The sequence below is a fragment of the Alosa pseudoharengus genome, unplaced genomic scaffold (genome assembly GCF_046254945.1).
Source record: "Alosa pseudoharengus isolate Yale_2024_CS ecotype anadromous, Long Island Sound unplaced genomic scaffold, YU_APseudo_1.1 YU_APseudo_1.1_scf_1, whole genome shotgun sequence".
In the NCBI taxonomy this organism is placed as follows: Eukaryota; Metazoa; Chordata; class Actinopteri; order Clupeiformes; family Clupeidae; genus Alosa; species Alosa pseudoharengus.
The window spans coordinates 52,933,686-53,176,185 of NW_027468564.1; the positions used below are offsets into that span (position 1 = coordinate 52,933,686).

The 242,500-nt window shown below is 46.5% G+C and overlaps 8 protein-coding genes and 2 non-coding genes across 27 annotated transcripts in view; 7 read left to right on the forward strand and 3 right to left on the reverse strand.

Moving 5' to 3' along the window:
* Positions 1-17,026: 17,026 nt before the first annotated feature.
* On the forward strand, positions 17,027-20,950 carry LOC143132840 (myeloid-associated differentiation marker homolog). Its single transcript, XM_076292664.1, has 2 exons — positions 17,027-17,646; positions 18,173-20,950. The coding sequence occupies exon 2, from the start codon at positions 18,608-18,610 to the stop codon at positions 19,460-19,462; it is 855 nt and encodes a 284-aa protein (XP_076148779.1). The 5' UTR covers positions 17,027-17,646; positions 18,173-18,607; the 3' UTR covers positions 19,463-20,950.
* Positions 20,951-22,004: 1,054 nt separating this feature from the next.
* Positions 22,005-75,128, forward strand: LOC143132847 (testis-expressed protein 2-like). The gene is made up of 13 exons (XM_076292675.1): positions 22,005-22,211; positions 23,305-23,387; positions 39,982-41,572; positions 45,344-45,544; positions 47,115-47,472; positions 49,373-49,632; positions 50,126-50,269; positions 51,637-51,736; positions 66,104-66,224; positions 68,182-68,298; positions 68,507-68,716; positions 71,653-71,773; positions 71,943-75,128. The coding sequence occupies exons 3-13, from the start codon at positions 40,007-40,009 to the stop codon at positions 72,060-72,062; spliced, it is 3,318 nt and encodes a 1,105-aa protein (XP_076148790.1). The 5' UTR covers positions 22,005-22,211; positions 23,305-23,387; positions 39,982-40,006; the 3' UTR covers positions 72,063-75,128.
* Positions 75,129-77,471: 2,343 nt separating this feature from the next.
* LOC143133020 (cytoplasmic phosphatidylinositol transfer protein 1-like) lies at positions 77,472-158,861 on the forward strand. The gene is made up of 9 exons (XM_076292832.1): positions 77,472-78,235; positions 127,484-127,632; positions 140,612-140,700; positions 142,086-142,093; positions 146,221-146,292; positions 150,495-150,596; positions 151,189-151,344; positions 151,725-151,788; positions 154,820-158,861. The coding sequence occupies exons 1-9, from the start codon at positions 78,188-78,190 to the stop codon at positions 155,167-155,169; spliced, it is 1,038 nt and encodes a 345-aa protein (XP_076148947.1). The 5' UTR covers positions 77,472-78,187; the 3' UTR covers positions 155,170-158,861.
* Positions 158,862-160,185: 1,324 nt separating this feature from the next.
* On the forward strand, positions 160,186-168,768 carry nol11 (nucleolar protein 11). Its single transcript, XM_076292813.1, has 18 exons — positions 160,186-160,338; positions 160,688-160,801; positions 160,907-160,963; positions 161,229-161,377; positions 161,628-161,685; positions 161,801-161,936; positions 162,803-163,006; positions 163,142-163,218; positions 163,323-163,446; positions 164,173-164,258; positions 164,973-165,038; positions 165,296-165,480; positions 165,867-165,992; positions 166,354-166,611; positions 166,953-167,031; positions 167,260-167,352; positions 167,468-167,575; positions 168,146-168,768. The coding sequence occupies exons 1-18, from the start codon at positions 160,192-160,194 to the stop codon at positions 168,257-168,259; spliced, it is 2,181 nt and encodes a 726-aa protein (XP_076148928.1). The 5' UTR covers positions 160,186-160,191; the 3' UTR covers positions 168,260-168,768.
* A 910-nt stretch (positions 168,769-169,678) lies between these two features.
* Positions 169,679-169,760, reverse strand: trnas-aga (transfer RNA serine (anticodon AGA)). Its single transcript has one exon. It is a non-coding gene; the product is annotated as a tRNA-Ser (tRNA).
* Positions 169,761-170,596: 836 nt separating this feature from the next.
* Positions 170,597-214,168, forward strand: LOC143132858 (nucleosome-remodeling factor subunit BPTF-like). 15 transcript variants are annotated; one of them, XM_076292685.1, is made up of 33 exons: positions 170,597-171,277; positions 174,683-175,505; positions 177,244-177,464; positions 180,557-180,727; positions 181,271-181,468; positions 183,803-183,979; positions 184,705-184,877; positions 185,659-186,059; positions 186,245-186,376; positions 187,606-187,735; positions 188,243-188,378; positions 188,527-188,727; positions 188,953-190,969; positions 192,052-192,188; positions 192,917-193,045; positions 193,380-193,530; positions 193,905-194,025; positions 194,444-194,684; positions 195,646-195,804; positions 197,551-197,687; positions 198,211-198,328; positions 198,606-198,814; positions 198,973-199,008; positions 199,680-199,899; positions 200,767-201,440; positions 202,953-203,035; positions 205,109-205,334; positions 205,885-206,171; positions 206,731-206,904; positions 207,355-207,547; positions 208,146-208,230; positions 210,123-210,309; positions 211,952-214,168. In XM_076292685.1, the coding sequence occupies exons 1-33, from the start codon at positions 170,806-170,808 to the stop codon at positions 211,986-211,988; spliced, it is 8,856 nt and encodes a 2,951-aa protein (XP_076148800.1). In that variant the 5' UTR covers positions 170,597-170,805; the 3' UTR covers positions 211,989-214,168. The 15 variants fall into 15 exon arrangements, with proteins under 15 accessions (XP_076148800.1, XP_076148820.1, XP_076148842.1 ...); XM_076292705.1 differs by having other exon boundaries at positions 199,683-199,899; XM_076292727.1 differs by having other exon boundaries at positions 193,905-193,944.
* A 2,294-nt stretch (positions 214,169-216,462) lies between these two features.
* Positions 216,463-220,835, reverse strand: LOC143133009 (UPF0450 protein C17orf58 homolog). The gene is made up of 5 exons (XM_076292821.1): positions 220,754-220,835; positions 219,750-220,385; positions 219,228-219,314; positions 218,551-218,742; positions 216,463-217,919 (listed from the first exon to the last, which is right to left on the reverse strand). The coding sequence occupies exons 1-5, from the start codon at positions 220,821-220,823 to the stop codon at positions 217,732-217,734; spliced, it is 1,173 nt and encodes a 390-aa protein (XP_076148936.1). The 5' UTR covers positions 220,824-220,835; the 3' UTR covers positions 216,463-217,731.
* Positions 220,836-222,617: 1,782 nt separating this feature from the next.
* trnar-ccg (transfer RNA arginine (anticodon CCG)) lies at positions 222,618-222,690 on the reverse strand. The gene has a single exon. It is a non-coding gene; the product is annotated as a tRNA-Arg (tRNA).
* Positions 222,691-223,041: 351 nt separating this feature from the next.
* On the forward strand, positions 223,042-229,670 carry LOC143132996 (importin subunit alpha-1-like). Its single transcript, XM_076292816.1, has 11 exons — positions 223,042-223,068; positions 223,366-223,446; positions 223,585-223,725; positions 224,069-224,157; positions 224,304-224,572; positions 225,021-225,115; positions 225,571-225,834; positions 226,791-227,024; positions 227,379-227,561; positions 229,071-229,220; positions 229,440-229,670. Exons 2-11 carry the CDS (start codon positions 223,381-223,383, stop codon positions 229,527-229,529), a joined length of 1,581 nt encoding a protein of 526 aa, XP_076148931.1. The 5' UTR covers positions 223,042-223,068; positions 223,366-223,380; the 3' UTR covers positions 229,530-229,670.
* A 2,105-nt stretch (positions 229,671-231,775) lies between these two features.
* The window catches only part of LOC143132958 (E3 ubiquitin-protein ligase SMURF2-like), a 65,275-nt gene continuing 54,550 nt past the window's right edge, over positions 231,776-242,500 (forward strand). For all 4 annotated transcript variants that reach the window (XM_076292789.1, XM_076292804.1, XM_076292797.1 and 1 more), the window contains exon 1: positions 231,776-232,185. In XM_076292789.1, the coding sequence (XP_076148904.1) occupies positions 232,134-232,185 (52 nt within the window). In that variant the 5' untranslated portion in view covers positions 231,776-232,133. The remainder of the gene's footprint in view (positions 232,186-242,500) is intronic.

Sequence of the window (242,500 nt, forward strand, 5' to 3'; positions counted from 1 at the left end):
CGTGTCCCTCTGTGGGCAGTGTAATCTATGTATGCGTGAAGCTTTAGTCCAAGACAGCCATATGGATTTCTACAATGAATCTTTACACACACACACACACATACACACACACACACACACACACACACACACACACACACACACACACACCGTCAATGAGCTTCTAGAACAGCGGTCCCCAACCACCGGGCCACGGCCCGGTACATTCCTAACCGGGCCGTAGCCTACGACAAGAGTTTAAAAAAAATGCATGCAAACTAAATAAACTCAATTTAATTCGCAATAATGTCACATTCGCAATAATACCCACTGACGATGGTGAGCCAGATACCTCAAAGAAAAAGAAGGGGTCATTCAATACGAAATATGACGAGTATGGTTTTGCAGAGACCGGTGACTCGCATGCACCAAGTCCTTTATGCAACCTGGTCTCATTAGGGAAACGTTCCCCTGGGAACGTTTTGGCAAACCCAGCCAAACGTTCCACCAGACACGTTTCTGAGGTGCAAACTAGCCAGCAACCCAGCGGGGGTGCTAAAGAGAGACGTTTAGACGTTGTTTACTACAGTTAGGTCTGGTCAAACTAAATTGTAGCTTACACAAGCTCAGCAGTATTCTTTGGTTAGCAAACCAAAGTTTCGGATTAATAGTGCCTATATCTCGCTACGCTTTACAAAATATAAGGGCACAAACCCTGAACTGCCGTCTATGAGTTAGCTGCCACATCTTGGTGGGGTTTTTTTCCACTAGCAACCCGGGGGATTTTAGCTCAATTGTCAACACGCTCGACTTCCGCTCCAAGGTGCAGCTGTTCGCAGGTTCGAATCCGGCTGTGTGCAGGGCCAAGCCGTGCAATTCAACCCAACGCACGAAGATCAGACTCGGCACACAGCCGGATTCGAACCTGCGAACAGCTGCACCTCAGAGCGGAAGTCGAGCGTGTTGACAATTGAGCTAAAATCCACCGGGTTGCTCACAAAAAAAAAAAACCCAACAAGATTTGGCAGCTAACTCATAGACGGCAGTTCAGGGTTTGTGCCCTTATATTTTGTTAAACGTAGCGAGATATAGGCACTATTAATCCGAAACTTTGGTTTGCTAACCAAAGAATACTGCTGAGCTTGTGAAAGATACAATTTAGTTTGACCAGACCTAACCAGAGCCGGACAGTAACGGAGTACATTTACTTGAGTACAGTACTTGAGTACAGTTTTGAGGGATCTGTACTTTACTCGAGTATCATTTTTGGGAAGTACTCATGACTTTACTCAAGTACATTTGAGAGGCAAATATTGTACTCTTTACTCCACTACATTTCTATCCATAACCGTGAGTACCCGTTACCCGTTCTTCTAAAAAAAAAGGAAAAAAGAAAAATCTCGGAAACCCTCAATTTGTTGTTTCCCTCTCAAACGTGATTGGATTGTGCAGGCGCCACTGATTTTCCGCCAAAGTCAACTCCATGGTCAGATATAGATAAGAGACGAAGCCATGGACGAAACAATGGATGAAGACGCAGCAGGTCCATCCCGGGAATTGTGCCAACTCGTGGCCCCACCTCGCCAGACTATTTCAATAGTCTGGCGAGACTATTTCAAGTTAATGATAGTTTTCGCTTCAAGTGTTTCAATTACAAAATAGTGTTTTGTATTTGAAATACGTATTTTAAATACATGTATTAGAAATACTGCCCATTCCTGGCAACATGGTAAAAAGATGAAAATGACCTGATTTTACTTTCAATTCCTTTTACATTCTCCAAGATATTAACATTAACATTTTTCATAACTCCATGTAGGATGTTTCTGTACATAAATGTAAGCACTGTGGCAGTAATGCAATATTTACTCTTGTACTCTTGATACTTAAGTACTTTTAAAAACAAGTACTTCAGTACTTTTACTTAAGTAGACATCTGACTGTTGTACTTTTACTTGTACTTGAGTAAAATTTAGCAAAGCGTATCTGTACTTGTACTCAAGTAATGAAGCCGTGTACTCTGTCCGCCTCTGGACCTAACTGTAGTAAACAAAGTCTAAACGTCTCTCTTTAGCACCCCCGCTGGGTTGCTGGCTAGTTTGCACCTCAGAAACGTGTTTGGTGGAACGTTTGGCTGGGTTTGCCAAAACGTTCCCAGGGGAACGTTTCCCTAATGAGACCAGGTTGCCTTTATGTGTGGTATTTGGCGATAAGTTGTCAAACGAAGCAATGAAACCATCAAAGCTAATTCGACATCTAGAGTCCAAGCATCCTACACTTAAAGACAAACCCCTTGAGTTCTTTGAGCGTAAGAAACGCTAGCAAGTAGGACAAAAACTAGTGTGTAAAGCAACCACATCGGTGAACGTGGCTGCGCTAAAAGCCTCATAGTGGCTAGTCGGATTGCTAAATCTAGTAGCCCTTTACTATTGGGGAAGAGTTAATTCTGCCTGCTGGTAAAGGCATGTGCAATGAACTCCTTGGGGAGGCTGCAGCTAAAAAAATAGCTCAGGTACCGCTTTCTGCAAGCACTGTCCAGGCGAATTGATGATATGTCAGAGGATATTGAGGCACAGTTGTTAGAGAGGGTGAATGGGTCACCGTGGTACGCTATCCAAGTTGGTTGGTTGCAGGTCACTGGCCAGAGTGTTTGAGTTGCGAGAGCCGCTGCAGAGATTTCTTACAGAAAAAAAGTCACCGTTAGCTGCATATTTTAGTGATGAGGGCTGGGTGTCAAAACTCGCTTACCTGTGTGACATATTCGGGTTGCTTAATGACTTCAACCTGTCACTGCAGGGGAGAATGACGGCTGTCTTTAAACTGGCAGATAAAGTCGCTGCATTTAAAGCCAAGCTTGATTTGTGGGTACGACGAGTGGATCGGGGTGTATTTGATATGTTCCAAACAGTATAGTGGGGGTTTTGGGAGAGACTGAGGCAGGGCCCTTTCTCTCGCACCTTGTTGCGCTTTCAAATGAGTTTGAGCGTTACTTCCCATCCTCCAAAGATCCACGGCAAACCAATGAGTGGGTCCGCAACCCATTTGTCAATATCCCGATTAGTCCTAACTTGTCAGCGCAGGAGGAAGAGCAGTTGATTGAAATTGCAAATGACGGTGGTCTTAAGAGTGTGTAGGCTATGAGGAAACATCTCTGGCGGGTTTTTGGATGAAAACCAAAGCAGAATATCCCGAGATAGCCCCAAAAACGCTGAAAACGTTGCTACCATTTCCCACCCGCGAGGCCAGGTTTTCGGCAATGACTGCAACTAAGACCAAATTGCGCAATCGACTGGACATTTCAAACACACTGAGGGTGTCACTGTCTTCCATCACCCCCAGATGGAACCTTCTTGTTGCAGGGAAACAAGCACAGGGCTCTCACTGATTATATTCGTAATGCACGTTTAGTTCCCATGTTTTGTTACCATAGTTTTAAGCATGTTCACACATGATAGATGTAGCTTCAAGTTGTTCAATTTTCATAGTTCATATTTTCACTTCTTCAAGTTCACGTTTTTCACATTTTTAAGAGTTCGTTACCTTCACTGTTCATACATAACTGGAGCTAGTTCTTTTCAAGTAATGCATGCACAACACGGAACATGGAAACCCCGAAGACCCCCCGGTCCGTGAAAAAAACATGGGAATCAAACCAGTCCATACATAAAAGGTTGGGGACCCCTGTTCTAGAATGTTCTTTTTTTGATACCACAACACTGTCAGGGCCTTTCCTGTCAAACGGAGACGCTTCACCAAACACATTCACAACACACTGAGGTAACTGACAGGTAAATACATAAAATAAGTCTGGGCACATGAGACACAATGTGTCGACGGCGAAAAGACGATAATGGAAAGACGGCGAACACTATCAACAGTGAGCCCGTGTCGCCAGCGGAGACAGAAATCTGAAGCTTCCTCTTAGAGTGGCGAGGGTGCGGAAGGAAGCAACACTTGCCCCCTCTTTTAAATGGAGCATCTTGAAACAAGCTCCACTTTTGGCCTCCTCTGGCAGGGAAATCGAGTAGCTTTCACAAAGAATGCCACATTTTTAGCATCACGATCTTTCTTTTTCATTTTTTTTTTTTTGCTCCTGCAGAAAGGAATCAAATTCCATCAGACTCAGTGAGACATGTCTTAAAGACAGAGCTGTTGACAGACACCAGGCAAGGAGACATGGGAGGATAGCTTAAGATTTCTGCCTTTGATGAGACACAACAATATCCAAATCCCCATCCACCTCCTATTTAAGTTACTGAAGGCTCTAAAAAAGGGAAGTTCTCCAAAGTCGCTCAGAAGCTCGTGCTTTAGGTGAGAAGGAGTCTGGGAGAAAGGGGTTTGGGGGGAGGGGGGGGGGATGAAGAAAAAAATGAAGATAATGTTTATGCATTAGATTTCAAAGCACTTTTTTCCTTCTCTGCAAGGAAATTCTGATTCAAAGGTGTACTTCTTGCAAAGAAGATCTGAAGGTTTTTTTTCCCCCTTCCTTCCTTCTTTTCTCTTCTTCTTCCTGTCTCTTGCTCTCTCTCTGTTATTGCTTGAGTGACACAGTCTCTCTCGATGGCCTCATTGGGGCTTTGTATGCACGCTGTACTTGTGTGTGAGCATTATGTATGGTTCCATCAAGGAGCGCTATGTGTATGTCTGATATATCACTGTATACATAATAATATCAGCCTTGCCGTGGGCAAACTGTGTGTGAAACCGAGGTGGAAGGAGACGTATAAGGTGTTTGCTTGGGATAAACGCTTCAAATGTTTCATTTCCTCTGTGGGTCCCATGCGTTCTGTATGTGTTATTAAAAATGTCCATACACACACAGACTAAGTGGGGCTCACACTGATGATGTATGTGTTATTAAAAAAGGTCCATACACACACAGACTAAGTGTGGCTCACACTGATGATGTAGTTGTTCTTGATTATGGGTGCATAACTCTTTATTACACTGTAACTACATTGTTGTCATATTATGAAGAACCAGAGATGATATTAGAAGAATAAATGAGACAACACCATGATTCTTACTTAATAACAACACACAATGTTTCTTACTGGTTCATGATTAAAACAATAAACCATGGTTAGGGTGTAGACAGTAGACACAGTAGACACAATGACACGGTAACAATGTGCTGTAACACAGGAATAACAGTAATAATTACAGTGTTACAATGTGCTGTATGGTGTAGTGACTGTGTAAGTGCAACATGGCTTTGCAGTGTAAGATGTCATCCTTGGCTAATGCTGTAACATTATCATTATATTTCAATGTACCTTTTAATATATTGCCTCAACAGTTTAAGTGGGTCGTCATAGAGAAAACTTTAATTTCTGAGTCTGAGAGACGCTCTAAAAATGAGAGAGAGAGAGGAGAGAGAGAGAGAGAGTGAGAGAGAGAGAGAGAAAGACGGGAGAGATAGCATGATGCGGCGGAAGGCCGCTAAGTGTGGCACCCATAAGTGCGATTAAAAATTCAAGCACAAATGCCTCGAAAATCTGCGAGCCCTCTTTGAAGGTCCCCTTTAATGAGCTGATATAAGAAGTTAAACATTTGGAACGCGTGTGGAAGCGGAGGAAAAAGTGCCACTGTGGATAAAAAGGGGGAAGGATGGATGGGGGGGTGAAAGAAGAAAGAGGAAGGGAACGGAAGATTCCCCCCTCCTCAACTTTTCTTTGATGGCGGGCGGGTGGGGGGGGATTTCCGTGGGGCAGAATGGGGAGGCGTGGGGGAGTCCAGGGGGGGTTGGATGAACGGCGGCGCGGGGATGTTCGTCGCCATCGCCGCCCTCCCTGGCGAGACGCGCTGCTCCAGCGTTCCCTCAGCAGCACAAGAGGGAGAGAGGAGAGAGGAAGAGGAGAGAGGAAGAGGAGGAGAAGAAAGAACTAAGGAAGAGGCAGATATGTGAAGCTACAGGGAGAGAAAGAGAGGGAGAGAGAAGAAAAAGACGAAATGATATAGGCAGTCAAAGGCGGGTGTCACCCCCAAGGAAGAACTGAAGAGGCTCTGTGAAGAAAAATGAAAAAGTGGAAAACGGTGTAAGAGAGATGGCACAGAAGACAGAAAAACTCAAAAGGGGCAAAAAAAAACCAAGGGGAACAAACAATAAAGGAGGAGATGGAAAGAACAGAAGAACAACAAGCGAAGGGGGGGTGAGTGGGTTGCGGGGGGGTGAGAAAAAGCGAGAAACAAGTCAAGAAAGAATGGAGAGACAGGAAAACAGAAAAGAGAGACAATGTCGCTGAAGTACAAAGCTTTGAGAAGCGGCGTCTCCTCTGCTCTCAGCCAGCCTAATTCCTCCCAGCTCTGAGATGGGGGGTAAGCCTGATTAACTGGGCCACTTGGAGAGCAAGTGAGGCATTAATGTGCACACACACACACACACACACACACACACACATACACACACACACACACACACACACACACACACACACACACACACACAACCACATTCACTTACAAACACACACACACACACACACACACACACACAGAGATACTCAGTACAAAACAGTGGGAGTCTATTGCCACTTTGAACTTGGCCACCATTAGATGCTTGACGCAGCTCTGAAGAGGGTTGTTGAAAGGAACCTGAGCATTTATGATGTATATTTCTTTTACTCTGTCATCTTCCTCTTCTTCTGTGACAGCCTTTGAAATCTGTCACATTCTCATCCAATTTAACAGCAGGGGGAAAGACAATTTTTTTTTATCGCATTTTTGTTTCTGAAATTTCAGGAATTTCTAGTGAAGCCCTGCTGAATTGACTAATCACAGTTCAAATGTCTATTCACAGATGTAATTAGAACCTTCTTGGCTTCATTTGGAACTTTTGTAAATTAAAGAAATGTGTGAAATTTCATGTTGCAATTTTTTTTTTACATTTTTGTTATTTATCTTTGCCCCTTCTTTTTCAACAACGTGACTAAGATAATCAAATGAAATGTTCCTCTTCAGAGAGGACTCCATGTTTAATAACACAGGACGCACATAAGAGCTAATAATGATGTCTTTATTAGCAGCCTGCCAGATAACTCACTGACAGACAAAAGCGTTGCTTCAGCTGGGCCGTAAACTTTGCCACTCTGACCTCTGACCCTCAGCGGCGGCGCGCCTCGGAGAGATGAAAGATGGGAGGCAGTGACGTCTGGCTGCTCTCCTCCGCCGAGCGTGTGTTTACACGGCGCGGTGGAGCTCAAAGGGGCCCAGCTGGAGCTCAGCAGCAGCCAGAGGAGGAGGAGAGGAGGGGGGAAGGAGAGGAGGGGGGAAGGAGAGGAGAGGAGGTGGAGGAGGAGAGGAGGGGAGCAGGAGAGGAGGGGGGAAGGAGAGGAGAGGAGGGGGGGAAGTAGAAAGAGAGTGGAGGGGAGGGTGTCTGTCTGAGAGTTTAAACTTGCGGGGCGATAGGAGTTTGTTTGAGGGGGCCTGAGATGCAGCACCAGACTTGAAGAAGCTTGCGGAGAGGAGATCTGAGAGAGTAGCACTTTCTGTAACAGCTACATGCCCAAGTTGGGAGTTTAAAGGACTTGATGAAAGCGTCTGGCAAAAAAAATGCATGCTTGGCCAAGTCTAACTGTCCAAGGTTATGGCCACGACTCAAAAGCGTTTAACATGGCATTCAAAAGATTCATTGATCCTCAGAATGGTAAACAATCTAAAGACAACAAGAGCTGTTAGAAGAGCGAAAAGTTAGGGGCTGGGTGGGAGACGCAGGTCTGAGGAAGATTAGGAGAAAAATAAGAAAAGAGGAGTTTGGGGGCGGGGGGTTGAGGGGGGGTGACGTCGGGTCAGGCGTTCTGGAAAGATGACAGCTGGAGATCAACTGCGGCAGGGCCCCCCATGCCCACCTGTTGGCTTCCCTTACCCTACAGTACCCATCAGCCTTTGAACGGGTCTGGAGCAGGCCGAGCCAGGTTGGCCTTCTGTGGGCACTCGTTTCTCACATGGCATGCGATCTCTCCTCACTTTTACTTTGATGATGATGATGATGATGATGAACCAAAACATCTTGATGTGCACTTTTCTGACTGATTTATTGAGAATTGTCTGACCAAAATGATGGAAGGATCTTTTCAAATCTGTCCAGAAGAATCGCCTCAAAACGGACGCCTGGCTTCGCATCATTCATCAGCGTTTACATCTGCTTTTCCCAAACAGAGTCACAACCCCAAATGGGTCATGGACCTGTTTTTATTCAGTTGCCAGTTGGCAGAGTATATAATGTACAGCAATCATTTTCCTGATGAAAATAGAAGAAGCGTTCTTTTTTTTCTGCTACTCAGACTGCTTGGCTGAAATGCTGTGCAGGGCTGACTCTCTTTCTCTTTGTGTGAGCCTGGTTTATACCTCTGGCCTAGGGAATACTGAGTGTGACCTCTATGATTCCCTCACTTTCAATGACATGCATGATGTCAAAATGAAAACACACCAAAACCATTCGAAATGGAGATAGGACGCCTCAGTGAGTTTTATGTGGAGAGCTGCTCAGTAAGGAAAGCTTAGAAATTAACAAATTGGACAGACATCTCCAAATGAAGCAATCTCAGAATAGGGGGAGTGAAAATATGTTTTCCTTTGCCAAAAGACTTCCAAGAGAAGTTTTAACAGCAGAAAAATTAGTCAGTCATGTTTTGTCTGTTGAATTGTTTGTCTTGTGTGTGTGGTGTGTGGTGACTTGAAATAAATATGAAATAAATACTGTACATGTCATGTTTGTTTTAAATTCATGCTTTCTTTTGTTCTAAGTGGTTTATAAATAGTTGATCAATTTAGTATAAATTCATGATGTATTTTTGGTTTTGTTCCCGGGGAGACACTGAACCTCTCTATTGGGTTGCAAGTTCAGAAAGTTTTAAAACGAATGATTTACATAGCTGAAGAGAGTAAACTTTTCCCATAAACTCACTCAAACGTCTGGAAATCTTAATTTACTGATCGCTCAGATTACACTGCTGCAATCTTATCTTCATTATGCACCAGTGTGATGAAGGTACCCAAAATAAAGTACTTTTGTTTACATTCTCATTTTATCAACAGAACAAAAGAGTCCGTCCTTGAGGCCTGCTGTACTAAATGAAATAAATGAAATAATGTCCTATCTCAAAAGATGTCCTCTAAACTATTTTTGAACATTCTTTAAAGACTACATAGTTTATATCCTGCAAGGAAACACGCCAATGTAAGCCGTTCTTGTCCTTTATTTGATTGACATGACCAGGAAGCCTAATAGCTAACCATTGATTAATATAGTTAACTAACCTATCTATCCTTAGTGTTCTATCCATGACATCAATGAGAGACTTTCAATACTCTTTTTCCAAGAAGAGATTCAGTCTATAAATCACACCTCAGAGGTCCAAACACGAAACCTCTATTTGTCAGGAATACTCTTGATGTCAGAAAACACACATTGTAGTACTCTTCAAGGCCAGCTTACATAAGAGAGGCAGCGTGATCAGTGAAACTTTTTGTCGAGGTTGCGGTTAATTGAGTGGCTAACCTCAAGCCTGACTTGAACCAGAGCATCACAATGGGGCCAAAAGCTTGACTGACTCGTCAGACACGACTCTGGCAGGAGAACAAAGAGGACAGTATTAGGTTAATGGACCTGTCGGCGCGGGGACCATGCCATGCATCAAACGCGCTGATTCACGGCATAGATGTCTGGTGTGTGTGTTTTTTTTCTTCTTCTTTTCTTGAGTTGAGCTTGGCATTTGAATCTGTCAAGCAGAGTTTGACATGTCTGTTGTGTGGATCACATTTTTTGAATGTATAAAGACAAGACTCTTTTGAAACTGAACTTTTATTGTAGACTATGGTTTGTCTTCTTCACTGGTGTCAGTTCTTTTAAAGAATTATATTATAATTCGTCCCCAACGCCTTTTATTTTATACAGTATATGAAAATTTTACTTTGTGTTATAGTTTTGAACTTTACTTTGTGTTATAGTATGATAACTTTTTAGGCTAAGATATGAAAGAGAAGTATTTTTCTTCTTCCAATACCCCTGCCCATCATTTTAAACACTGGCTAAAGAGAGACTCGTCAAAGCATGGAATTACAGCGACTGAACTAGTTTCTTGTACTTTATTAAAGTAGAAATAATATCAAGTTTGAGGCCGTGCATCCCCTGATAACTGTGTCTGAGATATTTGGCTGTGGATAGCGGCGTTTTACATCAAAGCCTCTCTCGATCCATTTCCATTTTATCTTTTTAACATGCAAGGACAGCTAAAACTTCTAGTGCCTCACCAGAACACCAGGGGGCACTAATGTGAGCGCCTCTCTAATAACAGGGCATGTCGGAGCAGAAGCCATAAGACATTCTGCTCTCAGACCGTCATGGGACCTAAAGACTAAACTATGTCAGTCTCATATGGTTTAATTAAAAAGCCATCTAAGTGTTTTCTACATAATTTTAATTATACCACCACAGAGGCCTGTACTTAACTTAATTTACACATACACGCCTCATAATGTAGGCGGCGAGCGGGATTAAACTGGTGAGTTAAAACTTCACAACTCCATGGTAAACTTTTATGATCCGAAGCATCACTGGTATTCTTGACAGTAACAGGCGCCTGTACAGCTGCGCTCCTCTGCAGTCCTGTACCACTGTTGTGGGCTATAGCCTAGCTGTCTATGCTGGCTTGTTTTTCCCATACATCGCTGGGCTCTTGTGTCTAAATAAGCATTAACCCCTGCAGTGTGTCCTCTCTGTGTTCCCCGATCCTGCTGTTTGAGTGTCGTGAGTATGCCTTAATTTGCTGACGGGAACTTCTCACGCCGAGTCCGCCACACAGGGGAGCCAAACAGGATTGGAAGGGAAAGGACGGCGCTCGCCACAAGATCTGCTCCCTCCGACGGCAGAGAGAGATAGAGAGAGAAAGAAAGCAGGCTTCAAAAAATCATGAGAGAAACTCCTCTATTCTCCAGACAGACACAAACAGTAGTTTCACCAGCTTTGTTTTTCCCCCCTCTCCCTCTCTCTCGTTCGTTCGTTCGTTCTTTGTGGTGCAAAAAAAGAAGGCAGCGTTGTTGTCAGTGGTAAAGCTGCCGCCGCACCTGGCGTCCCGCGTCTGCTCTTTGATCACTTGTCGAGCGAAATTCCGCCGCTGGATTAAAGCAAGGGGGGCTTGGAAGGAGGGCAAGGGAAAGAGAGAGACAGAAAGTGGGGGATGGAAGGAAGACCTGTCTAAAGGAAGCCCCTTTTCTCGCTATGCGCAGGTATTTGTCTACGTGTCCTATCCCTCGCCATTATTAGAATCAACATGAAATATTGAATTTGTTTATGGCTCACCCTGAGCTATTCTGTCTCCTCGCCGGCCCGGTCGTGGAGACACCTATACAAACGGCCCTGCGAGATAATGAATGTTAGCTTTCATCTGCCCAGCACAAACGGCTGTCTCCATGTGAAGCCAGACATGTGCAAACTACAAAGAGCTCTCTGCTCCTGTGCGTGCAAGCACAGCTGTGGCGAAAGAGGATCTGATGCTGCTCTCTTTCTCTCTCTCTCTCTCTCTCTCTCTCTGCTCTCATTTCTCACTAGCTCATTCCCGTCCACCCATCATCAACCATCTCCTTACTTCTCTCTGTCACTATTTTTCAACGCTGGCACACCTGTTTTCACACACCATCCAGCAAGCAGTTGCCTGTCAAAGATTGACGTCCATGGTCCAAGCCAGTGGAAATTTGACAACTCAACTGTGAAATGAACTCACTGAAAAGGCCAACCAAGCAGTCAGATGCTTCATCTGAACATGTGATAGGGACACCACACTCTGCTATGGATGCGATTCGTACAGCAGCTTGCAAACATGACCTAGAAGTACAGTTTACAGTTACAGTTTACAGTTAAGATTGGATTTAGCGCAAATTACACAGAAATATTCTCAAACGCTGTCATTCCAGGAAAAATAGACATCTACGCCGAATCTGTTGCAGAAGATTACAAAGCATTTCAAACTGTCAATAGACAAAGAACCCTCATCTGACCTGGGATATGTGCCATGATGTACTTGTCCCAAGGTCAAAAGGTCACGCCAACTGCCAGGTGTCTCTTTATGAAGCTTCAGGTTCCCTGGAGTGCCATCTGTTGGGCAGGTGAAGGCCATGGAGGACACACTGCATACTCATACTGGCACATCGTAGTGGAATCTTTACAGTGCTGGAAACCGAAGATGCCCCTCACATGGATGTACTATGTATGTTTATTTTCTCACGACCACAGATCTGTGGTGGTCTTACCACTGCCAAGCAAGCATTGAAGGTGCCTGTGTGATCTCAACTATTTACAGAAACATACAAGCAAATCTCTTCAAAGCCATCTAGGGAATAGCCTAAGAATGACCTGATTGATGTCAGTTATTTTTAAGTTTATGTGATTTTAATGTACACTGTTTGAAGAAATATGTCCAAATGTGTAAAATATGTCCCTGTGTGTGTGAGAGCGAGAGAGTATGTATGCATGTGTGTGATTGAGTGAGTGAGTGAGTGAGTGAACAAGACAGAGGGAGAGAGAAAATGAGAGAAACTTCACACAGGGCCGCAGTGCGGGAGGCAGGGTAGATGGGTAGCAGCTGGGGGATCGCCATGGCAGCTGTTCCCACGGAGATCTCACCAGGGGACCTGCGCGGTGTGCAGGAGCCAGGAGAGGCCGGCCCTTTGGCTCGGCTCCTGCCCTTTAAAAACACGGCAGCATCAATGCATCTGAAACCGAATCAAAGGGCCCACCAGGGCCCCGGCTCGCTTGTGCCAGTGCCACCTTCTCCACAGGCCGCCCACATCTCTGCCCACCCGACCGTCCGCTCCCGCTCGCCCTCCCGCTCGTCCTCCCGCCCTCTCTGGCAAAGTTCACACAGAAACCGAGGATACTAAGTGAAATCGGTTGCCTTCACTGAGAACCGTTGTCGCGCATCTGACTGTCACTTAACCACAAACTTGAACTCAGAGTAGAGTTTCAGGGGGGGGGGGGGGGGCGAGGGGCTGGGGACGGGGTAGGGGTGCAAGCAGTGGGGGGGTCACTGCTGAGATGACGCAAGTTGAGGTCACCCACCCCATTGTCTTGTCTGATTCCCTCCGTGGCGCCCATCCACTGACCCTTCATCTGCATTGCACAGCAATTATGGATTTTTCACCGAGGGCTGCTGGACGCCCATGAAAGGCTTCTGTTCTCTTTCCTGAGGGATAAGGGGTGCTATGGAGATCGCTGAAGTAATTTTCTTCCAGGAACACGCCCCCCAACCCCCCTTTTTACCACCCCAGCTCCGAAAAGCTTAGTGCAGCAATAGGGGGTTCATTGGGAGAGTGGGCCCTCAGTGTGCCGCTCCCTCTTGGAGCATTGCTACCATGCAGTGAGTGTCCAATGCTCCTCAGACTGAAGGTTTTCTTGGGGAGGACAGGGGGCGAGTTTGAGAAGAAAAGAGGCCTAAATAACCATCCTCCGGTCCTCCAGAGTGGGGAGTGGGCTTCGAGGGGATGGACGCCAGTAGCCCGCAAACTCCTCCTCCTCCTCCTCCTCCTCCTCTTCTCCGATGGCCGCGTTTCATGGGAACTTGGGCGCTGTAATCCTGCTTTGGCTGGAGTGGACTTCTCTAAACAAATCCTCTAGCTTTAAGGCCCGCTGCTTCTTGAGTGGGTTCTGGCTCGCCTTTTGCTGCTGCATAGGCCAGTGAGTCTCTTTCTTTCTTTCTTTCTTTCTTTTTCTTTCTTTCTTTCTTTCTTTCTTTCTTTCTTTTCCTCTTTATCTCTCTCTCCCTCCCTTCCTTTTCTCTCTCCTCCCCTCCTCTCTCTCTCGCTCTTTTCCTCTCATATGTTTCGTATAAAAGGAAAACCCTACCGTGGTGCAAATCCCCTCCTCCACCTCCCTCTGTTTCTCTTCAAAAAGCAAAGGGGGCAGAGGAGAGAAAAGGAGCGGTGGATGAATAAGCCGGGCCAGCGGGGGATTGTCAAGCTGAAAAACTATCTGACCTGCGCGGAGGGGCAGTGGGGATAATGGAGTTGGCAAGCGGGGGCCGGCGGGTGAGAACGGGAACTGGCTAGACCATTAGCAGTCGGGAGCAAAGAGGGCACGCTGTCGCGGGCATCCACAATCACCCCGGCCGCCAGCCGCAGACACCGAGCGGGGGATGGGGGGTCGGGAAGAGCGAGTGTCCCGAGGTTATGGCTGATGCGAGGAGGTCACACAGAACAGATTGGAGTCCATTTGGGGGAATCACTTGATAAGGGATTGCAACAGCAAAACAAGCATGTTTGCATAGTGTACTATGCATGTAGTGGAATTTCCGCATTAGTTGTGATGGATAAACCAAGAATAGTTGGGTCATCAAGGTGCTCAAGGGAATAAACACATTGTCTCACACTTGATGCCTTTAAAACACTTTCAAGGGATATAGAAATATAGTAACCATCCAATATCCCTTGAGATTCAACAGGGATTGACTTATTTTCGAACAGATTTGATGGTATATACATACACAGAGGCGTTCTTGTGTATGTCTGCATGTGTATGTGTGGTGTGCATATGTAAAAGGTGGGTCGGTGGGTCGATGTTTATAATGCTTAAGCTCTGTGATGCAATACCCCTCCACTGAATATGAGCCGTGTGCATTGTCCACCTACGTAACAGTGAGGAAGAGGAGTAAGTAATCTAAGTAATCTTTAATTGTCCTCCTCTAGCCTCCAGGATTTACCTCAACTATCTCACCGACAACATCTTGAAATCGAAGGCAAATCAGCCATCCTTATGTAATGTGTTGTGCGCCTGTAGATTGGTTGTCGTCATGTCACAGCTTGAGCATGATGGTTCATGTTTCAGCACGGCTATTGTGTACGTCCTTGTCTGTTCTGATCAGGTCTCCTGAAAGCAGTGTTTGTACTAACTCACTTCCACTGACAGAAAGTTTTGAGTGACTTCAACTAACGCAAAGTCACATTGGGAAGTAGATGTATCGGAACAAACCCAGTAGTAGCTAGACAGAGAGAGCGAGAGAGAGACACACACAAAAGAGAGAAAGAAAAAAAATGGGGAAAAGGAGACTTTTAAGTAGACTTCAACAGAAAGGGTTTGCTATTGACAGAAGTGCTCACAAAAGACGTATACTCCCTTTTCGCAATTACTTTGTGCCCTGGCAGCCTGTGTGGTTTTCCCATGTTTTTGTGTTCGGTGTGGTTTTTCAAGACCCTTTCTGATGAAGAATCTGATGAGGCAACCCACCACATCTGAAAACGTCTTGCGGCTCCAATGTCACTTGCGCCGACAATCATTAGGAGACAGCATGAAAGGAGGACAACACACCGCGTGCGGAAATTGATCCGGCTAATTCAGCTCGCCAGAAGTACACCTGGAACGCGGATGTCATCCAATGAAAGGCAGGTAGTGGGCTCCAGCATAAACTTTTACTTCAGTGGAACTTTTCTTTTTTCTTTTTTTTTTTCTTTCCGGCGCGACTCGTTTCCTCCTCCATGGCGGGCCGACTTCAATGCTCGCCCGGGCACCTGATTGCTTTTGCGGTTGAGGCGGGCGACACCTACCGCTGGCCCCTGGCCCCGGACGTCCTCGTCTCTTTTGTTCGAGGGAGGGGGGCTCTTTTTGTCTTCGGCGACTGAAGTAAACTCGGCGTGGTCTGGCCGCGTGCTTCTCTCGCTGCACTGTTGTGACAAAGGCTTTGATGTCCCGTCCATGCCCCCCCTGCTGTCGGTCCCCTACCCCGTTCAACAGAATGTTGTTTAGTTCAAAGCGAAGAACAGAGGCGATTCTCTGCTTTTAAATTATTAGCTCCCTAAGTCGCCCGTAATGATATAGTTTGACTGAAGTGTGCAGTTTATTAACTACATAAAGACGATATTATTAGCGCGGGGAAAGGCAATCGGCGGTTTCGCCTTTCAGCTTAGCAGCGGGAGTCGCAGTGGCTTTGATCTCAATCACTGCTAAATGTCTTTGTGAGATAGTGGGAGCTGCTGGAACCAGCGTGGGGACCAGGGCCACATCAATTATTAACTTTCTTCCTTTCTTTCTCTCTCTCTGTCTCTTTCCCTCTCTCCATCCATTTCGAAATTAAAGCCTTCTTCATGTCCTATTTTGTTGTTTTTCTTCTATCTTCTTTTTTTTGTCAGATGGTGGCTCGTCCGTGTCCTCGGCCGCTGCGGTGTCCTTTTCACCGTGGCCACTTGTGAAAGGGGTTATGCTGTCTTCAAGGTTTTTATCCAGCATCACACCAGCCTCTTCTCAACGCCATAAAGATGAGAGCCACTGAAGAGTTGGCTCAGTCTCTAAATTGTAAAGGTCACCAGAGAATACTCGTTAGATAGGAATAACTTCCAAGAAAACGATCCAATTTGCAGCCTAAATTCATGAGCTCATGGAAGCTTTATTAAGTCAACTGTCGTAGACTTGCTGGATTATGGGGCCAGTGTGAGAAAACTACACGTGTCTGTTTCTGCACTTCACAAGAGCCTTAGCCATCATGCAAGCATCTCCGGCCATCCATGACACGGATTATTATTTTTTTCGGTGTTATTTGTTTTCATTTTGATGTTCAATCTTTGTGGTGGAATCAAAACCATTCAACTCAGAAAATATACTGACCCCAACCCTAACCCAAACCCTAACCCTAGGTCATCTATGAGTGTAGTGGGCTATATACATTTTGGTCACTAGTCTTTTTAAAGAAAGCCACATCAGACAGTTGACCTGCTTTGGTTGTTGAATGAAAGAAATGACTGACTAAATTGAGTTTGTCACCACCAAGTAGTTATGTTGTGCAAGGGTTGACCACATGATGGCGTAGTTTTCACAGAACACCACATATTTCCAGCCTACTATAGCAACATCAATTTGGCGACTTTGAGATGTCCTTTATCCTGGTAAAATCTAGCACAGGCATAATTATAAATCATATTAATAAGATGTATCATATTAATATAAAAACAATTCATGTTTCTGCATTTAAAAGCAAATGTAGCAAAACAGTGATATCCCTAAATGAACCATTACACAGCAGGGCGCAAGCGCACAGTCTTCATTTCAAATGTTTTAGTAGAATGGCAATCATTCAATCATTGCAATATTTACTGCAAACAAAGTTCAGACTCCATATTTTATGGTTCGTCAGTGAGGAGCGTACAGCTACAGGCCCTGACAAGTTTTTCGCCCCAAAATTCATTTGAGCCCTTCACCTAGTTCTGAGTGGCTGTCTGACAACAAGCATTAATCCACATCAGTAATGTGTTTCTGCCGTGTACTGTTAGGCAGCTACAGTACCTGTTTGTTTACTGTGTTTTCTTGTCTTCATGGAGTCTGTCAGATGTCTTGTTTTTGCCTCGGCTGCCTGACACATGGGGGTTGATGTATGGTGTGTCTAAATATAACAGGTGAGCTCGTGCAGAACTGCGTTGAAGTGACGGCGTGGGAGCTTCATAGAGCTTCTTTGTGTTCAGCCTACACAGGAGCACATGCAGAGAGAGAGACACAGAGAGAGAGGGAGAGAGAGAAAGAGAAAGGGAAATAGCGGTACACACACTGAGGCTTGCATGTACACACACAGACACACACACACACACAGACACAGACAAGAGGGAAAGAAGTAGTGATGGCCACAGAGGGAAATACAGACAAAAGTGCACACATTCAGTGCCTCTCTCTCACACTCACCTATTAGACACGTCTATGTGAGGAAAGTTACATTACTCTTTTTCAGTCATTGACGTTAGAAGTAGGGAGAGAGTCATTAAAAGTAAAGCTCACTATTGTATTTCTGTTACAAGCTGAGTAATGAGACGTTCGTATCCAGCAGAATTGGAGACGGTAGCAGTGAAAAAACGTATTAGCCTACGATCGGCTTTGAGCACAATGAGCTATACGACGTGGGAGTTAAACTGTATCACCATATTCATTTATGGACCTAAACTTGACGTGTCCCGATTTTTCTGTTTAGCTGTGTCTTTTAAATTGCAGTAGTTTGAAAAAGTATCATGTTAGCTATCATTAACCTTGTTATGGCAGTAAAAACTGGTTTTTCAAATCAAAAAAGCGCCCCGGCCAACCTTTCTTGTAAAAAAGAAGCCTAGTCTGAAGTAGCCTACTTGTTCTCAAAAAATGTTCTATATGTTAACAACAAATCCAGTTAATGTTTTTGTTGACAGTGACAGGAGCAGGTAAAGCTCAAGCTTTCTTTTCTTGCTCTTTTTCTGACAGGAAACAGGAACAATGGAGGATAACTACAGTATGCACAGAAGGCATTGTTGTTCAATAGGCCTACCTAGCTCTTGTGGTTACCTTTTAGCCTCACAAAAAAACAACTGAAACTGTTGAACAGGAAGAGGGCGTGGATGATGCAGTACCTCAGTGCATTTGTGTGTGTGTGTTTGTGCGTGTTTGTGCGTGAGAACAAGACCATGTTGGTGTGTGTTCATAGCATCTCAGGCTTTGCATTGTAGAGAGACGTGCTCTTATCACCTTGTCGTGACATTCACGCATCTACCTTGGGGAACATTTCTGAAGCACACTTCTCATGGTTTCACCACTTTCCTCCTCTGTTAGAACAGTGAATGGAGTCTTCTAGAAAAGGATAGTTTTGGAATCTGTTTTTGTCTGGTTTTTTTCTTGAACATTGGATGTTGGAGAGCCACCATGCCTGTGATCCTAGGGGAGGTCAGCATTCTCACCACCCCACTTTCGGGGGTCCGCATCTGGGCTCTTGTCTCGGGATGTGTCACCTTCAGCCTGGTGGCCTCCATGGTAGAGCCCACCACCGTCCAGCACTCCGAGCTCTTCCGCACCTTCTGCATGTCCACCTGGTGCCTCTTCTTCACCCTCAGCCTCCTCATCCTCATCATCACCTACATCCAGTTCCACAGCCTGCTGCCGCTTTCCTGGAAGAACCTGACGGTGACCGTGGCCGCCTTGGCCGCGCTCACGGTCTTCACTGCCACGCTGGCGTACCCATGCCTGGTGCTGAGTGAGAACGCAGCCAAGGAGTCTGTCATAGCCACCATCTTCTCAGGCCTGACCTTCCTGGCCTACGCCACAGAGACCCACCTCATCCGCCGGGAACAGAAGGGCTACATGGCCACGGTACCCGGACTGCTCAAAGTGCTCCAGGTCTTCGGAGGCTGCGTGGGTCTGCTGCTGATCGCGGATCAGGTGTCTCACGGGAGCACTGGCTGGGAGGTGGCGATCCCCGGGATGGCGTACGGCCTCTGTCTCTCAGCCTCTTTGGGCACAGTGGTGGTCATGGTGGGAGACTGCGCTGGGCGGTGCCCGCTGCCGTTCGACCGTGTCCTGGCTGGCTTGAGTTCACTGGGAGTCCTGCTCTACATGGTGGCGGCGGTCGTGAGCTCCACCAAAGTGCTGAACTTGTACAGACCGAACCCACCTGAGGGGAAACTCATCATCGTCTCGGAGATGGCCTTTGCCTGCATCACCTTAGTCAGTTACACCGTCGATCTGGCCTTCTCCGTCAAACTCTTGTGTGACAGAATCTGAGCTTACGTTTGGGATACTGCATATTTATTTATGTGAGTTTATTTAAAGGAACCTGCTGTGATTAACTGACATGAAATATGTGAAACTGACTCTAAATTAGTCAACTGTCCAAACCTGAGAAATGTATCCTCCAAATAAGCTCAAAAAACAAATGAAATGTTGTTAATGTGTCATTGAAGATGACATTGGTGTGAATTGGGTAATTGTATTTTTCCAATCCAAAATATTCAGCAGATTACCCATAAACCTAGCAACAAAATTATTAGCAGTTGAATAATTGTTGAACAGCATAGTGATTGCTTACTCCTGAAAATGTGTATGCCACTTCAATTGTATATAAATCATACAATGCTTTACAGTATAAGAAATGTCCTTTAAAGACCACATGCTCTAATTGTTTTTGTTTTTTTTACAATGCATAGTATATGTCAGAATTTTGAATGTAACACACATTATCTGTTATTTGATGTGTTGACAAGTCAAGTCACTTTATTTGAAAAGAGCATTTTTAAAACCAGAGTTCACCCAAAGTGCTTCATCACAGCTGAAAATGTGGACTGCAATAACATACTTCATTCAGTGTGGTCTGGGTTAACACCCTGCCTATATCTCTGGCTGGCTTGGAGTCAGCTAGGCCTATAGAGGTCTGTATTTGCTGTTCGTTTGTGTTATAAAGCTGATTATGATTTATGAAGGCGATGAAAACATGCTTCTTTGTGTATGTTGGAGAGTTATGGGTTTTTTGGATCAAACTTTTTTAATTGAAAAAAAATTATCTATGTTAAACACTGCCATACATTGGCAGTTGACTTTTAAGACACTTTTGTAGAACCTTTCCAAAGCCATAGAACTATTTAATTTGACTCATCTCTCTCCCAAAGCATTGTTATCTTCCCTAAAAAAATACTTGTGAACATTTTAATTTCACCTCGTTTTATACGCTACACAGACAGTGATTTTTTTATGCCACACTCTTAAGACACAGCCATGGCATTTAAGGGATACAGCTATTGATGCCAGTCCTACAATGTGTGCAATGATGCCAACGAGATGCAAGTGACGTGTACGAGCGGGCCTCCCCCACAAACACCGACACTTTGCTGAGAAGAAAACTAAAAGAGCAGCATGCTGTTTTGAATATGTTTTTAGCACAGGCTGCAGACGTCTCCAAATTACTTTGTTCTAACCCCACTTTTTCCATAATAAGGTAATGGAAATTCTGACGTTATTTATAGACTATAGACATGATACTGCAGTACCAATGTTGTCCACTGGATGGCGATACTCTCATTGCAAGTGTCATGGTCCACAAAGTGACATGAACCTGCTTGTCTTCAATTTCATGTGCATTTTGTTTTGTTTTTTCTGTTCAGAAAAAATGCACATTTATTGGCACCCCTTGTTAGGTTGTGTAAAAAGAGGTATACAAAAACATTTTTTGGCAGTTTATCTTGGTCTCACAATAAAAACAATGGGGAAAAAATCCAATCTTGAAAGGAAAACTCATTTTCTCCTTTGACATCTCATAAAGTAGGAGAATACAAAGCAAGGGGTTTGAGACCATATCTCTTTACAATTTATTTTCCCCAGATCATCCAGATTCTCAGGTCCTGACTTGTAGGATCACCCCACTGTTTTTCTATGGGGTGCCGATCAGCAGACTTCATTTTGTGTTGATCTGGACATATGTTTTGGTTCATTGCCTTACTGTATGATCCAATCATGACCCACTTATAGTGTCTTGGCAGAGACTGACAGATTTTCTTATTGGAAAATTTTCTGATTTTCGTTTCATTTCATTTAATTTGTTGCATTTTCTTTTCATCTCAACAATTCCAGACCCTGTAGCATACATAGGACAGGAAAGGTTTTACCCTGGCATGCTTAGGCCTACTAAATAATGTATTAGCACAGGGGTCACATGGAGACCCCAAGATGCTCCTTTCCTTTTTTTTCTCCAACGGTGATCCTTATTGTATTTTTTACATTACGGGTCTTTGTCCAAGCAAGTTTTGGATTGGAACATCTTATTGTTTTAACTGTAAATATGGGCATTTTAAACTGAGTAGGCTAGGACTACCTATTTTTTTTATTACCATTCCCTGACTTATCAAGATCAAAACACGTTCCTTTTATTTGAGTTGAGGGTATCTTTCCCATCTTGAAAAATGAAGAGACCATTTGACCTTTGTATCTATATGATATCACCGGTGCAGCATCAAAAAAGTCGTCCATATTATTTGCATAGCCAAACCTGCACTATATCTATATGATTCCTACACTGACATAGAATATGATAGCAAAACAAAAAAAAAAGAAAATTGCGCACTTATTTATAGGCACTTGTCCAATATCCACATTGTCTTAATTCCATTTTCATTGAAAGAAAAATGAAAATGAAATGAAAATGATTCATATCATTGAAAGAAAAGTTTTCACCACTTCAGGAAGATATTCGATTGTCGAGTATGTTTAAAGTCCTGACGCCGATCCCGCCCCTAAGTTTCGATTGCTCTAGCCTGGAAGAGTCAATCCGTATTTTCTTGTTCAGGAACTGTCCGGAGAACAGTCTGCTGTTGATGTCAACAGGCTGGGTGGTAAGGCAAGACAAGACAGACTGACAGCGATATCCAAAGGACTGAGAACTCTGACAGCATTCCCCCTTTTGTCATACACGCTGCGTCATCCTCTGGCAGTACATTTGCAACTTCAGTTCTTTCTTGTCGCTGGAAAATTAACTCCGCAAACGGTAAGACCAAAGCTTGGTGAACCGCTGCCACAAAATTGCGCTCGGTGTTGTTTGGGTTAGTTTATCAGGAGCTAGTCGGCTACGATAGCTTGCTAGCGCTGTTACAGTGACTAGGTCTTAACTTTTGTGTTTGTCACGCCTTGTTTGGCGCATCAGCGTTACAGACAACTGTTAAGAACTGCCATTTTGGCTTTATTCCTGAGATACAACTTGATCATTGTAGTTTGAAAACAGCTGGCAAAGTATAATGCAGCACCAAAACATTTATTGCACTATTATTGAGCCAGTTATCTCTATTGTAGCCTAAATGTTGTCCTTTGATCAACTTTACATCTCTTGTCCCCTAGCTTAATCTCATAATGATTATGCCACAAACATATGTCATTGTTAACGTAGTGCTACCAACGTTTGAAAGTGAAAAGTTGATGCAGCAGCGTTTGAGATGCCCTCGAGTTTAATATGACTTGACCACTGATCACTCCACTGAGAAATGAGTGAATGTATGTGAATGTGGCCGTGATAAAAAAGGAGTGTAGTTTTGAACAGGTCAATGTGCCTCAGAGAACCAACATACGGCCCGTGACATACTAGTGCCCACTCTAGTCTCATAAATCACTATGTTCCAACTGAAGTTGTTTCATCATGGATTCATCATGGGCATTTCCCATAAAGGCCTTGCATGAAGTATTCAGGGTACTCAGTCAGTGCCTATCCTGTATACAATGATTCAGACAGGTCATGTCCCATTAGAAATGATTGGGTGTTCATCAAATGGTGATAGAATGACCAAGCACAACATCATGCTGTAATGGCACCATAATGGCTAGTAATCCATCTCTGTAACTGCTCTGATACCTCGTAATATTGTGTGTGTACACGTGTGCTTGTATAATTATTCCCTCATATTGATGCTACTTTGTTTTTTAAGTAAAGGTGTTTCTCACTTATTTTCATTAACATCTTTGTGATGAACAGACCACACAAGGAAGACAAGAAAGAGTAGAAGAATGTGGAGTGTGAGAGAGACTATGAGAGTGAGATCATAGGCTACATGAATGAATGTGATTGACCTTTCCTGTTTCCCCTCGTCTAGGCCATTGAGGACCATGGGTTCACAACACCCAGTATAGCCCCATGCAGACAGACCCTCATGCTGGGGTGGACCGAATACTCACGGTAAGCTGCTCCATTGTGTTACCTGGGACATGACAAGGAACTGGTCCTCAGGTGGGTTATGTCAGCTCGTCTAGAGTGTTCCCTCGATTTTGAGCGAAGACCGGTCTTTTCTGACCAGCCTGAGGTTCTTCTAGTCCTCTCATGGCATTTTGACAGTGATTTTTACAGTGCATCAAGTCAAACATACAATAAGTTGTGAATTTTGTTGTGTTGCTGTAGTTGCTGTTGTGTTGTGTGACACTGTTGGCTCCATTGGTTTCTAATAGGACTTTTCAAGAAGAACTCATTAAGCCTTCAGAGAATTTGGCTACATTATGAGCTCCTCTCGCTCTAGAAGGAAGTGCACACACGTTGTGGTTCACGTCCCCACAGACATCACAAGCTCAAAGCCCTTAAGGAGCTGTTGTTTACTTCCTCTTCTGGGGGATGGATTGACAGTTGCTGTTGTGGTGGACCTTAGTTAGAAAGTCACTTAACTGTGTCCCAGCATATTATAATATTCTGCCACAGAGTGGTTGATTTGCCAGTCAAAATATTAATACCAGCCATATTATAGCTTTCCTTAAACAAATCATTCCTGACACACAGATGCTGCTTAATTTGTTATATATGAGTGTGTGGTACCCTGGGAACCCCTTCGAAGATAAATGACCAAAAAGGGTTGAGGAAGTTATGTTTCTTTCGGGGTGTGGCTGTGCAGATTTTTGCATTCTCCTATGGATTAAGTCCAGATGGCCCCCTGTGTGACATGTCGTCATAGCAACGGCCTTCTGGAACCAAAGGGGTTAATCATCCACAGGCCTGCCAGGTGCTCACCTGGTGAGGGTGTGACCAGGGGAGAAAAATACTAAGTTGCTAATCCAACTGTAAAATAACGCACACAATGTAATTTGTTACAAATATCACCTGGCTAAGTCACAATAGCTAAAACTTAGCTCAGATAGCTTGTGTAAAATATTTTCATCAGTGAATGGTTCTGCACTTCTCCTTCTCTCTTTGTGTCCAACAGCTCTTATCACTCCCTTCCGTCATTTCCCCTCCTTTTATTGATTTCAAACATGGCCTTTAAGCAGGGAATGTGTGCTGTGCCAAGCTATCAGATGTCTCCTTCCATTTCCATTCTGTTTCTGTTTGCCCCCTCCTCTCTCTCTCTCTCTCTCTCTCTCTCTCTCTCTCTCTCTCTCTCTCTTTCTCTCTGTCTCTGTGGAGACCAGTAATTTCTCCTGTCTCTCCTCAGACAGAACACAACCGCGGTGATATTGTACTCACGATGGGAGGGAGGTGAAGGTTCCAATCTAGAAATAATAAGATATTTTTCACTCAAGATGACAAAGCAAACAGTAATGGAGCCAATGTGAAACCCACACCCCAATCTCTCTGTCTCCCTTTTCTCCCTTTCACTCCATTAAAGAGACAGAGAAATGTTAATGTCCACCTTTTGGCAATAGAGCCATGATGAAAAGATTGCACAAGCTTCCTTATTTTTCTTTTTGCACAAGCTAAGCGATCTTAGCTTGCTCCGTTTTGACACGTTTAGCAGAACTGACACACACCTGCACAGGCTTTCATGGCAATTTATCTAATTATAGTTCACTGAGTGTCTGTGTCTTGCTGAACAGCTCTCTCGTGGGCGACGGGTGACAGGGTCTGTGGGATTGTGGGAGTTCAGAGGTCTGCTGCTGAATGCCACGGTGCAGCAAGGTGTGATTGCCAGCGAGCAGTGGGAGATAAGGAGCACTCTTATCACCCGGAGCTGCCCTGGGCGCTAGAGGTGTAACCCCCCTCTGTGGCCAGACACCTGTTCCCTAAGCGCGCACACACACACACACACACACACACACACACACACACACACACACACACACACACACACTCTGTCTATCTCATTTAGTTTCAAAACTTATTTCAGGGTTTGGTGTCAGAAGCTGTGGTTACTGATGTTGCTGAGGGGCCTGCCGAGTCCTGCACAGGTGGCAGTCTCGACATGTGTGGTTATTTTTGTTTTGTTTCGGTGTGATGTTGTGTCACCGCCATGTCACTGAGAGTGGCCCTTTCAGGTTGCTGGGTGGCAGTGGGTGTGGCTAGGCCATGTGGTCAACCAGGAAGTGACTGCTCTGTTTGGGCACAGTAGACGATGGTCACCAGCATATCCACTAAGAGCAGTGTCAACAACACCCACAGCCACGTGAGTCATATCTAATGGTAAAAATACCACAACATACTTTTCAGTTACATCTGAACGTTGCAGTATAACTATAACTCCTAGCCTACAAATATAGCAGTATTTCAGGGTTAATTCACTTATATAGGACAGTTGTTCTTTGTTACATTTTGGTGCCTGTTGTTAAATTTTTGTGAGAGAACTGGACAAAAAAATTCTTGCCATTATGTTGGCCAGACTGGCTGTCAGCACCGCTAATATGAAGATGAAACTGAAGGTCCAGGACTGACTTGGCCTTCTGTGTCCTGTCAGGTCATGGCATTTGCAATGGGCATGCTGAACGCTCGACAGGCTTGAGCAGCTCATTGTTCATCAAGTCGATTGGCCATTATTGTGACCCAGCCAGTTTCTGTTGAGACCAATTTGGAATGCGATATGCATAGTGAAGTGTAAGAAAATGACCGGGACAATGTTGCCACACCTGAGTGACCTGTTTTCAGAGTTTTTGCTGAGAAACGCAGATGTAATTTCAGTTGCCTCAGGTTGTTGGGAATTAAACTGAGGAATTGTTCCTGGTCTACTGATCAGATTACCGAGATTGATCTTCTTTCTTTAAACTTCTGGTTAGGGAATAACAGAAATGTAGGCTCACATTGCTATGGTGGCTATGAAAAGTTTTATTTTATGTTTTTTTTTCCCCTTCATTTTTGCCATGTAGCACGCTGATTTGGGAGCCTGACCAGAATAATGTTTGTCTACATTCCCAATCCAAACATCCAACCATGTCTCAGTAAGCACAAGCAAATTCCATCTCCCATAACTGTAATGTATGTGTTTGTTTTTCTCCAACTCTGTTTCACCGCTCATCCCTGCCAGTGTCGTCGGCACCTGAGTGGTCTCCTCTGGAGAGCGCGTGCAGAATGTCACACAGGGACGCGTCTGGTCGCCTCCTAAGTTTAGACCGCCTGTGCGGCCAAGTGACCAGAAGGACAGATTCTCGGGTGGGGCAGGTGGTTGTGTGTGTGTGTGTGTGTGTGTGTGTGTGTGTGGAGGGGGAGGTAGCATCTCTCACAGCTTGCTGCCTGGCAGCCTCCACTCTGGGACCACTAGATGAGAGACACTATCTCGCTCTTGAAAGCCGCTCCCAAGTGCCAGAACCTTTCCGATGTCTCCGCCAGTCGCATGGCATTTCTCACTCCCAGCTTCCCTTGCGGTGGTTCGTCTTTGAAGTCTTTGTCACACAGGCTCTCACTCTCGAGGTGGCACCGTGAGGTGGTTGGCATCTGGCGCCAACGCCGGTGGTGCCTCTCAAGCCCGGGACGGTGGCTGGAACAGAGACATCAAGACGGGAATTGAAATGTCAGTGTGTCACGCTGGACAGCTAATGGGCCTGTGTCGCTGTCGTGTTATTTTGAGACGAGTCCACATCATTTGTGTGTTTTTTCAGACAGCTCCTCAGTCTCCCGGAAAAACAAACAAAAGCGAGGCGAAAAACAGCCACCAAAGACGAGACAAAAATACCTTGTTTTCTTAATGATGTCTGCACCCGCCAGAATGTTCCATCGCTGATGGAGAAAAGAAACAAAGCAAAAAGCCAGAATGATAGAAAACGTTGCAGCTACTGAATCGCCTCCGATCATTGCGTCTCAGTGCACATCACGGCAGTGTTAGCGCCCCACAGGACTAGCCATTCCGGTCCTGTGGCTGCAGTGCTCTAAGTAAGGCCTCAGTCTGCGTGGCACAGGTGCGCCAGGCACAGCTGCTCATAGCCATGTTAGTCACCGCATGATTGCTAAATGTGTCATCGGCATCGTTTCAGTCTCATTTCTGTGCCTGTTTTCAATTTTACAGAACGCGTCCGTTTGAAGAGCCTGAGTTAAATGACTGACCTGAGTTATATGACTGAATTACAAGTCTTAAGACTTTCGTCTTATGCTGGGATTATTTGACTGACACTTAAATCTGCTTTCATTTCCTTTCTCACCGGTTTCTGTATTATGTTCCAATATTGTCTTATACCATTTTGAAGAGGAAGATTTAGAACATCTGGTTTCATGAGGAGAAATGGGACAAAGCGTTGTTTAATTTAGAGGTTGCGAGTCTTCATCAAAGAGAGCGTGTCACATCTACAGTAATTTGTGAAGGTTAAAAAATGGCATTTAACACTTGTCTTTTTGTGTGCTTATAGTGTTGTCTCTGGTAATGTTCGATGATAGACACTGTTCAGAATGTTTCATCTCCTCTCAAAATGTGGCCACTCCCAGGCTTGGATGACTTAGCCCCAGTAACTGTAATCACACCCATGAGCTGTAACTGAGCACGCTCTGAATTATTGACCAGAGGACCGTTTTGGCAGACAAGAGCATCAGTAATCGTATCCCCATTAATAACACACTGACCTGTACGTGAACTCGGATTGTCAGATGTATCAGTAGGGCACCATTTTTACCCGGTGGACGCACGTAGGCAGGAAAGCTGTTGCCTAGTGCCTACGCTTGTGATTTTGACACCATTGCTCTTTTAGTCTGAGCGAGAAACTAGAGACGTTTGTTCCAAACAAAGCACTTTGTCTGGACATGATTGGAGCCTTGTCTCTCATTCAAAAGTAATGAGTTCCACTTACCATGCGGGGTTGGTTACTGGACCTGTAAAGGGCACTCATTAGTTAAGGTAACTGAGTAAATCATTGCTTAGAATCTGAGCTGAGATTCCCTCAGAGTCTCTGAATGTTTAGCAGACTGACTGCACAGATTGGGCAGCGTGTCGAATCGTGTTGCCTTTTGCCTTGTTCACTTCGGGCCGTTAATGGGAGCGGACAGCTTGTTTATTTGGGCATATGCTCACAGTGGCCTTGACCGGGCGGGCAGTGGTGTATCAGATCGCACAGAACGCAGCCCTGGGGGATTGCGTAGATTGATGGCATCAACCCAAGCGTTCTCCCTTCTGTCTCTCTTTCAGTTGCTCTTTAGGGAAAAGTGATGACTTTCTTTACTTCCCCATGCTTAGTCACAATGATCACTCTCTCATTTGCAAACTGTCACTGTCTTACTCACACGAGGCTTTGTGTGCCCATATTTCCCCCCTACTTCCTCTTTTTGTCAACATACTATATCATTGTTATGGGCCCCTTGAGGCAAAAAAGAGGTGGTGGTAAAAGTAGGGCAATTAATCAAATGAATCAATTAATCCTCAATTATGACTTCCAACGATTATAAAAACATCATCAAAGTATACTGACTATTTGCCATAATCGAGCAGCCCTAGCTAAACATACTGTTGATTTCCAAGTTGATAGGAATACCTTTTCAGCCCATGCTGGCAACAAACATCCTGAGCTGTGAGGGACCGAACGGGTTTTTCCTGCTTTCAGCCTGGGCCTGTGCGAGTGGCTGGCATTTCTCTGTGCACATCATCAGACACAGAAGTGCAGACCTGTCCGCCCGCCCGCCCGCCCGTCCGCCCGCCCTGCTCGTTGTTGAAAGGCAGCGGTCCGCGCCTCGCCTTTTATTTCCCCCTCAGCTCCCTGCTGCCATACCAGGCAGTTAGCTGGATGATTGCACGGCGGCAGCCTGCGGGGGACCACGGAAGAGGAGCAGAGCCAATTATGGGCGTCTGTGGGCTTCCAGCGCTGCTGACCGACTGACCCACGCGCTGCTCCGCTGCGGAAAGCTCACAGAGGCTTGTCAGTAAAGACAGGAGGATACCTGTGGGGCTTTCTGACGTGCGCTACTGCCCAATTTCGATCCCAACGTGAAATTGGGATTGTGAAGCCTTGGCTTGTGTCTGGACAAAGAAGGGGTGGACAAGGTTTCTTTTAGTGTCATTGATGGTTCAAGAATTAGGTTTACTCTACGTAGATGACGTAGGTGTATCTTCATGCCCGTCATGACAACTCTACTTTGAATGGCTACACCTCCCTGTGTTAATTGGTCCCTCTTGTCATGTCCTCTCGGTGGACATTCTTGAGATGTTTTGACAGGTGTCATCCATCGCGTGCATCACCTGGTTGTATCTGTAGGGCATCTGTGAACATGGTGATTAACCAGACATGCTGTTTGGATGCTGGCCTTGTGCAGTAGGTTTGACTACCCCCTCTGTAAACCCCCCAGGCCTCCTCTGAACTCTCCTGTCTTATTGCCTCCCTGGAACATGTTGCCGGCGGCCATCATGGTAAATAACCATAACACTGTAAAAGGGAGAACTGTTCCTAGACAGTGGAAGAGAGGTGGTTACTGGAACTTCCGTTCCTTTAGCCGGTTCCCTCAGGAACCCTTCTTGCTATGTTCAGCAAGAAAGCCATTAGTTAAGTCTGTGCAAAGCCCGAGCATACAGGCTGCCTGAACACCCCACTCCCTCCTGACTAATCCCCCTTTTCTTATCCCTGCCTCTGTGTCAATGGCATTAGCACAAAGACATTTTTATACCCGGCGGACCCACACCGACTATTCCCCATAATTGGAAAGATTATTACTCCACATTTTACATTCGCCGGTGGTTGTTCGCGAGGCAGTCAAGCGGTTTAACGGGAATTTGCTGTATATTACATCATGTCGCTCACAAAGAGGCTGTGAGGGATTCGCAGAAGGCTAAAACACATGTTTCTTTCTTCCCCCTCTTTTCCCTTTTCTCTTCTGTACCAGAGGTGCTTGTTGTCTTAAATAGCTCTCAGTAAATTGCTTTTTTCTCAAGACCGGGCTAGTGGCGAGAGCCCAGTAGGATAGCAGCTGGCCATTTTCACAAAAAACTCCGCATGGAGACGGTGGGCAGGGCTCTGCAAGGCATCAGCAGCTGCACCTCTTTGAGAACAACATGGTGTGAGTGAGAGAAATCTGTTGGTAGTGTTTGGTAAAGCCGCTCTTAAATGGAGGGATAGCATAGGATTAGCGCTAATCCGCGCTAGTGAAACCTGGGCCAGGTGCAGTGGGATGAGATTATAGCCGTCTCTCTTGGGGGCAGTTTAGATACTGTAAAACAGAGGCTAACTGGCTTACACTCACTGCTGGGCACCTTGGGGATACTCTGATTATGTTCTCTCTGAGTTTTATGGGACAGAGTCGGACAGAGCCCCCCAAAATGTTTTTGTTGTTGTTTATTTTAGAACTTATGTGGATCTGAAGGGGATGAAAGCAGTTGCCTTGTTTCAGACACACAAACACACACACACACACACACACACACACACACACACTTGTCTGTTGTCTGCTGGGCAGCACATCCTGCTGAAAAGCTGACTACTTTGGCACGCTGGCAGCATAATTGCAGCTTTAGTTCTGTGCCATTTGAAATGATAGTGGCTGACATTTATGGAGGTCTTGGAGGATGGGGGCATGAATGCATTGAGGCATGAGGGTCTGGTCCTTCTTTCTCTCTCTCTCTCTCTCTCTCTCTCTCTCTCTCTCTCTCTCCTCTTTCTCTCCCTCTCTCTCTCCTGCCCATTTCTCCCTCTGAAGCACAGCAACAACACCAACTACATCTATTTTTTTCATAATGCTCATGGCATAAAGCAGCTGGAGGTGTTGCTCAAAGACTGATCTCAGTACAGCATCTGAAGACTATAATTAGACCCCCAACACCCAGCTCACTGCAGTCGTTTATCAGTTGGTTATGATGTGTGAAGCAGCAAGGTGTGTGTGTGTGTGTGTGTGTGTGTGTGTGTGTGTGTGTGTGTGTGTGTGTGTGTGTGTGTGTGTGTGTGTGTGTGTGTGTGTGTGTGTGTGTGTGTGTGTGTGTGTGTGTGTGACCTCTTAGTGTTATCTTCCTTATGAGGACGACTGCTATCAGGTGAACTGGAATAAACAGGCTTCCTGGCTATCCCTTGTGTGACAGTCAGTGAAGTTTTAATGGCTAAGATTCCCCAGGGAGTCTATCTAGTCTTAAACTAGCCTTTACTGAGGTAACATATTAAGACTGGCAGGCTCTATAAACATGCAAACCTTATGTGATCTTTGTGTGTATTTGTTGTAATGATCTATTCTATGTTTAGTACAGTAGTCTCTCTACTAATATGATTTCACACAACAGGCAGTTTTATGTCTAAACACTCTCATCCATTCCTATTTCTCACGGCTCGTCTGAGCAATTAACTAAATCACGTGACCTGGTGAGCGAGATTCCCATAATGGCATGATTAAGCATGAATGCCTAGTTTGTTCTTTATGACTTCTCTGGAGATATGTTTGGAGGAGATATGTTTCCCTGACACCACAGCATCCTCACAACTGGGTCATTATCCTATCATGGGTTGGACTTGTTGGGGGAAACTCACTTGTTGGCATGGCAACAGGATATCGGATTTAGAAACGATGCTGCTCTTTATTTTTCGATGGCACCAGGTCAGGGTCAAGGTTTATATAATGGTCTTACCTGTGTCCATCTCTTTGACCTCCCTGTAGTCTGTGCAGTCGTGGTGTTTTTCAAGTGTACTGGTGTTTACAGTCATGGTCTCATGAAGATAAACAGTTATCAGGCTGCTTGAATGCATAGGAATTAGGGGTGTCACGATTCTCCAAATCCTCGATTCGATGCAATTTTCGATTTTAAAGTCACGATTCGATTCGATTTTCGATCTTTTTTTCAACATTACTATTAATGCATTCCTTATATGTTATTTACTCTTTTTGGCCTTTTCCTTTTCTGTTTCGGGGGGCTTTTATTTTGAAACCGCTTTTTATTTTGAAACCGTTCCAACCGCGAGGTTGTAATGTAAACAGAACCAACATTAAACAGGCTAAAACAGAGACATGAACATAGTGAAATGAAACAACACAGAATTATAATTTGATCGTTTCAGCACACTTCGAAGAGACCCAAGGTTAGTGTTCATGGATACTTATCAATGTGCATTTTAAGCCTTAAAGTAACTTTGGACTGTAACTAGATCATCTTTTCACTTGCTAAGTTGAGTAGGGTAAGTTAGTTTTAATTGACGTGAATGAACGAGTACTTCCACACCGGTGATTTCAAAGTAGCAAGAGGGGCTTTGATTTCGGTAGGTTGATGTGTATATTTTAACTGGCTGCAGCCTAAAATTAGAGGAGTGTTGATGCTGCAGTTCAGCACGTGCGTTTGTGCGTCTTGGCATACATGCTGGATGTGACATTGGCAGGGTTGCCAACTCTCACGCATCTGGCGTGACACTCACGCTTTCAGCACCAATCTCACGCTCTCACGCACACTCAAGAAATGTCACGCCAAATCCATTCTTTTTTTTTTGCAATCCGTTCATTTTTTGTTGATGACTAGACTAGACCACAGCATTGTTTCTAAATGACAGGATACAAGTTTAAGGCATACATATATCTAGGCCATCAGCAGGTAGGTCTAATATCCGCCTACAACGTTCTCAGCGCAGTTTTCTCTGATTGTTGATTCGCTGACTAGGCTATTTTAATCCGGTCCGCGGCACCTTCACGGAACACGCTGCTTTAGACATGAGGCAGACCGACATAAAGTGTGGCCGCCCATTCTTCTCTAGGAACTACTCGCGAAGTAGCCTCACAGACATCACATGAAATAACTTTTTCTCATCTTTTATAAGGTGCTATAGCCGCTATTTGCTGCGATAAACGGTTCGCGAGAAAAATAAATTAACTTTCAAGAAATAATCATATTAGGCTACTATAGCTCTGCGCTCATTTCAATTCCTATAGGAGGAATATCTCACAAACTTTTCGTTCCACACATGACAAACCGTAAAACCAGAATAAACAGCAGACCTTACCGAACACAAAGGTGTGCAATCCCCTACAATAAGCCGTTCCAGAGTAATCCGGTTTTGAAATGGTAGCAGATTTCTATATGGTCTCCAATTTTGGGCTTTAAGTGTCTTAAAACTGAGCTGTGCTTAAATACCTACATATGTGTAAATATTAAAATCAGAGGATATATAGCTCATGGCTAAGAGTTTGTCGATGTAGCCATAATGATTTGTTTTCACAAAATGCTAATGTTAAATGTTAAATATACTGTAGCCTAGACATAATATTAAAATCAGATGATGTAGGATAGTATAGAGTTAGATAAAGTTGGATGGCTCCAGAACTCACACAAGTGGATTGTGTCTTAAAGGAGCCACACCACTTTTATGACACTATAGCTGTTCTGTTGACCTTTAGATTTGTTGCTACTGGGCATGAAGGGCAGGCCAATTATGAGTTTTGTCCAACATTGATGGTAGGTTTAGAAGAAAAGTCACCACATTTTAATCATATTGCAATACCAATAACCATGATCATTTTGGTCATGATTTTTCATCAAATGTTCATTCTGAATCTCTAGTGGCTGGTAGACTTTGGATTCCACCAGCCACAATGGTAGGTGGAAAAAAATATTTTAGGCTATTTCCATCCCTGATACATACGTACACTCATACACACATTCATAAGTCTCAATCTGTCCATTTCTTTCCACAAAACTCGCCAGAAATCATAATTTAAGGGATTATTTTTCAATTTTTTCTACTGAGCTACTACCTTTTTCAGGTGGGCAGGGGGGCCCTTTTCATGTCTGTGCCCAGGGGCCCAGTGGCTCATAATCCTTCCATGCCACAGGGTTAAACCACTGGTCTTGTTTTCAAGTGCAATCAATAATTGTACATTTTGAAGAAACTTAAATCATGGATTATAATGTAGGTATATAGCAAAAAAAAAAAATTAGGTTTAGGATAAAATTTAACGCACATGCACTATGACTTCACAAAATCTCACTCCAGCCAAACACCCAAAGTTGGCAACCCTGCATTGGGGGTGTGGCTGCATCGTCGATTCTACTTTTAAATTCGAAGTTCGAGATTGAGATGTAATTTCGAACGATTTCGATATAAAATCGAAATCGTGACACCCTTAATAGGAATGATATACAATAGACGACAGACACATTAAGACTATAAGTGGACCATTTCTGTGTCATTTACTGCAGTTCTACTGGTTGTTACCCTACAATGCTTTCACCCTCACAGTTTACTCTGTGCAGGAAACAAACAAGTTTGTTGTCTTGACATCCCGCCTTGACGACTGTGTTTGCGTCTGACAGAGAGCCCAGCCCTGAGTGCCGGCGTCTAGGCTGAGTGTGTTCGACAGTGTGGGTGGAGCCGCGCTCTCACTTGATAAACGCCTGTGATATGATGTGACAGGCGCTCTGATGCTCTACATGCCTCCTCTCCTAATAAGATCATCACGGCACCGTAATTAGAGAGGCGCTGGCAGTAATGAGCGTCGGTTCTTTCCCTCGATGTGTGTGTGTGTGTGCCTTTGATGATTTTGTTTCAGTGCGGAGCTGTGTTTGTGCCCCTTGTCTTCCAGTAGCAGTTTTCTAACTGCATTTGTTCATTGTTTTGTGCCTGGTTTTCAGCAGGGTTAAAAGAGTAATGGTCCACACAGACTAGTTATGACTGGAAGCTCACCCACTGTGAGGCATTAACGTTTGATGATGTATTCCTATTAGCCACCTGTGACTCAGCTCAGCTGTGCTGATATGGAATGGTCAAGGCCTTTTGAGTCTTGTCAGAAGGAGCAGTCTGCTCCCCAGCTGCTGACAAGTTTATGCGGGGAAACTTGACGTGGTGTATCAAGTCTGGCTAAGAGGAGGATTCAGCGGCAAAGCAGTATGGGGGTGTGTCGCTATAGAGATTGTGTTGGACCGTTTAGAGAAAAAAAAAAAAAACTTGCCAAGGACTCTTGAAGTGAATGTAGGTGTGTGTGTGTGTGTGTGTGAGAGAGACAGAGAATTAGTGAGCTGCTGTTGGCGTGGAGACTCGTGACGTATATGAATGAGACAGAATTAGGGCCATTTTGACAGGCTGTGGAATGCTGCCACAGAATTGTGTCATTGTGCTAGCCAAAACTCTCTGGACAAGGGGCATGAGGATGACGCGGCCCTGCGAGACTGCGACACGTGACTGTGGCCAACCAGCACCCACAGCCACCATCTGCATATCAAGACCAGGGTGCTCGTGCAAATTCACACATTGTAAAGCTGCACAATGAATCGATTTTTAATCTGAAAACGCAATTAGCTAATTGCAAAAAAACGCAATTAATCATGCAGCTCGTAAACTCTGTCCCCATGGTTAATCTTGTCACATTAATTGCTTTAACATTAAATCCTCCTTGTGTGCGAGACAGTGAAGCTCACCCATCACTCCACCAGGCCCAGTGTGGCCGTGCACATGAGCTCGACAGCGCAGCATCCAGGCCTGTTTATCTGCTCCGTGAACTGCCTGGATATTTATCTGGTCTGTTTATGGAAATTTCAAACCCGCAATTTTGTCGCAATGTTGTTGATGGCATGAGATAAACAGCCAATCAAAAATCCAAACACCCTTGTCTTCTCTGTCCATAAAGCAACATGTTGATTGGCTGGAATGGTGTGGTTTGGTTTGAGCACTTTGTTTCCCATTTACAGAGCTAAAACTGTGGACAAATACCCGTTTTGTTTTGGTTTGTTTTTTTTTTTGAGTACACACACACACGCGCATACACACAGTATGAACAGCTAGTGGACCGTAAGGGGCAATTCGCTGAATCTGACGAAAAGTATATTGGATTAGAATGGCGGACTACAGGGTGGAAAACCAATTTATTACTACTAATTTGGTCATGTACAATTCCAAGGGAGTGCAACGTTGTCAGAAATTTGCAAGAGAACATTTTTTTTTTTTTTTTCTTGTGAGAGAACATCAGGTCCTCCCGGCGGGAGTTCGTTTCCCACTGAGGGAATGTGATGTTTCAGAGCCTCCGCCAGCGCCTCAGATCCCACCCCCGGAACGCTCTCAAGGAACAATTCTGGAATGCTTTCCAAAAACATGGCAACTGATACACCATCAGAATTGCGGTTGAAAGGAACGTGTAGGCCAGACCGTATCAGCTAATAGAGCGGGGACATACTTGTGATGGAGCCAGAGACGTGAAGGTCTGCATATTAAAATGCCACCTTGGCTCGGATTGGCCGAACTCTTTTGAGTTTGCTCAAACTGGTGCATCCCAATCACTGAACTGCTCTCACAAGTTGATCTGTGAGCAGGAAACTCAATGAACATTTAGCTTGCTTAATGTCTGTAAAATAATCATGTCAGCTTTTTTTTACTGGAGAGTGGACACCGAGTGGGTGATGGCCAGATGTCCACATGGGATAGTGGACACCGTAGGAGTGGGTGATTGCCAGATGTCCACACGGGATAGTGGACACCGTAGGAGTGGGTGATGGCCAGATGTCCACACGGGATAGTGGACACCGTAGGAGTGGGTGATGGCCAGCACCATCCATGGCTCTGCTGTCTTTATCGTCTAGACTTCACTGTTGTCAAAGCCAAATCATCTACACACTGATGTTTGGCCTGAGTGATGAATTATAGATGGAGAATTGGGTCGTGTGTGTGTGTGTGTGTGTGTGTGTGTGTGTGTGTGTGTGTGTGTGTGTGTGTGTGTGTGTGTGTGTGTGTGTGTAAAGGGCTCTGTTGTCTCTGCCCTTGGCCCTGGTCTTGTGAGAGCCGTTGAGGCTGATCAGTCACGCTCCCTCATCACTCACTGTGGTCACTGTCTGATGACACACTGTCACAACGCAGCTGGCTTTCAAAACAACCGATTGTTTCCTTATTTGTGTGTCTGTGTTTATTATGTCATGCATTCTAAAAAAATAAGAGTGAGTGAGCGAGAGAGAGTGGGTGTAAAGGGATAAAAGTGAGGGATAAACAATGTTTTATGTCTTTGAATTTCTTTGAATTTTGAATCCCATGCTGTTCACACGGCAAGACAAGCCCTGGGATTAATGTGCAATTGCATGGCAGTTCACCTGCAGTAAACCTCTCCAGGGGCTGAATCTTAATTAGGCCTTCCCATTAAATCACCCTTTGAAGGTGTATAATGTCACCATGATATTTTTTTTATTTCAAAAACCTTTGATGTCATAAAGTGAGACTGTGAGAGTCAATTATTGACAAGGTCTGATGTCTGATGTCTGCTCCGCCTTTTAGATTGTAAGCCAGTATGTCACACTGTGGTGAGAATGATGTCTTAGTATTTCACATTCAAGATACCATCCACCACCACCACCACCAACACCAGTGACGTCTTTTTTTAGAGTCCCTAAATAAAGCCCCCCCCCCAATCACGTAACAGGCTCTCACGGACCAATCATCTCGTGGTGCAATATAAAAATGTCAAAGTTCTTTTCAAAACAAGTTTATGAAGTCTCTTCTCAGTGAAGGGTTTTGTTCTGACCCAAGTTTGTCACTTGTGTCTTTGTTTATCTGCAAAATGTGGACAAAAAGAAGAATTCCCCTCATTCAGTTCAAAGCAGCCTTTTTAATGATTTCCCTTCAGTAATAAGTTTGGTAACTGGATGAGGGCAGTTTGAGACGTTGCCAGACAGGATAAGGGGGCGAGATTGCGAGATGATTTACTGACTGTGATTGGCTATCAGGGAAGTCATATGGCCCATTCAGTCCATATTTAGTTGATTGTGTGGTCATTACATAACCAGTCAAAAAAAAAGCAGACACACTAAATCAGTACTATTAGTCATGATAACTCTGACCACGGTCTTCTTAGTATTTCTAGTCATACCGGGACATCTCTCCTACTTCATTCCTGCCCTACTTTTGAGGACAAGAAGTATGCAGTGTTTGTGTTTTTGTACTTATTGTACAAAGGATGCAGTGTTTGTGTTTTTGTACTTATTGCGTGCTTTGTGTTCTAGACACCGTGCTCCAAATGTCACGATCCCTTTTCGATGTTTGTGGACTATCTGATGATGTAAAGCCTGTCTGTCTTGTCTTGGCCTAGAAGTCGATTATGACTGCTTGCTTCTCACAGATCTCGTAGACCCGATCCAGACATGGAGTCATTAGAATTCGGTGGTGAGAACATTAAGTGGGCCAGCACTCTGTTCTCCAGTGCTCTCATCTCTGTCCCTTACGCACCTCATGCTCTATACGCGGTTTTGATCAGTAAGCAATTCCAGCAGCTTCTTTTTTTATTGAAAAAAAAACACACACACACTCACTCCTCAATCGCATCAACTGACTTCAAAGCTCTTTTTTTGTTCTTGTTTGAGCGTGGCTTTATCTTCAAAAGGGAAAAGGAAGACTTTGGCAGTTGTTTTTATTTATTTTTTATTGCCTAGAGGTTTGTTTGAGTGTGCGAATGCAAGATGGAGGGGGGGGGGAGATACTGTCGGTCTGCTATAGACAAGCCAGCCTACATACCCACACACACACGCCACCAACAGTGGATTCTACAGCTCCGTCTAATGCATTCACTCCTATGTAGAAGGATTAAGTCAGCCAGACGTTCTACTATTGTCTGAAGCTTGCAGGCCTTGCAGGAACACATTTTTTGTTGTTGTAGCAGATGCTGAACGGAACATAGAACACTGTTCCGGAAGGGCTTCATTCCAAGGCTCCAGGCAGAGTTTTGGTCCGGCTCTCCAACCCAAACTGCCTAATCCCATTATAGCCAGTAGCTGGAGCTGAAGATGCTAACCGCTGCTTACATCTCTAGCCCCAGGCAGCCTCCACGCACACTCGGTCCACCCAGCGGAGACGACACAGGTTTTACTGGCAGTCTGCACACCTAAGTGCACAGGAAACCAGAGAAGAGTCTCCCTTGTTCCATCTCCCACTCTCAAGCTGAGGAGACCAGGCGTCCCTGAGGTGGATCTGGGTGGAATGTAATAGCAATGCTAACAGAGCCGTGCTCATGAGCGAGGACACTAAGGCATCACCAGGGGAAAAACAGCACTAGCAAGTCATGGGAGATACGACGTCATGATATATCTGGCCATTTTTGACACGACAAACAGTCTTGACTACACACAGTTTAATGCAACCCCATCAATCTGCAGTCTGACCCTGGTTAAAAACAGAGCTTTATTCAAGGATTGGTCCTTAATGGATTTTTGGGAGTGAGTCCACTGTCGAGAGGGTCTGTGGAGAGCAAAATAAACAAACGCAGAAGATTACTGAGTGCTTGTGTATTAGCTTAGCATCAGCCAGTGAATTTATGTGCCGCTTCAGCATGCATTACCAAGCCAGCATCCGTATGGGTGTGTCACACACACAAGAGGTTTTACTGCTCGTTTCCTGCCTTCAAACCGCCTTCCTCTTGTGGCTGGCCAAAGAGCTGCAGAGACAGTTGTTGGCAACTTGCATATTTATGTTGACTTGAAGGCCCTTCCCTCAGTGTTTGAAGAAGCAGTGTAAGACCACGGAAACGTCCCAAACAAAATACTGTAAAATACTGTGAATGGGAGCTATCTGGTGTGCGGATCATCTCGTATTCCTTCCGTCAGTCTTTACTTGCCAAATAATACTACGACAGGGTGGCCGAATTGATTTAAGAGTGCTTTGTAAATTTAAAAAACTAAATACTTTTTCACTGATCATTCAATGCATGATAATCTTGACCTTAACTCTCTCTTCCTCTGATTGTCCTGCAGGCTCTGAGCCTCTGGGATCTGCGCGATGACCAGTCGGCAGGGCGGCCATGCCGAGAGACAGCCGCCGCCGTCCACCTCGCGCCTGCCCGCAGCGCCCAAGCTGCAGGTCCAGCACCCCTTGTCCCGCGACAACATCACCATCCACTTCTCCGCTCTGGGCAAGGGGGAGGAGGAGGAGGAGGAGGAGCTGTACGGGACGGCGGCCCCTTCCTCCTCTCCCGCCGCGTCGCTGGCGGGTAAAGTGGACGACGGGGGCAGGGTCGCCGAGGCCCAGGAGCCCAGCGAGGGCCTGGGCTACGGAGACGGCGCCACCTCCATGACCGGCCCCTCCGTGATTCCCATGTTCTCCTCCTCCTCCACCGTGAGCCTCCCCTGGGCGTCGTCCTGCCCCCAGGACCTGGGCCCGGCGCAGCCCCTCACATCCTCCGGCTCGTCCTCCGGCTCCGCGGCCAAGGGACCGGCCGCTACCCCGGCTCCGGCCTCTGCTGCTGCGCCCAAGAGCTCCTCACCCTCCCGGTCCATCACCCTCCCCTCCGCCGACAAGCCCTTCCTCCAGCTCATCAAGTCCCTGTCCTCGGACCTGGAGCCGCGGGACGGCATGCGCCACCGCCAGATCATGAAGAACATCGTCAAGTCCCTGTCCAGCGACAACTCCTCCTCCTCTTCCTCCTCCTCTTCGCAGGACACCTCGGCGTCCTTCCGCCTGCCGGACTCGCGCCTCAACCTGCAGCTCTTCAAGCCGTTTTCACAGCCCCGCACGACTACAGGGGCCTCGTCGTCGTCGTCGTCAGCGGCGACGGGCGACTCCAAGACGGCGCCGTCGTCCCCGCTCACCTCGCCGGAGAGCCGCTTCTCGTTAGCGGAGGTGGAGGCGCGCATCGAGGACACCAAGCGCCGCTGGTCCGAGGCCATGTACGAGCCCCTGCAGCGGCTGAGCAAGATCATGGGCGACGAGAGCGGCGCCGGCCTCTACCGGCCCAAGGGCCTGTCCACTAGTGCCTCGGAGCTCTCCAGTCTGGCCGGCCTCAACGGCCACCTGGAGAGCAACAACAACAACTACAGCATCAAGGAGGAGGAGGCCGACGACTCGGACGGGGAGGGGACGGCCAGCGCCGTGTCCGCCGCCGAGTCGCCCTTGGCCTTCGAGAAGTGCTCCATGTCGGCCCTGGCCAGGCAAGAGGACGAGGAGTTCTGCGAGCTGTACAGCGAGGACTTCGACTTCGGCACGGACAACGAGAACGAGACGGACGCCGAGCGCACAAGCGACTCCGCGGCCAGGGGCAGGGGCGCCCACCTGGCGAGCACAGACCCCTACAGCGACGACGAGCAGGAGGGAGTCGAGCCGGCCCCGAGCGTCCCCCTCACGACCCTGTTTGCACTGACCCTCCTCACCTACGGCTATTTCGTGGTGCCCCTGCCCGACTATGTGGGCACGATGGTGGTCGGGATGGTTCTGGGGTTCATGGTGACCATCGGAGCCGTCTGGCTGGCTGGACCGAAGCGATCCGGAGGGCCGCCTGGACGCAGAAGGAGCAGGAAGGAGATGTGGAGCTCTGCACAGCTGGACATCAAAGAGCCGGGGATGTTTAAGGTAGGCACTTTTCATTAGTACCTTCTATTTCTAATCTAGGACATTTGAAATTGCATTGGAAGGGATTAAGTTTTAAAAAGAAGAGAAAAGAAGACTCAAACAAACTAATGGGACCATGTGCTGTTAAAATTGTCCTCTTGAAAATAATTGCATCATGACTCAAGTCCAGAAGAGACTGAATAGACTTAGATTTAGAATATTTCCGTGGGAGGTGTCAAAAGTCTCTTGTTGAGCCATGTGGGATTTTTCAAGTTTTATTGGAAGTTCCAGTCCGGTATGAATCATCACTCATCATTGCAGGGAGATTACAGGCTGTTTGACAAATATCAGTTTGTGTGATTCATCCATCCTCCTGAGCCTTGTAGCAAGTCATCCTTTTTATGTGTCCATTGTGGGGTTTTTTCCCTGCGCGATTCCGGCATCGTGATGAGAGGTCACGGATCTTGTTGTGACCCGCTATTTAAAATGCAGTAACTCTCTCATGATGAGAAAGGCTTCGATTTAGAGGAGAAATCGGCCTATTAGGCCATCAAATAAGACTCTTCATGGCTGGCCGTCTCTCTCGCGGCTTTGATGTGGCGCGCCAGCGAGGAAAACGAGACAGAGAGAGGTCACTTTCCCCATCTCCTTTGTGGCCATGTGAAACCAAGGACGGGAGGCAGGGAGGGGGAGCGGGGGGGGGCTAAGCCCATTGAAGTCACTCTGGCCCCCTGAAAAAGACCGGACATGGCTGCCAGTTTAGGGAGCGTGCTGTTCAAAATCCTGTGCCCACTGATGAGGATGGCACAGGGGACTGGCATGGCCTGCTTTGTTTTGCGGGACTGTAATCAAGCCTCCCATGTGAGTTCCACCCCCCCCCCCCCCCAGGCGCTTGGCTGGATGGTCAGGACGTGCCCGCATTCTTGTTCCTCTTTCCTGGTGATGTCATCACTTGGCAGCAGGGTAGTGGGGAGGGGGAGAGTGACCAGGGGGAGGGGGAGAGTGACCAGGGAGTTTGTTTTGTTTTTTTGTTTTTGCCAGCCTCTCACTCACTCACAATCGCTTGAAAGTCATGCGAGCAAAGGATGATTCGCTGATGAAAGTTTTTACAGACCAAAAGCTGGAATCTGATCTATTTTGGAAATTTCCTGCAAGCAGCAGGGATCAGATTTCCACGGATCCATTGGCGGAGTCCAAAGAGCCTGGCAGAGCCTCGGATGCCCATCAGTGCCAGTGCCTGTCTCTGGCTCTTCTCTGACGACGCTCCTCAGCTCCTCTGAGAGCTTCTCTGTGATGGGAGGTGCCTGAGTCACATCCCCCTGAGTCAACCAACGCGTCTCCCGTCATTATGAAGCCCTTTTAATAATTACTCAGATATTAGGCCTCTCATATTAGGGTTATATAAGGGTTATGTTTGGGTTCAGAAGGGGAAACTCTGAAGACTGTTTTCTGTTTGATTCAAACACTGTCTCGTATTTCAGAAATCCAAATCTGATGGTATCTCTTGGCTGTCCCTACATGCGAAATGTCCATTTCTGAGGGTCTCCCAGTGATTTCTTAGCAATACATTTGTTGTGTACCATTGTGGAACACAGCAAATGCTATTGTGGATATGATTTCACCACAGATTGCTATTTTGAGGGGAATGTTATCATGTTGTATAATGTGCTCAAAGCAAAAGAGTGAAGGGAAGAAATGAGAAAATAACTGGTGCTATTTTGTCACAGTTGTGGATTCATATATGTGTTCAGTGCCCAAGACTGAGAGTGCTGGCGAGGGCGAAGTCCTCTGTGGTGGTACACTGGCTGACGGGGCTTAAGGGTTTAGAACTTCCCCAGAAAGCGCCACTGTTAAGGGCAACAGACTGGGCCCTGTGTGCTGGAGGCAGTGTGACCAAGTCTTACGACAATGCCACGGGCTGAGTGTAAAAACTGGCCATTGTTGGGATGTGACAGCGAAATAAACAAGACCCTGACCGCTCCATACCCTGAATTTATGGCTGTTTAAAATAGTATGAGCATTCAAGATGTTGAAGAAGGTTAGAGATAGATAGATAGATACTTTATTGATCCCCAAGGGGAAATTCAAAATTAATTTAGAATCCATAGCTGTAACTTCCAGTAGCCTATGCACTACTGGATATAATAGTGTGTCCTATTTTGTCTGTCCGTGCACTGTCCATGATTTTAGCTATTGGTCAAATGAATAAATATGTTCTATAAGGCTAATACAACAACACGTATGCCTAGGCTGCCTGAGAGCCACTGTGCGAGCCAGTAGCAATTGCTTTCTGTCAGGACCTCTAGAGAGGATGGATTTGATGAGGCTGAAGTGCCCTCTGCATTGATGCCTTCACTTGAGCCATGAAGAGCTCCTGCTCCTAGGAAAGGGGCTTCTGGGACATGAAGTGTTGCACAGTTCACATCAGTCTTTGAGATGCTGGCAGCTCAGTGAAGACACACGTCCTAATGGGTTTCTCATTCTGTGTCAGTGCACTCCCCACGCAGTCTGACGGACGGAAGGTCTTCCTTCCGACTTTTCTTGGCTAGTAGTCAACTTTTGCCCAGAATACATATTTGCAATGTATCCACTAGGTCTGGCTTTTGAAATGTGTTGTTGTTGTTGTTGTTGTTGTTGTTGTTGTTGTTGTTGTTGTAGCTGTTGTTGTGAAATAATAGGTTTATAGCAGCTGATCTTTTTTGGATTTGTTTTTTTCCCTTTCTTGACATTAGATTTATGTTGAAGAATGTCAGTGTTAGATAACGTTGTTATAAGTCATAGTCTCTAAATTTGAACTATTCAGACTATGCATTTTTCCTATGCCTTAAACCAGTTTGGTCTGGGGTTTGTTGTCACTGTCAAGGCTTGTGTTTACTCTTGAATTGATGTAACCGGCCAGAGGAATTTCCCCATTGTTGCACTAAGTAGATCATAGGTCTTTGGCAAGGAAGCACTCTCTCTGAGCCTTTTTCCCTCACGTGGTTCATTCAGCACATTCACGTACTGCCAGTCTTCTTCATCAGCTACTGTACATCAGCGTCAAACCCTGAAACATGATGTTTATTATATGTAATATGTAATCCTACACATGTAGAGAGAAATAGTTTTCGTTGCTTGCTGTTAAGTGTTCTCAAATGCAAATGTGAATTCCCCAATTCAATTTAGAAAGACAGGATCCTATAAAACATAACAAACACCTATATTATATTGAAAATGACTAATAGTACATCAACAACAAACATTATAGCAACAGCAATGACACTAAAAATAACATATTATATGTTGGAAAATAGGTTGTAGATTATGGCTCAGTATTGCATTTATTGTTGCTTGTAGCTGTGGGACACAATATCCAGTGTTGTGTACTCGTAAAACCTGGGTATGGCCAAGCTCATTAAATGTTAAAGCAGTGGTTGCAAACTCCATTACTTTCCTGCAAACGTGTGTGCAGGTTGTTATGGAAACCCCTTGTTAAATCAGGGAAAGGCAGGTTGGAGTGTTCGCAGGTTCTGCACCCCGACTCCATCCCAGCAACCAATGATCTCATTAGGTGGTCCAGTCCAAGTTATTTATGGAATTCAGGGTCTTAAAAACAACTTAACATGCATAATCAACTTTAATTAAACGTAATCAACTTTAGATGTATAATCTTTCATCTTTTTTTTTATCAGTTATAGAATATTCTGAATATTAATTCATAAATATAAATGAATAAATGTGTGTTAGAGATTTGATGTGTCTTTGTTGAATGCCACTGAAAAGTAAGCAATCTTTGTTGACGACCATCTGCAGGGCTGGATGAACGAGATCCAGAGCTACGACCCGGAGACGTACCACGCCACGCTGACCCACTCGGTGTTCGTGCGGCTGGAGGGCTCCACGCTGCGCCTCTCCCGGCCCAACCGCAACATCGCCCGCCGCGTCACCATCAACGAGTCCAAGCCCGACGTCACGTACGTCAGCCAGAAGATCTACGACCTCACTGACAGCAAGGTACAGTAGCTGGCCAGGGCGTCTCCGATTAGTGGGGTTTACAAGAGCATACATCATCTAGAGGTGGTTTTGTGAATGTGTGTGTGTGACTCATAACTACCCATAATTCAGTGTTGTTTACTATTGTCATTTATATTACCATTTATATTGCAGATTGAAATTTGGTATGTTTACTCTCTTGGTCAAAACAAACAATTCATGTTATTGTGTCTGATTGAGTGAAGTCGAGTTCTCTAATAGGGTTGTGCCGATGGACGATATCATCGTCCATCGTGATGGTTGACAGGCATCACGATGGAAAGCAACCATCGTGATGCCACGCCCCCACATGCCAGTCACTAATTGTTGCTGTAACAGGCTAAAACATAAAAAAACCTTTCCCTGAAAATGAAATTGAGCCTACTTTAAAGGCTGTCAGCGAAACAGTTATCACGTATTAGTCTACCGTCTTGTAAAATAAAATACTTACCCTCTTATTCAAATAATTCCTGACTGTGACGGGAATGTGTAGCCTAATTGTCCTTTAGTAGCCTACATGTCTCGCAGGCCTATAGCCTACATTGGACGTAATATGTAGCCTAATGTTTTAGCAGAAAATATAGATTTATTATTGTTAGGCTACGACTAGGACATTCTAGCGCTCAAATATTTTTGCGAGGCTACAGCGAGCGCCAAATGCGTCCTTCTTCCCTGTGTTAAAATAAACCATTTCTTTCGTTAATTATAGGATCAGAAGGTAGCCTATCCGTCTTTCACTGTAAGGCTTGTATTTCATGCATTTAGCAAAAGTCCCAGACAGCAGCGGAGTGGTAATCGGGATTCGTTATTTGTAAAAGTGTTTTTACTTCGCCCTCCTATAGCCTGGACTGCGCGATTGCAGCCCTTTACTTTCACTTCCCGCCGCCCTTATAGTCAGCATAGACGGTAGCCTGATAACGTGGGATGCTGCATAGTACTAATACTTTAAATGAGTGACCACGATAGTAGTCTTAAGTAGCTTTTTTGCTGGGTCCAGCGAAGTCTGTCAATGTGTAATATTCCGCTGGTTGGTGCACACGCAAGTGTTCAGATTGATTGTCTATCCGTCTTTCACAACAATTTTCTTGGATTAGATCTTCCACACAACTTCGGTAGCCTGGTCAGTATGTCTCTCTTAGCTGTCCACTTTCATCAGGCCGTATAGCCTATATAATAGCATTTTTTTTATTTTTATGTAGAACATTATAAATGTATTTCTGTACAGACATACCTATAGGCTGTTTACTACACGAACCCCCCCCCCCGCCCCCGACGATATCATCGTCCATCACGATGTTTTACTGTACACATCGTCAAATGCCAATTTAGGCGACATCGCCCAACCCTATTCTCTACATTGCAGCAGTCTTGTCTGTTAGCACATTGGGATGCAGCAAAAAATTTGACCTTCAGACAGTTTTGATTTGACCTTCAGACAGTTTGACGTTAACTTCAGACACTTTTTTTGATGTGACCTTCAGACAGTTTTGACATGACCTTCAGACACTTTTTTGATGTGACCTTCAAACACTTCTGCCACTTCTGCCATTAGATCCAGCTGGTGCCCCAGAACCTGGCCAGGAAGCGGGTGTGGAATAAGAAGTACCCCATCTGCATCGAGCTGGGCAAGCAGGACGACTTCATGTCCAAGGCCGAGGGCGAGCCGGACGAGGAACGGACCAACTTCCTGACGGACAGGTCAGAGGTCACCACAGGAGCGGAGGAGGTCAAGAGGCCCGGTCAGGAGACCGGGCGGCTGTCTTCGGGGTCCAAGAGCAACGTGCCGACGCTGTACCTGTTTGGGAGGACGGGGCGCGAGAAGGAGGAGTGGTTCCAGAAGCTTCTGCAGGCCTCCAGGCTGAAGGCGGAGATGGCCAGGAAGGCGTCCAGCCTGCCCCTGAGTAAGAGCGGTGAGTTGGCCTCGGCACTACGTCTCATTACCAGAGGCGGACATCCCGGGTTCAGAAAGTAAAAGTCCTGCAAAGTATTTGATCCAACCATTTAGTAAACCAGCTCATCCTAATTAGCAGCCAGGTAGATCAGATAATTAGTGATACCACCTCTTTTAAGTGCACAGGTAGAAAGAACATATGGCAGAACTTTTACTTTCTGGAACCGGGATGTCCACCTCTGCTCATTACACACACAGTAATCCTACAGCAATCCTTACGGCTATACTGCTGCTGGCATATAACATGCAGAGCATGCTATGAGTGTGCTGTATAATTGAGTGAGTTTAAGAGTTTGTCGAAACACAACTAAACATGATGATCTTCATGTAATGCATCACAGAATGAATTTAATCAGGTGACCGTGTGTGTCAAGAGGAGCTAATCTTAATAGCATTCAAGATTACATAACCCTCCTCAATAAGCCTACTGAAGTCCCTGATATGCTACAACTCTCAGTCTCGTCTCTATGGCACTGTAAATTGTGAAACGCTTATCATCTAGGTCACTGATATGCTATTGGATACATATGTACACTGATATGCTATACCTATATATTCTAGATTGTGAAACCCTTCCCACTTCGGTCAATGTTACCAAAGAGCCCAAGCAAGTGTGTCAATGAACTCTGTACTTTTTTTGTTGAGTCGGTTCTAGCGAGTCTGCTCAACAGAGACGTTCCCTGATTGAGTGTTTTGATACAGAACCCGAGCGTAAAAAAAACGAGCGTGATGGTAGTGGTGCGTCTTCCTCTCCCGAGTCTGCGTCTTATCTCCGACACGACACGCTGAGGGGATGATGAGCACATCGGAAATTCACACGCCGGTGCTCGTCCAAAAATAGATCTTAAACAAGCTGTAAGGGAAGAAAAGAGAATCCTCCCCTTGTTTAAGTTCACTTTCTCTCTCTCTCTCTCTCTCTCTCTTTCTTTCTCTCTCTCTCTCTCTCTGGGAGGATCTGTCTCCGATGGCTGTTTCAGCCTGGCACCATTTCCTTTGTTTGTGGATTTAAGAAGCCTGCAAGCAAACACTGTGTCCCCATACTGCATATCATTTGCCTCGTCTCCCTAGCTAAAATAGCATACCGTTTGAGTTGGCTTTCCCTGGGAAGAGCGCTGCAATGGCTCAGGAAAGCAGAGCGACGATGGCCTGGCAGTGTTAGCACATGACCGGGCTCCTGTGTGGCCTGTAGCTCCGGGGTTAGCTGTGATGTTGACCTCCTGTGGAGACGGCTGATGGAACGCTGTCTGTGTCCTCTTGTTCCCGTCTCAGCGGTGCTAATAAACAAACCTACACCCTCCCTAACACAGCGAAGAGTTGTAGACCGAGGGGACCAAGTGCATTGCTTAGGTCTGAAACAGAGCGGGGAGGCCCAACGCTAATTATTTCAGTTAACACGCAGGCAACATCAGCCTCTCAGACAAGGCTCAAACATTTCACACATGCACTCATAGAGTCACACACATGCACAAACTATGTCTCTGTGTCAGCCCCCTTTCAACAGTCTGTTGGTTACGCTCACACGTGCACACATATAAACACACACACACGTTACACACACACTTACTCGCACATATTTTACTTAAGTATACACTCCATGGGGCTCTCTCTATGATCTGACACTCATATACACTCTCTCTCTTTGCTCACAAACATACAGTAATTTCCTGTGTATTAGCCGCATTGTGTATAAACCGCAGGACGGTTTATGCAAGTTAAAAAAACAAAACCATATTAATACCGTATTGACCTAATAGCTGAAGACATTTTGCAAAATCAGTGTAAAATAAGCGTCGGCTAATAGTTAGGAAATTACGGTACACGTGATTTATATTCCTTCTCTCTCCCCATCACCTCTCCAGCAGCCAACCTGACCTCCCACAGTCGCAGCAGTAGCCGCAGCAGTCTGGACGAGCTGCTGGCCGCTGTCCAGCCGCGGCAGAAGGACGCCTCCGGCCCGTCTCCGTCTCCGGTGCCGCCCCGCCCGCGGCCCCAGCTGGACTACAGCGTGTACATGTCCCGCTGCATGCCCTCGCAGGACCAGCCTCCGCAGCAGGTGGCCAGTCCGGTGTCCGGCAGCCCCCAGCAGAGCCCACACAGCAGCCCAGGGGCCAGCAAGAAGGTACGCGGCTACCGGGGCAGTGTGTGTGTGTGTGTGTGTGTGTGTGTGTGTGTGTGTGTGTGTGTGTGTGTGTGTGTGTGTGTGTGTGTGTGTGTGTGTGTGTGTGTGTGTGTGTGTGTGTGTGTGTGTGTGTGTGTGTGTGTGTGTGTGTGTGTGTGTGTGTGTGTGTGTGTGTGTGTGTGTGTGTGTGTGTGTGTGTGTGTGTGTGTGTGTGTGTGTGTGTGTGTGTGAGAGGGTTTTTTCGGTTCAGCTTAAATATGATCAAATTGACCAAAACTGGTCCATAATCGTATGTGTTTATTTGGATACATGAATTTCCAAGCTGTTGGTAGTTCTGACAGTTCAAGTCACGTGTTAAGTTTGGGGCTCAATTTGAGACAAACACATCTGCAGTCATACCACAGTGAAAGCAAGTGTCTAAAGTCATTTGCCCCAATGCTCTGGTCAGTGTGAATCTGACTTAATGTACATACTGTGCTCCCGTAATGTACAGCTGCCAGGGAGCCTGAAGAAGGAGGAGGAGTCGGTGGCCTGGGTGAACGCCCTGGTGGGCCGCGTGGCCTGGGACTTCCTGGGGGAGAAGTACTGGGTCGACTGGGTGTCCAAGAAGATCCAGATGAAGCTGAGTAAGATCAGGGTGAGTCTCTCACACACACACACACACACACACACACAAACAAACAAACACACACATTGTGTTGCATTCTTTACAGGTAGATTTCCTGCCAGATTGATTGCTATGATATGTTCATGCCGGATCAAGACATTTCAGGCCCATTATAGGCCAAAGCAAATTAATTGAAACATGTCTGTCATATACGGATACCAGAATTCCTGAACAATTTCATAGACGTTAATAAGAGAGTAAAACGATGGTATTTTACTTCAGAAGTAAGATCCACAGACATTTGGGGCCTTTTCATATCTGTGCAACTTTGTGTGTTCAGAATCCATCCACAGTCATGTTGGCCAAATTCTGAAATCAGATGAATCAGTTCTTACTGTAGGTTTGTGACCTTCATTAGGCATTGACCTCTCAGTGACATTACCGTTGCATTAAAGATGAGCCATGCAGGTAGCCAATTACCATAAGTCTCTGCATGTGGAGTGTAGAATTCAGACCTCTTGATCAAATACAAAGCAGAGTGTTTTCACTTTTCACACACAACAGCTGTGGTGAATGCACAGGCTAATAGTACAGTGCAAGCTTGGAAATAAGTATCAATAGACATAGATTTCTATCAGTGATGAAACATCATCCCACGCAAATGAGCATGTACTTCTCATTAGTACCTGACCAGGCATGATCCGTCCACACAGGGGGGGGTATTTCAGACACCCCGCCAGTAGCCGCACAGCAAGTGTCCGTCACCTGCTGGGAGACGCTGTCCTTTCTAAATGTCAGCAGTGCTGTCTCTGGGCCTGTCGTGCCGTCCCTCAAGCCAAGGGATGTGTTTACATGTCTCTCTCTGGGCTCTGTGGTCAGTGCTTGTCCTCACTGAAGGTCTCTCTGAGAAGGCTGTGTGCTGTTTCACCCTACTGTCCTGCTGGACCACTGATGTATGGTCGGGGCTACTGCAGCAGTGCGAGAATGAGAATTAAATGCAAAATGAATCATCTTTTTTTTTTGAAGAAAAGGAGATGTTATCCTTATCTCATTTTGTGGTGCTGTATTTCACCATAGCTAACTGTCTGTGGTGGAGGTAGTCGTTTAGATCTGTTGACTGTGTATGTATGTCAGCTGCATGTGTCCTGCTGCATGTGTCCTGTGTATGTATGTCTGCTCTGCTGCATGTGTCCTGTGTATATAGGTCTGCTCTGCTGCATGTGTCCTGTGTATGTATGTCTGCTCTGCTGCATGTGTCCTGTGTATGTATGTCTGCTCTGCTGCATGTGTCCTGTGTATGTATGTCTGCTCTGCTGCATGTGTCCTGTGTATGTATGTCTGCTCTGTTGCATGTGTCCTGCTGTATGGCGTTGAGTGACCGTTGTTTGCGTTTGCAGTTGCCGTACTTCATGAACGAGCTGACTCTGACGGAGCTGGACATGGGCTTCTCCACTCCCAGAATCCTCCAGGCCTCCAAGCCCTCGGTCGACCACCAAGGTATGTGTCTTTTTTTTTTTTTTCAAAAGCCAATTCAGTGTTTCCCATACATTTGACTTATTTGTGGTGGCCCACCACAAATCAACACTGACCACCACGCAATGATTTTCCATGTTGTACTATTTAAATGGGATGGAATTAGTTTATAGAAGAGCTATGTGCACCTTTGCACAGCCTCTCCTTGTATCTCTGTCTCTCAACAAACCTACCTGCATGTTTAAAGAAAACATTAACAATCCTGCAATTGTTGGCATAAAAGTCGACTGGCTGAATTGTGCTTAAATCTGCATCATAACCACGCTGTGCTAATTTGTTGCATTCTGCAAACCTACCACCACAAATAGAATTCAATTCTGTGGGAAATACTGCAATTAAAACAAAACATTGTTACATTCCCACACAACCCTTTGGACTTTCTCAGGTTGCACCCGCCATGTCATACCATATGGTTGAGCAGAGCTAATAGGCTAATGGCTAATCACAACGAGCAGAGCAGAGCTAATAGGCTAATGGCTAATCACAACGAGCAAGGTGTGGCAGGGATCTGTAGTCTGCAGCTAACTCAGACAAACTCAGACTCAAACAAACACGTTGCAAAATTATGTAACATACAATTGCACTCAGAATTAGACCCCTGCAGAATGAATGGCTTCTATGTCGACAGTGGCAAGGAACACACGACCACACACTGAAGGTCTTGCTACTTCACTCCCCAGTGATTAGTTGCGCTGGCCCATTATGTTGCTGTATGAAGCCTTCACGCTCCCCACTGAGTGATGTATGTCTGCTGTGAGCGATAATGAGTTGTCAGAGAAGTGAGGGCCGCTATTTCAAGCCGGGACAGCCCGCAGGACCCAGAATGCTCAGCGGCGACTTTTGAGGTGTGCGTAAGTGCATCAATCGTCGGGGCGGCTATATTGAGTAATCTATTGCAATTGGAATCCCTGATTCTGACTGCGCCCTTCAAGTGCTCGCGTAGACAGACACAGACGTAATGAGGCCAAGGGCGCCTTTAAACTAGCCTGGAGATTCCAGACCCTGGTAATCTAGAAGGATTAAGGGTCTGGCCACGAACAATGTAATGGCCCAACTCGAGGGGCGGCACCAAGCGTGCATTTGAAAATCTCACTGCACACAATTGGATAACACAATACGACCAACGTTTACTGACTGATTTCGGACTTCGACGCAATTGGATAACACTACGACTGTCATCTGTTTAGCTCGCCTCTGGGCAGCCTAGATATTAGATACACCGATGTGATTGGCTCCCCGCGATACAAGTGGCAAAAGTAACGTGCATCATAACCCATTTCCAGAGTGTCTCGCAGAGACAATTCAAATTGTGCTCTTGCAAGAACTCTGGAGTTTCCAGGGCAGCATCTCTCGCTTGCTGGACTTTACCGTTCAGCTGAGGTGCATGTGTCTCCCCATGCCTCTAATGAGCTGGACAACAACCAATGCACTGCTCTCAGCCTCTCAGTACTCCTCTCCAATGACAAAGAAGAGAATACACAAGAGTTATTTGCTCAAGAGCAGCTGCTGTTATGTAGTGTGTGCATGTGTGTGTTGAAGCAGGATCTTGACAGATTACCTTGATAATAATCCTCCTAAATGGTGTGTTTGGTAATTGCTGGTAAAGTGCCTGTTTCATACTCACACTGAAAACCCGCATTTGACAGAACACTGGTGGTCATATCAAACCGGTATGTCTGCCTTTTTAACCCTTCTCCTCCTTCTTCTTGATCTCTCTCTCATTCTCTCTCTCTTTCTCTATCTCTCCCTCCCTTCTCTCCACCACTCCTACCAGCTCTCACTCTGCCCCTTTGTCCGTGCTGTGCCACTTGACCAGGGCGGGTGAAGCCTCAGTCCTGCGGTGGCAGCGGTGGCAGGGGGTGGCGGGGTGCCAGTGTCTTGTGAGTCGTCGTATGACGAATAAGCCTGAGGCACTGAGGGCCAGTGTGACTCGGCTGAATGGCTAATACCCCACAGCCAGAGTAGGGGGGGGGGGCAAGGCCCTGGGCCCAGCAACAACAACAACAATAACAAACACAGTGGCCTCTGCTACGTCCACTGCTACGTCCACTGCTCCAATGGCTCCCATTCAACCCACGGATGGAGTCAGGAGCTCTGGACACCAGCAGTGGGTCGGGGGCCAGAGAGGGGACTCTTAGGGACGCCCACTGACCGGCGACTTGCTCAAACTTAACCACATAATGGTGGACTTTCATGAGGCTTGAATGCACAGTGGCGTCTGGTCACATTGTCGCGCGTCTGATTCACAGCCATCTTGAGTGGGTCTTGCGACCTTTATGGTTGCGGTCAGGGCTTTGTGCCAAGCGACTTACACAACACAAGCACAAATGGCCTTAGTGTGCACAGTGATTTAGTTCATATGTTTTTTTTTTTGTCTTGCGCCAGACCGACGTGTCTGTCCGAGCTCAGTAATGACGGTGGAGCTGCACCCAAACTGACCTGAAGCCGCCCCAGACAGGAGACGTCTTCATTCTGCAGTGTGTGTGTGTGTGTGTGTGTTTTGACTCGGTCTCCTTCTGTCTCTGTCACTGCTGGTAAAACGTGACCTGCTGCAGACGCCCAGCTGCTCACGTAGGCGTATGGATTGTAATCCAACTCTGAGAGTGGGGATCACTGTTGCCGCACACACAGGGGCACTGTGGAAAGCCTGGAGAAGCTTGCTATTGATTACCTCTAAATCAGCTGAGCAGACACATACATAAACACACAGACACTATCTTTCTCTCTCTCTTTCTCTCTCTCTCTCTCTCTCTCTCTCTCTCTCTCTCTCTCGCTCTCTCTCGCTCTCGTCCCCCCCTTACTGTGAATCACAAAGCTTTTCTGAGTAGAGAGGCTTGATTGTGCAACTGTGATTTGGACTTTTGTTTGTGTCAGCCTCGGTTTCTCACAACAGCAGCATTCAGGTCATGCTCAGGTCAAGGGGTTATCTCTTAGGGCAGTGTGTTTCCTGTAAGCCACAGACCACCCCAAGGCCAACGCTACAGCTAGAGTTGTTTTTTTTTGTTGTTTTACAGTGTGTGTTAGGAGTTTTATAATGCCCTGCAATTGACTGTGCCTCGGTGAAAGGGTGGACATCCCGTGGTCCAGGCAACCTTATGTCCTCTCCACAAAATGTGCTTTAGACTAGAATGTGTTTAACTGATTGTCTATGGAGTGAGCGCTAAAAGCAAGTTCAGAGAATTGATTTCTTGATTTTCAGATGTATATGATGTGACCTGTCATGTAGGCTAGTTATTGATTTTTAAGCTGGCATTAGAAAAATCAGTTGTATTGACGAGTGGAAAAACACACATATCACTCACTCACTCACTCACTTACTGGCATCAGTGCCACTCAGACGTGAACACATACAGGCGCTGAGAGGAGTTGGTGTGTGTGTGTGTGTGTGTGTGTGTGTGTGTGTGTGTGTGTGTGTGTGTGTGTGTGTGTGTGTGTGTGTGTGTGTGTGTGTGTGTGTGTGTGTGTGTGTGTGTGTGTGTGTGTGTGTGTGTGTGTGTGTGTGTGTGTGTGTGTGTGTGTGTGTGTGTGTGTGTGTGTGTGTGTGTGTGTGAGTAAGAGAGTATCTGTGTAAGAGTAGTTAGAGTGTTTCAGTGGAATGCAGCTCTGGAGACGAGTACTACCTGTGTGTGTGTGTGGCCAAACAGGCTTGATGACATTCCTGCTCCATGCTGGCTGCTCAGCCACCCCCTTTCTCTCCCTCTCTCTTTCACTCTCTCCATCTCAGTCTCTTCCTCTCTCTCACTCTCTCCATCTCTGTCTCTCCCTCACTCTTTCACTCTCCATCTCTTTCTCTGCCATTTCCTCTTTATCACTCTCTCCATCTCTCTCTGCCCTTTCCTCTTTGTGTCCCTCTCTCCATCTGTCTTTCTCAGTACCTCTTTTCTCTTAGTCCACCCATCTATGTTAATCTCTCTTAAACTCTCCATCTTTCATTTACTCTGTGTCCCTCTCTTTCTCTTGCACTCTTTCTCTTGCATTATCTCAGTTTCTCTCTATCTACCATTCTCTTTCTCTCTGTCTCTTTCTTTCTTTCTCTCCTCTCTCTCTCTCTCCCCTCTTTCCCCTCTCTTTCTTTCTTTCTCTCTCTCTCCTTTCTCTCTTTCTCTCTCCCCTCTCTCTCTCTCCTTTCTCTCTTTCTCTCTCCTCCTCTCTCTCTCTCTCTCTCTCTCTCTCTCTCTCTCTCTCTCTCTCTCTCTCTCTCTCTCTCTCTCTCTCTCTCTCTCTCTCTCTCACTCTCTCCGCCCCCTCTCTCTCTCTGTTGATGCAGTGCAACTCTTCTGCTCTCCCCTGCATGTTATCACTGTTTGCGCTGCTAAACCCAAAGGAGAGCAGATATGGATACCAAGAGAGGAAAAGGGGAGAGGCCACATCTAACAGCAGGGAAAGTACACTGTTGACAAATCAGGGCCTGATAGAGCTGCAGTGAACCTTACTCAGTTGAAGTGCACTTCCCACAGTACAATACACTTTGAAGTGACACTCACATTTCCCAATCTTGATTAGTCCGTGTGAATGTTGACACAATAAAAACATACTAAAAAAATAAGAGTGCAATTCCATACAGTAGAATAGATATGAATTTAAGCTCTGTTAGTAGAAATCCAGCTTTTTCATCTGAGTGAAGTACATCCTGAATAAATATACATGCTTGGTTATCATACACATCTTTAATGGGTCTCTATAGGGTAATCTGTGCTGTCTTGCTCTGTAATAGTTCAGCTAAGATCAAAGTCAGAATGCACTCACCTGCATGCCTCTACAGTATATTTGACACTCAGGCTGCGTTTACACTAACAGGCCTTGATGCACAATTCCGATTTCTTGCCTACATGTATATCCCATTTTTTGGACTGCCTGTTTACATCTATCTTTGAGAGTGGCCCATGTCAGATATATATTATTTACTGTACATGGTTCACTCATTTTAAACACAGTCTGCATGCGCACCAGAGGAATTTTGGTCACCGAAATGAAAGCAAACAAACAGACGGCACTACAAATGCATGAGATAAGCTTGTATTAGGGTATTTCAGTGGCTAGTTGCTTACTTTAATTTTCAAACTATCTTGAGAAGTCTGCGAAATAGGCTGTTTGTATTTTAAGGTGAAAAAAAAAGTCAAGAGCCTAATGCAGCTTTTCCGTCTCTGTTTTCATTTTCATTACACCGTTCACCCAGCCGCGTCATGTGAAACTGAAAGCAACATTGCAATGTTATGTGAAAACTTTAAAAGATAACTTTAAAAGATTGTGGGCTTTTCAACGATGCGCAAGTTAAAAATGACAGGGAATATCCAATATTCCTGTTTAGACTGCAGTCACATTGGCACATATCGGATTTATTTCCACATATGAATGAGGCCTGAAACCGATCGTAACATACTGTATCAGAATCCATGCGTTTTTTCCAGTTTTTTCTGCAGTAGTGATCTTCACCCCTCTATACAGCTCACATATCCAGGTCATGTAGACCTCACATGGTCATGTAGACCTCACATTCTAGGAAATAGCTTGCTGTGCGTTGCTCATCGATTAGCCTCTGTGCATCGACTAGCACCCACAACAGGAGGGATCGTATCGTGGGTTTCTAGTCGTGTGTGTGTGTGTGTGTGTGTGTGTGTGTGTGTGTGTGTGTGTGTGTGTGTGTGATGCCCTTCCACCTCTCCCTTCCCCAGCAGGCGAGCTCACCCCAATAAAGACCTATGTGGGTGGCCACTGCCACGTCAGCCATTACCGTCAACTCCAACCTGCCACCAACCTGCCGTGCCACAGCAAAACATTCCACTCACTCTCTGAGAGGGTGCCAAAATAGGGTCACAGGCAATCTCTCTCCCTCTCTCTCACTCTCCCTCTCTCACTCTTCCTCTCTCTCCCTGTTTCTCTCTCACTCTCCCGCTCTCTCTCTCTCCCTGTTTCTCTCCCGCTCTCTCTCCCTGTTTCTCTCTCCCTCTCTCTCACTCTCCTGCTCTCTCTCTCCCTGTTTCTCTCTCCCTCTCTTCTTTCTCTCTCTGGATTCCCTCTCTCTTCTCTCTGTCTCTCTCTGTGTTTCCTTCCCTCTCTCTGTCTCGGAAGTTGAAGGGAAAGTCAGTGGTTGTGTCCTCCCTCACGCTGAGCCCTGTGGTTCAGGGTTCATAGTCTTGTTATTAGGTGACTCACTCTCGCTCAGATGGAGGCCCCTCTCACACTCTATTTCCAGCACCGCCACCTCCGATCAGTCTCTCTCTGCACAGACCAGCGTGTGTGTGTGTGTGTGTGTGTGTGTGTGTGTGTGTGTGTGTGTGTGTGTGTGTGTGTGTGTGTGTGTGTGTGTGTGTGTGTGTGTGTGTGTGTGTGTGTGTGTGTGTGTGTGTGTGTGTGTGTGTGTGTGTGTGTGTGTGTGTGTACACAGTGCACTGTCTTGCCTGTCCAAACCACATATGTGTGGTTAACTCAGGCCCAGTGTGAGTGTGCACTGATTCATACAGCAATCAGTAGCATTGGGGATAAGAATATCCCCTGAAGTTAGAACAGGAACTGCAAGAGACAAGATAGGCTTCTTAAAATAGAATGCTTAAAATGACACTGTACTGTATTCTCGCTGTTTAATTGAGGAATGGTTTGTGAAGTTAGTTCATTTGATTTGTTGACGCCCACACCACTGGCTGAAGAGTGAGGCAGAGCCTAGTAACCGTCAGCCTCCCTTCTGTTGATATGGTGTGTTCTAACCGTCACCTCTGGACCAGCTGTGTTCAGATGACCGCATAGTCAGGCACACGCTCTCATGACTTTTCACTCAGCGTTCTGCCGTGTGTGTGTGTGTGTGTGTGTGTGTGTGTGTGTGTGTGTGTGTGTGTGTGTGTGTGTGTGTGTGTGTGTGTGTGTGTGTGTGTGTGTGTGTGTGTGTGTGTGTGTGTGTGTGTGTGTGTGTGTGTGTGTGTGTGTGTCACTGGGCATTTCACAACAATGGACTGTACACATACGATGGACTTAGCCCCACCTCAGTCCTGCTGGGAGTGCGGATCCGTCCGTAGGTCTTCAGCAGCGCAACACTGCCCTCTGTTGGCCATCCGTGGCGCAGCACTGACTCGCTCCTCCGGCACAGTGACCCCTTTGTCTGTATGTGTTGTGTCCAGCACAGAGAGGAAAGTGGGATTGTGTGTAATGAGATCAACTCCCATTTTCTCACCCTGTGCGTCCCTGTGTGAATCTGAGCTCTGGTGAAAAGACAAGATTAAGAGCGAGAGGGAGAAAAAAGAGAGATAGTGTAAATCCGTGTAAACACTCTCCTAGTAACACTCTCCTAGTAACACTCTCCTAGTAACACTCTCCTCCTAGTAACACTCTCCTAGTAACACTCTCCTCCTAGTAACACTCTCCTAGTAACACTCTCCTAGTAACACTCTCCTCCTAGTAACACTCTCCTAGTAACACTCTCCTCCTAGTAACACTCTCCTAGTAACACTCTCCTCCTAGTAACACTCTCCTAGTAACACTCTCCTCCTAGTAACACTCTTCTAGTAACACTCTCCTCCTAGTAACACTCTCCTGGTAAAACTCTCCTAGTGTTCACTGAAGGGTGTTTCTAAGACCAAACTTCATTTTCTTACTTCAGAAACGGGGACAACCTACAGCGGCTGTTAAACTTCACTGATGCGCGTCTGCACTGAAGGCCTTGTAGTTTGCGGTAATCTGTCATTAATTGATGGGTGGATGGGTGGTGATGTGATTTCAGTAATGACGTTGGACATGGTGGGGGGGTGGGAGAGAGAGGCTCTGATTGACTCACTGGTGTTTCCAGTGGAGGGACTTCCAACCCACAGCATTAATCCAACACAGATAGTGTGTGTGTGTGTGTGTGTGTTGTAGAAGAATGTGTGTTTATGAGACATGGATACACATTCACACAAGCTGTGTACACACACACACACACACACACACACACAGCAGTTCCCTGCCAACTTCAAACGCAGACCCCTCTGCTTTTTGCCAGGAGGTCTGCAGAGCGATGTCCAACTGTTTCCCCCTTATTTCAAAGGGCTCTGTGATCTCTCTGCCTCTCGTTCTCTCCCTCCCTCTCTCCCTCTCTCTCTCTCTGCTCCCTCTCTCTCTCTCTGCTCCCTCTCTCTCTCTCTCTCTCTGTCTCTCCTCTCTCTCTCTCTCTCTCTATATATATATATATATATATATATATATATATCCCTCTTTGCTCCCTCCTGTCGGGCAAAAGGAGGGGAGTGCAGGAGAGGGGGATGAGACTGACCCTGACCGCTCTGACGCTCAGCCTGGACTCTGCCAGCACCGAGACGCCCAGAGGAAGGCAAGGCAGGGAGCCAGAGCACACACACACACACACACACACAGAGAGAGAGAGAGAGAGAGAGAGAGAGAGAGAGAGAGAGAGAGAGAGAGATTTGAATTTGAAAAAACCCTTTATTACATTCTTGCCACTAAGTATTTACATGATCACTTTGTCACAATGTACAGTCGTATTAAAAGTAAAAAATAATAAATAAAATCAAGGAGCAAGTCAATCCTCCAAGAAATGTGCAAACTGCAATTCACCATCAGCAACCCTACACAACACACTATTATAACACCAAATTTCTTCAAAAGATTCAATATTCATCATGGCTTTGTAAAAATGAAAATCAATTAACATGCGAGACCTCACAAGTATTGAAAAGACCATTACTATGTTGTCACTAGAAGTTTGCTCAATTTTGTTTCTACAACTAACATAGATTGCCATTTTTGCTTGACCTAGGAGAAAGTTTATCAGCTGACATTTGAAACGATGTTTCCGCACATATTTAAAACCCAAAATAAAAATCTCCATTGAAAATGTTTCATTAAAATTATCAAAGAGTGACTGTAGAACCACAAATAATGGTCTTAGCCTTACACACTGCATGAAAGCATGAAACACAGTCTCTCTCACAAAACAAAAAGGGCACTCATGACCCACAACAGGATTCAACACTGAAACAAAGGCATTAACAGCAATTGCTCCATGCAGAATCCTCCATTGTAAATCCCCACATTTTTTGGCTAAGGGTGACTTGTATAGTGCTCTCCACTGGGGTCGAACATCTTCCCCCATTTGTAAAACAGTACACCAGGGTGTTTCCACCCTCTTGTCCAGAGACTTCTTGTTAAAAGACTTCACACACAGTTTATATAAACACTTGCCAGTAGCTGGCTTCTGACCCAAAAGAGACAATTGTTCAAAATGCAAGTAAGAACCAGTACAACCTGTCAAATTTGGAGACAATAAAAGATTGGGAAAAGGATCATTACAGTCTGAACTGCACAGCCCCCTGAAGTAGTCCACCAACATCTGCAGTTGTTCCCTTGTAAGGGAGGCCCGCCATTTCTCAAGAAGCTGAGTTACTATTCGAATAGATCTCATCCCCAGTTGACTGGCAACTTGTTCAGCGTTAACAAGATCTGGTCCTGCTAACTTGAGTAAACCCTCCATAGTAATGACTCCAGACCTAAGAAGGCTATGTGAGATTGCAGGAAGAGACTTTTCAAGAGACATATCTAAAACAGAACCATAGATTAGGGGCTCCTTTAAAAGCCAATACAAAGACTCTTGCTGTGCTTCCTGTGCGTTGCACTGTTAAAAGGGACCACACTTTAAACAAATTACGACAAATCACGCCCCAGTCCATCAAAAGTCCGTAAAATGGCACACGCCACAGATTTCCAGCTGGAATCCAGAGGCCCCATGAGAAGACGCTGGACAAACTGCAACCGAAAAGCAGCTGTCCTACTTTGTAGGTGCACTAGTCCATGTCCACCTTCCTCTTTAGGTAGGTATAAGATGCTCTGTGGAACCCAGTGAAGTTTATCCCAGAAGAAGTCCACTAGGATTGACTGGATCCTTGGCAGCAACTGTGCTGGAGGGTCCACGCAAGATAACTGATGCCATATGGCGGATGCCACCAAATTATTGATAATAAGGACACGCCCCTTGTATGATATCTTATTTAAAAGGAATTTCCATTTATCAAGGCGGCCCTTAACTTTCTCAACAGCCCCATCAAAGTTCTTTTGAATAAACATTTCATTCCCTAAAAAAACACCAAGATATTTAAAACCATTCCTGGCCCAATGTAAGCCAGCTGGAAGACTTGGCTCCCCATTTAACCATGTCCCGACCAGCATAGCTAAACTTTTGGACCAGTTTACTCTCACTGAGGAAACAGCATTAAAATCATCAAAAATCTTTAACATAATGTTTATGTCTCTTTGACCATTTACAAGTACTGCAACATCATCTGCATAAGCTGACAGTTTAAAAACACTTTCACACGCTGGAATCCTCACCCCCACCAGTTCTTTCCTCAGCTTTACCAATAGGGGTTCAATTGCCAGAGTGTACAACATACCGGATAAGTCACAACCTTGTCTGACCCCTCTGTAAACTTTAAAAGGAGCACACAAGTCACCATTAACCTTTAAAATACTCTCAATGTCACAGTACAGAACTCTTATCATATCAATAAACTCAGGGCAGAAACCAAAGGCTGCCAAAGCACTCCACAAATAATTGTGCTCGACACGGTCAAAAGCTTTTTCATGATCAATGGATACTAAACCGAATTCCAGGTTAAACAGCTTACCTACATCAAATATGTCCCTGATCAATGAAATGTTGTTTTGAATCAACCTACCAGGCACACAGTAGGTCTGGTCAGGATGGACAACCTGCTCCACAACTTCACTCAATCTGTTAGCTAATGCCTTGGAGAGCAATTTATATTCAGTACAGAGGATTGACACAGGTCTCCATGATTTAATGTCATTCAAGTCCCCTTTTTTGGGGAGCAAAGTGAGTATTGCCCTCCGGCAACTCAGTGACAACTGCCTCCTGACAAGACTGTCGCTGAGAACAGTCAGCACATCCTCACCCACATCTGACCAAAAGGACTTATAAAAGTCCACCGGTAGACCATCCAACCCCGGTGCCTTTCCACACTCCATACTCTGGAGGGCTCTCTGCAACTCCTCTAGGGGCAAAGCCCTTCCAAGGACTGCATTCGCATCTTCGGCCACCTGGGGTAGATTCTCAAAGAATGACTGGTCATCCACCTGAATATCTGAGCTCTCACTTTTATATAGCTCTTTGTAAAAACTGACTGCTCTCTGACGTATTTCAGCCAGATTGGACAACAGCACGCCATCCTCAGAAAGCAGAGAGTGAATGAATCTCCTCTGCCCATTCCTCTTTTCCAAATTAAAAAAGAATTTAGAAGGAGCGTCCATCAACTCCACGCTTTGGAAGCGGGACCTGACCAGAGCTCCCTGCGCCTTTATGCCTAGCAAGTCAGCCAATGATTTATGCTTTGTTTTAACGTTTGCTGTGTAAGTCTGATCGCCAGTTTGTTCAGCTAAACGCTAAAGTTCAATTATTTCTTTTTCAAGTTCCACCATTAAACGAGTTATGTTCCTTGTGACACTGAAAGTATACTCCTGGCACAGTTGTCTTATTTGTGACTTACAAAAGTCCCACCACTGTTGCAAAGAGCTAAATGATGGTTTTGTGTTCTTAAAATCCTGCCAGAACAGTCTGAAAACCTCTCTAAAATGGCCATCGGATAACAAATTATTATTAAAATGCCAATAAGCACTTTTAGATTTTACAGAACTTAGAGAAAGAGAACAAAAAACCAAACTGTGGTCTGAAAAACCAACTGGTATAATCGCACATTTCCTAAACAAACTAAGCTGATGCTTAAAACCATAAAACCTGTCCAGTCTAGCCAAAGACAAAAGGTTATTGTAGGAGTGAACCCATGTGTATTGCTTCTGTGTACTGTTAAAGTTCCTCCAGACATCAACAAGCTCATTTGCACTCATCAGTTCTATGAGCCTTCTGCGTGAGGGCATGTGTGGCTCTACATGATTCCTATCCATTGCATTTTCACCTCCCAGGAGTAAAACATCCTCAGATTCACAATTGCGTAGAGCATCATTTAACATTATTCAAGAAAAGCATTCTATCCATTGGTGTAGTTGGTGCATAAACACAAAAAAACACAAAACAAATGTTTTCAAATTGGGCTCTGACTTTTAGGAGTCTACCCTTGACTAATTCTTCAGTCTGGTAGGAAATAGGAGTAAAGGTCCGAGAGAACAGAATAGCAACACCACCACTATTGGATGTGTTGTGACTTAGAATAGACAGGCCATCAAACTCACTTGCCCAGTCAGCAGCAATTGAGGCATCAGTGTGAGTTTCTTGAGCGAGAAGCACATCATATCTATTCTTCTTGATCGTTTCAAAACACAAGGCTCTCTTGCTTTTTTCCCTGGCCTCATTTAAATTTAAAGAAGCAATTCTGATTTCACTCATGAAAAACAAAACGTTTTAACAAAACGTTAATCTTGGTCAATATCTTTTTGAGACGGAAGCACTCTGGATTTGTAAAGCAGCCATCACCCAAAAAAGATTTAGTTTTCATGGTGAACTGCTCCACATCAGGGAAGTAGTCGATCCGAACATTTCTCATATGTTTTGTTTTTCTCAAGAAGGATTTTATGTCTTCCACACTATAATCGCAACTAGCAAACCCACTCTGACGTAAGCTGCAGGTAACGCTACAGTCAGAGAAATCACTTTCATATTCGTTATCTGTGCCGCTAAGGTCATTTAAATTATCGCTCTTTTTAGACCTTTTAGATCTCTTTCTTTTGGGGGGCATTTTAAAAACATTTTCCTCCGTCTCCATGAGGGATTCATCTAGAGACGCAAGAACTTGGTCAACATTGACAGCAGAAGCACTGCTCTGCGAGTTCTGTGTGGACTGACTCTCAGATTCGGCATTCACTGCATCATCTGTGGGAGAACTTTGTTCTGTATGTAGGCCTACCGGCTTATCAATCGGGGTTACCCCGTTAACCTCTTCCCGCAAAAGGGAAGCATTATCTGCCCCTACTGACTCGGCTGAGGCAGACGAGGGCCCACTGGATACAGCGGGTGCTGCATCCGCTGCAGTAGACGCGCCCATTTTGGTAGACTGCTCATCTACCACAATTCCATTAGGCGTACTGTTGTTTTCATGATTTATTTGCACATCACTCGAATTCCCCTTTGCCTAAGGACACGCATGAACAAGGTGCCCAGTTTGGCCACAACCAAAGCATTTCATCACACTTGTTGAAGCATAGATAACATAACTGAAGTTATCCACCTTCACGTTTAGAGTTAGGTCCAAGTCATCTTTGTTATCTTTTAGAATCATAAATAAGGATCGCCTGAACGACACTACGTGTTTCAGGAGTGGGGATTTGCTTCCAATTGGATCTAGAAAAGATAGCAAAAAGATAGAAAAATGCTGTTCCTGGCACAGCGGCCAACAGTCACACTCACTCCGACATGGAGAGAGAGAGAGAGAGAGAGAGAGAGAGAGAGAGAGAGAGAGAGAGAGAGAGAGAGAGAGAGAGAGAGAGAGAGAGAGAGAGAGAGAGAGAGAGAGAGAGAGAGAGAGAGAGAGAGAGAGAGAGAGAGAGAGAGAGAGAGAGAGAGAGAGAGAGAGAAAAAGAGAGAGGGAGGGAGAGAGAATGAGAGAGAGAGAGAGATAGAGAGAGAGAGAGAGAGAGAGAGAGAGAGAGAGAGAGAGAGAGAGAGAGAGAGAGAGAGAGAGAGAGAGAGAGATAAACATAAACAGTTAAATGGGGGCAGAGGAGAGAGAGAGAGAGAGAGATTGCTCACTAGACTTTAGTTGGGTGAACAGTGTGAGTGTGTGGGGTAGAAGAAAGAGAGAGTTGGAAGGAGTGTGAGAGGAGAGCATGGGGAGATTGAGGCGGAGTGAGAGGTGTGTGGGGTTGTGAGTGAGCAGGTGGAGCTGAGCTGAGCTGAGCTGCGGGTGCAGAGTGAGTGCGCGGGCCTCAGTGTGAGCTCAGCTCAGCTCCACCTGCTCAGCGCGCCTCCCTCAGACTCCACCCGCCCGCCCTGCAGGCCTCACCGTCGGACACGCTCCACGCCTCACACCCCTCCAAAAGTTGGCCTCGGAAAAACGTACCCACTGCTGTGTAGGCCTTACACACACACACACACACACACACACACACACACGTATCGCTCACATACCACACCACAGACAGGAGCCCCTGAAACCCGCAATGAGGGGCCTTGAAAAAAACCTTGAACACACACGCACACACACACACAATGCAAGCTGAAAGCACAAACAAAAGGAAACAGAGGGGTTTTGCTTTGAGCAGAAGCTCTAATATGATTTCTGATTGGTTGTGTCTGCTGTGGAGAACGCGTGGAGTAGAAGATGCCAACAGGGGTGTGGAGAGCTTGGTCCAGGACGCTGACGGCCTCCGGCTCTTGTCTTGCAGGTCTGTGGTTTGACCTGGAGGTTTCCTACAAGGGCTCTTTCCTCATGACGCTGGAGACCAAGATGAACCTGGCCCGGCTGGGCAAGGAGGGAGACGGCTTTGGAGAGTTCGGCAAGGATGGGTAAGAACTGCTACTGATTATCGTGTGTGCCTGTGTGTGTATGCGTGTGTGTGTGTGTGCGTGTGCGTGTGCGTGCGCGTGTGCGTGCGTGTGTGCATGTGTGTGTGTGTGCGCGTTCGTGTGTGTGTGTGTGCGCGCGTGTGTGTGTTCGTTAGTGCGAACATTGAGAGCATCTGTCTTTTGTATTCCCTTATGCGTATCACTGCGGTATCTGCTACTACTATGTTTAGTTCAAATGGGTGGGAGACGTCATCTACATAATCATTAGAAGTCCCACTGTTATATTTTACATTAATGGCGGTCTCAGTGGATCTCACCAAACCATCCAGTTATGCAATCATGATATAACTCGGAGTTGCCAGTGATATTCAAATGACGCAGCCATGCAGAACAATAGCAGCTGCTGCCTGCAGGCCTGGGTGTAGTTCCTCCGCTGCATGCAAAGCAGCCCTGCGCGCTCTACTGTAGTTCAAGGGTCCTTCTGTCAACCACTTCCTGCACGCTCCTCCTCTCTGCAGCCGCCTCCTGCAGCATCCCCGAGAGAGAGATAAAGAGAGATAGAGAGAGAGATAAAGAGAGATAGAGAGAGAGATAAAGAGAGATAGAGAGAGAGATAAAGAGAGATAGAGAGAGATAAAGAGAGATAGAGAGAGAGATAAAGAGAGATAGAGAGAGATAAAGAGAGATAGAGAGAGAGATAAAGAGAGATAGAGAGAGAGATAAAGAGAGATAGAGAGAGAGATAAAGAGAGAGAGAGAGAGAGATAAAGAGAGATAGAGAGAGATAAAGAGAGATAGAGAGAGAGATAAAGAGAGAGATAAAGAGAGATAGAGAGAGAGAGAAGAAATGAAAGTGAAGCCGTTTGGGTGTCTTGTCTGTGTGGGAAAGGGTGTGAATATGGGCCATGGGTCAAGATTCTCTGACCTGTAATTGTGTGGTGAAGTTTGTCATGTTTTTTTTATTTTGCACTGCTCTCTCTTTATTCTCCTTATTTCTCCGTCTTCTTTTTAAAATAGCAAGTAAACAAACTGTCCTCTCCCTCTCTTGTTCTCTCCTGCCTCTCTCTGGATGCCTCACTGCGTTTCTCTCCATCTTTTCCCTTTCACACGTGGTGAGTAACTAGCGTCTGCATCTTGGCTTTTTTTTTTTTTCTTCTCACTTCCTGTTGCTTTTGGGACATCAACCTACAGTACTTCCTGTCGTCTCCACAGTGTCATAACTGTATGAGGTACCGTAGCAAACGTGCCTGCAAGCACCTCTGAGTCACTCGTCATTTCGAAACCTTTTTTTTTTCCAGTCACAACCAGTCATTTTTAACCCATTGAAATTAAATTTTTTAGCTGTTGCAAAAGCATGCCGCTCCAAACCCTTGGATCATAAGCACCGTGAGCTGTAGAGCACATCTCTGCCTTTCATGTTCTGTCTGTCACCATGGCCTACGTGTGTCATCAGAGATCAGTAGTGGTAGCATGTTCCTTGGCATGTCAGCCAATGCATGTCATTCTTTCACATTATGCACCTTAATTTAAATGGCAGGCAAAGTGCAAAGTCTTATCAACAAGCAAAGTCCTCGTGAATGAACTGTAGGCATCGTGTGGCATGTGGGCACATGGAACTGATTCAGCAATGATTTGCCGTTAAGGTCTTGCCCATGGTGTTAAATTAGGAAATTGATTTAGCCTTTAGAAGTGTTCATTTATCTTAGTTAGACGTAAGACTTTACACTTTGCCCGTCCTTCACATTATTGTCCGTATGTAATACCGGTAGTGTGCGTGTGATATGAGATATTTTAAAGACCTTGAAAAGTCATCTCTTTTATTATCTATGCTCAAAATATTCCCAGTTACATATTGTAAATTCAGGCCAGTTAAGGCTTTTGGTTGTAATAGTCTACTGTGTCTGTGTGTCTGTGTGTGTGTGTGTGTGTGTGTGTGTGTGTGTGTGTGTCATGGTCAGCTCCAGACCACGAGCCTACTGCCTGGCAGACAGTGATGAGGAGTCCTCCAGCGCGGGCTCGTCTGATGAAGAGGACCCCCCTGAGCTGACGGCTGACCAGACGCTTGGAGCTGAAGGGTAATCGTATAGCCACACTCACTCTGGAGCAGTCACACAAGTGTATTGAGTGAGGATTAATCAGGCGGCTATGCTATGCTAACGTCTAAATACATGTGCATCACTGTCCTGGTTATCATGTTGCCTCTAATGTGACTAGAAGAGCAGAAGCAACAGCTAGCTGAATAGTGGAGCTCAAATCAGACTAAACCAAGTGTCTCCGCCGCAGGTTTGTGGGAGGCCACAAGCACAGTAAGATCATGCGCTTCGTGGACAAGATCACCAAGTCCAAGTACTTCCAGAAGGCCACGGAGACGGAGTTCATTAAGAAGAAGATGGAGGAGGTGTCCAACACTCCGCTGCTGCTCACTGTGGAGGTGCAGGAGTGCCGGGGGACGCTGGCCGTCAACATTCCCCCACCCCCCACTGACAGGATATGGTATGGCCCATTTGATGAGGATTGTACCAAAAATAGGAAAGGGGGGGGGGGGGGTGGTGTGTCTTCAGTAAAAGTGTTAGTTGTTGGGACGTTGAGGTTAGTAATTCAGAATGATTATGTGTGAGTCCAAGGATTAAAGTTCTCCGTCATACGACGGATTTCCGTCAATTTGATTTTAGAAATGCCATATTTGAGATCGATGCAGATCCGATGAGAAAAAAAAAATAGGAGGGGGGGGGCTATCACCTTTTCTTTTCCTTTTTTTAAGGCAACTACAAATATTAGGTCCGATGAATTAATGTGTGTGATGGTAAATGTTTAAAGACCTAATAGTGTTATTGAGAACTTTCTGTGTGTCAGTCAGTGACCGCTCAAGAAGATACGTCAGCCATGAGTTTCGCTTTGTTTATGTTGTAGCTACACGTCTGTCTCATTGGCCTGGGGCGTTTCCTAAAAAGGAGGACTAACGGTCTAAAAGTTGGATTATAGTGAATCGAGACAGCTGATGATCGAGGTTGGCCAATCCGTTTAACTTTTTTGGATATGATACATTGTGAGCTCTATGTGCGAATTCAGAGAAGAATCGTAGGCTGTGTTCTTTCCAGGCATCAATGTAGACAATTTCTTACTATCGCGAACTCTTCGCATTCATTTTGGGTGTCACCTATGACTTGAACAGTTTTTAATCAATGCAACTAACATTATGTGTAAAGCGACGCAATATAAACCGTAGCCTATGCAATTTATTATCCCGTCTGTTATGACATGTAGGCTACAACAATGTTTTTCACAATTTGCGACAGAAGGTTTTGACTGAGCGTGTTAACATAAAATAATAATATTGTCATCATCGCAAACTGTTGAGTAAGGGGTCAGTCGTGTTTGTGACGCATAGACAGCCTTGTAGCCTATTTTGCTTAAGCCTCACTTTTAACGACAGTAGGTTGTAAGTGTATGTTGACAAAAAATAACCATGCAATTAAAGAGTAATCTTAAAACTTCGCTATAAAATATTATTAATTTATAGCACAAAACCATAACCAGTAGGCCTACCAGAACCTCGCATATTAGCGTCATGATTTGTGTGCGTCTGCAAGGCCACTAGCTGTCATGGATGCGTTGTTGCTAAAGGAACGCACAGGTGTTATAAGTTAAAAAATAAATGGAGATGGGCGGCTGTTGGAAACGGGGGGAGAACTAGCAAGCCACGGTGTAAAGAAATTAAAGTGCCAGAGGTTTGCTTTTAGGCGGTTTGCTGCAAGAAAATTGTTTATGGATGCAATAGGAAAACGTTTTTAGCACGCCACCAATCAGAAGACCACCAAGGTTAATGTTCGTGTACTTCAGGACATCTTCCCTACCTGGTGCAACTAGCCACCACGTCAGTGGTAGGCTACGTTTATCTATGGCTGACCGTTTTTGCGCTCAGAAAGTAGGCAATGCATGTTCTTTCATAGCGCAACACGACCTGTCCCTCACCATATCGCAACCTCTTGTCAGCCTTATACAATCTGTTGCTGAAGACAAAAGCGCCCTCTCCAGATTGTTGTTATCAAATGCGCAGACTTCCTGCATGAGCACAGTACACACAGTATTGCTGCTCATTGGAATACCGAGTTGTCTGTAAAACTCAAAATTAACATGTTTTCATTAAATGCGGATGAGGCAACAAATGGAAATATGAACAATATCTCGAATGTTCTGATTCATTACTTTGATGAGGAAATGGGAAGTCTTGCAAACTTGATTTTATAGGCATATTAACAAGAAAAAAAATCTCCCCTTTAAACACTTTTGGCCTGAAGTAATTAAATAAGAGTGTAAGTTAAAGCCTTTCTACAATATTGCTGCAGTAGAAAAGAACAGCAATGGCTAGTCAGCAATGGTCAGGGATGGTACTGAAATATTGTTTTATTCATCAGGAAAACTCAATCTCAATCAAGAACACTCTCAATTCGCCTTATTCACATGGCGGCCATTGGCGGCTAAAACGAGGCTACAGGGTACACAAACCATAGGATTGTTATGTTCTATGCATTCACCTGTAGGTGGCATTAATTGTATAGTAAGTGTACCCTGCAGCCTCGTTTTGGTTTAAACAATGGTCGCCGTGTGAATAAGGCGAATACTCCCTTTACTTTGCTGTTTGCATCTTTTTGTACATTAAAAACCAATAGGTCGCAACAGCAAAAGGGGTGCTATCTTTATAGGTAGATATGAACAACGTATGAATTATGGCCTGAAAAAAGTTCAGTCAAACAATTTTTTTTCACTTTAATCCCTGTGAGTCTGACAAAACCTGAGGCTTCAGTGGACACTAGTGGTAAGTCCTGTAATGATGGTAATGGTCCAGTAGCTGTTCCTGATCAAAGGTTTGGTGCATTTTTAAGCTGCTATCATAAAGCTTTTTCGCACCTCTCTTATGGTCACTCCGCTCTCTGTGAACAGCGAACATGTAACACTGACAACATCAGCTGTCGTGGGGGTAATGCTTCAGGCCATGTCTCTTGTGCAGCACTCTCATGCCACCTAGTGGATACTAAAGGAAGGACAGGGAGGGGGAAAACAATTCAGCGGAAATTATGCATATTGACTTGATGTGTTGAATAATTTACCATGCGTCCTTATTACAGTCACAGTCATTTGCAGAAATGTTTATCTAAAGTGACATTATAAACTTGGCTTGTGTCCTTTTCTTAAATACGTTGTGTAGATATTGATGTAAATATTGATAGATGTTACAGCATTTGTAAGTCTGTATTTTTATCATCAAGATTAATGAAATAGAAACTTTACAATATAGCAATTATGTTGACATAAATGTATTAATAGACCTGTATTTGCATCATCAAAACTAATATAGGATGAATAGACCCCTTGTTACTACCTATGACTTGTATGTTGATGGAAGTGCCTTGTGATGCTGTGTGCTGCAGGTATGGTTTCCGCACCCCTCCACAGCTGGACCTGAGGGCACGGCCCAAACTGGGAGAGAGGGAGGTCACGTTTGCACACGTCACCGACTGGATCGAGAAGAAACTCTACCAGGAGTTCCAGGTATCAGCTCATCCCACTTAACATAACTGTGTGTGTGTGTGTGTGTGTGTGTGTGTGTGTGTGTGTGTGTGTGTGTGTGTGTGTGTGTGTGTGTGTGTGTGTGTGTGTGTGTGTGCTCCCAGATGTATCCCAGCCTAACCCTCACTCTCTCCCCTCTCCCCCTCCGCAGAAAATCCTGGTGATGCCCAACATGGACGACGTGTGGCTCCACATCATGCATTCTGCCATGGACCCGCGCTCCCACCCGCCCTCGTCCGAGTGCGACGCCGCCCTCCCCAGTGACCTGTGACCTGAGCGTGGGCGGCCCTCCAGTATTCCGTGAGCTGTCCCCTGCGCGCACGCTCCACCTCTACACTACCGACCGCACCGTCACCGCTGGTGCCACATTCCTATGAAGGACGACCTTGAGCAAGGCATGACCTTGACCTTTTGACCTCTCAAAGATAAATAAAGAAGTAAATACATTTTAAAAATAAATACATAACCTCTGAAGATGATGCCATGAAGGAAACACTTCCACTTTTGCTGCTTGGAAAACTTTTTTTTAAATTACCTCCAAAATCGGGAGAAGTAGAAAACGCATGGAGACCAAACAAGTTCATCTGTGTGATGGAGAGTTTTTATGGAGATGCCATGAATTATGTCATTAGACAGCCTGTAAGGGGGGGAGGGAGGGAGAGGATTCCTGGAAAAGAGAGGGATTATGGGTAATGAAAAACATGCGGTGTCCACTGAGGGCATGGCATATGGGTTATCGCATTCACCGGACACCTTACCTTCTGCCCGAGAGGAGAAAACTCGCCTTTATCTCGCGACTTGGGAGAAAGACGCACATCTGGTGTAGGGAGAGAGATGAAGACCAGAGAACCTGAGCTTGAAGTTTTACTTACGAGCTTATAAAGCTACAAGTCTTGCAGCGGGGCAGTGCCCCAGAGTCTGTGTGTGTGTGTGTGTGTGTGTGTGTGTGTGTGTGTGTGTGTGTGTGTGTGTGTGTGTGTGTGTGTGTGTGTGTGTGTGTGTGTGTGTGTGTGTGTGTGTGTGTGTGTGTGTGTGTGTACCTAATACATACCTAAAACAAAATGAAGTTTGATTAGATGTGTGGTGAAGGATCTATAGCACCACATTCTGTCTTTGGTATATAATTGACTGTTGATGTCTAGCACCATCTGTCATATCTGAGTGTGAGTGTGTGTATATGTGTTCAAAAGACTGCTTGTGTGTGTGTGTCTGCGTGTGTGTGTGCGCGTGCGCTACTAGACTGTGATATACGTCCCCACCCTCACGCTAACATTGTTGCACCACTCTACTTCTACTCCACTACAAGCTCTGAGGAGATGGAGGCCACTCCACCTCACAGATCATTTAACGTATACAGTATAATGTATGTTGCCATTTACACACAATCTGTTCGCTTGCCTTCCAAAAGCCAAATTGCTGGACATTTGTAGGGTACGTCCAATCTTTAGCTTTATTTGTATCTCTTAAAGTTGGTTTAAAATCTTTACGTTAAGTCGCAAATTTTTTTGATGTCTCATAGCATTTTATGTTGGTGCACATAAGCTCTTTTTACTGTTGCGATCATGCGATGGCCTGCTTATATTGCTAGCTTTTGCTACATATCTTGTGTCATGTTTGGTGGTTGATACAAACCTTGCAGTAAGCCAAGAGTTTTTCTTTCTGTTGGTAGTTTTGTTTCATGGCTACATAGCACCGCATTCCACCAACTCTCCAACCCAACACATTCCCACTAACACATCACACACCCACGTACACAAATGAGCTAGACACTCACACACTCTCCCAATGTCCTCGCCACCGCATGGTTATCACCACGGCAACCCATCACCAAAGCCTTCCTAAGGTTCCAGTGGACCTACTGCCACAGAAAGGAGGGGGCACAACTGTATATTGTGGTGTGTTATCTCAGAGTAATGTTAAAGGATGTCGCAGTTAAACAGTTATACAGTATATCTGGGCCTAACACTTCCAAATGAATGTACTGATGGCGTATTCCTTAGAATGGGGGTGTCTGTATGGCATTTGAAGTTTATGCTATGACATTATAGTAGTTACTAATTTGAATTATGCTAAGTGTATTCTCTCGGTTAAGAGAAAATAATATTTGTTCTATATAAGTGATTGAAAACACTATTGAGATATTCACATGGAAATTTAAGTTAATTATTATATGATTGTAATTGAAGCCATTATTGCCTATATCCGGTAGAATATTCCTGTACTTAACAAAAAATGCCTCTGACCTGAGTTCCTTAATATAATGCTTTACAATTCCTGGAGAACAGTTCTTCTGTCTATTGAGGAAAATACCACTGCTGTTTTTCTATTTTTTTTTTTAAAGTAATCATGGAAGCTGTCACTGTTTACTCTTCTTCTTGCATTTAATGACGTGTCATGGATGGCGTTTTGCGCTTAGCTGATAACATCTTTAGAATGAAGCCAAATCTGGCTCCTTCCATGCGTGTTGAAAGAGTTGGTGATTGGAGTTCAGCTCTGAAACACGTTCCTCTCACCCCGTGCAAGTCAAGAACACGAGACTATCACACTCACTCGCTCCTTTTAAGCTGTTAAATCGCTCATAGGTCGAAAAGTCTCAGACAGCCACACACAGTCTGGTTGTGTTCTGTGAAGTGAAGGTTTCCCCACACTACCAAGTTTGGTTTTGTTTTAATTTCAACAGACAGCATAGACTGCACACTAGACAATGAGGTCACACGTCCTACATAAGGTTTGTTTACATGGAGCGTCATAGAAATCTAATAATGTAGTGAATCTGTCATTTTGAACTGGACATGTCCCAGGTTGACCTTTTTGCGCCTTAAATGACTTGCTATTGGTACGAATCAAATTTCTATTTTTGTTAGTTTTGTTTTGTGTGTTTATTTTTGCTGGTGCTCTGAGCAATGGTCATCAGTGTACTAGAGACACAAGAAGAGTTCTATTATTACATGAAGAAAATTATTTGTGTCACGAGGTGACATTATGAAAAAACAAAAGTGGACTGATCCGTTTAGAAATGATTCCGGAACTTTTATAGCGCCAAATAGAAACAGTTGCTGGTCATGTGCCACAGTGGTGCGTTACTCCGGTCTGGTGAAGTCGTAGCAGTCTAGGGAAACTTCTATCGAATGAATATATCTTTCTTTGTTCTCCTCAAGTGTTGCAAATGTTTTTGTTTGCAGGCCTTGTCTGTACAGTTTATTTTTTTTATGTTTTGCTTTGTCCTACCTTGTATAATGATGGCTGCGAGGTGTTGGAAAAAAATGGTATTCTGCTGGCTTTGTAATTATAATTCATAAAGTGATTTAAATAAAGACTTTTCTTATTGAACAAATTATTTCTTATTGTGTTGTGGAGATGTTTTAAAGGCATGTGGAAGAGGTCCGTGTTCTGTATCTAAATCATTTTTTGGAGGTCTTCAGTAGGCCTAACTGCACAAAGTTGTAGACCTTCAAATGTGGACTTGCAAGGCTCTGGCTGAGAACCCAAAGCCCAATGTGAAAATGTGTCATGTAATGTGTTGTTATGGAATGGAATGGAATGGAAAATAACATTTATCCTGGGATCCAGGAAAATATGTCTTGGGCCAGGTTGTAGCAGCAATTGCTAATTTGCACCTGTAGTCCCTGGGCAAGTATAAAAACATAAAATAAAATAACATAAATAAATTCCATAGGACTAAAGATGATGTGATGGCCATAGTATTTAACAAACAAGCAGTCTTAGAATAGAAACATGGACGCCAGCAGCCCACTTACACTCTCTTACCCCCCTCCCCAGCATACACATACAACTAAAGCCTGTTTAGTACTATCCAGCTCCACACACACGCAGACACACACACACACAACACCCCCCCCCCCCCCCCCCCCCCACACACACACACACACACACACACACACACACACACACAACATCTTAAAAATGTGTGCAAACTTGTCTACTTAACATCCACCTCTTAGTCAAGCATGAAAAGGTATGAGAATTTGTACATAATATGTATTCTGTGGGGAGGGCATTCCACTATCTCATGGCCACACATGAGAAAGAGGAACTCTCAAATTGTGTTTTACGACGTGGGATGCTACACTCCCCCCTTGTGACACGTTGTGTAGTTCGCTCAGAATTTTCAGAGCAGAGTGTTACAAACTTTTTCAAAGGGGGAGCAGTAGCACTGTAAATTATTTAAAGACACATTTGAGTGTTTCATTAGATTTTCGAAACTCAAACTATATTTGGCCAGCATATGACCGTGATGATAATGGCGTGTATTTTTGTCATGGATTTTAAGGCAGTTTTTGTACAAAGATTCGAAAGGTTTTATCACTGTTTTACTTGCCTGAGACCAGGATGTGATGCAGTATAGAAGGTGAGGGATGATCGTTGCTTGTAAGTATGTACTAGATGCCTCATTGTTAAGAGAATTTCTTATATATTTAAAATTAGCTAAATTAAATTTCAGTGTATTGCACAATTTTTTAACATGATCTTTAAAAGTAAGATTTGAATCAAGATGTGAAGTAGTGTAGTTTTAAAATGAAATGTCACTTTGAGGATGAAAATATTTTGTGATGAAAGTGTCTTGTGCAAACAAAAGGTGTTTTTTTAACTTCTTTTTCCAACCGTCAAGTTGGAAAAAGAAGTTAAAAAACACCTTTTGTTTGCACAAGACACACCTTTTAAAAAACACCAGTATAGTCATAACATAATAACATACAGTTATCCTTGTCTAATATAATCATAGCCTATATTTGGATGTGCACAGACATGCAGAAAATCGCAAGCGCTTACACTAAACATAAACTACCCATTTATGCTCAACTTCTTTGAAAGTGCAGTGCAGTGGCACCTTATTCACAACAAGTCACATAATGTTATGTTTACACTGTTAAATAAACAGCCTATAGGCTTCATTTCAAATAAAATTTCAAAATAGCATTTTAAGTCTATTAAAAGGTCGAACAAAAACTATTTTCAAAAGTGAGATATACATGTATTAATCTAAAATACCACCAGATGTCACTGTTGTCTTTACCTACACCGCAGGATAACTATCCTCATCCTGCCCAATAGCTTATAGAGTCCAAAATAAGGACCTCTTCGGATACACATTGAAATTACATTATTTGAATTCATTCCTATATTAATGGGCAGAACATGTGTGAATAAATGACTGAAATCTATTCAGGATCGTATCAGGAGTCTGACAGTTGTAACCTAGGCAAGACAGAGTAGGCTATGTCTTGCCTAGTTTATGAATAATTTCCATTTGGGTATGACAGGTCAGTTGCATTAGAATTGTAACGATGTCTTGGGAAGAAACCATGGCAGGTGCAGTAGCCTACATCCCTGGTATAACAAACGTCCTACGGGCTGGTCTGGGCCAAACTTTTCTTTAGTGGACTTGAATTTTCTACTACAACCTAATTAATCGACCAATCTATTAATCTATAAGTAGGCTATGCCTACAATGTACTGTTAATTTACACATATGTAAACCATGCATATTTGAACTTATTTTTCTTTTATTCCATCTTTTCAAAGTGATTGCCCTGAGTGCATTCTAACTGAATCCTGTTGTCCAATTAGTCCAGAGATGAGCACTGTCTATTATGCCTGACGTTACTGGAATGTATCACTTGAATAGCAGAACTGCTTGTAAAGTGCGCGCACATTCTGTACTGTATTTCCTGTCCGCGTGGGTAAGGAGCATGCTTCCGAGGGTTCAACAAAACAGCACGTCGTCGCTTTCCGTCAGGAATGAACTGACAGCTTGGCGAATGGCTGTGAGGGTCGGTTAAGTTTTTTTCTCTGCACCTATCCGAGGACCGACCACTACGTGACAGAAGCACATGCGAGGAAGGAGGTCGAACATCGCCAAACTCGTGTCGAACCGCGAGTGGCTCTGTATTTTGTCTCGCTCAAAAGATGACTCTTCGGTTGCCACTGTAGTGTGATGTTTCAGCAGATGTAACTCAACCTCAGAGTAGCCTTCTCGGAAACCACCATTCGTCCTTTTTCGTCAAGCATCATCTACCAAGCTGGTTCTCTTTTGCTGTTATTGTCTCGTGATGTCCTAGATATCGTTTTTATGTGTATTTTGACCGTGACTTTTTCGTCCTGTCCCGTCTATTAGAGGGGGCAGGTCGCTATACATAATTGCAGCTACAGTTCGGTTTCAGAAGATACGGTTATTGCAAGGGAGCAAGAAGAAGACGGTCTACAACAGACATTTGCTTATTTCCGCTTTGGTACACAGCCCCCGCGCAGGACTATTTGCATGCTTAGCCCAGCAAAATCAGAGTTGAGCTAGCTTTGACAACTGGAGGTAACTCCGGGAGGAAGATTCGATCAGAGTACCAGAACAACCCATTGCGCGTTTAGCCACCAACAGCGATGTTGCTGAAGGAGTACAGGATATGCATGCCACTCACCGTAGAGGAGGTAAGTCTCTGGAATGTTCTCCTTTTTACCAGACTTTTTAACGAAAGAAGTACAACTTGGAAGGAAAACAGTTGTTCAACCTTGGACACTGACATTTTGTTACGCCTGCTGTATGTGAGTCAAAACATGATAGAAACTTTGTGTGCTGGTCTGGACTGACTTGACAGAATATAGCCTACGTTACTGCCACACGGATATGCACAAAGATATAACAATGAATTAATTGTATGAGATTATTTTAATACTGTAGGCTAATCGTTCACGGCATTCCAGATTATTTTATTTTTTAAATACAGCTACATTAGGCTATCATCACACGAGTCCTGTGGTCGCATACAGTCCGCCCATTACGCACACGGTGTTATCAAAGATCCGATGCTCTCGAGAAACGAGCCCACGGTGGGGGAGTTCATTCACCGTTTCAGCCGAAGTGGTCCGTGTTTACGAGCCATAGCCTACATTAAAGGATTATTACTTGTCACTAGGGAAATCATTACAGCAATAATTGCACCTAGTGACGATAGGCTGTCGGTGTGAGTGTGTACATTTTGCATTATCGAGCCTCAGACACACACACACACACACACACACACACACACTGTGGCTATGTTATATTAGTCAAATGTAAACATGAGTTGTATCTTTAAAATGAAGGAAACATGAAGTTCACAAAGTAACACTCAGTTGAAAAAGTAACATTATGGGTAACTTCACCCAATACATTGACATTGATAATACACTCTTCGCCAACTTTATTTTATTTGTGTGAATTTTAAGTGTCAGTTAAAAAGCCACCCAAGAGATTGAGATTATTTTAGTAAAACTCCAGACACGCCTCCAAAATGATACACAGCAGTCCAGCAGATTTTGTTTATAGGTTTTTAACTCTTTCGCGAGCCTTTGCTTGCATCTACAATGAACCCTTGCCACTGTTCTAGAGCCGTTCTGAAGGACTGGCCTTTATCATGACTGTGCACATTGATCTGGTAGAGAGCCAGAGGCTTTGACACCACAAGCAGACACTCGCTGTCACAGTTCCGGGGACTGACTGATCTGGGTTAGCGGGCGGGTGGGTGGGTGTATGGATGGCAAAGGGGGGGACTGACGTCCACAGCTCAAGCGTCTGCCAAGCCTGTCTGTGCACCACAGCAAATACAGAAGTTTCTCCGTTTTAGGCCTTATTAGGCCTTTTAAGGCCTCTTTAGGCCATGTCATATGGCTGCACTGAGAATTCAGGAACTGTCCAGTTAGGTATTTTGGAGTAAACCAAAATCTGAGCATTTTGCTGTTGTGGCTCAACCACAGTGGAATGTAGGCTATAATGTCAGCTTGTCACAGTGGATGGTATCGTGTCTGGTTTTATTTATTTATTTATTTTTTTTTCGTGCTTTCCTCCAGAGAGTGTTCTTTGGCATTGTCCATTGGACATCTGTGTTGTGCCTCAGCAGGGGACTGTAACCTTGTCTGGAGGTACAGGCCGCTCACCGCCCGCTTTGGACTCATTACTCATTCATGCCTGGGATATTCTATTGTCTGTGTTCAGCTATGTGTTTTTTTTTCCACTATTGATTAAGTTTCTTTCTCGCTGAAAAGAAAGTGTTAGAGGAAGCACCGCCTTTATGTCATTGTGGCTATTTCCTGTGCCAGCTAGCTCAAAAGAAGAAAGAATGAAGCCAAAGGTGGCTGCATCACTCTCACCCCATATTCGTAAGGCCAGGATGATCGTCTTACTGTCGTCAGTCACTTCCAAAACGAGACAGATCCACTGGTTGGTCTGCTGAAGCCATCCTACTCATTGCACAATGCCCTGCCGCTGATTCACAGCCCTTTTACACTCCGGTGATTTTTTTTTGCCGCCGAGGCTCTCTGTGATTAACTGCTGCCTGAGCAGGCGTGCTCATGCTCGTGACCAGAGTTGGCAATGGCTCATGACTCCGGCACAAGCACTGCAATCATTTTTACTTTGACTCATATCCGTTGGCCAGCGTTGGGCTTGGGAGGAAGAGCGGCTCGACAGACTCACTGCCATCGCTCTCTATCAGTATGACGTACGATTGCTTATTTCAGTTCTCCCTGGTTTCTTCCTCTCTCCTCTCCTCTGGGTCTGTTTCTTTCCATAAGCTCTCTCTTGCGAGAAAAAAGAAAAACCCTCACCAGATGAGTTCACCTTCCCTTGTGCTTTCTATTACCGCAGAAATTGAGGATTAAGGAACTGCTCGACGCAAGAGCATATAATCCCAAATGCCTGACGCAAATGGTATTAATTGCTAGAATAGATTCCACTTCGCTCACCCAATTTTTTGACATAAGTAAGCTCCCTGTCTAATCCATCTGTATTGGGTGGGTGGGTGGTTAGGTGAAAGGGGGGGCCTAAGAGGTGTAGCTTTCTATTTATATATTTCTTATTGCTGCTGCGGGCAACTCTGAATTGCAACTCTCCTGACTCCTGACTGCTAATGCAGGGGGAAGAGTTCATGTGCTGCAGCAGTGTAAATATGAATCACCCCCCATTATCCGCACCCCTGTATGTGTGGAGCAGGCAACACTAGCCTGCATATGTGAGTCTACTGCACTGCAACTAGGATATGGCTCCAAGGCTTGTCAGATTGTGTGTGCTTTATCTTTTGCATGCATTGTGCAAACGTCTGCCTGTTTTCATTATGCACGGCGCTGGGTTTTCCTGCCACCTTTGATTTATTTAAGGAACTGAGACATGCCATCAGTGAGGTAAAAGCACAGTGTGTCTTTAGCAGTACAGTTCTCACCAAGAGAAAGTCACGTATTGCAGATACTGTTTTTTCACCAGTATTTGCAATAAGTGGCAACAATGTTTCATTAAAAAAAAGCTTTTTTTTGCAGGTACCTGAAACCTTCCAGTCAGTGTACCACTTGCCTGCAGTGAAAGGCATTTGTGTGTGTGCGTGCGTGCGTGTGTGCGTGCGTGTGTGTGCTCTGGTGCGAGCCGTCTCTGATGAAGTGTCGCGGCGAGCTCGGCCAACGACGGTGGCGAGGTGCTTCCAGTCAGCCCCATCTGTCGGGCACGGCCACTTAATCAACAGCTCTTTTATTAGCAGTGGAAGCTGTGATTTCCAAATACACCCCGCCAGCCATGACCACCACCACCACCCCCTGGGGGGTCAGCCACCGCCACCGCCGCAGCCGTCGCCACTCTCCCTGATTAATGCTTTGTTTTGGGCACTGCCCTTAGCTGGCACCAAGCTGGCAGTCCGGCCTTGGCATTTGAGATCAGTGTCCAGCAGGGGCTTTAACAGACACCGAAAATCTGTAATGGACGTTGTTTATGCCAAATAAATAAGTGGGAGTATTTATTGGCTGTATTTAGTGCACTGGACACACACACACACGTACGCCTAGTGTTAAGTGTAACCTGCTGCTCCTGCTCACTGTACACCATCTGTGAGCATGGACCCCTACAGTGGAGTGGAGCCCTCTGGGGAAGCGTCTCCCACACTCAGTTATCAACATGCTCATTAAAATCCACAACTTGCTGTGACCTTTTCCGTTCGCAAACTCCTCCAGCTTTGTGGAGCTAACTACCCCTTTTCGACTGCGAAGTAAAGACTGCGCTGTTCAAGCAGAACCCCCCCCGCCCCCACACACACACACACACACACACACATATTCATACACATATCCAACCGTCTAATAGACTGCGCGCCCATGGTTAGAAGTTCTTCTTGTTACCATGACAGCTTAGGTTTAAATATATATATTCTCGCCACCAAGCGATCATTGGCAGTCAGTAATATGCACACGGGCACATGAAGCTCTTGGGCAGCACCGTCGCAGACCTGGTGGAATTTCAACCATGTGGACATAAGCCTGGACATAAGGGGTGCTTGTTAGAAAGATGTGTGTGTGTGTGTGTGTGTGTGTGTGTGTGTGTGTGTGTGTGTGTGTGTGTGTGTGTGTGTGTGTGTGTGTGTGTGTGTGTGTGTGTGTGTGTGTGTGTGTGTGTGTGTGTGTGTGTGTGTGTGTGTGTGTGTGTGTGTGTGTGTGTGTGTGTGTGTGTGTGTGTGATATCAATCAGCCATGACAGCGTCTGTTTTGTCCAGCAGCACCTCCTGGGAGATGCAGATGTCATTTCTCTCCTTGACTCCTGGAGGAGCGATGCAGTGGTCTCCAGGATTAGTGTTGTGTGTGTGTGTTACCAACTGTGTAACCAATTAGCAGGGCCCATGGAACTGGGATCATGTAGCCGGGAGAACTACACAACAACCCTGGAAGACACCCTGGCAACAATGCTGTTGATCCAATCAGGATGCCATTTGGGATGATTGGCGGTGCCCGACCCAGGCCGCAAAGAGGCCATTACGCCATGGACGTGGACCTCCTCTCATTTCCTTTATAGGCTCTCAGTGCCACCCGTCGGGGGCCATTTGCTGGCCACTAATGCTCGCGCTGCCCACAAGGTTTGATGGACCCGGCAGTCTTTACCCGTCTCAGAGGGAGGTCAACCTTTCCTGCTCAGCGGCTGCTTGGGGAGCACTGATTTCTTATTACACTAAATCTTGTTCGGAGTATAGAAGCATGCAGTCTGAAAGCTGAAATGGAGGTGACAGCCTGGCCTATCAAAAGTGACAAAAGTACTTGCTGGTAGCATATAAGCAAAGTAATGAAAAGCTGAGTACACAACACCATTAACCCACGGGGCAGTGACATTTATGAAAGCCGCATTGAAGGAAACCGCACCGGGGGGCTCAGTGTAGACATACTGCGTATTACTATATGGAGTGCTGCTACATATAAAAATGTAAAAGCCAACACATATTGGACCGTATTAGTCCATTAGACAGTCCTAATTCCTCACAGTGAGAAACCTTGAGAAGGGGTCAAACGGTATTTGCCGATGGCACGAATGCTCTGCTCCTTTGAGGCACCTAATAGAGCAGAGCTTAGCAGCTAATCATGTGCTAATGCTAGCCAATTTCCCTCTGTTTTGTTTCCGTCAAGAAAGGGGTTGCTTTGCCGAGTGGTGAGCGCATGTCTTCCTATCAGGCAGGGCCAGCCAGCTGTAGAGGTTATGCAATCCTGATTGCACAGAGTCTCTGGTTCAAATATTAGGCTATCAGTTACAGAGTGTCAGTCAATGGCTCTCTGTTTGGCTCTAGTTTAGTGGCCTCTGTGAAGGCGCTTTAGTGGCTGCGTGTGGCCGTGTGTTTGGTGTGGATATATTTAATCCTTTGACATATAAAGGTTAGAACAGAGAGAAATCAGCCGCATGGCGTACTCTGACTCTGATAAAAACAGAACGCGGAAAGGCGAGAGAAGCGGAATGGAGGGGGACGGAGAGGGAGAGCGGCCTGCTGCTCACTGGGTTTGCCTCAGAGACTGGTCGATTCAGACCAGTGCTGTTTGTTCTCCACATCGAACCCAATGAACCCTGAGGTCACTGCAGTTTGTATTCCTCGGTGGACTGCTTAAAGCACACAAGCTGTGACTGGCTTGGGAACGACATTTCAGGCGATTTCTACTCTTTTCTTGGTCTCCATGACGCAGGGGCTTATCTAATTGGGCAATCCACCATGCCATGAATTCCTACGAGCTAAGCTTAGTCCCTTTGTACTGTTTAATAAGGTCCTTGAATGTTGTAAGTTTGGGTCTTGCTATTGTTGGTCTGCAAAGCCAAATGCATTTCTTCACTGCATGCATATTGCAAGACCCTGTATCGGAATGACGAAGCCGCAGTGGCATTGAACATGAGCCTAATGATGTATGAAATCATGTGTTGCAGGCCCTGCTGCATTGTTATTCAGCGGCACAGGCCTGCGAGCTACTTGATATGACACAGTTTGGGATTAGCGCTCGTATTCCTCGAACGTTGCCTTGCCTACTGTGACTGTAATTACGGTGGGCTTTTCCATCCCTGCCAAACGCCAGCCAGATCACAGTACCAGAGTGATGAGCTAATATGCAGCAGCTGCCTGGTTTGCCTGCGAGCGCTGACTTGAAGAGACACTCGAAGGCACCACCCCCTTCTATCCTCCTTTCTTATTTTACTCTCCTTCTCAATCTGTCTCCTTACAGCCCCCGCAATCACCTCTCTTTTCACCTGTCTGTCTTGCGTTCACCTATTTTGCTAGTCGCAGTTGGGTCGAGTGAAATGGCAGATGAAGTTGGCAATATACTATCATCAAAGCACAGTCTGAAATCAATACAATCACAAGAGCCATTAAGCGCATGCCTCGGGGGGGATATCCTGACGTGTGGTGAAGCCATCTGCCTCTGAAACCGTCTCCATGTGGACCCTGTGGAGTTTATATTTGGAAGACTTGACCAGTGGAATAGTGAGTTCCTTGTTCTTGGGATCTAGTGGACCCATGCCCGAATAGCGGTTCTCAAGCCTCAAAAGCCTGGATCAGACGGAGGCACAGAGGGCATATTGTGAGGGGGCACTGCCAGGCCCTTCTGGGGTATTTTAGCCCTTCAACTGAAGAACGGGCAGAGTGTTTAGTGGTCACGATGAGGACCTGTTTCATCTAATGCAGCCATGTCTTGGTCCCCTTCTTGACCTTCTCATGGGAAGAACCAGGGGCCTTATCTGGACAAACCCTTTTAACAGAGCAAACAATTGACTCCAGGACCATTACAAAGCCATTACCAGTGCAATGAACATCTCAATGATGGCGACAATGTTGTTTGGTTGCCCTGGTAAATCTTGGCCCTTCTGTCAATTAGTACAAAGCTTGTTCTGCTTACTGTAATCATCCTCCAGTGGTTTGAATGAAGGCAGAAAGAGGATGTGGAAAAGGCCGAATGAGACATCATATGCGTGCCGTGGATCTCTTGGAGGTGTACACTGGGTTTTGTAGTTCAGATAAAGAAAAAAACAGGCAGTGATTTCATCAGCTACACCAGAGGCTGTTAGCCCCTGGCTTAACCTTTCGGGGAGGGTACCCCTCTGGAGGAAATTGGTTGGCCCCTCCTCTCCAGCTCCTGTTGCGGACCCCCCTACAATCCTTTTAATATTGTGTGTGTGTTTGGGTGGGTATGTGGGTGTGTGTGTATGCATGTGTGTGTGTCTATGGCGAAGGGAGGGAGGAAGAGCATGACTATGGTAGTGTACACGAGTCAAGCGACAAGTAAGAAACCACATGATTCCATAGCCCTGGGGCTTCTAGCTGCAAAGCATACAAGCAGCTCAGAAATACGGAAAAAAACCCCAGTAAGAATGCCTATCAATACAATAAGAATATCAATGTGAAAAGCTATTATAGACATCTGCAGTGTTTACACTTCCATGTTAAGCAGTTTTTAATTAGCTACACAACTCAATGGCATTTAAGACAAAGTAAACAGTTTGACCACAGTGCGCCTAGAGTAAACTTCTGATTCTCTCTCTCTCTCTCTCTCTCTCTCTCTTTCTTTCTTTCTTTCTTTCTTTCTTTCTTTCTTTCTTTCTTTCTCCCTCCCTCTGTCTTTCAAGCATGCACACGAACACACACACGCACAAACACTCCACACCTGATTGGCCCCTGCTGTGTCTCGTTGAATATTACATTTGTGTCAGAGGCAATTACACATGTTCTGAGGCCCAGCGCTGGAGGGGTAACCACAGGGGTGCCCAGGCCAGACCCCAAACATCTGTGCGCCTCACACTGTCTCGGCCGTTTCTCATCGCCAGAGACAGCTGTTGCTGAGGCAACCGGCTCCAGTCCATTCCACCCCTAACCACTGCACGTGGAAAGACAGACGTATAGAAACAATCTCGAGCGCCGAATCTCATCACCCCGCTGATGTCTCACTCTGTTGGATGGTGGTGATGATGATGATGATCACGACTGCTGTTTTGATTTAATGCCGTTTGATGCTGTTTTTTGTGACGAGTTACCAGCCGTATATGGAGGCAGGGGGAACGTTCGGGAAGACGAGCTGCTGCCTCCCTGCCTGCCCATCCTCTCCCTCCTCCCTGATGCTTTGATGTCTAAGCGCACGCGGGCCCGCGGGGGGGAACGTTCATCCATTTCAAATAGACGCCCACAGAGTCAAATATGGATCATGAGCACACTCTGGGTTCTCTGCGCGAGGTCGGTTGCGTAAGGGGCTGAGGAGGATGCCTGCGCTGGGTACGGTTATTGTCGTTTTATAGTTGGGCCTTATAATCTGGTTTTAATGCTCTGAGATTTTGTCTCAGTGACTTGAATTAAAATACTTATATTGGACACTCAAAACAGCATTTTATATTATTATGGGCCATGGTTCTACATTGTGAACATTTCAGCTGCCATATATTTTTAAAAGAAGGAGAAATATGTAACAGAAAAAGCTAGTTTCAATTATAGCTATAATGTAGTTAGGCCTAGGCAGTGGAAGATCACACTTGTAAAGACTGAAATTTGATGGTGCTGTAACAACACACAAAATTGAGGAACTTAAAGGAGAAATCCAGTTGATTTTTACATGGATCTTGATCACTAGAAGTCGCAGAGTACTGTCGATAGGAAAAAATAACGATCAAAATCGGTGCTACCGAACTGGAGTAGCCACAGCTAATGGGCTGTACTCCCATTGAGCTACATTGGGCTACAGAAGTCTACCCGTAGTAGCTTTAAGTTGATTGAACACTCGAATATGTTGGAGAAATGACAGTGTCTCCACCAATTACTCTATGTTGAAAACTCACATCAAGTGCGCTTTCCCTTCATATTACGATAAACTGTGAACAAGCTGTCCATTGAAAGTAAACCTGTAATGGGGCAATTACATAAATTAGTGCAATTCAATCGTAATACAATACTACACAATACAAGAGTAGAGCCATTTTGTCTCATCTTGTCAAATCCAAAGGCCTCTCAGCTATGCTGTGCGCACCACCACTGGTGTGTTTTTTGACATTAGTAAAGGATTGTTTTTGGTGTATTTTTCATCCCATTTAAAGAAAATCATCTTGATCTGACATAGCATAGCAGGACATTTTCCTGTGTAGTAGCACTGAACGTAACAAAAAAGAGCGTATTGTCATTGCTCTTGATGCAGGATGTATGAGCTGATGTAAATTGAAACTAGCCCACTGTCCAAAGCTTGGCTCATAATTGCCGCAGCCGTTATCATCATCTTGTCTCTCAGCCACTTTGCAGGAGACAATCTCAATTTAAAAGCCATGGTCCAATTAGTTAAGCTGACAGGGAAATTGAAACTGGCTAAGAAAGACAGTTAGCAGCAGTCCATACATGCAAAACAGATATGCTCCTTATCTGATGAGTAGCCCTCAAGCTATCTTTAGTTATGCTTTCTCCAGAAACCTTAAACCTTCAGGCTTAACCTTTTCTGAATAAGGAGGATCTGAAAGAGCATTTTTTTGCCCACTGCGTGCTTACTCAGCCGCAGGCTATGATTTAGTGATGTGGGAAGGGGAAAAAACTGCGCCGCAAGCGCTATTGACTCAGAGGGTGCAGGCTGGCTTTTATTTATTTATTCAGAATAGCAAGGAATTGATTGGGGGTGGGGGTTGGGTTGAGTTGCTTGTTGTGTAATCTGTAGTCTGATACACTGTTGTGACCCCCTTTGCGAAAGCACTGTATCACCATTAATGGAAAACTACAGCGAGGGTGGGCTAATGAGGTAATCTTTTTGCACTTTTTGTACTCTGGTTCTTTTTACTCTTTCGGGGCGGCGTTTGCGTAGCCTCGGACCGCATTTCGGACCTTAAACAAATTACCAGAGTGCTGACTCAGAATCACCTCTGAGGAATAATTGAATGAAAATGTCACTTTTTTTTAATTTGCTGCTTTACACTCGATTTGTCACATTATGTCCCTTGATGAAGTACATGAGGAGTTAAGGGAGGGAGGCAGTCATGTGTGTGAGCTGCTGCACACAGCTGGCATTGCAACTGACAAGACACTGTTTTTTTATGTTTGTTTGTTTGTTTCCCTTCGCACTGTACAAACTGTTTGTAGAGAAGCCAGCATGCGTGATCCAGAGTGGATCACGTCCTCAGATGCGGGGGGGGGGAGTGGTGACACTTCTTTTCCCCCTTGAGCCATGCCAGAGCCTATGTGCCAGTTTATGTTTGATTTTGCTCCCGTTGTTTTTGTCCCTTTTTTTAGCTAGGCTAACAAGGGACGAGTGTAAGCGCGCGGCGTCTCGGAACCTCAGCCGTTTGCGTGAGCCATTGTCCCTCACAATGTCCTGAAAGGGAACTGATGATGCTTGCATGTCTCATCGTCAGGCAAGACAATAAAGCAAATAGAAGCCACCATCAGGGGGGAACGGCTGAAAGCAAACTCAACTCACACGACGCAAGTCTTTAATTAGTCCTTTGTTGCCATGGGGACGGAACTATTTTCGAGAAGGTAGCATAGGTAGCGTGCGACGGCGCTGACTGGAGAGGAAATTGGATTTGACCGGGGCTGTGTTTGTGTGATTGACAGACAGACGGACTGACCGACAGACTAATTGTCCAGAGCCTGGCTAATTGCAAGTGGCGTCCGTGCCGGGGGGCTGCAGCGGGCATCATCTGGTCGTGGGGCTTGTGTTCAGTTCGTCACAAGCTGCTTGAAATGGGAATCGCAGCTCACCAGCGGCTCGTTGTCTCTGGCCTTGGTTGTCCAGACCACACGTCTCTCTCTCTGCCAAAACTCACAAGCACACACTCGTCATTGTTGCGATGAGTAAATCATTTTGAAGTGGTGAATGTCACTGGTGGGAGGTGTTTGTTCTGCAGCTCCACTTGTGTGTCGCAGTAAAACAAACACGGAGGCCATGGGGTATGTGGTGAACGCTAGTCAGCAGCGCACCACCATGGCTAGCGAGTGAGTGAGTGAGTGAGTGAGTGAGTGGGTGAGCGAGCAACAGACAGTGAGTGAGCGAGCGAGCAACAGACAGTGAGTGAGCGAGTGAGTGAGTGAGCAACAGACAGAGTGAGTGAGTGAGCTACAGACAGAGTGAGTGAGTGAGTGAGTGAGTGAGTGAGTGAGTGAGTGAGTGAGTGAGTGAGTGAGTGAGTGAGTGAGTGAGTGAGTGAGTGAGCGAGCGAATGAGTGAGTAACAGACAGAGTGAGTGAGTGAGCTACAGACAGAGTGAGTGAGTGAGTGAGTGAGTGAGTGAGTGAGTGAGTGAGTGAGTGAGTGAGTGAGTGAGTGAGCGAGCGAGCGAGCGAATGAGTGAGTGGGTGAGCGAGCAACAGACAGACAGTGAGTGAGCGAGTGAGTGAGTGAGCAACAGACAGAGTGAGTGAGTGAGCAACAGACAGAGTGAGTGAGTGAGTGAGTGAGTGAGTGAGTGAGCAACAGACAGAGTGAGTGAGTGAGTGAGTGAGCAACAGACAGAGTGAGTGAGTGAGCAACAGACAGAGTGAGTGAGTGAGTGAGTGAGTGAGTGAGTGAGTGAGCGAGTGAGCGAGTGAGTGAGCAACAGACAGAGTGAGTGAGTGAGTGAGTGAGCAACAGACAGAGTGAGTGAGTGAGTGAGTGAGTGAGTGAGTGAGTGAGTGAGTGAGTGAGCGAGCGAGTGAGTGAGCAACAGACAGAGTGAGTGAGTGAGTGAGTGAGTGAGTGAGCAACAGACAGAGTGAGTGAGCGAGTGAGTGAGCAACAGACAATGAGTGAGTGAGGGAGTGAAGGAGTGAGTGAGTGAGTGAGTGAGTGAGTGAGTGAGTGAGTGAGTGAGCGAGCGAGTGAGTGAGCAACAGACAGAGTGAGTGAGTGAGTGAGTGAGCAACAGACAGAGTGAGTGAGCGAGTGAGTGAGCAACAGACAATGAGTGAGTGAGGGAGTGAAGGAGTGAGTGAGTGAGTGAGTGAGTGAGTGAGTGAGTGAGCGAGTGAGTGAGCAACAGACAGAGTGAGTGAGCGAGTGAGTGAGCAACAGACAATGAGTGAGTGAGGGAGTGAAGGAGTGAGTGAGTGAGTGAGTGAGTGAGTGAGTGAGTGAGTGAGTGAGTGAGTGAGTGAGTGAGTGAGCGAGTGAGCGAGTGAGCGAGTGAGCGAGTGAGTGAGCAACAGACAGAGTGAGTGAGTGAGTGAGTGAGTGAGCAACAGACAGAGTGAGTGAGTGAGCAACAGACAATGAGTGAGTGAGTGAGTGAGGGAGTGAAGGAGTGAGTGAAGGAGTGAGTGAGTGAGTGAGTGAGCGAGCGAGTGGCCACTTGCAGACATAGGCTATGCTCTGTTGACAGCTAATCCTTTGGGCGGGTTCAGGTTTCCTAGTTTATGGTGTCCGCCGTCTCTCCTAGAGTGCTGAGAGAGAGTGCAGCAGGAGCGGCCAGAGGATTACGGTTGTCATGGAGGCGCGGGGGTTTATAGCAGCATACTGTATATACCGACAGGCGGGGGTAATGTCACCAGCACTGCTGACGACTGCTGCTTCCAGAGCTCCACGGGCTGCCTGTGCTCGGTGCTACAGAGCTCGGCACGGCCTATGCCCTCCACGCACCCACCCTCTCACCCACAGAGCTCAGGGTTTCAGCTCGGGGTTAGTGTGGGCGGCTGGGTGTGTCTGTTTTTGTATGTCAGAGTGTTTATACACTGTAGGCTACATATTATGTGTGTGTGTCTGTCCTTTGTTTATGTCAGGCTTCTGTATGTTTGTGTGTGTGTGTGTGTGTTAAAGTGAAGCCATGTGCTTAAATGATGAGTAAGCAGGGCTCATAAGTAACCTCAGTTTGGCCACAGGGGCGTCCCATCCTGCCAAGCATCGCATGAAGTGTGACACTGAGCGAGTGACCCCCCCCCTCATCCTCCACGCCTCCACGCCCCCACATACCCTGCGTAGAGTCGGCCCCGCCAGCCAGGCCCTCTCAGTGGGATTTTATAGCCTCGGAAACACAAACACAGGCAGATGTTCAGATGGAGGTCCTTCTTTAACAGGGCTCTCATTCTCCTTTATTTTACAAGGAGGGATGCTCTTAGCGCAAATTAAAGTCACGCTCACTTCAGCATGGCGGCTCTCGCTCACGCTCGCTCACCCTGAAATCTTTTTTAATTGGTGGTCACAGGCAGCAGCGTCGGTGGAGTCGAGTGCAGCAACACAGCTCTCATTGTGTCTCCCAGCTGAAAATCTCCACACAGCCAGCAGTTCAGCTCTTGGAATTGGAATCTCAGAATTGTTTTAGACATGATTATCACTGACTCTGTGTGTGTGTGTGTGTGTGTGTGTGTGTGTGTGTGTGTGAGAGAGAGAGAGAAAGATAGATACACACTGTGTATTGGTCCCTGGTATTTTGATAGTAACACTATAGACTCGTGACTGTGCAGGAAGACTAGGTGTCTCTGTGTGTGCTCAGTATAGATGAATGTTTTTCATAAGCTCAGCTGTGGAGGGACAGTTTGTGTGAAATGGAGGAAAGTATGACATTGAGTTGTCTTTGAAGTTGCCTTGAACACATTTGCAACTTTAGTGAAGATAGTAGCTTTTTGTGAAGAGAGTCTCAAAAGTCACAAAGGTCTCTGACTGTACGCTTTCACTCTTTACCTCATTGGGTAATATTAGTCTATTGATCGATCGATTGATTGATTGATTCATTCATTAATACAGTGTATAGATTAGAATAGATAAGTCTATCTCGCACTGTATTGCGCCACACCGTGTAGAGTCCATGAACTGACTTCACGTTCTTACTGCTCTCTTGTGGTCAGATGGAGTCTTGTGGTCTTCTCTCCTCTTCTCTGCAGATGTCAGCTGGTCCCTTGTCATCTGGGCCACATGCAGCCTCCTACTCAGGCCCGGGATTAGACAGCGTGGGGCTTTAATTATGATCACATCTGGCCTTTGTCCAGCTTCTACTCTTTCCATCCCTACACACAGCTGTGTGTGTCTGTGTGTGTGTGTGTGTGTGTGTGTGTGTGTGTGTGTGTGTGTGTGTGTGTGTGTGTGTGTGTGTGTGTGTGAGAGTGTGTGTGTGTGTGTGTGAGAGAGAGAGAGTCTCTGTGTGTGTGTGTGTCTCCGTGTGTGTGTGTCTCCGTGTGTGTGTGTCTCCGTGTGTGTGAGTGTGTGTGTGTGTGTGTCATTTCTGTATGCTCTCCTGTAATTTGATGGCCTCTCTTTTTTTTTCGTTTTCATTACTATGTTGGCCAGTGTCAGACCACCGTCAGCGGTTTCTCAGCGCCTTTACCGGCACCTTTGTTTAGGCTGTGCACTATTTTATCTCCTCTTACGCAACAGCCCAAAGACGGCCCACTGGCTGGCTCAGCACAACGCCAAGTGTCCATTTCAGAACATCAGCTCTTTGTACGTGTTTGCTGTGCTGACCAGCTGGTCCAGCAGTATGTAGTTGGAATACAGGGGTGTGTCTGATGGCCTGTGGTCAGTTGTTCACACGGTCCCCTCATTATTCATAAGCAGAGAATCGGTTCCCCCTCATACGGTTATATCTAGAGAACGGTTCTCCACATTCTGCAGTCAGAAACAGAGCACTTGTTCCCCTTTCCTTCAGTTAAAATTGGTGTGTTTGCCCTCTTGAGATTAAAAACAGATCAGTTCCTCTTCCTTTAATCAGAAGCAGATAACCTGTTCCCCCTCCTTAAACATCCCCCCGGCAAGCACGGTGTGGTCAGTGTGCCAAGAGTGATGTTGCTGCAGAGTTGTGTGACGCAGAGGAAGTGGGGGGGGGGGGGGGGGGGGGGGGCGATGGCAGACCAGAGCTGATAATAGGACCGAGATGGAAGAGCCGGGGCCCAGCTCCAGTGACCTCGAGGAAAAGGAATGCTTGGGTTCCTAATTAAGCAGAGCTGCGCTCTCCCTCTCTCTCTCTCTCTCTCTTCCTGTCTCTCCCTCTCTCTCTCTCTTTCCCTCTCTCCCCCTCCCTCTCTCCCTCTCTCTCCCTCTCTCTCTCTTCCTGTCTCTCTCACTCTCTCTCTCTCTCTCCCTCTCTCTCTCCCCCTCTCTCTCTTCCTGTCTCTCTCCCTCTCTCTCTCCCCCTCTCCCTCTCTCTCTCCCCCTCTCTCTCTCTCTCTCTCTCTCTCTCTCTCTCTCTCTCTCTTCCTGTCTCTCTCTCTCTCTCTCCACACACATGTCCCCCCAGCTTCCTCTCCACTGCAGAGGATGACGCCATCATTCTTGAAGTTCTTCCAGCAGTCAATGGGATGTCGTTTTTCTTTTCAGCAGGCTTTGGAGGGGCTCTGAAGGGTTTGTCGATCAGGGCGGAACTGTAATTTTCCAGGACTGTTCTAGCCAGGTAGCCAAGACTTTCAGGTGTTACACCAGGGAAAGTTCAGACCACAGGCTTAATGTATGTTGTTTCCTGTATTTTTTTTTCTCCATCTTTTCCGAGACCGTTGTGTGTTTTCTTTCAGCTTTGGACGAGGGGGTTTATATTTTGCTAAGAGGCTTAAAGGATGTGATTGGCGTTAGAGAGAATTCCATTCCTTGGGATGCCGGCACTGCTGATTTGCGTCAGAGCCCGTGGCCAGCTGTTGCTTATACTGCAGTCCAAGTCTTTTGGCAGTGACTACCTGACCTTACGCTGTTCATCAACAAGACACACACACTGTCCACATCTGCAAGAACTGTGTCTGTGTCTCTGTGTGTGTGTTTGTCTGTGTGTGTGTGTGGGGGGGGGGGGGGGGGGGGGTGTGTATGAGAGAGAGAGAGAGAGAGAGAGAGAGACCAAGCCAAGTGAAAATTACCCAGAGTTCATTCACCCTGTGGAACATCACAATTTGGCTTAGCAGTCTGTTATTAAAATTGTATAGCAGCCTTTTAGCATCCCAACTGCACCCCTGAGTAATGTTTTGGCATGAAGTGCTTGCTGGACCAACACACTGCGTGGATGGCGAGGTGAGAATGGCCTAGCGGGCTACTGGACCCTTGCCTGGGTCACTTAACTTCCCAAGAACTTGACACCATGCTCCACTTGTGCGTAACACACACACACACACACAGAATAGAGCTGAATGTTTTCATTGTGTTAATGACTGTGTTTTTGTGCACCTGTTAAAGCTCAGGTGTTGACATCCTTGTTTGTCGTTGTCGTCACAGGTCTGGGGTTTGACTTTTAAATCGGTGTTGTATGTAGCAGTGTGAAATTTTGTTAGCCTCTGGAGGAAATTGTTTCAGCACTGTGTTCTGTCTAAGTTGTGTGTGTGTGTGTGTGTGTGTGTGTGAGTGTGTGTGAGTGAGGCTCTTGTAGCGCTCGTGTTCCTAAGCAGTGTTTACTCCTGGTCTCTGCTCGAGCCATCATTCTAGGAAACTTTCCATGTTGCTGCTGCTGCTGCGTCTGCACTCTCGGTTTGTGTTGCCTCCAGGCCTCATATTTCACTCTGATTCTGTGTGTGTGTGTGTGTGTGTGTGTGTGTGTGTGTGTGTGTGTGTGTGTGTGTGTGTGTGTGTGTGTGTGTGTATGTGTGTGCCACAGTCCCCCTTAACCGTTTACCCTTCAGCAGCAAAGTCATAGACTGGCTCTCTGTAGACAACCCAGTGTGGATTGTTTGAATGCAGTCATGTCAGTAGAATTAGACAGCAGGGAAAGACTTTACCTTACAGATGTAATACACACACACACACACACACACACGATCATCTTTATCTCACAAGCTATGTGTATCCGAGATGTTTTACTTCTGCAAAACAGATTACTGGATGCTGTAGATGAGGATGGCCAAGTGATATTATTATTAACAGAAAGTGTGAGAGTGACATGCAGAACAGCTCACCACAAACTGCAAATATCACCAGTCCATAAGATACACTGTATTATGAGGTTTACCATTGTGTAGCATCATCTAAAATTCTTGCAGACCTCAGGATTAACTGGAGTGGAGCAGAATGGAGTTGACAGATGTTCCATTTACTCAGCATAGTTAACAACACGACTGATGGGCCTCAGCATTTTGTGGCAGGAGGAAGACTAGTATACATACACCACTATGTTTTTGAACTTCAGATCTACAAACATGAACTTCCCAAGTCTTTGAAGCAACTCTTAATCCAAAGCTAGCATGGAAGGCACAAGTACAGTAACAAAGACATCAAAATATTTTTTTGAGCAATAGTAAATAACCCTGTATAATTTGTTTTGCTATTTTAGGTCATATTTTTGGAGACCTAATTAATCAATAAGCATCAGTATTAATTAGGGTTGCAAAGGGGCGGAAAATTTCCGGTAAATTTCCAGAAATTTACCGGAAACTTTCCATGGGATGTTAAGCTGGGGAATTTTGGAAATATTCCAAATTGGAAATTTTCATGGAATTAAAGGAAATTATGGGAATTAATGGGAATTTACTGGAATTAACTGGGAATTTTTGGTAATTCCTACTGTTTATTAACATTTTGTTTCGTAATACGCAATATGATTTGTTTGTTCGTATTTTCGCTTAGCTTAGCATAATAAAGCTAGCTACCATGCTAGCGGGAATCCCACTCTCTGCCTATGGTTTACTAGCGTGCTAAGCTAGCAACACTGAAACCACTGAACTGCCCAAGATGCACCATGCCTCAACAACAAAATCCACTTGGTTGGAACATTGACTGACTATCAGTTTGTTCAGTTAGAATCCCAGAAAATGGTAAAACAAATTAAAATATAATGACACAACATACGACCCCAACCAAACCTTATAGATTATGTAAGTTATATATAAATTGTCAAGCTTAATGAGACAGATTAATCGTCCCATTACAGTTTATGCAAAATGACGTACACCCATTTGAATGAGGACAAAAGTGACGACAAGCCCATAACATGGCAACTCTGTTTGCAAACTTCCCCCAGTTTCACACCAGTTATTCCCACATGAGATGACATTTTCACTGGGAATTTATTTTCCCAATGCACATGAACGCACCATAGGTTTCCTTTACGTCTAGTAGCCTATGCTGATTGCTGTGTGCGTGGGATTGACGTATGTGCAGGGTAGAAATTTGACTGAAATTTCATTAAATCAGGTTGTTTTAACTAATATTATGCTGCAAGATGGGGTTTTGTCCACTACATTTAAGTTCCCTGTTATAGACTAACTTGCCATATTAAAAAATCCCAGTTTATTCCCGTTAATTCCCATGGAAAGTTTCCAACTTTGAAAATTCCCGGAATTTTGCAACCCTAGTATTAATTAACTTAATTAATCAATAAGCATCAGTATTTTATATGATGAGAATATGTGAACCTTCAAGTAAAAGGAATCGCAGGCAGAACAGAGCAATGTCCTCCCAAGAGTTTGGGACGTAGCCCAACAAAAGCAACTGGACAGTACACACTCTGACCTTTTAAAGCATAGAAAACACTGTCCTGACTAGGGATCGACCGATATGGATTTTTTAGTGCCGATACCGATACAATTTTTTTTCCACCAGCCTAAGCCGATGACCGATACAGGCTGCAGATTTTCTTGAGCCGATATTTGGAGCCGATACTGCTTTTATTTTGCTCCCTCAATTTACATCATACTAATGACTCATAATTACACAAATGATCATAACAAATGTTATAAGTCTCAATTTAAAAAATGAACATTGAACTTATGGATGGGTGCACTGAATATGGTTAACTGTGCAAAATGCTTTCATCAACATCTTACAACACAGCCTTGATGATGCATTGCTTGCTGACATATTATAAGACATAATTCAGGTCATCACAAAATGTCCTTTGTCAACATATTTAAATAATTTAAGAAAACAATAAGCCTGAAAATTAGCTTTTGAAATAAAGGGCTTGATTTGTAATTTAAGACTGCATGGTTTCAATTTTTCTATGTCTATATTTTTCTAAAAAAAGCTGCCAGATTTGTCAACCACAGAACATAAATCAGCAGAGGAAAATAACGTGGTGTCAAATGTTTCTGTTCTAAACGGCATCAACGTCAAAAGGTATAAAAACATATCTCTCAGTTTTAAAATCTCTCCTTCAGGTAGCGCAGCACTCTCATATCGCTGTGATGCGTGTGTCCCACTAAGTGAGACAGACCAGACGCACACACAAAAACTATCGGCGAACGCAGCCGCTTATCGGCCGATGCCGATACACGTAAAAAACGCAAATATCGGCCCGATATATCGGCCGGCCGATATATCGGTCGATCCCTAGTCCTGACTCAAGTCTTCAGATACACTCCCTTAAAGCATAGAAAACACTGTCCTGACTGAAGCCTTCAGATATACTCCCTTAAAGCTTAAAGGTACATCCTACTATTCACTTTCAAATTTAAGAAATGTTGTTGATATTTGTGCTCTTTAGCCAATCAAATCACAACTCTCCCTTCCATTCTCCCGACGCTCCATATTGGTGGGCTGGTATTGCGTATGGATCAGTAGGAACCACTTCCATTTGTTTCCCATTCATAGAGCTGGGACTGTGTTCAGACACACTGAACGCACTGCTCGAGGACTGTGAAGAAGAGCGGTTTGAAGAATTTGACAAAAGGTATATGGGATTAGAATGGACTGGACTGGACTGGACCTGCAATGTGTGCATTGAAAACTTGGTGCTGGAAGCATGTTAGAAAGGAAGTTGAGCTTCATGTCCCTCCTGCTGCAGACAAATGAAGTCGGTAACTTAATAGAATAGAAAGGCTGTGCTGTCTGCCATAAGAATGTGACTGCATATCATATGCAAACCTTTCCTTTTGCATATCAATCCCCTCAGGGTCTCGCCATTATTGTGATTATCATCAATCAGTCTTTATGCCTCACTGCGTTATAAAGAGGCCTTTTTTTTGTCTGAGCGGGGGAAAAAAGAAAAAAAAACGTTAAGTGGGGGGAAATGAGCTCTAGGCTCGGCTTAAAGAACACACAAAAGGGCATCAACGCAGATACACATCACACAAGATGTGCTCCTTTGATGCTCCTCTTCATGAGCTTTATGGTGGCCAGTAAAGGCCCGAAGATGGATGCCCCTTAATGGAAAGAGTCCGCCTGAGCCTCGTCCAGGACCTGGTGGATGGCTCTCTGATGTCTGCCCCCCCCCCCCCACACACACACACACACACACTCTGGCACTTATATTGTAAAAATGTCTCATGCTTAAGGAGGTGACATGTTCGCCACGTGCGTCATTTTTAGTCATGGTGACTCCTTCCTAAAGTGGACCTTTATGGGCAGATTGGGGGGCGGGGGAGGGGGGGGGGTATTGACGTTAGTTTGGTGACCGGATAAACACAACTGAGGCGCTTGTTTCCGCTGAATAAATGTTTCATGTTGTGGTGATGTGCTGTGTTGCTTAAACACCAAGCAGCTAGGTGTGGGTCTTCCTCCAGGCCCTCTGCTCTGTTTACAGTCGGAGTCAACACACACAGGGGGGAAACGTGGCTGGCGCAGGCGAGCCCGCTTGCGGTAAACAAAGCTTCCTGCTTTATGAATTGTTTTAAATTGCAGGTCCCTGCCGTTGCATAGCGCAGCAGGGTGTTTGCTGAAAACAGAAGGTTTTTTTCCGCTTTCTCTCTCTGAGACGACGTCATACCTCATGAGCCACGAGGGAGGACAGATTAGATTCAACCAAAGTATGCGGACGAACTGAAGGTCGCACGCCTCTTGGAAATGGGGCAAACAATGCTCTGACGTCAGTGTGTGTGTGTGCGTGCGTTTACTCTCACTCTATGTCGAGAGGGGAGCTCTTCGTCCTTAAAAGTAAAAGTTGATGGATGCCGTCTACCAGCCGGCTTTTTCTCCATGTTCTCCCAATGTCACCTGCACTTTAATGTGAGTTCTGTCACTCGGCCCGTCCTTCCCTGTCAGCCGAAGGCGTTTTGGAAGCCCGCATGCAGGGCAAGCTATCATTTTAACGACGACAGGGGCTCTCTTTAAAAACGTGTTTGTTCTGTCAACATGGGCGCAGTTCCAGTTCTCAGGACACAAGAGGAGAGGAACAGGGGCTGGATGCAATGTGGAGAAGGCATACCCCTCTCTCTCCCAGTGTAATCAGACGTTCCTGTCGTCTTCTCTCAGGGTCAACTCGCATGCAATAGTCCTTTCACCGGGAGTTGCACAGCTCGCCAGGGCTTCAGAAAGCAAAGTGGGGACATAATTGGAGTTCCTCTTCAAGCCCGCTGACCTTACTGCACACCACCGCTGTGCAAAACACATCTGACCGCTTCCTTTCAGTCGACCAGAAGTAAGCGTGGACAAGGCCAAGGGTGTATGGGAGCCACAAACACACTGAGCTGCGTAAAGCTGAAGGAGCGGGGGGGCGGAGACTGCACGGGCGGCGCAGCGCTGGGAGGCTCGATGCAGTCATCCTTGGCACAGAGGCAGACTTTCCATCCGCCGGCTTTCGTGAGGTCAAAGGCAGCACGCATAAACAGACACAGGCACAGGCACAGGAAGTAGCCAAGAGTCGTGCTCAGAGCAGAGCCTTTGAGATGGCCCTCTGGGAAGATGTTACTCCCACTTTCATCACCCAGAGAGGGTCACTGCAGGCCAGCTCCTGACCCTGGTCAACTCCTACAGTACGTCTCCCTCGATGTCACTATCTCTATATCTATCTATATCCATCTGTCCGTTCATGAATCTCTCAAGGCAGCCCAGGGACCTCAAGGCAACCCAACAACTAGGGCTGAACGATTTATTGCATTTGCGATAATATCGCGATATGATGAAACACGATTTTCAAACCGCAAAGGCTGCGATTTGTAATTTGTGACGTCACCAAAACGCATTTATACTTGCGCTTGCCGACGCGCCACCGACTCTTCTCACCGACCACTGAAGAAGCAAAAAACGTAAACAAGAGGACCAGCTAACAGTGTCAAGAAAGGTCTGATCAGTAGAGCTACTTTGGTTAAAAATAAACCTCTTCATTACCTTTTGCTCGAACCTACCATGTCCCTGGTTCTAGTTCATAATTCCCCTGTGCTGCTACTCTGGCTGGTAACTTCGTTCACTTGTCCAGCTGACGATTAAAACTCCACGACTGTTTAGACTGCACTGGGGACTTTGTTTACTGGAGTACAGTGACAGTGGGGGCATTTGCGATATCCAAGGGGGTTGGCGGCACAAACATTTCATCTCACAGGTAATGAATTGATGCATAATGTTATCCGCAAGTAGTTGACACAGCTAACCACCAAAAACCCAGCTGTTCTAACATTAGCTTACCAGCTAAGGCTCTAGGCTACATACATGCTGCTAACTGCTGATAGCTTTGCCTGTTTAAAGAGTTTTGTCTCCGCGATTGGCTTTGTTGTGATATGAACAAACTAGTAATTTGCATGCATGCGTATTGCGCTGCGGTGTTGATGATGCTAACCTTTAGTTAACACCGAGCCGAACGGTCATTCGGCCACATTTATTTGCGCTACAACAATCTACAGTAGTTTGTTCCAATTCACGTGCAAGTAGCCTACAGAGGAGAGGAGCGGGTCTGTGTGTGTGTGTGTGTGTGTGTGTGTGTGTGTGTGTGTGTGTATGGAGAGCACAGGACAAGGAGAAGCCGTGTCAGTGCCACTACATGTAGACCTATTTGTTAACTAACGAAAGAAGGTCATATCTACATGAAATAGAAACGAATCAGAATCATTAAATGTTTACAAGGCTGGAAGTTCAACAAATATAGGTCTACTAATGTGATTAAAGTAGTTAAATAAAAAATATTTCATTCATCAATCTTATTCAATGACCTAATGCCATCATAACATAGGCCTGGGCTCCAGGAAAGAACAGTTTATGTTTAACTTATCTAATTTTGTGTTGGTCATACTATAGAATAATATATTGCTTGTCTTTGTTGAATAAGACAGAAGATAAAGAGCTTAAAAATAATCGCATATCGCATCGCAATCGCAATATTGGTGAGAAAAATCGCAATTAGATTTTTTTCCAAAATCGTTCTCCCCTACCAACAACTCCCTTTCTCTCTCTCTCTCTCTCTCTCACTCTCTCTCACACTCTCACTCTCACTCTCTCTCACACTCTCTCTCTCACTCTCACTCTCACTCTCTCTCACTCTGTCTCTATTTTTCCCTTTCTATTTGTCCAGACTTATATCTACCAATATATCTGTTGATCTCTCTCTATATACTGTACCTATCTATCTTACTTATGTCTCTCTCTCACACACACTCACTGTCCCTCATTCTCTCTCCCCATTCCCCCCCCCCCACCAGGGAGCTCAAGGTTAATGAAGTCGCTCCGTCAGACACAGTCAGAGTGCTGCCTTTTCAGTGCTGCTGATCAGAGCCTCTACGAGGGCCGGGTAAATCACCTCCACAGAAGTCTCTCTCACACACACATGCTGCCTTGATTAACGAGAGCCTCACAGGCAGTCAGACAAGGAGTGGATGAACAGCATTGCCTTACAGCAAGGCTTGGCCGGAAGAAGGGAAATGCTTTTGGGGAAACTCTAAAGGAGTGCTGCATGTGTCTCTTGCATGGGAGCCAGTACAGTGTCAAAGGCACTCCACACATTGGCTTTGTTACCCGACTCAACAAGATTAGAATGCCAGGACGCATGCAAGGGGTTAACCTCCATTAGACTGAGTCACCCAACACAAATTACAGCCACGACCAACACGACCTTATAATCACATTTCAAAACACATTTCAGGGACTCAAGGTGTTATTAGACATCGGAAGTGCTGTGCTCAGTAGCTGCTTTCGCAGTTCCTTGCCCCCCGATGGTGATTAGACATGCTGTAGGGACTATTGAAGGAGGAAAACCAAGAAAAGTCAACTGAGGTCTGAAATACAGCGCTCTTTGAATGCAGTCTGAAATCCAGCGGTCTTCGAATACAGTCTGAAATACAGCGCTCTTTGAATACAGTCTGAAATACAGCGCTCTTCGAATACAGTCTGAAATACAGCGCTCTTTGACTTGTTGAGAATCGGGATGTGGTTGTGGAACCTCAGGAGGGGGACTGGTTGAGCACAACGTCTCCAACAGCCTCAGCATCTCCTGTCCTCGTGTGTGTGGTTGAGCACAACGTATATAACAGCTCCAGCATCTCCTGTCCTCGTGTGTGTGTTTGAGCACAACGTATATAACAGCCTGAGCATCTCCTATCCTTGTGTGTGTGGTTGAGCACAAACAGCCCCAGCATCTCCTGTCCTAGTGTGTGTGGTTGAGCACAACGTATACACGAATCCGGCGAAACTACCGGAAGTAAGCAGGCGCCATTACTGAGCTATTGCTGGGTAGCATTGCGCCAGTGCCTCCTATTGGATTCGTTGCGTCCACTGGGATAACAGCCCGCGATTTACGACTGTCTCACTACTTCTTTTATAATGTCGAGTGGGAAAACATGTTCCTTTTTCAATTGATCCAATAGCAGCAATAAAATTACCAGTTGGAACAAAAAAAAATGTGAGATACACAAAATACCCCGGGTCGACTGCCCCTGTCTGGTAGCCTAATGTTACCATACGGTTTGCACAGATAGCAGTTAGCTGTACCTTACCCTTTCCTTTTCAAATGTGAAAATTAGAACAATGTTCACAAATGAAAAACATGAATTTGTTTATTTGATATCCATTCATTTATTTATTGTTGCCAAATGGACAGATATTTTTATAGTTTCCTCGTTAGCTAGCCTAGCTAACATCGTCAACCCAACAAGCCATACTGCCTGGCTGTAGCTGTCATTGAGGGTGCGTTATCACGGAGGTTTGTTTACATACCATATTGGATTGGTTGTGTCCACTGGGATAACAGCCGCGATTTACGACTGTCTCACTACTTCTTTTATAATGTCGAGTAGGAAAACATGCCAAATGGACAGATATTTGTATAGTTTCCTCGTTAGCTAGCCTAGCTAGCATAGTTATTACTAATGTTAGCTAGCTACAGTAGTTAAGTAGATATAATATCAACCTAGTCCCAATTATGTCTTTATTTCCTCGTTCTCTACTCTAAGCTATTTTCATAAATAATCAGTAAGATTGCTTGTACCTTCATCTGTGACCGGAGGCCACTGTCTAACATCATCAACCCAACAAGCCATACTGCCTGGCTGTAGCTGTCATTGAGGGTGCGCTATCACAGAGGTTTGTTTATATACCAGTAACAGCTCAGTAATGGCGTCGCCACAAGATGGCAGCCTCCACAGAACGCTCGTCGGATTTGTGTTTATAACAGCCTCAGCATCTCCTGTTTTCGTTTGTGTGGTGGGTGCCCTTTGGCATGACTCTGCGCCAAACTGACCATCTGATTTGGCATCTCACCGCACCGCTGAACCCTGCCATCAATAGCTGAGGGTTTTTTGAGGGCCCAATTGAGTAGAAAAGCATGGAATAAATGCAGTCCGTCTGTTTACCGTCACAAATGGGCTTTGTGAGACCATGAATGCCAGGCCCCCTCACAATGCGGATAATTGGGCAGAGTTGTCTTGGTCCACTCAGGGACACCGCAGAGGGAGCGTCCCATGGGAAACGGGCAAGCTGGAACTGTACCCTTGAGTGGGCGCCATGCCAGTTGGGCGTACTGTGGATAAACACAAGGGCTCTGTACTGGGGCAGAGTTCAGAGGCAGCCTGGAATCTAATGGTCTCCCTGATTCTGCCGCATCGGGCTGCAAAGGCTCACGCATCTCCAATCTGCTGTGAAGTGAATGGACAGACGATCCCAGAACGTGCACTAGTTTTCATTGGTTTTTAATGTGAGCTTAGGGAGTTTCCAGCAGAGTATAAATAGTCAAATTAAAATAGACTAGCACTTATCCATTAATCTTTTATGTTCTTGATTAAAGTCGTGACTGCTATGTGTCTAACTGCAGGTGGAAAAAGACTTTCAAATTGCATGACCTTGAACAGTAACCTCAAGCCAAACAGATGGAAACAACTTTTTAATTCATACCGTTATGCATATTGAAAGAATACTTGTGCAAAAGTACGCTAATTAGAAGGTTGGGCAATCCAGTGTTGTATGGATGGTATTGTGGCATGATTGTGATATGGTTAGGAAAAATAAGATGTGATAGTTGCACGTTTTGGATACTAATGTGTGCAAGATTTGTTTTTTTAATACAACTCCATGTTACGACGCTATAATCATGTGAATCATCCTTTGCATCATTACTGAAAAATAGATAGCTGTGTGAGAACGTTGGCACCAGGTTCAATCTAGCCTGCCCATGTATCTCATGCATTCTCTACCAGATGTAACGCCTGTGTCTGGCTTTAAATCAAGGACTCAACACCTTCCGCCCTGAGGCAGCAGATGGAGGAGGCTTGTGCACACCCTTCACCTGTAATTCATCAGGCCCACAGACTGCGTACAGGATGAAACAAAACCTCACCCGTGCCCTCATCCTAGGATGATGGAGGTTCGCTGTCGGAGGTTGCCCGGGTGATGTGGTCGGAACAGTTGGGGCACAGCAGGCTGCCTCACCTGGAATGATTGATCCCCAGAGCTGAGGTCCGGGGCTTGTGCCTTTAAGCAAACGGTGTTTGATGGAGTGGAAGGAATGCGGAAGAAAATACAAGCAGGACATCGTCACCGTTGAAGTGGTGATTGATGAGAGGTTCATGGTTGATAGTTTGTTTCTTAGAAGGTGGTTTGTGTTGACCAAAAAAACCAATGGCCGGAGACTTCAGATGTGAAGTGGTCATTTGAAACGACCATTTTGTGCGTCCATGTGTGCAATTATGCTTGATTTTCAGCCAGCCAGCGCTCGTTTGTTCTCTCGTCATCAGCTAGATGCCCCCTGTTGATGCCGAGTAGTACACAACACTAGCACTGTTTGCAAAATGGTCACTATGACGACTGCTGTTGTCAGCGGCACCCACCACTCTCCTTTTGGCCATCCCAAAGGATCAATGTAATCATTAAAACCAGAGTGATTTTTACCGCGTGCAGCTTCCTCTAGTTGGGACACCGCTGTTGACCCAACCCCATTTAGTGGGATTTTTTTGTTTTTCATGCCGCACCAATAATGTTCTGTTTCCCTATCCATGACATTAGTCATGGCAATGGCTCATTCCTCTATGGTGTGTTACACAAGCACTTTGTCGTGCTAAGTGGATTTTAATTGGCTACTGTATGGCTGTACTTGCAAATGCGAAAGCCAGGGTGTTGAATATTAATATGCACCCTGTCCAAGTCCAGCCAACAATGATGTGAAAGAGGACATTATCAGTCTTCTTTGTGGCCCTCCACGCACACAAACCAGGGGTGGTTGCCTGGGGAAAGATATAATGAAGTTGCTAAATCTTAGCTGAGTTGTTATTTCTTTTTGTGGAAACAAGCAATAAGTGGCAGTCAAAATGATGTCGGAATTTCGTCTCAAGAGATTCCCATTTAATGGCCGTTTGTACCTAAAATAATCCTTCAGACTTCCTGTGTCTGTCTTTCACTCTCCAGATGGATAATGTTAACAAATCCATGTTCATAAAAAAAATATCACTGTTTGTAGAAAAAAATTATTTGAAGAATATCAGGAAAGGCCTGAGTGCGCTCTTAAAATGGGTTTGTAGCAAGTAAACAGAGGAAGCTCGAGCAGCTGAAACCTGTTGACATCGCTTCAATTTGTTGGTATGCAACAAAACAGAAAATCAATAAGCCATCAGTCCAGCATCAATCCATCTATCTTCTGCCTGGATCCACTTAGAATCCATCTATATTTTCTGTCCAAGACGACCATTGTACTTAACTGGCACTTGTGTGTAGTAATTAGAATTCACAACCAAGCTCTTTTGTTGGCATGCAAAAAGGAGTTACTGTTTTGTTTCCCCTGACAACAGTTGCCAAGTGACCACATTCTTTCAAAAGCCTTTGCACATCCCATAAATGCCTCTTTTCCTGGAAAAGGTGTTCTTGTAATAAGTATAGCTTTCACAAAATGTCAATTAGAACTATGCAAAAAGGATCTGTACACTTTTAATTGCACTCTTTGGTGTATTTTTGAATGGTTAGAATGTATTCAGAGCTGTGGTCACACTATTCTACGGTATGATTAATTGTTTGCTTCATTGGAACAGGAGCCTCAAAACTTCTAATGGAAATGTCCTACGTTTTCTTTTCTTTTCCTACATGGGCCTGTAGTCTGCTTTCCCATTGGCACAGCAGACTACTCTCCCTCCATGACCTGTAGTCTGCTTTCCCATTGGCACAGCAGACTACTCTCCCTCCATGACCTGTAGTCTGCTTTCCCATTGGCACAGCAGACTACTCTCCCTCCATGACCTGTAGTCTGCTTTCCCATTGGCACAGCAGACTACTCTCCCTCCATGACCTGTAGTCTCAGTCACATCTCACCTGTCAGCTGTGTTCCCACTCTGTTGTACGTTTCCATTTGCAGGGTCGCAAATGTTGACGCTCCCTTCATGGGCCCCAGTGGAACCCAAGGTTACGCTACTATGTGCAGGAGGCTTCATGTCGGCGTGCTTTTCCCCAGGGGAGACCTGGTGGAAGTCTTTCTATATTTAACTGTATTACAACCAAACCCCTTCACATTGCACTCCCTCCCTGCCCCTGCCTCTCCCTTTCCCCCTCACTCTGCGTCTCTTCCTCTGGCCAAGAGAGAGAGACGTGGACGTCCAGGGAACATGGGGCCCCAGTTAACCTCGGCATGTCGATCCCCTGCCCTCTCGCTCCTCCTCATGGGTTTTTCCGCTAGGGAAGTGGGGGGGGTGAAGGAGGGGTGTTGGTGGAGGGCTACTAGGTCAATGGCCCCATAGTCGAGCTGTGTCATATGTGGTATGACGTACTGTGTCCCCTCCCCCAGTGGTTCCTGCTGAATGGAAGGCATCCAAGAGAACACATGATGCTGTCGCTGCTGATAGGTTATGTGTGTGTGTGTGTGTGTGTGTGTGTGTGTGTGTGTGTGTGTTGGTGTGTTCGGCCTCCATGCAGCATACAGCACACTCATGATCTCATGGTCATGCAGCTTTCCAGAGTACATTTGTGGCCTGAAGCTTGGCCCTGCATTATCTAGATAATTTCATTCTTTCTAAATATAACATCTGCAGTTAGTTGCAATAAAAACAATTTGCGTGGTATCTGTAAAATGATAATCCACTAATATGATATTATGACATCCTGCTGACCTTCAACTGTCAACTTGCAGCAACGGCTGAATAGAAAAGGAGTATTTGAATTTCAGCAGTGCCCACTGAAAAGTCTTCAGTTATGAGGCTGTTGGAGTGGTGATTGAGTGTTCCAGTTCTGTGTGCAGGTCCACTTAGAGGTCAAGGGGGAAGGAACAGTGACCACACACGAGTCCTTTAATTTCTGAGCAATATTTATTTTAGTAGCTCAAAAGCCCATGGTGTTAGCATTTGAACATGCATGGGGAGTAAGCCAGGGTCTTAGGATTTTTCTCAGTAAAATAAAGGCAATAAAATGGTTGGTCGTCATAAAAGCTGAGAAAATAATTGCTTTCTTTATTGGGTCTGCCTTGGCCCTAGCAGCCTGAACAGAGTTTAGGGGATGAGGCCATTTTATGGACATGGGTTATTACCTGCTGTAAAATGTCTGACCAACCTTAGGTTTCCGTTGACCTGGTTGACCACAATTACCAGGGATCTTTGGGTTTTCACAGACCTCTGGTATACGAGACTGGTAAGATTCTGGCTAAATATGAAGGAGTCCATAATACCTCAGCCAACTATAAAGGAAACATTTTAATATAACAAAACAAAAAAGACAAACGATCTGAAGGCCAGATGTCTGGTCCCGGTAATAATGATTGTTTCCCCTCGACATGACAAAGACAGCCTGATACATGCAATTAAACAGAAACGCTTGTGTCTCTATTCTGTCACTAACGCACGTCACACAGTCACATTCCTTTCTGTCACAGTGGTGAGCCTGCGATATTTCACTGCGTGTCCACTGTCCTTCATTCGCTCTTACTGCCAGCTTTGGCTCCATTACTGCCAGAACAGGGCTCCAGAGTGCGACCAATTTGGTCGCATAGGGCTGCACGATATATCTAAAATCTATCGTTATCGCGATATCAACGCTTGCGATGGACATACCGCAAAGATTTCTTAATTTTCGATACATTTTGATACATTTTCTGTGCCGTGCGCATTCCATGGCCTACAGTCTATGATGTATTCACATTCTGAATGTCAACATATTTTACCAAACCGATGCTGTCATGCTGCCCTAGAAGCCCGTCCCCGACCAGTTTAGGTGTGTGGTGTTTTAGGTGTTGAGGCAGGAGCTAAGTCGTGATGGCTGAAGATAGTGAGTCAAGCGAGGTAGGCTACACTTAGGTGAAGAGGAATTGGTGACTAAAGGAAAAGCACGTCTGTTATATGGAAATATTTTGGTTTTATAAAGGACGACGTATTACAGCGCCAAATGCGTCCTTCTCCACCGTGTTAAAATAAACAATTTCTTTCGTTGTTGTTATAGGATCAGAAGATATATAGGCTATCTTTCACTGTAAGGCTTGTATTTCATGATTTGCATTTAGCAAAAGCCCCAGACAGCAGCAGAGAGGTAATCAGGATTCGTTATTTGTAAAAGATGTTTAGCCTACTTCATTAGCCTGGACTGTGCGATCGCAGCCAATACTTTCACTTTCCGCTGCCCTCGTAGTCAGCATGCCGGTAGCCTAATAACGTGGGATGTGCAGCGTATGAGGTTACAGACTGGGCTAGACAAGCTTCAGCATTAATTCAGTTATAAATTCAACCGGCAAACTGCTCTTTAAGATTTTAGATGATCTGTGACCGCCGCGATATAGCTTAAGTAGGCCTAGCTTTTTTGCTAGGCCCAGCGAAGGCTGGCAATGTGGAATATTCCGCTGGTTGTGCCTAAGTATTCAGATTGGCTGTCTATCCGTCTTTTACGAGGATTTTCTTGGAGCACATCTTCCACACAACTTCGATAGCCTAGTCCCACGGTTGTCAAACTGGCGTACGCCTACCCCCAGGGGTACGTGGACGGATTTCAGGGGGTACGCGAAAAAAGATCTAAGTCATATGCCTTTTCAAACGTTTTCTCTATCCCACGTAACTTAACTTCCGCATTTGCACTGCACATTAAAAAAATTCTCCGCATTAACACAATATTCGAGAGTGGAGACAGGGTATAACAGCGTTTCTCAAACTGTGGAGACATGCCAGGGGGTGCGCGAACTGACGTAAAAAACATTTTTTTTAATTTTATTTAGCACCCGATGCGCAATGGACGCACTGTGTTATTCATAGGGAAGCGCTCGTGTCAATCATATGTAAGATTGCTCACAATCTTACATATGGTTCCTTTAAAGCCCAAATATTCCCTGCATGTATAACTGTGGTCATTGTGTAGGCTACGGTGAATTGAATGGACACATTTAGATCGAGCATGGCAAGTCATTGCAATAGCCTATAATAATAGGCCTACCATTTCGTTACTGCATTAACCATAGTGATGTTCTTATTGAAAATTTAAAAATACTAAAATTAAAAAGTAAATTGCTTTCGAGTTCATAAATTTTCATCAATTTGCAATCATCATTGCAAAATCACATAAAAATCCCCCAGGCTATTTGGAACATCTCTTTAAATTGTGCTCAAATACATTTCTATGGAAGATGCTAGCATGGCGAGCTGGTTTAGCCAAGGCCTAAAGATCATGAAGGATAGTATGTAAGACACTGAGCCATGAGATGTGCAGTTTGAAGTCCTTAAAAGACGTGCACTGTTATTTTACTCACTGTTATTTTTATTTAATTCATCTTGAGATGTTTTAAGTTTACATTTCAGCTCAGTGAAGCACATAAAGCACCACCAACACTTCATTAAGTTACTTTTCTTGTAGAATTGTAAATCATAAGTCATAGGACAACCTATATATTAAGGAAAAAAAGTGAACCTGCTGCGGTGTTAAATGCGATGTGGTTGAAAATTTGGGTGCACCTAACTTTTGTGCTGGTGCACCTAAGAAAAAAAGTTAGGCGGACCAGTGCAACCGGTGCAAAAAGTTAGTCTGGAGCCCTGCAGAAGTTGACTGAACACATACCGTAATCATCGTCGTCCTCTCAGGCTAAGCACTTTCGGCTGGGGGAGCAGATCAATGCGACTCCCAGGATAAATGTTTCAGGTTTAATTTGTTGTGTTTTCGGAGCGAAGGGAGCCCAGTTCCCGCGCTATAATTAGAGTGTCTGTGTGTGTGCGCCGGTTGCCTGGGCAGCCGCGGGTAGCGGACGATGGCAGCCGGGGCTTGCGGCTGTCGATAAGCGCCTTCAACGGACTGTGTAATGACATTTCTCCCACACTCATTAATCACCAGGGGCGTTCTAGCCTCAAAGCTAGCGTGACTCCTGGGCCACACAGCATAGGCATATCTTCCACAACACTCTAGCCTACGCTGACCATAGGCCTACTCTCGAGCACTGCTCAGGTCAAACATCATAGCACCTAGTGCAGGTGGTAGCCTGCACTTTAACCCTTAGAGAAGATGTTATCTTCGGTATGTTCAGAACGAAAAGCAACAGTGTCTGTTTACTGATATCAAACCCAGATATGCATTTTACAATGTTCTCGGGGAACATTCTGAAGGTTGTTATAGTTTGATCTTTCTTGTTGATGTTCTCCCAGGGTCTCGTAGGATCACATGACTGTCTCCCTTGGAAATCTCCATTGCATACAACATGACATTGTTTTTTTGGGCTTCCCGTAAAAATGCCAGATGGCAGGAGGAAAGTCTCAGGCTTCTGGGAAAAGGGGATGGAAAAAACTTGTTTTCACCTGGAAGGTCTTGTGACTGGCCTTGCCATCTCATGATGGAAACAAAGTCACCCTCTGCTCCCGTATGCAGGCTATAAATAGCACCAGGCCCTGACCCCTGCTCCCGTATGCAGGCTATAAATAGCACCAGGCCCTGACCCCTGCTCGATTATGACTGAAGGGGGATCTCTCCCCTCCCCTTCTCCCTCTGTCTCTCTCTCTCTTTCTCTCTCTCTCTCTCTCTCTCTCTCTCTCTCTCTCTCTCTCTCTCTCTCTCTCTCTCTCTCTCTCTCTCTCTCTCTCTCTCTCTCTCTCTCTCTCTCTCGCACGCACACACACACATACATACACACACATACACACTAGGGGTGTAACGGTACACAGAAGTCACGGTTCGGTTCATACCTAGGTTCGGACATCACGGTTCGGTACGAGTTCGGTACAATGGAGGGAAAAGCAAAACAAAAATGCAGAAAGCTTTTTTTTTTGTACATGTCTCAGGCTGTACCACCTAGTGTCATACAGTCTCTTCCCTGAGTTATCTGCAACAGCCTGAAGTGTGTAAGATGTAGGCTAAACAGTACAATAAGTGCCCAGACTCCATCTGTAACTTGTAAACAAAATAAGACAATCAGCTATAAAACTGAAAATAGGCCTACAGCATCTCTTATTTCTGAAAGTGCAAATTACATAGAAAATTATTTTTAAAAATCCACTTAAGCAAGACCTTCAACATCTGTGTTTAGTTGTATATGGAAGGGTCTACAATTTGCCTCAATATTTTTCATTGTGTGTAAAGTAATAATCTAGCCTACTAACTGAAAAAATATCACACTATTTTGCCTTTTTTTTAAAACGAAATTGCTCCTTTCATTTCATAAACAGACTACAACTAGAAGTCACGTGACTTTGCCCTTTGACATTAACTCACCGTAGCATGGTTTGTTTATTAGCCTGGTTAGCGTTGTCACTTTATTTTACTGTCTATGCACTTAACACTACCAGCTCCTCATGTGAGAAGTTACAAGTTACCGCAACATAAAGGTAATTACCACGCGATTTACATAGCTTTCTGTCATTACGAAATCATTTAATTTAAGCCATAGGTTTTGGCCCTATTTGTATGTGTATAAGCTGCTGAAGCGCAGGGGAAGTTGTTTTCCCCTCGTTTCAGTGATTGGTAGCCTACATCATCTGGGTGATGGCTTCGAATATGTGTAGCATTTTTTCCACTCACATACCCAATGCTGAACAACGCCGACACACAGTTTCATCTTATCCACCACTCTTTCGCCTATACTAACATTACTGTAACTGAAGTTCTCAAACTTGCGATCTTAAAGAGACCAGCGGATCCTCTAACTCTTGTAGGTCTAACCTTAGTGCTGCTAATGACTGACGGACTCGACCGACGACCTGACAAAAAAAAACATAGGCGATCAGAGCTAAAGCGAGACTACAGATTAGCGTTAGGTGTCGCTAAAGAACTCCCGTAACTCTCGCTACTTAACAGTAATTGCGCATGACATTAATTAATCCGCACACGAGTTTTATGTATTTTTATACCGTGTATTCTCCGTGTAAATTCATGCACCGAACCGTGACGCCCGTACCGTTTCGGTTCAATACGAATACATGAACCGTTACACCCCTAATACACACACATACACACACATACACACACACACACACACACACACACACACCACTTCTGAACATTTTCCCCCACATGGCTCCTCTCTCGCCTCGGGGAATCCCATCAAAGCTGCATTTTCCTGCAATGACCTTTTCCTTCTTATTGATACACACATTCCAAAAAAAGAACAAGACGACATCTACATAGATGAGAGATTTGGTGTGTATGTGATGATGAGATGATGAGAGAGTATGATGTGAGAGAGCGGGATAGAGGGAGAGATTGGCCCATACTCTAGAGGGCATGTTTCTAACTGTATACTCAATAAATATATAATTTAGTTTGGTCTTATGTAATGTGTTTTTCCACTCTCTGGCGTGGCCCAGAGGCTGGCCCCAGACTCCCGACTCCGACTCATCTGCAGCTTCAGCCTCCGCCTCCGTGGCCTGGGCAGAGCCGAGCTCTGAAAGCCCCGCACTCGCTTGGCCATCCTCACCACTCCATCTGAATGGAAGCGGCCGCAGTTCAGCGGGTTGAGGCTCTGGGAGGAAAAGGGACGACCTGGGGGGGGAGAAAGAGCTGCAAGAGGGGGAACTCTCAACTTGCTGACGTCTATGAATGGAGCGCTTGTGCATGGAGGAGTCCTGTGACGAAGATGGTTTTCAAAGCAGAAAATGCGTCCTGCAGAATAGCCCCCTCCTGCTTCCTCTTCCTCCTTCTCCTCTCTGTCCCTCGTTCGTTCGGTCAGGCCTGGGGTCAGCTGTGGCAGGAGTCTCCCGTGATTTGTATTGAGAGCCGGATGCAGACCTCCACTGCTACCATCCAGCATTGCCCCCTTCTCAAGGCTGCTCTGCCAGCTGGTCTCTCTCTTTCTCTCTCTCTCTCTCTCTCTCTTTCTCTGTCTGTCTGTCTCTTTTCTCTCTCTCTCTCTGTCTGTGTGCCTGTCTCTCTGTCTATCTGTCTTTGTCTCTCTCTCTCTCTAGAGGCGGCCCTGGTTTGGGTAGACGCAGGATCACTTCTGGCTAACTGTGGAGACTCAGCTGGGCTTCCAGAGCTCAGGCTATGCTGTTAACACAAGAGCCCATAACGGAGACTCGCTGCAGAAGCCCACCGCTAGCACACAGCAGCGCACAACCCACAGTGCTTTGGCTAGCACCGAAAAGAGCTGGAGCAGGATTTGACAAGAAGTGTAATGGATTATAATCAACGACCACAGCGTCAAGGGCCACAGTGAGAGCACAGAAGCCCAAAACGTAGACAAAAGACTTTTTATGGGATTCAGAGCAAAGGATGGGTGGATGGACAGGGAAAAGAGCTTTGATTTGAAAAGCTGCCAATTTTTGAACTCCGAGATCGGAAGATGGAGGAGGCGGAAAGAGAGAACTGATCTCAGATCAGACGTTTGCGGGATTCTAGAACTAGACCCGGTTCTAAGACCAGGATTCTATAACTAGACACGCTTCACCAAGAACGCTTCAGACTCTCTGACTGTGGTCTGTTGCCGGCTCTGTCCACAGCTCACCTGCATGCTGCTGTATTTTTCTACAGACATGAGTCAGTCAGACAGACATCAGTATTCTCAAATCACCCACCAGGTCACACGTTGCAGTCTGCACTTTGCTTGTGGTGTGTCTCGCTATGAGCCTGAAATCAACATGGCCTGCAGAACCACTTTTTCCGAGCCGCTTGCATCTCGCGCTTTTGCTCTTAGCTCTGCTGCACGCAGTGACCACAGGCTATGTATGTACTTTGAGCACTGTTCGTATTGAGAACACAGAGAGTGCAAACCACAAGAACTGGGGGGTCGTGCACCTTTCATTTTCCACTCTTTGGTCAAACCAAAATGGTGGAAATGTCATGCAAAACAACGTCAACAGCTTTTTTTATCTACCTCAGTCATTTGGTGTGGGTGTGAAATAGAGAGGGAGTATGTAACCTGTGAATTTCCAGTGGCTGCTTAGCTTATTTGTAATGCGGTAGCCCTGGACTAGCTGTTGAAGCAGGCTTTAAGTGGAGATTTTGTACTGCACTCTTATGGAGGGTCTGTCCTTCAGTCTCGCATGAGTAATGGCTGGACCATGCCACCACAGTGAGACGTCCTTGGAGTGGGCATTTTAAATGCTAATTGAAATGAATCCTTCATTAAACCTGGTGGAGAAAAATGGCTCATGAATGAATCGTGTGACTTCATCAGACGTCTTGGGTAGCTTGTCTCAGAGCAGCCATACCATTCCAGTGCCATAGCTTAAGGCTTTAATATTGTTTTAAATACGGCTGAAAGATTAATCGGAAATGAAATGGAAATCTCAATTTCAACTAATGCCTTTGTCCTTGTGTGACAGCCAGTCATGCTCATCAATCAGAGATACCATGCTTTGCATACTAGCTAATCAAATGTGTCTTATCTTAAAGCTATTTGGAAGTAATTCATATATTAATTTTGATCCTTGAAGTAGTAGATAGAGTAGTTAAGTTAAGCGAAGTTATATAGTAAATATTGAACTGAAGCTTGACTTATATTGCAAATCAATCAAATTGCAGTCACAGTTAGAAAAGAACACTATCAGCCTAAGTTCTAAACCATTGTTATCCCTTAAACAGCAGTTATATCAGTTTATTATTGTGTCATGACAAAAAAAAAAAAAACATCAAGGGGTTAACAATTGAGGCGATTGGGGATGTTTCGTTCTGCGTGTTCTGGAGAAGAGGAGATCTTCTGGTTGGGAATATGCATTTAAATGAGCAGCATTACGATATGAACTATCCTCCGTGGTCGAGGTACTGCACTGGACTGACTTAGACAAAATATTGGCTGCTGTGAAACAGAGAGAGATTTATGATCAGGCCTGCCCTAGGCAGTGTTGCCATATAAGGAAGTGAGCCTGAATAAATTGCCACTGCATGCACAGTATTAGGCTAACCGGTCCCACCATAGAGGTGCCACAGGGTCGGTCAATGAAGGCTGCCGCGAGGTAAAAGACAGCTTTGACACTTCCCATACCATGGCTGTTCACAGGGCTTAGTCGCATACACTAGTTTACGAGCTCTCTAATAGGACTTGTCGTCCTTTACCCAAACACAAATAAATTACAGCTTTTAACAGGAGGCTGCAGGCAGACATGCATGAAAGCCTTGGTTTCCCCCCCTGTCGTAGTCATATTCATATTCATATTCAAATTCATATTCATAGAGTGTGTTTGTGTCATTATTGGCATGTTCTATTCATCCTGTGCTCTTCTTTGAGGGCTCATCATTGGACTTGCATAAAGTACTCTCATCGTTCCTTTTTTCAACTGTTAATGCAGGCCTACGTGCGGTTTCTCCAAGGACTGAAAATAGGTCGTCTACTTAGGTAATTTGTTTATCGAGAGCCTGTTAAATAGAATAGAGAAGGCGAAGAGGAGAGTAGTGGAGAGATGAGGGAGTATTTTTAATGAGATGGGTCTTGCTGCAGGGATTTTCAGTTCGGGCTTAAAGGTCATCCCTAAGTGTTCATTCCTTTCAATCTCTAGTTTGGGCGACATTTGGTTTTTATATTTCTTAATTTATTTCATTTATATAAACTGCCGTGTGAACTTGGATTACTTCGATCATGTCGCAGAGCATAATTCTATCTGATCGTAGACATGCAGCCCCAGTGTCTGCTTGTTCTAGGTAGAGGGGTGGAAGAAGTCTGCTAATGGTTTGTTTACTAAGCTCAGGTTTCTGAAGGTTGGCCCGAGTTACATTGTTCCTTTCCTCTCTCTCTCTCTCTCTCTCTCTCTCTCTCTCTCTCTCTCTCTGCTTTTCTCTGTCTCCCTTCCATTTTCGCTTCTCTGCGCCACGCCACTGTATACCCATAAGCTATATTTTTATCTCTGTCCAAGAGTGCAGTCTGTGTGATATGCTAATCCAGACGCTGTCTCTCTCTCTCCACCCCCACAGCTGCTGCTCTCCACGCACCCCGAAAGTCATAACTCATCAGCTTCTTCTCTTCTCTTCTCTTCTCTTCTCTTCTCTTCTCTTTTCTTCTCTTCTCTTCTCTCCTCACCCTCGCATTCCTGCAGCGGATCAGAGCTGCTGCTGCTTGCGCACAGACTCCCATTTTTACAACGTTATTACATTTCTGCGCAGCTCAAAACACTTCCTTGGCCAGACTGCAAGGCCGACAAATATGTGCTACCTGAGACGTGCACCTTTTTGGGGTGCAGCTGGGTTTTTTTCCCCCCTCCTTCGAATTCCTCAGATGCATGCAGCCATCACTTTGCGTTCGAAACCAAAATCTGACCAAAAACGATTTGTCTGACCGGCTGGTCGGCCATTGCTGGGTGATAAAAACAGTTGTGAGGCAGTGAGAGACTAGGTGTGGATGAACGCACGGTGGGCAGCCAGCCCATCTTCCCCAGATGGATGAGTTCTTTTTGAATGCCACTCTGCAGGCCTGACGAGAGGAAGAGTCAAGAGTCTCACTTACAGAAGTGAATGTCAACTTCCCCCCCCTCAGCACCCTTTTCTTCACACAGTTGAGGCCGACCCCCGGAGACTGATGAAAGGGGGATTGACCTTTAGGGAGACTCAAGGGTCATGCCGTTAGAAATATCACCGCTTCTCCTCCTCATTACACCTGATGATCAGGAAGCCCGGCTGCCAACCGCCGAGTGTGAAGAAGGCAAACGTTCCGGGCGAACATTTACTTTAAGGTTTCTTCTGAAGTAGCCTTCACAATACATAGATCTAGCTTATGATTCATGATTTGCTTGTTAGTAATTTGAAGTCAACACGTGGATGCATCTTTACACATTCTTGGACAGTCCGTAACCGGATGCAAATTTGTTGGGCATGTTTCTTAAAAAAAACATTCCTCTGAACAATATGATTAACTATGCCAAACTGTTCTGGGGAAATGCCATATGTGGGTATGCGTGTGTGCTGCCTGCAGTGAGATGCACAGCGTGTTTTATTTATGTCATCTGTTTCCACTGCACTAGTCCGTTGAGCAACACAACGTCGTCAAGGTAATTATAGTGTAGTCAGCCCTAGCCCATACTTGTTGAAAGGGTACGAGCCAGGAGGTGATGACATTGTAGTTGGATGACGGGGAGGGAGTCCGGTGACTGTCATTCATTCTGCTACTCTGCTTCTTGGAAAGGGGGAATGATGGTAATCTCTCAGGAGGTCAGATAGTATCCAGCCGCACAGACCTGCACTTAGGGTCTGTATGTAACAGGTGGCGGTTTTGGTTTGTTGGTGTTGTGAATGTGTTGCACTGGGTTCTTCAGGCTGGTTTGGTTGAAGAAGGAAAGTGTCCCACTAACCATCCAAGCCACCTAAATGTCAGCCCCCCCTTGTTCGTCCCATTTGATTTAAGTCAGGGGGAAACTGTTTTGTAAATGAGTTCTGTATAACATGCCTTAACAGAAAGATAGACGTACAGTATTCATCAAACTGTTTGTCTGAGCGACAAATAGAGTCCACAATAGTGCAATAATGAGCCTGATGGAGACTGACTGGCCATATGCCCAATCTGTAACGGTGCAAACTCCATGTAATGGACTCAGACCTGCTGTAATTTGATCAAGTCCATTTCAATCCATCAGTCGGAGTCGCTCTATTCACATGTTCTGCTCTGTTCTCGTCTCAGAAGCTGGTTCATCATGTTCTGAATGGTGTAACATTAAACCCACATCCCTTGTTTGTGTGTTTGTGCCTCACGTTCCAATGGGATTCGCTGGTTTGAATCGTATGGGAGGCGAGAGCTAATGATGCGTGTGGCGGCGTGTGGCTATTTTAGGCAGCACGTTTCACACACTCTTCCCACACTCCACCCCGCTGGTGTCAGTTAAGCAGCACGACTGGGCAGTAGGGGGGTGGGACGACACATATTAGTTTGGTTGCTTACCCAGAACACACCTTCACACACTTACTCAAACACACACGCACACACACACACACACTCATCCAGCACATACACACACACGCACACACACACACACTCATCCAGCACATACACACACACACACACACACACTCATCCAGCACATACACACACACACACACACATACACACTCATCCAGCACATACACACACACACACACACACATCCAGCACACACTCACACACACACACCACATCACACACACATCCAGCACACACTCACACACACACACAAACACATCCAGCACACACTCTCACACACACACATACACACACACAGACAGACTGCAGTGGTCTTGCTGCAGTCTTCACTTACACACGAAAAAGGACACATGGAACATTCATCTTTTGTCAAGTAAATGCGAGCCCACACACACGCACGCACACAGTCAACACACTCACACACATGGACTCTCTGCCCAGTCATTCCCGTCATGATCACCTCGCCCATGACCGGAAACCATCCATCCGTCCCTGCACGCATCAGTGACCAAAGGCTCAGCGTGACCAACAGGAGTGGTGGTGATGGTGCTGAGGGGCAACGGGTGATCGTTTGCTTAGAGCGTCTGTCTGTCTGTCTGTCTGTCTCAGCTGTGTTGCTAGGGCTCCGGCGAAAGTGCTGATTGCATTTCAGGCAGATTGAGTGCTGACTGAGGTGCAGACAGCCAGGCCGCAGCCAAGCCTGGGCCACGGGTAGACATCCCTCGGCCCATTCGTCTTGTTCCCAGCTCAGCCTCGCGCGTGCGTCAGAGCCTCCGTCCCGTCGTCCCTCTCCCTCCTTCTCCCCTCGTGTCCAGTCCACCGCCCGGCTCCCGTTGGGTCCCTGGCCGCCAGAGGCTTTAATCAATGTCGTGGGCAGATGGCTGGGCAGTCATTGACTCTGGGTGGAAAGTCACAGCGACCCGATGAGCCCTCTAAATCTCTCCACGTGGACTTTTATTGTAGGCATCAGGCCATGACCGCTCTGATTCACTGCTGTTTGCCGACGCTACAAACGACCCATCTCAAACAGATAATGGATACCACTGCATAAGGGGAGGGGGGGGGCTACACAGCTAAATAAAACAACAGCAATAAGATTTTTACGACAACATTATTCGCTCTGTCACAGGGCCCTGTAAACATGATTTTTAATGTCAGGCCGATGTGTTTAAATCCAGCCTGTCACATGTCCAAAATGAGGAGATGTGTTTTGAGCGGGTGGCAGTCGTGGCCTGAGGGCTTGGCACTTCAGACTTGATCCCTATAATGCTGTTGCCAGAGTTGTGACAGTGGCACAGGCTGCTGTGCTGGGTTATTTTTTACCCCCCTGCCCCCCCACACCCCCACCTCAGGGCCCCATTTTGCATGACGGCGCATCAGCAAGCTAACGCTAACTCTACCTGACAGTGAGAAAATCACCACTTCTCCCCAACATTTGTGGTGAGAAAACATATTACCAATGCTCTGTATACCCAATCACTCAACCACATCTCTATCTCTCTCTCTCTCTCTCTCTCTCTCTCTCTCTCTCTCTCTCTCTCTCTCTCTCTAATTTGTAGCCAGGTATAAAAACAGGAAAACAGCCCAATCCTCCTGCATGCTCATGCCACTTCAGACCACCACAGTCATGTCAACCCCTACCATGTTTTCTAAACCAGACAGTTCCGCATCTGAGGCACAGTAAAAGGAATGCGCACACACCTTGTTAAACATGCATTTCCAAGCTCTATCAGACAGTGAGAATTGTTTGTGTTTTGTTTTGTTTTTTACTTGTTTTGGATTTTTTTTCCCCAGCTATCATCATTCAACACAATGTGTGAGTGGTTGTTGGCGTGGTAATGGGTGCTAATAGTAGTTCTTGTTATATCACGGTTGTGGTTTAGTATTCAGTGTGGCCTGCTGTGGAGAGGCAGGCCATTATCTCTATTATGCTCTGAGGGGACCACCATTTTGTGACCCATTGGCCACACTATGTAATCTCTTTACATCTCTATACAACCCCCACACCTAACTCACGAGATTCTCTCTCTCTCTCTCTCTCTCTCTCTCTCTTTCTCTCTCTTTCTCTCTATCATGCCCTGACTGATACCCTGTGCTCATTCATTCACTGGGCTGCGAATGCAAATTAAATTGGAACATTTTGCCAAGCTCACCATTTGCCACAGGTCCCCTCTCTCTCTCTCTCTCTCTCTCTCTCTCTCTCTCTCTGAGCTGGTCATCTCATCTGAGGCGCACACTGCGTTGTCTCCACGCTCTCTCTCCATCACGCACTCAGACGCCCATAAACAAAGAAGTAAACAAATAAACAACCAAATAACTCATAGAGCCGACATATTTACCTCCCCATGCAACTGTGATGTACTGCAGACAGCTATGACAACTTAAAACTCTGAGCCATCATTTCATTGCCACACAATCTGCCACGCATGACCTAAAGCGCGTTTAACGACTCAGCAAAATCATTTGATTATTTTCATAACATGAGCAAGATTCCAATTATAAACATTGGTGGGTCGGTGCGGTGGTGGTGTTTGTTTGCACACAAACACAGGAGGGTTCTTCCTTCGTCCTGTTATGTAAAGCTCACTTGCTTTAAAACAACACCCTTTTCCACGAAACCTCCGAATGATTTCAGACCTCCCAAACAAAGCCCCTTGTGTCCGGTGCAAACTACTCCATTCACAACTATGTGTGGTGCACTCCATTGTAGAGCAATTACTGAGCTCCATGTGAATGTTTATAAGGATTAGCTGAATCATTGTGATTGGCTGGCTGATGCCTAATGACTTCATTGCTACATCCACTAATTACTAAACCCATTTGTGCTTGAGAGGGCATCCCACTTGAACAAAAATAGGTATTCCCACCTGCTGTCTCTGTGGTAGCCGATACACCAAGGTTGGTCATGGTGCTTGTTGCACTTTCAAATTAGTGCACAACATCTCCTTCATCTCTCCTTTCATTTTCTCTTTGTCCCATAAATGCACATCTATACCAATTACCTACTGCTCTCTCTCTCTCTCTCTCTCTCTCTCTCTCTCTCTCTCTCTCTCTCTCTCTCTCTCTCTTTTTCTCTCTCTAGCCGTTTTTACACTAGGCGATTTGCCGGCATGTATTGCTCCTTCATAGCGGAACGCCTGACATTTTTAGATACAGCGAGGTGGAACGGGAGGGGGTGCGGTCAACGTGGGCCGCCAATTTTACCACCAAGGAGGGTAGTCACAGAGGCGAAACATTTGGTTCCGTCACGCGTGTAAAAGCATCAAGGCGGAATGGGGGAATCTGGACGGGCGTTGATGACACTACATATTGAACTTTGCTTAATGTCACTGTTTAACCAACAAACAAACACAGCTAAACGTGTCCCATAAATGCACATCTATACCAATTACCTACTGCTCTCTCTCTCTCTCTCTCTCTCTCTCTCTCTCTCTCTCTCTCTCTCTCTCTCTCTCTCTCTCTCTCTCTCTCTCTCTCTCTCTCTCTCTCTCTCTCTCTCTCACACACACACACACACACTGTTGTGCATTTAAATGTTAGCCCACCTGATATGTGAGCAGTCTCTTGAGAACCTGCCCATCTCACAGCACACTTGATGAAATGTATACAAGAATGGATTAGTGTGTGTGTGCGCGTGCGTGCGTGCGTGCGTGCGTGCGTGCGTGCGTGCGTGCGTGTGTGTGTGTGTGTGTGTGCGTGTGCATGCAGCTGAGACGGCACTCTATAGGGTTTCATGAGTGGAATCCCACACCCGTGATGGATAAAGTGGCTCTACCAGTATAATCTCCAGTCAGCCACTCTGAAGAGAGGAGAGGAGAGGCGAGGAGAGGGATTCACTGGAGAGGGGGAGAAAGGCAGAGGTGTCCTCATTGCACCAATGCTAGTTGTTATTAAAATGGCTCTTTTGGTTCAAATTCTCCCTTCACTATCAGCACTGTTAAACGGCTGTGCCTTTCTAAATGGATTCAGCTCTACTGTAAGTAGTCACTCATGCTGTTGGGGTGGAGGTTTAAGCTTGGCATTAGTGGGGTGCTGTTAGCCTGCTCCACACCCTTCAGATAGTGATGGCTAATGATGCTGGATGAGAGCTGAGCTTACTGCGGAGTCTGCGCTGGGGCGGGTCCCCACGGAGACCAGCCATTAGAGTCTCCTGTCCCCCGCGTCCCTGGAGACCAGAAGTGGTGGCGCACAGTAACAGCCTAGGGAAGAACAAATCAGACCTGTGACTGGGAGAAAATAATTGCACACACACACACACACACACACACACACACACACACACACACACACACACACAACACAAAACAGACGTAACTATCAATGTACAGTGAACTCCTATGAGTATTTGGAAGACAAACAACCATGTCACTGCTAGCTATATGAAAATCCAGTGCAAAGAGTCATCTGATCCATCTGAATGCTTGTGGTCTCACTCCCACTAATTAGATCTCCGACTTCCGACTTTCTAGAAAGCACTGGGTGACCATCACCACAACTGAACCACCATCTTTTTAAAGGACACCCTACAGTGCAGTGTGTGACCCACCACGCTCAGCCCAGTCCAGCCACGGGAGTTCGTCTCTCCTCTACAGGGACTCCTGTGCTGGTGTTACCTACTGGGGCCAGAGAGACCATCTCACCAGCCATGCCTGGGTTGCCATGACTCCTGTGGCTTTGAGTGTTTGCCTGCGTTGGCGTGGGTGTTGTGTTGTGTTGTGTTGTGTGTGTGGAGCCATGCGATTATCATATATATTAATGTATGTGCTGTGGACTTGAACAGAGTGGCTCCTATCGAGTGGTGCCATATCGACAAAGTGTAGTGCCATAATTACAGTACACACACACACACACACACACATACCACATGCACACGCACACATGCACGTGCACACAAGAGCAACCACATAAAAAACATGTAAGTACACCAAAGCAATCATGGAAGTGCAAGTACATTAAACAGCGCCACATATGTGCACAAATGTGCATATCCACTGTATATATACATCCTATATCTATCTATCTATATTCTATACATGAATAATATATTATGTATGTCATGTTCACAAACTGCTGCTAGAGTGTTTTAGAGTTTTCCACAGGGGCTGAAGTGGGTAAAGAAGTTGTTTCCCCTCGCAGTGGGGAGGCTGCTCGCTCCCATGCCCCTTAATTAAAGCTAACGGCCCTGTGGCTCTCTCTCTGTGTGTGTGTGTGTGTGTGTGTGTCTGTCTCTGTGTGCCAGTCAGTCTCTCGTCAGCAAAGCCAGGGGACAATCTCTCGGGAAGAGAAAAAAAGATACCCCCATGGCATGCCAGCTCTCTCTCTCTTTTTCTCTCTCTCTCACACACCTCTCTCTCTTTCTCTCTCTCTCTCTCTCTCTAGCTCTCTTTCTCTCTCACACACCTCTCTCTTTCTCTCTCTCTCTCTCTCTCTAGCTCTCTTTCTCTCTCACACACCTCTCTCTCTTTCTCTCTCTCTCTCTCTCTCTCTCTCACACCTCTCTCTCTCTCTCTCTCTAGCTCTCTCTCATCTGTCTCTTTCTCTCTCACCCCTCCCTCTCTCACCTCTCTCCCTCTCCTCTCTCTCTCCCTCTCCCACTGTTCCTCTACCTGCCTGTCAGTGTCACTACATGTAAGAAACTCTTTTTTTCACACTTGTCTGATCTCGTAACAAAAATGCTGAGCTTCTACTGACACACAGGAAGAATGAAAGTCAAGACACACCGCTGTCACCTTTCATGTCGTCGCCTAAAATCACTTACAAATCTTAATCTATTTCAAGCAGCAAGACTCTATTTTTGCCGTCTGCCTGTCAACAAAAAAATCCTCAGTCACTCCTCTTAAATCTCAAAAGATGAATGCATAGGTTGCTAGTGAAGTGTCCCACTGGCCGGTTTGGGTTTCCGATATATGGGGGTTATGTGTCATGGGTTTTGGCATATGGGTTATGTGTGGTGGAGCTTGTCCAGCTCTGTGGGCTTCTGGTTGACAGGATGTTGTTTGAAAAGGTCAGTGGCTGCATTCCAGCTTTTCTGCATGGCACGCATGGGCTTGGAACCTTTTATAGTACAGCCAGTTTTTGATCATAAAAAAAAAATTACCGTTGGCCTCTGTGGACATCCCATTGTGCCACCGAAGAAGAAAACAATCTGGGCCTGCTCACTTATAAGTCTCCTCTGTGTTTGTGTGTGTGTGTGTGCAATCCCCAAGCGCCTCTTTCTTTGATGGCGTGTTGACATTGATGTGGGACCCGTGACAATGGCAGCCTCTCAGAAAGCGCTGTGCCCTGCGAGGCCCTTGTGACATGCCTCTTGAGCGCTTGCCTTGCCTTTTGTTATCTCGTTCAGGTGCTTCGCGTTCACCTTCTCCACGGCTCTCTCCTTCTTTCATTCACCTCTCCTGTCGTCCGCCTGCCCGCGCCTGCCTGATCCCTCGTTCCCTTCCCACTCATGTCTGTTGTCGGCACAAGAGAGAGAGAGAGAGGGAGGGAGAGAAAGAGAGGGAGAGAGATGAGGGGGAGCGATGAATTATTTACTGGCCACTTCAACCTGAGACTTTCTTTCATGCTGTTGCTATTAATAGCAACACAGCACTTTTCCTTGTGTGTGTGTCTGCGATTATGTGTGTGTGTGTGTGTGTGTGTGTGTGTGTGTGTGTGTGTGTGTGTTTGAGGGTTGGGGGTGCAGCTTCAGAGAGAGCAAAGCAGCCTATTCCATGGGATCAGTGGCGTCATCGTACAAAATCAAGCCTCTTATCTCTCCAGCCAGAGACACTCAGCACTTAATCATCATACCTGATGTATGAGTCGACAGAATAGGGTGGCGCAGACACTACTCATATAGAAGCATCCAGACAGCACCGCCCAGAAATGCTGTGTTGAATGCATATAAGGCTCTCGGCCATTGAAGCCTGCCTTGTTGTTGTTGTTGTTATTGTTTGTCCCAGTCTGGGAGAAGCAGTTGGTACGTCTCGTCTGACTGGTGGAGGTGTTCCAGAAGAGGCAGAATGGAGACTGGGCGCAGAGCTGCCGCTGCTCCTGTGTGACGCCGCACTTTCTGTCTGATTCCCCAAGGTGTTGGGTTTTCACTTTCCCTGACGGCAGACGGCATGAATAATTGATCGTCCTGAGGCTTGCAGCTAGCGTTGTTTTCGTGGGGGTTTTTTTGTGCTGAGGCATCTGTTTTCTCCTCTACTGCGGGGGAGAGGGGGGGGGCACAAGTTATCCTACCGCCAGTTTACCAGAGATGTGGTGGTGTTAGCACACACACTCGCACTGGCAGGTTCATGAGATGGGCTGAATGGTTCATTTGCTGGGTTGATCTCTCTGGAGTCTGGATTCTTTAGGAGTGTCTTCTCGGGGCCCTGCTTGTGAGGCGGAGGTGGGAAAGAGGGGTCAGTAACTCACAGTTTGTTGGTTTTGAGACTTTGCCATTACTGCTGTACATCTCACATTACCTTAATCAATACATACACATGCATGTTACATACACATACATGCAAGTCAAGGCTTCCTTTTTCTTGACAGTTTTCTAAGCATTATAAGAGCCCTGTAAAGCGTACGTGTATAAGGGGTGAACGCCCAGCTATGTTCAGTGTTAATGCCATCGTGTCTGCCAGTGGATTGCATCATGAGTTGGCACAGCCAGTGGCGGCCGGTCCCTGGGTACCCCGCACGCTCCCCCGCGGGCTCTGGTCTCAGGGTTGGAATGGGCTGCAGGTGAGGTGGAAGAGCCCAGGTGTGTGGTGGTGTTGTTGTTGTTGTTGTTGTTGTTGTTGTTGTTGTTGTTGTTGTGGAGGCCTGCCGCCATCGCTCTGCTGTCTCCATCACGGTGGAGTGGAGAGGCCTGGGGGGGGCGATAGACGGAGAAGGAGAGGAAAGAGGGATGGAGTGAGCGATTCATGGAGAAAGAAGGATGGAGTGATGAACTGAGGGAGGATGGATGGATGGATGGATGGATGGACGGACACGGAGAGGGAGGGTTGAATGAGAGAGGAATAGATAGACAGATAGGAGTAGGTTCTGAGGTAGAGAAAAGAAGTGCATGGATGGAAGGAGAGAGAGAGGGATTCAGAGGGAGAGAGAGAGGGATTCTAAGAGAGAGAGAGAGGGGTGGATGAAGGGAGAGAGGGGGATTCAGAGGGAGAGAGGGATTCAGAGAGAGAGAAAGAGGGGTATTCTAAGGGAGAGAGAGAGAGCTGGCCCTGTGAGTGCTGGGCCTCAGCAGAGAGGATGAGAGCGAGCCTGTGCTCCTCTAAGAGGATTAGGATAAAGCCCAGCACCAGGGGCCCAGCAAGGGTCATCACCTCACTTTCACCCTCCGCTCTTTGTCTCTCCCCTCGCTTTTATCCCTCTCCCTCTCTCTCTGTCCCTCCTTCCTCTCCCTAGAAGAACTCGAGAGCTCTCGTACCACTCCTCTTCCCACACATTTCTCACTCCTGCATTCACTACCCTCTTCTCTTCTCCCTCCTTCCCCTTTTACAGAGGATGTGTTTTTTCAAGCTGTTTTTCTCCACATTTCACTCATGTGTCCCTCCCCCATCTCCTCCATACCTCTCCCTCGCTCCATCTCTCCTCTCGTGATCACCTCTCCTTCGCTCCCATCTCTCCTCTCGTAGGCACCTTTCCCTCGATCCCATCTCTCATCTCGTGATCACCTCTCCCTCGATCCCATCTCTCATCTCGTGATCACCTCTCCCTCGCTCCCATCTCTCCTCTCGTAGGCACCTCTTCCGTGCCTCCAGACGGCACAGTTTGAAACGGTGGTCCGACGAGCATGTGTCCTCCTTTTTTTTGGCCAACAGCTTAGTGTGATCAAAAAGCAGCCAAGGGATTTGGCCTGAATAATTTACACCGCATAAACACACGCACACACAAACACACACACACGGTCCCGTCGGAACATTACTGGCTTCCGGCGTGGCCACTGGAGTCCGACCCAACCAGAAGCAAGCTCGTTCGGAGGCTCACTGATCTCCACTGGCTGGTTGGCCGCCTCTTTAATTGAAGAGCTTTCGGGTTTGATCTCTGCCTGCCAGCGGGAAAAATAAAAAGCCTTCATCTCCTCTGTGTGTTGTGCTGGAATAAACAGGACTTATGAACTGGGATCATTTGCTCCACTGACTTGATGCTATTTAAATGACCAGAGCGGTCCCCTAATGTTTATATTTGTGTGTGTGTGTGTGTGTGTGTGTGTGTGTGTGTGTGTGTGCGTGTGTGCGCTGCAGTACAGGATCGGGCAGCTGTACATGATCAGCAAGCACAGCCACGAGCAGAGTGAGCGTGGGGAGGGTGTGGAGGTGGTGCAGAACGAGCCCTTCGAGGACCCCACGCACGGACAGGGCCAGTTCACCGAGAAACGAGTCTACCTCAACAGGTGAGCCAGCTCACACTCACACTCACACATGCATACCCCCCCCCCCCCACACACACACATGCGCACACACACACACACACACACACCCGCATGCACATACATACACATGCATACACCCTCCCCACACACACACATGCACCCTCCCCCCACACACACATGCACCCTCCCCCCATACACACACACACACAGTGCGTACCACAGGGCGAGAGGTGCGTAACTTTGCCACTTCTGTGCTGGCAGCGATCCGTTCAATAATAGATGTGTTTTTGTATCAAGGATGTTGTTAGTTGCTCAAAAGAAGACGTTGGTGTCGGTGTTGTTGGTTTGCCAGTGGAAGAGATTGCTCTTCAGTAACAGATGTAGGAGGAAACATGTCTCTTCAGAAGCGTATGTAGGACGCAGCAGCAGCAGAAACAAGCACACACACACACACACACAATGACATGGAATCTCATTTGCACATGTTCATAGACTCGTCCAAGCGAGACTGCCACACACTGTGACTGTTTCATCACTAGCGTATATGCACAGTGAGTCAAATCGTTTTGCTGGATGATATAGTTGGTTGGAATGCTGCACAAGCACACTGATAAGCAAAGCAGCCAGAATCACACGGGCTCCACTAACTGCATTTGCACCGGAGCCATCTGTTGGGTAATTGGACGTTAATGTGCATTTATCTGCCCAACTTTCTCCCTCTCCCTTTCTCCCCCTCCTTCTCTCTTTTCCCATCCCCCCCCCCTCTCTCTCTCTCTCTCTCTCCATCTCTCTTTCTCTCTCTCCATCTCTCTTTCTCTCCCTCCTCCCCCCTTCTCTCTCCATCTCTCTTTCTCTCCCTCCTCCCCCCTTCTCTCTCTCGCTCCTGTTGAATGACACAAAGTGTTTGGCAGCTGCTGAGGCCTGTCGGAGGGTCTCTGTCCTCGCTCCGCGCATCGCTGCACATCCAAGGACAAAAACGACCCGAGTCGGCAGATTTCTGTGACAGAGAGCGGAGGAGAGGGGAGAAGTGAAGAGAAGAGAAGAGGATAGAGGAAGAGAGTGGGAGGAGAAGAAAAGAGTGGGAGAGAATAGGGGGAGAGGGGAGAGGTTGAAAGAGGAGTGAGGGTGGGGTGGACTCTGCAGAGGACAGACGATTTAGTCAGTAGCAACAAATGGCTGCGTCAGCAGCCTGGACAGCAATGGAGCTGACCCAGCACTACTCCGAGTCTTACTACGAGAGAGAGAGAGAGAGAGAGAGATCAGGAAAAAAGGAGAAGAAAGAAGGGCGAAGAGAGAGAGATAGGGGAGATAAATGTTTAGAGAAAGAGTAAGAGATAAATGTTTAGAGAGGAGGGGAAGAGTGTGATGAATGGGAAGAAAGAGACACAAAGAGAGCAAACAGGAGAGAGAGAGAGGAGGGGAGGGGGAGAGGTGGTTTGGGGGTTGATAGAGATGGAGGGAGATTAAATCTGTGGGGAAAGGATAGAGAGAGAGAATAGAGAAAGAATCAAGAGAATAGAGAGAGAGAATAGAAAAAGAGTCGAGAGAATAGAGAGAGAGATAGAGAGAGAGAATAGAGAGAGAATAGAGAGAGAGATAGAGAGAGAGATAGAGAGAGATAGAGAGAGAATAGAGAGAGATAGAGAGAGAATAGAGAGAGAGATAGAGAGAGAGATAGAGAGAGAATAGAGAGAGATAGAGAGAGAATAGAGAGTGGAGAGCAACAGTTAATGTTCAGACCCCCTGGGTAGCAGGGCAGTGCAGTGCAGCTGCAGCACAGAGAGAAAAGGCCGTCTCACCTCTAAAAGCACTGCAGAGCTGGAACAGGTGGTGTTGGAGAGAGGCTGAGAGAGCCCCAGAGACCCCAGCGCTGAGCTCTGGAGGGGGGTGAGGTGGAGAGGCCCTGTCCCCAGCGCTGATCTCTGGAGGGGGGTGAGGTGGAGAGGCCCTGTCCCCAGCGCTGATCTCTGGAGGGGGGTGAGGTGGAGAGGCCCTGTCCCCAGCGCTGAGCTCTGGAGGGGGGTGAGGTGGAGAGGCCCTGTCCCCAGCGCTGAGCTCTGGAGGGGGGTGAGGTGGAGAGGCCCTGTCCCCAGCGCTGATCTCTGGAGGGGGGTGAGGTGGAGAGGCCCTGTCCCCAGCGCTGAGCTCTGGAGGGGGGTGAGGTGGAGAGGGCCAGAGTCCCCAGCGCTGAGCTCTGGAGGGGGGTGAGGTGGAGAGGGCCAGAGTCCCCAGCGCTGAGCTCTGGAGGGGGGTGAGGTGGAGAGGGGGCACGGCCGTGCCGATGCTGCTAATTGCGGATAGCCGCTGGCTGGCTACAGCCCTGCTGCACTCATGAATTAGACAAGAATCTTGTGAATGTTTGTCAGGCTCTGGGTATCTGGGATTCACCACGATCCCCTTGCTTGAGCTGAGTGTGTGTGTGCGTGCGCATGTGTGTATTTGAGCGTGGAGGGGTGTGTGTGTGTGTGTGTGTGTGTGTTGTAACTAGGGGTGTAACGGTACACAGAAGTCACGGTTCGGTTCATACCTCGGTTCGGACATCACGGTTCGGTACGAGTTCGGTACAATGGTGGGAAAAGCAAAACAAAAATGCAGAAAGCATTTTTTTTTTGTACATGTCTCAGGCTGTACCACCTAGTGCAGGGGTGGGCAACTAATTTCCCCAAGGGGCCACATGACAAACTGGGACTGTTGAGGAGGGCCGGACCCAAAATACCGAACTCAAGTCTGAACTCAATTCTGTCCAATTCTATTCTGTTCTTGTATAACATTAAGTAAATCATATGGTTTTGTTTACTACTCGTAAGAACAGATGAAAATGTGAGGGAGACCAAGGAAAAACAGCAATAGGCTATTTATCTATGTCCAGTATTTAATCCTCATTCTCGAAAATGATTTTTTGACATTGACATTTTTTTTTCAGTTTTCAAAAGCTGATATAAAAAAGTACTACAATATCTATATAATTAGGCTAGACCATGAAAATGTGAAAGAGTCAGTACAACCGTAGGCCTGTGCCACCATTTCATCAACACTCAGCAATATTTCATCATTACCATCATTAAATTAACTCTATGCATAATTAGACTATGAAAATGTGAAGCAGACAATAGTAGGCTGTCATTAGTTAATCAACATGCACAAAGAAAACTATTTTAAAAATGTAGGCTATGTTTTTGCTTTAACTTTATGCACAAAACTGTGATTGGTCAACTCGCCCTGTGTGTTGAGCCGGCTGCTTCAAGCAACCTGTGGGTAGTAGCATCATACTAGTTCGCTAGCATGCTTTACAAATAAACTCAGACATATTTTGGTTACAGTGACGGGGTTATCCGAATGTAAACTGTCTATCTGCCAGTAACGTTTTGAAATTAACACTTCGTATCTCCAACAAACAGCAGGAGTTCGTTCTGACAACCTTTGCGGTGGTGAGCGACGCAGACATAAGAGACAGCACATCAGTGAGGGTGTTTACATCGTAGCCTATGCATCCACGCACAAATGTATGGGCGTACAAATAGCAGTCGCTTTCAAAATAAAAGCAATGATATTGATTTGCGTGCATTATCTCTATGTTAGGCTCTTGACTATTTCACGGACTCTTTCACGGACCTTACGCGGGCCGGTCAGGGAAAGCCCGCGGGCCGTATGTTGCCCATGTATGACCTAGTGTCATACAGTCTCTTCCCTGAGCTATCTGCAACAGCCTGAAGTGTGTAAGATGTAGGCTAAACAGTACAATAAGTACCCAGACTCCATCTGTAACTTGTAAACAAAATAAGACAATCAGCTATAAAACTGAAAATAGGCCTACAGCATCTCTTATTTCTGAAAGTGCAAATTACATAGAAAAATGGTTTTTAAAAATCCACTTAAGCAAGACCTTCAACATCTGTGTTTAGTTGTATATGGAAGGGTCTACAATTTGCCTCAATATTTTTTTATTGTGTGTAAAGTAATAATCTAGCCTACTAACTGTGAAAATATCACACTATTTTGCCTTTTAAAAAAAAACGAAATTGCTCCTTTCATTTCATAAACAGACAACTAGAAGTCACGTGACTGCCCTTTGACGTTAACTCACCGTAGCATGGTTTGTTTATTAGCCTGGTTAGCGTTGTCACTTTATTTTACTGTCTATGCACTTAACACTACCCGCTCCTCATCTGAGAAGTTACAAGTTACCCCAACATAAAGGTAATTACCACGTGATTTACATTTCTGTCATTACGAAATCATTTAATTTAAGCCATAGGTTTTGGCCCTATTTGTATGTGTATCCAAAGGCTGCTGAAGCGCAGGGTAGGTTGTTTTTTCCCCTCGTTTCAGTGATTGGTAGCCTACATCATCTGGGTGATGGCTTCGAATATGTGTAGCATTTTTTCCACTCACATACCCAACAACTGCTGAACAACGCCGACACACAGTTTCATCTTATCCACCACTCTTTCGCCTGTTAACGTTACTGTAACTGAAGTTCTCAAACTTGCGATATTAAAGAGACCAGCGGATCCTCTAACTCTTGTGGGTCTAACCTTAGTGCTGCTAATGACTGACGGACTCAACCGACGACCTGACAAAAAAAACATAGGCGCCAATCAGAGCTTCAGAGCTAAGGCGAGGCTACAGATTAGCGTTAGGTGTCGCTAAAGAACTCCCGTAACTCTCGCTACTTAACAGTAATTGCGCATGACATTAATTAATCCGCACACGAGTTTTATGTATTTTTATACCGTGTATTCTCCGTGTAAATTCATGCACCGAACCGTGACGCCCGTACCGTTTCGGTTCAATACGAATACATGAACCGTTACACCCCTAGTTGTAACGCATGCTGGCTCACGCATGAGCTAGGGAGTTCCACGCCAGAATGAGTAAATAAAGAATATTTATTAAAGTAATATACGAGAAAGTCAGTGTAGTGAATAAAAGCAAGGTGTAGTGCGAGTGTATGTCTAGGGATGTGTTCAAACAAAACAAAAAGACGACGGTCGAGAGGAGAGGAAGCCCATCTGCGCTTGGAACCCAGGCCTTCAAATACAGGTGCTCATCAGGGCAATACCAAACACCTGCACATCTCGGGCAACCTGCTTCACACAGAGACAGACAAACATGAGTGCAAGTGGGCGGGGCCAGTGGAGACCTGGCAGGGTCGTAACACCCCCCCTCTTAAGACAGACGACCACAAAGTGAGCCCTGACAGAAGTAAACAAACATCAAAAACAATCAATCTTTCTCTCAATATAAAATTACTAGGGCATAAAGGTCACAGACCCACCAACCATCACCAACCACCACCAACAGTTGTAACAAGTAGTTTCTAAATACATCACCATCCATCCACCAGTCAAAACTATCCCACTAGCACCCCGTTTCCCCCCAAACCTCCATGTCCAGTAGAACCAGCAATTTCCCGGCGCCTGGAAAAAGCGCATTAAGGACATACTGGAGAGAAGACATAGGAGAAAGAAGATGCGTGAGACAAAATGGCAGGACATCAGGCTCAATCTCCATCATCCACTGAACGGGACAACGCATCTCCAATGACGCCACCACGCAAAACGGGACACTTTTTTCCAATGACCTTTTTCCATACAATAATGGCAACTGCTCTCACCAGCTTTATTTTGGCCACCCTGATCTCGTTTAAAAGCATTAAAACTTCTGGGGCGAGAATCTTCGCGACTGAAACCTCGAGGCCAATCGTCATGACTAAAACACTGAGGCGCATGATCTCTGAATGTACTCTTATGGGTCAAAACAAATTCATCCGCTAGAACTGCGGCTTCTGCAGCTGTTTTAATTTTATGTTCGTTTATGTAAGTAGCAAGTCTGTCTGGAATTACTAAACTGCTCTAGTACAACCAAATTGCACAGCTCCTCAAACGTCTTCACTCCTTCAGACGTACGCCAACGCATAAACAAACTAGTCAGCTCACGGGCAAGTTCAGTATGCGTTAGTCTCTACCCCTTCTTCCAATTTCTATATTTCTGTCTGTAAGCTTCAGGAATAAGCTCAAAAGCCTTCAAAATAGCCCCCTTTACAGCTTCATAATTCTGTTCCGACGCACCAAGCGCAATAAAGGCCTCCTGAGCGCCCTGTTATCACGGCCTGTATCAAAAGAGTTCGTTCAGCGTCTCCCCAAACTCGCTCACTGGCAACATTTTCAAATAACGCAAAAAATACATCGGGGTCGCGTTCGTTGAATTTCGGCAGAAATGTTATCATAGTAGACAAGTTGGACTCAGATGTATTAGCTGGTTGGGCTGGCCATCTACCTGCTGCCATCAACCGAAGACTCATTCTCTAACTTGATGCGCTCAAGCTCACTTTCTTTTTCCAATTCGCGCTGCCGTATTTTTAATCTCTCATATTCCAAAAGACGCTCTTTTTCCTTTTCTTCGGCCTCTGATTTACTCTCCATTTCTCGCTCAGCCGCTTCCAATTTCAGTCCTCGTTCCTTCTCTTTAGCCCTTTCGGCCAATTCTCTTGCTGCCAATCTATCGCGTTCGATTTGTAATTCAATAAGTACCTTTTGTTGCTCAAAAGTTAAATGAACAGCCTGAGGAGTCGATGTACTTAGGGACTGTACGATATTTACCGGGGGGGGGGGGGGGCTAAGAGAATTTTTTAAGCCTTAGGGGAAGGCCCAGGAGAATTTTTTGGCCTGGGGGGAGGGCCGAGGAAAATTATTTTTTCCTGATCCATGATATTTTTTTCCCCTGATCAATGATCCGTTTTCGATATTTTAAAAGGTTTGTAGGCCAAAACATGATTCACGTCTCTTTGACAGAGTGGGCGAGTCCAAAAAGTTGCAACCCTACCTGAATCTCCCACAACTCCCCTCGTAAGCTTGCAGGTCACCCGCGGTTATGGGTCATAAACCAAATATTTTAATTATATTCGGGTCATTTGCGGGCGGGTCAGTTAAAATTAATTAAATATATATTTTCTACAAATAGGCCTACTTAAAATATCACGAGAAGGCTAGCATCAATACAGTAAAGCATCAACACGTCAACAGTAAAGAAGCTGAAGACGCGAGTTAAAATAATAAAGACACCCTTTCAGGAAAAGCAATATGGGAAATATTGGGAAAAGTTCTTAAAGAAGATGACAGTAGTACAAGTCATGGTCTATGTAGGCCTACTTCTTGCGAATCCATTTAAAAGTATGACAGCCGAAACGGGCAGCCTGCAGGAATAAATCTTATGGCACAGACTACACAGCCATATCTACCGGTATGTAGCCTATAGGTTCGCGCATGCATAAAAGTTACCTTAGTTCGTTGTGTTTGTGACTTTAAACAGTGGATGTGCTTTAGTAAAGCTTTGTGCTTCATTCAGCATTTTAAACCAGTTCTTACGCTAACGTTTTGACCAGCATGTATCTCTCTTGCCTAGCCTACCTTGCCTCCCCATTTCTATTTTCGAAAGAAGTATGTCCATGGCCAAATATATCCTAGTGTTCTAATCCTTGGTGGTTGCGTGCGTGCTTGCGCTCTTATTCTCATTCTCTCTCCTGCGCAAACATTATGTCCTGCATGCCTGCGTGTAGTTCTACTGCATAAAGTTTCGCAAATAAATTAGTTTGTTTTACAGAAATGGACTACTGCATGCAGACTATAACCAAAAGCACACATTTTGTAAATAAGCGGGTCGGATCGCGGGTCGGGTATAATTTTGTCCTAATTAATATTCGCGGTCCGAGTTGCGGTCGGGTTGATTAAAATATCGGGCGACCGCGGGCCGCTTGTGACCAAACCCGCGCAACACTGGTTTGTAGCCCCATGTGTGTGTGTGCTTATGACATTTGCTGGCCGTTTTAACCTTGTAAACGTCATTTTTCGACCAGTTTTATTTGATTCACGTAGGGGGGAGGGCCTAGGAGAATTTTTTTGAGCCGGGGGGAGGCCCCTGGGAAAAAAAATTTGACCAGGGGGGAGGGCCAGGCAGAACATTTTTAACCCGATCGTCTGGCGACCGGCCCTCCCCCCCGCTAAATATCGTACAGTCCCTTAGAGGGGCAGGCTGCTCAGATAACTCATTCATCGAAACGACGTCCATCTCATTAAGTCTCTCTAATACCAATTTTTGCAATGTATCCTTTTTGGCCGACTTCGGAAGTTGAGACTCAAAACAATAGTGTTCAGCGACTTTACGCAACTGGTCTTTCGTTAGACCAAACAATTCATTTTTCGTCGGAGCTGCAAAAAACAAAGATTCTCCACTCAAATAACAATCTAAAATTAGTCCGATTGTCATAGTACAACAAACTTACTCAAAAAAATCATGAGAAATCCGAAAGCCTTAATAAACCTACCCAATCGTACACATCCCCCCCACCAGTCACTCGGCGTCTGAAAGCACAGCGGAACACTTTGGCCTACTTATACAGAGAGTGAGCTGCCCGGCATCTATCTCGCCACAAATGCCCTGAATATTTCCACCCCCTACGTCTTCAGTGTGCCCACCTATGATTGAACCGATAAGCAGTTCCCCCACGTTCGACACACCACTTAAGCTACAAGTTAACCAACACAAAAAAGTTTTAGGCGTCTTACCCAAGACCGGGCCTGCACGCAGCCCAAAAGCAACTTACCCTATCAGGTTCCGCCAGGCCTCCCGACACCAAGAAACAGCGAGGAAAAAGCGCACGAAAGGACCAACCCCGCAACTAAGCACAGAATACCAGCGGAACTCGAAACATCGAGGAAAAAACGCACGAAAAGATTAATCCTGCAGCTAAGCACAGGATGCCAGCGGAACTCCCTCTCCCGTCGTACACCGGAAAACAGGTAATCAATTAAGCTCATTAACAAAACAAAACATGGAACTCCACAAAAATTCCCTGTGCGTAAGGCACACATAATCACACAAAACCGGAGTTTTTTTTTTGTTTGTTTGTTATCGAGACAGACAAACATGAGCGCAAGTGGGCGGGGCCAGTGGAGACCTGGCAGGGTGGTAACAGTGTGAATGAGGTCTCTCTCGGTCTGAGAGCCTGTCCAGCCAGCCGCTGTGGAGGTTGGGGTCTAATAAATATACTTAGAGCGTGACAAACCACTTTGCATGGGTGAAGCATGAGATGTTCCTCCTGATGCAGAGCCGAAGGAGGATAGGAGGAAGTGGCTTAGCAGTGTGTGTGTGTGTGTGTGTGTGTATAATTGTGTGTGTGTGTGTATTATGTTTTATGTGTATGAGAGACTTAGACCATTTAGAATTAATGTGAGTTTGTTCAGTGTATAATTGTGTGTGTGTGTGTGTGTGTGTGTGTGTGTGTGTGTGTGTGTGTGTGTCTGTCTGTCTGCATGTCTCTCTAACACTCAATTTATTTATTTGCTCAGTTTGCAAGAGGCTGTGCAATCTTTGTAAGATGAGCTGGGATTCCTCCATAGAAACCGCTCTCTAAAGGCAGGACGTGGGGCCATTAGTGAGGTCATATCAGGACACAATGGCGAGAGGATTGGTTTCCACACAGCCCTGCCCTTCCTTTAGTACTGCTCCTGCTTCCATTCCAGCCATCTCACTCTCCATTTAGTAAGCTGCTCCTCTGCCTTCAGCAGAACACCCATCCCTTTTTCAATACCGGATGCCGGAGGCGTAGAAACGAAATGCATAGAAAGTACAAGGACATCGAGGATGTCGAGGAACGACTGCGTCAGAATGAATCATTTTGCCCTTCTTGATTTTGTAACATTTAAGTATAAGTATATATACTCTTTTGATCCTGTGAGGGAAATTTGGTCTCTGCATTTATCCCAATCCGTGAATTAAACACACTTAGCAGACAGTAAATACAAAGTGAGGTGAAGCACACACTAATCCCGACGCAGTGAGCTGCCTGCAAAAACAGCGGTGCTCGGGGGCAGTGAGGGGTTAGGTGCCTTGCTCAAGGGCACTTCAGCCGTGCCTACTGGTCGGGGTTCAAACCAGCAATCCTCCGGTTACAAGTCCGAAGCCCTAACCAGTAGGCCACGGCTGAATTTTATCATCTTGAATCATCATCTTGAATTTCCCCTTGGAGATCAATAAAGTATCTATCTATCTATCTATCTATCTATCTATCTATCTATCTATCTATCTATCTATCTATCTATCTATCTATCTATCTATCTATCTATCTATCTATCTATCTATCTATCTATCTATCTATCTATCTATCTATCTATCTATCTATCTATCTATCTATCTATCTATACTATACTATACTATACTATACTAGCACACCTTAGCATACCAGGCTATCTAGACTCCTCACAGAGTAGCCCTGTCCTAATGGTGCGGTGGACGTTCGGACAGCCCCGTCTCTTTAAAAAAAAATTCCACTCGCATTGCTCTGCTATTTTGAACGAAAGATACGACGCAATAGAAGGGCATATTGAACGGGCTCGGAGTGGACAGTCACTCGCTCGGATGTCGTTAGGCCGCCCAAACTTCGTGCAGTCATCTTCTCTCGGTTTGAGGATCTGAAATCCAAACACACGTGGCCCAGTTTTGTCCTTCCTCCTCAGAGTAAGATTGACAGGTATGAAGCTTTGAGTGTTCTGCGTAAATATCAGTAGCAGCAGATGCCTTTGATTTTCTCACTCCTCCTGCTTTGTTTTGTTTGAAGTAGTTTTGAACAGAAATGAATCACAGCTTTATTCAGTGCCGGGTGCCGGAGCGCTGGTCCATTAAAAAGCGGCTCGTTTTGGCACGCTGTCAGAATGAGAGGCCTGATCTAAAAGAGGAGCTCCGTTTGTGTGTGTGTGTGTGTGTGTGTGTGTGTGTGTGTGTGTGTGTTTTAGTGAATGTGAGAGAGAGAGCAGCAAGCCTGACAACCGCGTTGTTGCCCAGAGAAACTGTCACCCTGGCGAGACTGCCAATTATGGGATGGTGTTAGGCCTACTTGTGGAGGACTTAAATGTCAGAGTGTGGCTTTCTCTCTAATGCAGTATCATCTTATCACTCACGACTGTGGTTCTGAGGAGAGAGAGAGAGAGAGAGAGAGAAAGAATGGGGAGGAGAAGAGGAGTTTTACTTGGCACTGCTAGAACTGCTCTGTTTCAACCAATACCAGTGTCTTTGAAGAGTGATTTTGTAAGTGCCACAGGGATTTGTGGTTAAAAAAGGAGATATGATTTCAGCTCTCGCGCAAGAAAAGCGGTTTCATACCAACCAATTCCCTGAAATGCCCCTGAAGTGTTCGGTTCCCCACCACAAAGGGAGGTGTAGAGAATCGTGAGTGATTGTGGAAATCTGTTGTGAAAGCATTTAGTGTTTTGTCCTTGTGTGCCATGGCTCCCCTGTTTACATGTGATGGATGCAATTAGAGCAGAGCAGACATCCATCACAGTATTGTCTGAGTCGCTCGCTTGTGCCTTTCTCTCTGTGTGAGCCTCTATATCACCTTCTCAGCCAGGCTCCTTTTCTCTCTGTCTATATTTACTCCTCTCTCTCTCTCCTACTCACCTGTTCTCTCCTCTTTTCCTCTCTTTTTTTCTCCTCCACTATTTCAACCAACTGTCTGTTTATCCCTCTCCTCTTCTTCCACTCACTCTCTCCTCTCCTGTTTCCCTCCATCTCTCCAGCGCTCCTCCCTCTCTCCTCTCCTCCCTCTCTCCTCTCTCGCCTCCCTCTCTCCTCTCCTCTCTCTCCTGTGTTGTGTGTTGATGGTAGGTTGTGTCCTAGACAGAGCTGAAGCTCTCAGGGCTCGTAAAGCCCGTACGCTCTGGGCAAACTGCAGGAATGGCTGTGACCACCGCTGGCCTCTGGAACTACCTCACTCTCCACGTTGTCCATTAACAGCTCGGCGCTGGAGCTGCTGTGCCTGCCTAACACGTTTGTGTTGGGGAAATGACCTTCTCCCCCTTCTCTCTCTTTCTTTTGCTCACCTCTGTTTCACCTCAACTCAACCTTTCTGTCATTCTCTCTCTCTATCTCTATCTCTCTCTCACTCTCTCTATTTTTCTCTCTAGTCTCTCTAGTTTTGGGTTACTGGTTTTTTGTGTGTGTTTTTTTTGGGAGGGTGGGGTGGTGGGTGGAGGGAGGTTTTATTATGGGTTGGTTTTATTGTTACCTGGTTTCCTTTTTGACTGTCAATAAAGGAACCTTAAAAGTCAAAGTCTCTCTCTATCTCACTCTCTCTCTGTCTCTCTCTCTCCCTCTTTCTAGCTGTCTCATTCTCTGTTCCCTACCTCTCCGTTCTCTCTCACTCCACCTCCTTTTTAACCTCTATCTTTCTCTCCTTCTCTTTCTTTTTCTCTCTTTTTCTTCAAATGTGCCGCTGGACAGCCTGAGGGTGTTTTTGTAGACAACAGTGTGGAATGTGTTGTGGGCTCACTGTCAGTCGCCATAGACCAGAACAGAGCAGCATTAACAACATTTGTGAGGGAAAGAGGAGGAGGGGGAGGTGGAGAAGGAGGAGGAGGACTGGAGGGGTTTGGAGGAGGACATCTGTGGCAGTGTGACAATATGCTCCGAAGGAATGCACAGCCTCTTGGGTGCTTTTTAGTGAATCATGCTGTTTGGTCTCTCTGTGGCTTTTTAAATTGGTCTTGTTCTCTCTCTCTCTCTCTCTCTCTCTCTGCCTTCTGGAGAGGAGGATGAGGGTGGGAATGGCGGATTGGCAGAACGTGGGCTGAGGCGAGAGCTCGGAGCACAGTGTCCGTCCGTCCGTCTGTCTTGGAGACGAGGACGATGAGGGGACAGAAGGGAGGCAGGGATGAGTGGGAGGAACACTTCTCTTTAGCTCCATCCCTCCCTCCAACCCTCCCTGTTCCCTCTCTCTTTCTCCCACGCAGATTTACACTTCCACTTCCACAATCGCTCTCTCTGTCTCTCACACATATGCTATAGTATACCACTTCAATGTTACAAAAATGTAAACAAAAATAGACACACACACACACACACACTCACTCTCTCTTTCTCTCTCTCTCTCTCTCTCTCTCTCTCTCTCTCTCTCTATCTCGTACCTACTGACCTCCTCACCCGTATCTTCTCTTGTCCATTGCAGCAAGCTGCCCACTTGGGCGCGAGCAGTGGTGCCCAAGATCTTCTATGTGACGGAGAAGGCCTGGAACTACTACCCATACACCATCACAGGTGAGCCTCATCTACGCCAGACACGTCAGCACCAAAACTTTGTAGTTCTCAACCCACTCAGCTCAAAGCGTTGTCTAAAAATAGAAGTTTATTTATTCTGCAGTCATTTCTGTTTTTGTTTTGTCCCATCATTTTATTTTTAGGAGTTATAGAATGGGAGCTGTTGCTATGGTAGCTTGCATGAAATCATCCATATAACAAATATTATTTTTTGCATTGCTTCAGGAGAAATAAAATATTCCTGTGTTGGAACAAAAGTTTAATCATTTTCTGACAAGTATCGAGTTGCATCTTGTTCAGGAAGGATCCCGTATTATTTAGCGTTCTTGGTAAAAAAACTGGGTCAGCCAGTGGCGTGTTGGTAAGCGCATTAGAACTGGTTGTGTCAGTGTCGGTGGAGACCCTTTCCTCTGCCCTAGTGCTGTTTAGAGGAGGGGGCAGTAGAAGCGGTAGTTGCCCTGGGTCACCAGAGCGGTAGATCCCAGTACATTATCTCCCCGCCCAACATGGCCTAATGGTGTTTCACATCCCATAATGAGCCTCCGTAATCTGAGCAGAAGAACACCATTAGCCACCAATGAGCTCTCCGTGGGCGACACACCAGGAAGTGCGAGCAGATAATCAAATGAATGAAGGGCCTTAGGAGGGCGAGTAAGGTGCCCTTAAGGGAGTGGTTACCGGCAGGGTGATGGCCAGAGGGCAGCGGCGGCACCTGCCCACAGTTCACAGCAGGCCGAGGACCTCAGTGGGAACGTCCATTAGCACATCGAGGACGAGAGGAGAGCTGCGCAGCATCTTGTTCACACGTAATCTGGAGCGACTGTAAAAGCCATTACTGAAGGGCCCAACAGGCATGATGTATTGGTCATTACCAAGATGGTGGACAGTCAGCCTGACCAGAACAGATACTGACTTGAATGGGTTGCAGTGATAGACAGTGATTACAGTGATGTGCGCAGTGTTATTCCATTATTATAAATGGGCTCAACATTTAATAAGTAGAAAACTCTGTTGTGTTTTTTGCAAATATTGTTGCTGTTCAATCAGCTTCAATCTCCAGTTTTTTTTCCTCTAAATCCTATGTGAGTCTACACACAAACAAGACTTCTGGTTTCTAGATCAAGGATTCTTGATCTGCAGATACTTAAATCTCAAAGGATTTTTCTTTGTGAAAGCCTGGGAGTTTTCCCACTTCTGTCCAGTTGCGTTGGGTTTCCGCCTGCTGTCCAGTTGAAAGGTGCCGCTCTAAAAAAGACAGGAAAAGGAAATGGTTGGTCTTTACTGTAATGTGTTTTGTGAAGGCCGCACTTCAAAGCACTGACTCTGCCCTTTGTCTCCTTCCCTCTGTGTGACCACGCCTGGACTGGACCTCCTGCCCCCTCCAGAGTACACCGTAAGTACCCCCTCGATGTCCTCAACCTCTCATCTCCCTCCCCCTCTCTCTCTCTCTCTCTCTCTTTCTCTCTCTCTCTCATCTCTCTCTCTCTCTCTGAGCAGCTCAGCAGCACTGTAATGCTAGCCGTCAATTTTGTGGTAGGAACTCTTGCTTAAGCACAACTATTTCTATGGCGCTGTGGACCCTTCTAGAACGATGATCTAATTCCGTGTGTTCTACAAAAGAAACGCTCCTCCGTATGCGTATATCCATCCTTAATGGCTAACCAGCGGTAAAAACACTAGGCTAAATAATAGGCTTTAACACATGCAGTTTTGGCCCTCTCAGGCTTTCAACTGTGGTGACGTTTTTAAGTGGCAGGCTTTTTTCCCTGTGGTTTTTGCAAAATTAATGAGGCTTGTTGCTTTTTGCCTTGGCCACATAATGGACTCTAGTCGGGAGTGTTTTTTTAAGGAACATTAATGCATTGTGTTTTGTTGACATGACACTTTTTGTACTGTGCAACTGGCTTGACATGATATCAATGTTTAATAAGAATTGTGTAGCTTTTAATAAACGTTCAGAGAATTTGTAGGTTATAAGTTCAAATGACATAAGGCCAACAGTATCAAAGGACTGTTCTATGGACTAGGTGTAGAATATCAGCCAGTGCAGAACATGATTGGGGTAGAAAAGACTTCCTTGTAAGTCTTATACAGCTCCCAGTCCCACTCAAGACCTGAGTCATTCTGTGCCAGATGCGTCCAGTGTTCCAGGATGGCCAGTGTCCCTGTTCTCATGTCGGACATATGGAGGGTGACCTTTTCGTAAGCCCTCATTGTCTCTCATCTCAGGCCACGGCTTTGATGTCTGATTTCCATTGAAACCAGCAAAGCCCCATCACCCGCTAGGAATTCACTGACTCAAGAGTGAAGAGCACAGCCACTCCCTTCTCTCCTCCTCTTCCTCCTCCTTGACCCCCCCCCCCCCCCAGCCCCCTCCCCCCCACCCAGCCCCTCCAATGTAAATAGCTCTGCACTTCCCATCATCAACTTGTGAAATTAAAGAAATTAAAGCAGAGAGAATGATCTTTAAAAGAAGTGACTCACTCACTTGGCGTCACGTCTCTCGGCGAGCACTTCGTTCAGGCTGGCCAGGGCAAGGCGGGTGCCGTGCGGTGCTGTGGTGACGGACGAAGGATGAAGGAGTGTCGGGGAAGGTTGCTGCACATGAGTCAGCCAGAAGTGGGCAGATGGGTGGAGAGGGGAGGGAGGGTGGAGTAGCTTCCTTCTGCTCCTGTGGCGTCTGGCTCCATTATTTTTGTTGCATCTGCACAGAATGCCCACGCCAAGGGCCCCCTGTCATTTCCTGCACCGTGATGGGTTACTGGCAATTGCCATTGAGGTTACCATGGTGAGCCAATTTATTAATTGCTTAGCAACCACTGTGACCAAATAAAAGCTATGGAATGTGTCGTATTGTTTCGTCCCCTGATGTGGACATTTTGTTCATTCTTTTAGATGTAGATGTAGCTCCAAAAGTGGTTTTAAAACTGGACCATTCATGGTTGAAAAGGCACCCAACGCTGAGGTACTTTCAGAGTGAGAGTGCTTTGACAGCTATTGTGTTCAGCACACTCAGTTCTCTAAGCCTTCGACATCTTTTAATAGAGACTGTCAGTTTCTGTCCATCTCACTGAAGCCCATGAAACTCCGGCACAACCTCCCAGCATCCCAAGGCTTTTAATTTGACATGCTTGGCCACAAAGTTATGTCAAAGAACATGTCATGTGCAATATGCGGGTTATATAGCACACATTAAAAATGGATGAAACTGCTCTGATACTGAAGATATGTCAACTTATTTGATCCACACAGTTTCTAAACTTTTTTTGCCACTGAATGTTGAGCGTGGAGCGTGTGACAGTTCCTCCATCTCCATCTTGTGAAATCAGGCCACGGACTGGGAAAAAAAAGGAATGCCTCTCATCCATCTCATTAGAGATTAGTGGCAGAAGCTGTGGAAGCCTGTGGATGGGCCCGTTGGAGAATTAATTCTGATTAATTACTCTGATTCACCCGTAACTGTGCCAACCGTTCTGTATCTCACATACTGCCACACTCGCCTCTCGTCTCCCACGGCTCCCCTGTCGCTCTTCATCCTCGTACGCTCTCCATCCCATAATTCATCACATTTCCGTTCCTTTTGTTCTTTTGTTCCGCGTATGGTTCTTGTCGGTCCCCGTCTGTGTGGTTGGCTCCTTCCTTCTGTCTCCTCTGGGCCCCCCTCCTCTCTTGAGTTTCTCTTCCCTCTCTTCCTGCTCTACTCCATCACTCTCATTACTCCCACCTCCTCTCCTCTCCTCTCTCTCTTCTCTCTCTTCTTCTCTTCTCTCATCTCATCTGTTTGCTCTGTTGCCTCTTCATAGGTCCCAGTCTTCTCCTCCTGTTCTCCCCCGATACTTACATCCTCCCAGCTCTTGTCTCCCCTCTGTTCTTTTTTTATTTCTCCTCTCCCATCCTCGTGTGTCCTCCCCTTCTTCTCTCCTCCTGGGCTCCCTGTTTCTCACTCACTCCCGTCCCCTCTGGTTTGTCCCTCCCCTCCTCTCCTCCCCATCTCCTCTCCTCCTCTCCTCTCCTCTCTCCTCTCCTCTCCTCCCCATCTCCTCTCCTCTCCTCCCCTCCTCTCCCCTCCCCTCCTCTCCTCCCCATCTCCTCTCCTCCTCTCCTCCCCATCTCCTCTCCTCCCCTCCTCTCCCCTCCTCTCCTCTCCTCTCCCCTCCTCTCCTCCCCATCTCCTCTCTCCTCTCTCCCCTCCTCTCCCCTCCTCTCCTCCCCATCTCCTCTCCTCTCCTCCGCTCCTCTCCTCTCCGCTCCTCTTCTCTCCTGTCCACTCCAGTCCTCTCTCAATCCCTGCTCTCTCATCCTGTGCACTCATTGACTTTTCCGTTCCCTGCTCTCTCTCTCTTACATCCTTTCATAACTTGCCCCCCTCTCTTCCCTCCTCCTCTGTCTCCTGTCCTCTTTTCTCTCTCTCCATCACCCTTCTCCCTCTCTCTCCATCACCCTTCTCCCTCTCTCTCCATCACCCTTCTCTCCCTCTCTCTCCATCACCCTTCTCCCTCTCTCTCCATCACCCTTCTCCCTCTCTCTCCATCACCCTTCTCTACCTCTCTCTCCATCACCCTTCTCCCTCTCTCAGATGTACAGTGTGTCCCCTCACTGCTGGCTTAATGGCCTCCCATGTTTGATTTGATTTAATCTGATATGATGGGCCAGCGGTGAGTCCCCTCGCCTTTGTGTTATAAATGGACTCAAGCAGCATTATGGTTATTGCCAAAGCCTGTCTCTCTCTCTCTCTCTCTCTCTCTCTCTCTCTTTCTATCTCTCTCTCTCTCTCTTTCTATCTCTCTCTCTCTCTCTCTCTCTCTCTCCTTCTCCCATCAGGGGCTTGTTCTTCTCCCAGGGTAGCTAGCTCTGCCGCTGCCACTGAGGCAGATAACGTCGTAGCAAGTTCCTTCAGCCTGCGCGCCCCGCTAATCGAGATCAAAGAGAGAGATTTCATTAGCTTGTTGTAATTGAATGCTGTGTGTGAGGGAGAGAGAGTGTGTGTGTGCGTGTGTGTGTAAGAGAGAGAGAGTTTACACGTGTGTGTGTGTGTGTGTGTGTGTGTGTGAGAGAGAGAGAGTTTACACGTGTGTGTGTGTGTGTGTGTGTGTGTGTGTGTGTGTGTGTGTGTGTGTGTGTAAGAGAGAGTTTACACGTGTGTGTGTGTGTGTGTGTAAGAGTGTGCACCTGTGTGTGTGTGTGTGTGTGTGTCTGTAAGAGTGTGTGTAAAAGTGTGCACATGTGTGTGTGTGTGTGTGTGTGTGTGTGTGTCTGTAAGTGTGTGTAAGAGTGTGCACATGTGTGTGTGTGTGTGTGTGTGTGTGTGTGTGTGTCTGTATGAGTATGCACATGTGTGTGTGTGTGTGTGTGTGTGTGTGTAGGTCTGTGATTATGCCTGTAAGAGCAGCTACGTACACGCGACAGTGGCAGTATTCATCTGCAGGGTACCAGTATAATGCCTTCATCAATATCAATCTTCCTCCCTCCGTGGTGCAGCTTTCATTAACAGCACGATTCTTTTTGTCCGTTTGTTTGCAGTGTTCGTTTCTGCCAAAGTTCTCCATCCACATAGAGACGAAGTACGAGGACAACAAAGGCTCCAACGCCCACGTGAGTACAGCCCGTTTCCATTACACTGATTACAGCATGTGTTGGTCCACTTTTATTATGCATCAATTATCCCAGCGGTAATCTGGCCTCACACAGTCCACATTCCACATAATAGCCTCTGGTTTTAGAGGTCACTGTGTGTGTGTGTGTGTGTGTGTGTGTGTGTGTGTGTGTGTGTGTGTGTGTGTGTGTGTGTGTGTGTGTGTGTGTGTGTGTGTGTGTGTGTGTGCTCATCATGTAGTCCTCATATCCACATAACATTTATCAGCGTGTTTGATGGGCTGTCGGCTACAGTAGAACTCACATTAAAGACGAGCCATTTCCCCCTCTCCTCCTCCTCGGTTTTTCATCTCACTGCGGCTGCTAACGCATGTTGGTTTGCCGTTGCTCGCGGTTACGTTCAGATATGCACACTCACCACCTCTGTGTCCTTGCATAGCTTGTGCTCATAGCGCTGCTTTCCCCGCAACCCGAGCAAGACAGACGGATCAGCTTCACGTCAATTCATCCTTTACTTCTTCTCTTCCATCACTTTCTCCCTGTTCTCTTTCACTTTGTCATCCCCCTGTCTTTTTCTAGGTCTCATTTTTCAGCTTTTTAACCATGCACAAACAAAAGCAGTTGGTCGCTTAATTATCTTCTGTTTACTGTGTGGGGACCAAAACGCTGCATTGCTTTGGAATAAGCTTTTTGTCCCCCCCACCCCCCCTCGCCCCCCGCCAATCATCCTCTTTAACAAACAGTTGTTGCTTTGCGGCTTCCTCAAGCACCTATGTAATCTTGATCTCTGATTGCGGCTATGGAATTGCTCCTGGTAAGGAGTGCCGTGTAAATGAGAGCTCACATATGCTTCGTCCAGACGTTTTGTATGTGGTAGAAAAGTCCTTTAAAGGCGGCTGAGTCGATCTGACCTACTTTAGAGACTATTAGAGAAAAACAATAAGACACTGAAGTGGAAGTGGAGTTTTAGGGAGAGACTACAAGCACAAGAGGCTCCAGCACCATGATTGAGACGCACATTTGTGTGTGTGTGTGTGTGTGTGTGTGTGTGTGTGTGTGTGTGTGTGTGTGTGTGATACTGTGTGTGGGTGTGTGTGTCTGATACTGTGTGTTGGTGTGAATCCAAGGACACACACACACACACACACAAGCACACACACTAGCAGACACACATCTTCCAAGCTCCCTGCTCGTAATGTGAAACCCAATCTCCCCAGTGATGGTGTTACACAAGACCATTGTGATGGCCCCCGAGGCGCCAAACGCAGGCGCAGCTTTCTGTTTCTGCCTGCTGTTATTTCAGCGCGTTTGACTTGATTTGACTTGTCAACGCTCTCCTCCTCCTCCTCCCCTCCCCTGCGCTCTTTACGGCAGATAGCACCTCTGTGAGGTAAACACCTGGCCGACCCCTGACCCCCCCCCCCCAGCTCGCTCACTCCCTGCCGGCACGACTCCGTGGCTCCTGCGGTGAGGTCGCCGTGGAGTCCAGTCGGGAATGGGGGCAGACGGTCGTGGACGCGGCGAAGATGGGACGGAATTCTGTGTTTGTTGATCGGGAGGACGGAGTGGAATTTGGGCGTTTGCTGACAAGCGAGATGGGTTGGAATTTGGGGCTTAGGTCAAGTCAGGGATGAGCGTGTGCCTGTGTGGACAGGAGAGAGTGAGGAATGTCCTCTCAGGGGTCAGAGGTCAGTCTCATCTCAGCCGTGTCCGAGACTGTTGAAGAAGGAGAGGGAGGCCTAGACGGCGGCCGGCCTTAAACAGAACCACAAATCACATTCCTTTCTCATCTCTTCAGCTGTCAATTCAACCGGGACCCAGTGGACCTCTGGCATTTGTGAGAGCTTAGAGGTTCTCTTTCCTTTCTCTCTCTCTCTCTATCTCTCCTCTTGCTGCTTTTATCTCCTCCTGGCTCGGCGCCTGCCCTCCTACTGCCCTTTGTCTTTGTCTCTCTCTCTCTCTCCATCTCTCTCTCTCCATCTCTCTCTCTCACTCTCTTTTTTTCGCTCTCACTCTTCTTGCCCTCTCCACCCAATTCTCAGTGCCCCCCAAGTTTATTTCTTGCCTTCACTGTGGCGGCTTACGTATGCTCCGATCACAGCGGTCAGCAGATGAGCTGTGAGGGGTCTGAATGAGGCCGTGCAGGTCAGACCGCAGCGGTCAGACGAGTCACTCGCTAAATAAGAACTGTCCGAAAGCGCTGCGCGCTTATCTGAATGTTTTCATCAGATTTAAAACAAGTTCAAGTCCATATTCTAGTTATATACCATATAACATATATACCAACTTCAACAAGCTGTAAATCATGTTAATACAGAACATTTGATTGAATACATTGATTAATGCATGGAGTACATACCAGTATATCATTCTATTATTATAAGTCTGAAAATCCCACTGAGAGGCTAATATACTGACGTAGCATCAGTGCACAACCTCTGCAGAGCCAGGAGAGATGAGTTGTGAGATGAGGAGAGGGATCTGATTGGGCCTGAAGGAGGCTTTCTCTCTCTTTCTCTCTCTTTCTCTCTCTCTCTCTCTCTTTCACCTCATCACTCCCAAATAACCCAGTATGCCCCTCATACCCTCTCACACACTACTCAGAGAAATATAGAGACAGACAGACAGACACACACACACACAGACAAAGGGAGAGTAAGACAGACAATCTCTCCATCCACCCCCCCCCCCCTCTCTCTCTCCTTGTCTGCGGTCGAGCCAGAATAATGAAGGCCATTTCATCGGTCTTCTCTGATGCCAGGTCTCTGTTCTCTTCTCTTTCATCTGTCCCCTCTCCTCTCCTCCTGGTCATCGATCCCTACTGCGGTCAGGCCTCGCCGTGGAGACAGCCGGCCGAGCCCGAGCCCATTGGTCCCACTGACCCACCAGGACCATTCATGTAATCTCACCTCAAGAGCCAGTGAGAGAGAGCCAGAGAGAGTGATGAAGAGGTAGAGAGTGTTGGGAAGCGAAATGAAGTGATCCAGAGAGAAAGCGAGAGGGAGGGGGAAACCCCGCTCCGCTCCGTCTGAAGCACTCTGCCCCTCGTTCCTTTTCCGTGTGGTGCGGAGCCCTCTGGCCCCGTGGGCTTTGGCTCTCTGCTCCACACCGAGACAAACAGCTGGCAGCACTCCAGCACCTCCAGCCTCTCAGTCCAACCCCAGTGCAGAGCCACCTTCCGCCGCCACGCGCCTCTGGCTATTAGCTCATAGCCAATCGTAATTGGAATTCTATAGTTAAAGGTGTTAGCTGCTAGCTAATGTGATTGGGCCTGGGCGATGGCTAATGGAAACGTTCTGTGGTGCTTCCAGGGCCTAATGGTTGTGTTTGGTGCTGTTTGGATGCCTAATGTGTCACCGCTGAGTTTGCCAGAGTGATTAGATCATGTAGCACATCCACCACTGAGTGCCTAGTTTACCCGAAGAGCCTCGGTGGAAAGGGGAAAGCTCCCCTGGTGCAGCGTAAAAGCTAGTGCGTGATCATCGATCATCGATCATCGGCTAGTGTGTGTGTGTCTGTGTGTCTGTGTGTGTGTGTGTGTGTGTGTGTGTGTGTGGCGTCGTCGGTGGAGTCGTTCTCCAGTCAGCGTATGTGCCGCTAGCGCTCCGGGCTGCATTGCGCTCTGCGGCGGCTGCATGGCTGTGTTTTTGTGCCAATGCAGTGGCAGGCCGTGATGGAGCAGACCTCGGGTTATTCAACCCTCTGCCCCCGCATCCGCAGCGCAGTAGGCTGCAGAGGGTTGGGGGGGGGGGGGTTAGATACTGCTCCCGCTCACTGATGGCCAGGGACCACTGGAGTATAACCGATGGGAGGGGGAAAGTCATCACGGGCATATCGGTGCAAAAGTTAAATCTATAGTGCCATCTTGTGGCAGGGAGGTGAACTCGCACTGCTCAAGCAAATCAGCCAAGGCCTGCAGGGATGTTTTTTTTTTATTATTGTCACTGCATCATTATGCCGGTCTCCTTCAGCTCACTGAAGAGGATTAGATCAGTGTTATTGGTGGATGGAACCTACTTTGAATTATTAAATCTCCTGAAATGGAGGCCATAGTTGTCTTTGTGTTATGAAGAAGTGAGTCCTTGGCTTTCCATTGCTAGATTCATGCCTGTGTACGTTTTTTCTTCCCTTTGCTTTGCTCCACTTCGCCCATATTTAAGAGTTGTTGACCATGGACTTCATTTTTCTCTTTTTTTGTGCAGATCTTTGACACGGAGGGCAAGGACCAGGACCAGGAGAGGGAGGTGTGTTTCGTGGACATCGCGTACGATGAGATCCCCGAGCGATACTACAAGGAGTCTGAGGTAAGAACTACATGAGGGGGGGCGAAACAAAAGAGAATTACTATCCAAAACAGTATCACAACTGGCTAGACAAGAGACAAGAGAAGAACATGCAGAGTTGTCCAAAGATCATTTTCGATTTTGCACCCTAAATGTTGTAGAAATGTTATTGAGGATGTTCTTAGAGTAGTGTTTGACTTGTGGGGTTGTCATAGAGACATTAGCCTTCTCAGACATAGTGTACGTAGCTAGCCACGGTGCTTATGTCAACCCTTCTGTCACTTCTGCTTCAGCTTGTCCTGTTACTCCTCCAGCTCATCTTGTCCTGTTACTGCTCTAGCTCATCTTGTCCTGTTACTCCTCTCAGCTTGTCCTGTTACTCCTCTAGCTCATCTTGTCCTGTTACTGCTCTAGCTCATCTTGTCCTGTTACTTCTCTAGCTCATCTTGTCCTGTTACTCCTCTAGCTCATCTTGTCCTGTTACTCTAGCTCATCTTGTCCTGTTACTCCTCTAGCTCATCTTGTCCTGTTACTGCTCTAGCTCATCTCAGAGTAGTCCATCATGTCTTCCGTAAGTCTGTCTCATCTTTCTTGTTTTTTTCCCGGGGGGCAGGACCTGCGCTACTTCCGCTCGGAGAAGACGTCGCGGGGCGTGCTGCCCGAGGGCTGGCGGGACACGCAGGAGCCCATCATGTGCTCCTACAAACTAGTCACCGTCAAGTTCGAGGTGTGGGGCCTGCAGACGCGCGTCGAGCAGTTTGTGCACAAGGTGGGACCCTCTCACCAGCCGCTCACACTCACACGGGCCACGGGCATCACATATGTCACATAGGTCCTCTTCACTCACACGGGCCACGGGCATCACATATGTCACATAGGTCCTCTTCACTCACACGGGCCACGGGCATCACATATGTCACATAGGTCCTCTTCACTCACACGGGCATCACATATGTCACATAGGTCCTCTTCACTCAGTTTATGCAGTATGTCCCTGGCACTTGGGTTTGAGTCGTCACACTCATTCCACTAGAGTCATTATTGCGCTGTATATGTTAAACTATTCCAAATATAGCACTATATGTACGTACTTGCTACAAAGTGCTAAATGCTAACTAAGCTCTCCTGTGGTTTTCTCCGTGGTGTCAGGTGATCAGAGATGTTCTCCTCCTGGGCCACAGACAAGCCTTCGCCTGGGTGGATGAGTGGATTGGTATGTCCTGCCACACAGCTTTGACCAAAAACACAAAATAGTGAAATAAGTGAATAAATACATCAATAGATTAAGAAGAGAAAATCATTTTGTTACAAGCCAAGTAAAGAATAGTTATCAGCTAAATAAGTTATGAACATGAACTGCATTTGAGTAGAAATGTATAAACGAGTGTATAACTAATGGAGTCATGGAGTGTATAAGTGATCTGTCATGTCACCTGCATCCTGCATGTGTTTTTGATCACTGCAACCAAACCCATCCTCACCATTCACCACCCACACCTCTCCTCTCTCCACCAAGTGTCTTGTACTAACACTGCCCTGTGTGTGTGTGTGTGTGTGTGTGTGTGTGTGTGTGTGTGTGTGTGTGTGTGTGTGTGTGTGTGTGTGTGTGTGTGTGTGTGTGTGTGTGTGTGTGTGTGTGTGTGTGTGTGTGTGTGTGTGTGTGTGTGTGTGTGTGTGTGTGTGTGTGGACACTGAGGATATTAACTTCCTCCATTTGCTCTATCGCAGTGTGGAGCCCCGAGGGCCATGCCTGTGCTCCCAGCTCCAGGTCATAATTACCCATCTCCCCCATCCACTGCTCCAGCCTCTCTCTCACACACACACACACACACACTCTCTCTTTGCATACCAGCCCTGTTTGCCTTGAGGTCAGATCAATACCTCCACATGGCCAGCAGTAGTCCCTTGCTTCACACGATGGCCCATGCAGATTAGTGCAGGCTGCCCCCCCCCCCCCTTCTCCTTGACCTGCAGTGACCCACACCTGGCCCCCAATGTGGTCGGGCGAGATTAGAGACTTGGATGCTGCCTCAGCAGCTCTATTAGCTGATGAGCGCCGGGCTGCCCTTCGAGGGAATTCTTCAAGGAGGCCAGCTCGGGGAGAGACCAGATGTAATCACACGGCAGCTCTCTCAGCTCCAAGAGATGAGCAGTGGGGTCTGCCAGTAGAAATGTGTTTCACGTTGTCACGGCGACCTGCTCAATGGACTTTTGCAACAGAATGGTATCCCTGAATGCAAGTAGTCAGTCGTGCTATTTCAAATGCAAAATGTAGCAAACTTCCCTTTAAAGCATATTTAGAGCTTCTTCATGTCATATTTAGAGCTTCTTCATGTCATAGTATTGTCTTGCACTCTCTTACACTATGAAGCTATTGCAAGTGAGGGCAGACACATAGTGCATCATATTCCGAATGGGTTATGAATAGGTTGTGACTAGGTTATAGAGAGTTCTGACTGCAATGGGGCAATGTGTGATGGTGCTGAGAGGATGTGAATTGTGTGTGTGTGTGTGTGTGTGTGTGTGTGTGTGTGTGTGTGTGTGTGTGTGTGTGTGTGTGTGTGTGCCTGATAGTCTGAGTGTGAAGTCCACTAACTCCTTCTGTATGCGTGGTGTCGGGTGAGTAGGGTAAGTAGCTCACTGCTTGTGCTCCGTGCACTGGGACTCTCTCTCTCTCTCCCCCTCTCTCTCTCCCCCTCTCTCTCTCTCTCTCTCTCCCCCTCTCTCTCTCCCCTCTCTCTCTCTCTCTCTCTCTCTCTCTCTCTCTCTCTCTCTCTGTCCTCTACACTCTCCTGGACAGAGCACCACACCTCACCTCACCTCACCTCAGATGCACGTGGCCTTCTAGAGACTCTCCTCTCTTGCGTTCATGAAGACCTCCTTTATTTTTCTCGTCCTCTTCTTCTTTCTTGGGAATGTTTTGGTTTTGATTCATCTGATCCAGCTCCTGTGTTTCCTACCTTGAGGGTTCCTTTTTTTGGCGGGCGGAAGGGGGGGGGGGGGGGGGGGGGTTCTCTTGACTGTACTCGGATCTGCTGAGCTTAAGGCCCGACTAGCTTTCACAGCAGGCTCCAGTCTCTCTCTCTCTCTCTCTCTCTCTCTCCGTGGCCTTGGGAAAGCTAGATCAGCCTCCCTCCCTCCTTCTCCTTCTCTCCCTAGTGTTGCTTCATGCTGAAGCACTAACCCCATGTGGCTCTCCTTCACGCCTGCCCCCTTATTAGTGCAAGCTGTAGCCTTTCACCCCCTCACCTCCACGCTTGCACTCGCCCACCTCCCAGTTCGACCAATCAGAATGTCCCTAACGGAAGATACCCAACATCTTGCTCCACCCCACCCCCCCTCCCTCTTTGCAGATATGACTCTGGACGACGTGCGGGACTACGAGAAACAAATGCATGAGAAAACCAACATTAAAGTTTGCCTTGAGCAGCAACAACAGTCCACCAATTCACCGCCATCCCCCGATGGCCTAGAGATCCATGACAAAGCCAGCGTATGTGGTGTTTGTTTGTTTTCACGTTTGTTTGTTTGTTTGTTTGTTTGTTTATTTGTCAGCGTCTTTGTGTTTGAGTGCGTGTGAGAGAGAGAGAGAGAGTGTGTGTGTGTGTGTGTGTGTGTGTGTGTGTGTGTGTGTGGTTCATATGTTCCTCTCCCCTGGCGCCCCGGTCACTTTGTGACTAGCGTGCCCTAATGACACTGGCCATCCACTCACTGTCCCAACATTCACCCACTCACTCAGTCGCCATCGACATCCATGACAGCCACTCACTCACCCAGCCACGGAGCCAAGCAGCCTATGCATAGCGTACCGTAGCCATGGAAACACTCTCTGAAGTGGCCTGCTTTAACTCTGTTAGGGATGGATGCTTATTGTGCCGCATATTACGCATCACACTTTGCCATTAGGAGTGATTAGCCTTTTAGCCAATTTCAGCCTGCCTCATTAGCATTGCGCATGCAAAACAAATCTGAAGCGAGTTTTGTGACTAAACATATGTAAACAAGAGTGTGATGGTGTGATGGTGCCTAAACTGTGTACTGGACTACTTTGTGTCCTCCTGTGCCATATACTCCTCTCTCTCTCTCTCCGTCTCTCTCTCTCTCTGTCTCTCTCTCTGTCCCTCTCTCTCTTTCTCTCTGTCCCTCTCTCTCTCTCTATCATTTTCTCTCTCTCTCTCTCCCTCTCTCTATCATTTTCTCTCTCCATGATCCCTCGCTCTGACCCTGCGCCTCTCTCCCTTCAGACATGACGATGGATGAGGTGAGAGAGTTTGAGCGCACCATCCAGGCGGAAACCAACCAGAAGATCGGGGTGTTCCCGCCGTCCATCTCCATCGGCGAGACGGCCCTGTCCTCCCTGGCCCCCACCGGCCCCGCCAGCGCCCCCTCCACCCCGCTCTGCACCGACGCCCCCGACTTCCTCTCCATCCCCAAGGACCGGCCCCGCAAGAAGTCCGCCCCAGAGACGCTCACCCTGCCCCAGCCCGCGTCCGCCCAGGACCCCGCCTCCACCTCTCCGTCCACCCCTGGCCCGGCCACCGCCCCCATCTGCAACCACGCCCCCTGGAGCTCGGAGGCCACTCAGATGGAGTGATGTCACTCTTTTGCTGCCCCCCCACCCCCACCACACACACACACACACACATTTCTGCTTCTGCATCCACCTTCCCCCCCTCACACACGCTCACACAAATACTCAGACACACACTTCACCTCTGGCCTCCCGCCTGCTCACTGCGCAGTCTCTCAGCTGTCGTCCAGTCCCACCGCTCACGCTCTAGAGTCCGTCTCCGCCAGAACTCCCAAATCCCACTGCTGATGCCACTGGAAGCACCACCAAAGTGTGGGCATTGGAGGATAGCAAAGTCCTCCCCTGAACGACCCACTCCGTCCCTTGCTCGTTCTCATGGTCATCTTTGGATTCCAGCCAGTGGCAAGCTAGACCACATCCTTGACCTAACAAAGAGAATATGCATTCATTTAATCACGTGTGTGTGTGTGTGTGTTTGTCAGTCTGTTCTGTGCACCAGTTATAAAACAATGTGTCCTGTCCTCTCTGTTAACCCCGAGACTTTGCAAAGCCAGACACAGTTACCAGTTATTCACCTTCTCCTGTCTTTTCCCCAGGAGTTTGTATGTAGACAAGCTTCCATTGCGTAGCCATCCAACCCGTGGCCTGAGGCACGCTGCCTCGGCAGCGCAGACGGAGATATTCTTAGCAACACGGCTGATTGCTTTGAAATGTCATCGCAGTGTGCGTTGCTATGCCACAACTGAAACGGAAGCGAAGCGATTTAGCTCCGACCGGTGCGTCTCGAGCGGCGTTGGGATCCGCCTATCGAAGTCGTTCTTATCCTGTAGATCTACACGTACATTGTATGTGAAGAGTTTGGTTCCAAAAACGCAAATCTCCATTTTTAAAAACATGTTATTTAATTGTGTATTTCAGGTAATATCAATCAAATAGCTGTTTTGTTGTTTTGATTGAACAGTGTAAAAAAATTATTTATGAAAATTCATTGAAATGGTGGATATAGCGTTTCGGAACCAAACTTTTCATGTGTTCTCAGTGTCTCGCAGAAGTAAAAAAAAAACAGGATCTTGACCAATCAGAGAAGAGAGCATGAGAAAGGCAGAGCTAACGTTCTCAGGCCCCACCCTTTTTTGATAACACAGGGCAGGAGATGGACTTCTCCCCAATCACTGCTTTTGCTAAATATCTACATATGTACAGCTTTCTCTACGGTAACAAAGCTCTTGATAATCCAACCAAGTTTACACACCAATAAATCTACAGCCACGGTGGGAGAGAACAATTGAATCAGAAAAGGAATCTGACGAATGGTTTTATTGAAGAAATATAACTCAGCATTTTTGCCAACGTATGGAGAGTCAATGTACAGTAGTGTACAGTTCACATGTCTCAGAAAGACATGAAGTGCCAGGGGGTGGCTGAATAGCATTTAATGTGGCATTCCTGGATTGCCATGCTTTTGCCATCATGGCTCCGAAATCTTAACAGAAGCCATTTGAAGTCTGTGAGATCTACCCTCACATGCATTTAATATCGCTCAGCCAAGTGACTGATCCAAGATCTATGGATATACACACACACATATATATATATATATGACTGGACGGCCAGAGTGCAGTGGATTTTCAATTGATGTCTTTTACACATGGAGTGGACAGGGCAGTAAACCAACTGGCCGACCTTTAAATTTGTAGAGGTCACTTTGAAACATGCCTTATGCGCTTGGTCTATTCATTATACTCTGAATGCTGGATAGGATTGGCTTAACCAGTCCTGGTGCACAGCATTTTACATGACGTAAAAAAAAACCAACAACAATAACACTGTTGTCGTGCCAACTCTTCTGTTAGACACAGGGGAGGAGGGGCCAGGGTTTTGATTTGATTTGTGAAGAGATCCTCTCCTGGGTTGCACTTGTTGAAGTACTTTGATAAGCTGCTCTTTGTCATTGAAGATTTGCCATCATTTCAGAAGGGGAGGGGGGGCCTTAAAGCCGCATGGAATGTTCTCCAACATATGTACGTATAGGGAGTATATATGAGTCTATAGAGGCAGAATAGGAGGTGGAAGATTTGAATGTGACTTGATAGGTTGTAGTTATTTGCCATATGATAAATATGAGTCTCCAATCAAAAACTGAGCATGCTCGGAGAAAATAACCCACCCAGTGCCTCTGCATGTGAAAAGTGTATCTTCTAGTCTGTATGCCAAAATCTCCTGCAAACAGTATTTAAAAATGAAACCATGAAGGAAGTTCTGTCTTCTGTGACGTGTTTTTAATTTGCCTCGCTTGTGAAGGAGTCAAGTTAGACATCTTCTTGAATTTGACATATCAGATCATTAGATCAGCTGTGTAATAGCCTAACGTGCTTTCAATGAAATGCTTTTCTGTAAATCTGAGCACAAACAGTCCATTTGAAGTTGGGGTTGTGAATTGATATTTTCCCTTTTGGCAATCACTGTTCTATATATTTTTTTCCCCAAATAACGTGAGACTTGAGAAAGACAACATGTTGAAGAGTGGACTGTAACTAGTGCACTCACGCTTCTAACAATCAGGTGTTTTTTTTTCGTAGTCTGTTGGTAGTCATTTCTCCTTCTTTCAATTCGACCCTGACCTTAAATTAAAAATTTTCAGACCTTAAAGGAAGATCCTGAAATACTTTGCTTTCTGACCAAAATGTTATCAAAGGACATGCATCCTAGTTTGACTCCTATAAAACAATGTAAAGCCATGTTCCCCCTTAGTTACAAAACTGTCTATAGTTCACCTCAGATGCTTTCCACCACTAATGGACCAGGGCCTAATGGATCCATGCAGAAAACCTACCTTATACATTCACACTGTCCGCAAGCAGGACTCACAGTCTTTTGATGTTCCTCCTCTGGATTGTACACAGCCCAGCCTAGCCAGTGGATTTTTGTGAGGCATGAAGTTTACCAAAATCCCAGGGATTCGTGTCATTGTTTATTTTCTTCAGTGGTTGTGCTAACTCCTGAGTTATAAAGAGTAAATTGTAAATAGCCTTTGTACAGATCTCCTCTGGTTTTAGACTTCCTATAATTTATCTAAAAGGAAATGAAAGTTGTTAGCATAGAGACTTGGGTCTCTATCACATGGGGGGGAGGGGTCTCTGCTACTTTGAATTATTCCAGTTTGTTAAAATGCTGTAACATAATCAGTTCAACATATCCTTTTTGCTATAGTATGATTTTTTTGCCTCAAACACCAGTTTGTTCAGTCATTGTTCAGTCGTTTAAGTAGTTCTTATTAGTTTCTTGCTCCTGAGCTTGTGTTGGGGTCTTTCTTTCAACTTTGATATGGTCCAAGGATATTTTGTTTGTTAAAAAAATAAAATAACGCAACACATTTTATATTCTTTAGTTGTTCCGTTACAGTGGAAGCATTGATGTTTTTTAAATCTGAAGGTAAAACTCTTTGTTTTTCTTACTTATACTTACTTATAAGTAGCACCGTGAGTTGTTTTGTTATGGCTGTGTTTTCTATTCGAACCCATTTGCTCAGAAGGACCAAGCCTTTGTGTCACTTTAAGTGCAGGTGGTAGACATGCTGTTATTTTTGTGTTTGCTAAGTGCCATCCTCTCTCAGCTGCTGAAAGTTGCTCTGGGTTCTTCCACTCTGGTATATTTTTATTGCCCTTGGATATATTTTGTTTGTTTTAGTTGTAATTAATGTTTTACTTTTTTCTTAAATATTGTAGCAAATAAAAGTTTACTTGCTATTTAAAATATTCTGTGTCAAGTGCTTTATGTGTGTCCCATATGTGTGGGAGGGTTCCCTTCTGTTAGACTTAAAGGTTAGACTATAGGTTAGGATATATATACTTATAGGTTAGTTAAGTCTTTTTCCAGTTGATGACAGAATGAAAGTACATTTTGATTTACATTATTCTAACTGTAAATTACCCAAATCAATATATTTATTTAGCCAAAACACTAGATGTACAATAACTGAGTCTGATCCAAATTAGATTAGTTGAAAAATATTTACTATTTTTAAATATTAGGAGCTGTTTTATAGGCAAAGGGAGGCTTAAGACGGTATTAGAAGCAGGGGTGCCAAGTGTTTCTGTTAAAAAAAATATTTATTCCTTAATGAGATTTTCCTTTTTCTCAGAATAAATTATTCTCTTCAAGGTTTGATTTTTCCTCATTGTTTCCATTGTGAGATTACAATAAATCACCAAAAGTGATATACAGTACCTGTTTTAAGTTAATTTTAGCAGAGGTGCCAATAATTCTGGAGGCTTCTGTATACTGTATTCCTGCAGTCCAAAGTAAACAAAAAAAATCAAAAGGAGTCCATATGAGACAGTAGAGTATAGTTGGAGAGTACTTTTTATTATTGTTGTTTTAGGGAGTGTCTGATGAACTTTTAGCTGCGCTTGAGTTTCAGAGATTATGGCCACAGCATGCTATTCTAGGGTAGACACACATGATAAATAAATGAATTTTATGTGACAACTGTGGCCTATTAACAGCAGTGGAGATTAATTCTGCTCCAGAAGCAGTTTAGAGAGGAGGAAGCAGTCTAAATGATGGGTCTAAGTGATAAAAGCATAGCCTCTATAGAAATTATATTAAGGTTCTCTATCAATCATTTTTTCGGTATCTAGTCTAGGGTGGACACACACACACAAAAAAAACCCAACATATGATCTTTGATGCAAATGAGGGTGTTTTTGTCCAATTAAATTCACATTTTCAGACTAAGAAATAAAATAGTTTATTGTGATAACTGTGGCCTATAAACTTTAACAGCCAGTGAAGATTAATTCTGCTCCAGAAGCAGTTTAGAGAGGAGGAAGCAGTCTATAAATGATTGGTTCCAAATGATTGGTGTCTAAGTGATAAAAGCATAGAGCCTCTATAAAATGTATATGTAGGCCTACATGAATAGGATTTTATTTATCCAAATTATTTTGCAAATATCTACTATCTCTTCCACGCCACTGTGTGGCAGCATTGTTTTTTTTAATTACCCTTCTTGAAAATATACTCGGTGGTCAGCCAATGTGTTCTCGCGACTTCTAAGCATAAACGAGTTCTGCGATCGAAAAGATGGCAGCGCTCTTTGAGGGTGCCACGCTTTGCGCTCTGAGTGTAGAGCAAAACAACACAGAATCGGGAATACAGGGTATAGAGTTGGATAGGGATGATGATCATGTCGTTATTACGGACTCGAAAAGATCTGTTACGTTATATAAGGTAAGGTGAAGGTGATCATTCAACGATTGTCTGGTGCCATGCTTGCTTACGAGCCCACCGTGACACCCCCATGCTAAACTGAATTACTCTTTCGATTCGTTTTGCACGTAAAATGAAAGCAATGTGCTCAAGCAGTTTTAGACGAGACGTCACTTGCCACTCTGTTAACTTCATATCACTTTCGTACACATCGCATTCGTAGAAAGTATGTTCATAACAGATGCTAAGCTACCTACCTAGATGTACATGATGTAGCCTCTTGAAAAGGAAAACAACGTCCTTCCCCGTCTACGAACGCAGATGCAGTTCATGTTTGGTATCTCAGGACAGGATTTGTTTGCTCTGACAGGTCTCTGACCAGAAGCCCTTGGGTAGCTGGACAATGAAACAAGGACAGAGAATAACTTGCCCAGCCGTTTACAACTCCAAAACAGGAGAGTACGTGGTGGTGACAGATGATAAGGTAAACAACAAAGATGGCCTTCTTCTATTCTGATATTCATATCTTAGCGGTTTTGTCTTTTGTAAAAGTGAAATGCAACGTTATGGTATAACTTTCTTTCCTTAGGTTATAAGAGTTTGGAAAGATGATGACATCAATATTGACAAGGCTTTCAAAGCTACTGTAAGTATGATCTTGATATATCATATGTACTGACTCAGTTTTTAAACTTTTTGAAGACGCCTAAAAAGACCATAACGTTTTCATTACTTTTCTACCTTACTAATGTGTTGGTATTTCTAATTCTGATTTCACTGGCAATGCTTTGTAATGTATTCTCTTATTTGCCTGGCCACTGAGTGTTTTCTTGAGTTCTGCCCATTCTCTCTCCTCCTGTCTCGCTCTGTTGTGTTTTTGTCACCTGACCTAGTTTGCCCTTGTGCTGTAGGTGTCCGCTGATGTGTGGAGGATCCACTCGGCCCCCGGCCAAGAGCCAGTGATCCTCTTCCACAGAGGGGCCACTCGCTTCCTGGACATGCTGTTGGCCGAGCCCCAGCAGGACGTGGAGAACGTCATCTCAGATGACGAGGTCATCAGGTAGGCATGCCGATACGGCACTGCCAGGCATTTAGGTCACAGATTTCTAACTGTCCAGATTAGGAGCCATTGCATCTCTGGTGTGAGTCATGTAGGATTGGGAGAGACTTGCTGCTTGACTTTAGGTATTTTCCTAGTCCATGTATGAACGAGAACATTATTTTCTGTTTCAAGTCACATAGAGGATATTTGATATTGTTGAAGAGAGACTTGCAATCTATTTTATATTGTCATCAATGTTATCCCTTAGGTGGAGTAACTTAATCACATCAGGCAAACAACAATGGGTTCTCTTCATCACAGAACAGGTAAGACTAAACCCCTCACTACTCTTTTTGTAGTACATTCCTTTTCACAATTAGTGCATGTGTGTGTGTATGTTTTCCTCCTGTACTTAATGGAATGTTCCATATGTTGCTTCAGAAAGGGGAGCACTTTCTGCATGTGCAGAGTCTTGGGGATGTGACAAGAGCAGCATATCGCCTGGAGAGCACGGGCTCTGCTCCTCTCAGTTTCTCTGCCTCAGCCCGCAGTGGCAACCTACACATCCTCAGTCTATGTAAGTCACCACGGCAACCTACACATCCTCAGTCTATATAAGTCACCACGGTAACCTACACATCCTCAGTCTATGTAAGTCACCACGGCAACCTACACATCCTCAGTCTATATAAGTCACCATGGCAACCTACACATCCTCAGTCTATGTAAGTCACCACAGCAACCTACACATCCTCAGTCTATATAAGTCACCACGGCAACCGACACATCCTCAGTCTATGTAAGTCACCACAGCAACCGACACATCCTCAGTCTATGTCACCACACACAACAGCATGTCTGGTGTCATTGTAAACTGAGCATAGGTTTTAGTTACTTGATAGACAGCGTTGGTAATCTAAAGCAGTTAAGAGTGCTTTGTTTTGGGGACATTCATTCTATTGGCTGTTACATTAGCTAAGACATGCTCCTCTTTTGAGGATGTTTACATTTTTGTGTCTAGTCAGTTATTGTACCTGGGAATTGTCTTTTTTTTAATTTTTTAGTAGCAGTACCACAATCCAAAAGAGAGCTTGCACACCAGTAATTGCCGATGCAAAGATACAGAAAGTTTATTCCATCAAAGAATAAAGTGTAAAGTGCTACCCGGTCATGTGCAAAACGTTTTTAGTCATCAGACCAACCCACCAGGCCTTGAGTTGTTGGCGCGATACCCTATCTGCTCTATCAGACCTGTAGTATCAGTATACATTGATAAGAGTCACAGATAAACTGGATGTTCTGTACATTCACCAAGCTAATGGTCCTGAAAAATGTTTTCCAGTTCTGTTCTTGCTAGTATTCAGAATTGCGCTCTCTGTGCCGAACCCTGTGGACTGTATCTAAACACACCCCCTCATCCTTCTGCCCTGTTCTCGCCTGCAGACCCGGACGGCTGTGTGTACGAGAGCACGGTGCCCATGAGATTGCCCGGGGGCGTTCGGGCCGAGGCGCTACCCCTGCCCAGGACCCTGCTCCTGCGGCTGCCCCTGGGGGGCGGCGCGCTGGCGTCGGCCTCCGCCGTGTCCCTGGACGCGGCCCACGTGGCGGTGGTGGGCGTCCCACATCCGTCGGCCGGGGCAGGGAAAGGTAAACCCGTCCTGCAGAGCGCTCTGTTCCAGATCACCTGGTCTATACGGAGGTGCCCTGAACTGAGATTATGACCACGGGGCCTTTGGTTGGCCCTGGTGCTCATGTGAGGTGTCTCTCTTTTGTCCACTCCAGATTACCTTTGTATTTGGAACACCAATTTTCAGACTCTGCAAGCTGGGAAGGAAATGGCCGGAAGAATATATGGACAGGTCAGTCAGGAGAAACGTTCTTGAAAATTTTAACATTTGTTTTGGCCCCTTATAAAGATCAGCAAAAGCAAAAATATAATGTTTGTTTGTTTGTTTGTTTGTAGTTGTGGTGCTACCACAGGAAGCTGTACGTTCCTCATGGAAAGGCTTTGTCTGTAATCCCCTTTGAGTGTCAGAAATCCTCCTTGGCCGCTGCTCTGGGGAAGCTCAAACAGTCTGGAGGCTGCGGTAAGCTTCTATCTAGCACTTCCCTCCATGCAAACAGTCCCTCACACATTTGTTATAATATATATATACATAATATAATATACATAATATAATATAATGGCTAAACATGAGTTGTTAGTAGGTGTTGGCCAATATGCCTTTTTATGGCTGATATCAACAGCAAGCGAAGACGGGGGAAGAGGGGTTGCATTTATAAACATAAGTTTCTTAAAATACCAATCTCACTACAATGTGTCTGAGTGAATTTGCTAAAATAGGATGTTAAAGTAAATAAATTGGGAGACGGAAATGACTAATCGACCAGTGCCAGTAGAAGTGTGTTCCTCTAGTCCTGCCCTGTGTGACTCATTCTTTCCCCTAGTTGTCTTTGTTGCAAATGTTATGGTTAGGGTTTCCAACCAGGAATTTCCAGAAATCCATGTGAATTAATAAACTAAGTATATAAAAAAGAAAAGTATGTACATAGTTCTAGTTTAAACCAAGTAAACCTACCATACATAATGAAAACACTAGAGGGCGCCTCTGGACTAATATCAATATCACTGATGCTGATACAATATCACTGAGGATGCTGCTACAGATGAGAACCACTAAGTGCAATAGGGAGCCGATAAAGGCTCATACATCAACAAACTCAAAGTGTGTTTCACTCAGCTAGAGGACTTTTTTTTTATGTAACTCTGAGTTGTGTATTTGTGTCCTTGTGTCACTCTGTCGTGTGTCCAGAGATGGCTCCTCCCGTCCCTTTACCGTCGTGGGGGGCAGAGACTCACGAGGACGCATCTGCTGCTGGGATGGAGACGCGGAGGAATGTAAGAGCCTTCTCATCTGCTCTTCTCACAGCCCTTTTTCCCACGGAATGGCTGCTTGAACCGGTTCCATTCTGGATTCTTTGAAGTTTGCCATCTGTACTAGCCTGTACGAGTCTGTGATTCCGCTCGTGTTGAGCAGAGTCATTGTAAACAAGACATCATCATCAGCCATCAGTGGAGGTCATTGCATATTGGAAGCAAATGGAGCACAAGATGGCAGATGTGCTTGATTACCTTTCTCTCCAACCTGTAGAATGACACACGCCAACTGAGCTTCACTGGAAAAAACAGCTCTCTTTTGGTTCAAGCTAGGAACCAACTTTTCAGGTTCCAAACTAATTTATTGCTGGTAAAAATTGCTCAAAGAATGGCTCAAAGTTTGGTATGCGAACTGGAATGTAACACGCTCCCTGCTGGTGGAAAAGGGCTATCTCTCTATGCAATCCAGGGCAAGGGCAAGGTGTAGACCTGCAATATCTTGCAAAAGCTCTCCTTCCCTCATCGTTATTGTAAGAGGGTGGTGGTCTGCTGCCCTGTGATTTCAGTATATGCCATGAGGTCCACTACACATCCGACCACTTTTGTGCTTTGTGTTAAAACTTGTTGGTTCTGGACCTTCTGATGGTTTAAACTGAGACATGATTTGTTGAAGCATTAGAGCTGTTTTGCTGGCCCTGAGGTTGTTGTGTTTTTGTTTTCATTTCCTCTCCACAGAAGTTAACACGCAAAAGCCACGGAGCCTCCAATGTAAGCGTTGACCAGTTAATTGACCAAATCAAGGTAACAGCCTCTAATCTAAAGCAATGTGCTGCTTATTCCCCACAACCTCTGAATAGTACTCTGATTAACTGTGTATTAATACAATACTTGTTCTTTACAATGATATGGTTACTTTACTTTATTCTCTATAATAAATTCTCTATAAAAACTCAAAGGACAGCCCTATGCATGTTCATGCTGCCCGATCACCTGATTGCCATTTTATTTACCCCTGGGTCACCAGTGGCTCCCCTAACGTGGCTGTTGTCCTTCTCCAGACTGGCTCCGAGGAGGACGTCCAGAAGGCAGTGGCCTCCTTCATCTCCAAGTCGGACCTGCCGGGTCTCCAGCTGGCCGTGGGGAGCTTGGCGTCCGCTCTGGTGGCCCGCAGCCTGGCCGAGCCCTCCTACTACCCACACAAGGTGCTGGTGCAGCTGGTGCACACGCAGTGTCTCTCCCACAGGTGAGCACATGGGGGCTGGAGGGGATTTGGAAACCAACAGCCACTAAGCCACCAACGCTCACGTCAAAACTGCTTTGCCATTTGTTGGTGGTTCGGTAGTTGTTGTTGGTTTAAAGTTTATAGTGTTTGAGGGTGGTTAATTACATTGCGATCAGCAATGGCACCATTTGCAAACATGAAAGACCGTCTCTGAAATAATGAATTGAGTGAAATGTTGTTGGAAGCATGTTTGGTTCACCATTGTCCCTAAAATAAAATGGGAGGTACTATTACATTCTGTGTTTGTATTTCTAATACAGGGCCTAACTTAGTGAGGAATGCCCTGTTTAAAGTGGCGTTCCATTCCGATGAGAAAGCTACCCCTCAACATGCGTTTGTGTTTCTAGTGTGTGTCCCAACCTCCTGAAGCTGGCTCTGGAGAAGAAGGACTTTGCCCTGTGTCAGTTCTGTCTACAGGCCTTCCCAGACATCCCGGAGGCCCTCACCTGTGCCTGCCTCAATGTCTTCCTCAGGTAAATGTCCGTCCCTTGCTGAAAGAAGGTCCATCACAATCACTGACATTTTTATTTTTCGTGGGAGGATATTTGTGTCAATTTCCAAATTCCCTTACATGTATTAAGCCATTTTTTATCCACAGAAAAAAAAATAGGACTAGGCTTAATCTACATACAGGAAACCAACCTAAGTGTCAGAGTAGTCAGCAGGTTTTGGTACATCCACTTTAGGTGAAAACAAGTCATTGTTGACTTCCCCACCATGTTCCAGCTTCAGTTTGAATTTGATTCCCTGACTTTTGTCAGGCATTACACTGGGCACCTTCCCCTAAGCCAAAGCTTCAATCCAGTAACCCTTACTGACTTCCTATTGCCTCAGCACCCCAAACAGTGAGCTGGAAACGGTTGCCCTGGAGACGGACAGTGTAGCGTTCATGGAGGGCCTCAGTGCGGCGACGGCGCCGGAGGACGAGGAGGACGAGGGGAAAGGTACCCGGCAGAACGGCTTCAGCACGACGGCATCACAGGAGGAGAGCAGCTGTGAGGCCCAGCCAACGCCTCACCAGAAACCGAAGCTGCCCATCCCCATGCCTCTGGACATGACGCGCCCTATTGGCCTCCACAGAGCTGTGTTACTGTATCCTTGGCTGCAGAAGCTTACTTGTAGGCCCTGGTGATCTTCTTACATCAAATGGGTACATTTGCATGTAGTCTGTATAGAATGAAATATAATTCAAACTGGTACGAAACAGGGAGCTTCAGGGAGCTTTGTGAACTGGGTGAGATTCTCTCATGAATTGTATTTCTCTCTCTCTCTTGCTCTCTCTCTCTCTTTCTTTCTTTCTTTCTTTCTTTCTTTCTTTCTTTCGTACTTCCTCTTTCTCTCTCCCTGAAAACTTTACAGAATATGTAGCTATAGTAACCACATTTGAGGAGCTGGTACTTGTTTGAATTTTGTCCTTGACAGCAACTTCTCAGAAATGAAATCCTACAGACTCCATACAGCGAGAGCTTCCTGTTGCCTCATCTCAAAGAACTCACCACACCACACGTCATAGTAAGTATCTATCAACAGTCACAACGGACCCTTTTTGTAATAATAATAATCAAATGCTTATGCATTGTGCTATTGTAAGTATTGTTAAGCTTTTGGAATGGGAGACTTTTATCGGTGCAATCTTTTAAGTGGTTCTTGAAATCACTAAATGTTTTTTTCCACAATGTTCTTATGTATCTCAAATATACCTGTATAGCACCTCAAATATTGTTTTTGTTTTCTTCCCAGCTCTATCTCCAGTACTTACAGTTTTTGTATGTTAAGTACTACCAAGACATCAACACACAGGTTCCTGCGTTGAGGTCACCAACAATGACACAGGTTGGTGCGATGGATGGTTTCTCCACCTCCCTCAGATTCATAATGACATCCCATCTGAAAAGGCGCCATAACCGTTAACACCTGTGTCTTCCCCCTGTGCTCTTCATAACTCTAGATCATAGACTGGGTTTGCCTGCTTGTGGATGCCCATTTCACAGTCTTAGTTATGGCTCCAGAGGCGAAAGAGTTGCTATCAGGCCTTCACGGATTTGTGAAGGCACAGGTGAGCGTTCTTAAACTATAAATTTACTGAACACAACCCACGTTTTCATAGGAGCTGTATCTGTGGCAGTTTCCTTTCCTAGGCGTGATATAGTAAATATCATCCTCTTTTGATTATGTTCCACACACTTCACATGTTATGTGTGGAGACCTCAGAAAAGGAACAGAATACTGAATATCTAGAAGCCCTTATCTTAACTGTGTATGCACTTAACCACTTCATTTACCTATGTCTGCTAAGGTAAATTAAGGTGGTACAACACACACACACATTGAATACACTATATACTGTATACACACATACATACACTGAACACAAACTAGTCATCTGCATGCAGAAGATGGTTGCTAGATGTATCCTGCAGTATTCTGGTGTGTTGGTCGTGCACATTCTAAAATAAGGTATGGTAACGTTACACTTGTGCTCAATGTAGCACTGACATGAACTGCGGGATTGTATATGGGAGGTATACTGAAATACTATTTTGGACACATCTACTGTGGAAGGAATTGACTGGAAGGACAATGCTGAGCTAACTCTGCTTTTGTTTTCCCTGCTCTTCTCTTTTAGATGAAGTTATTTACTGATCTGGGGAAAATCGAGGGCAGCCTTCATGCACTGAAGAAAGTCAAGCAGTCAAAGGACAACGGCCAATACTCTATTGAAGTGATTGAGTTGTTTTAAACCAATTGTATAGACTCTTTTAAACAAATATACCTGTGCTCCTCCACCATGAATGACACATTTTCAATAAATGACACAATGTTTGTGTTTGCCAAATCTGTTGACATTGCAACATTGCTATATGTTATTTATATAGCATAGGCCGACAGCATGAATTGGAAATAGAAAAAAATAATTGCAAATTAAAACATTATTGTGTATACCACATTCCAAAGAGTATATTTGCTTTTTAAGCCAATGTGTTTTGGGGTGACTTATTTTGTTAGTAAGATAGTTTTTAACATTGTCATACAAGCAGAATAAGTGACTCAGTGCCCTTTATTTTTGTAGAAGAGTAATTGTGCAACCAGATTTGAAACCAGTGTTTGATCATTACATGTCTTATGTTTGCATTGTTCCAATTGTATCTTACAGAGAATGTCACATACATGAGTGTTGTGTGTAATTCAGATGCCTTTTTGGTTTTCTTTATGTGGTTTATAACGAATATAATGGAATTTTCATATGAATGGATTATGATGTGTTTGGCATGTAGCGCAAAGGCCAATGCTAGGGACTCACTAAATGAGAGACGGGGGGAAAGTTTATATATTTTACTATTTATTTGATATAATACTATTTTAATAATGTTTGGGGGGGGGGCACGTACACAGTTGCCCACAACAATATAACTAGTCCTACTAAAATAGGCGCACCCCTCCCCCACTCCTCAGACTTTGATTCATTGACCCTGAACATCATAGGATTAACGCAGTGACCTAATAATAATGGGGCTATAATATCGAAATACCAAAAGTATCTGGTGGTGAATTAATAAAAAAAGAAAAGCAGAGGAGTGAAAACGGAGCAGAGGTAATGTGATTACTGCGAACCATTGTTGGCATTGGATCAGAGTTATCTTACGTCACTGTTTGATAGGCCTTATCAATTGCTTGTGTTGAAGACCCACAACATAATGCTGAGAAGTACCTGTGTGCTGCTCGAAACACTAGTCTGAAAGTAGACATGACCATGCACTTCTATTGGTACCGTGTGTCATCAAGAGCTCGTCCTTCATAACAGTTGTGAAACTGCTTGCACCAGTAGGCCTAGCTATAAGCCTTTGCATTGTTGACAAGCAAATAACATAAAGTGTTGACTGAATATAGATCCGCATTTGTGAACGAATGCTATGCTCCATTTGTGTATGTTCGCTAGGTGGTTAAGTTTCTGTGGCAGTGGTGAAATTGCCTGCGTAAGGCCATCAAGTCGCTTATCGATTACTCTTGTGGAACTGTAGGCTATAATACACTGTTAGTAGATACAATTATGTATTACACGGTACGGTTACATTGTGAAGCCAACAGCGATGTTTACACTTTTTTTCTGTTGAAACTTCACTTAGCGCGTGTATTATGCTCTGTTTTCCGAAAAAGCATTCGTTGTCGGCAGGATTCGAACCTGCGCGGGGAGACCCCAATGGATTTCTAGTCCATCGCCTTAACCACTCGGCCACGACAACTCGATGTTCGATTCTCTGTACTGATTTTTTTAAATTCTAGATTTTTGTGATTTTGAACACGAAACATTAGCCTAGTAACGTTAAGTTTATTATGTGCGCACAAAATTACAAATGGCATATATCAAGAACTTCAGTAATAACTGATTGGCATGTAGGCTACACCCACTTCACCTGCCAATTTATTTTTCACAATAGTAATGCTGCCTATTGAAAATCTGCACACAAAACCGAAGATAAGTTCTTCAGGTATTGGCCGACAAGAACAAACTAAGGCTAATGTTGATATCAGTGTCAGATCAAATTAACTACTTTAATTTTTTTTTTACAAAACAGACACCAATTTTAAGATTCAAATAAGACATAACGAGCATGGCAATTTTACGCAGATTGAATAATTTAGTATAGGTTACAGCAACATCTGTGCATTGCATAACCACCATATTATCTTCGAACACTAAATGTAGTTACCATGTGGGCCAACACTTTACTCCTATTCATTCTGCACCAAAATCTGTGACCTATGTTCAACTTGAACTGTGAACGTAAATATTTTCAGCCTTTTCCCTGGCTTGCATCGTCTTTGAAACGATCCCAAGCACATGCATACTTAGACGTGCGCTTTGATATTTTTAAGCTCGCGCCAGTGTAATCAATCGATGGATACGTGATAACTGAACTCTGACTGCCAAATGAACGTAAATAAACCGTATCGTGTCTACTATGCTTTCTAATTTTGTGAACTAACATGGTATTCGCATCTATTGTAGAGTACGTCACGTGACCTCCATAGAGGGCCTGCTGAGTGTTTTCAGTACAGGGAGAGAGAGGAAGAAAAATGGCGACTGTAGGCGACCCGGAGCGGGACGCCGGCCATTCGGTTTGAGCATTTTCCCGTTAATTTAGACCGGGGATTTACGGGACTCGTGCAGACTAATCAAAGCAAGTTAGACGTTTGAAAGCGACCTGTTTTGTCTCAATTGCGTGGGCTGGAAGCGTGCGAAAACTGAAAATAGAAATAATACATTATCTAAGCTAGCTTGCTATAATGAGAGGGAGAAGAGGCAGGCCGCCCAAACAGGCACTGATGGGGGAGCCATCCCCCGCGCCAGTCCGCGGTTTGAGACCCAGGCGGGGAATGCGTGGAAGAGGTCGAGGAACACCAGATATAGAAGGAATGCCTGCAAGAAGAGGAAATTATCATTCTTCGAGGGGCCGAAGAAAATTTGGAGCTACATCGCGGGGTAGAGGAAGAGGCAGAGGCTCGAGAGGTGGCCGCGGAGGTAGAGGGAGACGGCCAGCCAGCAAGATTGTGTACGATGACCATGAGAGTGATGAGGAGGATGCCGTGAGTTTGAGATCGGACGATGATGAGTATTTGCGGGGAAACCCTCTGTCGGACGACGAAAGGGCCTTTGATGATGGCTCCGATTATCAGGAGGAAATACCAGACGAAGATGATGCTAGTTACTGCACGGAGAGCAGTTTTAGGAGTCATAGTACATACGGCAGCACTCCAGGTACGTTGCTGCTAGCTAACTAGCTAGCTAACTAGCTTAATGCTTAATTAAGTCATGGAAGTGTGGGAGTGATGCATACACCCAGGAGTGTTAATAAAACTTACTTAACTGTTATACACAAGTGTACATGGTACGAAGTAAGTTAAGCTGCATTGTTCAAAATGGAGCTTGCTCGCAGAAACAGGCCTCTTTGTTTATTGAGATCCGGTGATGTATCGCGCACTTCTACCATCGTGTCGTCGATTGTTTACAAATAGTAGATCATCATTCACATCCAAAAAGCACACGTTTTTGTATAATTTATTAGTAGACATTTCACAGGTGCGGTTTCTGTTATTATAACATTACGTAACGTTAACGCTAATTGTTTTTAGACATAGCAGTATTCACTTAATGGTAGCTTTCAGCCGATCAACTTTAGCCATCCATTCATTCAAATGCTCTGGGCATATTTCCCCTTTTCCATTTGCAGTGAAATATGTCAGAATTCCAGCAGTTTTGTAAGGGTTCTTGTGAGTGTATAGGTATATAACGACAATGTGCTAACGTAGCTAGCAGCATTTGGAGTACATCTCCACGATGCGGATATACCCACAAGATGAATGGAATTAAGTTAGTTCCATTAACTTGTAAAAGAGTTATCTTACCCTGTCCAGTTTCTCATTTTGATGACCAGTTTCAAATAACAAGTCACTCTCTCTCGTGATTGACAGTGGGCATAATTGTAATGAATTGCAGTCATTTTTGTAAGGTTACTCAACTTAATTAATGCTACGAAAGGCTCTCAAGTTAGCAAAAGGCAATTGACAGCACGGCTTTGTTTTGAAAATGGCGCTCCTGTTCCACCTGTTGCGTGAGGCATTCATTATCCCACATCCTTGATTACGTTAGTCCATTTAAACATTTTTTTATTATTATTAACAAAGTTAACTTCGTGAGGCAGATGTTTATTTTTTGCTGCAATGATGCATTAGGTTTGAACATTACTAACAAAGACAGGAGGAATTTGAGCTTTTCTTTTTTTGATGTTGCATTCTAGTGCCTTTATCAAATGGCCATACAGATCACTTGTTGAGAATGGATTTTTGCTGCAATCACCAGCTGCATCACATTTTGTAATGTAATGTGAATTCTATCCCCATTTCTCAATTTAACATTGAGATAGATAGATATATAGATATATAGATAGATAGGTAGATAGATAGATACTTTATTGATCCCCAAGGGGAAATTCAAGGTCTCAATAGCATACAGACATCACACACAGCCGAAAAACACAACTAAGCAATAAGGACAGTAGAAGATAAACAATATACTAAAATAAAAATTATACTAAATAACACTAAATCTAAATCAAGTCTAAAAACAGTATCCACATAGTTATAGTACAATTTTATTCCGTGTTGGAAGGAGCCAATCATGTTTAAATGTGAGCTGGGATGTTCGTTCCCTAGTCCTGTATGTCAGGTATGAGTGTTTGACCAAGCAGTAGTTCAGGAGAAAGGGAGAGCCCATGCACTCAGAGAGAGGACATGCCGCAGAAAATACACTATGTGGGAAGAACAAAGGCTGAGAGCTTGCGTACTCCAACACTTCACATGAGACTCACCTTTCCAAGAGATGGGACTTGTTTGCCATTCATGTTCACAGTTCAGCCAGCCAGTGACTGCTACTGTTTTTATCTTCATACTGAAGGTGTGATTTTTTTTTTCTTCTGGTTAATCGGGCACCATTAATCTTTTTATTTGGAACAAAATCCTAGTGTTTGTCCAACACATGTGGAATGGGTAAAGCACCAGCTGCCAGCTCAGCCTATTTACATTTGTGGACCCCGAGCGAAAGGGATCTGCATACATAAAGACATTGACTTAAATTCAGCTTAGTTCACAGCATGATTTTCACAAAGGCAGCAAGCTTTTAGCTATGCAAGCTGAGATGAATTCTCAGGTGGTAAGAGTTGTATCTAGGGATTACCAGTAACAGTCCCGTGACGGTCCTATTACTTGTTACCGAAAAGAGCGAAACTCATTTTCGGTCAGAGGGAAACTGATTGAAGCAGATGAGACACCAAGGGTTTATTTGTGAACCATCACCTGCTTCTGCAGTCATCAGTTTCAGATACACAAACTCCTCAGTGTTTCCTCAGTAGTGCTAGGCCTGAAACCTTATTTCTTCTGGGTCACAGAGGACTACAGACACCCACACACACACACAGACACACACACACACACACACACACACTCAGCACTCAGATGTGCTTGGATTGGTTTGGTCATTCCAGTAGGACTGTAAGGCCTTTTTAATGCTTTCCCTACAGTGAGCAGGGAAAAAAACATAGCTGGATGGCATCTGAAGGTGTTTTGTTTAGCTTCTCCCCTTTCTTCTTGAGTGGTTATGTAATAGAGCGCAGATAGACAAATACCGTGTTTTTAAAAAGGCTCGCGAGTAGCGGGGTGACCTATTTCACTCCAATAAGGATCAGGTTCACCCTCCGCGCTCAGAATGTGAGACTAGGCCGCCCGGTAGGTACATGTTGTGGGTCTCCAGCACATGTCCTAATCGTGGATTATGCCGCTGACCAATAAGTGTCCCTTGCTGTGAAAGCCTGTATTGAGAGGCAAGCGATTCATTGGCTCAGCGGGGTGCACTTTGTGTCCATGGGCCAAACTTTAACCTGGCAGGGCCAGCACACTGAACGGCCTTTGTGGAACTAATGAAGAACTGGAAATGAATGTTTGTCTTCATTTTCGATTAGTCCTCCAGACAGGGTATCTCTCGTGTAATTGTGTAAAAGCGTAGTTTACTAAATAAAGGTTGTGGTTTGCTCAGTGTACTGAGTGTACTGGAATGAAATGATGTTTTAGCATGTAATTGGGTTGTTATATGAAGATTGTTGCTGGCCGTCCAAGTAGCCTGCCTAGAACTGTGGCGCTATTAAAGAGCCTAGAGATTAATAGGATTATGTCCTCTTTCCTATTTAGTGATGTATCAGTTGGTAATGTCCAGAATTCAGTGTAATCTGTAAATAATCTATCGGAAAATGACATATGGTGGCATTCATTCAATTTCTAGTTTACATTGCCTTACAAGTGCAAAGTATTGCCTTACAAAATTTCCATATAGTTATCTGATGTTTTTACTTGTTGCTGGACTAAGCCTAACTCTCCTGTGATGAGGTCTTAAGCAGCCATATGAAAATGGAACCACTTATGGTTCTTTTGAGCATGTGTGCGTCTGGGAAATTGCTTAACACAAAACAGTTGAAGGCAGTTGATGGTAAATATTTATACATTGCCTTGCATTGCCTTGAGTGTGTTACACTTGTGTGTCTTTTCTTACAGATGTTTGAGTCCAGTGCACAAGCAGATGTTAATGTTTCTTCTGCCCTGTTTCTCCCCTCTTCAGGTAGGAGGAGGCCGCGTGCTCGCCGGCCCCGATCACCCATCTTCGAGGAGAAGGAGATCCCGCAGTTGGAGCTCCCCAAGTCGTCGGACGACTTGCTGATCCCCCCCGAGCAGATGCTTAACGTGGCCGCCGTCTACGAGGTGCTGCGCAACTTCAGCACGGTGCTGCGCCTGTCGCCGTTCCGCTTCGAGGACTTCAGCGCGGCGCTGGCGGGCCAGGAGCAGTGCACGCTGATCGCCGAGACGCACATCGCGCTGCTCAAGGCCATCCTGCGCGAGGAGGACTCGTCCAACACCACGTTCGGCCCCGCCGACCTCAAGGACAGCGTCAACTCCACGCTCTACTTCGTCGACGGCATGACATGGCCCGAGGTGGTGCGCGCCTACTGCGAGAGCGACCCCGAGTACCAGCACGTGCTGCCCGTGCAGGAGGGCGAGGAGTACCCCTTCGAGCCGCTCGAGTCCAAGGTCAAGGTGCTCCAGTTCCTGGTGGACCAGTTCCTGACCACCAACCTGGCGCGCGAGGAGCTCATGTCCGAGGGCGTGGTGACGTACGACGACCACTGCCGCGTGTGCCACAAGCTGGGCGACCTGCTCTGCTGCGAGACCTGCTCGGCCGTCTACCACCTGGAGTGCGTCAAGCCGCCGCTGGTGGAGGTGCCCGAGGACGAGTGGCAGTGCGAGGTGTGCGTGGCGCACCAGGTGCCCGGCGTCGGCGACAGCGTCACCGAGGCGCAGAAGAGCCGGCCCTACATCCGCCAGGAGCCCATCGGTTACGACCGACACCGCAGGAAGTACTGGTTCCTCAACCGCCGTGTAGTTGTGTAAGTAGCAGCACCAGGAGAGTAGTCTGTACTGTACTGTCAGTGATTCATATGGTGGTCTGTGACGCAGGGTGACGAATTCACTATCAGTGATTCATACGGTTGTTACTCCCAGGATTCAATCATCAACATGCATTATAATATGTATTTGTGATCCTTACACAGGGACTGAATGGTGTTCATTCAGTGGCATTGGCATGACCAAATGCAAATATAGGAAAACTGATGAGGTTGTGGTTATCAAAATGGAAGGCAAAAAAAGACAAAGTATGAGAATTAAATGAGCATAGGTGGTAATGGTAATAGAAAAGTCAAATTGGTACTAAATATTGTATAGTCCAATGTAAAACTGTACTGATTATATGGACTGCATTAATCATAATGGTTTCATACTATAATAATCTCTGAAACCCATTCCGAAAAACATCCATATTCTACTAAGTCAGAGTTACCGTTATTAAACATTATTGGCTTATAAATCCAGTGTCACCTTCAGACTGGCATGTCTCACTACTTAATGTGAAAATAAGCCATCAGTTCACCATTTCTTCAGTATCTCCCCAGCTGTGAGACCAGTCACCGAAATCACTTGCTATCTGAAACCGCATTTGCATCATGTCCGAGAATGAAAATCTCAACTCCATTGTTGCAAAGTGATTTCTCGGCGCTCGATCAAATTCCACTTAAGACGGCATCAGATGTCGCGGCAAGCGCCCGGTAATGTTTCAGACACGTGTGGGGGGGGGGGAAGACAACTCTTCCTAGCCATCAAGCATTTCACTCTCATTAAGTAGGTCAAATCAAGTTACATCCCGCCTAGCCAGACGGCTAATTGAACCCTACTTTTAGACGTGGACGTACACATGTGGTTATGTGTCCTCCGGGTCAGATCTAACTTCCTCCTATAGATCAACTTCCCCTCAGTATTTGGCTGCGGCCCCAAACGCCTCACCAAACGCCACACCTGCGTCTGACATTCGCTCAGTCCCAAAGGACTCTGGGAGATGAGTCACTAATGCAGGCGGTGCTGTAACCAAGCGTGGTGGAGATGGGTGCATGTGCAGACAGAGGAATGAGCCCCTGGGGATCCATGAATAGTCCTGTGCTTTGGCCTATTGGGACTTGAGCACATTAGCGCCAGAATACATCATTTTGTTCAGGCCTTTGGTGTTCCCATGAGTATTAAGTTGAAACCATTAGTCTGTGCCACTATAAATAATATAAGTAAAATATTCAAAAGTTAGAGCTATGGGTGTGGGGGGGTGTATGAGGAGGGCAAATTACAAAGTGCTCGTTTATGACTCCTGAAATGCACATAAAATCCCATTCAAAGTTTGTGTGGTTCTCCAGATACTTCTAATCACTTTTGATGCCCAGTATGGGTTGATGTAGGTAGATAGATCCGATCGATAGATAGTTTATTGATCCCCAAGGGGAAATTCAAGTGACGCATAGTGTACACATGAGCTGTGCAAACAAGCCTAGGTTGGCCTAAAAACTTTGCAGCTTCTCTGACCGACCTCACAGGCAAGCTCGCCCGCCCTTGGCCTGGTCTCTCCTGGTAGCCCCAACACTAACCCTCTCCTCCGTCCGATCCCCCTGATCTCTTGGCCTGGTCTCTCCTGGTAGCCCCAACACTAACCCTCTCCTCCGTCCGATCCCCCTGATCCCTTGGCCTGGTCTCTCCTGGTAGCCCCAACACTAACCCTCTCCTCCGTCCGATCCCCCTGATCTCTAGCGAGGAGGACGGCGAGCACGAGAACAAGTCCATCTGGTATTACAGCACGCGGGTGCAGCTGGCCGAGCTGATGGAGACCCTGGACAAGAGCTACTGGGAGAGCGAGCTGTACGCCGCGCTGGAGGAGATGCACCCCGAGATCCAGTCGCACATGGACATCACGGAGGACCTGACCAACAAGGCCCGCACCAACAACAAGGCTTACCTCACCGCTGCCAACGGTAAGGGCCTGTCCTTGCCATGTGTGGAGTGTAAAGAGTAGAGTACGTGACCACTGCACAGGAAATTAAATATGGGTGAAAAAAAGACATTTCAAGCAAAACTATAGCTATTGGATGTGCTTTTTGGTGTTGCATCTTGTCATCTTGCAAACAAGAATCAAATCCAGACATCTCAGGTAGAGTTTCAGGTGTTGTGTGTCTCAGTGTCAGTAACATCAATACAATGTAGACAAGCTAGAGTTTCGTCTAAAACTGGAGACTACTGTAGGTCTGAGTTTATGTTGTTTTATGATGTTGGAGGTGTTGAGTGTCTTGGTCTTGAATTACACACTTACGGAAAAAAAGCAGATAGGACACTCTGGCTCAGTGTATTTCTCGAGTGACGTTCAGCTGAACTTTTTTTAGCCCTTAATTTCTCCTGATGCATCTGTTGTCCCACTCCTGTCAATTGGCAACACTGCAGCTTGCCATTAGTTTTTATCCGCTTCATTAAGCTAACCTATTAAGTGTCTCAAATGACCCTTGGCAGAACTGCCTGGTGTTATGAACACATTTTCTGCCTGTTGCGGCTAATGGGAACCTCGCATCCGGTGATGACTTTAGTTAACACCCTTGATGAGGGAAATTGAGCATCCTTATAAATGAGGAGACGGCGAGTTCCTTGTTGTTCTGGTGCTTGGGGTCGGAGAGGTGAGAAGCTGAGCAGAACGAGTAGAGCAGAGCAAGTCTAGACCTCCACTTCAGAGAGGAGAGGAGAAGAGCACAAAGCCAGCCATTGTGAGCATCAAGACATGAGGATTCTTTTGACAGCCTGCACCCGAGAGAATGAGAGCCATATCTGTTCCAGAGCTTCGCACTTCCTTAGATTCCTCAGTGATGCTTGGTACTATTATAGGATGATCTAACAGACACATTCCTTGTATTGGGTGTAGTCTCTCTCTCTCTCTCTCTCTCTCTCTCTCTCTCTCTCTCTCTCTCTCTCTCTCTCTCTCTCTCTCCCCCCTCCCTCTTCATCTCTCTATTTCCTTTTCTCCCTCTCTTCGTGGTGTGTACATGTCTTTCTGTGCCTCATTCTCTCCTGTCTCTCACACACACACACTCCCTTTTCTGTCGTCCCGTTCGTTCCCGCTAGTATCCGTCTCTTGTCACAATCTCCATGTGATGACCAATCATCATCATCTTCCAATTTTGCTCTCGGTGTCGGCTGATTGCTTACCGCCCACCTGCCAGGCTATTGTGCTCCTCCTGCAGATAGTGAAGGCAATTGTTTTGCCAATTCTTGACACGAATACAGACACACACACACACACAGAGAGAGAGAGAGAGAGAGAGAGAGAGAGAGAGAGAGAGAGAGAGAGAGAGAGAGAGAGAGAGAGAGAGAGAGGGAGTCATTTCTCATGTGTGCGTATCTGCCGCTCGGCAGGGTCTTCTCTCCCTCCTGTTTTGTTTGCACTGGCCTTATCATTAACTTGGCTGCCTTTCCTTCCCTCCTCCCTGCCTCGGTCTGATAACCACCTCTCCACTTCCCCTCCCCCGCTCCCAACCCACCCACCCACCCACCCTACAGTGGCATACCACCACCTCCACCACCACCTCCACCAGCCCTGGTGTCCCCTCCCCCATCTGCCTCCACACTGCCACACAGACCCTCTTATACTGCTGCATGTGTGCACCTCCTGTTGGCTGGGTCATGTCAGGTGGCTTATTTTATAGATATGTGGAGTTTTTTTTCTCCTTATTTTTTATGTGGTTGTAGGTGTGTGTGTGTGGTTGTGTGGTTGTGGGGGATGAGTTGGTTGGCATTGTGGGCAGGATCAAGCAGCTTGGCCAAGCAGCTTTAAGGGCTGATGAGGGGCCAAGGAGAGAGGAGAAAGGCACTGGCAACACAGAGTGGACGACACGTCAGAACTGAGAGGGACAGACCGAGTGAGAGTGTGTTGCAGAGACCAACTAAAGTGTCTACAGAGCACCAGTTAGCCTGGGTCTGAATTACAGTTTCAGAAGCAGGAGAGGAGAAGAAAAGGAGAGAGAGAGAGAGAGGAAGGGAGGGAGAAAGAAAGAGAGGGAGGGAGGGAGAAAGAGAGGGAGAGAAGGCGAGGGATGTTATGGCCCAGTCCCAGGTCCCCTGGTTGTCCTGCCCTTCCCACTGGCCTGTGCCAAGTAAAGTCCGCCTCAAGCCAAGGCTGCCCATAAGTGGCCGCATTGTGCTGCCTACTGAGAGTCCAGAGGGCACCGGGTGCAGGGAGAGATGGGGGGGCTGCACCTGAATCCCCCCCCCCCCCAAAGAGACAAACAGGAGGGGCTTTCTAAGACAACGCACACAGGGACACTCTTATGGTGGGAAGTGCGTTGTCAGTACTTACATTCAGCTTTTATCTGGGCTGAATACTTGCCTCATTACTTAGGAGGGAACATGCTTATCTCCCTAACCAGGACATTGTCCATAGTAGAGGCCTCTGTTCACAGTGTATGGGATGCATGTTTGATGAGAAGTGATTTGACATTAGACTAACCACGCAGATCTTAACACTGTTTGAAAACCTGTACTGGACTTCATGTTTTGCTCCAGAATGACTTCACGTTCAAGGGTTTAAATGGGGATAGCGGTAACTTCTGAATGGACTTTCACATTGCAATGTGAGGTTACTATGAATATCTGCGCGCATTGGTTTGTGCCAAATCTGCGACTGTGAAATATTTCCCCCGGTTTCCTCTGACACACTGACGATAGTGTGTGTGTGTGTGTGTCTATATGTCTTTTTTTCCAAGAACATGGTTTGGATAGAAAATGTTTGATTTGTGTCTGACGGGTGAGAGCAAGCTATGAAAGGTGTTCATGCGTTCATGTGTGTTTGTGTGTGTGTGACCTGATGTATGCCAACACAAACATGTGTATGACCAGTGAAGACCAGGCTTGTGAGATCTGAGCATTCTGGAGTTTCTGCTCCCCCACCCCTCCCATCATTGTGCACTGAATGTCTTTATCCAGTCCCTGGGGTGCGACTCAAAATTAATGGCACCATCTTTTAACACGGACGTGTCTCTCATCTGGTTGTCATTTTTTTTCTTTTCTTTTCTCATCCTTTCTTCAGAGGAGATTCTGGACCGACTCAAGGCCCGCCAGGAGGAGGAGGAGAAGCGACGGAACGCTTTGGAGGAAGAGAGGAACAAGAAGGACGAAAAACCTGAGCAGTCCCCCGAGTCGCTAAAAGGCGAGAAGTCTACCTCAGGACCCACAGGCACTGAGGAGGCCACCCCAGCAGGTAATGTAGCATTACACTGCTCATAATGTTGCATTACACTGCTCATAATGTCGGATTTGCCCTTTTACTTACAAAACTGTGTCCTTCTAGGTGTTTACATGGGTAATGTTTCTTTGGATGTTTCATGATATGTGCAGAATTTAAATACCTGTTTATTTGAAATCACTTAATGTGATCCTAAAGGCTTGTCTTTCAACTTTCACTTAATACTATAAGCGCAATTGGGTATTGTCCTTCTGATTGTTGCTTTATCTAACGCTATTAGTATTGTTTATAGTGTGTATAGTTTGTGAAGACAGAAGCAGTATCATGACCTAAAATACAAATGGTAGGTATGGAAGAAGCTTGATTTCTTGTAGTAAAGAAATCCCTCTTCAATTCCTATGCATTAACAACTTCCAGTCCAATGCCTTCCAGGTTCTATGCGTTGTTCAGAATGCTGGTCCTATTGAATGTGTGAGTGGAGGCGCTGGATGTAAGACTGACAGCTGTCAGCCCTGATTTCCTCCGTCTGATTTGAGGTTTAAATGTTCCTCTGTGTAGCAGAGTCGCCCTCTGCTGGTCCGGAGGCCAGTGGCAGCCCTGAGGCCCTGAAGCCCCCCGACTCGCCCTCCGCGGACCCGTCCCTCCCCTCCACCGGGGCTCCGAGTCCTGCCGCAGAGGCTCCCGACGGGCCCCCTGGCTCGGGGGAGATGGGGGACGAGGGCCCTGACAGCTCTGCGGAGGTGCCAGAGCCAGCAGGTACAATCCTGTTCACGGGCCCCCCCCCCCCTCTCCATCTGTCATGCAAAAACGAGCCTGCACTTGCCCAAGCACAACAACAACTGACTCAGGGCCAGCATCTCCCAGCCCACACAAGCCTGCCTGGTGTTGGACTCTCTGGTGCTGAGCTGGTTCTGGATCAGCTGCTGTGGGCCTCAGGCATGCGAGGGCTCCTCCATCCCTTCCATCCACCTGTCCTTCCATCCCTCCATCCATCCATTCTCTCAGTGTGTGGGTGTTTCCCCCTCCTCCAGCTTCCCTGCCTTGCTGGGCTCCCCGCTCACCGTTCTCTCTCTGTCTCTCCCCCTCCATGCATCCTCCCATTCTTCTCTCTCGTTGAGTTCTGTTGCTTTGGTGCCCCTCTGCTCACCTTGCATCTCCAGCAGCAGCAGCAGTAGTAAACAGCTGATGGCTTCCTGCAGTTTCTTTCTGGGCCCTTCCTTTCCCTCCAAGGCCCAGCAAGCTCCCTCTGTTCAGTTTCCATCCTCTTCTCTCTCTCAGGAGCCTTTTCGCTAATGGCCCTTCGAGCGTAACTGGACAGCACCCCCTGTCTTGCCTGCTGTGTGGGGAGATGCACCCAGTGGTAGCTTCAAGCTTGCTCTGTCTGATTGCGTCATCTCAAACCCCAAGCAACCCCTGCCGTGTAAACACTCCGCTTTGCTGTGACCGGAGCTTTCACGCCACTGAGCCACTACCGTATGGCTGTCTGACCCCACAGCTTTCCGCTTGTTTGTTTGTTTGTTTGTTTGTTTATGTTTGTTTGTTTTTGTTTGGCTGTAAGCCTCAGTAGGGGTGTGTAGAGGCCAGAGGGAGTAAAGAGCGCAGCATCTCATTGGGGATATAAACATGGAGCTTCATTCTAGCAGACACACAAGATCATAACAAGGAATGTCTCGTGTACAGGGATGCTGCTTCAGCTCCTTTCCTTAAATGGAGTTATGTAAAGAGTGGAGGCATGTTAATGACCGTTAGGAGGCCCGTGTGAGGGGAGTTGAATACTTCACATTTATAATTAGTCATTTGGCAAATTATGTTACTTTACATTTAGAATTAGTCATTTGGCAAATTATGTTAAGTCAGTGTGATGTACGAGTAAGCCATGGTGTAGTGCGGGTGTTTTAATAATAGAGTATCATGACACATTCATTTAAATGTGAGTTGGTGGTGGAGTTATAAAATGGCTGTAGAAATAAGACAACCAAAAGTGAGGCCTGCTGCTCTAGAAACAATAAGTAGAACTTGTGTTAGGATATAGCGGGCGGTGTTCTCTGATGGGGAATGGCTGGCCAATGCCTGCTGCACGCGCACACAAGTGTAATGAGATAAACAGCAGCACTGGTGTGGTGTGAGGCCTTATGTAACGGTTCCATCAGCGGCAAAGCCGCCTCCCGGGAGAGGATTGTCCTGACGAGGCCCAGAGCCCTCAGTGCTCCTCCTCGACCCTTAATGGGAAATGGAGCCGGATCTGAAGTGAGGCCGGCGGTCGCTGCCAGACGGAAAGCTCCCTCTCCCCAGAGGAGGAACCCAGGGACGTGACCTTCAGCTCTCGGGCTGTTGGCAGTGCTGTAGAACCGCTATGTTTTGCTGCAGAACAGTTCTGTGGGTGTCCGTGAGAGCCATAGAGCGACGTGTCCCTGGCGTAGAAAAGTATGCCGCTTTTAGCAGGATTACGTTTCCGCATTGAATTAAATTGAATTGCTCAGAAGATCCCATTGTATGTCTAATTGGAGGCCAGATTTCTGCCTGCCTCTATTTCAAACAGCTCAGTGTAAAGGCCTTTAGGAATATATGAATTTACTGTCTCCTCCTACGGTGTATTGTCAAAAGTGGGAATCACATGTTCACAATCAGCTGGGTTGAAGTTTCCCTCCAATTTTGCCCGGCAAGTCGACTGTTGACGGCCACAAGAGGGCGCTGTTGGCTAGCATATAACTCTCATGGCTGGCCTCTCCGCTGTTGTCAGCGTCACAGTGGTGTCCATCCCCTATCCCTGGTCATTTCAGCCCAGTGTTGTGTTTCGTCATCTGTGCCACTGTGTCTGCTGGCCGGCAGCATGTTTCCGTCTCTCGTAAGCGTTTGAGCAGACTGTTTTGCGCTTGGTGTGGCTTTGTGCGAAAAAAAAATCTGGTTGCTCTTTGCTTATGTTTTTGTTTTTGTGTTTCCAAACAAAGAAATTACATTTCACTGTTTTTCATTTAATTTTAGTGTGAGTGATCTTTTGATTTGCAAAAAGCTGTTTTGTTGTAAGAAATATGACTCAGTCCCCTATTACCCACCCCACCCACCCACCCTCCTTCCCTCCCTCTCTTGCAGACAAGGCTGCGGAGTCCAAGCCTGGGTCTCAGCCAGGCGAGGGGGGGTCTCCGGCCAGCAGCCAGCCCCCCCACACGGCCGACGAGAACAGCAACAGCAGCCAGTTCTCCATCCCCGGAGGCCCCAGGAGCCAGGAGGAGTGTGACGCGGCCGACAAGTCCGGCCAGGACGCCACAGGTCAGTCAGTCAGTCAGTCAGTCACACACTCACACACACACACACACACACACACACACACATAAACACACAAACACACAGACACACAGACAGACAGACAGACAGACACACACACACACAGACACAGTCGCGTGCGGGCTGTTTACTCCCCTACTTCCCACTTAAGTCTCACCATTACATTATTCCATAAGCAACTTGGGGTTTCTTTCCCAAACCGTCTGGTCCTCTGCATAACACGGAGAACTGCTTTGATATTAGATGATTACTACCTGAGGTCTCAGCTGACCGCTCCATTTCACCCACATAGTTCTACTACTACTACACCCATGGAAAAAATGTTTTGATGGGTGTGCTGAATCGCTCAAACCTCACAGACTCTTAGCCACATGAAGAAACCTCTGTTTACCTGAATTTCTGTGTACCCTCCATTTGGCACCGAAGTCTTCCACTGGAGCCTTTCACCACTCTCTGAGGCATTCAGGCCTTTTGAGTTTGATTGAGTCTGTGTGTGTCTGTGTGTGTCTGTGTCTGTCTGTGTGTGTCTGTGTGTGTCTGTGTGTGTCTGTGTGTGTGTGTGTGTGTGTGTGTGTGTGGCCTTTTGAGTTGTAGATACCAGTATTCTTATTTATTTGGATGGGGACTCAAATCACAGGTGTTCTTAAAGTCCATTCAATGTGTGTGCGAGTGGAACTATGGCCACTCACCTGTGTATGTGTTTCCGACAGCAGCGGACGGGAAGGAGAAGGCGAACGGCGAGGCGGGTGGACCAGTGAAGGGCCCCCCAACGCGCATGGTGACGCGCCTGAGGAACCCCGAAAGCAAGCTGAGCCAGCTGAAGAGCCAGCAGGCGGCCGCGGCCGACCACGACACCAAGAAGGGCTACAAGGACGGCAAGGAGGTGAGGGGATCACACACACACACACACACACACACACACACACACACACACACTCACACATATACACACACACACAGGGCTACAAGGAGGTGAGGGGATCACATGCGCACACACACACACACACACACGTACACATATATACACACACACACACACACACACACACACACACACACACACACACACACGTATACATACACACATACACGTACACATATACACACACACACAGGGCTACAAGGACGTGAGGGGATCACACACACACACACACACACACACATACACTAATACACGTACACATATACACACACACACAGGGCTTCAAGGACGTGAGGGGATCACACACACACACACACACACACACACACACACACACACAGGGCTACAAGGAGGTGAGGGGAACACACACACACACACACACACACAGGGCTACAAGGAGGTGAGGGGAACACACACACACGCACACACACACACACACACACACACACACAGGGCAACAAGGAGGTGAGGAGATTACCCAAATAGACACACACATAGGACTTTCTGTCTTATGCACACACACAGTTCAGTATAGTCAACTGTGCTTACAACAAAGGTATGTCTGTGGTCACTAGAGTGGCCCTGCAGTGCAGTGCATGAGTGATGGTCAGGAGAGAAACACTCTGGTGGCTTCCTTAGAGATGCTGTTGTGTGTTCACAGTGTCCATGTTGTGTGCTGCTGCTGCTGTTGCTACACAGTGTTGTGTCGGCCATTCTCACCCGCCCTCCTCCCCCCCTACAGATCGTGCTAGCGACCCCCGGCGGTGACCTCGCCCGGGTGAGCACGCGCGGCGGCAGCGCGGCGTCGGGCCGAGAGCTGGCGTCCAAGGGCGCCCTGAGCCACTTCTTCAAGCTGGGCCAGGAGGGCAAGTACCGCGTCTACCACAACCAGTACAGCGGCAACACGCTGGCCCTCAACAAGCACCAGCACCGCGAGGACCACGACAAGCGCCGCCACCTGGCGCACAAGTTCTGCATGACGCCCGCCGGCGACTTCAAGTGGAACGGCTCGGTGCACGGCTCCAAGGCGCTGACCGTGTCCACGCTGCGGCTGACCATCATCCAGCTGGAGAACAACATCCCCGCGCCCTTCCTGCACCCCAACTGGGCCTCCCACAGGTACGGGGCAGTCGGGGACAAGAGGTGGGTTCGGGACGTGCGTCTCATCAGGGTTCTAACAGGGGTCAACAAGGGGTCAAACTGTATAGGGTCACTCTGTCCTGTTGTGTTCCTCAGGGTTCAAACAAGGTCGGAGGACACCGGTTACAGTGTGAAAGTGTGTTTTATGTCTTTGACCCCATCATTGCCGGTGTGGCTAACTGTTGCAGGTCGAACTGGTGCAAGGCCGTGCAGATGTGCAGTAAGGCGCGGGAGTTTGCCCTGGCACTGGCCATCCTGGAGTGCGCCATCAAACCGGTGGCCATGCTGCCCATATGGAAGGACTCCCTGGGACACACCAGGCAAGTCTGCCACATGGAGTGTGTCTGTGCGTGTGTGCCTGCCTGTGCGTGCGTGCGTGTGTGTGTGTGTGCCTATGTGCGAGTAGATGCATACACAAATATGTGGTTGTAGTGAGCTGTTATGAATTATTTTCTGGGTACATGCTCCTAAATTCACTATGAAATCGTTTTTTAAAAACTACAACAGCGAGCTAGTCCTCCATCTGACGTACACAGACAGAAAATAAAACTTGTGCGTGCAAAGCGTGCGCTTTGGTTGCACAAACTTCCTGGTTTGTGGCGTGACCGCTCTTCCTCCCCACTCCTCCCGGGCTCCGCGGTTTGTGTGTGTGTGTGTGTGTGTGTGCGCGCTCTCTTACGGCCCACTACTCGGCCGTCACGCTGAGCGCAGCGCCAGCCGCCCGGTCCACTCCGGCCCGGCGCTCTCGTGTGTGGAGGGAGCCCCACGCCCCTCGGACGCCATCAAAGGCCAGCTTGTGTTGTAAGCTAATATTTGTGCAGTGGCCACCGCCTGCCCCTCAGATTTTTTTCTTCATCTTCCTCCTCCTCCTCCTCCTCCTCCCGCTTTCTCTCCATCTGTATGTGTCTTTGCCCATCTCCCTTTCAGAGTCTTGCATGTGGTCTGTCTGTCTTTCTCTGCCCTTGCTCCTGCCTCCATCTCTTTCATTCATTCCCTCTCTCTCTCGTTCTTCAGGCTTTGTCCTGCTCTCTCTCTCTCTCTCTCTCTCTCTCTCTCTGTCTCTCTCCCCATCTCTCTCTGTCTCTCCCTCCACCACTCCCATTGCCTCTCCTCATTCTCCTTTCTGTGTGTGCCCCTGACCACATCTTCCTCTCTTAAGGCAGGGATTATGCCTCAATGATGAGAGAGGGCTTCCTGGCATGAGGAAGTGTGTGTGTGTGTGTGTGTGTGTGTGTGTGTGTGTGTGTGTGTGTGTGTGTGTGTATCTGTATGGGTAATATAGCACCTTGCTTTTCTTCCAAGGCCCACCAAAAGCGTCAGTGCTGTTATCTCTGGAGTGCAGCCAAGAACAGCCAGGGAGTTACCTCTCTCTCCCTTTGATCTGACCCTGCCTCTGGGCTTGTGTGTGTGTGTGTGTGAATATGTACCATTCTTTGTGTGCAAGTTTTCCCATTTAAATATTGTACATGTTGACACATAACTGCAGGGCTGGCGTTTGTCCTGAATGCGGTCTGTGTCTTAAGTGTGTGTGTTTGTGTGCGGGTGTCAGGTTACACCGCATGACCTCCTTGGAGCGTGAGGAGAAGGAGAAGGTCAAGAAGAGGGAGAAGAAGCTGGAGGATGAGGAGACCATGCAGCAGGCCACCTGGGTCAAGTACACCTTCCCCATCAAACACCAGGTAAACACACACACACACACACACACACACACACACACACACACACACACACAAACAAACATATGAGTGCCCAGAGACAACATACTATGAAGTTTATTAAAACACTCCATAGTATAAACCTAACTTGGTTCAGTCCAACTCATACACTTAACAGATGTACAAACATGAGAATATAAGCAGATCCTCTGCATGCTGATGTCCAGCCTTTCATCTTCTCTATCGTCCATCGTGCTGTAAGCTCACAGGATGTGTCCCCTGCACGCTTGTGGTCTTTAACCAATAGGCCGAACGTGTGTAATTGCTCCCTCTCGCCCTTGAAGGCTTAAACTTTTCAATCGTGTGTGTGTGTGTGTGAGATCTCCAGTGTCATTTCCGCACATTCCGTAATCCCTGTGTTTATGTGTGTTTTTACCTCGGATGCCTCCACACTCCACTCCTCGTTCCTCTCTCTCTCTCTTCTTACTCACGTCTGTGTGTGTGTGTGTGTGTGTGTGTGTATGTGTGTAGGTTTGGAAGCAAAAGGGGGAGGAGTACAGGGTGACCGGGTACGGAGGGTGGAGCTGGATCAGCAAGACGCATGTTCACCGTTTCGTCCCGCGTTTACCCGGCAACACCAACGTCAACTACCGGAAAGACCTGGAAGGTGTGTAAAGCATCAACATGTCCGGCCGCGACCATGAAAGCTTTTTTGTTTTTTTTTGTCCTTGATTATTCCATATAGTGGTAAATAATGTCTTAAAAAAATGTGGCCTTTTGATAAATGTGGATGTGTGTGTTTTTGTTTCTGATAGCTGCCAAGAGTGGCAACGCCACCAGCGCAGCTTCAGACGCGGACGTGAAGAAGAGCTCGGTGGACTCGAGCGCCGCTTCAGAAACCCCCGTCCCCGCCGACAGCACAGAGGACCCCGAGAAAGACCCCGAGTCCTCCTCGGACAGGGCAAAGGGCAGCGATGCCGAGGACAAGATGGAGACCGATGAGGAATCTCACAAAGGTAAGGAAGGGAGAGAAAACGGAAAGTGGATCATTGTATTATTGTCGTTAGAAAAAAAAAAGAAAAAAAAAACATAATAGTTTCTGAAATGTAACGCTATCTGTGGAAAGTCGTGGTGTGCGCCATGTCAGAAAGCAAACCGTTTCTGGGGTAGTTCCTTCAGGAATGTTTGAAGGAAAAGAATCCCATCACTCTCCTAACACTGGCTCATTTCCTCTCCTGCAGGGAAGTCCGAGAGTGCCAGCCCGTCACCGCAGCCTTCCGAGGCCGACTCCCTGAAGCAGGAGGAGACCGTGGAGGAGGGCGAAGAGGTCAGCGCGACCAAGACCGCCCTCCACGAGCAGCAGCAGCAGCAGCAGCAGCAGCGGCCGTTCAACTACGACGTGGTGAACGTGAGCCAGGGCTTCCTGCTGCGCACGGCCTACAAGAAGAAGGTGAAGACGTCCAAGCTGGACGGCTTCCTGGAGCGCCGCGTCAAGCAGCACCTGGTGGAGGAGCGGCAGCGGCAGGAGCGCCGGAAGCAGCAGGCCAGCCTCACCCCCAAGGCCGAGCCGCCCGCGACCCCGACACCAGCGCAAACCCCAACCCCAACCCCAGCGCCCCTGCTCCCAGCACTCCAAATAAAGACTGAGGTGAGGCCGGCCACGACGGAGCCGGTGGTCAAGACGGACCCGGAGAGAACGGGAGGAGTAGTAGAGGCCTCTGGTACGACTGGGAACGAGGCCGTGCCGCAGGGTGCACTGCCCCAAACACACAGCCAGGGGGCGCCGCAGGGTGCCCTGCCCCAAAGGACTGATCCGTTAGCGGGGGCAGCCCCTCCATTCCAACCAGCAAACTCCACCAGCACCGGGCAGCCTGCCACCTCCACCCCTTCGTCCACAGGGGGCACTACTGAGCAGCAGCAGCAGACGCCGAGTCTGCCAGCGGCACCGGCCAGCGCGGCCAGCAGCACAAGCCAGGCGAGCCAACCCAACACCAGCGCCCTCCCGCAGCCAGCCGCACCAGATGGACCTCAGCCCACCTCCGAGAGCACAGGGGAGAACGGCAAGAGTGTCCAGGTGGGAGGAGTGGACGAGCATGCTGGGCAGAGAGTGCGGGAAGAGGAGTCCATGGAGACTGACGCTCATGTTCCCTCGCCTGTGAAAGTGAACGGGAGAGACGCTGACATGGACACCGAATCGGTGTCCGGTGCTTTGGTGAAGGAGCCGCCGGCGGCGCTGTCGAACTGCGTGGAGGCCAAAGTGAACAGCCTGCGCCCCGCAGGGGACGGGAGGCCCCCGCTGAAAGACCCTCTCAAGCCGCTTCTGAACGGGGACGCGGCCCCTGGCGTCGAGGCGGAGAGGACCCCCACCCTCACCCCCACACACGCCTCCCTTCTAGTGTCCCCTCCTCCAAGTGTGTCGGGGGAAGACTCTGAAGATATGCCCCCCATAAAGATGGCCAAGCTGAGCAACAGCTTGCAGGAATCTGCGCTGACGCTAGCGACGTCCACGGACGTGGTCACCACGCATACCGGGAACAAAGAGCACAACAGCACGGACACTGAGCAGCGGTTGAGGTCGGTGGTCGCGACCCCAAAGACAATCAGCCCTTCCCCGGCCCCCTCTGCGGAGGACTCCAGCCTGAGCAGCGACTTTGCCGAGGGCAACGGTGCAGGAGGCCCCGCCGAGACCTTGGTCATGACCCAAGTGACCACCACCACCACCACCACGTCCACCACGGTCTCCACCGAGTCTCGGACGGTGCGTCTGGCGATGACGGCGGCGGCCGTGGTGCCGTCGTTGGCGGCGGCGGCGGCAGAGAGCAGCGCTGTCTCCAAGCTGACGACCACCACCAAAACCACGGTGACGCAAGTGCAAGGCCAGACTGACAGCCTCTCTGTCAGTCAAGTGAACACCACCACCACAACCTCCTCCTCCTCCTCCTCCACCTCCACCACCCTCAAGGGCTCCACTATCTCCGTGACGACCAGCAGCGAGGAGCACTCGACGCGGCAGCGCGTGCGGCTGCTCAAGTTCACGCGCACCAAGAAGGCCCGCTCGGGCACGGCGCTGCCCTCCTACCGCAAGTTTGTCACCAAGAGCTGCAAGAAGAGCATCTTCGTGCTGCCTAACGACGACCTGCACAAGCTGGCGCGGCGAGGGGGCATCCGCGAGGTGCCCATCTTCAGCTACAACGCCAAGCCCGCACTGGACATCTGGCCTTACCCCTCGCCCAGACCCACGTTTGGCATCACCTGGAGGTATGGAAAAACCCTGTCTCTTTAGCTCCCTTTTCAAATCGCCAAACCTAAAGGGAGGGTCAGCAATTCTGGCAAAAGGGCTGTTCATATTTCAGCTCAATAGCCAATCAAATTACACCCCTCCCTTCCAAGCTCATGATACAATGTGTTGATTGGCCGGAATTTGTTATGGCTTAGACCGAGCCATTATGTTTTGCCCCATTTAGAGTCCGGACTGTATGAAAACCACAGTGTTTCAAAGCGCACACATGAAACAGGGCTAGGGGTCCACAAGGAGCAATTCACTGAATTTGTCAAAAAGCAGATTTGGGTTGAACTCACAGACTGCATCTATAACTATTACTACTTCCCTCTCTCTGCATGCGCGTCGTCTTCAAAGACAACACTAAAAATGACCAACTTGGAGCTGCTCGCTCCCCGCCAAAAAAAAAAAAGTATAGCAAAAGCTTAATCCATTCAAAGTCTGATGCATCTGAGAGGGTTATGTTGTTCCACCAGGTCATGGTTTGTCGGGAGCACTGTTTGCTCTGTAACCCTAGTGACCCTTCCTGGAGACTGGACCCGAGCCGGTTATTTTCGGGGCGTTTTTAATGGCATTTCTGTATGAGGGCAGACGTGAGTCATGCTGGTCGGGTGTCAGGATGCTCCGCTGCCGCACTTAACCGCTGAGGATGTTTTTCCCACATAGAGACCCATAAAAAAATGACACGAGGAATATCCTTCCCCCTGTCTGGTTAATTTCAAAAACGTGTGTGTGTGGAGCGTCTGTGAAAAATGCCTTCAGTAAATTTGAGTTCTTCAGTTCATTTTGAGGTTGTGACTTTTCCAATTTCTCAGGCTTTTAGTTCAATGCGGTTCAAGCATTTTACTGTTCGTCAGAAGAACATTTCAATGACAAAAAAAATACATCTGTAACCGCTTAAGTTTCCATTTTCAAAAGAAGCTCATGCTTCTGCATCTCACCACCTTGTTGACTGTGCTTCTGAAAATAATAACAATAAAATATAAAAAATAAAAAAATAATAAGAGCACTAACCGTCTAAAATCTAACCGTCCCGGTGTGTGTGTGCCTTGTGGTGCAGGTACCGGCTGCAGACGGTGAAGTCCCTGGCCGGGGTCAGCCTGATGCTGCGACTGCTGTGGGCCAGCCTGCGCTGGGACGACATGGGCGTCAAGCCCTCCTCTCAGGCTGGCACCACCCGCACAGGTGAGCGCACAGGTATCCCAGCTGCTCCTTTTCTGGATTTCAGCCTTCTGTCTGTGTACTGTTGGTAAAAATCTGATAAAAAAAATATGTTTTTGTGCTTAGACTTAGAGATGAAGTAAAAGAGGCTTCTGAGACTATGTGTAAACTAGTTGAGGAACTGTTGGGAGAACTCCCAAATAACATTGACGCAACATAGACAAGAAGTGTTATCAACCCTGGGGCCTTTCATTATCCACGTTTAGAAGAACAGTACAGATATCATACAGGGTCATGAGGCAGACATAGAATCATACTTTTAGTGTCTAAGTGACCCACTAGTGAGAAATGCAGAACATTAAACCACATGTTGGCATATTGAGCCTAATGCAGAACATTAACCCCACATATTAGAATACTGGACATAATGCTCGATTCCACTTTCTCTCAGTGCCCACCCATCCCTCAGGTCTTGTGACGTTTACGTTTTTTTTTTTTTGCCTGTGCCTAGTGGCCACACTTCTTGTCTCTGGCTTAATCCTAGTCTTTCTCTGTCAGCAGTCCTCTTCATACATTTTTCATTTTATAATGTATTTATCTTGAATAGCAAGTTGTGGTCAGTTCTTTCATTAGCAAATGATTTCCCAAGATAAATGTTCAAAATGTTCAACTGTTCAAATTGTTACAACAGATGCACTGTGACTTAATTTAACCTTCACCATGGTGTTTCTGGAGATTGACTGACTGCTACCACTTTGCCACAGAAACTTCAGAGACGGAGATAACTACCACCGAGATCATCAAGCGAAGAGACGTCGGTCCTTACGGCATTCGGTCCGAATACTGCATCAGGAAAATCATCTGTCCAATCGGCGTCCCAGAAACACCCAAAGGTGAGACAGACAGAACCAGGGTGCCAACCAAGAGAATTCACAGTAGAGTTGCAGCCTTTAGTGACACATCAGATTTCAATTAAGTTTTGCCTGAAGGTATGTCAGTTACTTCCTCCCTCCCTCCCTCCCTCCCACCTTCCAAACCATCTCGGAAAAGTACCAATTCCGCCCTCTAAGACATTGTTGACACTGGCTCTGCTCTTCCCACTAGAGATTGTCTATGTAGTGTTTAGTTAGGTTCTTCTGTCCACTAGAGATTGTCTATGTAGTATTTAGTTAGGTTCTTCTGTCCACTCCACCCCTTGACCTCCACCCTTTTCCGTCGGCCCCACAGAGACCCCGACGCCCCAGAGGAAGGGCCTCCGCTCCAGTGCCCTGCGACCCAAGAAGCCAGAGCCCACCAAGCAGACGGGGCCCATCGTCATAGAGACGTGGGTCGCCGAGGAGGAGCTGGACCTGTGGGAGATCCGAGCCTTCGCAGAGAGGTACAGTGGCTTCGTGGAACTCTCTGTGGTTAATGTGGAGATGTCCTGCTAAGGGTCATTTGCATGATCTTCACCCATGCTTACATACACAAGCTGGACACCTACAGAGACCAAATAAACAGCAGACTCGTTTTCTTACCATCATCTCTCCCTGTGTAGAGGCTCCTCCTGGTCAGTGGATTTGCCCCCACTCTTTCGCACTGCCCTCTAGATGTTGGGGAAAACATGAAACATGTTCCATCTTAATCCCCCCCCCCACACACACACACACACACACACACACACACACACACACTAATGTCTAGCTTCCCTACTGTTGTTCCCTCACGCTTGAGCAGGCTGGACGTAAACACTGTTCTCTTGTCCCCCAACAGGGTGGAGAAGGAGAAGGCCCAGGCAGCGGACCAGGCAAAGGTTAGTGCACGGAGGAAGGCTTTGGAGCTCAAGGCCCGAATGGAGGTGCGGGTAAACCTGGAAAGAGTCGATGTCGAGCAGGTGGGATAGACAGCCGAGGTTCTGGTGGTCAAGCGCCGACAATAACTTGGCCTTCTGATCTAACTCCTGTGGAGATCTGAATCTAATCCTTTCAAATAAGATGGGCAAAAATGTTCGAATCGGTTCAGTTGAATGCATAAAATTGTCCCTTTCCACCAAGTCCTCTATTTGAAATCTACTAATCCGTTGACCTCCAGTGTAAAAGATTTTCTGTCTTTTTAATCATTCTTTTAATTGGACTGCAATCTCTGACAAGACAAAATAACTTTCTTAATCTTAACATGGGAAGGATCTTTCCTCACCCTATGGTTGTGGGACTCTCTTCGCTCTCCTCAGTCTTCTGCATGATTGCTTCCTCGTGCTGCCTGCTGCGTAGCGCGTGCTGCTGACTGACCACGTTTTTGGTGATTGTTCACAGAAGCGTCTGGAGCTCCAGAAGAGTGGCGGCACAGCCGGCAACACCATCACCACCTCCGGCAGCCCCTCCACCCCCACCACCACCAAGGTCATGGTGGGCTCCCTCACCAGCCAGGTCACCCCGGGCACCAAAGTGGTTCTGGCCACCAAGATGGGCACTCCTGTGACATTCCAGCAGAACAAGAACTTCCAGCAGACCTTCGCCACCTGGGTCAAGCAGGGCCAGACCGGCCAGCAACCAGGTAAGCACAGGGCACAGGACCTACAGCAACACGGACATAACTCCGTTAGACACGGGCTTTCATTTCTCCCTGCGGTTGAATATGAAAGAAGATGGCCAAGAAGATTGACTTAAAGCAACACATGGATAACTTAATTAGCCGCTGTGGTTTTAGTTTCCCCCGTAAGCTATATTTAGGACTTCCAGTTGTTAGCTCTAGTACATTTCATGGCCCTTGTAAATGAATCGGTGTATTTGTTTATGAAATTTGATTGCATATATAAAAAAAAGGAAGATGGACATTCTTTTGCTGTGTGAAATGAACTAAACACACGTGGTTAAAATTCTCTTTAAGACCAGTCCAATAAGCCAATCAGCACTGATTGATCATCTACATGATTTTTTTGCTCATTAAGAGTGTGGCATTTGAGCCTTAAAGAAACGAAAGGATCTCAATACTCTGAGTTTTCTGATATGTCTGAGAATGAGTTTGTGGCCATTGTGGTCCTTCAGTGCTCCTCTGAGCCAAAGAAATGCCATCAGTCTTGATACTTTTTCAAGACATATATTTTATGCATTTTTAGAACATACAATTAAATCACCGCAAAATGCACAAGACAGAAAACATCACATATTTTTCCATGGCATGTGTGAAATGTGCAAGGAATAAGGAAATAAAGGAAAGGAATATTTTATATAGGTCACCTAAACATGGACAAAATGATCCCAAAATTAAAAACGCCCTAGCCAGTAGCCACACGTTATTACAAGTAAACAGCGTTGGCCTCCTTTGAGTGTTCTAGATCACTTGAGTTTGTATTTGTCAAATAACAACTGCAGCGAGAGCTTCCGAGGCTACTCTCTCTTGTCCAACAGCGGTGTTCCTTTAACCTGTGGGTCCTCATGGTTGTGTTAATAATAATCCTGTTGTGCTGTCAGAGGGGGTGGGCTCTGCGTCTCAATAAACCTGCATTCTATCCCAGCATCAGCCGGCACAGTCACCACGGTGGCTACTACATCTGGGCAGACGTTCCAGATCACCGGCACGCCGGTTACCATGGCTGGCAAAGTCATCACTGCCAAGCTGCCGCTGCCCGCCAATAGCAAGATCGTCACCTTAAATGTGCCAACCACTCAAGGAGGTACATGAAGAAAAAAAAAATTGGGCACAACCTTTCTGCCAGGCTTTGGGGGGGTTGGGGAGTAACGATGTTGTGTTTCTGGCCATCCATCAGTCCGCCACTGTCCTCACTGCATGCCAGCGTATGAATCAGTGGTCACTCTTGGCACAACCGAGTCAGGGATGGCACAGTGTATCCAGCTCCCGAGACATTATGCGCAGCGCTCCCGAAAAAACAGGCTATTCCTGGATCCCCATTTGAGGCTTGTGCTGTGTAGTCTGTTAAAATGAGTTAGAGCCGTAACCTGGCAAAATGCACCGGGCTCCTCCAACTCATCCAACTCCAACCTTCAAAGTTCAGGACATATATCAAGTCTGTAAGACGGTGTCAAGGCACAATATTATCCGAATTGATTGGTGACTGTTCCCTGTGCCAAAAGTAACCAGCATAGCGTTATGCATTACTTGAATTAGTGATGCATAGTGTGCCACATTCTGTCTGTTGTTTTGCTATTATCCTTCAGAACGTCTCAAATTTGTTTGACTGTTGGCTCCCTGCCACAAACTGAGTAGCACAAATGACACGTGAGCGCACGCGCGCACACACACACACACACACACACACACACACACACACACACACACACACACACAGTAGGAACGTCCGCATGTAGCGGATGGGCCAAATTACTCCACAAACAAACAGCGCGCCCGTCTACTGACACCCATGATTCGTTAAAAAAAGGGCGTCCGTAAAACAGACAGGCGTGTGTTTTTCCAGTGCGAGCGTTTTTCGAAGTCGGGTTGTTTGTTTTGGAGGAAGTTGAGGAAGTGAGCATGAAAACAAGTTTATCCTGGGGTCTGGCTTCTCAGACAGGTTAGTGCGCTACACAGAGGGGTCTCTTCTTGTTTTCCGCCTCAAACAGAAGTGCGTCGCTAGCTCTGCAAACAGAGTTCCAAGAAGTGCTCGTTTGATGCTTGGCCAGTGGTGCAAACCTCGACCTAAAGATCAGCTTAACCCTCGCCCTTTTGAAGAGAGAGACCTCTTGAAGTGTATCTTTACCCAATCTAGCTGCTGAAGTCTGACCACAGAAGGTGATGAAGGAAGGAGAAATCAAATATCTTTTTTAATTTTAGACTTTTAAAAAAAAAAAGGGTGGGGGTTTAAGATGTCGACTTGGGTGACGTAGTATTATTTCTGTTAGATTCGACTAAAACGACGAAAATATGAAACGGCTACTCTGTCTGGATAAAATGAAACAGTCGAAGTACAACCAAATCTATGCATAATTTATGAGCAGGCTCGCGTGCGCAGCAACACTTTGAAGGGTGGGTTCACTCTGGTGGCTAATATTTACTATGGCAACCTTCAAAGACCTCGGCGAACATTAAAGTCAAACGGGGCACAATTAATGCATTGACATGAGCACCGAGAAATTAACCCACAATAGATCTGGCCTGGTTCTGGAGGTCGAGCCTAGAACTTGATAGCCAATGAAAGGTTGATATAACGACAGAGTTGCCCAGCAGCAAACAAACACACATTATTAAAAATACACATTGAAATATGTGTATCTGACACTAGGAAATCTAACCCCCTCCCACATGGGAATGCAGTCTACAAACGTTAAAGTATAACTGTTTTGCATGGGCATTGTTTTGAATAGTCCGACATCACATTGTGGTGGTGTGGAGTGCTGTTTTGTGCATGTTGAGGCACCCGTGTAAAGCCAAGCCCTGTGCTGAGAGAGAATGGCTTCTTTCTTAGGCGTGATCCAGCAGAAAGTCCTGGGAATCATTCCATCCAGCACCGCCGGCAACCAGCAAACCTTCACGTCATTCCAGCCGCGGACCACCACCATCAACATCCAGCCCAACACGCCAGGCTCACCAGGGCAGCAGCAGGTGCGACCGCTCAGACACACACGCACGCGCACACACACGCACGCACGCACACACACAGGCAGACACACACACAGGCAGACACTTGGTCTTCTTAAGTCACAACCCTGGGCATCTACAGCCTCTCTATTGTCTTCCAGCCAAGCTGTTGGGGATGGTGGCTGTCTGTTCAAAGCAAATAAACAGGATTTAACGGTGCCGTGCGAGAGGACTGAATTATGCAGACATCATGTCTATAAAGTGAAGTCGAAGCGTCTGTTGTGTGTCGTTAAGCGACTTAACCAGAAGTGACACACTCTAAGTCTAGACTTCGACTAGATAGGATGAGGCACCATGTTCAGTTGTCATCTTCCACCACGTTATAACATCTGTCACAGGCAGAGTTATTGTTACTCAATAGCGATTTGTATGTGTTCAACCAACACACCAGCTGATCACCACCACCACGTTATAACAGTCCTCTGTCACAGGCAGAGTTATTGTTACTCAAAAGCGATGTGTATGTGTTCAACCTTTTACACACCAGCTGATCACCACCACCGGGGGACAGATCCGCTCAGGCATGACTGTGATCCGCACGCCCATCCAGCAGGGCAGCACTCTGGGCAAGACCATCCTGCGCACGCCTCTGGTCGTGCAACAAGGTGGGTGCCCTCCCTTCTCATGAATGTGTTAAGTTCTGTTAATGGAGATGATCACAATGCTGATTTTATAGGATGTTCTTATGTGGTAATAGGTGAACCATAACTGGCCTGGCAACTCTATGAAGGCATTAATCAGCTCTGTCTGTGTGTCTGTGTGTGTGTCTGTGTGTGTGTCTGTGTGTGTGTGTGTCTGTGTGTGTGCCTGTGTGTGTGCGTGTCTGTGTGTGTGTGTGTGTGTCTCTCTGGTTGCGTGTGCGTACACGCGTCTCCTCCTCAGGCCAGACACAGCAGGTGATCATCCACGGGCAGCCGGTCTCCACTGCCCTCTCGGGGGCCAGTCCCGTGGCCACCACCACGGGACAGCGGGTGGCGGGCGCCTCCCCAGGCCAGCCGGTGGCCCCCCAGACCCCTCCAGGCCAGCGCGCCCAGCAGGGGCAGGTCAAGCTCACCCTGGCCCAGCTCACGCAGCTCACCCAAGGGGCTCAGGTCAGGACACAGGCCTCCACCGGCCCCAGTCTTTTACTTGCAGTAAATTGTCCTGGGTTTAATGGCGGCGGTGGTTTGTTTTGTAAAGATAAACTCTGTCAGATGGTGATTATTTTACAGTGTGCATGTGATCCTCATGCTGGCGCTTTCTCTTGCAGCAAAAGCAGCAGGGAGCAGCAGTAGAGAGGCCACAGGTGAGTGTCACCGCACCCTCAGAGTTCTCATCTAGGTTGAGGCCACGGCACTGCTCACACTTCTGTTGTGAAGTTTCCCTCTTTACTTTAGCCCTCTCCCTCCATCATTGCTCTGTCTGTCCTTTCTCTTGTTCTCTCGTATCTCTCTACATCCTTCTCTCCTTTTTCCATCATTCTCTTTCTCTCTCTCAACTTGTTTCGTCTTGCCTGCTATCCCTGTTTGTTTATCTATGTGATTTTATTTCTTACAATTATTTATTCATATAAATTTCACAGTACTTTTTCTTGCCATGAAAATAGCCACAGCTGCTGATATGGCATTGAGCCCACATTTACTCTCTCTGCCCCCCTCCCTCTCTCTCTCTCTCTGCCCCCCTCTCTCTCTCTCTCTCTCTCTCTCTCTCCCCCTCTCTCTCTCTCTCTCTCTCTCCCCCTCTCTCTCTCTGCCCCCCTCTCTCTCTCTCTCTCTCTCTCTCTCTCTCTCTCTCTCTCTGCCCCCCCCCCCCTCTCTCTCTCTCTCTCTCTCTCTCTCTCTCTCTCTCTCCCCCTCTCTCTCTCTGCCCCCCCCCCTCTCTCTCTCTCTCTCTCTCTCTCTCTCTCTCTCTCCCCCTCTCTCTCTCTGCCCCCCTCTCTCTCTCTCCCTCTCTCTCTCTCTCTCTCTCTCCCCACAGCAGGGCTCTGGGACCCAGCCTGCTCAGGGCCTGACGGTGGTGGTGCAGGGCCAGGGCCAGACCACGGGGCAGCTGCAGGTCATCCCGCAGGGCGTGACGGTGATCCCGCGGCCCGGTCAGCAGCTCATGCAGGCGGCGCTGCCCAACGGCCAGGTGCAGCGCTTCCTCTTCACCCCCATTCCTGCCACGTCGGCCGCCACCGGCACCCCCGCCACGCCAGGTACCCGCGCGCCACCCGCAACACACTGCCAGTCAGCCAGCGCTATGTAGTGCCAACTCACAAACACATTATATTCCAATAGCACATTATGGTGTGCTGTTTCCATGTCCACTAAGGGCTGCCCAGCACAGCACAGCACAAAAGCGTCACCACATATTATTCACCTATTTTATTGGCCTATTGTATACACACACACACTATGTTTTCATGGCAACTCATCCTCAGATAACACCGGGCACACACATCCTATGATATCACCGGTAGGGTGGACTCCCGTAAAGTTTTATGTATGGCAGGTCTGGGTGAGGGTGTTCAGAAGGGGAAATCCCACCCCTCCCCCGACGTACTGATTTTCATGACCCCACCCCCTCCCCCCCCCCACCCACCCCTGGAACATCCAGCAGAGGTGGGATGGGAACGTTAAAGGAAAAAAAATGATCACGTAAACATGACGCAAACGTTATGGTGGCCACAGCCTGTTTAGAGAAGCTTTTCCCTAAGCCCTCTATCTCCCTCTGACATGGGTGGCTTTTACCATCAAATGAGTTTATTGCTTGATATGATGATGATGATGATGATGATGATGACTTGAGTGCACTCTGAGAGAAGCCGTTTTCATAATTGACTAACTGCAGCAAAGCATGCTGTATTTCTTTTATAGCATAACAATGTTCATCCGGTGAAGGACACAGTACTTACAATTACTGTGTCTCTGTGTGTCTCTGTGTGTGTCTGTGTGTGTGTGTGTGTGTGTGTCTCTGTGTGTGTGTGTGTCTCTGTGTGTGTGTGTCTCTCTGTGTGTGTGTGTGTCTCTGTGTGTGTCTCTGTGTGTGTCTCTGTGTGTGTGTGTGTGTTTCCCCGGAGCAGGTCAAGGTCAGCAGCAGCTCGCCGTGCCCACCCAGCCCCATCTCCAGCCGGCCGCCCAGTCCTCCCCCGCCCAGGCGGCCGCGCCCATCCAGGCGGGCACCCTGACGCCGCGCACCCCGCCCACCACCCCCCAGGCCCAGATCCCGCCGCACCCGCAGGCCCAGATGCCCATCCAGTCGCCCACGCCGCTGCAGCTCAAAGCCCTGGTGGGCCAGCCGCCCGGCACCGCCGTCCTCAAGCAGCAGCAGCAGCCACCAGGGGGCGCCGCGGGCCAGACCAACCCCCAGCAGGTGCGGGCGCCCCTCCAGCTGCACGCCCAGCAGCTCATCACCGTCCCGGGGCTCCAGATCCAGCTGCAGGCCCAGCAGGGCGGCCTGTCCGGCGGTCAGCAGATCAAGCTGCAGCTGCCCATCCAGCTCCAGCAGCAGCAGCCCCTCACCGCCGCCGGACAGGCCGCCCAGGCGACGGGGCAGGTGCAGGGGCAGGTGGCGGCGGGCGGTCAGCAGATCCAGAACGTGGTGACCATCCAGACGGCCAGCGTGCAGGAGCAGCTGCGGCGCATCCAGCAGCTGCGAGAGCAGCAGCAGCAGAAGAAGCGGCAGACGCAGGAGGCCAGACGGGAGCAGCAGCAGCAGACCAGCAGCCAGAGCCAGAGCCAGCTCATCCAGAAACAGGTAACCAAGCAACGAGGGGGATCATGGGTAGAGATGGGAGTGGAGGATCATGGGTGAGCAGAATCATGGGTAGACATAGGTGAGGTGGATCATGGGTAGAGATGGGTGTGGAGGATCATGGGTAGACATGGGTGAGGAGGATCATGGGTAGACATGGGTGAGGAGGATCATGGGTAGACATGGGTGTGGAGGATCATGGGTAGACATGGGTGTGGAGGATCATGGGTAGAGATGGGTGTGGAGGATCATGGGTAGACATGGGTGAGCAGAATCATGGGTAGACATAGGTGAGGTGGATCATGGGTAGACATGGGTGTGGAGGATCATGGGTAGACATGGGAGTGGAGGATCATGGGTAGACATGGGTGTGGAGGATCATGGGTAGAGATGGGTGTGGAGGATCATGGGTAGAGATGGGTGTGGAGGATCATGGGTAGAGATGGGTGTGGAGGATCATGGGTAGACATGGGTGAGGAGGATCATGGGTAGAGATGGGTGTGGAGGATCATGGGTAGAGATGGGTGTGGAGGATCATGGGTAGAGATGGGTGTGGAGGATCATGGGTAGAGATGGGTGTGGAGGATCATGGGTAGACATGGGTGAGGAGGATCATGGGTAGACATGGGTGTGGAGGATCATGGGTAGAGATGGGTGTGGAGGATCATGGGTAGAGATGGGTGTGGAGGATCATGGGTAGAGATGGGTGTGGAGGATCATGGGTAGAGATGGGTGTGGAGGATCATGGGTAGAGATGGGTGTGGAGGATCATGGGTAGACACAGATCAAAGGGTCCATGGGTGGACTTAAGTGAAGCAGTTCAACTCATCATGGTGGAGCGCAGTGTCCTTTCTATACTGTTCTGTGCTTTGAGGAGAGCAGAGGGGGCGAGAGCTGCACCACAGGGCCCATCCCTTTCATACATAAACAGTCCGCTGTCCATCGCCTGAGTTTGTGCATCTGGGTTTATTTTCTGAGCCACTGGTGATGGCCCTGGTGTGTGTGTGTGTGTGTGTGTGTGTGTGTGTGTGAAGGGTTTGTGGTATATGTGTGTGTGCTCTGTGTGTAACCATGTCATGTGTTTGTGTACTTACTGTCACGGTGTGTTTGTCGGACCCTTATGGGTGTCCCAGGTCCAGGTCCTGCTGTGGTGATGAATGGTATGAGAGAGATTATGTCTGTCCTTTGTATATGTCTCTCTGTCTTTGAGGCTGCATGTGTGTTTATGTGTGTTTGTGTCCACTGTGTTTGGCTTTTTCTTAATAGCGCTTTCTCTGTGCATACATGTGTCTCTTTTCCTGGAAAGGTTCTAGTGGCAGTGGCAGTGCAGTCTGTGTGCGTGTGCGCGTGTGTGTGCTCTCTGCTCATAGGAGTGTGTGTGTGTGTGTTTTCTGCCCGCACACATTAGATTGTGGAAAAGAATGTATGTGTGTGTGTGTGTGTGTGTATTTATCTGTGTGTGTGTGTGTGATGTGCCCAGTGTTTAACCGTGCACTCCCCCTCTGTGGCCTGCAGGTGGTGATGAAGCAGAACGCGGTCATCGAGCACCTGAAGCAAAAGAAGACCATGTCCCCGGCCGAGCGGGAGGAGAACCAGAGGTGAGGTCCCCCGGGGCCCTCCGACCCTCCACTGACCCCTCCCCACTGACCCCACCCCTCTGTCTCTCTGCCCGGGGCGACCCTGTCACCCTGCCCCCTCCCCACTGCCCCCTCCCCACTGCCCTTTTCACCCCTTGCTCGTCCCTGTCCAGCTGAATCATAACACTGTCTCGTCCAGAGGCTCTGACCCAGACTTGGACGGGGGCAGCTGACCACACCGAGCCACAGATGGGTAGACTGCACCTGAAGTGGTCGCTCTCCAGCCGCGCTCCCACTCCCTCTGTGTCCAGTCCAGCAGCGGTCGGCCACTGGCTCATTCTCTCCTTTCATCTCTCTCCATTTTATCCCCCCCCCCTTTCTCTCCCCCAGTGCTTTTTTTAAACGCGTGCTCTGTGTGTCTCACCTCTGCTCCATCTTTACTCTGTGACTCCTTGTGTGCCGTTCTTTTCTCGTCCTGTTGAGTCACTCTCACTGCAGCATCAGCCGTCTGACCATTCCAACGCCTCTTCCTCCTCTCCGTCGTCGCTATGTCCATCTCTTTTGTTTTTTTTTCCCCCTCTCTTTCTCTCGGTCTCAGTCTGGGAACTCATCTTGACCTCTGACCCCCCTCCACAGCTGGTGCTGCTGTGTGTGTGTGTGTATGTGTGTGTGCTGAAGTGTGTGTGTGCGTGTGTGTGTGCGCTGAAGTGTGTGTGTGTGTGTGTTCCCCCATCCTCCTCTACCTCCTCCATCCTCCACTGCAGGAGGAGGAGAAGCTCTCCTGCTCCTCTCCTATCCCCTCCTATGCTCTCCTCTCCTGTCCTCTTCCCTCCTCCTGCTCCTCTCTCTCCTCCTCATGCTCCTCTCTTCCCTCCTCTCCTGCTCCTCTCCTCCTCTCCTTTCCTCCTCTCCTTTCCTCCCCTCTCCTCCCCTCTCCTCTCCTCTCCTGCTCCTCTCCTCTCCTGCTCCTCTCCTCTCCTCCACCTTGGGCCCTCCACCCATCCTCAGCTCCACGTCCAGCACATACCAAAACAAATAATCCGAACAAAAGCACACTTGTGCCCCATCTGGCCTTGGAGCGCTCGCATGTAAAACATGCCGCTGCATAATCTCAGTCCTCAGACAGCGCTGTAGTAGTCACTCACTCACTCACTCACTCACTCACTCACTCACTCGCACTCGCAAGGGCCGCAAATCTAGAGGGTGGGATGGTGCTGGAACAGCGGATCTGAATAACATGGGCCGTATTTTTGTTGGGGGGGGAGACTTGTTGGAATGTCTCCCTTTTTTTTTAAAAGAAGGAAAAACTCGTCTGTTTGTTCGGGAGAGGGTGTTTCCAATCAGTGTCACTTCAAGTTTCAAACTTGACTTTTATTTTCCTCAAAAGAGTTGCAGAAGACTGAAGAGCCTTCATTAACTTTCCGTCATAATTCACAGCAATATTTCCAAAAATTTCACTGCTGTTATCTAGCGATAGCAACAGGGAAACCGCCTAAAATGTGAAAGCAAGGTGATGTTAGCCGTATTTCTCAAACTTTTGGCACCATTGTTGCTACTTCAACACATTAACGTTGACTGATATTCACCTCCCAGCTCTTGTGTGACTTTATCTGTTCTCCTCAAATTCCTTCAAGTGTGCCAAAGCAAAGTGGACTATATTTTTAGCTTCAAACAGTCAAATCGCTGTAGCTGATCTCCAGACATAATTTATTCAGGAAAATGGTCATATTAAATAAAACAGTAAATCAAATTATCTGCGTTAGCGTAGCGCAAGCGTCAGTGATGGAAACATTTCAAATTAATAAAACGTCTAGTGTAGACATGAACTTTGTGGAGCAAAAAAAATTAAACCTTTTTTTTTTGTTCATTCTCTTTTCTGTTTTTACTTTTCCCCATTTTTGCCCCATATCCTTCCCATTTTCCAAGAGGATCCAGTGCAAACAAAAGCCTTATCTAAATCACGAAGACATTTTCTTTGGAAAGCATGTGCTGAATATGGCAAAGTTTTCTCTCTCTCTCTCTCTCTCTCTCTCTCTCTCTCTCTCGTTCCTCCTTTTTAATTCTCTGCCTCGTGTTTCCTCCCGGGGTCTCCAGGATGATCGTGTGCAACCAGGTGATGAAGTACATCCTGGACAAGATCGACAAGGCCGAGCGACAGGCGGCCAAGAAGCGCAAGCGCGAGGAGTCGGTGGAGCAGAAGCGGAGCAAGCAGAACGCCTCGCGCCTCTCGGCCCTGCTCTACAAGCACAAGGAGCAGCTCAAGGCCGAGATCCTCAAGAAGAGAGCCCTGCTGGACAAGGAGCTGCAGCTGGAGGTGCAGGTGAGGCGTGAGGGGGGGGGGGGTCACTCAAGGGTCGGGGGCCACTGGGGTGGACTCTACAAGAGCACTTTGCCCAACCTCTCTTTTGCCATGTAAAGCACTTTGGGTCAACTCCTGTTGTTTTTAAATGTGCTATATAAATAAAAGTGACTTGACTTGACTAACTATCAGGAAAAATAACAAGGCATTATGAATCAGGCAGGCCCCATGGGGATAATACACTGCCTCGAGACCATTGTTGATTGTGTGGTATAGACTGCTGTTGAGTGTTGAAGAGAACATGGTTGGCCTTCCTCTTTATACCGGCCCATAACTTCACAAACACAATAAGCTTTTGCTGTTTGGAGCTGCAAAGCTACTCTTAGCCTCATTAACTTTCACATGCTTGTCAGTATCAACTTATGTGCAACATATTTGTGCACTTTTATGAGTGAACATCACAGCCAGCATTGTTTTCATGGACTGAGAGTACCTCAGGTGCGGGTGACTCTGATGCTTTGCCAAAGCTCCCGTGGCGCTGATGTCTCTAGTTTCCCCTCCACCCCACCAGGAGGAGCTGAAGAGGGACCTGGGCAAGCTGCGGCGGGAGAAGGAGCGGGCCCAGGCCACCGCCGCCTCTCAGGCCGCCGCTGCCGCGTCTGCTGCCTCCCACGCCCAGTCCGGCTTGGGCCCGGCCTCCGCCCTGACCGCCACCGGACACAAACGCAAGCGGGAGGAGGAGCGCGACGTCACCTCAGTCAAGGCCAAGAAGAAGAAGATGATCTCCACTACCTCAAAGGCCACCACCAAGGACTCCAAGCTGTACTGTGTCTGCAAGACGCCCTACGACGAGTCCAAGTAAATTTCCATTGAGTCGTTCAGCGTACATCTTACCCATAGTTTCATGAATCAGCATTCTGATGTATAGACCCTTTCAACAATAAAAACAAAAACAATGCTTGAACATTCTATTTGGGCCCCAATCTACTTCCTCTGCATTAAGATAACATATGGAATGTTAAAAAGGAAGTCTTGTGGGGCCAACTATGATGCTGATAATGGAACTCTCTTGAAAGGGTCTATAAATAGATCGTCAGCATACCTATCACTTTGGGGTTAGTAGCACTTCCACTTCAGGAATGGCAGGCAGAGCTGGCAGGAATCTCTGAGGCAATAAAGATCATTGAAAGTAGTGCATATATACAGAATACTTATTATTACATAGCTTCTTGCTTTTGGAAATTAATTGTAATTGATACTTGGGGACTGTTTTAAATCAGGTTATGTTAGATATTGGGAACCTGTCAGGAAACCAGTATTTGAATAATTGTTTCCATAGTTTATTTTTGTCAGTATTTATGTGGTACCTCATCTAAACATCTCCTATCTGACCTGTAACCCCCCCCCCCCCCCCCAGGTTCTACATCGGCTGTGACCTGTGCACAAACTGGTACCACGGCGAGTGTGTGGGCGTCACAGAGAAGGAGGCCCTGAAGATGGACGACTACATCTGCGCCGAGTGCAAGCGGGCCCAGGAGGGCAGCACGGAGGAGCTCTACTGCATCTGTCGCACGCCCTACGACGAAGCCCAGTAAGGACCCCGAGAGCAGCCTCTGATTAGCCACTGCAGCCATTGATCGATCAGACTATTGTCATTGGCTTACTGGTTACATTAACGGATTTGACCAAGCTACGTTTTGTGTTGTCAGTTGTCTACAACATTCATATATTTTACTACTGATTGTTTTGTTTTCCTGGGAGTCAAATACCTTTAGTCTTCCAGGCTGTGGTCATTCATAACTAGTAAACCAAGGCAGCCAGGGCTTGTGGCCAAGAGTACGCCGCGTAATTACGTGAGCTGTAGAGGTCAGGTTTCAGTAGTATACAGCTTGTCAGGACAGGACCTGGACATATCTGTCCCCTCCTTCTTTCCCCCAAACCAAACATGCTGATTAAAAGGAGCTCATGCCAAGTTATGTCGAGCATGGCCTGACCCATATGCCCCCCCCCTCCGCCTGCCTCCTCTTTCTCGCCCCCTTAGGTTCTACATCGGCTGTGACCGCTGCCAGAACTGGTACCACGGCCGCTGCGTGGGCATCCTGCAGAGCGAGGCCACGCACATCGACGTGTACGTGTGCCCGCAGTGCCAGTCCACGGAGGACGCCATGACCGTGCTCACGCCGCTCACCGACAAGGACTACGAGGGCCTGCGGCGGATCCTGCGCTCCCTACAGGTACGGCCACGTGCGAAGCCAGCTCGCCCACATGCGTACACCCAAGCCCGCTCTCTCTCCATCTCTCTCTCTCTCACTCTATCTCCTTTCTTTCTCTCTCTCTCTCTCTCTCTCTCTCTCTCTCTCTCTCTCTCTCCCTGCAGTCACCGTGGAAACAATACAGGCGCTGTTCTCCCTCACCATCCCTCCTTTATCTGATCTGCAGCGCTCCGTCCAGGCCTCTCCTTGGACGTCTTCCCGGGAGAGTTTGCTTTTCTCTCTCTTCCCTCTTTTTCTTCTTCCTCGTCTTTTTTTTTTTGTTCATTTTTGTCCTTTTATTCTTTTTCTTTAGTCTTTATTTCTCGCATTCTATGCCTCCCCCCTTGCTTTGCTCTCTCCCTGCCTGTGTCCCCCCTCGTGCTGGTCGGGAGAGAGTGGAAGGGAGAGCACATCTGGTCTTATTGAACCAGCTGCTTCCAATATCGGGCCTCATGGTTTGTTTTGCTTCTTCGTTTTTTTCATGCAAAGGTCTTTCTCTCCCTCCCTCTCCCCCCTCCCTCCCTCCTATTCTCTTTATTCCCTCCCTCCCTCTCTCTCTCTTTCATCCTGCTTTTCTCAGGCACACAAAATGGCGTGGCCCTTCCTGGAGCCGGTGGATCCCAACGATGCTCCAGATTACTACGGCGTCATAAAGGAGCCCATGGGTACGTAGTCCCAAGAGCACACACACACACACACACACACACACACGCCCAGCCCCATCAAACTCCACCTCCATCAGCCCCATCAAACCCCACCACCACCAGCAGCCCCATCAAACCCCACCTCCACCAGCCCCATCAAACCCCACCACCACCACCAGCAGCCCTATGAAACCCCACCACCACCACCAGCCCCATGAAACCCCACCACCACCACCACCACCAGCCCCATCAAACCCCACCACCACCAGCCCCATCAAACCCCACCACCACCACCAGCCCCATCAAACCCCACCACCACCATCCACCACCACCAGCCCCATCAAACCCCACCACCACCATCCACCACCACCAGCCCCATCAAACCCCACCACCCACCACCACCAGCCCCATGAAACCCCACCACCACCACCAGCCCCATGAAACCCCACCACCACCACCACCAGCCCCATGAAACCCCACCACCACCACCAGCCCCATCAAACCCCACCACCACCAGCCCCATCAAACCCCACCACCACCACCAGCCCCATCAAACCCCACCACCACCATCCACCACCACCAGCCCCATCAAACCCCACCACCACCACCACCAGCCCCATGAAACCCCACCACCACCATCCACCACCACCAGCCCCATCAAACCCCACCACCCACCACCACCAGCCCCATGAAACCCCACCACCACCACCAGCCCCATCAAACCCCACCACCACCAGCCCCATCAAACCCCACCACCACCACCAGCCCCATCAAACCCCACCACCACCATCCACCACCACCAGCCCCATCAAACCCCACCACCACCACCACCAGCCCCATGAAACCCCACCACCACCACCAGCCCAATCAAACCCCACCACCACGCCCAGCACCAGCCCCATCAAACCCCACCGCCGCCAGCCCCACCCCTCTCCGGGTGCTGGTGGAGGTGCCACGGCTGCACTCTTTCATCATGAAAAAGCTCCGTGACGGACGGACGGTCGGCCCCCGGGTGTTTTTTGACCGGCCTGTTGAGGGTGGGGGGGGGGGGGGGAGTAAATTGCCTCGCCGCGCCCGTCCAGCGGTGGCCATTAACGGAAAAGGCCCCCCAACTCAGATCAAACTGCCCATGTAAATGGCGACTTGCGTCAACACGCCCTTTTGAACTGGCGAACAAACAAGCCATTAATGAGTCCAGGACAAGCCTCGCACACAGCAGCTCTCTGTGGCGCTGGAACGTGGAGAACGCGCGTCTCTCTCTCTCTCTCTCTCTCTCTCTCTCTCTCTCTCTCTCTCTCTCTCTCTCTCTCTCTCTCTCTCTCTCTCTCTCTCTCTCTCTTTCTTCACTGGGTGCCCCAAAGAGACTTGAAGGGGGCCAAGCGCCAGAGGAGTTTTTCACTCCTTCAGCTTTTCCATGCAGTCAAAGGTGGACGTTGATGCCGGTCAAAGGCGCTGGCCCCTTTGATACGCGCTCCAGGTCGCCCAGCTGACTTGGGCAGTGGTGGGGGGCGGTTGGGTGGGGAGGGAGGGTGAGAATCGGATATGTTTATTTGGACTCAGCTCCCCCCGGGGCAGAGGCTGGAACCCCAGCAGTAGCTGCCCTGTGTGTTGAAGGGGGAGGCTGTGCAAGCCGGCTAGCTGACTGGCCACTGTTGAAATCATACCTACTCAGAAGGTGGCCTGCAAAACGTTTTTTATCAGGCCCAAAAGCAAAATAAGGGTTTTAAAAACCACAGTGCTAGTGATCTGAATGAGATTTAGTTTTTTTCAGTGTAATTGAACGTTTTTGTAATAATTTGTGCCTACTGGTTGTGTCTTCAGGTCTCAGATTATGTTATAAGTAGTGTATCTTTTTTTTTTTTACTTTTTTTTTAATAAATCTCAACTTTCTTGACTCCCTGTCCCCATCCCAGACCTCTCCACGATGGAGGAAAGGTTGCAGAAGCGCTTCTACGTCAAGCTCACGGAGTTTGTGGCGGACATGACCAAAATCTTCGACAACTGCCGCTACTACAACCCCAGCGACTCGCCCTTCTATCAGTGTGCCGAGGTCCTGGAGAACTTCTTTGTGCAGAAACTCAAAGCGTTCAAAGCAAGCAGGTAATGTTCCAGAGAACTTCTTTTATATTTATAAATATATATATTTATACATGCTCATCTCTCGATCTTTCATTCTCTCTCTCGGTCATGTTTATTTTGTGCTCCTCTTCTTCCATGAGCTTTGTGGCTTGTTGCTCTCCTGGGCTTTCCCATTTCCCCTCCTCAGGCCTCAGTCATCCTCTTGTGGGATGATTGCTGGCTTTAATCATGAACATGACCTGCTTTTAGCTGGCTGACCAGAAATGTCACTACTTTGTTGCTGCTCTCCCTGTCACTGTCACGGAGTAGTCGAGCATCTCCACCATTAGCTGTCTGCTAATGCTATGTTTATGTATTTGTTTTTGTTTAATTGTAATGCTAGTCTGTGTGTGGACAAAATATAGGACAACCATTAACTTAGATGCTGTATTGCTAGCCTTAGCTTCAATACCGTGTGCCGCCTTTTGGGATGCCCAACGCCCCCAAGGTTTTGTGTTTGCTTCTGTTGTCATGGCTACGTGCTCGGCATGCGTTTTTTTTATTTACATCATCCATTCTCTCTCTCTCTCTCCCTCTCTTCCCTACAGATTGTGATGTCATGTTTCAGACGTTGTAGGTGGAAACTGAACTGGATGCCAGGGTCACTCTAAAATAACCAATTGTGGACCTCTGTGTTTGTTTGTCTCTAGTCAAACAAAAATTGGCAGCATTATGTTTTCATTGTTTTGTGTATGGACGTACAGATGAAAACAATCGAAGTTGCACTGTACAAATCAAACCGTTTGTCATCGTGGCAGCCATGTCGGGTCTCAAAGCAAGGGAAAATGTTGTCATTTTTTCAAGCGGTTGCTATATTACCTCCAGTTCATCAGTATATGTATAGAGAACAGTATGAAATGTACCAAGAATAGTCAACCTTCCCCTTTTTGGTTGATTTGGTCCCAAAATCATTATAGCTTCAGGTATTCCGTAATGAAATAAGGCTGGTTATTCCATAATGAAATAAGGCTGGTTATTCCGTAATGAAATAAGGCTGGTTATTCCGTAATGAAATAAGGCTGGTTATTCCGTAATGAAAGGAGTCGGGTTATTCCATAATGAATTGATAGACATTACAGGTAGTTAGTCTCGCCAAACGTTATTCAGGTGGCTTTTTAAACTTTATTCATGAGGAGTTGTTGAATAAGCTGAGCTTGGTTCTGTTCTTATTAGGACAGTCAAACAAATATTTTCATTTACCAGTATTTCCTTTTTTTTTTTTTTTTTTTTTAGCCTTTTGTACATTGTATTTTACATCCATTTATATCCTTTTGTGAAGGAGCAACTTAAAGTAAATAATGGTAGATACATTGTTATTAGGCCAGTGGAAGTTTCCAGTGGCGCTCATGTTAGTTTCTTTAGTTCATTTCTGGTGAACTCTGCTCTCATGTCAGGAGCCGTATATGGGATGTTCTCTTTGTATATGAAAGGCTAATAACACACCAACATGGCTGCTGTCTCTCCTGAATTTTTTCCCTTCAACTAAAACAATGTCTGACCCACTGGCATCCTGTGTTTTGTATTCCTTAGTGCATTTATTACCTGTTAAGCTTTTAATAAAAAAACAAAAAAAATAATCCAAGGGGGTCTTTACCTGTTTCCTCTTTCTTTCCGTATTCTGTAGGTCTCATAACAACAAGCTACAGTCAACAGCTTCTTAGAGTACACCATCAATAAGCTTTCTAAGAGAAAATGAAAATATAAAAATGAAAACAAGAATGTGGTCTGACAAGTCAAACCCAATGGTGAATCCAGGTTGTCTCCATCTACTCCCCCCTCTCTCACTCACACACACACACACACACACTTACAGCAACTAGAAGCCTTTTTTCTGTTACACACATGCACACAGAGATGGAAAGTTCCTCCCTCGGAAGTTCCCCGTCTGAGTTTTGGGTGGGCAGCAGCGGTGTTGCGAGGAGAGAGGACCACGGTTCCGATCCGTCACCGGGTGGGTGACCACGGTGGCACCTGCACGTTCCACTCCAGTGGAAAAGGGAGATCTGTGTTTTTTTTTTTTTTTCCCAACTGGGCCACTGCTGTTTTTGTTTATTTTTCCCCCTGTCTCTCTCTCTCTCTTTCTCTCTGTCCCTCCCTATCTCTGTCTGTTGCTCTGTCTCTTCCAGCATTCCTGTTGTTTTCCACCCCCTCTGACAGCTAAAGACTCTGATCTCCTGAAGCTGATGAAGCTTCGCCCCCGTTGGGGCCTAAGGACCTGGCCTGTACTGTTCATTTGTGAAGCCGCGCCGCCCAGCAGACTTTCTGACTGCTGTTTTATTGTTGTTGTTTTTTTTGTTTTTTTTGTTTGTTTTTTTTGTTTGTTTGTTTTATTAAACCTTTATAGTGACTGTACTACTTCATCTGTACAATCACAAACCAGACTGCAGCTCATTTCTCCTTCGACATCCAGCGTCAATGTCACGGAGTAGAAAAACTTTTTTAAACGATTATTTTTTGGGACTTCTTCAAGGACTGTCAGCCACAGAGCGGTTTGTTTTTGAGAGCGAATCATGATGTTCTGTTTCCAGTGAGGCATGTTCATATTGCCCAACAGTAGCCTACAGAGAACGACTGAAGACCAACAACCCCTTATGTATCTCAACCCTATCCTGTTTATTAAGAAAAGTCAACAATGACCATTTTTAGTTTTTATTTTTATTTTTTTGTTTTGCCGCTAGACGGACATGTTGAAATAGCAGGAGTCGGGCTGGGGGGTTGGGGATGGGGGGGGTGGGGCAAGAGATATGGGAGCGGGTGGGCGATCCTCTTGGTCTTTAAAGCCAATGACCGGAACCAACATTTTGTAATTGAAGACATTATCCAATAAAATACCACAAGCATCTCCAAAACATTTCCTCAAAAACAGGAGGAATGCGTAAAGGACCGGATGTTTCTAGAAAAACCATAAAGGGTATATGAAACCTAAATGTAAGGGCAGTAGGAATGGAGTGTACAGGGAGCAAGCGGTCACATGGTTTTTCCTGAAGTCTGTAGACCACATAACGGTTTTAATTTTTATGGTCTTAAGTACCTGAAAGAGAAGCAAGAAGGCGGGGGTTGGGGGTTGTTGTGGTCAAAGACTGTAAATCTGCTTGGGTGGTGACAATTGTATAACATTGGTTTGTAGAGACGTTTTTATGAGTTCTTTTGGATTTTTGTCATATTTTGGCCATTTTCTAATCTGTGAATGGTGCTTCTGCACTGTTTTTGGGACATTTCTTAAATCTACACGGGTCTGCTGTAATTGAACCTGTTTTTTTAAGAAGCAAGACCCTGTGTTCAGTGCAGGACTAAAGTACCGGCGTTCAGTTGACAGTATCAACACAACTTTTCTTTGTTGGGAAAGCTATGTGACCTTTTCATGGTTCTGTGCGAAGCTCAAACAAATGCTCTTCAACTTGTCTTGTCCAACCAAGCCCTTGTACACGTTGAATATTTGAATTTTAATATGGCTATTGATACTCCCAAGGTCACCATTTTGAGAAAAGCACCTTGGTTCCTTTTGTTTGGCCTTTTTAAAAAGGAGCAGTTGTTGAACTGATTTTACTTTTTTACTGATTTGAAGTAAACTTTGCATTTAGGTGAAATTGCCCTTTATATATTAAAAATGCTGCATATTGTGTGCATTCTGATTTTAAAGAAGGGGGTGGGGTTGACTCGTAAATGAGTTTTGTAAAGAAACATAAAAATTCACTCCGCGTCACCACGATACCTTGTATTATTTATTCATATCTATGGAACTTTTCATTTTGAGTAATGTCAAAAGGCGACAAATAACGGGAAAAATACTATCTATGTTTTTAACAGATTGTGGCAACTCTAAAGAATTTTTTGTACTGGATAGGACATTTCATCCTAGATAATAAAAGTAATGTTTTGACATCATCTTTTTAAAGTTGTGTACAGTCTCTAGTGTTGTCTTTTGTATCTTTGGAGTCATTCTCTGGGTGCAGTTATTCCTCCAGAACTGTTAAGCTGTAAAATTGATTTGTCTGAGGTTATGTGCAAGGCCACTTAATGCAGTCGCAAAAGCATTTAAAATCCCCTTAATTTATGTAGTCATTTGGCAAAAGGCACACTCTTGAGGGTTCCTTTTTTATGGGGTGAAAATGATTCCAGACTTTGGGTTTTTAATCTTCATCCATCACAATGTGCAACTAGAAAAATAGTGTCTGTTTTCCACAGAACATCAGTGGCTGTAGCATGTTTTTTATTTTTATTATGTGTCTCAACATGGAATACTCTTGGTCATCTCTGAATCACTGCATAGTTTGTAGAACTTTAAATCTGTTGTCCACCTTCCAAACCCAATGGCCTTAAGTTGGGTTTTGCTGGGCCAGAGAAGGTGCTCATGGTCAATATAAATCATATTTGCTGCTGTCCACTTCCCATTGGCAGCCACAAGTGTGACTCCCGTGCAACAGATGCATGTGAACGTGTCCTCACACACACACTAAGTGGATCCAGATTATGTCAGGCACGAACATGATGACCACCACATCCTCAACAATGTCCCCCCCCTCTCCCCCCCTCTCCTCTCTCCTATCCTCTCCTCCCCCCCCTCCTCTTCCCCCCCCTCCTCTCCTCTCCTCCCCTCTCCTCTCTCCTCTCCTCTCCTCCCCTCTCCTATCCTCTCCTCTCTCCTCTCCTCTCCTCTCCTCTCCTCTCCTATCCTCTCCTCTCCCCCCCCTCTCCTTTCCATAACCCCCCGCCCCAGCTCATCCCCGTCACCCTCATCCCTCTGTTGGCCTCATAGTCTCCAACTCCTGTTTGTCACACAGGAAAGGCTCATGGGTTCTCGAAAAGCTCCCTCTACACACATACACACACACACACACACACACACGCTCTTCAGGCCCCCATCAGGAATGTTCCCCTGCTGCGCTGGTCGTGGAGATGCACAGCTAGAGCCCCTGTTTCCTGCCAGCATCACCCGCGAGCGCAACGCTGATCGCTGATAGACACTCGGCTCGCTGGCCTGGGAAAGGACTCGGGGTGGGGGTGGGGGGGTGGGAGCCGGACGTAAGCAGTCCCCCCTATCAGCCAGGGTCAAACCGCACTGGTGTGTTACCCCCCAATTAGAACTCTGGGTTTGGTGCGCTATCTCGGGGGAGGATCTGCTGGGAGCATAGCAGCACAGTAATTACTGCATGCTCACGAACCTTGCTCTGCTTAAACCCCCTCTGTAAGTGTGTGTGATGTATGCGTGTGTGTTTGTGTGTGTGTGCGTGACTTCTGGTCGCATGTGAGACCATTCCCACACCAAAATTATGGTCTAGGGCTATAATCTTATCAAAGTCTATCAACATAGCTGGAGTACCAGCATGGAGGGGAGAGAGAGCAGATTTGCATGGTGGAGACCCTTCCAGATCCCGCTGTGCATGAGCAGGGCCATTTCAGGGGGCTTTGCACATCTTCAAAAGTGTGTGTGTGGGGACAAAAAAGAAAGTGCGAGTCTCAGACAGTGTTAGAAAAGAAGAAACCATCAACGTTTATTATATATATATTTATATATCATTTTACAATAAATCAACATGTGCAGCTGCAGTGCAAATGACGAGCTCCAGAGCCCCAGGAGCGCGGGCTCCTATCTGGCCCAGGGGAGCGCGAGGGGACGCCTGGGGACCGTGCCCTCCATGCCAGGGGGACGCCTGGGGACCGTGCCCTCCATGCCAGGGGGACGGAGGCTGCTGGAGCCCCCCTCTCCTCTTTCCTCTGTGATTAAAGCCCTTTTGGCCTCAGGAAGGGCGGACAGGGCAAAGGCTCTGGTTCTCACTCTCACCTTCCTATCCCCCACCACCTCTCCCCGCGTTACCATTTACATAACCCTCCTCCCTCTCTCCATCACTCCCTCCATCCATCCCTTCTTCTTCATCTCTCTCCCTCCTTCCCTCCAGTTTCCCTCAACTCAAATACCTCCTTTGAGTTCCGAAGGGTTTCTTTGTGCGGGAGGGAGGGAGGGGGGGAGTGTGCGCGTGCATGTGAGAGGGAATGGGGTGGGGCTGGTGTTTGGTTGGCGGGGGACGAGGACAAACATGGTGCCGTAGGTGGCATTACTTTTCCCTTCCCTGCTTGGCCCCAAAGCCCCTGGATGGTTTCTTTACCCACCCCCCCCCCCCCCCCACCCCTCGGTTGCCTTCAAGCGGCCAGGTGCAGAGGGGATCAGATTACACCTAGATTAGATTTACGGCCTTCCTCAACACACACCACACACACACACACACACACACCCTTAATACAGTTGTGCCCCCTCCATACACACACACACACCCATAACCTCCTCACTTGCTCCTTCCATCTGCGGTTGAAGTGGAGGTTTTTCCCGCGGGTGAACATTTCAGGATGGCCACTACATTACATGTTGTCGAAAGGGACCTTCTTGCGAAATGGAGCTGTATTGTTTTTTAGTTTTTTTTTCGACCACTTTCGGGCTTGTCCAATTTTCATCATCATCACCATCACCTAGTCCTCTTTGCCCTCCTACTCTACCTTTAAGACACAGCTTTACACACACACGCACACACACACACAGAGACAGACACGCACACACAGACACACACACACTTTCCTCTAATGTAACAGTGCATTTCCTGGATTCTGATAGGAGGCGTAAAAAGAAAAAAACAAAAGCAGAAGGCAACAGCAATTTGACAGGAATAAATAAAAGAGCTTTGTTGTTGTTCCTGCATGAGAATTCCCAGCTCCCCTCAGACCAACAAGGTTATGACCAGAGGATCTTCCCCACCATCAGGCACTCACAGTCCTAGTTTCACCTTAGAAGTCTCAAGTAATCTCTAATAATACACACTAATACCTCCAGAGTATAAAATAATAGCCATCATTCAGACAGTGACCTGGGCTTAGCATCTGGAGAAGCTGGACATTAGGATAGAGTTTTTGTCGCTCCATGTATACTTATAAGATCTTCCTTCCTGGGGGGAGCAAGCCAACTTTTTACATTATATCTGGAAAGTGTTATTGTTTTATCTCTTTGAATATCCTTACAATAATGCCTTTAAATACCTGGATATCAATGTGATCTGAAACGTTTTTGGGTTTTTAAATAAAACCTTACAAAACTTAAAACCTTACGAGAGTAAACTGAGCGAAGGTAAAATTGGATGTTGTGTTTGACCATTGACACTCACACTGTCTACTCCACCAGGTATTCTCCCAAAGAAGTCAAGCAACAAAACAAGCATTTTACAGCAAGCAAAACCTCTGGCTTAGAGTCAACTACTAATGCTCAATTGGGACATGTTCCCTTGTCTCCTTTCAGACAATATTGTGTGATTATGATGGATTTTGCTTTTTTTAAAGGACCAAAAGTCTTTTTTTTTTCTCTACACCAAAGCTGCAATGAGTCCTCCTGTGCAGTTGGCGGTGCTGGTGAGGTGGCTCCGCTCACCGGCACTTTGAGCGCATGGCCTCTTGGGTCTTCTGGTGCCTCCTCTTGTTGTACCTCTTGACGTAGTTGTTGCTCCGCAGCAGGCCGTCCCCAGGCTTGAGTTTGCCCCCGACGATGGCCAGGAGATCACTGGGCAGGTGGCGCCGCCGGTGGTAGATCTGCCCCATGACGACATACCTGCTCCCTGCCGAGAGGAACACCAAACACATCTGAGTTTACCCCACTGAAACTGCCCTCAGCATTTAATGTTCTGTGTTGATGTTGTCCAGTGTCAAGGTACTGAAACTGCCCTCAGCATTTAATGTTCTGTGTTGATGTTGTTCAGTGTCAAGGTACTGAAACTGCCCTCTAATGCTCTGTGTTGATGTTGTCCAGTGTCAAGGTAAACCGGAAAAAATGCATCAGGAAGAGGATGTAGCCTACTGGTGTCATATCATAAAAAAATTGAGTCCAGACATTTTTTGTTTGTTGCTGTTTCATTTCATAAAAACCTGTCCTAATCCTGCAGGGAACATTTTGTTTAACTGTCCAATGTCATCATTTAAACCCTGGAGAATGGAACCAGATCAAATAATTTATGGACTGGTTCCTCAGTCCAAAATGCCCATTCTGCCTTAATGAGGTGCATTTATCTGCCCTTTTTAAAAACAATGAAACAGTGAGATATGAAGACAGTATACAGAGGTTGTAAGACTGATGGTTACTAGTTTCCAGTGCTTAAACTGAAAAATAATAACTGCTGCCAGACCAGGGTTTAATTCATCTGGTTTTGGCCTGCAGGGATCTTGGCAGCAGTGGACCCCATGGAAACTTACCCAGTTTGAAGTCTGGACAGGGTTTTGAGCACTTGAAGGTGTCCAGAACTAGGATGCGTACTTTGAAAAAGTAGCTGTCGGGCGTGACGTACAGGCGGCTCATCTTGTAGAAGCCATCGCTGTTCACCAGGAGGGTGATGAGCCGGATTCCTCGCCGCAGGATCTCAATGTCATGAACAATGCCGTTGATGGCTGACATGAGAAGAGAAACCATAGTGAACTCAAGTGTATATAGATTTATAATAGCTTAAGTTGTGTTAATTCATAATTACTACAATGATATAAGTATGTATGCCTAAAGTAATAAACTGTATAATATCAATGGAATTCAACTGGAAAGGGAGGATGCATCAATAAGGCAATACTTAGTTCCCGTTAAGTCTGTACACCTAACGCTTCATATAGCTTATGATTTTATCAAACCAATCTATGCATTTGTTTATTGTGAGGGATACCCTTTGGATTCATGCTTTTTCATTGATCACAACCACAGTTGTTGGCCCGAGCTCTCAGAAGCAGCTCCTGGATCCTAAGAGTTTTGGCTCAGGTTTTTAATATGGTCCAATTTTACTAAATCAGTGATTCTATGATGCCAGTGAGTCTGTGAAGCCACAACAGCATAAATTACAGAAATACAATTGATAACATGAAAGGAATAAATTGGTTTACAGCCTTACCAAACTCGCTGTAACAGTAATGTTCCCTCTCGTCTCTCTCCTTTCTGCATTCACTCAAACAGACGGCATCTTGACTGAAGTCTGACTCTAAGGGAATGGAAAAAAGAGACGGTGTCCATGCGTGCGTGCCATTGTGAGAGCCAGAGAATCATTCCTATGTTGTCGCCAGGCCAAAGCTGTCAATGCGGTGTCATTATAAAAACCGAGGCGTTGCATTCCAGGCTCGTTGAGCCCACAGGGGACCTTTTTGATATCAGATCCAAATTCCAGTTAACTACTATATCACAACCCATCTCATCCAGGCATATTTAGAATTCTTTTTTTTCCCCTGATAGCCTAATCTCATGGTTTGTGAAGCCCACAAAGGGCGCATTCAAGCAAAGGCAAAACCAGCAATTTGCGGATCATGGGGCAATTAAACTAACCATCTAGTTTCTGCAATCTTTTTAGCCATGATTGCTTCCCAAACCCTTTGGTGATTAGTTAGAATGCGCAAAGGACGCACTGATGCGTGTGGCTCACCTCTTTTAAGGATGTCGAAGTGGTACAGCAAGCTGGATGAGCGGCGGTTGTACAGCACAAAGGGTCGGGTGTTGTTTAGATTGCCCCCGGTCGTAAGACTAGACTTCCCGGGACGGTTCTCCTCGGGGTCAAGACGCCGGTTTGGGGGGTCTCGGTCTTTCCGCGTGTTGGAGGTCGGTTGCGTGTTACGAGATCTTGAATTGTGGTTGTTGTCAGTGTCACTTGGTGGTGGGTTGTTGTTAGAATGATGTTCACTCTCCGGGACGTTTTTGTGTGTACGGTTCACGGTAACAGCTGTGATTTTGGGGTGCACTATAGGAATGTGCCCGCGTCCATCCCCTCGGTTCTTCTCACTGTTGTGCTCAACTGGTAAACGGTCCGCTTTCGAAGCCTTTTTGGTTTTGCCGTGTGGTCCCAGGCGAGGAATAGGCACCAAGTCAGTGTGCTTTGGCCACACTCCAGCAGGTAAGGGGTGAAGTGTGTATTTGGGGTCTCCGGATTTCTTGGTTTGCCCCAGCAGCTCGTTGATTGGCAATGCAAGGTCCTTTCCACCTACTCTGCTGTCGTTCTGTGGTGGTTCGGACTGTCCGCCATGCCCTGTCTTTTCTGGCGTTGTCCCAATTAATGAGAATAATTCTGCGGGTGCGATACAGACATAGCCCAGGCTATTAGTCCACACCTGTCATCTGTCACTAACGTACCAAAACAGTCGTTCACATTGTTTTACTTCTGATTTAAGACTCTGTAATAAACTGTAAACACTGAATAAACTCAATCAATGCAAATATCAATGCATGCAGCCCACCTTCTTCAAAACATTAATCACTGACCACATGCAAATAAATAAATTGTATAATTTGCCATATCCGCCTGTCTATAATTGCAACAAATAATCATCTCGGTTAACTATACGCCAACATTGCATATTAATAGCCTAACTTCTTCAAACTGGGAAAGTAAGAACAGGTTAAAATTGTATGTTACAATGTATGTGTTAAGCCTACCATTTACAGTGTGTTCCTCCGCTGTAGAGAAAGCGAAGACGATCAAAAGGAGCAAGAGTAATCCGGTCATTGTAGAAGTATGCCCTTGTTAGAAGTCAGCTAGTGTCTGAATGTCGACTGCTTTATATGCCTCCGGGTAATTCCCATGGAAGGAGGCGTGTCGCCTAGTAATGTCTTCTGATACATAGGTACACATTGAAATGATCGTAGGGTGGGGAAGAGTCTGAAGTAGGCTACATCAAAAATAAATAACAGCAAGACTAGGCTATATATTTTATCACGTGGGATGTGTGATTTTAACTCATTCATGCATTTTGGTTAAAATGATCCACAATTATGATGTCCTGTAAATTCATGTCTAAATTGTAACTGCCCAGGCATGTGGACACATACAACAAATGAGAGTAAAATAGACTAGATAAATCGTAAAAACGTCTTTTTTAGGTTGTCCTAAAAATACAAATAGTCTGCATGTGTAAGGTTAAAGTTCAAGCAAATACTGTGCTATTCTGTATCATGTTTGTTTGTTTATTTACTGTTTGATTATAATATGTGTATATAGATTGGGTAAACTAAGCTTAATGTAAAATGTCCTGCATGACATCCAGGGGACAGTTCCATTCTGAAAATATAAAGACTAGGCCTATTTAGTGTTTACTTTCATTGTAGTTTCACAAAACATGCTCATCACAACACTGTGCATACTTAATTGTTAAACTTCTTGAATAGACACGCCTGAAGCAATGTTTTTTTTTGTTGCAATTTTGTTATGCAATTTGGAAAGCTCCACCACGAAAAACTAATCCAAAATTCAGTTGTCTTAATTGTCCACTAATGAAGCACATGCATGAAAGAGTTTCACTTTGACATTTGGCAACTTTAAACTGTTGCACTCTTATCCTCCGGTTATAGTATTGATTGATGGAGCAGCCTGTTAATTGCTACCTAGGGTCTCCTCTGCATTGTCTCTTGAATGTTATTCTTCATTTTCAAAAGTAATTTTGAATAGGAGCGTCTGCTAAGTGCATCATGTTTTTGCCTATGTTTATGTGAAGTATTTACAGTTGAAATTCAAATAGAGTGAAATAGGATAGAAATGCTGGAATGACATGTCACTGAAAATGATCATGATGATGATGATGGTGGTGGTGGTGTAAGGAGACATAACGTGACCAAAAACTGCCAACAGGTTGAAATAAACGCTTCATGTATATGTAGTCTAGTAGGCTACTCTTTGTTTTTTGGTTTTAATTTATGAATTATCCTTGTGTGACTCTTATCAAGACATTTATAGTTAATATTTGGTTGTAACCAGGTTATCTGCCTGAGAAGAACGTTGAGTGAATTACATGCATTTCTTTTGAAAAACTGCCCCCTACCGGATACACAGCAGCCTACAAGCGACGTAGCTCCAAGGAGACCACCTCAATTACAAAGGTGTGTAGTCCATACTTTTCTATATGAACGAGGTTAGACGTCATTAACTGAACTACTAGCTACCATGAACCTAATATATCCTAACCTTGCCACTTGATGTTCACTGAGTGTTTACAAAAATCTGTGTAGGCTAGGCAATGGTTTAGCTAAAACTTTAACAGTAAACAGACTCAGAAAGGAAAATACAATGTTGACTCAAACCAACTCAAACAAAGGTAAAGAAACATTAATAGCTGTTGTGTTTTTTTTTTTTTTTTTTTCATTAACAAATGGCAACGTTGACGGTTGAATTCACGTTTGCCGGGTCAGCTTGTTTGACTGAACGTGCACTTTGGAGTTGGGATTAGCGCATGCTCCAAGGCAGCAATGAGTAAATGCAGTAAATACATTTCCTTTAGATTTAAAGATTTAAAACATGTTCAATAAACGACCCAGATGGGACTCGAACCCACAATCCCCAGCTCCGGAGGCTGATGCCTTATCCATTAGGCCACTGGGTCATCACGTTCTCAATGACAGGAAGTTCAGTTTAAAAATAGCCACAGAATCACTATCTCGATTTTCTCTGTGTCTGCTCTGAAAACCTCAACCATACCGAACCAAATCATATAGGTAGAGTAGCCTACGTGATGATGCGTCTGAGGTTATTTAAAATGCTTTGCAAGCTGAGACGGTCTTGCTATAATCACTCTAAGCAGGGTCATATTTCATCTCGCGATAGTACAGGGATAGTCCGCGAGCCATTTCAAACAAAGCCAATAGGGTGGTGCCGAGGGTGCTTGTACTCGAATCGACCAATGAAATGTGCGAAAACTTAATAATTTAAAGGGTGGTATTCGTATACGTCACTTACTTCATGAAGAACCATCTAGGAACTGGTAAGCGCGCTCTCTCATGCGAAGTTTTAGGATAGAAAATCGGTATGAATTTATACGTTAATATGGTGCTGTATAGTTTACTAGTTCACAATAGCATGCTGAGTATAAGAGTTGTGATATATTCATCAAATTGTCAAGAAATCTACCATTCTTGCATTCTGTTGAAACCACATGTGTGTCTGACAAATCTGCCGGAAATATGACTTTATGTAACGTTTTGGAGGAGTTGATACATTGTTATTTTATACATGGTTTCAGGAACTAGGCTACATTGTGTTACTTTGTTGCTTTTCCCAGATCAGAACCTTAGACATGTCCACTGCCAGTGAGAGTCCCGCGCGCCTCGGCCAGTTCAAAAACAAGGGGAAAGATGCTAACGTGAGTGGTTTTACAGGGCAGTCACTCAACATTGTGTTAGCGATCACAGCTAACTAGCTATAGCTACCATTGTTCCCAACCGTTATTTTGAATTATGGTTTTCAGCATCAGCTGCATGTTTGTCATGTATGATTGCAGGAATTAAGGAGAAGAAGAATCGAAGTAAATGTCGAACTTCGAAAAGCTAAGAAAGACGAACAGATCCTTAAAAGGAGAAATGTCAGCAGCCTGCCAGATGAAGCGACATCACCACTTCAAGAGAAAAACCAAAATGCACAGGTAACGTTGCAGGGTAGCCTATACAGTCTTTGATTTTTAAGCTAGTCTACTTGTGTATGATTTGTCTAGCTGATAGGCTGTCAGACGTTGACATGACCGAACTGGCGAATGGTGAAATTGAAGTGATATACCCGAGCCGGATTCAGTGTAGCCTATATCGCTTTTTGTCCAATAAACTACCGAGCGCCTTAGAAGCTCTACACGCTGTCATTTTGTTGTGTTATTCTACTACCCGAAATTAATACCAAATTAATAAGTGCTTGTGTGTCTGCATTATGACCTTGCCCGCCACTGTACTATCAAACAGCGATTTATCCTGCTAATCCTTGTTTGCTGGTTGCAGCCCGCGCAGCATTGGACCGTGGAGGAGATTGTCAGTGGCGTAAATAGCCAAAGCCGTGATCATCAGTTACAGGCCACGCAGGCAGCCAGGTAATTCACACCGTCCCCAATCCCATTAGAAGGACATTGACTTCGCAGGACATTCACAGACATGTCAATGCTCAAATCAGACAGGTCACATTCAGCCAGCTCATTGCAATGCTCACGTTGAATTAATGTGTGACGTCTGTCAACAGGAAACTGCTTTCAAGGGAAAGGCACCCTCCCATCGACAACATCATAGCTGCTGGCCTGATCGCTAAGTTTGTAGGCTTCCTCGGGTGCCCCGACTGTCCGCCCATCCAGTTCGAGGCGGCCTGGGCCCTCACCAACATCGCCTCAGGGACATCTGAACAGACCCGAGCTGTGGTGGATGGTGGCGCTATCCCAGCCTTCGTCAGTCTGGTGACCTCTCCTCATCCTCACGTCAGTGAGCAGGCCATTTGGGCGCTGGGCAATATCGCTGGTGGGTGTCTTTCCTTTAACTGTAAATATTTGCATTCTCTAAGTAAGACCTGCATGGCCTGGACATGTCTGTCTGTCTCTGTCTGTCTCTCTGTCCTCTCTGCTAAGATGACTTAATCGGCTCAAGCATTTATTTGGTCACTAGCTAAGGCATTCTGATCTTCAGTGAGCAGTAAATTGAAGACTGGCTATATGTGATTAAAGAGCCAGTCACAAAGGGTAGCATGCATAGCTGTAAGATGTGATGTTGTGTAAGATATGTTCCATACTTCATGTGTTCTCTGAATCATGTGAGCTGCCTGTCTAGTTTGTCTGGTTTGCTTTAGAGTAGGAGGTGAGGAAGATTAGGTCAGTATCCTATCTATCACAGTCTAATAAACAGTTTATAGACACTTAAAGAATGAATAGATTTGCTTGGTGCCTGACTGTTGTGTTTTTGTGAAACCTAGGTGATGGTCCAACCTACAGGGACAAAGTCATTAAGCATGGTGCCATCGATGCTCTCCTCACTCTCCTTGCAGTCCCCGACTTGGCAATCTTCTCTGTAAGTTTAGAACATGGAGGGGGAATTAACAGTGTTATTGTCTGTTCATTATCATCAGTAGTGTCTGGAGAGGTCTCTGTCATTAGATGGATAGATAGATAGATAGATAGATAGATAGATAGATAGATAGATAGATACTTTATTGATCCCCAAGGGGAAATTCAGGGGGTCTCAGTAGCATACAGACATCACACACAACATGCACTTACAGCAGAAATGGTAAATATAAGTATAAACATATAACCAAACTCCACTGTACAATAGAGACAGTAGGAGATAAGAAAAACTAATAAAACTAAATACTAAATATACTATATAAATTAAATGTAAAAAATCCAGTGTGCTTGAGGGTGATCAAGCATGAGACGCTTGTAGTGACAGGGCCTGTAGTTCTGTCATTATTCTAGTTGAGAACATGTAAGCCATGACATCACATTTTCTGGCCTTTGTGACAGTCGGGGTACCTGCGGAACGTCACCTGGACCCTCTCCAATCTCTGCCGCAACAAGAACCCGGCGCCGCCGCTGCCCGCCGTCCAGGAGATGCTCCCCGCGCTGCTGCGTCTGCTCAACGTCAACGACAAGGAGGTGCTGGCCGACGCCTGCTGGGCCGTGTCCTACCTGACGGACGGTCCCAACGAGCGGATCGAGGTGGTGGTCCAGTCCGGCCTGGTGCCCCATCTGGTGCAGCTGCTGGGCTGCGTGGAGATCGCTATCGTGGTGAGTCCCAGCGAGGCCTTGGCCTGGGTTATTGGAGATGGGCTGGAGGAGAACTGACGGCTAAAACTGTGCTCTTCGATAGAGTGAGGTTTTGGATGACGTTCTTTTTGTTAATTTTATTCAACCCATGTCTGCTTACAGGACGTTGGGCGTGAGCCTTATTTGTGCAGTGACTAATTATTTGCAGTGTGGGAAAAGAATGCAAACGCAAAACCAAGCAGTGTGCACATCGCTGCAATTTACATCTGTAGTGCAGACTCGGACTCATTGGCCTAAGAAGGACATGTGTGCACAACAAGCCAACAGTTATTGAAAGAAAAATACCACTGTGTTTAAACATTGTTTTGAGTGAATTGATTACTGGGGTTTTTGGTTTGGTCTGGAATCACATGGATGAGTCATAGATGTAGTTTTTTTACCAGATGAATGCTGACGTAACTTTGTTATTAAAAACAAAAAGTAGCTGAGAACTGGAGGGTTTTTTTTTTGGAATACCACGAGCACGACAGCTATAACGGGCAGACCAGAGAGGAAGCAGGGAACAGTGAAACCGTGATGCATCTGACTCGTCACTGCAAAACAAAAAGTATGACTAACGTCAAGTTGTCTTTGTCATTGTGCAGAGTACAAGTACAATAACATTTCTAAATCCAAAGAGTGCAGCCTGTATTGAGAGAATAGTTGTGAGTGATTTAACCCTATAGCTTGAAACCCAAATGACTTTCATTTTAATTGGCTGTCAGTCTTACTAGTAGGCGTGTTTGACATTAGTGAGGACCGGTTCAGTGGCATTCTAAACTCTTAAGCCCCCAGGGTATGTGCTTGTTTGTATCTCTTGCATCTTTTTTTAAATTTAAATGTTTTGTTTGTGTGTGTGTGTGTGTGTGTGTGTGTGTGTGTGTGTGTGTGTGTGTGTGTGTGTGTGTGTGTGTGTGTGTGTTTTTTTTCCCTCCCAGACTCCGGCGCTGCGGTCCGTGGGGAACATTGTGACTGGGACGGACGAGCAGACCCAGAGCGTGCTGAACGCCGGCGCCCTGGCCATGTTCCCCATGCTGCTGCGCCACCCCAAGAACAACATCCAGAAGGAGGCCGCCTGGACACTGTCCAACATCACTGCCGGGAAGGACACCCAGATCCAGGAGGTCATCAACGCCGGCCTGGTGCCTTTGATGGTGGAGGCCCTGCATGCGGTAATGACTGTGCTCCTTTCAGATGGATGGATAGATAGATAGATAGATAGATAGATAGATAGATAGATACTTTATTGATCTCCAAGGTATCTATCTATCTTTCAGCTTGGGTGGTTTCACATTCGGTTTGAATTTGTATCTTGAAATCAGTGATTTTCACTTTCACTTTCATGCCATAGTTTGGAGTATGGAGTAACTTTCTGTCAGTGTGCGTACTGCAGAACTAGGTGATAATTTCCGTCTTGTTTGGCCAGAAATGTTGGTTTTCCATTTATTTCTTTAGGATGGAGAACAAAATGTCCAATTGTGTCCTCAGTGTTGACGTGTTGGTTTTGTTTCAATTCCCATCTGCAGGGAGACTACAAAACCCAGAAGGAAGTTGTGTGGGCCATCACCAACTACACCAGTGGGGGGAACATCGAGCAGGTGATCTTGCTGGTGCGGTGCAACGTGCTGGTGCCCCTGCTGGATCTGCTAACAGCCAAGGAGAGCAAAACCATCCTGGTCATCCTGGATGCCATCTCCAACATTTTCATGGTAAGTTGTCGTCTCTGTTTTTTTTTTTTTTTTTTTGGCCTCTATTAGAAAAGACAGTGAAGAGAGGACCGGAAATGAGAGGAAGGGACAGATTGGGAGTTGGTTTGAGAAATGACCTCTGGGTGGACTCAAACCCCGGTCCCCATGGGCGCTGACCTCGTGGCATGAGACGCCGACTGCTTCATACAAGTGCTTCATACAAGATGCTAACATCTATTTCATCAACAATGCTTGCACTCTCTGCCACAGTGTAGTAGAATTCTAGTCTACGTAGTATGAAACATTTTAACAGTTGGATATTGTAATACTTACTGACCAGTTTGATGATTGGTCAAAGTCTTTATTCCCATTTTTAAGAGTTTGTATCTGATATAAAAAAAATAGACCATATCCTAGTACACCAAGCACATATGTGCCCCCATAAGCAAAATGATGAAACCCCTGAACCTACCGGTACTCCCCCACCCTCTAAATACAGCAGGAACATAATAGAGAAATCAGATTGCTGTAATATTTGGGGTTTCTCCATATGTTTTATCTAGCAAAGAAATATTTAAGCCTATGACGTGGGGAGATTTTCAAGAGTGTGTCCACATGGCATGGCCCATTTGAATAGGTATAGGAGTAGGTGTGCTTTTCCCTCAGTGTCCAGCCTGCTCCTGCAATATACTTGGCTTTGTTGAATAAGGGGAGTTTGGTGTGCGGCCACAAAGCTACCGTGAACGGGAGACACGGCTGGTTCCTGCTTCATATGCAAATTTTCAGACTTTGAAATGAACACTAAAATGGATGAGTCTGATCAAAGAGACTGTAATGCAAATACACCCCTCTGATCGCTGCCCCCTCCACATATTATCATTTGGAGTTGGAGATTCAGGAAAAGAGGTGCTGGAGCCTATCATGGATGGTCTTTGCAAAGATCCTTGATTACTCCGCTTTAAGCCCTGGCCTACTGGTTCGCGCTTCGGACTTGTAACCGGAGGGTTGCCAGTTCGAACCCCGACCAGTAGGCACGGCTGAAGTGCCCTTGAGCAAGGCACCTAGCCCCTCACTGCTCCCCGAGCGCCGCTGTTGCAGGCAGCTCACTGCGCCGGGATTAGTGTGTGCTTCACCTCACTGTGTGTTCACTGTGTGCAGAGTGTGTTTCACTAATTCACGGATTGGGATGCAGAGACCAAATTTCCCTCACGGAATCAAAAGAGTATATATACTTAAAGTTATACTTATATACTAGTCTTAGGCTGCAAGGCAGCCAATTGGTGTAAAGCTTACTGTGTGAGCGTGTTTTTGATAGACAAAAGTTGTTGCATACCTTCTATGTTGGCATCAGAGAAGGTAAAATATTCCGTTCATCCATTCTGTGTCATCTTTAACCATAACCCAAATGTCTCAACCGCTGATGATGTTAAGCTGTGATGCTTTATTTGAAGTCAGACATCATGTCTGTGGTTCTTAATTTTTGCCCAAGGCAATAGGAAAGGACTAAATGTGGTATTGTTTTGTGAACAGGCAGCAGAGAAGATTGGCGAGACCGAGAAATTGTGCGTGATGGTCGAGGAATGTGGCGGCCTGGACAAAATTGAGGCCCTGCAGTCTCATGACAATGAGATGGTCTACAAGGCTGCCCTCAACCTGATCGAGAAGTACTTCTCGGATGAGGTGAGCGTACACCCATTAACTGATCAGCAGTTGACTCCACAGCACAAAACACGTAGCAAAGTATTTACAAATGTATAACTACTGCTGCTTATGGCGATGAAGCTGATGGATGGATGGATGGATGGATGGATGGATGGATGGATGGATTTTCTTTGGCCATATAATGCGGCAGCATTGGATTTGGGAGAGCTATTGAGTAATGGTCACTTTGTCTTTCAGGACGAGGAGGATGAGTCTGTTGTGCCAGAGACAACCGAAGATGGCTATGCTTTCCAGATTCCTGAGAACCAAAGCACTTTCAACTTTTAAACAGCACTCCTGTTTTCTTCATATTAATGTCTTGTCTGTATTTTTGTATTTGTATCACCATCACGCATTTCACTTGTGTACATAAGTACATGTTCTTTGCTGTTTTACTATAAACCCTGTAAATAAACTTTATAAAAAATACTGGTTGAAAAATTTGTGCTTGGATATCTTGTCTATTAAGTGATGAGGAAATTCTTCTGAAAATCATTTTAAGGACACGACCTAAAGGAACATGAGACAGATGAAAACTGAAAGCCATTCACACCCGATACAGTGCCTTCAGCCTACATTCAAAAGCGCAGAGAGTTTAATATTTATATTTCGAGTCACTTGTTTCGTCATGCAGACTGACAGACACTTTCTCAAACAACAACATCGGAAATTACAAACTGGTAACAATAAGAAAAGATAAGAAAGGTAAATTCCTATGAATAAAACTGTGTGGAATATATTTGCATATTTCAACTGTGATATAAAAGTGCTCTTAGATCTTGTTAGAGGGGCATTGAGAAATCCTCATGCTTGGGAATCCAAAACTAATGATTAGCACATTGTGTGTTTTTGAAATAAATGTCCCACTTCATAAAGTGTTCATCTGACTATTATCTCGTTCTTTCTTATTTGTTATAGATTAACATAATTTTCAGTGCCCCGCCGGCGGGACCGTTACCCACCTCCCCTCAACATTCTAAATCAATTGTATGCACCATATTGCTATGTAGCATAGTAATGTTATACACCATTTCAAAGCTTTGGCTCTTGGGAATCCAAAAATGACAACTTTTTTCATGTACAATCTGTATAGTGCTTTACATTCTCAGATTCATTTTATTATGTCTCAATTAAATTTGATCCAAAATGCTCCCTTCCCCCTCCTCCGCTTTTGGTGCTACTCTGACTTCTGGCTGCAGTGTAGCTGCAGCACCATAAGTAGATGCAACATATTGGGTACTGAAATATTCACAAGAATCCATAGAAATGTAATCTTTATGTTGTATTATCCAATATTAGTTGTACAGATGTATAGTCTATCATTGAACCAACAAAGTAAATGCAAAAAGAAAGACTTTTTTGTAATTATTCCATATTTTGTGTAGTCAGTCTATATCAGAACACCTGACATACACTCTATATAGTCCACAAGAAACCTCAAAGTGTTACCTTTCATTTGAGACCAGGATTATGCTTCTACACAAAGGAGTTCATGTGCAGTAAGCATTTGAGTGTCAGTATGCATTTTGGATAACAAAAAGTCCTATTGGGAGTTTCCATAGGCATTTTACAAAACGCATGAGCATACCCTGGCAAATAATGGTCTAAAGCACTCATATTTTCATTCTATATTGATCTACTTTTGCACACAGCTTCACAAGACATGGTGCTAGGACTCAGTTGTGTTTCTAAGGGATATCAAGTGACCTAGAGGGCTGAAATGTGGTCAGTTCAGAGATGCTTGTAATCCGGCAGAAAGAAAAAACTATATTCTAGCCTCTGTAACTCTGTGTGAGTACATCACACAGTTATTTTGACTGTTTCCTACGAAAACTACAGGTTCTCAACTTTCTATAGAGGTCCAACATTTGATGGTAGGCCCCAAAAGAGGTGGGAACAATGCCCTTGTAAATACGGTAGGCACAGTGCAATTTCAGGCAAAAACTTGAAATTTGTATTGAGATCATATAAAAATTAAATAGGCCTATTCATTTTGAATTATAATCATCTACATCATGAGTTAAGCCCCTTGTGTAAGGATGTTCAGTTTACTCTGATGTACCCTGGCAGAGCACATATATTATGTGATTGTTTGAAGTGTGTTTAGGCATCTGGAACACAAACGGTTATGTTCAGATACAATGCAACAGATGGTGTGATCTGACAAAAAAAAGAGTAGCCTAGCCTACTTCCATTTAAAGACCTTACATTTTACATGTATTTTTATTATGTCCCCTTTAAACACATTGTTTCACGTAATGGTCTCTGGGTCTAACAATTAATTGCAGGAGAAAATATGATTAATGATCATGCCCTTTCACTATTAAATAATGTTCTTGTTGATTTATTTAAAACTTGACGTTAGTCATTAAAATACACTTTGTAGTTCTATCACAGCCAGGAGAGGTCAGCAGAGAGCCGTCGGTCGCGCAGAGCCAAGTTGAGTTGGAGCTGCGGAAAGGGGCAGCTCACAACTTTACATCTGCTCCAAACAAGAATGCCACCCCTGTGAGCGCCGACCAGTTCTTGCAACCTTCCGAAGATGGAGAAGAGCACGTCTTAGTTCTCGCGTGAACGTGGATACTCTGTTCTTTTCTAGGTGTAGAATTGCACGACCGCCTTTATATTGCTACGCTTCTCGGAGTTAACGTTCAGTTTTCAGTATTTTATCGTTTGTTTTATTTCTCTTTTTTCACAGCCGCTGCGGAGTTGCAGCTCGAATGTTAGGGTAATCGTAGTGCTATGCACATCCGGGCCACAATGCCGTGACTCCATTACTCCTCATTCACTGTAAAACTAAGGAGTCGGGGGAAAGGGTGGTATATTTTTATGAAGCTTTATGTTTTGTAAATATTTTTTATAAATTTGCGTCAAGCTGGAACACAAAGGGACATGTCTAATCAAGGGGTGAGGAGAAATGGCCCAGTGAAACTGCGGTTGACAGGTAAGAATTTAAACCTCAAATGTTGCAACCCTTGCGTTGCTGTTTCTAGCGCTAGATAGCCCACTTACAAGACCAGCTAGCTAGCTAACGTAAATGCTTACTCCAGCTAAGTCTTCAATGCAGGTCATTAGATGTGTGATGTACAAATGGTCACTGGCCAGTCTGTTTAGTTCGCAGCATTGCCTGCTTGTGAAAACTAGCTATAATCAAGACTGGCTATTCTTGTGCCACGAAATGCGTAATGATATCGTTCATTTGGTCAACCAGCCTTTAGACAGCCTAACTAACCCTCGTATTTAAACTCAAGATTCAGCGGGCAACTATCGTGGGTTTAGCTCAATATTGTGTGACTAGCAGATCGAGCTAATTCACGTATCCCGTACAGTTAACGTTTAACGATTTAAATAGGTAAAGTTAACGTTAGCTGTCTGGGTCAACGTTGCGATCTGTTTGCTCCACTCCTTTCTCGTCCAGTTTGTTTTGGTTGCCTATTCGATTAGCTTTAACGTTAGTACATTTCCCTAAACACACCATTTAAGACTAGTTAGTGCCGTTTTTACTAGTGTATTTCAACACACGGACATATAAGTATGCCTGTTAAGTGTAATTACTCCTAAATTAAGTTTTGTTCCCCAAAATCCGCTAAATAACTTTTTTATATGCATCAGCCTGACAAATTAATTCCAGCCTTTTTATTGTATGATTTTCTGAAACAATGTTTTTATTGATTCTCTGAAACAATGTTACAATCGCGGAGGCGGAATGTGTGGAGGGGGTTTATTGCTACATTACTTAAAGGACTGTCTGTGGAGCAACGTTACCGTTCCACGGTAACGCTTTGGGTGTCATGGAAGTGGTCACCAAAAATCCAATAGCTTTGGTGCTTTTTTTTCTTGATATGCATTGTATGCGCATTGTTGCCCGAGATCCAGTTTTTTAATGTGGAACTCAAGTCCCAGGTTTGTTTCTACATTTCTATCTTACAAAGACTGGGGTAATCTAAAACCATAGGAAAACTAAACTAGAAAAGGGCAAGTGCAATGTCACGTTACAGCCTATTAAAAATGTATTTAGAAGGCATCAACTCAGAGGGTCAGTGTATCATTCTCTCGTTCTGCTGGCCAACTGTTGCAAAGCGACGACAAGCCGTGCAACCATATCATTCACTTGATGAGTGACAGTTGCAGCAGTGCCATCCCCTGCTAGTCTTACCTACTGATTAATCGGAGCAAGGCAGATTTCTACTCTGCGTGTGTGTTGCAATTTATGTGTCAAACATTGTGTGGGATATGCGACTTTGTGGGTCTTGTCAAAGTTAAAGTAGCTGGCAGTGCAGCCTGGAACTGGAGCGCCGCCGACCGTGCTCGTCGGGATTTTAGCCGTGTCTTACAACCCAAACATCTGCACGTTTACACGAAGAAACATTGTTTTGACTGCAGGCTGGAGCGGGGTGACAGGCGCGGCGATTCATGTACCTCCAAGATCAGGTCGAGGCAGATTCCAACACTCGCTGCTCTTCAGGAAGAGCCAAATTAAATATTTAAACTGGTAATATGCTGGCTGAAAAAGCACAGAGGAGTTGGTGGGGCCAGCTATTCCCATAGACATTCCCATTGCTTTAGAGTTCCACGATTGTATGGGACATTGTCCTATGCTAAGCTCCTTGTGTCGGCAGCATAATCCTGAAAGCACTGACATTAACATTCAAATATCAGATCAAAATAATCATTGCCGGTAACTCAGTGTTTAGATTCATTCAGAGAGCCCTATGTGTAAGATGATCATATAATATCCCTACTTTAGAAGGACCAGTTGGTGTTAAGTAGTATGTCAAGCTATTTCCAGCAAACTCTTGTAGATGGGGAATCTAAGTGCACCAGCCCATTTAGCCTAATTGATGCTTCAAATGCATTTTCACTTCGCTGTCCATACCCTACTGGAGCCACCTGGTCCCAACCATCACCACTGTGAATAAAGCGAAGGCTGCTGATGTTGGTTGTGAGTGTTTCTAGACGTATCCCATCAGTGCTCTGTTCTCAGTGCAGACTACAGTGCAGCTGCTCCCCAATAGCCACCTCTGAAACACACAGACTGGAGCTCCAGCAGCCTGGGAGAGGTTTGCTGTGAGCCTGGCGGCTGATGGCCGAGGCCCCTTTCTCTCCCCCATCCCTCAGCTCAGTGGAGTTTCTCCTGGTCTGTCCTGTCCTGTCCTGTCCTGTGCGCGAGCGAGAGAGCGGGCGGGCAGGCGTCTTATTTTAGCCCAGCGTCGATGGTTTTGAAACGGGCCGCTGATGGAATGCTGAGAATGCGAAGCGTGCGAGGGGAGCGGTGAGTCTCCCCAGATTACAGGAACCTCCTCTCTCTCCCTTTCTCCCTCTTTCTTTCTTTCTTACTTTCTTTCTTTCGGTTTCTTTCTTCCACTCCCTCTTTTCACTCTCCTTTCCTCTCTTTCTTGTTGGCTTTGCAGCTTTCTCTGAAAGGGCAAGCCTGAAAGAGTATGCGATTATGTGTGTGGTGTGTGTGTTTGTGTTGCAGGCCTACAAACTCGCTGTTTTTGTGTGTGTGTTTGTGTATGGGTTTGTATAAACATGTCTAGACGTTTGAGGCATGCTTTTTGTGCTGTCTTTGTTGCTGACGTTCTCAAGATTGCAGTGTGCCACGTTTGACAGTCTCTTTATGGTATGGCCTGCTCCCCCCTCCGCCTGTGGTTTGTGTGTGCGTGCCTGTGTGTGTGTGTGTGTGTGTGTGTGTGTGTGTGTGTGTGTGCGTGCCTGTGTGTGTGTGTGTGTGTGTGTGTGTGTGTGTGTGTGTGTGACTGTGCGTGCCTGTGTGTGTGTGTGTGTGTGTGTGTGTGTGTGTGTGTGACTGTGCGTGCCTGTGTGTGTGTGTGTGTGTGTGTGTGCGTGCCTGTGTGTGTGTGTGTGTGTGTGTGTGTGTGTGTGCCTGTGCGTGCCTGTGTGTGTGTGACTGTGTGTGTGTGTGTGAGGGGAAGGCCAGGCCAGGCCAAGACTGCTTTCCCTTTTTTCTCTCTGTGGTGTGAGTCTGTGTGCTGGACAGGGTAAGGGCCAGACGGCTCAGGGGTGCCTGGCTGCCATTTGACCTCTTCACCCCCCACATTCTCTGCAGACCTTCCCATTATCACTGTCTCGTTCATCGTCCAACACACTGTGCACCTTCTGCCCAGAAGCCTGTGACCTATTTTGTGTGTGTGTGTGTGTGTGTGTGTGTGTGTGTGTGTGTGTGTGTGTGTGTGTGTGTGTGTGTATACATTTCTAATGGTCTGTGTTGTCCAGCGCAAACCTTCCTGTATGCACATGGAGTTGAACTGATTTTTATGCTAATCAATTCTTTGCTCTCATGCACTTGTATTTGAGTGTGTCACTTTTTCAGTGGGCTGTATTCAGTCTATATTTGTCTGTCTGTCCTGTGAGGTGTTACAGCCTACATAGTTTACTGAGGTTCAGTCTGTTTAGCTAGTTTATTTAGCATCTCCTCTCTCTAGTTGCATGCCACTCCATCTCCCTCTCTCTCTTCTCTTCCTCTTTCTCTTCTCTTCCTCTCTCTGTTTGTCTCTCTCTCTCTGTCTCTCTTCTCTTCTCTTCTCTTCTCTTCCTCTCTCTGTCTCTGTCTGTCTGTCTGTCTCTCTGTCTCCCTTACTCTCTTTCCCCGCTGATTTGGTAGGGCTAGATATTCTGTCACCAGCGCTACTAAAATGTTAAGTGTAAATGCTGCCGCTAGTATCTGGCCACCGGGCTGTCCCGAGCCAGCATGTCACTAACAGTTTGAGTCAGAGGACACAGGAGTGTGGTTAAACTGAATTAAATGGGAAAATGTGGATTGAAAGTGAGAAAAGGGGAGTGGGTTGGTGAGGGAGGGGGGGGGGGGTGCGAGACGAGAGAGAGCTGTGAGGTCCAACACCTTGGGGTGTTGGGACTGGCCATTATTTTTGACAGATCTTTATCGATAGGGCAGCAGGCCAAGTATTTAGTTTTCCCCCCTCCAGTTCTTTATTTCTGTCTCTAATGTGACGCATGCACAGGCAGTAAAAACATTTCATGGGGTGTTTGGTTGTGCTTGCTTTAGTCCCAGCACTTTTAAAATCTCCCCCATTTTCTGCTGCCGACATGCGGTCGTTGTGTTTGTGAGTCATTAGTTCCTTACCGTCTGTGTGTGTGCGTGTAAAAGTGGCAGCCCAGCGATGTATACCATTGGGATCATGGTGCAGTGATGAAAATCAAGCACATGCTCCTTTTTAAGCTACCAGCCCCAAGGGTCACCCGGAGCTTGTCCAATGTGCTGCCTAACACCGCATGGCACAACATAAGCCCTGAGTCCTGCATTTCTGCTGTGTCAGGTCTACCGGGCGCACGTTTTCTGTTATTCAGCCATATTCCTCCATTTCCCCATTATGTACAGGCCTGTCATCATACTCATTCTCATACACGCACCGTATGTAGGTCAGACGCCTGCCTCAGCGTTTCACGTCTGTCCGTCCTCCGCCGTCCTGACGCGTGGACGCCCGGGCTCTCCTCGCCCCTCTCTGTTGACGTGCTCGTTTAGCCATGGCTCTCATCCAAAGTGACTTTCACGCGGCGAGGGCACTGCCGTGTGTTCTCCCAGCCTGCTCTGCCCACGGGGATGAGCCGGTGACCTTGGCATTGCACCACTCTCTCCCCCCCCGCTCTTCCTCTCCTCCTCTTCCTCACCACTACCACTCGATACCACTACGCCGAGGAGGTGAAAATGCTAAGCTCTTTCGCCCTAATGCTTTTTTTTAGCTTTTTTTTTTTTAGTAAATGCAAAATATGTAAGTCCTCTTGTTTGATTTGGTTAACTTGGGGGGGGGGGGGGGCAACCATGTGCATTCATGTAGGCAGCTCGTCTGCGTGAGCCACAGGCAAGGAGGGAGCTGTGCTATTTTGCCTGGCTGCAGAGTGCTACTATTTTTCTTTCTTGTGTGTGTGTGTGACTGTGACTTTAGCCACTCTGCTAAAAGTCACCCCTGTGTCTTCCCCCCCTAACAAAAAAGGCACAATCACTAGCGTGGACTGCCAGGGATCTGCTGATCCCTGTGATAAGACAGGAGGTTCTCATGTCACTCAGCGCACTCTCTCTCTCTCTCTCTCTCTCTCTCTCTCTCTCTCTCTCTCTCTCTCTCTCTCTCTCTCTCTCTCTCTCTCTCTCTCTGTGTGTGTGAGAGAGAAAAGTGCATTTAAGGGAAGTGGACAGAGTCGGGATGTCCACGGGCTGGGACAGAAAATAGCCCCGTCTGTCTCCCGTCTGAGGAGGGACGGACTTCCACAGGATGCAACGCACCGGGATCTAAATCAGGAGTCCTGTTGACTCTCCAGAGTGGAGGAAATCAGACTAGAGAGAGCAGCGGCTCCGCATGTGTGAGCGAGCAGGGCTGGGCTGGGCTGGGCTCCCGTCTCCCGTGGGAACGCGGGTCAGTGGAGGAGAGGGCTCTCACCTGCTCTGGCTCTGTCCAGTACACACAAGGGTCACTCTCGTCTCGGCGCTCTGTTCGCTCTCGGCGCTAAACGCCGGTCAGTTTAATGCAATGTGACGTGAGTGCTGGCACAGTAACCACACTGGGGTGTACTCGCTCTCCTATGGATGTTTCAGGTGCTTTTTTTTTCTCTCAGGGAAACGTAGACGAGCATGGGAACCGTTTTTCTTGTTTTTATTTCAGTGCGCTGATATTGACCAGTGGGCAAGACCTCCACGTGTCCTCTCTAGACACAAAGAAGAGGAATTGAGCTTTGATGGTTCCCAGTGCTAGGCTAGGTGCTAGCCAAACACAGCAGTCTTGTGGGTTTATATGCACTCTGTTTACGGCAGACTTTTCTTCCACATCAAAACCCCCTTTTTTCCTGGCTGGGTTTCCTAGCCAATTTTTTCCCCCCTGCCCTGTCAGATGTTCTGAGGCATTAGCATAATGCTACATGCCGACCTCCACTTTGAAGGTAAGAGCGCACGGCTAAACACGCTCGCCTCTTGACAGGAGCGGTCGACAACGACTTCAAAAACGCAGGCAGCGCGGTCGTTTCGGTTGTTTCTGACTTCGCGATCCTGTCAGTCACGCTGCCCAAAGCAGTCTCTCTTGCTCTGTTCAATCCTCTCCAAAGGCAGAGGGCATTTCCTGTCTGCGTTTTTTTTTTCCTTTCTTTTTTTTTTCCTTTCTTTCCTTTCTTCCCTAGTCTGTCTTTGACGGAATGCTTCCTATGCAGCCTCTAGAGTTGGCCGTGCTTGGCAGACTTTCGCATTCCTTATCGGTGACCTTGCCTGGGGATCCCCTCATGGACGGATGGACCGCCACAGGAGAGGGTGTCAGTGTGTCGGGAGGACGATTAGTGTGGAGTCCATTTTTACTTGGGGAAATGAGAAGATTCTGACCTCAAAATGAAATCAAATACTTGGAGGCACGTTTGTCAAATGACCCTAAATACAATGTGGATTGTGTAGATACCTTAAGGATTAAGGAAGTCATTTTGGCCCATAGGACATACCACACAGAGTTTAGCTGATGAAGTCCCGGCTATTAATATCACAAGAAACACAAAAGAACACATTTTGAAAGCAGTTCCATAGAAATGCTCAGGCCGTGTTAAACCTGTTTTATGACTATATCTCCAACACCATGGAGATGATTACATCCTTTCACAACAAAGACCGTTGCAGGTGCTGTCTTGCTTAGCCTATTGCCCTGACATCTTTTATGTCAACATAGAGGCACCAATGGTAGTGCACTTTCTTTCTGTGTCTAGTCTAGTGGCTGCTCAACACCACTCAACCATTTGAGCCTTGTTCTTCCGGGAGATTTTCTGGGAGATCTCCAGCTCCTCTTCTGGCCAACACGCACGCACGCATGCACGCACGCACACACACACACACTATAGCTCCAGCACGTCTGACAGCGGATAAATTTCCACTCGGCAACAGTGCCCAGTATAGAAATGTGTGGGGGCTTTTTTGTGTAGCCGACCCGCATGTGCTCTGACCCTCTCTTACGTAAGCACACCTGAGCCGGAGTGTAAGCAGGAACAAACAGAGTGGATGTTTGGAGCGGTTCAGGGGGGGAGGTCTGGCTGTGTAGCCTGAGCCTGGGCCTCTCGGGGCTGGGGAGAGTGGGGTGGTGGAGAGAGGGGGGCAGGGGTGAGCCCTGTGTTGTGGCCAGGAGCTCCCATGCACATCCAGACTTCCTCCACTCCACGTGTTTAGTCTGACCCTTCCAGATGACTTGTGCACAGGTTTACACACACACACACACACACACACACACACACTCTGGCTGATGCACAGATAGACGTGCACACGCACATGCACATTTATCATTCACGTGGCAGCAAACGATCTGCTTTGACCCATAGGAGTTTCTCCCTCTTTCTCTTACACACACACACACACACACACACACACACACACACACACACACACACACACACACACCTACACCTTTCCCCACTGAATAGAGAGCCTCTGTTAATTCTGAGGTCACTCCCAACGCATATCTCTCTTGCCAACGTCTAATGAGCACTTGATGATCACCACCAGGCTGGCCAATGTGTCCTCGTCAGCCGTTAATCCATGACTTTTCCAGCCGCTCCCGTCACCACCACCAGCGGTGTCCAGACCCCCCCCCCCCCCCCTCCCAAAGGGTTAATGAATAGCTCCTGCCCAGTTCAGCGAACTCCAGAACACATAAACATGCCACCTTTACCCCCATCTGCTCAGCACTCAGTTGGAGGTGGAGTTGGAGTTGCAGTTACCCCCCCCCCCCCCAAAGAGGTCTGGAACATACAGCCCCCCCCCCCCCAACCCAGCAGATGATCCATATGTATCGAGACAAGAGAGTACTCTGTCTCAGCTGCTGAGCCATTTAGAAATGTCTCTCTCTCTCACACTTTCTCTCTCACACAGACATTCGTACACACACACACACACACACACATAATCCAATGCCTAACTGCTAGCCCGTACATGGTTCATTTGTTCCCAGGGTTTATTTTTTGGGTGTCATCGGCGGAGTCTCTACTGAAGTGTTTATTAAAGCGTTTCTGTGACTTACTGTTTTGCCGCGGGGTTGCACAGACACGGTGGGAGTGTAGACAAGGCGTTATGGTATTATCTCACAGAGGGAGCAGGTGTTGGCTGTCTGCAAGACTAACGTGTTCACAAAGACACACACACACACACAGACAGAAAGACTCAAATAAGCACACATACATACACACACATACATACACACACATACATACACACACACACATACACACACACAGACACAGAGTCAATCAGCCTTGAAAGATGCAAATGACCCATCCTGTTGACACAGCGCCGGTGGTGTTTTGTACTTTGGGCGAACACGTGCAGGCGGGCGTCTCTGTCAAGGGGGCACGTCCACGCTCGGTTAATCATTCCCACACTCGCCCTTGTGTCCTGCCGTGCCTCCTGCCCACTACGCCAAACGCTCACCCTCCCTCCCTACCTCCCTCCCTCCCTCCACTGTCCACCGCCACCGCCGGAGTCAGAGTGATTTATGTGTGTGGAGCGGATTAAAAACTGGATTAATGTCTGACTTTTTGCTCCTTTTTTGGCATATTGTGTGTGTGTGTGTGTGTTTGTGTGTCTGGCCTGTCGCTTAGTACAGGTCCAGCTCTCTCTCTCCCTCTCTCTCTCTCTCTCTCTCTCCCTCTCTCTCTCCTTTATCTGACCGTCTGGATGGAAAAGTTGGTTTTGTTTTGTTTTTCTTCCCTCAGACGCAGTGAGAGAGCTGTGATGTTAAACAATCACTCAGTGCCTGTGTGGTGACTCACTGAAACAGGGTACATGGCCTGACCTCGGACAGAAACAGAAAGAAACGGTGTGTGTGTGTGTGTGTGTGTGTGTGAAAGACAGAGAGAGAAAGGGGAGATTGTGTGTAGAGTGGAGGGAGTTCCATATAAAAATGGAAGCCTGCCATTAAACATTCTGTCTAGACAACAAGCAATCTCTGAATCTTTCATTATTACTGCACAGCTCAAGCCAAGGGGCTCTTCAAAAAGAAAGCAAAAGAGAAAGGAGAGAAAGCAGCCGTAAGACACCCTCCCCCATCTTCCCCTGCCTGTGGCTTCTCATTCATCAATACCCTAACACAGTCTGGCATCTGTGTGTGTGTGTGTGTGTGTGTGTGTGAAACCATGTCAGCATTGGGGTGTATGTGTGTGTGTGTGAAACCATGTCTGTGTGTGTGTGTGTGTGTGTGTGTGTGTGTGTGTGTGTGTGTGTGTGTGTGTGTGTGTGGTGTGTGTGAGAGTGTGAGTGTGAGTGTGAGTGTGAGTGTGAGTGTGAGTGTGAGTGTGAGTGTGAGTGTGAGTGTGAGTGTGAGTGTGAGTGTAACCATGTCAGCATTGGTGTGTGTGTGTGTGTGTGTGTGTGTGTGTGTGTGTGTGTGTGTGTGTGTGTGTGTGTGTGTGAAACCATGTCAGCATTCGGGGTGCACCGTGCTGCTTGTGGTTGTGTCCCCGGTCCCAGCATGCTGAGAAAGAGCTTTCCTGTGGCAACCACCGCTATCCAGCTTGTGTTTTCGGTCGCTGTCGACATTGATTAACCAGACGGGCCGCAGCGTAGCCAAGCTTATTCGGTCACGGCTTTTAGGGGGAATTTGTTCCATCCCCAAGTTGAGATGTGTACTTTTGATATTGGATGCTTTGGCTTATGAGGAAGTATCATGCATAGTGATGTGTTTGTGTGTGGCTGTGTTTGTGTGTGAGCTTGTGGGGAAGGCTGTGGAGTTCCAAACGTCAAGTCTTGGGGTTCAGGTGGAAATGGGGTAGTTGAAAAAACATGCAGAGTAAGTTTTAGAAGGAGATGTGTAACCTTCTTGTTGGGATAATGCTTATAAACCAGAGACTGGTGTTAAGTTGCCCATGCTTATTCCAAGTTTCATTTCTAGCACACACAGAACCCACCCACACATTCACATAGACACAAACACACACACACACACACAGAAACAAACACACACACCTACACAAAAACACACAAGTTCACAAAAACACACAAACACAAAAACACACACACACACACAAAAGCGTAAATACACAGCACACCCCCACGCATCCCCAGACACACAAACACACACAGTCCCTCGTGCTCTGGGTCTGTTTGCTTTGCCGAGCGCTCTTGTTGTTCAGCTCGGCACAGCAGTCTGGCTATGAGACCGGGGCTTGCTCCTCCTCGCCAAACGCAACAGACAACACACCAAGAGCACTCACACAAACACGTCCTTCACAGAGAGAGTTAGGGGTACGGGCCAGAGGGACTGTTTGGCCTC

Bases quoted from the DNA above. Each gene is read 5' to 3' on its own strand.
- LOC143132840 (XM_076292664.1), top strand. From the start codon at position 18,608: ATGCCTGTGATCCTAGGGGAGGTCAGCATTCTCACCACCCCACTTTCG.
- LOC143132847 (XM_076292675.1), top strand. From the start codon at position 40,007: ATGACCAGTCGGCAGGGCGGCCATGCCGAGAGACAGCCGCCGCCGTCC. The intron at 51,737-66,103 runs GTATGTGTCTTT...CTTGTCTTGCAG, and splicing joins GCCCTCGGTCGACCACCAAG to GTCTGTGGTTTGACCTGGAG. The intron at 71,774-71,942 runs GTATCAGCTCAT...CCCCCTCCGCAG, and splicing joins AACTCTACCAGGAGTTCCAG to AAAATCCTGGTGATGCCCAA.
- LOC143133020 (XM_076292832.1), top strand. From the start codon at position 78,188: ATGTTGCTGAAGGAGTACAGGATATGCATGCCACTCACCGTAGAGGAG. The intron at 78,236-127,483 runs GTAAGTCTCTGG...TGTGCGCTGCAG, and splicing joins TGCCACTCACCGTAGAGGAG to TACAGGATCGGGCAGCTGTA. The intron at 146,293-150,494 runs GTGAGTACAGCC...TTTTTTGTGCAG, and splicing joins ACAAAGGCTCCAACGCCCAC to ATCTTTGACACGGAGGGCAA.
- nol11 (XM_076292813.1), top strand. From the start codon at position 160,192: ATGGCAGCGCTCTTTGAGGGTGCCACGCTTTGCGCTCTGAGTGTAGAG. The intron at 160,339-160,687 runs GTAAGGTGAAGG...TTGCTCTGACAG, and splicing joins GATCTGTTACGTTATATAAG to GTCTCTGACCAGAAGCCCTT. The intron at 163,447-164,172 runs GTAAGCTTCTAT...TCGTGTGTCCAG, and splicing joins CAAACAGTCTGGAGGCTGCG to AGATGGCTCCTCCCGTCCCT.
- LOC143132858 (XM_076292685.1), top strand. From the start codon at position 170,806: ATGAGAGGGAGAAGAGGCAGGCCGCCCAAACAGGCACTGATGGGGGAG. The intron at 171,278-174,682 runs GTACGTTGCTGC...TCCCCTCTTCAG, and splicing joins TACATACGGCAGCACTCCAG to GTAGGAGGAGGCCGCGTGCT. The intron at 180,728-181,270 runs GTAATGTAGCAT...TCCTCTGTGTAG, and splicing joins TGAGGAGGCCACCCCAGCAG to CAGAGTCGCCCTCTGCTGGT.
- LOC143133009 (XM_076292821.1), bottom strand. From the start codon at position 220,823: ATGACCGGATTACTCTTGCTCCTTTTGATCGTCTTCGCTTTCTCTACA. The intron at 220,386-220,753 runs GTAGGCTTAACA...TCGCACCCGCAG, and splicing joins GGAGGAACACACTGTAAATG to AATTATTCTCATTAATTGGG. The intron at 219,315-219,749 runs GTGAGCCACACG...CCATTCCCTTAG, and splicing joins CTTCGACATCCTTAAAAGAG to AGTCAGACTTCAGTCAAGAT.
- LOC143132996 (XM_076292816.1), top strand. From the start codon at position 223,381: ATGTCCACTGCCAGTGAGAGTCCCGCGCGCCTCGGCCAGTTCAAAAAC. The intron at 224,573-225,020 runs GTGGGTGTCTTT...TGTGAAACCTAG, and splicing joins GGCGCTGGGCAATATCGCTG to GTGATGGTCCAACCTACAGG. The intron at 225,835-226,790 runs GTGAGTCCCAGC...TTTCCCTCCCAG, and splicing joins GCGTGGAGATCGCTATCGTG to ACTCCGGCGCTGCGGTCCGT.